Here is a 217,572-nt window from a genome sequence, read left to right on the forward strand (position 1 = left end):
TTTCCTGACTGCTTCTCCTAAATATTCTGAGAGAAGCAGGGGACCGGACTGACCACCGGTCAATCAAAATTAGCATTCTCACTCACATTCAGACGTGGAGAATTTAGAGTCCTCAATGCAGCTAACCTGCATGTTTTGGAAGGTGGGTGCGACAACTCCACACAATATCCTATCTGAGATTCAAACCCAGATCTCCCGACTATGCAGCAGACCAGCTAATAACCACGAGTGTAACATGCGACCATTTTGATAATTAATTCATGTATAACAGCCTCCAGAACAAAATGAACAAAAATGGTGTGATGGCTTTTTTTGAGAAAAACAACATTCTACAATATTGTCCTTCGTATAAACATACTGTGATAACATAGGTAAAACTTACAATTAAACAGTTTTTGCAACATATTTTTTTTTCAATTCAATTGGCAATTTGTTGCATTGGCATTTTGCATTGTTTGTAAGCCTTTAGCTAAAAAAATCTTTATTATGGCAAAGTTTGTGGCTGTTTTAAATACACAACATGATTCCCTTATAGTTTTGTGTTTCTTCAGTTTTTAAAATACTTTTAACACCAAATAGGTTAATTCACATCAACTTGGGCCAAGACCATGCCTGAACATGGATCCCTATACCACCAGAGCATTTTAGTGATGCTGGGAAGCTATTCAGGAAACCTTGAGTACACCCAAAAAAAGGGTCTCAATACACCGAGGGTTTGGATGAATCAAACAGGTGTCTGCAAGCACAAAAAAACGGCATTGCAAATTCAGCAAGTCAATCAATAAGTGTCATTAGCACTATTTTGGTGAAAATCACACCCAGGGGGGGCACGTATGACAGACTCCCAGGACCTCTGAAGCACCTCTGCACCTTTGTGACCCTCATCTGTAGCAAAGTTTATTGCCTCCCCTCCCTACACCCCCGAGTCTTTCCACCTCCCTCCCGTGAGTCCGTTCCATCAACAAAAGGCCCACGGTGACCCTTCTGTCCCTCTTTCTTTAAGCAAAGCCCTCTTTTTGCCCCCCTGTCACCCGCCTTGCCACCAGGATGCTTTCTCTTCCACAGGCTGTTAGGAAACAAACGGCTTCAATTAACAGATGGACTACTGGTTTGTTGTTTTGTATTCATTCAGGTAAAAACAACAACAACAACAACAAACACATTTATATGTAATAATTTTAAAGGCAGGAATACTATGGGGTTATTTTTCGAAATCTGGTCACAATAATAGTCACACCTGCCACCAGCATTCGTTTCACGAAAAATCTCATAAACTGGGAGAAATGCATGTAGACTTGACACAGATTTGATCGGCTAGATAGGATCTACAGGTATTTTTCATCATATGCAAGACCCAGTAAACACAATCTTATTTATTTCAGGTACATTCTGTGCTGCCTTCGTTAATAATCACAGGTTTCTCCATATACAGTCGGATTTTTTTCCAAATTGTTCCCAAAATTTGGAACGAATTTGTTTTTTTGTTTTTTTTTGGGGGGGGGGGCACGTGTCAGGTTCCCCCAACCTACATTATCTGTTCATTGAATGTTTGTCAGTGTATTTGCGTTTTAGGGTTAAATTGTTTTTATTTTTCCCAATGCATTTCAATGGTCATCAATTATTCGCAAATTTGGGTTATTTGCTGGTACAGTAAATAAACAAGTTTATTAAATTGATTGGATAGTTTGGTGATATATATTTTTTTCAACTCGCTGGTCAGTGATCTGCTCCAAAATCCTGATCGATCAAAGCCTATACTTGAGCTTTCGAGCTCAGTTATTATGTAATTCAGAAGTCAGCATTACTATTTGTCAATTAATCTGTGCAGGTCTATCTCCTGTTATGTGTGAACACATTATGCACTTCGAGACGAAGTCACCACAACACATAACACCACCCCTCCCCTTGCAGAGAGAATATACATATGTGGGGCGTGGGGGTCTCGCCTCGAAAGCCCAGGTGGTGGTTCTTATTTAGACAAAGATTTTCTCCTTTTTTTGTAATTTATTTATTTCGGATGTTTTTTTTTTTCAGTTGCAAAACAGATTACGGTCCAGGTTGCAACACAATGGACGCTCAATACACCACTTCCTACAGCCATCCGCGCGTCAATGGGGCGCGCGACGGTGGTCCTCTCCGGGGTTCTTACGCGAGCTACTCGTGCAGGTGTCGCAAAGCCATAAAACCCACCAACGGGAGGCGATGGGAGGCGGGGCAATGTGTGAGCGTGTGTAGAGTGGTGGTGATCGGGGAATACCTGCCATTAACCTGCAATACGCGGGTGACGATCTCCTTTTACTTGGTGCAAAGTGTTACACTTTTGACTTAAGACTCTGTTTGTCTACACAGTGTTTTATGTCCTGCTTATGTTTTATGTTATCTATGCTTTATTTGCTACGTGTGTGCGTGTGTGTTTGTATGTGGGTGCGTGAAACAGTGAAAATAAGAAGAAAGTAAGAAAACATGGGCGTCAGCGCCGAGAAGCGTTGTAATAAATTCTAATTTGAACAAATACGTGGAGAGGATCACGTCGGGGCTACGTGATCACACGCGCGCGCGAGAGGTGGAGGTGTGCCAACTCCACATGGAGCAAATATTCACGAGAGAGAGAGGGAATCTATTAAGTATTAATTAAGTATTAGGGTCAGAGCGAAAAGATCAGGAAGGGTAGTTTTTGGATGCATTTCAACTGTAATTTTAAAGAATAAAGACGTATTTTTTAAAAATATAAATTTCTCTTAAGTTTTTTTTTTCTTAAATAGTACGGTTTTTTTCAATAGATATTCTTACTTTTTGACCCAAAACTTGTAACATTAATATTAATGTTATTATTGAAGAAAAAAGCTTTACTCTCAATTTTTTTTAGTAAACAATCTCATTTATTCAAAGAACAAATTGAAAACATTTAATCTAAAAAAATGCATTTAAAAAAATAAAATATAGATATTTTGCACAAAAAGTTATGAGAGAACAATCATTTTTAATAGAAAAAAATCTGCATCGGATGAGACTTTACCTTCTTTTATTTGTAAAGTCAATTAACAGGGCGTGTGATTTAATCAGCAGGGGACTTTTGACCCGGCATAATTACTGTTCCGTCTGTGCCATGAACATTATTTTAATTAATACCACACTTTATTCTTGACTTATTTTTACTTTATCCTCATAACATTCTCCCTTCGCCAAAAAATGACTTTAATTTCATAAAATGGAAGAGAGTTTTTTTTTTTCAATATACAGCATTTCATATTGTGGAATATTGCTGCGTGGTTTTGTGAAAAGTAAGTTTCGAATGAGTCATTTTGAAATAGACTACCAAGTGGAACCTCAATTTACGAGTGAAATGCGTATTTTAAAACATCCGTGCCAAACCAACCTGTGCTGGTGACGTCACAGCCGGCTCCCACCGTTACCCCACCCGCGTGGAGTCCCATCACGAACTGTGGGTGTCCCGCTGGGCGTGAATGCGATGCCCCCCCCCCCTTCTCCCTCTCCCTCTCTCTCTCTCTCTCTCTCTCTCACTCTCTCTCTCTCTCTCTCTCTCTCTCTCTCTCTCTCTCTCTCTCTCTCTCTCTCTCTCTCTGTCTCTCTATTCTTTCCTCTTGTATCCCGAGGCTGCCACGCCGGACGGAGAGCACCGCACTCGCGCCGCCGCTTTCCACGGGACTCCCCCCGCCCCGAGTCCGCCCTCCCTCACTCGGACCGCGACCATGACGGAGGAAAGTCGGGGCAAGAGGAGGAAACAAGCCAACCCGAGGAGAAGTCGAGGTAAGCGGCTGGACTGGGGGAAAGTTGATGGGTGGAGATGGATGTGGGGATGGAGGAGAGCCCTCACGCGTGGAAATGGCAACTTAGTCAACAGAACGTCTTCAAACTTTCTCTCATGGGTCTCCGCACCTTTAATGTTTAAAACGTTTGAAATTTTCACCGTGCCAATTATGCTCAGCATTGGCACAGACCAGTTGACTGAGCTAATAGCTAATATAAATGTTTGGCTAATAAATGACGTCAGGTGTCACCATGGGCTCAGTTATATCTGTTTTACAAAATGCTCCCCAGGCAAATATGTACTTCAAATCAATTACAAAGGACTATTTGGTTCAAATTGTTCACTTTTGAAGTAATTTTATTACTTTTAGTTGTTTTGACGGGTTTGTACATAATCATGCACACACAGTAGTAGGACGCTGACATAGGCTTCAACACTCAACACTTGCATGTAACCTTTGCTTAAAAAAAAAAAAAAAGCATCTAAACATCTTTAGCATGATATAAAGCATAACTAAAACTGGGGCCGAAAAACTTCACACACACATGCACAAGATTTATATTATAGGAGTCATGTGGAATCGGTTTTCACATCATACTTTTGATGGTTAAATCCATTATGGAGGTCACGCGCAATGAAAAAAAAGAATATGAATAGCGTTGCAAATTGCATTTAAAAATAAGTGCTAAATAAGGGGGGTCCCATCTTATAATGTGGCTGCTGTTAATATGTTTCCATATTTGCGCCGTCAACCAGCTGATAGACTTAGTTCCGGTGTTTGTGATCATAAATGAACATAGTGTACGGCCCTGGATGACTTTATTCAACAACAGAAATGGCCCCCCAGGCTTTGTAACTTCTGCTCTATTTTTCCACTGCTTCTTCTATGACTTCTCTTAATGCCCCAAGAGAAACTAAAATCATTACGCGTTTCAATGTGAATTTATGTTAAAGGATTTGAGTAGACACGCTTTAGTTCTGACTAAATGTGAATTAAAGGAATTAAGTGCCTGCTTGTTTGTCCCAGATGCAACACGTAACTGCCGGCTATTTACTTCTACGCTGTAGTTTATTTAAGCGTCCCCTCATTTCATTGAGTGCCGCCTGAGTGTGAGTATTGACACACACACACTCACACACACACTTAGACAGCCATCTTTGACCCTCACATAACAGTTTGTCGACCGATTGCACTAAATTTCGCAGATCAACATCATCACGGACACGTTGAAGCTGTCATCGGACCTAAAAAAACTGGATACACTTCGCACGAAACTGACATGAAACAACTCTGGGATGTTACACTTAATAGACGTCTTCAAAGTATCATCAGGTCCCGTTTTTTATGTATTCCCCGCGGTCAGTAATTGCATTTGCTGTCAATTGTAGGCAACGTTGCCGTGACGCCAGCGCGCAAATGCGTGTAGCGTTTGGAATGCGCTTGGCTGCAAAGCAAGCGTTAAGGATCCTTGATAAAACCAAACGAATCTGGCAGCTCGCGACTCTCGGGACGACGATGTGCGGGAGCCTTTCCAAACCAGAAGAGAAGAGAAAAATTGATCTGAAGCGAGGTTTTTACTTTTTCCGAGGCGCCTATCGATTGTGTGTCTGTGTCCGCCCTCCAGTAAAACTGTCAGTGCTGAGCAATATCAAGCAACCTGAGGAAATAAGCACTCTTTTTGCGTGTTGGCGCCGACAGCGCGGTCTGAAATGATGACTTTTCAACTATTTTGTATCCAAACCATCACAAATTTTGTACATGAGTCACGATAATATCCATTTGTTATAGAGATAACACCGCCAGATGTCAATTTAACCATCAAACATGACATTGACATGGCTTTTGGGAATCTGTCTTTGACATTCAACATCTTAATAAATGTTAATATCCAAGACAAACTCTTGGTTTGCAACGGTGGAAACGTAACTTAGCAGTAGTTTGTGCAGTAGTTATACAGTAGTTTATCACTAACCTATGCTAGCGCACTAATTAAGTCATATGTATCGTAAATATCTCTCTGAAAAACGCTTGCAGGCTGTAAATTTGAAACAATGAAGTCAAAAATGGTAAGTGACAACTTGTAGCACGTATTCTTTTTAATAGTTAAGAATCTTAAAATATTGTGTCAGGGCAGTCATCAAATGGGGACCTGCTGTAGTTGATCTCCATGTTGCCTTTGGTTTATGACGGGTTTCCCGTTATACTACGGCAGCATAACCTGGATTTTTACATAAGTCAGAAAGGACGTCTATGCTACTACATTTATCCTAATTAAATATCCTCAGTGTCGGGCGGAATCTTGCGTGCACGCACGGCATCATTTGAAATGAATAGTGACAATAAGAATTGCAGAAAAAGAGATTAGGAATTTAAAAAAATAATAATAATGTTTTAGTAAGAACTAAAAGTTTGATTTATGTATGCTAAACCCCCTTAAGCATACAGGGAATTCCCACTTTATGGCTGTCTCGAAATATTGACATCATGAACGGCGCGTAGTTAGCTCATTTGCGCCGCAGCATAAGAATAGTATGGCAGAAAAAGGCACGATTATTTACCGCAAAATTGCTGTTTTTCAGTTAATTGTTTTTTTACTTTTGACCTCCGCATGTTTTTCACACAAATATTTACAATAATTATGCCTTGACTAATGTGTTAGCATAGGTTAGCGGCAGACTGCGGCGCGTTCCGGCAGGTGATGTAGCCACTGTATTCTGTCGTAAACCACAGACCCCATATCTTTCAGTTGAACAAGTTAATAAATTACCAAAAGAAAAATAAGGAAATTAAAACAGTATCTTTAGGACCCTTTTAATCGGAAGACGGCTGACAAGAAGGAATAGCATCATCTCTGTAGTCACAAAGGCAACTTCATATGACCGACTTCTGTGTTAGTGGACTCTCGGTATTAGCGCTTCATGCTAATGTCATAGTTTAGAGACTCATAGGATGCTCATCTGATTTTTTTTTTGTTGTTTATAATGTCACTACGTCATGGCCTCTAATTAATTGCGCTTTCCTTCTGTTTAATCACAACACTGACATTTTTTATGCAAATGTGAAATTGCAATTTCGAATAATATTCCACAGTTCAGTTTGTCAATAAAATGAGAGCCAAGATTTATATTCACATGCACGCTTGCTAAATGGTTTTAAGCACACATTTAAAATGGTAAATGTGAACATTCGCTCGCTGGTCAAAAACGAAGTTGGCCTGACAATGTAAAGTCATGCTTAAAAAATGATCTAGCCAATGCAAGATTGAACTATAAATACTTAAAATTGTAGAACATGGAGGACGGGAACATGACGTGCAATTTTGAAGTCATTTAAAGTGAAAAACAAGCCACCATGACAAATGACAAAATTCATGCATATCCTTAACCTAACAGAGTAGTTGCTTAAAGCATATTTTAAAGATTTTAGAAACCAACACAACAAAGTCAACAAAATAAAAAAAAGAGTCCAGTTGCCATAATTCAACATTTGCGGATTACCATGGTCTGGATGACTGAGAAAGAAATAAAAAATGGTTGGGTGCATGCACATTGATTGATAATTATTGATATTAAAGATAACTTGGGCAATTGTGCTGTTTGGCTGGCAATATGTAGGAAGTGGGTGTCTGGAAGTTTGGTACTGATCCAAATTCTAATTGTTCGGCCTTGACGGACGGTCTCTACTCGGTGTTCTCTGCTCTAGTTGACGGTTGCTGTCATAAGACTTTATTTTCTCTTTAAATAAAACAACGCTGTTCTAATATGATAATGTTTCCTCAAAATAAATCAGACCTTGCTGTCATAAGATTTTTTTCCATACATCTGACAAATAAGACATTTGAACTGAACTGAAAAAAATATTTCAGTTCAAAAGTATCACCACTTTCAAAAGATTGGGACTTAGCTTTGAAAAAAAGTTCAACGCTAGTCAGTCAAATTCAGCAATATTTTCCCAAGATTGCAGTGTCCTCCTGAAAAATGACATTGTCATTCTCATGTGATTAACTTTTTGTAAATACTATTCTCATATGACTCTGTAACATACAGTACCACTGTTTTATATATATGTATATATATATATATATATATATATATATATATATATATATATATATATATATATATATATATATAAATCTGGCTCTCACAAAATTTGTTTTTTTTCTTAAAAATATGACTCTGAAACTTAAAAATGCAACTATCATGAGATTACAATTTAGGTCTATTAGTTATTCTTGATATTATGTTATTTTCCTAAAAAAACAGTTTTTCATAAAATATATATATATATATATATGTATATATATAGACTATTCTCATGATGCCAAAAGTTTGACTATTTCTCTTCATGAAATATGACTTACCATTAATTCTCATGAGATAAAATTTTTTTCAAGGTTCCTCTTAACATTTGGATTTTTCGAAAAATACAAAATTCTCACGAGGTTAATTTTTTTGTCAAAAAGATATCAGTATTCTGTTATGATTACAACTTTTGCCTTGGGAAAAAAAAAACACAATATGACTATTCTCATGAGACTTTGTTTTAATGACAAAATGCATTTGCGGGGTTGGGAAGTTTTTGTGCTGAGGCTTGTTCAGCCTTTCCGCATGGTTTTCACTCTACTCTCCTGTTGCTGCTTACTGTTGCTTCAAAATTTTCAATGTGAGTTAAAAGGCAGCACACCTCACGTACGGCCTGCCTGCTCCGCGTTTACTCACTCTCGGACGCCAAATAGTGCGCGCATCTCATCGAAGCCTTTGAAGCAGATGAAGGCTTGCGTTACACATTTAGCTCCTTTATGTTGCCCGTCGAAAGAGCCTCGCCGTGTTGTCGAGCTGATTTGTCTTTCTTTTTATTTTTTTTTGAAGGAGGGCTTTCTCTCTCCTCTCCTCGCCTCGCTCCCTCTTTTTCTTCTTTTTTCAAGTGCCAATTTATTTAAACTCCTTTCCCCTTTTCTTCTTTCTCCTTCATTGATTTCCAAACCCCAGTCTTTGTGTGCAGCTGGGGCCCAGCTGTGTGTCTTGCGACGGTGTACATGTGTGTGTGTTTGTGTGGCTTTTTCTGGCACATTGCTGCCACAGTGAGCATAGCGCACTGTACACACAAAGGACCCTAGCCGCAAAAAAAGGAAAAAAAAACAGGGAAAAGTTTGGAACAAGAGAGAAGGACATGCATGTACTGTAACAGCGCAGTGGGCCGGGTCGTTTGCATCAGAGTTTTGGGATGAGCGAGACGGCAGTGAAGAGCACTGGCACCACGGTTTATTAGCGGGAGACGTTTTTTGGAGAGGCGTCAGAAGCGGCGGGGTGGGGGGTTACCGAGGGGGGAACGAAGGATGAGGATGATGACAGAGGTGGGGAGCTGATGTGGTTGACAGAGTTGGAGACGGCCAAAGTATTTACTGGGCGTGAGAAGATGGCACAAAAGAGCTCATTTCCCACCAAGCAGTACACTCCCAACAGGTTTTTGCGTTTTCATTGGCAAAGTGCTTTTTGGTCACAGGCTTCACTCAGCTTCACAATTGCTTGGTTTTCACCTCGGGATGGACGAGGAGTACCCATTGCAGGTATCGGTATCGGGCCAATACCAGCAATGTTTAATGTATCGGGTACTCGTGTAGGCTGCCGATATCAGCCACCGATATTTAAGGCAAAACAAATATGATATTGAGTCAGTCCTCCATGGCTGTAGTTGCCGCTATACTTTGGCCGTTTGACAACTTGGCGAATCATCATCTGCGTCAGACAGAAAGGTACTGTAATTTTTGGAATACAAAACGCACCCGATCCCGAAAACGCTAAATTTAGCCCTAAAAAACTAATTTTTGCATACATTAGCCGCGGGTCTCCTTGTCATTAAATGGTGTATTATTTATATTATTAACACCGGTAGAAGATTTTTTTTTTCTCCACAAACAATGCCAAACGCAACTATCAATTAGACGACGTACCGGAACCTTTCTCAAACTGAAGAATTAGCTTAAGCCAAGCTAGCACTGCAGAAATGCCTGTATGTATTGCATTTCTACCTAAATAAAGCAATTTAAGATGCTTATTTTGGCTCTCACTTGATTCTTCACACAGCCGCACTTTGTACTTGCTTCCGTGTTTTTAGCCCCCATGAGTCTCAGTCGCTTACCTTCTCTTTCTCTCTCTCAGCCAGCCATCTCTTCCTTCAACATGTGCAATGCAACAGCACAGGGCTAATGAATATTCATTATGAGGGCGGACTCTGACACTTTTATTGGTCCACTGCATCTCGTGACGTTTCATTGGTAAAAATCCATAAACTCAATCACAATAAAAGTTGCAGGATTCAAAGTTTGTGAAAAAAGTACTCTCTTCAGTATTTGTTCAGATTTCTTTGTCATTGTGTTAAATGAAGTTTTAAATATCAAAAGTACTCAAGGTATCGGTACTTGGTATCATGAGTACTCAAAGAGTTAATACTCGAACTGCTATCGGTCTGACAAAAAATGCCATTAAACACCCTAATTTTCATCCAAGGACAGCTTTCTGGGTTAACTAGTATACATGTTGTCTTGTACAGGGGGTTCTTGAGTTGTGACAATCCCAACCCTATGAGGTTTCAACATTATGAATGGCGCAAAGCAGAACTAGCATAACACGACAGCCCATATGCGTGCGATTACCAACACAAGTTATTAATGTGAGCGAGTTTGTAGCCGATTGCCATTAGTTAGAATGTATTGTAAAACCTCTACAAATGGTCAAGGTTAGACATAGTCATCGATGCACTTTCAATGACTTTACTGCACTAACTGTAACAAAATAAACATGTAAACTGCCACCCAGGTAGTCAACATGCTGATGGTTAGCCAATTAACAGCTAGCCGCTAAACTACGCTCACAACAGCCAACTCTACACTCTTATTCACTGACTCCCACGTCACTCACCAGGTCAGGCACCATCTTTTAAAGCCGCATACACTCAAAGGCACAGATACAACAATGTAAAAGGTGAGGATGGTGTCTCCATTGGGAATAAAATAATACCTCACATGCCATTTGTTATTTTATCATGTGATGGTATTTGTTGTTTTTCCAATGCAAAATCAATTATCCGATTACTCCATTAGTCAATGGGATAATTAGTAGACTACTAATTTCTAAAAATATTTGATAGCTGTATCCCTACTCGTGATTGTAGCAGCCAGCGAACAGGAATAGCCTTGGGAAGTAGTCCAAAGACAAAGCAATATTCTCTGGTTCAAACACTATTTTTACACTACAGTTTTTTTCTGCCCATGTGGTCACATGAGGATCATTTGATGACATGGACAGAAGACCACTACAAGCGAGTCCTTGATTTATGATGTCTCTGACAGAAACCGTTTTGATCATATGAACGGTGCTCAATGAACTAGTTTACACAGTAGCGTTACAACACCTGGTCATGCGGCACACAAAGGCACCAACGTATTTGTTGTTTCCATTTGATTGTTTCCTGTTCGTGGTCTTAATGTATTTTTCATACTAACATTTACTGTTCGTGAGAATATGAATGGATTCACACCAGTGTTGTTTTCGTCAATGATGACAATGCCGAAAATATTTCGAAAACGAGACGATGACGAGCTAAACGTGGCTATTTGATGACGAAAACATGACGTGACGTACATGAATTTTCGGGCAATGAGCATTGACTCCACTGTTACCGCTTTATCTGTTTGCATAATCCTTAGTAGTCGATCAAGAAGTATTTGCTCTTGGGTGGAATTTTCACTGAAAGTGAGTGGATCTGGAATGTATGCCCCGTTATAAATCGAGTTCACTGTACCTGCTTTTTTTAGACATGGGCTCAACACATAGCCAAAACTAGCTTTGAATCAAGTTGTCATGGTAACGAACGTAATTCGTCCGAAGCAGTATGAAGGTGGGGTGCGCTGTGTCTCATTTGCATGAAACAGAACCGCCTCCTCAAAACTGGCAGAACAAAAAGCGTCATTTAAACTACGGGTCATGATAAAAAGAGGACTTGTCTGTTATTTGTTTCACTTTTTATGCAAATTTTTGCCAATGTCATGACACAGTATTGTATCATGTCATGTTTGTCTTTTTTGTACATAATTGGTGAGTTAGCCGTTGCTAACAGGTTTTCAGCTAACAAAGCCATCTGCATCCTGTCTGCGCAAACCTGGATTTACGATTTGCTTGTTGGCGGCTAAACAAAGCGCATGTTATTCTTTTTGCAAACAGCCACATGCCAAGTAAAAAAAAAAAAAAAAAGAAAAGATAAAACACTGGAAGTCCGCCATTATGCGTCACGTTCTTCTTCTTTGTCAAATACATTGGCAGGTTCCACTGTGTCACGCTGCACTACCGTCACGCTAGTAACGCAGCTGAAGCCGCCGCTAGCATGTCCCGTATAACAAGTCAAGCCAGATCTGGTTTGAGCGTTTAAAATCATATTGCTGCGAGCCCAACTGAACGCTAATCTTCATGCTTCCTCATTTGTCGTTTCGCGCCGTCTCAAGTGTCGCGCCATTCTGCCCTGCCATAGCGTTTGATCCCAGCGCTGCGCCGCACCGACGGGGAATCCCTTGATTGAGTCCCTCTGCTATTTTTCACATGTTTATTCAATTATGTCTCATCAGTCCCATGTCTTCCTGTGCATTCCTGCCGCATGGCTGCCACACTGTCCGTCCGGTCCAAGGAGAAGTTATTTGGAAAGATTTACGGTGCCAGTGCAGGATTAGTGCATGTGAAAGCAGTTTTCCCCATAATTGCCCTCTCATGACATTTTTGGAAGTTATAGTCGTACATTACATCCAAATATCAGTGTGGAATTTTGAATCCAAGATAACGGTCACTGAAATTCATCTCGATGTCTAAACAAAAAGCACGCAATGGTGAACACGAGGCTAAGATGGGTCACGAGTAGTGCGTAGGCGAAACCGTAACCATGTTGCGCATTTCTCTTTTCACATCAAAGCCGTCTTGAGAGGACAAACACATCAGTTTTAATTTTCATCATTGGCCTTTTCTAGAATTATTAGCACTTTCTTTGTCATTGCGCTGGCATGCTCCCCTTAAGTTCTATTTTGAGAGCCCCCCTCCTGTCCTCACCCCCTCTGTTTTCGTGCAGACATCCTGGAGATTGCGTGTTTGATATGCTGCACATGTTCTACAGAAGAAAGAGCTCCAAAGCCTCCACTTAGGTCGATTGTGCACACAATTTATAGATATGTGCCGTTTTATCACGCCTCAAATTAAATTTTGAAAACGTCGCTTCAGCCGGCATGTATTACCCAGATGGGCGGGAGTGAGGGTGGGGTGGTGGGGGCAACTCAGTTAGCTCTGGATGAGTAGGACACGGGAGAATAACTAATGGTAATATGTAACTATCACATAATGCTGTAGGTGCATGTGTTCATTTAGGAAATTGCACAGAAGGTAAACACTACGTTGAATTAGGACTGCTAGGACTGATACTAATACTCAATGCAAGTCTGAAAAATTTCAATTTTTACTACAAAGTATCACAATTTGGACTCGTAAAGAAATCCTAAAAAAATCCCAAAAATTGTTGCAATGCATTTTTTTAAAGAACCATTCTAAAATTAAATGCAACATGCTCTCGTAATTTTTTTTTTCTCCCAATCGACTTTTGTTTGTTTTGTCACCGCCTCTGTCCAAAATAAAAAATACAATAAATGACGACAAGTGACCTTTGTTCTGGATGTCTAAGATGCAACGAGTGTAAGAGAATGTGAGTTTTCTTTTTAATGTATCAAATCAAAATGTAGGAGGATATGTTCATTCGTTTGGAAACTCAGCAAAAACGTAAACAATACGTACAGTGTACATATCACCCACTCTCACTAAATAATGGCAAATAGTGCATGCCACTCTGAAAGTGTTCTAGTATGCCAACAAATTGTCATAATTCTAAAGCAGTGACGGGCGTTTATATTCACTCATTAAGAACTAAAACAACATTAACCCACAAAATGTTTCACTTTATAGTTTTGTAGGTTAGTAGCAGAATGCACACAATGTCTGCTGTAGTTTAAAAAAATAAATATAAGCATCATACAGCGCAACTAAAAATTGACATACATGGCATGCCCATCGGAAATGATACTATTTGTATTGTTTTTATTTTGTCATAATTTAAAAGCATTTCATAAACACTTATACAGTACAAGCATTTTCAGTCAATCTCAAATGTGTCAGTTTTGTAGTGGTTACAGCTCTTAGGTGGATACAACCTGACTAAATTTACAAACAGGTTCAACGGCAACATGCTCTGATTTCTATAAATACTGTAATATGTACAGTAGTGATAACCATGAAGTAAAATGTTGAAGTATTTTTACATTTTCCCAGCCGACAATAACGTTATCTTAGGCAGTCTGCTCTCTCAAGCGTTTCGATTTTGTGCAACAAGAAATGCACTCGAATAACACACATTTTTTTGGGTTTAGCTCATTGGGGTTTTCTTATGATTTTTAATGAATACTATAAAAATAACATACCCCAGAACCACATCTGCTTTGAAATTATGATAAAATATGACATTTACCGACATGTTTGATGACCCTCAAATGATCATTCATATAATGTCTCACAAAGAGGAAGGGGCTTTTTGCATCAATTACCTCCATGTATAAATCACAGCGCGCAGACTTGTTCACGGTGTCATTGTAAAAATATAAATAGTAGGGCAAGATGCATTGGTTGGCAACGACAGCGAGGACCCGTTCCGCCAATTTTACATTGTCATCCATTTTCTTTTTCATTTTTCTTTCTTTTCTTTTGTATATTAGATACCTACGTAGTTTTATGAATGTAGTGATAAAATCTAAGTGACAAATAAAAAGGTAGAGTAAAGTAAGGTCAAATAAATACTTGCCAATATGCCGGTATATTTTTCCATCTTCTGCTTTTGTACCAATAAAAAGACTGAAAAATAATATACACAGTACAAGTTTAGGAGTCACTTCGAAATATCCTCATTTTTGAATGACATTTTTGCTCCAGGGTGTACTCATATTTGTTGCCAGCGGTCAAGACATTAATGACTGTGTGTCGAGTTACTTTAAGGGGACAGTAAAGTTACACGGCACAATATGCACATTGACTACATTGTTGCCAAGTGTAATCTCTTCAGTGTTGTCAAAAGATACTGTATAATAAAATATAGTACACTACTTTTAAAAATGACTCTTGCAACCGGACTGCAGCATCAGTGGGACCTGCGATGACCCACTAACTGTCCAGTCCATAAAGCATCAAGTGTGCCTGCATAACACACTGGCGCATATTTCCAGTAACTTGGATTGACTCCCTAATGGGCGAAAAGTAAAAGCCTCCCTCTTTCTCTCCATCTCGCTCCCTGTACCTGTAATCACCTGGTACCACCTCTGCCTGACCTGCCATCCCACACACAAACTCACACTCACTCACACCACAAACACGCATACACCTGAAAGGGAGTGAACGCATTCCTGCCCGGATAGAAACATAAAGAATTTTCTTCCACCTGTAATAGATGACTATGGCAATCTATCTGAGTGTATTTCTTTTTGTTGGCAAACATATGAAAAGGTCTCATTATTTTCTTTATCAGCAGTGCAGGGATTTGCTATTCTAAAAGCTTTATGCATAACACCAGTATAATATGCATGTGAGGTGCAGCAATTATTTTTGTACACTTGGGGTTCCCATTGGCGACAGAGTGGACGACATGTTAGCAGGATGACCTCACAGTTCCGAGGTGCAGAGTTCAATTTCGGCTCGGGTCTTTCAATGTAGAGTTTGCATGTTCTCCCTGTTCCCGTGTGGGTTTCCTCCCACATTTCAAAAAACATGCATGGTCGGTTGATTGGACAATGGATTTCCACAAGGTGTGATTGTGAGCGCGGATGGTTGTTCTTCTGGCAACTAGTCCAGGGAGTACCTCGCCCAAAAATGGCTGGGATAGGCTCCAGCTCACCGGCGACCCTTGTAAAGATAAGCGGCTCCGATATTGGTTGGATGGATGGGTTCCCATCCTCACATTCTACAGTACTGTATCTGTGACTGTGACTGAATGCGTGCGACCTTACAAGGTGGGGCCTGGCCTGTTGAATGCATCAACTGGACAACTGGAATGTTGGAGTCAGCAAATGAGGGTGCAGACTTGGCCCGGCTGTTAACTGGCCAAAGCATTAGACATTTTGTGGATTGACTCGCCGTCAATTGTGGCAAATGGCTCGTCGTCTGTGATTATTTTGATACCTTTGCTATGTGTATCCTAGAACGCCTGTGAAGGGATAACAATTTGTTCTAACTAGTGGTGTTAGGCTATATTAAATTAGCTAACAATGTTTACTCTAGTAAAACGCGCAGATGTGTAACTTAAGCCAGTTGTATTGGCTTCTTCTATTAAGCGTGAAATGATCCAAAACTTCTGACATTTTTTTTTTTTTGTCTTTCATGCACTCTTTCCTCCTTGCTCATGATTATTGCTCTACGGTGGGGAAAAATAATCACTGCTAAATCGATGTAGCGAAAAATCCGCAATCTAAAATTTGATACGTATGGCATAAAAATCAGCGATTGATTGAAGCTGCAAAAGGTTAAGTGCATTATGACTGTATATTACAATTCATGTCAAGTCAAAGTGGAATTTGAAGTGAAGCAGTGTTCACCCTAGACTGGTCGCCAGACAATCATATGGGACATAGACAAACATATATGTCAGCCCCCCACAACCTCTCCCCCTGTCAATTACACTGGGGTTCACAATTTTTGGTGAGTTATGTCTGACAGCTGTTTTAACAATTTTCTGGGTGCGGAATCCAAAACTGAACTTCATTTTTTTCTGTCACATCAACTTTTTGAGTTATAGCATCACCTTTTTTTTTGTTTTAATATGAAATAATTGTGCATGTTTGCATGGAATAGTTACAAGATTAGAAAACAAAAAATAGAATTTACAATGGGGATGCCCGAGATAAGCCACCAGTAAGCGTCTTAATTCCTACTGTGTTAGCTTTCTGTGTATATTGATAGTACTGACCTATCGGGAACTGTACACACTTCTCACCACTCTCAATTGTGACTGAAAAACAAGTTGTCACAGAGGTGTAGATGAGTCCAATTCTAACAAGATGACAAGTCTTACTGCAGCTAATCAGTGCGATTTTGCTTATCCAGTAAGGTGTGGACAAAAAAACTTGACGTGCGATAGAAAAAAAAAATACGACAATTGTGGAATCGGAGTGACAATTTCAGTGTGAGCCCGCAAAAAAATGTAACTCAGCAGAATTTCTTTTCTAAATTGTTCCCCAGTGTTAAGTAGCGCTGAGTGATTATATGATTGAGAATATTAATTAAAAAAATAAAATTTAAAAGAAAGCTCGTCCGGGGTGCATCTTCAAAACATAGCCACAAATGCAACTTCTCCTGGTTGTTAGTATACAACCACCATAAAGTTCCCAAAATGTGCAACACAGTTTTTAAGTGCTAAGGAGGTTCATGATCATTTAGAAAAGAATGAACCGCACTGGGAAACGAAAAGCGTTGTTACAAATGGCTCACTGCTCCTTCCGGTGGCTTACAGGAAGTTGTGGCCATAATTGTTTTGCCATGAGAGCACTCACGAATAAAGTGGATACCATTTGCCCTGATTAGGGTTGCTATTAAATGAAGCCCATCCAGCTGACTTTTGGCAGAAGACGAGAGTAGTACCTGGGACTCGCTGCCAGTCTATCGCATGGCACATAAAGTCAGACACAACCCAACATGCATGTTTTTAAAGTGCTTTTTTTTTCCAACAGACTCACATGTTGGAAGGTTTGCTTTGGTAATTGTATAGCTGTAGCTTAGCTGGGGGAGGCATTTAATTTAAAAATGAAGCACCGATGCATGGAAATGAAAGGGCGAGGAGGCCCAATAACATTTCTGAGGTTTGTACAAAATCCATTTTTTCCATTTTGTGGCCGACTTTGGTACCTCGGCGGGGAAAGCGCATAGTTGTGATTATATTTGGCGTGTGTGTCCAACGTTGCTGGAGGGATGGCGAGTCGGGTGGCGGGGTAGGGGAGGGGGGTTAGGGGAGTCATTAGACCACCGGGCAGCATATCAGACGGAGGAAACGTCATCTTTAAATGATACACAGTAATGAGTAGTTGAGGTGCGAATGTGTCCACGTTTCATACAGAGACATGGACACTTTGGTGCCACTTTCATTTCTTTGTTTCCCCCCGTCCCGTGCACTTTTCTTCTTTTACGACATTTCTGCTTTTCATCTTTGCTCTTTTTTCCTCTCCTCGCCTTCTTTTGTCATCCATTTCAATTTGTCTAGATCCTTGCCATCTGTACCGACTCTGCTGGCTCCTATTGCTGTCATTATATATCCATTTTAATCAGATTTTTTTTCTCCTCATTATCAACACATTCACCCATGCGTTCATCCAACCAACCAGCCAGCTCAGGTCTCCTCGGTCCCTGTCCCGTCGCCATCACCCCGGCCCCCCTTTCCTCCCTCCATCGTCGCGCTGACATCGCACGCTGCCCCCACCCCCCATTCCCTTTCCCTACCGCCGCCCCCCCCTCCCCGAAAACCACTTCAAACAGCCAGCGCCATCAAAGTCTACAGGCAGCCAGCCAGCCAGCCAGCAAGGCAGCAAGTCGGCCAGCCTTCTGCTTCGACTTAAAATTACTGTCGTCCCAGTCGCGAGGCTGCTTTCCTCTTCTGATACACATCAAAGATACTCTTAAACTTTCCAAGTTTAAAACCCTTTTCCTCTTGTTGAGTCGTTCTTCGACGGAGTTTTTGTCCATTCTCGCGCTCCCTCCATCATTTTGTTCTTACAGGCCAGTAATGACAAGCACGCGCCGTCTTGTGAAGTTTTGCTGCCTGTGCATTTTTCTCTGTGACTTTAATTGGGTTCTATTTAAAGACAATAGAGCGGCCTGTGCAAGCACAACACACACACACACACACACACACACACACACAATTTCACTTGTGTTCACTCAAAAGTGGTCATCGTGACTAAATGTTTAACTCAATATGCAATATGATTTTCAAATCAGAGCTGCATGACCATAAAAACTTAAGGGTGTGTGTGCTCATACTTGCTATTCCTTCATACACAGACCATGAAAACATTTCCTGAAAGTAAGAGTAGAGGATATGGACTGTAAGACATTTAGAAAGATTTAGTTTATTCAGTAAATGACACCAAGAATAAAGCCATACAGTTACAAGAAAAAAATAACTACAACAGGGAAAGTATTTTAAAGTATAAAATTTTACAAGAATAAATCATTAACATCACTAGAAAAAAAGTAGCACCACTAATAGGACAAGATAAAAGTAGTAATAATTTTGTAAAAGAAAAGCCTTCATATTCAGAGCGGGCAAAAAGTTGTAATCGTTCAAGAATAAAGCCATTGAGGGATAATAGTCGTTCCGTGAATAGTTAAAATAGTCAGAGAATAAAGTACATTATGAGGAGTAGCACATAAAAAATATATGGGTGGGGGGATTTTACACAAATTCAGCCTCATTAGGAGTCTAAATAGTATGATTTTCAAAGAATAAAGTTAGAAAATTATGAAAGTCACAATTAAGAGAAAGTTGAAATATGCAATTTAAGTCGAAATATGAAAATGCCAGGTAGTTGAAATTTAGTTTATTTATTTCGTGAAGTTGGAATATTTCAATAAAAAAAAAAAGTTGTGTTGTTATTAAGTAAAACCCATGATGTTACAAAAATGGGCATTTTATGACAAATCCATAGAATTACAATAAAAATGAATAATTGGGGGATGGTAATTAAGTTAAATCTATTATTATTATTAGTAGTAGTAGTAATATTATTATTATTATTATTATTATTATTATTATTATTATTAAGTAGAAATGACGATAAAACATTTTATTATTCCACAAGAAATTTATTTTACTAAATTTGTTACAATATTACGAGAAAGAAGTTGTGCTTTTAAGAGATTAAGCCATAAAATTTGTTTTAAAAAAGAGAGAGAATAAAGCCAACAGTATCTTTATCTTGTTTTTTTTTCAACTTGAATTGAAATCTCAATATTATAAGAATGTGTGATTAAAAAGTGGTAATTTTATGCAAAAGCAACATATTCTGAGGAAAAGGTCCTGATGAGAATAAAGTCATAAATTCACAAACCTATTTTGGGGGGGAGGGAGGGACAATGAAAAAATGGAAAAAAGTATTTAGTCTGTCTTAAAATAAACAGTGATTTTACAAACACTTGAATCTCAGTGAAATCAATTATTTCCTGGTATTATTCCAACTTTATTTTCATAACATTACCGATGTTTGGTTTCGTAATGCCCCAATCCTGTCAATGTGGCGCTAACACCTTTTGTAGTGAGGCCACTGAGGTCACATGGGAAGTTGGAGCTGGCTGGATGCAGTGTCCAACATGAGCCAGAGGATGGCACCCAATCTGTATTTGAAGCCAGCCAGAAGAGTTGCCCTCTCCCTCCAACCTTTATTGTTCCAAAAGCAAAGTCACGAGGACTGCACTGAATGTCCCCTTGTTCATTTGAAGGATTATCTGTTGTTGTTTGTGTCCTTCCACACACGTGTGATAAATACCCACCGATGTTGCAGTTAATGAGCTCTCAATTGTCCCTTTTAAAACTGCCGCTTTGCTCCGCAAATCTCGATGAACACAGCTTATGTACAAATGTTTAAAAGAGACAAAGGCCAGTGGGATGCATTCTTAACTCTTGAGCTAACCAAATCCCACAGTGACTAGCTGTTAATTTAAGCTCAAAGAGACTTTTTTTTATTCAGCGTGCACCCCCTATTAAAACAACTTCAGAACCTTTTGCGCTTGTCAGAGAATGTTTTAATATTCAAAGGGAACCACTATTGTGTTTTTTTTTCTTCGCCTTCGCTGGCGAACAAAATAAAGAGCCACATCAGAAAGCTCGAGCAGTCCCTGAACATTTTCATGTGAAAAGGGGAAAAAAAAAAACGAGAGGGAAAACAAATTTGGATGCGGGGTATTTATAGAGTGCTGTGTGAGAGCCTTTGCAATGACAGGAGCCTAATGAAGTGGCGCTTTGCTTTTGATTCATAGTGTGGTGAGCGCGTAGGTCCCTCTGTGACTTGCTGGAGCATTCCTGCGCTGGTCCTTCGCTACACGGAAAACCAGCACGGGCCGCAGGGGAGGGCGGCGGGCCAAGTCCAAACACTACACGCCTTTGGCTAAGCCAACCTTTGTCGCCGCCGACATCGGTCCTGCTTTTAGATCGGCGTGCAGACAGCGGTGGCCAGGTTCTATTCATACGCCACACAACGTTGTGGGCCGTTGCGTTCGTCGGTCATGGTCTTCTATGATCTTGAGATTGTTTGTATTCCAGTTTAACAAATGCATCAGTTTGAAAAAGCCAACTTTTCGTGCCAACCTCGGCTGCTCTTACACAGCGGTGGTCAGGTTCTATTCATACGGCACATAACATTGTGGGGGCGGTACAGTTGTCTGTTGCGGTTCATTTTTTTTGCATTGCTTATATTTCGGCTCAAAGAATTCAACACTTTGGTTTATTCAGCCCAAGCAAAGCTTTACTGCCAATCTCTGTTGCGTTTGACAGCAGTGGCCAGTTTGTATTCACATGGCATACAACGCTGTGGTTTCCATTCATCAGTCATGGTCCTCCATGGTGTTTTTTTTTTATTTATTTATTTTTTTATCAAGATTGTGGCCCAGTGTGCAAATCTCAATGCTTGAGTTAAGTCTGGCCAAGCAAATGTTTCCTCTGACCTCTGTTGTGAGCAGACAGTAGTGGCCAGATTCATAAGACACACAACATTGTGGTGCTCTAGTTGTGGTACTCCACAATGTTGTTTATAGTCCAGTTGACAAAATTCAACGCATTAGTTTGGACTAACCAAGTCAAAGTTTCCCGTATAGCGCAGTTGCATGCAGGCAGGTTTTGTTTATACGGCACACAAGTCAGAAAAGTCCATTTGTCAATTGTGGTTTTCTAGAATGTTGTTTATAATGTTTGTATTGTGGTTCTCATAATTCAACACATCAGTCTGACCAGGCTATTCTTTCTCAGCGACCTCAGTTGCACAGCAGTGACCATTTTCAATTTCCAAGGCACACAATGATGTGGATCGGTCTATTCATCGATCATGGTCCTCCATAATGATATTTGTAGTCAGGTTTACAAATTTCAATATTTGAGTTTAGTATAACCAAGCCAACTGTTCCCGCTGACCACGGTTTCATGCAGAACAGGTTTTCTACTTACAGCACACAACACTACGGGATGGTCCATTTGTCAGTTGGGGTTCTCCATAATGTTGTCTGTACTCCAGTTGACAAAATTCAACGCATTAGTTTTAGTCTGACCAGGAAAATATTAAACCCAAACTCATTTTGCATGTAGGCAGCCATGTTCAGGTTGTAGTCATAAGGCACACAACATTGTGGAGCAATCCAATCATCTATCATAGTCCAGATCAAATTCAACACTTTAGTTTAGTTTTAGTCGAAATAAGCCAACCTTTCCCAACAACTTTGGATGGTTGGTTTTGGGGTGGTCCATCCATCAGACATGGCCCCCCATCATGTTCTTTGCATTATTCGTCAGTGAACAATCTTTTTGGGTGACATCAGTCTTTCCTGTAGGGCAGCGTGCTAACAACAGTGATCGTGGTCGGAGTACACAACACTGAAGGCGGTCCATTTGTCAATTGTGGCCGTACATAATGCTGTTTCTATTGTTTCTATTCTGGTTCACAGAATTTAAAACATAAGCTGAGTCTTTCGAGGCAATTTTTTTCCCTTTTGCTTTAAGGGGGCTGTGTAGACGGTGGTGGCTTTGGTCCGCTGATGCCTATGTCACACAGAGTAGAGAATCGTTCACTGAATTTTGTACAATGCTTGTTGGATACTGATAAATGCAGTTTGATACACACTTCTGGAATATGCTCAATATAAAATATATGTGAAGACACTGAACATGTTAATGATTTCTCAGAATATTTATCAATGATTTAACAAGGTCAGAAACAGATGAATATAAATATGCAATGCTCTAGTCCATTAAAATTCTGAAAGTGTTTACATTTTCAAATCACTTCTACAACATTCTTGGGAAATCACAACATCCCATCAATAGTGAGCTATTTTTAGAACAAGAATGTGGGCTACACTTAGGATACCACGTTGGGGACACTTGCACCGGAGAGAGGTCTATACATAAGTCGTGGTCCTCCAAAGCATCGTTCATGTTACATGTACACTCAGGCTGGACGATTATGGAAAAAATAATAATCATGATTATTTTGATTAAACTGATTAGTCATCGATTTCAAAACTTAGTATTTATTCTACTCCTAAAACTCAAGTACGTACTCAAAACTACCGTCATAGCCTCATGCCCATTCATCCCTGGACATTGAACACTATATTATTTTTGTCAGGTACAAAATGATCTTGTAAATGTCATGCGAAATTGAAGCCGCTTGAATTTTCATTCTTCATTTTCATCCTTAAGCATTATAATTATCTTTTCATCATATTTATTTCATCTAATGTTATTTTCTTAAGTCTTGGGACTTACTGGACTAACCTTGGATCTCGGGGATTGTATTTCATGCCATGTCATGTGGAAATGCGTCTTTGTACTACAAAGGAAAAGAAAGGTCCGTGGATCTTTGTATCTTTGAATTTTGTGGAAAGAAAAATTCCTTGAATCCTTAAAGACTCAACTTTATACATAACAAGAATAAAAACAAGAATATAAAAAAAGTCATAGCTATTGAAGAAAAACAATAAAAACAATTACCGTCTGTTCCTGCTGTTCACGCGTTGGCCTCTTAGGGGCAGTGTGGGGCCGTCCATAGATGGAGGACACGTAAAATAAAATTGAACTCCATTAATATAGCTCGTATTTTTGTGTATTTGTTTCTACAGCATATGTGTGTTAATATCACTCCGGGAGCCAATGCTAATTTCCCTTGATCAGCGGGATTACATTGATTTAAGCATTAGCGGCAAGTGACATTTTATAAAGGAAGCAACATTAATACGGCCAATTAATTTTGTTGTGTGTTTAGTTTTACGGTAAACTCCAACTGGGATGTCATTAAACAGTTTAAAGCACGCTCAAGACGGCAAAATCACTTAAGCAAAAGGCTTGCCATGCAAGCAACATGGTGCCTTCAAGGTACACAATGTCAGGAATTTGCAAATGCATCGCATCATTTTGCACAGTAATCACATTTTGCTTTAAGCAGCTGGTGGCTGGAATATATCCCATGAGGCTGTCATGGGGCTTTTACATGGCACAATGAGGCCATCTCAAGTGTCTACCCCTTTCCACACGCTGGCTATTACGTCGTCACAATTTTTTTGCGCGATCACCTTCTGTCATGTGTGCTGTGCAGACTATGTAAAGGGAAAATATTTTTTCAGGGTGTAGGCCTAGCTCGCTAGCTAACTGCATGTCGCAATTGCACCGGATTAACAATGACAACAAACACATTTAAGTTCTTATATTGTGGCGGAAGGGTGACTCACTCCAAGGAGCATCATGAACCAACAACAGTTTGGATAGAATCACCCTCGTTAGTATTCTTTTTATTTGTAACTGCCAACTGACCATCATGACATAAGAATGATTATTAAGTAAACATGGAAGAACATAGTTACAGGTGAGAATTGCCCACTCTTTGCGATACTTTTGACGTGTTTTACAACTTTGCCGATGTCACAAATGTGACACCGCCCCTGACATTAGCCAAGTTGATGATGTCTTCCTTCTGACCACGCCCATTTGCCCACATTTGGGCATCCTATGATATAAAACTTCAAATTCATGCCATTTGTAACTTGTATAAAAGCCCAGACATGTTCTTTGAAACTTTGACTCTCATCATGGGCACAGGGCCACACAAACACATAGACAGTCCCTATGTAAATTAGGAGAGGGGCCCAGGGGCAGAACAGACGGACGCCCATTTTGGGGACGGAGGTTGCCCAGGTTGTGGCCGGAGGACAGACTGGCAAAATAGGGTAAAGTGTCCATATCTGGTGAACATCCACACAGACTCTTAGGCCTGCAGAGACAGCCTTCCACTAACTGTGAAACACACACACGCATACGCACACGCACACCCCCCCCCACACACACACATAGATATTCCTAATGTAAAACACGCACAAAGACGGACGCTGGCTTATGTTAAGCTGCTTAGACAATTCTTTTGTAATGAAAAACAAAAGACTGTTTTTACACCAGCAAAACTACGTTGTACTGCGCTACTGCAACGTAGAAGTGGGTGGGACTTATCTCAAAGGAGAGGAGGTGGGGTCAGAACACAGAAGTGCTATTTCAGCACTTCGGAAAAATGGTGGGAACCGGAAATGTTTTCTCAAAACTTTGGAGGGTCTCATTTCTGGGCTTTTTCCTTTGTAGAATGGGGTGGGCGGCGGTGAGCTCGTAGGATGTAAAAATATGGGTAAAAGTGTGGGACTCGAAACATGACGTCTTCTGGAATGTGTCTGGATTTGTTCCAGAAATGGGCGGGTGAAAGTGACATCATAGTAGGCCCAGATATGGTAAAGGACGAGGTCAACCGGAAGTGATGTCATTGGATGCCCAACTATGGAAACATAGCGAAGAGGGGCGGGTATATGCCGTCCTTGACTTGGGGCGCGGCCATAAGTGACGTTAACAAAGTCGTAAAACTGTCAAAAAAATTGGCTATCGTCTCTCTGTTGGGGCTGAATTTGTTCAAAATAAAGTTGAAGGAAGAAAAACTATTGATTTGAAACAACCCTGCTCCAAGCGTGTTAGCCTTGCTTATGTCGCGGGTGGACCGAGGTGTGAGTCAACAAGGTGGGCTGTTATTTCAAGTGTCAAAGCGGTGGTCTGCAGGACAGGTAGGCGATGAGTTGCGAAAGTCACACAGGCGGCAGCGCACAGGAAGTCTCGAAAGGAAGAAGAGTGGCGACCACAAAGGTTGTTTGCGCACCTCTTCACTCACACCTTGACACTTGTGCTGAAAAAAAACGGAGTTTCTTTTTTTGTCTCCCACAATGACATTGATGAACAGCTAATCGTCACGTGCCCGTCGTTTAGAGGCCTAGACTGCACTTGAATCAAGGTGCCGTGGACAAAAGTGTCATGCACATATGTGTGATGTGTGAATATGTGAAGGAGTAGATTAGCCGGGGTTGAGCGATAATATTGTCTTCTACTGAAAACAGGTCACAGAAAAACTGAACCTGTTCACATTTAGGGTTTTCTAATCGAGGATAACCGTTGTTTAGAGACAATCGGGGCTTTGCTTGCTTTTATTGAAATGTGGGGAGGGAGTGCACAAATAAGGCTTGATTATTGGTGTGTGTGCACTGTAGACATGGAAGTATTTTTTATTTTATTTTGTTTGTTTTTTTTTTAACTCTGGGGCAAGGGTGGCGGTTGTATCATGACTGAAATGATATAAATTGTGTAATGGTCCCAGTCAGCCCAATGGAGCGCTCATAAAAGGCGCACAACATATACAGATTTTTCGAACTGGGTCCACACATAAGGCGCATTATAAGGCGCCACTTTCCATTTTGGAGAAAAATTGGGAATTTTAGGCGCATCCTATTGTCGTGAAAATACGGTAATTATTTGACATCAACGTCAAAGGCTACTCAGTGGCCATTGCCGCCGATGGCATGAAGGGGTACTACTTCTCACGCATACGAAGTATGTCCGGAGTAGTTGCCGTCTCCGTCGACTTTTGCTGTGTGTTCTTTTGTCATTTTCCGGTCCGACGTGCCGACTTCTAGGCCGAAGCGACAGTTAGCCATGACGGCCGACATCGGATTGGTGTGAAGAGGCTTTGATGAGAAAATGAATCCCTCAAAAGCAAACTGAAACTAAAATCATAGAGTTTAGCTCTTTCTTAGCCAGATACTCTATGACGCAATACATCGAGAATAGACAGGTCACCATTTATTAGCGATGTGGGACAGACTCATGACTCCAATTACATTTCACAATCCACGAATGTAATTGGTCCCAAATCACTCACCACAAAGTTTTGCGTAAATGGGGTTGACGTATTTTACGTTATCCGTCAAATTAAGAACACTGTGTTATTGTTTTTTTTAATGTGCAGCCTTGAAAGTACACTTGTCCCACGGCCCACGGCAAAAGCAGAGATCAACGCGGTGCTGGTGGTTCACTATCGCCTAATGAGCGGCACATCTGAAATACAGAGTGGCTTCTGCATGTTTTTTGTTTTTTTTATTTCTCACTTTGTGGGAATGTGTCTGTTTTTGGCTCACTTGCTATCATCACGTCTGTTTTTTTCACCCACCTCTAATAGCCGACTGACGTGTCACTCTCTTATCTTTTTATCCGCCTTTCTTTCTTGCTCACTCTCCCTGGCCATGCTAATCTGCATTTTCTCACCCCTTCTTATCAATTTGGTGGTGTAAAAGACAATGTAGTAACTGAAAGTCGCTCATCAGCAAGCATCTCACACTGCTCGTCTGTTCTCTTTTTCGGAGGGCCATCGCTACCTAGCCAGTAGGCCCTGGTTGGCCTGACTTGGACCCTCATGTCAACGTGTTTGTGGCTATTATGACATATCATTAGACAAGAATGTCCCTGCTTCCTCTTCTCTCACCACAGAAATGCTATAAAAAAAACAAAAGACAGAGAGCTTGAAAACATGACATTCCCACAGGTTAACGTGTCATTTTGGGCCGGGTTCCTCTTCAATCCGCTGTCAGCATTCATACGATAATGTATAAAACATGGCAGCGCCGAATTCAAATTCAGTGTCGCATTCCAACGTGGGGTAACCGCCAGAAAGGAGCAGCGAGTACATTGCCACACAAATGATACCCTTTATGATCATAGTTTGTGTGTTTTTTATAGTGCAATGACAAAGTCGTGTGAATAAAATCCAGAGGACTATTTATCCTGCCATTCTGTCACTCTTAGTGCTGGTTGTTAAAAATCCAAAGCAAAGCGTCACTGCTAAGACGGAGATCAGGTGGGAGGTGTTTGTTCTTGGTTGTGGTCCTCGCCTGAGTCATCGCACCAATGTCAGTCGGCATGTATGACTCAACGGGCGGCCACAGTGAGTATTTCTCAATGTCGTGTTCCGAAATATAAGTCAAAAGATTCAAATCATTCATTTTCCACGTGTTCACATGAATACAGAGTCATTTAAGGTGTGTGAGGTGTTCTCCCGAGAAGCCGTCCAAGGCGAGGACGCACTCGTCTTGCTATGCGTTGGTTTTGTTGAGCGTGTGGGCGTCCATGACCCTCATGTGGTGAATTATTGAGTCCAAAACAGCCCGAGTTGACTTTCTTCTGACAGCTACGAGACCGTCATGGCTTGCGTTGCATTAAAGCTACATTAACTACAAGCAGGCATTAGTTTGAATTATAGCATGTCATCGGGAAAAGCTACGCTCCAACTTCCACGCATCATGTTGTTAGTCTTGGTTATTGCTCGAGGAGATGATTCGGGTTTTTTTCCAAGTGTCTTATCGTCGCTATTCAAAAAGCTATGTTTATAAAAACGTTGTGTTGTTTTTTTTAATCTGAAATATGTTTTTTTTTGTTTTTTCTTTTTGTATAAAAATTCAGGTCAGTTTAAAGAATGAACACGGGTAGCTAAATGGTCTTCAGAATTTTTTCAGTGAAAAAAAATCAACATTTATACACATTTATTTATATTTAGAGATGCATGGTTTTTATTGTGTTTGTTTTTTTGTTTTTTTTTTAGTACAGATATTTTTTGAATGCAGGTTACTTAAAAGAACTGGCTTTGGTTTGCAAAATTAAATAATTAAAAAAAATGTAAGTAATGTTATGTGGAAATACATGATTTCTTTCTTGACGATATGGAAAAATGTTGGTCAGCGGCGCTATAAAAGTTATTTAGCATAGTACTGTAAATGCATTCTTTTATTTTTAAAAATTATTTTCCTCTGACATACAAAAAAATTTAAATAAAAATCCGGTCAGTAGAATTTTTTTTAATGTAAGGAAATAAACTCAATATTTGGAGATACATGGTTTTTCTTTTAACTACAAAGTTATGTAAAAGTGTAGCTGAGTTTCAATTAGCGCGAAGTACACCTGTCTCTTGGCTATTAATTTTAAAGAAGAAAATGGAATATTTTTGGAGATTGTTTGGTACTTTTTTTTTTTTAAATATGTAGATCTGTTTGAAAAATAAACTTCAGGTGGCTGTTGAGAATGTTTTAAAGGACCACACAACCCTCAAAATTTGCTTTTCATTTGACATAAACTTTGTGAAAAATTCTGGTCAGGTTAAAGGATTAGCTCAGGATATGCCTTTTAAGCAAATATTTAAATTAATTAAAAAAAAACAACTCCACATTTGCTGATGAAAGCTTTTTTTGACAACAATAGTGTCATTTTGTAGAAACCTTTTAACAACTTTGTTAAAATACGCTGAGTACACTAATTGGCTGTTGAAGATTTTTATTGTTTTTTTTAATTGTTAGAAAAACAATTGAAAAAATGTGGTGATTCGTGCTTTTTGTAAAATACAGACAGCTAAAATTCAGGTCAAGAATTTTACTGAGTATGCTGAAAGGCTTTTGAAGATCCTTTATGTTGCATGGCAAAGATTTGGTTTGGGGTACGGTAAAAGAAGATAACTTAAAATGTTTTTTACTTGAAAAGTCAGTCTAAAAAAATTCAGTTTTCATATCACAAGGGCTGCATGTGGAGAGAAAAAAACACTCAGCTTTAATTCAGTCGGCTGCTATTTTTTTATACATACGTATATTGCATTTCTTTATTTAAATAGTGTCTCATTGTACATATCGTGTCATGAAACAGGACATGAATTCCTAACATATGTTTACGTCACACTTATTTGTTACAATTTTCTGAAATTGTCGTAACGAATGCTCAAAACACCGCAAGACAAGTTTTGTAATTTAACAACAATTAAAGTAGCTAAATAAACCGTCACATTAATTCATAATTTGACTGCCTTTATTTTTGTGTTAGCCTAACCTGTAAGACAAAAACATTTGTATATAATAAATCTGATGTCATCTATACTAATACCGATTAATTTATTCCTTGTCTCTTAACAGACCGGAATAGGGCTTAGAAAATAGAAATTAGCGATAATTCACAATCGCAATATCGTTAAATCATTCAGCCATGGTATACTCAATGGTTCAAAGCATGTTTTGAAAGATAGGGACTTGGTAGATAAGATACGTACTTATAATTGGATGGCAACGCTTTCTAAAAACACAGATAAATTCAAAGAATTAGCTTTGTGTATGCTAAATGCCTCTGAAGAACTCAGTTTTAAAGAAGAATACTCAAATATAACTGAGTTCCTGTAGAGATTCAGTCAAGTTTAAAGAATGAGCTTAGCCATAAAGTATTTTCTAAAGCGCTTGTTGAGAGGCCGGCTGCTTACAGTAAGAAGTATACAACATGTTTAAAGGTGTCCGCGACAAATTTGTTGACTCTCAACACCAAAAAAAGAACAAACAAGGTAATTTCTGGCTCATTACTGCACACCACATGATTGCAATGCAAGATCACATGTGCGGATTGTAAAATAAACGGCAGCGTGCGGCGTATTGCCGGCGTGTCGATGCCTTCCGGCTCATAAACAATTTCTGCGTGGCGAACCGGTTTGTTTGACTCTGTTCAGTCGGTTCAAATCAAAATAATTTCCCTTGACCTCGAATTAAGTCGCTTCGCTGCGGTTTTGAATTTAAAAGAAAAAAGACATTCCTCCATGGTGAATGCAAATTTTCACACTTTATTTCTTTTACTGGCAGGCTATGTCGAACAAAAAAAAAAAGCCCTAGACGGATCACATGCAATCCTGCTTCTTCTGTTCCCTAAGAGGAAAAGTCTGTTAAGTTGAGAAAGTCGTCCGTCTCTTTGAGGTGCTTTTGACATCATGTGATCAAGCTCATCAAGCATGAAACAGCAGCGTTCTTCAAGCGCGCTCTCGCTATGAGTCACGGTCTTCCCCTGCACACTTAGTTGCATGTTAAATAGCTCTCATCTTCTCTATTGCATGTTGTTTTGTGTTTACCATCTTTGCACAACCACTCTCACACTGCATGAATTGATCACCACGAAACCCCTTTGTACCTTCGCACACAAACTCAAACCTCCTGCGCTGTTCAAAGTAGAAACAAAGAAGCAGCTATTTGAAGGATGCTCGCGCCATCCAAATAAATAAATCAACAAGGCAGATAATGAAAGCCATGCCGGCGCGGTGCTGCTTCAAATGGGCCGGTGTCATTCACTGTCATAGCGGGGGGAAATTAGAGCCAATTTTACACTAATCCGGAACAGACTTGTTCTTTTCTGAGGGCCTTGTGGCTTGCCCTATCGTCCCAGAAAAAGTCCTACAGGGGCACAGAGTTGCACCTCAGCTACATTATTCAAACTAATTTCCTGCCATGTTCGAGCAAGTTAATTCCAACCCATATTAGCAAGAGGGCCTGGACGAACGGAAGGGTTGTGCTCCACCCGGCGTGTCACTGATGCACGTGACATGTCGAGGTAAGAGCGCAGGCCGTAAAAGAGTAGTTTTCAAGTGGTTAAGTGGTGTAAATGAGCACCACTTTTCCTGTAAGACATAACAACATGTGGCACTCAGATTGTCAGATGTAAATCTGGTATATGTAATATACAATATTATGTCGACTTGGTTAAACAGGATGAATGAGAAGTGCAGTTGTGCACAATAGTTTTGCAACTGGAATCTCTGTTTTAAATATGAGATATATGTGTGACTCACAGTACGGTGTGCAGCATATTTCTTACATGCAGCCGTGGTGCTGCTAAATGACTACTCTCTATTAAATATAAAGTGCATTCCAAGACATGTCAAGTTGTTAAATGTCATTTTTTTGCTTCATAATGAGCTGGTAAAAAAATTACATTTGCATCAATAGGGCAGCTACTCGGCATTAACTATAATTATATATTTAATACGCTTACCTTCCACCTGTATGCAGTTTACAATTCATGTTTTTTTCTGTGGAATCTATGTCCTAAAATAATTGGAGTCAAAGAACTAGGTTTATGTAATACATCTCACCTGAGCGTCAAGTTATTGCGATTCTTCACTGCAATTTTTCTTCTGCTGAATGACCATTAAATAGCTTCATTCAACTAACGACACTAACATAGCTAAGCTAGCTAGCAGGCGTAGCAAATTAGAATGACTCCAATTTTTCCTCGTCACTTGTTGCTCGGCAGATTTTGAAAAGAACTGATTCTGTTTCAAGGAGGAATGTTGATTTAAAATTAACAAGAAATGTGATTACAGTGGAGAAATCCCCCTCGCTTCCCTCCACCATTTCTGACAGTAGCTTAGCGTTGTCTCGGGATGTATTTCAGTGGGGTTAAGCTGCGATTACTCGTTTGTGATTGGATATTGCCAATCAAATCAGCAATATGGGCCACAGAAACGAGAGCCAACTGTTGAAATCCTGCGCATGTGTTTGTGATTGTCATTTATTGTCTTCACCATGGGAAAATGTACTGCGTTTCTTCCTGTCTGCAGAAGTCTGGGCATACGAGGATGCGATTCAAGTTTAAATGATAGTTTTTCTTTGCGGAGCTTATTGATCTTGCCTTCTTTGGGTGACATTTCATACCACTGCTTGCGAATGATTTACTTGGTTCATCAATTTAAATGCATTTTCGGTCACACTCATTGTGGAGTTGGGCTCATTACAACAAAAATGTGAATATTATTTTGAACGGCAGTGAACTTAATTGGTTTGTTATAACGATTCGCAAAACATGACTTTCTTTTCATGAAATACATTTTATGTGTTTAAAAATGCATTCAGTGAACACTTAAATTTTTCATTGTGTAAAGACAGAAAATCTCTAAATGATGCAGCGATGACCAGAAATCACAGTAAATACTTCAAAATATTTGTTACTTTGCACATTTTTACAGTTCGGGCTCCTTTGTGCGTTTACGCAAACCCTAAAAAAATGTATGCATGTGATTTGGCTTCATGGCGCACATTTGAAACCACAAAAAAGAGCAACACCCAACAACAGAAAAATACAAAACACAAAGTATGTCTTTTTTTAGTTATTGAAAAATGAGATATACTTTAACATTTACTCATCTTTTGTGTTTGTGTGCGCGTGTGTGTATGAGCTTTTGAGTGTTTTTCCCCTATTTGGTTTCGGTTCTCTCTCATGTTTGCCGCATCATGATGTTGAGATCGATAGTTCAAGGTGCTAAATGCCAACCCACACATTGTTTTTGTTGCTGTATTTTTTTGTTTCCTTTAAAAAATAAAAAGGAAGCAAGAAGATGTATTTTTTTTCAGTCAATAATGGATGGATTGATGACTTAAAAATAAAGATATTTCCCATGATTGTCCCATTAGTGTTTGATATGAAATGTCTTTGTGATTTTTTTCTCACAGTGGACGCAGAGCAAGTTGGTTCACTGGGGTCTGAGGGAGAAGATGAGGTGGGCCTCTGGAGCCTGGAGCCCCAGGACTACCAGGAGAGCCTGGACAAAACGAGTCGCACTCCCAGCGAGGGCACGGAAGAGCCCGGCAGCCCCGCCCTCTCTGCGCAGCCCCACAGCCTCAGTCCCGGGAGCGGCGGCGGCGACAGGAAATTCTGGGCCCAGGTGGAGCCGGAATCTGAGGCCACAGACGACGGCGGCGGCGTCGCCTCTGCTGCCGACAGGGAGGGGGAGCAGGGATCACTGAGGATGCGCTGTAAGTTGACAATAAATCACAAGATTTTATCTGGGCCACCATCCAGACAAGTGGGTGGATTTGTACTGTGTTTATGTAAATAGCGTCACAGACTCTCACAAACCAAACTCAGTGGTGGTAAACTACATGTGCTTTTTAAATTCTTAATTCTCAACCAAAAATAAGCTCACAAATCCCCCCAAAAATGAATTGATCATAAAACTTTACAGTTGCAATTTTTTTATTTTATTATTTCTTTTGCCATTTCTTAGACTCGGCAACAGATTCACTACTGACGTTGCTGTTCGGCAGAATGTGGCACATTTCTCTGCACTATTGGCATTTGCAGGCCACGCCCACTGGACTGTTTGAACCAGGAAGGAGCAAGTTCAACCAAAAACAGACAGACATATTTACTTATATTTCATGATTGAATAATACAAAAGAATGTTGGGGCCACTCTAACAATAGATTTAAAAAAAATAAAAAAGAAGTACAAGAAGTACAATGTTAACGCAACAAAATCGCTAAAATCTTTTGTTTTAAAATAAAATAAGGAAAAGATTTTTTTCAAGAAACCTCACAATATCAATTATTGTTTTTAATATTCTGAAAAGTTCTGCAAGAGAAAATTATATTAGGAGAATATGTTTTTTTTAACATTTATTTCATAATTTTAAATTGGCAATTTAAAGCTGAATTATTTTTCCAAGGTTGGAATGTTATGAGAATGTATTCTTAATTTTGAATCAGCATGGAAACTTAAAAAATATAAAAGTAAGACTATTTTCCTCATAAGATTGAAACACTATTTTTGTTATATTGCAACTTTTACAAAATTACACTAATATTAAAACGTTTTATTGACATAGTGCTATTGCATTTTGGCCAAAAGACTCTTTCATCGAAAAGTACGTTAGTACGCTGTATTCCTATTAAGTACAGTGCGGCATTCAAAGGCTCTTGAGAGCATGACAAAAGGCGGCGTCACACTATTTCTACGCATCAAAGAGGTGACGTTGCGGCCGGCGCTGCTGCAACGTGAGGCCTTTCCCTTTTTAATTCCGGCAAGATGAAAGCCTCACGCAGCCCGCCGACTTAACGGGCACTTAGCCCGGCCGCTCGTGTGATTTTGGCCTTGCCGCCGCGAAAAGGCACGACGGAGTTTTTACAGCGCCCGACCGCACGGGCTCGGTCCCCAGGCCACATAAAAAAACATCTCCAAATTTGCCAACATCTGCAAACATTTGAAAAATCCACCTCAAAGTGGGCTGTGAGCGTAACTGACTGGCTGGAGGTTGGCGATAGGAGGCGCCGTTGCTCCTCCGTGGATGTGTGTGGCTTTCTGCTCTCGAGATGCATGTCACAGAGGAACACTTTCTTTTTTCCACATCTGTCTGTTTTTACGTCAACAGTTTAGATTCATCGGCGCAGTGCTAACACTCGCTGCATGTTTAATGGATATATTCACAGTAACATACGTGGGATGGTGAGCAAGAGGTGAGCACATCTGGCCCATCATCACGAAGTTGTGGGTTCGAATCCCGGCTCCGGCCCTTTTGTGTGAAGTTTGCATGTTCTCCCTGTGCCTTTGTAGGCTTTCTATTGGCACTCTGGCATCCTCCCTCATTCCAAAACATGACGACTCCAAATTGTCCATAGGTTTGAATGTGAGTGTAAATGGGTTTGTCGAGACGTGCCTGCTCACCCATGACCCGAATAAGCACAAGCGTTATAAATGGATGGAAGATTTCTGATACAATGTGTAGACATAACAATTGTGTTTTTGATTTTATGCTTCCTGACCTTAGACGTTATTAAGACAGCCAGAGCAACCAGAGGACATCTTGCAATTCCATTAATAATAATCCACATCTTGGCTTCATATGGAGGCACTTTTTATGTTTTTTTTCACTCGTTCATTCCTGGATTTAGTAGGATTTGTATGTAAAATAATACACTGTAATTAGTAGCAAACATATTTAGGGGGCTACCTTCTTTTTCAGACATGAATGAATAACATGAGAATATTAAGTTTCTGACCACAGTATGGGATAAATATATAGTATTGTCAGTAAAGCCAGTTGTCCTCTATTACTTTTTTTTTTTTTTTTAACTGGGCCTTGAAGAGCTGTCAAAATTATTGCGTTAATGGGCGGTAATAAATTTTTGTTATTAAGTCAAAATATTTGACGCATTTAACACATCCGCAGAATGACCCGCACACGCATCCCATAATCCCAGACAGAAGTGCAGTGAGCCCTAGAGCGGACAGTATCTCAGATTTCAAGGTCGTCAAAGATGCCTTTTTTTTAATTCATGATAATAACCAATTAATGTCAGGGGTATAGAATTGCATTTTTTTCTCCCTTAAAAAAACTTTATTCTCATAAGATTTTGGCATTGTATTCTAGTCACTTTCTATTGTTTTACATAAACTCTGATTCACTAATTTCAAAACTGATGCTTCACTAAAAATGGGTTGCGTTTATTAAGTGTGTTGTTCTACATACACGTGTAGGTAGGAGTTCCGACTCCCACATTGACTTGGAGGACCTCGCCCATTACGAGTTTCTGGCCAAGCTGAGAAAGGCCTCGACTTCCGCCAGCCTTTTGGACCACTTCGGCCGCAATGGCACGACCGCCGTGCACTGTCTGCAGGGCACTGCCGCCAGTGGCACCGGGACTCACGAGGAGCTGCCGCCTGCCATGTGGTCCCCGGGAGTTCAGCACCACTCTCCTGAGGGAGCAGGTAGGCTCATGTGAAAAACACAGAGCGCTACATATTCAAATTCAAATACAAACTGTCACGTTTTTGTCCATATTTTCTTTCTCCAGACACAAGGAGGAGGCTGCAGGCGTGTCCTTTCTGCCACAGGACGTACCAACATGGAGCTTTGCTGAGGGACCACGTCAAATACTGTCAGGAGAGGGATCGGGGCCACATGGTGTGTCCGTTCTGTGCATACGCTGCCCCCCATAGGGCGCAATTGGAGCAACACCTGGCACTTCACCACCAAGTGCAGGACAAGGTGAGCGTCTCACAACTCTACAAGACTGGAAATAAATATGGAACCGTTTTCCTAACGCCAGTCTGCCAACCCTTGTAGAGCGCCATCACTTTGGATCAGGGTGTGGAGACCAGGAAGTTCAAATGTCTGCAATGTGGAAAGGCCTTCAAGTACAAACACCACCTCAAAGAGCACCTGCGCATCCACAGTGGTGAGACTAATAAGAGGGCGCAAACCCGAGAGCATGCGCTACTGCAATTTTTTTCAATACGTTTTCTCCGAAGAAATATATACATCTGTGCCATCATGCAACTTACAAATATAGCACTGCAAAGGTAATATTTAAAGTAGTATATTTAGTGTTGTTAATTGTCACGAAAGCAGAACATAAAAATAGTAACTTGGGTTATGAAGCTCACTTTTACCACAATGAGACCTACAATACAGTTCAAACCCTGGATGATACTAGACAGTATTAGAACCACCACACTGAAAAGGGAAAAATGATTATAAAATTACAAATGTCATAAGAATAACCCATTCAATCCATAAGGCATACACATATGGTTTCAAAAATGTAGTGCCTGCCTCCCAAAGACGTATTTATATCAAAATCCAGAAAAACGCTGGAATTTGAGGGGTTTCCTCTAGTGAAAATTTGAGGGATTAAATGAGATAAAGTTGTAATATTTTGACAAAAAAAGACAATTTATTAAAAAAAAAAAAAGAATGCTGTTATTATTATCATTATCCTCCATCAGACCATTTTCTCTACCATTTGTCCTAATTACAGGAGCTAAAAGTCAAATAAGAGGTTCAAGATGTGGCCAGAGATGATTAACTCTCAACTAATTTTGACAAAATGTTTGGGGTTTTTTTTGCGCTCATTCTGAGTCTTCGCCTGTGTTTTTCTGTAAAACACCACGTTTTCTTAATAAAAACATAATATTAATATGTAATAGTTATATATTTAGTCATATCTACGAATTTAGGTTCAACAACAGGTGGCTTTAATTTACAATGCATGGTAAGATCTGTAATGCGCAAGCTTTCAGCGGTCAAACTTAAAAGTAAAAAGTGAAAATGTCATCTTTGATCAAAATTTGCTGTTGACCAGAGTTCAAACCAAACAAAAATTGTGCCGCATTAAGATACATATGCATATCAACGCTTCCTATGTGACTATCTTCCAAAATATTGCGAGTTTCATTCTAATATTTTTTTCAGAGATTATCAGGCACCTTTATAGCACAATTGACGGGTAATCAAATAGTTTATCGGACAGCAGCGTGACACGACAGGGATCTTGTCATTGATAAAGTACTGCAATAGTCCATGGTGGGCAAAGAAAACCTAAAAGTTTTATTTTAATGACTATTTTCCTGTCTCTGTGTGTCACCTTCAGGAGAAAAACCGTACGAATGTGCCAATTGCAAGAAACGTTTCTCTCACTCGGGCTCCTACAGCTCCCACCTGAGCAGCAAAAAGTGCCTCGGTAGCGGTGGAACACTCGCAAGTTCAGGAGTAACGAGCGCTGTGTTTAACGGACATAACCCAAACTCCTACCAGAATTCCTTTTCAGCATCTCCATCTTCAGGGCGGGAGAGGAATAATAAGGGCTCTCCTTTGGCGTTGCAAGTCCAAGACGGTAGCAGGCCTGCGGGCCAGAGACCTGACGATCCTTCACAGCTTTCAGGGCAGGATTTCAGCTTCAGAACTTCAGAGCTGGCTTCCCTTTGCAACCCCTCGGCAGAGCTTTCACTGAGAGCCAGCATCTTGAAAGGGACCACCCTGCTGCCTTACCTCCAGTCCGGCTCCAAGTTTGAGCAAATGCTGCAGGAGATGCTCCACCGGGAGGTGAAAAAGTACGAGGGCATCGACAGGAACGGGGGAGGACCCGACAGGAAGATGTCACCGGAGCGGGGAGCCGCAAGAGAGGAGTCAGGAGAGCGGGAGAGAGGGGTTCTCGGTGTTACATGTCGCTGGTGCTCGCAGGTTTTCCCCAACGTGGTGGTTCTCCTGCAGCATGAGCGCTACCATTGTAAGATAAATCGCGAAGCCGCAGAAGTGCCTGAGGGTCTTCAAAACAAAGACCACCACTCGCCACCTTTATTCCTATCCAGGTCGGAGATGGGCAAAACAAACAACATAACCAATGGAGCCTCTGGAAATGAATCCCCAGTGCAGAAGTGGCCCTCGGTACCTCAGCAGCATCTGGTCGCACTGCATTCCCCTCACGAAAATTTGGAATCTTCCGGCCAGGACAAGAGCAGCCCTAGCCACGCGTCGGAGTTGATGTCCCCTCAAACCAGAAGAAGGCTTCTATCCTTGGGTTGTCCTGTTGGTGTGGACCTCAGTGGCCAGCCCCCGGATCTCTCCTCACCTCAGAACCACTCTCAGAACGAGCCGTTGGACCTTTCCGTTCGCAAGCCGATGGCAGACCAAAGAAACGTAAACGGCAGAAGGGAGAGGACAGATGACAGGAGCAAACAACTGAGTCGGCAGAGTCCCAACCAATTTTCTGACCAATCCTTGCATCCTCACCCGATCTACAGAGCACATGGCTCTCCTGTGTTTCCAGGCTCCTTATACAATGGATTCCCCTTCTTCAGCCAGTCTGGTTTGGGCTTTGCAGGGCACGATGGCATCGCACACCTTCCTTTTAGCCCGTCACCGATAAGCCCCGGATTTCTCTCGCCCTTGGCTTACATGGTGGAGACGGAGTCTGAGGCGACGTTCAAGAAGCTTCACCAGGAGAGACAAGTGCTCATGGTAAGCACGGTTTCTCTTGATGGTTGAGCCATCCATTTTCCGCATGGATCTTACTGTGAGAGTTTAGCTCCATAATTGGCCCAATTTGTTATTAGAGCTTCGGGCCGGACGTATTCTGTCAGGAATGGAAAAATTCTTTGTTGGGTGACAATCCACAATTTGGTGTTAGAGGATGTCAAAATGAGAAGTCAATCAGGTTTGATTTTTTGGGATATCTTTATGTGTATTGTGACATAATGAGAACCCTGCAACATAGAACCTTGACATCAACCAATAGGATTGTGTCTTGCAATGGCATCGATTAACTCCATTGTTCGTCGTTGTCAAGATGATTGTTGTTGTTGTCACTATGTTAACGTTTATACACAATACAATACAACTTTATTTATATAGCACATTTCACAACAGCTGGAGATGTAAGAAACGGTAGCGCCGACACCTTGTCCTGTCCCAGCTGGATTACATTATACTGAAAACCCGACTTATATTTCCTATAGTCAAAATAAAAATAAAAAAATGAGCACTTCCGTGTCTCTGGCCAGCTTCATAAGCCAAACTCCGAGTGGGACACTCCGTCCCTCAAATATATTCTAGGTCTGCCCCAAACCTCCTCCAGACAGTTGTATGAAGTATGGACCCTTGCACCCAACACTTACCGAAAGTTATTGAAGTCCTGAAAAGATGTTCCTGTGGTCTTGCAGGGGGAGGTGTTGAACCGCGGAGCTCTAGACTACCTCTCGATGATGGATGAAAGCTTGGAGGGGGACGGCGGACCAGGACGCAAGAGGCTGAAGAAGACAGACGAGGGTCTGTACGCTTGCGACATCTGTGACAAAACTTTCCAGAAAAGCAGCTCTCTGCTCAGACACAAATATGAGCACACAGGTGGGCAAAGAACCGCTAGATTTTTTTTTCTCTTCTGGAAATATAAAAACCAATGCATTTATTTGTCCGTTCCAGGCAAGCGTCCTTACGAATGCAAAGTGTGTAACAAGGCCTTCAAGCACAAACACCACTTGATCGAGCATAGCCGCCTCCACTCGGGGGAGAAACCCTACCAATGTGACAAGTGTGGCAAGCGCTTCTCGCACTCTGGCTCGTACTCGCAACATATGAACCATCGCTACGCCTACTGCAGCAAGGACCAGGACCCCGACCAAGACCACGATGAAATACCCCGAGAACCCGCCGCACTGTCCGCGGAGGACACACAGACGCCGCAGTCCTTCCTCAGCGACGCCAGCCTGGACGGAGCCACAGAGGCCCCGAAAGAGGATGAAGAAGAGCAAGAAGGAAGAGCTGAGGAAGAGCCGGCAAACCGACAAACGCGGGAGGACGAGAGTTGCACTGGAGCAAACCATTTTGATGGGTCGGAGGTCTGGGAGTCCCACACCCAGGACCAGAACGGAGACTTGGATAAATGTGAACTGAGCCTGGATATAACAGATCTACCCCAGATACAAACTTGAGAGAGTCTGAAAAGCCAAAGCATTATATAATGTTCCGATCTTTGATCGAGGTTTCATTAATATGCCAAAGAAACACACGGCTATAACATGGAAGCCGTTCAAGCCAAACGTGTCCAACAAAGTATTTTATCAAGCATTCTAAACTTTTATGTGTAGTCTTTTTTTTTTTGTATGCTAAAGCTAATTAAGACAGGTGAGATTCCCGTGCTAGCAGTGCTAGCCACAAAAGCTAACATTCTTTTGCCTTTGGAATCCATTTGTCCATTTCCTAGAGCGCTTGTCCATCCAAGTCACAGGTGAGCTGGAATCTGCCCCAACTGACTTTGGGTGAACCACTCAATCGCAGGGCACATCATGTCATGTGTCATCTTCCACACCACTTACCCTGTACAGGGTCGCGGGAAGGTGCTGGAGCCTATCCCAGCTGACTACGGGCGAAAGGTGCACTACACCCTGAACTGGTTGCCATCCAGTTGCGGGGAACACACAAACACCATCACTGAGTGTACTGCTACGCCAACAGTGATCTATTCTTACTTTTTTTTTTTTCAAATATATGCATTGGATTCCCGCTATAAGCGGGTGATAGGGGCCGGGCCGGTCTGTGAATGGTAAAAATTCACTTATGACACTGGTCAACAAATTTTTACTAAATGTTTTTATCAGATCTGTGAGTAAACTTTTCTTGATGCATTTTTTGTGCTGATTGCAAATCTGCCGTTGTTTTTTCTCTACCACATCAGGTTTTAATAGTATGTAATAAAGTAATATATTTAGAACTATTTATGAATTAATGGTTAGGTACAACAACATTTTGATTTTCTTTTCTGAAATGTTATAGCTCGAAATGACAACACATGGTAAAATCCATTTTGCGCAAAAACTGAAAATCTCTAAAAAAACCTGATGTGCTAGGGGAGAAATTTTTTTTAATCCACTTCAAAAATAAATTAATGGACACATAAAGCCATCTCTAAAAATTTGCTGTTTATCAGTGTAATTGCTAATACCCTGCAATAATAATAATTATATTGCTAATAATAATAATACTCACATTTCATATATATATATATATATATATATATATATATATCAATAAATTAACTGGAGCTTTTCCTAACTGACCTATGGCCAACTCATCGTCCGGCACATAAAGACAAACAAGCATCACTCACACTCAGATTCCTGTGTTGCATTTTTGAAGTAAAATCTGATCAGATAGCAATGGCATTTAATGCAAGAGTCCACAATTTTGATTGTGCCAAGTCATGTGTGGTCCCTTTTTTCACTTCCTTTTTTTTTTTTCGTCTCCAGCAACAAGGATCTGCTATGCAACTGCCTTTAAATGCCTTCACACACACACAGTGCACACTTAATGGTACAGTATATATGTAACAATCAGTAATTTTGTAATATTTTTTTCATGTGAATTTTTTTATTATTATATATTTGTCTGCATGTTTGTGCATATTTGTAATAAATTGTACATATACTTTACCTCCACATTCCTGTTCTCTATTCTGTAAAACGCCGGGATCCACCCTAGACCGGTTGCCAGTCGATGTAAACCAAAACAAACATCCTGGTTTTTCGAATGCATAAAATGTATATTCATAAAGAAAGGGAAAAAAACCCCAATTAAATCTCAATAAATTGCCTTTTATTAGAAGGGTAACAAACAGGTCCATGTGATTCCACCACACACTTCAAAATGGATCGAAGGAGTCAAAGTGAACATTAAAGAGCTGTTAGTGGACAAACACTGAAGTCTATGAAACAAATAGTATGTACATGTGTACTATACACCTCATCCCAGGCATAAAAATAGAAGGGAAGGAGAAGCTCACAACGTCCATACTCACGCACAGACACACGCACACTCAATTCATGTCCACAAAAAGGAACACGGGAGCCCTGTTGGCACATGGAGTGAACTCTATTGTCTGTATAGTCGCTTCTTGGTTGGCTGTGGTTACATTTATAGTGGAACCCCCAAGAATCAGAACTAAGGGTGGGTAAACTTTTTCTGCTCATAGGTCACATTTGATGTAATTTGTGGAAGAGGTTAAAAAAAAAAAGTTTAATTCTTACAAGTATTTTAAAATAGTGCATTCTATTTTTTGTGACCTGTAATGAATTAAATTGCAATTATACATTCAAAAGCGCTTTGTAAATATAAATTTGTTACTGTATTTTATGATTCACAACAAATCAATGAATGAAATAAGTTAATGAAGAGGACTAAAAATATTTTAAGTGGTCTATTTTAATAAAAAAAATACTTACTGTCTGTTTTATAATTAATTTCATTATAATGGATGGATGGATAACTTTATTTTGGAAGTTCTCCTCTTCAAGTAGTTTCACTATTTTACCATACAATGTGGCATGTGCACCACTGGTGATACGCAGGCTCCCTCTAGTGGTAAGAGAAAGAATCACTGAATTAAATCAGCTTCTAACAGCAAAATTAAAGTGCCTTTCACTTTTTTTCCCAGTACAGTTTTCAGTTGAATTCATTTTTTCCTCATCTTTTATGTGCAATACATTCACATTTAATCTTTAAAAACATTTTGTTTTTAAACATGTATTTAGGTACCTTTTTCAAATGTATGTACAATAAATTTGAAATGAATTCAAATTTTATTAATTGTTTTTGTAATATGTTTAAGTGCAGTGTTAATGTTTAAACTGTATATAATATTACTATGGATCCCCCCCCCCCAAAAAAAAGATTACTATGCTACTGTACTCTAATGTTCGTCATTCCGGTGACAGTTATGTATTTTTTGAGGTGGTGCTTAGTGGAAAGGTTTTGCAAAACACTGCGATACAGTGTCTGACTTGACTTACGAATATTAACATGGTCCTTAAAATGTTTGACAAGCCTGGAATGAATTAATCCACATGCAATGAGACAAAATGATTGAATTTAAATTAAATCAGACCAACGTTCCTCTTTGGAGGTTCCCCTGTCTCTATGGGAGAGCCACACGGATGCATGGAGGTGTCGGGCGCATGTGTTTCACAGTGGGACGGTTCTGTCCTGTCTTCTTTCGTGGCATGAAGAGAGCAACAGGAAGGTAGTCTGGGGTGTGTGGTTGAGGGGCCTGGGGACGATTTATCACTGGCTTGGCTTCAGTCAAGGAGAATATCAAGGGAGAAGTGACAGCTGTGCTCCACATCTGCAGTCGAAAGGCAAAATAGTATGGCAGCTAAAAACGGGCTTGTTTGACTATATAACGCTTCTAACTTTTATATGGAGGCCACATGTCTAGCCCGTGTCATCTTTGTGAACGTGGGGGGCGGTGGGGTGTGAGCGGGGGTGACTCCATCGGTCCGTCGTCCTCGTGGGAGGATCACGAGGAGGAAGCAACGGCCCTACTGCCGAAGACGTGATCATACTCGTTGAGGATGAGCTCCACCGCCTGGTTCTGGAACACCATGTTCACGGCCATGTTGCCGTTGTCGCACTCGGGCCGCAGCAGCGTGGGCCCGAAGACGATGCCGATGTTCTGCGTCGTCATACGGTTGGTGTCAGAGTGCTCCAAAACGCTGTGGGACACACACAAAAGAATGATGATTTATGTATATTTGTTACATCAGTTTGGTGAATAATTCAATATTGAATGTTTTGTAGATATCATATACAAATACAAAACAATTTTCAGTGACTTTTGTTATAATTTCTTTTCCCTCTTGATTTTTTGAAAAGTCAAATATGAACAAAATGTATTACTTTATGATCTCCCTCTAAGATCCGTTTTTTTTTTCTATTTATTGTTCTTTACATTACATTACATTAACATTCCAGTGCAAAACGCTTTAAGTCATCTAAAAATAGTAAAATATAATAGTAATAATAACTATTTGTATGAGATTTTACAAACTCCAGTCAGTCGTTCGAAAAACCACATTCTAAGTTCTACTGACGTGTTGTTTTTAAGTATAATAAATAGTCAATTAAGAAGAAAAAAGAAATTCACGTTTTCTTCATTTCCTACTAAACTCACAACAGAGAATGCAAATCACAAGCCAGGTGTCTAAATTGTCAAAAAAATAGTCAAATATGAACTAAATTCTTCTGACATGTTGTCTTTGCGTGCCATGGGACTAACTTTGACAACCCACAGCCACACATAACTGAGTCGCCTCCAATTTGCAAAATCTTAATAAAATAGAGTTTCACTTTAGGAACAATTTGAGCAAAACACTGCTGCATTTTTTTATTTCTGCTGACGTGTCTTTGAGTGCCAAGTTTTTGCTACCAACTTTTAAACAACCTAATTCCGCCCACACTAACTTGCGTAAAAATAGTCAAATGTTTACAAATGAGTTCTCCCCCTTTTCTGTGTGATTTCCGACTAAATTTGATGACCATGTTCATGTTAATGCCTTTTACAAGCCAGATGCTAAAATTGTCTAAAAATGGTCATATGTTAGACGGATTAAATTGCCTAAAAATTGTGGCGTATAAATAAAATTATGTAGCGCTTATTGTATTTATTTCCAACTATATTTGCTTCATTTGAAAGTCATGTTCATGCTATTGCCTGTTACAAAAGAGATTGCGGAAAAATAGTTATATAAGAAAAAACTACTGCTCTACTTTTTAAATGATTTTGTATTCATTTCTGCTGGCGTGTTGCTCAGCGTTTAATTTTTGTAATATTTCCGACTAATCTGAGTTTCATCTTCATGATAAAAGTGTCAATCTTTTTACTAGCAAGAAGATTATCTAAAAACAGTCAAGAACAAACTGTTCTACTTTTTTTATGATTTCCAACTAAATTCACCAAATTTGAGTGGCATATATTCAGATTGCATTTTATAAGCAAGATGCCAAAATCATAAAAACAAATTAATTTGTACGGCATATAGGCAATGCGTTGCCTTTGAGTGGCAAGTGCCTTTAACCCCCCCCCCCCCCCCCCCCCGACATCCGCACCACAATCATCAAAAAAATAGTGCTTCACTTTTTTAGCAGTATTCCCCACGCAATCCCCTGTGCCATTTTCATGTTGGGATTTTTCAAACCAGATGTTCTACAGCAATTGTCTAAAAATAGTTAAACGTGAACAAAGTTGTATTCGATTTTATGTATGACTGCCTACTAAATTGACAAGATTCGAATGTTGTTTGTGAGCCTTTCACAATCCAGATGTCAAAATTGTGTAAATACAGTCAAATATGACCATGACAGTGTTCTAATTTGGTATAATATCCTCCTAAATACTGGTGACGCGCAGCCTTTGAGTGGCGCGTTCATGTCAGTGCCATTTTACAACCCAGATGTCCACATATACGTGTCTAAATCCGTCTGCTTCCACCTATGTTTGTGTGCGTGTGTTCCGGGGTGCGCGTGTGCGTGTGTAAAGGGGACTCAGGAATGAGCTGAAGCCACCGCATGAAGCATTCTTCTAAAAATGCCGTTCCCACCGAGCCGCAGGAGCGGCCAGCAATTGCTCAAAACTTCCACATGAAACAGAGAGAGGAGGGATGAAGGGACACAGAGGAGGCGAAGAGGAGGAGGGGGAGCGAGGGAGCAGCGGCGGCGGCTGTACGCCTTCCAACAGACGAACCGCAAGGCTCCCATGGGACCTTCCCTCTCTATGGGGGGGGGGGGGGCGCAAGGATAGTTCGGAGGGAGGCTGATAAAAGGATGGAGCCCACCCAGCCATCACACACCGCGACAGATAGGAGTGCTGACAAACACACACACACTCAGTTCATTTACTGTTTAACCCCCCCCCCCCCAAAAAAAAAACTGTGATTCTCACGCAACCGTACTGGATGCTTGACACGGATGCGACATCAGGACAACTGCGCCCTCTTGTGGCCATATTGCAGAAGTTGTGACGTTCATGCAGCCATTCAGTTTTGCACCTCATCAAAGATTACTTTTGGCGGGAATCACAGACCACATCGAGACAATCAAGCATTCACACTTCCATTTCCAGCTTTGGACAGAGAAAACTGGGGCGCTCCTGCCTCTGACAAACAAATTCACTGCAATACTTTTTTTTAAATATTTTTTTAACAATTTAAAATATCTAGTTAGTTGTACTCACTTATAAGTAACTTACACATTTGTGTGCAGTTATTTATTCTACATTTTATCCTCATTTATTTTTTTGTTACTTTTTCAAATATTGTATTTATCATTACACATTTATAATAAGTAATTAATTTTAAAAAATGTTTTATCGTTTTCATTTACTTCTTGAGACATTTTTAGCTTTGAATATAATTTTGATTTATTTACACTTTCCCCTGATTTATTTATTTATTTACGTATTTATTACTCCAATCTAAAAGGCTTTACAGTGGCTCCCAGTAAGATGCAGAATAGTTTTTAAAATTAATTTTCCTGGTGCAAAAATAAATCGCTGAATGGGTTGGGTCCTGAACACATGAAAGAAATGCGAATGAAAATGCATTTAGTGGGGCCCAGAGTTCAAAGCTTAACATGGTGAAGTAGCATTTAGCTGTTATGCTGCATGCTTTTTCCCCTAACTAGGTCTTTTAAAGCATTTGTAAAATATTTCATTTCCTAAATCTCGTCCTTGGGCTGTACGTCCTTAATAATTAGTAATTTTAGTAAGCTACTGACTAAAGTTTGCTTTTAAATGTCTAAGATTCTGTTCTTTGTAAAGGCTTTCAAATGTTGTATTTTTAAATTGTGAATGCATTCCGGTCCGTCTTTTAAAATCGAACAAAAACATCCAAATGAAACAAGTTGTTTTCATTTCCGCTCATTGTTGTTATGCCCGTCCCTGGTTTTACACACAATCTTTGTTTGTTACCGTTTGAGGTGGCGGCAGATAAACTGCAGCGTGTCATGGTTGGGCTGAGGCATGCTGCGCACGACACTCTTCAGACGCTCCACTTTGTCCGCGTAGTCCGCCACCTCTGCAGCAACACAACACCACCATTGATCAATTGAGTCATTTCTGTTCTTGATCATTTTAAAAGGAAGTCAAGTCAAACATTTTCTTTACAATACAATATGTTCTATTTTTTTTTTTTTAATTTAGCGCAATTTTTTTTTAAATGTATTTTTAATAATCAAGGGGCCACTCAGGGTGGCCTGCCAGTTGCACATCCCTGACCTATATGATATGTGCCCCAATTGTCTAAGTGGCCAGTTTCGGTTAAATCCCACTTCTCTCACTAAAAGTCAACGGGGATAAATCGTAGTTCACACATGACTCTAATGAGGACAAACACAACACAAAATGGATGGATTGCACATATTGTTTGTTGTAAGGTGCTTTCCTCTAATCTTAGTTCCTCTTTGCGCTTCATTGTTACTCTTATGTGGTGACATCCAAAGGGTAACATTTTTTCGTATGGGATTGCCACGGGGAGCAGGACAGGACAGGAATTTTATTTTATTTTTTTTTAATTATAGTCTGGGACTGTGATGGGACAGGATTTTTTTCTGCAAGTGAAAATCCACACGCGTTTCAACTTCTAGTTTCATTACCAAAATAAATATCGGCTCAAACACTCAATGGTCCAGTTCCTGAAGTGGAAATGCACTAGTGGACTAAAAAGATGACCGAATGACGTGTAGCGGCCCCGCCCACTAAGTCCACTTACTGACGGTGTCCACCACATCGCTGAAAAAGCTGTAGGGCACCAGCGGCTCGGGAAGCTCACGGAAGAACAGTTTCAAAGCTCCTGTGATGACGTGGATGTCCTCCCACTCGCTCTCGTCCAAATTGAGCTTCTCTTCTGAGGCAACAGGAAAGAATTTGAGAAACAGGAGAGAATTTGAGACGGAGAGTTTGATCGAAAGCGGCGCCCACTGACTCGGCCCAACACTGAGGCCTGTAGCTGTTGCGACGGCGAGGAAAAAAGATAAATGAAAGTAAGAGAAGGTACATAGGGACAGTAAAAATATCACATTCTCTATTATTTATCAAGCACATTAGCTTGAGCACTTTTTATTTCCTCCAATAGATGGCAGACTTTGCCCACTGCTTTCGTGTTCTCGCCACAAATAAAGCAAAGGCCTGAGGGACAAACATACAGTGCTTAATAAATGTATTAGACCCTAACCAGCCAAGAAAAAACAATCAGCATCATCAAGTGCTTTAATGCAGACTCTTATTTTCAGCATGCTCTCCACATTTCACTATTTTTTTCCCAAAGTAAAACATAAATAAAAAAATAAAAAAATTACCGTATGTCTCTAATACATGTATTAAGCACCAAATTCAAGCAGAACAAGAAAAAACATTGCAACTAGTGTGTGTGAATGCACATAAGCAGGCCGGGGCAAGGAAAAAAAGAAAAAAACATCCTCATCCATTAGGGTCTACCTTGCACCAACTCTGCTGGGAACATGTAACGGCCATCAGTGGTCACTGCCCGCTCTGAAAGAACCACAAAGTTACTTTGCACGCTTCCCACCTTTAGTGCATGGATAAGATAAAAATAAACTACAACAACAAAAGCAATAATTACGGAGAATTACAGAACTAAGATATGCATGATTTGCGTGCGGAAGCCCCAGTTGCAATTAATATTGAACAGTTGCTTTAGTTCCAGTCTCTGTAGTCTTACCAGCAACGGAACCATATTTGCTCTTGTTAACTACTGTAAATGATAATAATAGACTAATATCACGCTACCCAACCTTTGAAGACACGTAATGAAAAGCAAAACTCTCACCTCAGAAGTGTGCAGTGTTTTATAGGTTATTTGTATATTATGTTTGTTGAATTGTCACATTTTGCAGAGCAGCCAGACCCTTTCTTATGGGCAGTGGATATAAAAAGTCTACACACCCCTATTCAAATGCTTGATTTTTGTGGCGTTAAAAAAGTGAAACCAAGATCATTTCATTTCTAACATTAGCATGTTATGCAACCTGTACAATGACATTTCTAAAAATAATTTAATGTGGTTGTGCAAAGTGTACACACCCATTTATTACAGAAGACATTTTTTTTTATTGATTGATTTAAACTCATGTTAAATGGGAGTCAGCAGACACCTGCCACCATTTTCAGTTTCTCCCATTAACCTAAAATAAAGCTCAGATGTTCTAGTTGGCTTTTCCTCACATCTGTTTGTGCTTTCTTGCAGAAGCATGGAGGTTTTGTGCTAACATTGACTGCTTTTTCAAACCATTCGCACTTCCCCCTCCATGTCATGTAAGGTACCAGCATCAACATTTTACTTAATTTCTTAGGGGAAAATATATGTCCACCGAGGCAATGAGTAACATGTGTAAAAAAATCAAGAAAAAGGATGTACAACAGTAAAAAGTCGTATCTGTTATCTAGCAATACATTAAAATTAAACAGCCTGATTCTGTCATAACATTAAAAAAAACACCAGGAATCATGAACCATGTCTACTTAGAAGTTTTACTTGCACAATGACCATTATTATGGGACCCAACTTGACTGGCGGCACGTCATTGCGCCATCAAAAGAGTTGAGGGCTCATTGCAAGCATAAATCCTCACCATGGTTGACCAGGTAGCGGAGTTTCTGAATCACCGCCAGGTTCCCGGAAACTCTGTAGATGCCGTCAGTGTCCAGTCCTGCCGCAACACACAAATCATTACAGTTTTTCTTTAGAATGGGAATGGGAAACACAAAAGGTAATCGTTTGGAGTTTTAATATTACAGACAAACGCATGATATGTAAAATTACCAGTCGACAAAAATTCTGCACTCTAAGTGAATGTCACTGAGGAATTAAATACAAGGAATTCGGACATTTAGAGGATTGCCGTTTTCTATTCATTTCTGCTCTGAGAAATAAAATCAGAAAAAATGGACTTGGACGAGACAATAAAAACTGACACGTGAGGGACAAAAATCTCAGTATGTATTTTCACCCACACTGGGCTAAGTCTCAGGACGTTGTAAAAATTGCCCTGCAGAAAGGCACGTCATCTATATTTCATCTCACAGCAGAAATAAAGCAGAAAAAGCCTCTTTATGCGACTCGTGGACTGAGGGACTGGTCGGCTGCGGCGTTTTACCTCTCTTCTCCACCGTCTCGGTGCAAAGCCTGACGAAACGAGGCACCGTGCTCTTCTCCCGCTCGCACAGCATCTCCAGACGACAGCCGAACACCTGATCTGATGGGCAGCGACAAACGCACGCACACACAGACACACACGCGCACACACAGCGTTCCTTTCATAAAAGTTAAATAAATTAAAAAAAAAAATAAAATCATATTGTATTTCAACAAAAGCTGAAAAACTGTTAGAGATTAAAATACAATTGTATTGTGCTTAAGTTAAATACAACTGAACTGTACTTTAAAATGCCCTGTAGTGGATTTTATATATTTTTTTATGAATTTGAAAAGACTGTACGCATAGCTCCAAGCTTGAATTTGAAGACTCTAAATCGTCCTTTGCTGTGAATGTCATTTTGAAGCATTATTTGTAAGTGATTGCCTGTCAACCATTCCAGGATCTACCCCGCTTGTAGCTTACCCCTTGACCCTAATTAGAACAAGCGGTATGAAAAAATTAATTGTCAATTTTATTTCTATTTCATTCAGTTATTCAGCTGACATACCATGTGTGCTTAAGCCACAGTTTTGAGAATCCCTTTTAAAGTACGGCATGTACTCCCATAACATCAACAGAGACCAAGTGAGCGCAAAGTATTGCAAGAGATATTATGTGCCTTTTTCTTTTTTTAGTCTGTCAGTCTTTAAATGTGCCCCCCCCCCACACACACACACATTTTTCAATATATAAAAATATCCTAAAATGTACAACTATGTGATGGTTCTTAAGCAAGAAACAAGTCGGATTTTTGTTCTGCCACGTGTTATTTTGGAAAGTTTCTACTTCCCATTTTGTTCATGTTTTTCTTAGCTTGAAAAGACTGTGACGTGCATTTGAGTTGTGATGTAGACTGCTACATCAAATTCCCGTGCCATTTTGTGGGGTTAAAAGAGTTTATAAAAAAATAAAACATTTTGGAGAGACATTCGTCTCATTGGGCGGTCATTTTTCTGTCTGGATTTACAATTTGCCACTAAGAAAATGAGATCATGTACCTTTAATGAGACCCTTCTCCTGCAGGGCCTGCAGAGGAGGCCTCTTCAGAATAAGCTTCTTCAGCCGGGTTTTCACCCTCTTCTTCTCAGTGTTCTCCAGGTTGGATGCCGAGCGAGGGACTGCGAGGGGAGGCAAAGGTGGGGAGGAAAAGGAGGAGGATGAGGAGGAGAAGAAGGAGGAAGCGGAGGAAGAGGTCAGTGCGGAGTGTCCCAGCAGATGCGAGGGAATGGTGGTGAGGATGAAAAGCGGGAGTGCCGGGCGACGCCGCAGGTGTGACGAGGCAGACGGCGGGATGAGCTGCCATGGCGGCCACGCTAAAATGTAAGCGGGCTGGATGGAGGAGAGAATGGAGGAGAGGATGGCGGGGTGTAAGAACCCTGCGTGGAGGTTGAGAGAAAGCAATGATGATGATGATGACGATGACGAATAATGAGTACAAGTGCACATTTTGGAGTGGCCATTTATTGTAGGCAGACTATAAATCACCTGTTTTATCAGCTTCTTGATTTGGGACACCTTTGAGGTGGATGGATTATCTCGGCAAAGGAAAGGTGCTCAGTAAAATATATTTATAGAGATTCTTTAAAAAGAATTGAGAGAAAATGGTCTTTTGCCTTCAAAGAAAAATATCTCATATCTGCCTAAAACCCAAAAGTGTTGGATTCGTGTTTTTGTTCAGTGGAAGTAAAACTATTTTCGGCAGATTCCAAACGCGCTTTAGTGTTGGAAGTCAAAAGTTTTGAAAAGTGAGCAGTTACAATTGTTATTATAATATCATGTCTGTTTATCAGCGCTGTACTGTAAATCACCCATGTCCAATTTTATCATTTTTAAAAATGTGCTGGTTAATGTGATGTCTGTAACTCAGAATCCCCATTAATGTACAAACAAAAAAAACGTTGTTTTTTTTAAATGGACATAAGTATATTCAGAGGACAGCCCCTATATATTACACTGCCCCCTGGTGACCAAAATGTGCACATGAGAAGGAGCAGCACAAATGAATTGAATGAAATAATGGTGCGCTAAATGTTGAATTCCTTACGTTCTATTTTATGATATGACTTTGTTTTCATACAAGTGTAAGTGCTATTTTAGTATTAAAAGAATTGTGTTGGTGTATTATGTCGAGATGGAATGAATTAATGGCATTTCCATGCATTTAAAAGGGGAAAGATAATTTGACATAGCAAGCACGATGTGCTACTTCACAGGGGGTTTGAATGCCAATATTTTTTTTCTTTTAAGGTGGCACTTCATCCTTTACGAAGAGTCTTTCTCACCAATGTAATGGAAATGGTTTAGGGAAATCTAGTAGAGTAAAGGTATACAATGTATTTAGGAAAGTAGGTACGTGAGTGAAAGTACCAGAAATATAAATCAGAAAGTAAAGATACATGAAGATTCTCCATCATTGCAAGAAAGCATTTTGTACTCAATTACACTTCAAGTCTGAGATCAAATGAAGGGAGGAGGTGGAGGCAAGGTAAAGGGGCGGCGGGTGAACGCCTAAAAAAAGGCAAGCGGCGGCACTCACGAGACGTTCTCCTGTCGTCCTCGTCGCCGCTTTGGTCCAGCATCTCAACGCTACCCGCCCTCCTCAGGGAATAGAGCAGGATGTTGTCGAGCGGGTTTTCACGGTCCTGGGAGAACCGGAATAGTATTACCAGCAAAACTCATTTGAACAGATTTACAACTACGACACAGCATATATTGTCTGCGGCTGGCTGGCTACTTTGAAAATAGTGCAAAAGCAGTCAAGTAGACTTCAGAGGACGTCTCTTGCTGTCCCTCACCAGCCTGTCAATGACGTTCTGGATGGTGTGGTACCATTCCTTGATTAGAGAGTCTGTCTCCGACTGCAGCAAAAATTCGTTGCCCGTCACTGTCCTTAGCTGGAACACACACACACACACAAACACGTTTACAATTACAATGTCGTACTGTGTGAGTGAAAAAGTAGTGTTTATAAACCCAAACCTTGAAGACGTTCTTCTTGCTGGATAGCTCATTGGCCCAGTGTAGCTTGGCCCCTCTTAGGTCAACGCTGCTTTCTGGGCGACTGTTTCCAGGTTTCTGATGCCATTTAAATCATAATAATAATAATAATAATGATGACCAATATTCCAATCTGACACCATTAATAATTTCTATTCTGTGGAAAATTTCCAGTTTTGTTGTTTGTTTACATGGAACCATTGACTCCTTAACATGTCTGCTCGCCTAAATCCTGTTTTTGTCTAACTAGAGATGATTGACAAGAGTTCAGTTGTGCCTTGAGAAAAGCATCTTAAATCATCGTTCGTCAATAAAATGAAAGGAAATGCCAGTAAAAAAAAAATAGAACTTTATAATATTGTGTATTACACAAAAAAGTATTGCACCATTTGTTTTCAAATCTGTGTTGCTTCTAAAAGCGCAATTAATGATGCTAATCATTAGCATGTAGGCTACATGACATTTTTTATTCGTGTTTGTTAGCAGTTAACTGAGCGGACTGAGCTTCATACTATACTACACTTCAACTGGAAGTGGTAATAAACAGTTTGAGGCTTCATTTTGGAGAATTCATCACTATGTAAGAAGATGTTGCTTGATTTGAACTGAGTTGAGTTCACTGCCACATAAGTTGCTCGTATCTCAGGTTTGCGCTCATAAGTCATAGCAAACACATTGAATATTAAAAAGTTAAAAATCGGGTCACTCATATCTCAAGGCACCAGTGAAATTCACTGCCAATTCTTTTGTAAGGTCATACCCAGCTGCAAGGTGTCTGTGATTTTGGATCTTTGAAGAAAACCAAACTGTTTCCAACCAACACCACCCACGATGGACTCCAGTTTTTTCTACAACAGAAGTTGATTTTTATTATTTGCTATTTATTTCATTTCATTTCTTTGTATTTTTCCTTGGATGACAATTAATATTGAAAGAAAAAGAGCTAGATGACATTTTATCGTTTGTAACATTCATATTAGATTTCTGCTTATACTGTTATGAATTTCCACTGAATGATAATTACTGTAACTAGTATAAAACCATAAGTGTCACCTGAGTTTCCGGCCTCCTTCTGCAATCTTGGTCTTGTTCAAGAGGCCAGCTTTTTCCAACTCCTGCAAGGGAACACATGTAAAATCGATTTTTTTTTTAATTGCTTGAATACAAATAACACCATCCCCACATACAAGATTCTTCGCCTGTGATTTGGCAGGCAAGCTGGCATTAGATCCGCCATTTGTAAGGACTCACACTGAAACACCATCATGTCAAATGTTTACACAGCTTCTCTCACCTACAACTCAGACGCTCGGGAAAAGAATCATTACATAGAAAATAAAAATGGATTGATAATATGGAAAAACTCTTGATGTGTATTTTGTCCTAAGCGCAGCTATACGCCTACTACTTTTTATTTACAATACATTGAAAACTTTATTTTTAGTGAGTTCACAATGACAGAGGTATCATTTGGAAGTGGGGACAAACTACTTCAAAAATTCACACCGACCGTTTGAAGTGCAGAAGAAAAGAAGACCTTGAAAAATATATTTCAACACCAGAAAGAATAAATGGGACATTTTATGTGAAAGTATAAAAGGGTGACTTGGTTTTCCCCTCACCGGAGTGTCGCCATCGCCATCTGGAGAGCTCTCGGGAGATGGCGGCTCCACGACGATGTTGGTCACGTTGCACGAGTAGTCTCGGCACGGCCGGACGAGCTGAAAAAAGGCAGGAAATGGTGTTTTGAATACAAAAATTTAGGTGTGCATGGGCCTCGCGAGATGGGGGCTACCTTGCCGTTTTCGGGCAGGATCATGGACTGCGAGTGTGAGAGGTGTTGCTTGGCGTCATGCGGAGGGGCAGAGTCGTGATACGCGGGGCCAGCGGTGCCGAGCGCCATCGTGCAAATGGTGTCGGAGGATGCCGCGCGCTGCATGCTCTTCACAAACACAGGCAAGGGTGCAAATCAAATAAAAAAGACTGGAGTTATTTTGGTGAATTGGGAACCTACTAAAAGTCCACAAGCGCCATTTATTTTTCCTTTGGTCCATTTTGAGTCTTCAAAGCAAGTTGACTGGTAAGGGAGGGTGAGGACACCCTAGACTGGTTACCACCCAATCGCCGGGCACAATTTGGCAAACAACCATTCACCAAAATTTGAGTTGAGCTCAGTTTTACAACTTTTGGGTTTATTTTTGACTACATTACACTTTTCAAATTAAGTTCTCTTTAAGTTGCTGTAACAAAAGTACAAAACAAAACCACAGGCTCCAACCACATACAATCATGCACAACAGGAAATTTTCATGCCAAGGCAGCCATAATTAAGTGTCTTTCCCCAATTTCTGTAACCTACTTCTCTCAACAATCGCACTGTACATCCCAGAAACTTCAAGCAAGGGAGATTAAGCAAGTAAGAGCTAAGAGGAGGCCTTTACAACCAAGACTTTAAACCAAATGCACCCACACCCTTCTGTGATGCAACATGTTTCACTAAGAGCTGCTTGGGTAACAGCGTTTTTTTGTTTTTTTTTCTTAAACACCATGAATTGCTATTTCACCACCTTAATATGCATAAATGCTGATCTCCCGGAAACTAAAGCGTGTAGCTGGCATTACTTGAATGCAATCCGCAGGAATATAGTGAACAAACGCGGCTGTTGCAAAGCTAATTATGAGGTCTCATTGATTTTCATGAGGTGAATTGTCTCCTTAAAAGCCCCCGTTTCAGTCCTCTCCTCATAGCCACGCCAAGGAAATACAGTGGCGCAGGTAAGGCCTAGGTGGGAAGAAATATTTAAAACAAAGGAAGAAAATAAAATTTATTCCCCATGGCTATAAAAAAATTACAAATAAAAAGCAAATCATAATGAGATGTGTTCAGCATTATACAAAAACAAAGCATAATTACATTAATTAAATGGAATGTAAACAACAATTTGCGCATCTTGATTCATTTATTGTGCAGCTCTTTCCGGTGTATGTGCTGAATCCACCAAAGGGATATTATGATACAGCCTACAGAATGGTTTGGAAAACCGATTCGAAACTGATTCTATAGCGACAGCCCAAGAACCAACCTGTGTTTTTCTAGTGCATCATGTTGTAATATAGTTGATTTTGTGATATATTTGGTTATATTTATGAATTAAGAGTTAGGTTCAACCGTTATAAATGTCAAACATTCAAAAATGCGCCATCTAACCGCAACGCTCGGCTGGTGCATGTCTGCTGCCAGCTCTCTCGCGGGTTTTTTTCTCAAGCAGAGTTGTAAAGGTGAGGCAAGGCAAACTCCGAAAAAAAAATTGCAGCTTGGAGGCTCATAACTCGGGTCAAAATTTTCTAACGTGGAAAAAAAAAAAGAATCACTGCTTTGGCAAAATTGAAATGGGTAACACGTCTTTGGAAATGTTCAGAGAAACTGACTCAGAGTTTTTCTTGCAACTGTCTCCATTCTTGTCATATGCAAAAAAAAAAAAAAAAAAAAAAATATTGAAAATGCTCATGGCTATTCCTTTGTCATTGAAGTCAATAGATGTTTTTTTGGATCAATAGTTGCAATGGGTTTGCGAACAAATATTGATTGTGCTTCGGTAAACTAGCTGCTCTTTGTCGCCATGTTGTGAGTAGAAGCAATGCACATCAGCAAGGAAATAAATTCGAGTCAACCGATTCACTCTCCCAGCAGACTACGGATGTGAAAGGATCCAAGCTCTTGTTTGTGCTCCAGGAAGTAGGAAGTAAAGAACCTGCTCATGCAGTGACAATTTCACAAGTCTGAAGAACCGCGTTTTCTTCCCGCTGTACTTAAAGAACATCACAAGCTGGTACAAAGCGTCATCTATTCTTTTGCGTGCAAGGTGAAATTCAAGGTGACAATCATAACGTTCCCTTTTTGCCAATGAAAGTGTGGAGAAAGATGAGACTTTCACCTGTTTCATCCTCCAGCTGCCGTCGGTATTCCTCTGGTGGCTCCCGAACAGAAAATCAGGTGAGAGCTAGGAAAAAGACAGACAGGAAGTTTCATTTTGAGCAACTGACAATTTTTTGGGCCAATTATTTGTTTAAACATTAACATGTTACAAAACAAGATTAAGTTCATTACATCTGAACAATCACCCCAGCAAAAAAATATGAAGAAAAATCTGCCGGATTTTGCAGATTTTTCTTCTCCCTTGTAAAGCTAAACAAATACTAGAGGACAAAATGTTATAAAACATTAAAATGTTTGGCTTTTAATTCATTCATTGTTGATGTATGCATTAAGGCGGCAGATATTTTATCCTTTATATATTTTAAATTAATCATCTGATTAATCAGTTATCAGAATTTTCTTGCGCCAAGTGTCGGAAGTGGCATCCGCCTAAAAAAAAAAGAATCATATAGGTCAGGCTGAAGTACATACAGAAATGGGGACACATGAAAAATTTGATTTTAATTGCTTGTATGCAAAACTATTAATTTGCATAACCACACCAAGTTTCTCTATCCATGATTTGGAGGTTAGGCTGGGTGAGGATCCAGAGTCACTTTCAAGTGACTACCAGAGTCTGAGACACCATCATCAGATATGGGAAATCCAGGTCCACAAAAGTAAAGAATTAAATAAATAACCCTGCCGGAGTTTGGTTTGGCCACAAGTGCTTCTCTACAACCGGCAGGGTGAGACACCTCCGCTATCATGTCAGATCCAAAAGTCAAGCACAGCTGCATTGAGTTGCGCTGGACACACAGATTAGCGTTAGCTAACAGAGTTAGCTTCTGATAGATTTATATTTTTGCCTAAATCAGGTCAAATGTTTCTCATTTCATGGCTTTTTTTTTTTTTTAAGTACGCTGTGTGTTTTATTATTTATTTATTTATTTTTAAGTATGTGTGTCGTTCATATCCGGCCAACTCAAAGATGTCCTGCGGTGAGACGCCGTAAAGACAGTTAGACCCACGGAAAGGGTGATGAGACCACAGCCAAACAGTGGAACTTATACAGCGTTTCAAGTTCCAATGAAATCTTGGTATAAAAAGACTTACTGCGAACGTGTTCATCACCTCCGAGCATTTGAGAGCCAAATTCTCATCTAGGTTGCCGCTCGTGTCGCCCATGCATCGTCTCGTGTCACGACGACACTCCTTTTCACGCAGCATTTCGAATGAGGACAAAGTGTCCCGCCTCTCCTTCCTTGCTGAGCTGCGCTTACTTCCCCATTGTGGGGGGAAGCTGATTTTATCAGCATGTACAGCAGCGCAAGCAGGAAGGTGCACACTCAACTCTTTCGCTGTGATGCCAGAGACATCGTCACGGCAACCGCAGCGCAACAGCTTGCTTGGTGCTAAGACTTGACCTGTGCGGAACTTGCCATTTAAACGAGTAGAGTAAGAGAAACATGGCATGAGGTGGCCTCCCTCAAGTTCGAACTGGACAGAGATAAGGCAAATCTTTCAGAATAATACTAGAATAAAATCAAGGTCGAGTTTTAAATTTGACTCAGCACTTGATTCACCTGATTCATCAGTGCTCTCTCATGACTCTCCTGCAGAATGGCACTCTCGAGTTCTCGGTGGTTCATTTATTACATACCTCCAGAGTCGTGATCACTGTTGGATTTAGTCACAGCCAATCGGTAGCTACCACACAAGGAACCTTTGCATTTATGGAACCAAACTGTCTCTTACTTCAGTGCTGCCACGACAACATCAGCTTACTGGTGGCGACCACTATTTCACCATTTTGATGATACGATGATGCAATACTACTCACAGTGACGAGGCCTTTTCAAATGCGTGAATGACAGAAATAGGAGACTGCATGTCATGGCGGAGAAAAGTTGAAATGGAAAACTGACTAAGTGGGGGAAATTAGCACAGCTTTACTCACAAAAATGTTAGCAATGTTCAAAGCATAGCAATGTGGCAGCCCTTTAAGAACAGATGGTTTATTTTTAAGCAAAATTTCCCAATCTGGTGTCTAACAAATCCTTTGGTTAAAACAATCAAAATCTAGAATGGTCGTGTTTTCAACCAATCTATATGAGTGATAGGGCCAACTGATTACAAACTGGTCATTTTAACCAAGATATTGGTTTATTGCCCCCCACACCCCCCACCAAAAAAAAGCCAATCACAGGCTACACATAGACGAACAGCTATCCACATCTCAAGACAGTTTAGAGCAGGCGTGTGCAAATGTTTTAATCCGGCCTGCCAAACTTGACAAAAATTAAATGAATAAACCTTGTTAATGTTTTATTTTCTAAATATTCTGGTGTGTCAAAGACATTTATTTTGTTGTAATGCTTTTGTTCACTTTCATTTAAAATTAAATGTATTTTTTTTCTCCGATGAGGTGAGGTTACCAAAACACACCATCCATCTGCTCCTGGTCCGGCCCCTCAGTCAAATTTTAGAAGCCATTGTGGCCCGCCAATCAAAAAATTTGCCCACCCCTGATTTAAAGTGTTCAATTAAACTACCATGCATGTTTTCAGAATGTGGGAGAAAAGAGGAGTAAGAAAATCCGCACAGCAAAGCCCGCACAAGAAGTCAGGGGTCGGGATTCAAACCCATAACCTCTGCACTGTGAGGCAGACACGTAAACCAATGACACAATACAATATATATTACATGTAATAACACAACAATACAAAGTGTGAAATTTCTCCTGCTATATAAATTAAAATGTATTAAATTAATTGCAAATGAATATACTTGTTCTCTCTGTATGTACGACTCACTGCATATGAATACAGCAAAACCGTTGGGCTAGTGACCTGTAACCAATTTCTTTAGTTGTTTGGCTCAGCAAAAATTGGATGTGTACGAATAGACCCACGGTACATTCAATACATTATATTAATTCAGTAAAGTGCTCATCTTAATGACGTTTAAAAAAAACGTGAGGAGGACTATAAATTCTTATCATTGAGTCATGTGACAACATACACAGTACACTGGCTGTGCTTCTGCTTGTTCGGCGCATACACTCCACAATGTAAAGCGACATATGTGGGTCAACTACCTTGACAGGGGAATCACGCCTTTGATTTTTTATTTTTTTTTCATACATTGTATTTTTGATGAGAATCATAATCGTTGATACAATAGTGACGCAAGGATGATGCAACCAGAAGATGCTAAACGCTCATTGAGAATCAGTCTTAGGATGATTTTGGCATGCAGATAAAACGCTGATCACGGCATTTACCATTTAAACCCATTTTGCACGACATAATGTATCTGCAAACAGTTTAAAAGCTATTGAAAGTGGTAAATTACATCTGGAGGGGTCATGAAGAGGTTCAAGTCATATGAGTGATTTGGATGGAGCAATATTTGGGGTTTTAAAATACCCTTGGGGTTTAATGGCTTCTGCTGGTCCACATCTGATCAAAGAGGTATTACCTCGTTATTCCCAACGCGGGGATTAACCCGCCGTAACTGCGTCACGGGGGCAGTTAAAGTCAGTCAACAATGATGGGGCAACTACGGAGATGTAATCCTACTTTTTAATTTAGCCGGGCTCTTAATCTGGCGCGTAGTGCTCGTCCGGAGCCTCTGTGCACTCTGAATGAGCCTGACAATGACTTTGGAGGCTCGCTAATGTTAATACTTTATCTCACTCTTGCTTTATTCTAGGCATGTACAGGCCCGGCTATTTGTCTAGGCACACAGTGTCGCATGAATTATGATAATGTCGTTAATAACTCATGATTATTCCGAGGGAGCCTAATTAAAACATCGTTGCAACATTCCGAACCAGCCAATGAGCACAATGTGGACCATGAGACCAGTAAAAGGACTTCAGAGAAATCCTTGCATGAGAAAACAGACACAGCAAAATACGAAAATAATATACAATGGATATAAAAAGTGTATACACCCCTGTTGAAATGCCACATTGTTGCTTTCCGGTCATTAATATAGCTTATAAATTAGACAACACAATTGAAACAAAAGAAATATCTTTGAGAGGAGAAGTAAAAGTAAACAACTAAGATAATGGGGTTGCACACACGCAGGGCCGCTTTTTGGGTGCGAGCTGAGAAGTCAGATGGTGCCACCCGTGGGGGATATGGGAGGGGAGTATTTGAAGAACAATGTGCAAAGATCCATCAATGCCAGGGGCGAACGGCCGTTTTCATGCAACAATAATTTGTCGACGAGGGGTAGGTGGGGCGTTGGCCTGGTTGTGACTATAGGTGCAAAGGGTTAAAAAAAATAAATAAAATAAATAAAAACACTCATGGTTCGGATTGGACTGTTTTGGGGATAAAAAAAAAAACAAAAAAAAAAAACAAACATACACTTTGTCGTTACTTTGTTTGTAAAACACCTTCGGCCATTAATAATTATTAAAAAAAAAAAAAAGCCGTGGCAACAAAACATTGTCTCATGCTATATCTAGAAAGTTATTCATCCTTTTTTTTTTTTTTTTTAAATAAATGAACCTACCGGGCAGGCTTTCATGACAACATGTCATTAATGTCTACGTTATTGAACAGTGGTAGACATGCCGCAAGCTTACCCTGTGCTTTGTACCATTGCCGGTTGCAGGAAGCGGCAACGTCAGATGGCTTGTTTCTCTTGGTAATGTTTTGTTTTGCGATGAAATGACCTGGAAGAGTAGAAGACAGCTCGTGAAAATGGGGAATGAATACACACTTCAATCAGTATTAAAGGGTTGACAAGTCCCTCAATCATTTGCATGAAAGCTGACAATAAAATCATTCATTTGCACCAAGGCTCCCCCTAAACGGCACGCAACAATTCAACATTTCTGTCAGCAGAGATTGAGACAGTGAACTCGTCCCCTGCCTGGTTGAGCCAACAAACAAAGACGGGTATGGAAACGACATATACGGGTGTTCCATATTTTTTCTTCTACATGTTGTTCTTTAGCTCAATATAATCTCTTTAGAGCTGATTTTGACCAACATATACGTGAGAAAACTCTTTCATCTTTAAACCCTGACCTTTTCCTAACCTAACCTCTCTATAGGGAGAAATTAATGAATAAAGCTGGACTTTTCATCAAACCTCTGTTGAGAACGAACAGCGAACCTGCTTGTTGGCGCCACTGCCTCCACGGGCTCGCCGAGGAGGCTTCCAGGACCTCTCCTTGGTGATACTGTTGACGTAGAAGCTTCTCAGGGAAGACGGGTCCACATACTGCTCCCACAAATCCATGACCTGCAGAGGCTGCTGGCCGGGGCTCGGACTCGGGGGCTCCATCTGCGAAGGATGCCTGTCTACCTGCGGTTGATGGTAGAGGGGTGAGTCCTGCCAGGACAGCTGGGACAGATAGGACTCTGTCGGGACCTGAACAAAGAAAATGAGTATATAAATAAATCATTTTTAATGTGCTGAGATCTCATATCAGTTATGTGATTTATAAAGGCAAATAAATGTGTAATACATATTAAAATGTAAATGCGGCACGGATTGATCCTGTGATTTTAATGCGAAACTGTGACTTTAAGAGCATGGCAAATAAATCCTACAAGCAGTGTAGTAATACGTCACACTGGTGTGGATTAAGATGAGGTTATTTGGAGGACATGAAATGAAGATCGTTTTATGAAATCAAGCCAAGGCACATACAGTAGTCGCTCTCTAAATGACGTCAACATAACTGCTTTACAGTCAAGAGGTTCTGGGTTTGAATCTCAGCTCGGATTTCCTGTGTGGAATTTGCATATTTCTACCAGAAGTTACATGGCTGACTGAATAATCTAAATCATACAAATAAAATGTGTTTTGCTTTTTCTTTAGAGTTCTGGTTTGTTTTTTTTCACTGACAGCAAAGAGGACGATCATAACAGTGAAAGTGTCATGATAAAACCATTCCTGTACATCTTGAACGAAACAGCCGTGTTTATTGGGAACCAACTGCGGTATAAAAATGCAGCAAAAAAATAAAAAAATAAATCCTTGCAAAGTGTGCAAGTTCTCTCCTCCACTCTAACAAACTGTATTTGTGAGTGAAATTTCAAGGGATAAAGAGCAACATGTCCTGCTTACTGGGATTAAGCGCACAATGAGTTCAGTAGGAAGGGAGATGGAGAGCGAGAGAGAAAATAAATGACTTGCATGGACTCTGATGTAATTCTGGGATGCCCTGACGTCATTACCGACATGATTGATTCTCTGGGGGGATTATTAAAGGCACAGACAGCGCATGAAATGCACCCTCAGCTGCCATAGCTAATGTACTGAATGTCATACTGGATGGTGAAGAACAAACAGACTTTGAATAAAAAAATACCGTAGTACTTGGTGTTAAAATAGCAATACTACTTATACGATTATGGACTAGCAGCTGCTTATCTTAGCTGCTTCTGATGATTAAAAGTTGAACACACAGTAGATTCAAGCACGACCTACTTCATGGTTGATGGGTGTTAGAGATGAGATGGATGTGGAATTTGTACATTCAAATGCCCTCGAAGTTGTCACACTTAGAAGCCAAGCGAATACGTCAGAAAAAAACGTCTATAAAGATGCCGCAAAATTCCGGATACTATTCACTTCAATTATGATGAGATATGTTTGACTTGAGTCATGATGTGATCAGACACCATTCATTCCAATCATCATGAGTTAGCATACAATTGACTGTAATTACGATGACAGCATGCGCTGCAACTACAATAAGACTTCATTTACATCAACTATGAGTGTGAGCGCGGATGGTTGTTCGTCTATGTGTGCCCCGCGATTGGCAGGCAACCAGTTCAAGGTGTACCCCGTCTACTGCCTGAAGATAGCTGGGATAGGCTCCAGCGCCCTCCGCGACAATTGAGAGGACAAGCGGTCCAGATAATGGATGGATGATAAGAAACAATACACTCCAATTATGTTACGATACCATTCAGTCCTCTTAAGATGCAATAAAATGGCATTCACTTCAATTACAATATAGTAGACAACAATTATAATACAATTTGAATCATGATATCAAATAATGAGAAAAAAATATTCACTCCAATTGCATTAGAATATGATTCTCTACAATGATGATTAAGATACAACGCAATGCTATTCCCTTTCATGATGACGCAATACAATACAATGAGATGTGATATACTCCTAATTATAAAATGATAAGATGCAATTTACTCCATTTACAATAAGATGTTATTCACTCCAATGATGATGAAAATCCCTCCATTTCCAAAACAATGAACACCATCAAGATGGGATATGATTTAATTGACTTCAATTGCCGTTCAACATGAAACCATTGGCTCCAAATACACCACACACCTGCAGGTGGTTGTTCTTGCCAGAGGATCCCACCATGTCCCACTGGCTGCAGGACTTCTTCGGGAGTCTGTAGTTGACGTGGGTGCTGAAGCTCCCACCCACCTCGTCATAAGGGTTCTCCACCACGTTATCCGTCAGGTTGCTCTGGCTCTGGCTGCGAGTGATCATGGGGACCACCCTGCCATTGCATGCCGCCATTTGTGAGGCGGGGCTATCCCCCGGGACCACAAGGTGGCCTGACTGGGAAGCAGAAGAGTCGAACGCGAAGGTGGAGAAACGGACGCCACTCATGTTGCCGTCGGTGTCAAGACATCTGAAGGCACTGTTGGAGCTGAGGTTCTCCATGGAGCGGTAGATGGCTTTACTCGCTGTATATGAACATGCAAGAACAACAATGGTTGTTATAAGAAACCTAAACACCGTTAGTGTGTTTCTCCCTCACTTTACCTTGGTGCTGATCGTGATAGGTAACCTCAGCGGGGCTCGGCGTGAGTGCCACTCGGGGCAAGATGCGGACATTGGAGTTGAGCGAAGCCGAGATGATGAGGCGTTGTGGCGAGGGCATGGGCGCGACAGGAACCTCGGTCACGTATGTGGCGGGCACGTAGAGTGGCTTTGTTTTACTTGCGGCCCCTATTCTGCGCACCTGTTACACCACAAACACAAACCCATATTTTAGCATCTGCTGTGAACACAGACAGTTCTACAGGTTGATGTTACTGACTCGACCCAAATATTGAAGTCGACATATTAGCCCTTTAATTACCAGCACGAACAATTGCTAGAGCATATTAAGGAAGCAAATAATTAGTTTTAAGAACCGCAGACATCTTTAACATAGATGGCAGTTCAACGATTCGGTAGGCCATGTTTTTAAAGGAATTATTTAATTTTAACACATGTAGCACGATAATAGTTAACATGCAAGCACAGACAATCTGGTCATTATGACTTTAAGGTTAAGTCAATATATTAGCCATTGAACTACCAACTTGAGCAATCTGTGTAGCACATTAAGGAAACAAATGGTAACACTTTATTTAATCATGACACCTGTCATGAATATAAATGAATCCTTAAGATAGATGTCATTAAGTCATCCAGTAAATTATGTCACTTTTGATGCAAAGTTGACATTATTTATGATGATCTTAATTGTCATGACAAAGACATTTGAAACAATGTCAAATTTGCATCAAAAGTGACAGAATTTTCAGAATGACACTTAATGACATCTGTAATAAGGATTCATTCCTGTTAATGACAGGTGTCATGATTATTATCAGTCTAATGAACCCACATCCAATTCAAGTGATAACAAAAATATCAGTTTTAAGGACCATACTGTAGATGTTATTACCATAAATGCCAGTTCAATAGTTTGTTAGGCCATGTTTTTAATTACATTATTTAAGTTATAACATATTTTGTCAATGTAGAGCTCAAATAAAGGTGTATTGTTGCATCATACACAGATGAGATGAAGATAGAGATAGAGTATGTATTTGGGTAAAAAATTTCCATGCATTGAGAAATTAGCAATGAAATAAGCAATCCAAATACATCGTGAATTCAATGTGCCCAAATAAAGTATCCTTTCTTCCTGTTTTGGTCATTATTCTGTTTTGTTTTGTTTTGGTCACCATCAAGTGCATGCCAGCCAAATTTTAAAAACTACTTATTTTTGTTATAACTAAAATATGAAAAAACTCACTTGTGTGTGCTGTTTGTTCAAGAGTTATACAAATCAAGAAATATTTACTCTCACTGTTTTCTCACCTGCCACCAGTCAGCGTTGGTCTTCTTCAGGAGTATGAACCGTTCACCTTCCCGAATGCATACCTGTCTTCCATCAGCACCACGGTAGTTGTAATCATATTGGGCCTCAAGAACCACTGTGCCGCTGGGCACGCCGCACAGCGTCACCCCTCTGGCGTTTACCGCGGGTGCCACAGCAGGCTGCTGGTGCCCCACTGAGCGCCGCCATGTCCCAGAGAGCATGGTTCTTCTTTGCTCGTTCAGCGAAGAGAGCACCGATGGTGGATGACAGCGATCCTGGTTGGACGAGAGCGGGCCAGGGGAGGAGACTGGAGCCTGGCTAGTTCCATGCTCTGGAAGAACCACAGGGGAAATTGGAAGATTACTAAAAATAATTGTCATGCTCTGACCTTGTGGAGTTATTAAAATTGCACTTTTCCGGTTAGTCACCAAACCTCACTTCCATGCTTTGCCTATAACACAATATATATTTCATTTCAAATTTAGTAGCAATCAGAAAAAAAATCTTTAACTCAATATAATTTTAGAAGGAGACCTGGAAATGGCCACAATAATGTTAAAAAGGTCTCTTCAAACCAAAATGTCAGACTAGCTATTATCGTACTAGCTCAGTGGGCTGAATTTTTAAATAATTGCATTTGTGCTCTTCATCAAAATTTGAAATTGGCCTAAGTAAGATTAATAAAGAAAATACATTTGTAGCAATTGTACGAAATCTCTTAGACATGGGAAATATTATGAGCTAATGTATTAAATTGCATGCTTCATGTGTCTCCAAATTTTACTTTCATCAGTCACAAAGATCGTGATGAAGCGTCGCTGGGCACACCCAAATTCGTGCAGCCTGGCTCAAGAACACTAAAGTATTCTTCCTAAAGTGATTGGAGTGCTGCGGCTAACGGCAAGTTATTTTTTTCTCATTGTAAGAGACTCGTGTATTATTTAGACACTTCCAGAACCGTTTTAAAATGGCCCATCACGATCTATGTATCTGAGACTGATGTGACGGTGCTGTGACACAGAGCAAAAGCATCCCATTTAAAGAAACTGGAAGTTGACTGTGTGTGAGTAGAATGTCGCTTTGATCATTTTCTTAATACATTTAAGACAGTAAAGAGAATTAAAGAGAATAATCCAAAATTGAACTCAGTGAGTTTCTACGGAGTTGTGATCAGTACCCCTACAACACAAATTTTGAGCAGGGTACATACGCATGCAAAAATTGGTAAGTTTTGGGACATGCTGAGGCCCCCAAAATGTTCATTCAAAATTAATTCTAACTAAAGCAAAGTAATGGTAGATGCCTGACACACAAAATGGAGAGGAAAAAACGAAGGTATCACCCATTTTTGTATTGATAAATTAATACCACAAAATTGCGAGGTTCTGGGTTTGAATCTCACTCAGGCCTTACTGAGTGCAGTCATCATGCATGATGACGGTTTCAACACATTCTGATTTATCTGACAGATTATGTGGTTTTAATTGCACATTTTAACACGTTTTGGGGAGTTCCGATTTGGGAGGGTCTTCCTGCATATGAATAAGTCATGTGTTTGGAGAATTTCAAGGGATGCATCTGCCCAAAATAGCATCCGTATGTCTTTCCACTTCCACTGGCTGAGACCTGCTTACATAAGACCAGTCAAATTTCCTACTTGAAATATCACAGCTCTGCATGCACACACGCACAACACAAGCCTAAAGGGACAAGGGTGACATCCACGGGCACCTAGTGACAAGGCTTGGTCCCACCCAATCACGACCGATTATGCTCCAAGAAAACGCGGGGCAAGAAAGAGACATCCCAGAGAATTACGAGGCAAATGCTAAGTTAAGACAAGACGGGGAAAATAATGATGAAAGAAAATGAGAATTTGAACCGGGGCTAAAGCTGTGTGTTGTGTGTGACAGCAGTGTAATGAGGTCATGGTTCACTGGCTCAACCTTGATAATCCCACTGTTATTAAAGCACAGGCAAGTCCAAGGCTACGCAGAATTACCATAAAATCCAACTGTATGGCACTGATTGTACGGGCTCTGTCTAAAAAGATGACATTAAACATAATAGTGCTTTGAGATACGAGTTAGTTAAATGGAATGAGGAAAATAGTTGCATCACATGACCACACATAAATGCGTCCAGCCCAGTGAAGCTTTTTGGGACAGTCTCAGCGGATCAGAAAATGATAAATATATAATCAAATAACCCCCCCCCCCCAAAAAACAATACATTCTCAGTTTTCACTTCTAGACATGGACATGCTTTTTTCACATGACAGGGAAAAAATGTAGCTGCACCATTTGAGTTCAATTCGTTTCTTAAAAGGTGACATCATAGCAATGCACTGTAGCTGCTATTTTGCGTTAGCATTAAGCTAACACACTAAAAATCTAGGCCTTGTTGTTGGTTTTAATTACACAAAGCGTCATTCTTTGTTTCATGTTTAGTTTTCAGGTAAACTTCAATCAATCGTTTTAAGACACTTTTTTTGAAGACTTCTTCACTATTGGCTTAAATTCTGCTTATTGTGAACGTGAAGTCATTTGATTTCCATCTTACCATACAGCATCCTTACCTCAAGTTCCCCAAATTACCTTTCGTTCATATTGTGTTAGGCGACAATTTTATTGTTTCACAGTAATCACTAAGTGAATATATTTTTACTTTGTAAGGCAATCTTTCCCATAAAGTGCTACTGCTTTTTTTCTTTTCTAAAATACCACTTCCTATTACATTGCGTTGGTGGTGTAATTCAGCTACGGCCACACTTCTGTTACAAAAAAAAAAAAAAATTGTAAAAAAAAAAAAGTACAGTAATAAGCAGTCATGCACGCGCTTCTCACTGCACGTATACAGGAATTGATTCTCTTGTTAGCCTGTACAGGTACATATGAGTCAAAAAAAGTGGCTATTATAGAATGAAATTCTTTCCCACACGCCAAAGTAGAGGATTATAAAGCAACGTGCAAACGCTTGTAAGTTGTTCCGATTGTGTGCAGTTTGGCACCAATACAACAGCAGCTCAAGTTGTTGCCCAATAAGAAGCCGGATAAGACTCAGCTTGTGTGAGCAATTACGTCATCGTCAATCTACTACTTTGATAGCGTGGTCGTTAAAATGCCACAAGCTTGTACACTTGTTTGTTAAAAGTACATAAGCCATTAGAAATAGTTTGATCACACTGTTTTGAATGTGAACCAGGTAATCCGTTCCTATAATTTCCTGTGAGAGGAAAATAGTGGCAAAATTTGAATAACGATGTTCGCTTGAAGCTCGGCAGAATTTCAATTGCATTAGAATTGATTCAATTTGGTCCAATTCAATGCTCATCTATCAAATCAAAACTGATTTTCTGTTTGAAATCGGTTTTCATTAAACCCAAAGTGCATTCAGGGTTTGAATAATGTTTTTTGATAGATCTTTAAATTAATAGAATTTTTTAAAGAATATCACAGAATGGATATTAAACAGCTGTACAAAGAGTATGAGATGTTAATTGCTGATTCGTATCACAATAGCAGACCCATCCATCCATCACCATCATGGTGTGAAGGCATCCAAAAAAAATGGAAAATGGGTGAATCAAACCCAAACTGACGCTTGTCGTCTGAGATGAACATAAAAAAGGGATATCAAGCAGCCATGTAAGTAAAGCTAACCTTCACTAATAATTGTGCAAGGCAGTTAAATTGAGAAATAAAAGCATCCATAGCAAAAGTAAACAAGCAGCTGGACAGCTAATTGACTTATTGATCAGCACGCAGGCCTACTCACGTGTCCTCATGTTGGTCAATCAGCACGAACATTATGTGTCCTACACGTGATAGGAGCAATGCCAATCAAGGTTTTAACACAGAGAAATGATAATACCACAAACTATACGATGACCCTGCAGCAAATCACCTCTTTCCAATGAAAAAATAAACAGTATAAATCCACTCATTATATGGTTGCAGGTACCTGACGTCTATACCAGCTGAGTGTTGACAAGAGAAAATCTGGACAGGTTGCCAGTCAAATGTACAATGCTGTTGAAAATTTAAGGAACGTTGGCCGACTCCACCCCTCCCGCATCTGATGACGAAAAGGTCATCCCCCAAATCCACTATGTTCGCGAGTATTCATTCACAAGCCCCTCAATAAGATACTAACTTAAGGAAGGAGGGTGTTGGAAATTATTCTTATAGTCATTATATTATATAAAAAAAAATCATTTGAGTTATAAATCACATCAATGGAATGGAAAACAATTTTGTGATTTCTCCCTTTTTATTAAAAGCCTGACATTTAAACAAAAGTGACTTTAAATACATGGTATACATTAATTTCCCAATGAGTTATGAAGAGTCTTTGCTTTCCTTGAAAGGCACCATATAAATCTTTCTATCATACTGTATTCTATCACAATTTCTCGATATTAAATTATTATTTACTTGTATTCCAGATGAGATTTGTGATAGCGTTTACTGGATTTCACTCGATTCATTTCTGACTCAGATTAGTCATAAAATCATCAAACCTATAGTTTGAGTTTCGTCCTTCAAAATGGCCGACCGTGACGTTCACTGGAAAAGAGTCCGCATTAAAGAACTTCACCATGCTCTACGGCATCTATCCCTATGAAATGTATAATGTGAACATTTCGAACTAGAAACCATTCCACGAGGAACTGAAAACTGCCATTTGGACAAGAAGCAAATTTAAAAAAAAAAAAATTAAAAATGTGTTGCTGCGTCATAGCCGTTGTCTTTCAATATGTTTGAAGTACAAAGGCTGCAGCTTGAATAATCAAGGTCTTCAAAGCCAGAAAATAAATGGAGGGGAGGGGGGTAGCAGGGTATGAGTGAATGAGGAACATCAAAAGGCATCCATGCGAGCACTCGATTTGACACACACTCGCGCGCGCACACATACTCGCACACAGGCAAGCAAGCTACATCTACATGTGAAAGCACAGGGTCGGAATATTGGATTGATGCAACAACTGCAAACAAAAACAAATCAAGTAAAACTAACTTTCAAGTTATATTGAATGACAACAAAAAAATTCTCAAAAAAGGCCTTTGTATAAGACCTGCGAGGAAATGTGAACACCAAATGTTACACAATTAAAATCAGAGTCAGAATGCCCTTTATTGTCATTATACTTCAGTGCACAACGAGATTAGAGAGCTTCCCCTTTGCAGTACAAATTAGAATTAGAATTAGAAATCCCTTTATTGTCATTGTCAAATATAGATAATAAAAATAAAATAATAATAAATAAAATAAAAACGTGAAGAAACAGTTTTTCAGTCTATTTATCTTTGTATTTATGCACCTGTAGCGCCTGCCAGAGAGCAACAGGTTGAAGAGTTTTGAGTTCAGGTGAGTATTGTCCTTAATGACCTTGTGAGCTCTGCTGAAGCACCGGGTGGTGTAAATGTCCGACAGGGAGGGGAGAACGCAGCTGTTTTGACTGTCCTCAGGAGCCTGACTCGGTCTGCCTCAGGTGGTGGTGGGCGGGGTCATAATTGCATGAGACAGGACCGCCTCCTCAAAACAGGCTAATTTCAGCCAGGCTCAAAACAGGTTTATTTCTTCATCCTTATAACTGATATAACTGATGTCTTTAGAGAATAGTCAACGGCATTAATCGTTTTTTTTTTTATGAGCCATGTTTCGGTGGTCCTGTCAAAACCGGTACTGGCCCGATAAATTCCTCATATAATATGTTAGGTTCTAGTGATTATTTCATATGGAGCGTTTTTATATTGTACAATTGCCTTCATTTGAAATCAAACAGGCACACTCGTCTCTTTAGCTTCTGGCGACTACATGATCAATAACTTGATTTAGTTCAAACGTGCCAAAAGTCATTGTTATTTATGTAAGCCGCGTGCGTTCTCGGCGTTGGTTCACTTTGCGCATGGATGCTACAGTCATAAGGCGTGATGTCTCTCTCTCCATACGAGACACGCGCCCCGAGCCAAAACAGCCTTTCATCCTGCCAAAGCTATGCATTATTGATGATCAGAGCAAGAGCACAGAGACGTGCTCAAACACACACTGCACTTTCCTCTGTGACGGCCCATAATATGTATGGGAATTTGCGTGGGTGCGTGTGTGTGCGTGTGTGTGGGGGTGTGTGTGTGAGTGTGTGTCTCAGACTTAACAGGTGGGATGGGTTCTTAAATAGTGGCCGGCCAGGGAGCCAATGAGAGGCTGGATGATGACACACCAGGTCGTCATTGGCTCACAACCGTCATGACAACAAGCGGCATCTCTGGCATGTGTTGCTCTTTGTGCCTCGCTGCACAAAACAACACTTCACATGTGCGATGCCATCATTTCCAGCCGTTTCAAGCATCAAACTGACGCAACGCCCGTGTTTACGACGATGCCCCGAGCCGGTGCAACGCCGACACACAGACAAACTTCTTCAGAGAGTTCACGCTTCCTGCAAACAGGAACAAGAACCAGACAGGACGGCGTTTGCCCGTCAGACCAAAGCAGTATCTGTATGCTCTGGAGGGGAAGCAGCAAGTACATTTAAGGCCCATGGAGGTGGAAAAGAATAATATCAACAATATCCTTTTGTTGTGTGTAAGATAGTACTGGTACTGGGACTAGATGTTGCTTTTATTAGATATATGAACATGACAATGAAGTGGGGCTAATGGTTAGGACACTTTGTCTCCCAGTCGAGCGGGCCGGGGTTGAATTTTGGCCCAGCCGTCATGCGTGAAATTTACATGTTCTCCCCGCGCCTGCTTGGATTTTCTTCTAGTACTCTAGCTTCCTTTACCCTGGCAAGGACATTTATGATGGTTCATTGAAGATTCTAAAATGTGAATGAGTGTGAATGAGAGTGTGAACCTAGTGACCCCCCCCCCAGGACCAAATGAGTAGACCCAGGCCCATTCTAAAAATAGTTCAAAATAGTTGGGACATTGGGATTCCCTTGGAATGTTGTCGAATTAATTAATTAATTAATCAAATGTATAATTTAAATAAATAAATAAATAAATATAATTAATTAAACAGAAATAAAGTGTTGCATGTTGATATTTATGTTTCCTACTTTATTAAATAATTGTTGATTACTTGCATGAAATCATAAACATTATCAGTGAATTTATGTGTATGGATCTTGCTTTTAGCGTTGTGCACCCTGAATTGATTGCCAGCCAATCGCATGGCGCATACAGTAGACAAACAACCGTTCAAACACATCAACAGAAATGTTAATTAATTAATTAATCAATTAACGGAAATTGGTGATTCGTGGAGGAAAGCAGAGTACCTGTAGAAAAAACATGAAAGCAAGGAGAGAGCATGCAAATGCTGCTTATATTCAAAACCCTTAATTGTGAAGCAAAAGTGCTTTCCACTTGGCTAAAAGCATGAGTACTGTAGTTCTACTTCTACTTCATGTTAGTCTTTTTATCACAGCCACTGAATATTGCCAGACACCAAACTGTAAAATTATTTGCCGGAATAAGTCATAAACAACATTCTGAACATTGATTTTTGGAGGTTGTTCTGGTACACTTTAATTCTATGATTTTTCATGTTTACATTTTCCATACAAAACGACAGCAAATGAAATGTCAAGAATGCTCATTTCAAGCCACGCAAAGAAAGGCTTTGGCAGAGCAAGGGGAGGCCTCGCTGAGCCTCAGGGGGAAGTGCCCTGCATTGATGTTTCTAATGAAGAGCGCCGAGCTCCATTGATCCGCCGGGGAAGAGACTGAACTGTCAAAAGCAATCAGACAAGTCAAAGACCCACTTCTTTTTTTTTTTAGCGCAGCACTAAGTCACCGAAGTGAGCACGATACTGTTGGGGAGGAGGAGGAAGAGCAGCTCAACCTCCCACAGCAGCACACGCAACTTTGATGCCTTTGTAGGCCTACTGTTTTACCCAACTTGTTCAATGAGGTAATGCCACCATCTAACAAGGAGGGGTTAGAAGGGCATAAAATCAACACTCTTATAAACCAAACTGATGTCAAAAAGTTTTTTAAAAAAAACATCAAACGATATGAACATCATATAACGTTAAAATATGGAATTGCCCAGATTATTTTCAAGTTTGCAACTTGTTACTATGCAAGATTCAATGAGATTGTGCAGCTCCTTCTGTTGTGTGTGTCTTGGCCACCAGGGGGCAGTATAATAGATCCATCCATCCAATATCTTAACGACTTATTCTCACAAGGCAGACGTTCACATATACAAAGGGATGGTCACGACTCTCCATTAAGTTGCCGTAATATTAGGCCTTTCTTAGCAGAGAATAAAAGAAATAGATGTTGGCCGTGAGTGCTGTTACATTGTCTGTCGTAGGGGTGTTGGATATCACTTTTTTTTCGGACCAATAGCAGAAAGATTAGTCGCCCTCAGTACTCACCAATATCAATACCACAAGTACTTTTGATGACACAAAAAATGTGCAAAAAGACCTTTCTATCAAAAGCATTTTTTACTTTAAGTATCAGCGGCTAGAATCAGCAGCCTCCTTGAGTATCCGATACCTTAAAATAAGGCCGATATCAGCCCTATACTGATACCAAATTCTATGTGTTTGTTTCCACATAAAATGATCTTTGTTTTATGCTTGGTTTGACAGTAAACTACAACAGAGTGGCATTAAACAGCTTGAAGACTGTTTTTTGAAGAATTATTTTCACTATCTGCAAAAGTGCTGCTGGTTGTGAGGAAAGTTGAGTTTATTGTTGCAAATGGAAGGCAAAGAAAAAAAGAAAAAAAACAGACAGCTTGCAGCTCAAAAAACTTTGAAGTGGGTTCACTCGTATCTCAAGGCACCACTGTACCTGTGACGGCGCAAAAGTAATGGCCCTTTGCACGGGGACGATAAGGATTAATCATCCATTAACGAATTGCAGTGAGGCAATTAAAATAATACATTTTGAAAAGAGCTGTAGTTCATAATTTGATAGACAGTTATAATGAGGCTAAAATGAAAAATTCAAGTCTGTAAGTTGCACATCATAATGTGATCCTGTATTCTGGCCACCCATCTGATGGCATGCAAACAAGGACACTCCTTCAGTAGACACAGCGCAATTCCCTCTATTGCACAAATATCCCGGAGCTGCACTATAATCTGACTGGTGACACAGCACCATGCAAAGCACTTCAGCCTCTAAACCTCTGTGACACTATGCCGCGGAGCCCAACGCTGTAATTACAGCATAAACTTGCGGGCTCCCCGCTAATACGGCGCATGGTACAACGGGGGCATTTTTAATCAGCAGGGTTGCGACTGCAGAATAATCTTTCCAGCCCGGTACTTCGTCAGTCACCAGGCTGGCAAAAAAGCCGGGGCATCAAATTTCCTGCTTTGCATAGACTTAAGAGTGGTTACGAAACAAACTCAAATTTGCAATGCATCACTCCACATTTTTTTATTGTTGTTGTGCCCGCCACTTTCGGTAACCTGTTGGAGTTAACTATTTTTCAAGGGAAGGGCAGCTGTCATATAGTGATATTAAAAGGACATTTTTTTCTCACAATTTAAAAGGAGCATGCTTTCACCAAAATACTCAAATGACAAAGAATTATCAACATTTTTACAACATGTTTCTTGGGTTGATTTTATTCGTTCATCTAATGCAGTGCCAGCCCCACTTTCTGCTCGGCGAATGGCGAACCATGCTTTCGTGAGATTGACAGCCAGTTCATCTGTCTTCTTTTTCGTCTCACAGGGCAGCGAGTGTTTGTGGCGGTCAGCTGCTTCCTTGTACTATTGATAGCAAAGTTCAGAGCGTGGAAAACGAGTGAGCGCCTAAGATAAAAGACAAACTGCCGAACACAAACACACCACCTTGCCAACATCGTCATAGGTGTTGTTCATGAGAACTTTACGCGAGGGTCAATAGAGATTCCATTACAATAAAACTGGTGGATGTCAGCATATAATAAAGGCACCAAAATACACTTGTCAATTCCTTTAGCAGTGTGTCACATGACATGGCCAGACACGAATAACCACCAACACCAAATATAAATTTGACCCGATATGGCATTATTATTAGTAGCTAATGCTAGTAACACTGCTAATTAATGCTAATCTGTGCTAACAGTGCAGCGGCTTCTGAATTTTGGCCTTGGCATGATAGTGTTTCGGCTGCTGGGTCAAAGTGGTTCTTTCGCAATGAAAGTCATTGGTGGATAAACTTGGAAATGGCTGGTTATAATGTTACTAATTAAAAGTTACCTAAGTTGGGGCTGAACTACAAAATGTTTACACGCAAGAGCATTTTCAGAAATATGCAGAAAACAGGAATTTTACTTAGTTGTACAATTTCACACTTGAGTGATGGTCACGCACTCCAGAGACAACTACTTGGATGCAAATATTTAAAAAGTACATTTTGCATAATATGTCCCATTTAAGGCAAAAATAGTTCAGATTATTGCCCGATTTAACGCTCTCGTGGGCCATATTATGGCCCGCATCTGCCATAAAAAGTTTTTTTTTTTTTGTGTGTGAAATGTGTTTCTACAGGATGTGGTCATTCAAGAATTTGAGAAAATTGCTTTGCTGACACTGATGTGGAAACAATACGTTTTGTACATTGACTATCAGCAACATTTTGCCACTTGTGCATGGCTGACCTGGTGGTGGATCAATAATGGCAGCAGTTGCCTAAAGCCTTTTTGGCAGTGGCTCATGATATTTTATCAATGTTTTAAGGGCTCAAATCAACTTTAAAAAAGTGCAATGGATCAGAACAGATTTAAAAAAGCATCCTAAAAATGCAAAACAATGAAATGTCACAGCTATAATGGAATCATTCTTGTAGCTGCAATTGCGAATACTATATGGGCGAATAATAATGATAATAATGAATATTGTGCAATAGTTTAGAAACAACATCTGTACAGATCTAAAAAAAAAAGAAAAAAAGAAATACTTGGACAGCATATGCCACACTTTTGTAAACTTGCCTTATAGTATAAAAGACAACAGCAAAAACTGTTTACTGGACTAATCATGCAAAGAAAGTTTCTTTTTTTTTAATCAGATAAAAGCACAACATTTCACAGCACAAATGTGTTTGCATGTATAAGAGAGTGTCAGCACTCACCTTGCAGCAGCGAGGTAATGTTTTTTATTGGAGAGTTGCTTCGGTTAGTTTGCTGCGCTCTTCTTGGAGCACATTAATCCTCGGTAGATGTCAAAAATCACTTCCCGAATATGAACAACTCCGTCTGGCACTATTTTATTTTTGCAGAGTAATAACACTCGCATGTGAGAGCACTTAACTTGCCCGGTTTAGTGAATGTTGTCGCCTCGCGAGCTCTTTAAGCGGATAAAAAAATATAGCTTGCTGCATGAGTTTTCTTGGTTGAGGATTGGACAAACCCATGCAATATGATTTTACAGTCATCCAATCACATTCCACGGACAGTCGACGCCGTGACGCGAACTTCAGAGGAAGGAAGCGAAACAAACACCGCCCTGCTGTGCTTAATGTTTACAGTAAACCAAGCCAACCTCGTGAATGTCGCGTTGAAACTACGCTTTGTGGGAAATGTAGTATTCTCTTGTACAAGCTACATTACAGACACAATTCTAAAAACTACAACCCGCCATTATTCGGTGACGCGCTATCGCCTTGCATCAGCGTGCGTGCGTGGTCCGCACTTTACCGGCAAAGTTGTCACATATTAGCCACTTTAGCATATTTAAAAAGTAGACATTTGCCCGAACTAGTCATTAGCTCATCGGCCAAATGAAGCTGTTTGTTAGCGAAGGCAATCCACACTGCCTAAAGGTGTTAGCTGCTTTAGAAGAAACCGGAGTGCAGTGTGACGTCCAGTTTGTCAACCATGAAGGTAAGAGGGAATGCGGTGAGACCAAAAAAGTGTCTGATTTATCAAAAATACTCGTTTGGCATTGCGTGTGGTTTGGGCTGAGTTTTCGTAAAAGTGGCGGTTTTTGGTCCACCTAAGCCCACGTGGACCAATAAAACGGTTTTTGGTCCACGTCTTGTGCCATTCATTGCCTGCTTCTGTCAATCAATTTCAGGTGCGTAAACCGTGTGACAGGTAGAAATTTGTGTATGACGTCACGATTCTCGTTTTATTCGACTACATTAAGCTTTGCACTGATGGGAATTTTTGGTATTATGCTACTCTTATTGCGACTAATACTTTGAGTAATTTTTTTCAAGTATTTGTACTTGAGTATAACGACTTTTTACTTTTACTAGCTACATTTGAACACTGATATCTGTCATCTCTACTCCTTACTTTGCGTGGTCCTTTTTTTCAACGTCCACGGAAGATGTTACAACTTAAAGAAAGAGTAAATAAAGAGAGTCAACTGTGAGATCTTGGTTACTCGAAAGCTGGAAAACAACAAGACAGCAGAGACATGGTAGAAGTTAGAACCAATGGTGAAACAAATTGGAGAAGTGAGATATTCCCCATAATGCACAAAGAGAGTTTTGTCAATATCAGTTACACGTATGATTTGTATGTTGTCTTGTGACAGCCTAACAAACACCAGCTTCTAAAGTTAAAAAAGATCTCCATGTATAACAAAACATATGAGTATGACTTTTTTTCAGTTGTGTGCGACAAGCACCTTTATTTCTTGCAAAGAATTGTCATGAATGGTATCATTTTCGCATTGTTTTCGATATGACAAAAAGGAAGTCAAATGGAATGCAATCACCGAGTCTGTTGTGCTTCAAATTGCCAAAATACACTGCCCATTTATATGTTGTAAACGCAATGATTTATTGACGTTGTAACCTTCCTACCCAAGGTATCTTCTTCCAAGCCACAACTATTTTTCAGATTTTCATGCATTAACATAACTTTACCTTCATATCTGAGCTTTTCCTTTTTTCAAAGAATATACATTTCAGTGAGAAGGCGCGCAGTCGGTGAACAAACACATTTGAATTGTGCCAGATAGTCAGACAGTCATGTGAAAACATGTTTGAACATCATCATGAAAAATGTCAGATGTGAAAAAACAAGTCAGGCAAATATCTGCATTATTATTCATCACCCCACCCCTGATTGGACTGCTCGTCCCAGATGTTTGCTGTTCCATCAGCAGCCAGTTCCCGGGGATCATTAAGCCGCCACCATCTGGCATGCTGTTATGCTATCTGGAAAAGTCAGCATGTGTGTTTTCTAAATACATAAAAGAGACATGTCAGGCATTGTTTTTCCCATTTTTGTTAGTGGCATGCTATTAACAATTTTCCCGAAGGATCAAGTATCATATAAACTTTTACACACCGTCTTCTTTGTCCTGCTGTAATTACCCTGTTCTGAGGGGACAGCCCAGCCCTGTCTTATGCAAATTAGCAATGTTAGACCCTGCACCAAAAACTGCAGAGCCAATGATGAGTCATCAAGCCATAGAAATACATTATATATGCTACACACAAATTGTATTTTACGCAATACTTAGCCATAGTTATAATTTCATATGTGCCAATGGATAAAATAGTGAACCCTGTGGTAAAAATGTTTCATTTAAAAAAACAAAACAAAATTACCTTTCCACATCCTATTGATTACTATTTTGCCTTTTCTGTTTAAAAAAAAAAAAAAAAAAAAGCAGTTTTCACTGACCCCATAGTAAGATCGAGCTATCAGGCATTAATCTCGAGATATGAATTTTTGTCCATATTCCCAGCCCTAATTATTTTACAAAAAAGTCTGTGCCAAAATGCTGCAGCTAAGCCCGGCAGAATTCACTTTTTCATTTTTTTTTCTAGAGAAACTTGTGCCCTTCCTGAGCCATCCATCTTCACCAGCCCTGCTTCTTCCGAATGGACAGCACCTTTTCAGCCCAAATGCCATTTGCCGGTCAGTTCTCCCTGCGAAGTCAGCGAATGCATTTATTCCAGAGAATCTACATTTTTCTCATATTTGTTGTTTTCTTAGATACATGTTTGAAGTGAGCGGACAAGAGTGCAGCGAGGCTTGCGATCAATGGCTCGAATGGGAGGCCACAGATCTCCAGGTCCTCAATGTTCAACACCAGACTTCACTTTTGCTGTTGCACAAAACACTAAACCCTCAGAAAGATGTGAATGATTTTCATTTGCTGGGGCTGCACATTCTCGCTTGCGAAATCCTCTTACTGTGCTTCAACATGCTGTTGCTGCAAGTGGGGATTTAAAATTGTGTAAATAATAATCATTCAATTGTGCTTTCAGACCCAACAAAGAGAGACATTTTCCTCTGTTATAACTATTGTCTTATTTTTGCAGCGTGTCCTGCTTCAGGTCCTTCACATGACGGTGCTTCAGGGGAAAGAATCGGAGGCCACCAAAGTCCTCGCAGGGCCTCTCAGCTACTTGGACCAAAGCTTGACCAAGGCAACCATGCCTTATTTAACTGGGGTACAACAAGCCAATCCTCCTTTACGCTCAAAGATTTGCCTCCACTGTCAAAAGCACCATTGATAAAAGAGGCCTCTTGCTGTCTATTGCCACTCCCATGTAAAGTTTACTGTCAGACTAAAACAAAGAGAATTACCACTGTGTAGGTTAGTGACGGGCATACCACATGGTGTTCCAAATTATTATGTTGTTATAATATATAATTGTTCTCCAACAGTTGATGACTTAAGAATTATCACCCAAAAATCACACGATACAATGCCTGCAGAGCAGACATGCCATCTTGTAAAGCTGAAGTTCACCGAGACTTTTACAGAAAAGGTGCTGTTGGTTTTGGGACCAAACGATTTCAACATCCGCCCCTTTTGCATAGCGCATGGCCTCATAGGGGTCTAAATGACTTTTGCAGAGACACCCTAGACTGTTCGCCAGTCAAACACCCAATCAGAATCTCTTTCGCACCTACGGACAATTTAGAGTCTTCCACGAGCCTAACATGCAAGCACGGGAGGAGCAAACGTCTTACTGGAGTGCTGGAGCCAACGTCTCAAAATTGTGAGACAGCCTGCTAACCACAAGTGCACCATGATTCCCCCAACATCATTATTTGTGTAAAAACACATTATTATAAAATTGCATTAGGGCAAAAATGGCCACCCCCCTAATAAAAGCTTGGCACTCTCCAAATAAACACAACAGGCCACTTGCTAACCTGAAGAAACACCGTACAGTATTGGCAATTTACTTTTCCATATTTACTGAGCTGTAAATGTTTGTAATAGGTGATTCTAAAATGATTGGTCCTAGTGTACTGTGCGCTTTCATTGCAGTCAGTCTTGTTTGCGTTTGTCTCAGGATGTTGTTTCAGTTGCTGATCTTGTTGTATGTGCCGCGCTGCATCCGATTTTGTCCACACCATCACTGGATTCAGGTGAGAATTATCACTGTTTAGACACGTTTATTCCTCAGTATTTCAATTCAGATTGTGCTTATGATCACCCTCAGAGCGATCTTAAAATTCTCGATTCAGATGAAGTTTTCACCTTTGATCGTTAAAAGTTTAAACATTGTCTTTTGTTAGTGACGTTTCCCCCTACTTACTTAGGTATACATGTTCCTTTTCTGAGTCTTTTTCTTGAGCCCTCGTTCTGCTTTTCCCAGGTGAAAACAAGTCTGTGAGGGTTTGGTTCGACCGTGTGGCCGCCTCACAAAGCTGCGTGTCGGCATCTCACAAAGTGCTGCAGGGAAAAGGCCTGCAGGCAATAAAGAGCTTTATGCAGAGGCAGCCTGTGCCGCAGAGCGGCCAGTGCAGAGGCAGCACGCATTCGTGCAACAGCGGCCCTGTTGAGGTATCTGCCAGATCACTGCAAATTAACCATCAGACATCGAGGAGTTGCAGTCGAGGTGTTGTCGTGTTATCTACAGTGTCCCGCAAAATCTGACAAATTGAAAAAGGACAGCGGGAAAATGTGTACGTTAGCCTCCTTGTTGTATAGTATCTTTCAGTTGTGTGCTCTATGTTTGTTTAGGATGAGGATGGTGAACGTGCGGTGTCACAGGAAGAGATGGAAGCTGCTGCTCTCACCTGGAACAAAGGCTTAAACAACTCCCCAGTAGGCACTTCCAGACGCCACCCGATGTATGTTATTCCACTTGTTCTACTATTCTATAAAGTTGCAATGATAATTTACGCTCTCTTGTTCCTTCAGTCTGCCACAGGAAGGCAAACGAAACATCCTGTTGACCAGCGCGTTGCCGTATGTCAACAACGTTCCCCATCTGGGCAACATCATTGGCTGCGTTCTCAGCGCCGACGTTTTCTCCAGGTGACCATGAGAAAAAGAGTATTGTGGTCCTCGATTAATGATTGCATTCACTAATGATGTTTTGGAGTTTATGGATGACATGCAGGCAATGAACTGGTTTGTGCCGCGGCGTATGAATATGTGCTCACCATCCATGATAAAAGAATGCAGACTCAGATACAGCAGTAATTACTGTTTCACTTTTGATTGTTTTATTTTCATGGCCTGTGACCGGTTTTCGTACTAATATTAGCTGTATTTATGACTTTACTTCTGCATTAGCGTTGATCAGTTATTGAGTACTGTGTGTTCCATCGCCAAAATTCGTGTTACGCTGCAGCTGTAGGAATAAAACTCTGCTGTGAATGGCGGACAACCTGCGCTCGTATATCGGCCAATTGCGGTAGTAGCCTGTGTATCGCTATGGTACTACCAAGTTATTCAGACTAACCTCTCTTTTGTCATGTTGTCCTCTATAAGATACGGCCGACTGCGTGGCTGGAACCCGCTGTTCGTGTGCGGCACAGACGAATATGGCACGGCCACTGAAAACAAAGCCCGCGAGGAAGGCTTGACGCCGCAGCAGATCTGCGACAAATACCACGCCATTCACGCCAGCATCTATGAGTGGTTCCAGATCGATTTTGACTTCTTCGGCAGGACCACCACCGAGAAGCAGACGGAGTAAGTAACAAGCAGTTTTCACATCAATAAGGATTGTCTTTCTAGAATTAAATATACAGGATGTTCAAAAAAGTTACATTTTGTAGTCTCACTCAAATTAGCTAAAATTCACATTTTGTTATTGAAATTACAAGTTGGTATGTTTTTCTTTTTTTTCCCCCCAAGGTGAGAAATGAGATTCATTAAAATACATATTGAGTGTTAGAATATGCACAATCAAAAAAAGGTGTCTCTTGTCATAGGTGGTTCTGCATACTGATGCCTTGTGAATTGTGTTCTAACTTTTATATCCTTTTAAATATATTGTTGATTTAAAAAACACATGATGAAGGCTATTTAATTCATGACATAGCTCCTAAAACAGGCATACAATATTTCAAATTACATGCATTTATGGTGACACCCTGTATTTATAATTGTAAATATTAGCTAAACAAAGAGGTCACATCACCGTGAAGTCCTGAACTGAATCGGATGCCGTGTTGATACTGCCTGTGTCAGGTATGAAAAGGCAAACGTGTTTTACACGGTTATTTACATTATGTAACATTATCCTCGACAGGATTGTGGCGTTTAACGTCTAGTCCTCACATTTATAAAATCTGCTTAATAACTAATCTAATAAATCTTAGAGCACAGTTGTAGACTGCAACTTCTACGAGTTAGCTCACTTTTTTTAGTTGTCTTCAGATGTTGCTGCAATTTCTATGGTGTAAGATAAACTTTATCTACACAGAAACATTGTGAATCAAAAAAAGAACAGAAACTCTTCTACCAAGAACAGACGTATTGATCTGCAACAGCACCACAGAAGGCACTATGTGAAGTAGAAAACAGCCCACAGACTTAAAGACCAAAGTGGATTCATGTAAAGAGCTTTCACATTCTGATCCAACCATAAGCCCAACCCCACCATCTCCCGCCTGAATAACATTTTAATGATCGCCACTGCAAACCCTTCCATACAGTATTTCTTTTCTTGAATGTTTTCTGTCTGTCACATCTATGAACCCACTTACTCAGATGGTTAAGTGTTCGGTTTGTCTTGGTATGAATTTGTTCTCAAGTGTCCACCCAACTTTTTGTCGCGTAGGATAGCCCAAAACATTTTCTGGAGACTCCACAAAAATGGCTTCTTGGTGGAAGACATGGTGGAGCAGCTTCGGTGCGAGAAATGCCAGCGTTTCCTGGCCGACCGCTTTGTAGAAGGCACCTGCCCTCACTGCAACTACCCAGATGCCCGTGGCGACCAGTGCGACAAGTGTGGGCGACTCATTAATGCAGTGGAACTCAAGGTGAGCTCTTGTGCTTCTGACTTTGAGACTGCATATGGAGTGTGATTTGACTCCTGCTGTATTCAGAATAAACTGTCGCTATAACTTCCCCACAGTTTTATTTGCCTTATCTACAAATGACCTGACCGGTCTATTAAAAAAAAATTAAATCTGGTCCATGAGCACAAACATTTGTCTTAACCCTCACCCTAATGAGGACAAGCATTATAGAAAGAGATTGATCGACGTATTGAATGAAGCTATGTCTGTCTGTCCCCTATAGGCACCTCACTGTAAAGTCTGCAGACAGACTCCAGTCATCCGCTCCTCCAAACATCTTTTCCTGGACCTGCCAAAGGTACAATTTGTGTTTTTTTTTTTTATATATACCCCCATTGTGTGTCCAGTTTCTCTGTTAAGGCAGCATGGACTCTGAAATGTTGTTTATTTTTTTGTCTGTATTCTCCAGTTAGAGGCTCAGTTGGAGCAGTGGCTGAACAAGTCCACGGGCAGCGGAGACTGGACGTCAAATGCCAAACAGATCACTCGCTCGTGGCTCCGGGATGGACTCAAACCTCGCTGCATCACCAGAGACCTGCGCTGGGGAACACCAGTACCTCACCCAGACTTTGAAGAAAAGGTCTGTTTTTTTCTCTCACCAGGGCTGAATTTACACTGCTGGTCCAAGTGCCCAATTCCAATTTAACAAATTAGGTGGGGTCTACGTGGTGCACGCAGGCACATCCTTGGTGGCCTTCGTATTAATGATTACATATCGTATAGTTGGCCTGGACCGACTTTTCCACCCATTAATTTAAATGAAGCAAACCTCCACTTTCCTCAACTGTCAGTTATCTGCAATTATTTTGTTAATTTGATGATGGACACACTTCTAATATAGCAAATTTCGACCAGATTTGTTATAAATGTACGCATACACACGTTGACGTCAATATCTCATTGCCAGGGTATTTTTCCAATCCGTGCCTTTGTGCTGCTTCTGCATGCAAACAGATTTATTTGTATCCACATTTGAAAGAGGCCTGACTGCAATCTGAAGATGTCCGTTTCCATGTGTGTGTGTTTTTTTTTTTCTTTTTTTTTTTTTTTCAGTTTTTCGCTACCATAATGCACATCTTGATTGTGGCAATTGGGAGCAAAGGGTCTGACTCACTTGAACCATGCAGTGTAAATCCAGCCCATGTGTGCTAACATGATGTTAATGTTTTCTTCAAACACAGATGTGATTGTGGCCATTCATGGCTCTCTTGTTGTTTCTTCAGGTATTCTACGTGTGGTTTGACGCCCCTATCGGTTATGTTTCTATCACTGCCAACTACACAGACAAATGGGAACAGTGGTGGAAAAACCCAGATCAGGTAATATAGTCTATTGAATTTGATTCCGTTACTCTGTGATAAGATTCTCATTGTGTTGCACTGGGAGACGGGACTTAAGATCTTACAGATGGAATGCCGTAAATATCCCGCTTTAAGTGTAAATTGACTTGCTTCTACATGTTAATTAAAAAGACATGAGATCCAACAGATTAAAAAAAAAACATCTACCATTTGCCATCATAGGCAACGTCTTCATTCACATCAACTCATCTCATCTGTTTTCATCTAAAACCCCAGGATTGAGCTGTGAGTGCGTGTGTGTGTCAGCGTGTGTTCAGGGTGGGGGCTCGGAAGAGCTGATAAGTCCTCTTTGAACAGGATGATCTCACCATGATCTAATATGATGTCATCCTCACGTTGCAGTGTTGTTTGTTTGCCGCCAGGTGGAGCTGTACAACTTCATGGCCAAGGACAACGTGCCGTTCCACAGTGTGGTGTTTCCATGCTCCCTCCTAGGAGCTCAGGACAACTACACACTGGTCAATCACTTGATTGCCACTGGTATACATTTATAATTCCTACTATTAATACTTGTATTACTTGTATCATAAATATTTAAGTGTGATGAATTATTCATCCTACAATCACACCGGGCATGTAATATTCTGACTTGTGTGCAGAATATCTGAATTATGAAGACACTAAGTTCTCCAAGAGCCGTGGCGTCGGGGTTTTCGGTGACATGGCCAAGGACACGGGAATCCCGTCCGATGTGTGGCGCTTTTACCTGCTTTACGTGCGTCCTGAGGGACAGGACTCTGCCTTCTCGTGGGCTGACATGGCTCTGAAGAACAACTCGGAGCTGCTCAACAACTTGGGCAACTTCATTAACAGGTTGGTCACTCAAGAGCTGAATGAAGACCTTATTAAAGACATTGTATCTCAAGGGACTCAATGTATAGACCAGATCCGGTAGCATGTTTCCCACACATTATGAAACCAGCTTAACCCTGAATGTGCAAGCTTTAGAAAACAGAGGCTAGAGGAAAACTCCCTGCAAGGAAAAAAAACCTCAAACAAAACGTAGGGTCAGTGCCAAGCGGCAGTCTGCTTCATCCGTTAGGGTTGGGATTGCGTGATCAAGACGTGACCAAGCACCGTTTGGGCAGTTTGCTGTGCTCAAGGGCCAAATTTTATTTAATATGGACAGAAGGGGTAAATCATTTGTAAGTGAAGTAGAAAAAATAAATAAATAAAAAGTGTACCAACTATTTAATGAGATGAGTGAATTAAAATAAAATAGATATGTTTTCAATAACCCCCCAAAATGGCAAAACTAATGCAACAAATTGTACAAGTACACCGCTCCAAAAAGCACATGTAATTCCTGCACAACCCGGAACAGTAAGTCAGCAGGGAGGATGCTTTAACTCCCAGTGCAGGGGTGTCAAACTCACTTTTGTTGCAGTTTTTCTCAGCGGGCCGTTATGAGTGTGAAGCCATATAAATGTTTGAGCATCTCATCATATCAATAATATAGGACATACTTATGTATGACTAGTTTCATAATCAAAAGTCTAGGATCATAGTTTGTTCAGCTATTGTTCAAGTTACTCTAAAAATGCGGTTGGTAACAAAAAGGCTTCTTGCAATATCTCTGTTCTTACTCATTTTAGCAAGAATCGTGAAAGTCGATACAAATGATTTGCTTTTGTGGGCCACAAAAAAATTAGGTGTCAGGCCATATTTTCCCCGGGCCTTTAGTTTGACATCTGTGCCCTAGTGGACAGGTGAGTAAACCCACGTCAGTCCGTTGATGTAGAAGTACAATGAGGAAATGAAATCATTGTCCATCATCACTTAATTAGAACAGTAGTGTCGTCGTTATCCATCATCTCAGAGCGAGATCATGTTGTAATTGACTAATTACGAATGATTTCTTTTGGGCAAAATGTATTGCTGTTTCATTCAGTTGACGTGAAATCAAAAGTAGGGTAATTTGCTTCGAACATCCAGTCCAATTAGGATTTCGGATTGTTGGAGACGTAACTATTTCAAGAGATTCTCCCCGCGTTTTGTAAATATGTTTGGGATGGTGTAATATCATGCCCAATTAGACCCCCTCTTAATGACTTAAGAAAAAATAAAATAAAAAAAGATTGGGGTTAAATCCCACATCAAAGATGTTTCACTATGATTTTTTTTCCCTTTTCAAAGCACCTTGATCTTCAAAAATTGTTCTCTGGCAACCGTTGATGCCTAATTGCTTTTAAAAGAGCTTAAACTGCATCCAGCCGGAGGTGCTCGGAGGTAGACAGTGGCCTGAAAACCAGACCTCAAATCACAACATAATTAGTGTCAGGATGTCCACCATGTGAGCAAGTATGCGGGTCAGGCCAAGTTCATTCCACTCCCTCATCAAACCCACAATTCATTGTAAATATGACAATCTTGTCAAAGTATTTTGGTCGGACGGAATTCGGTCAAATATGGATGGGCGTGTTGCGTCAGATGCGTCAGCCTCTGACCACAAGCATCCCGCTGATGCGCGCATTCAGCTCAGCTCGATTATTTGCAGTGAAGCGGCTCAAAGGGAGCGCTGTAATGTTCATTTACATCAGCAGAGCGCATTACACATAGCAACACAATCTATAATTTATCATCAATTAGCGTGGCGGCGAGCAGGCCTTTTTTTTTTTATGTAGCATTATCTCCCCGCTGATTCTTAGCTGCCTTTCTCACTCTCTTGATGACCCCTATATTTTTTTCCCTTGCTTTTCTGTCTTTTTCACCCTCCTTCAACCCCTCCGCTCTCTTTTCTCCCCCCCTCGATCCTCTAGAGCCGGCATGTTTGTTTCTAAGTTCTTTGATGGCTGTGTGCCCGCGATGGAGCTGCTGCAGGAAGATAAGAAGCTCCTGGCTTTAGTGGGCTGGGAGCTGCAGCAGTACATCCAGCTCATGGACAAAGTCAAGTAAGACAATTTGAATTATATGTACAGTACATTCAATGTGGCACAAGTGTCTGCTTTCCCATGAATGCATCGTTTTGTGATGTTTTAACTGGTGATGGAGAACCTATTTGCACTGGAACTCAAGTAGCACATGAATATTTCCACCAGAATCCGTGACGCTCTGAAGCACATCCTTAACATCTCTCGCCATGGCAACCAATACATCCAAGTAAATGAACCCTGGAAGAAGATCAAGGGAGGAGATGCAGAGCGGTGAGATTACGATGACCAGCTCGAGCCAAACCTTGTCTGTGATATCATGCGGGGTTGGATCAATTTGCATATACAGTGAATTCCAGAATCCCTACTTTGAATACAGATACACAAATTGGCCATCACTCACCTTTTTGGAGACATGTTCATTCACATTCTAATATCAGTCCGGAATTGTGAAATTCAATCTTGGAGCCCCAGTCATAAGAATCTATCATTCCCCTTCAGGCAGCGCGCTGGCACTGTCACTGGCGTGTCCATCAACGTCGCCTGCTTGCTGTCCGTCATGCTGCTGCCCTACATGCCGGCGGTTAGCCAAACCATCAGGGATCAACTCAACGCACCTCATTCTTGCGTCAGTGCCATGTTGCATGGCACGGGCGTCTTCACACGGGTCCTTGACGCTGGCCATCACATTGGCACCGTGAGTATGAATGCACAATACAGCTTTTTTTGTCACGTCTGTGTGTCAGGAGATTCCCCAAATGTACTCACTCCGAGCTGAGATGTGGCAAAACACCACCAAACAGAATGTTTAGTTTTTATGAAAAAGAAGCATTTTGAAAAGTAAACTGAACCACCTAGAAAAATACTTTCTCCATAGTGACCAACATTAAAATACTGTATGTAGTATGCCCAACTGTTGATTAAAAATGAGGCAGTTTCTGTTAAAAAGTACCAGGATCTTTAATATTATTTCACTCACCCATAACATTGTGCAGTTTTTACATTAAGATTAAATATAGGAAAATAAAAAACTGTGCTGAAATGATTACATTTCAGTGTATTGCTAATAAAATTGTATTAAAGGGGAAGTTAAATGAAACATATTCTTTACAATATATTCTATGATCCTTAACTAGTCTAAGCATGGCATTCTGGTCAATATTGCGTTTGTGGCATATGAATTAAGCAGTAAAATCCATCTATTTTTCTTTATCTCAGAGGGTGGCCATTTTGCCACTGACTGTCGATTTGAAAATGACATCACAGTGCCTAATGCCAGGATGGCCGAGTGGTCTAAGGCGCCGCGTTCAGGACCCAGTCTCCCCAGGAGGCCTGGGTTCGAATCTCGAATTTCCCCATTGTGGGACTAATAAAGGGAATATTATTATTATAATGGCTCAGGTAATGACTGTCATAGTCTACCAGTTTTCTGAGTTTGGTCATGTGATGTTTGCAAGCCAAGCTCTTAGGCACTGCATTGTCATTTTCAGTTGACAACTGCCAAAATTGCCTCCCCCTTAGATGAATAATGATCGGTGGATTTTGTTGCTTAATTCATATTCCACAAATGCAATAATAATCAATATTGTATTTAAACTAGTGGAGAGGAAATGATTTGACTTCCCCTTTAAAAGATGTAAATGCTTTAAAGTTAAATACTACAGAATTGTAAATACACATCCCCCTTAGGGAAATAAATGAAGGTTTAATAAAATAACTAAATAACTACTGAATAATTAGTTACAAGCTATAGTGAACAACGCTCACACCCCCTTCCTTGAAATTATCATCACATTCCAACACCAATGCCCGCCCACATTAGATGGCGTCGGCAAAGAAAAGTTTGAAATTTTGTGTTGGCCGTCTGTCTAGGATACCTGCCTCCAATTGGGGAAATTCCCAAGTAGGTGTTGGTCAAAGTACGAGTCCTGGAATTAGGTCAAAATGGCTGACTTCCTGTTCATGAACGAACATGAAATTTTACAACAATGAGATTCTTGGTTTTATGTTCCAAATGTTATCTCCAACGTGTACAGGCTGATTGGCTGCATATTCATCATAACTGCCATGCATTTTTAAATAACTCTCCCCCACTTTCAGGTGAGTCCATTGTTCCAGAAACTGGAGATGGAGCAGATTGAAGCGTTGAAGAAGCAATTTGGTGGACAGCAGGTACGTGATAACCAAGAAGCAGGTTGACTGTTCCATTTGGGTTGGAAAATAGCAGCAATGTGATGATGTCTAGCCATGCAAATGGTCCAGACAGACAGAATACTTGCTTGCAGCGTGTCTTTTCAAATGTGATACATAGAAAACAGACAATAGGTGCTTTGTATTTTCTGAATTAATCAAATAGACAAAAAAATAATGCTTGTCTAAACCTTCTCGTCAACCGCCTTCATCTAGCCTGAAGATGAACCGCCAAACAAGAAGGTAGTCCTGGTGTTTGTTTTTGAAGCGTCCACACTGGTGCTGTCACCGTTGACTATTGCATGCTGTCACTCATACTAGCAGCTCATTTGAACGTTCTCTTATCGCCGTGAGTCCAGTGTGTCTCCACGTCTGTTCATTCATTAACCGCTTGTGAAATCCCGTCGACACTTTGACTGAGAACCGCAATTGTCAGAGATGAAGTCAGTCGTCTCTCTGCAATACTAAATAGCCGTATGTTGTGATTACACCCTCAGACGCCAACTCAAAACGCTGCCGCCCCCCAGTCAGCCGCAACTCTGCCCACCCCTGCAATCGAAGTGAGCGCTGGAGCCGACCCAGAGAAAGCTCGGCAGCTGACGCAGGCTGTGGCAGAACAGGTAATGTCTTGATGCATCTTGACCTCTGCAAACAACATTTTTTTAGCTAATAGTTATATCTTAACCACTCCAATTTCGCACCCCAATTTCACCCATACACAAACATGTGTGCCCACACACACACACACCGTAATAATGATACAATGTTGACGACAATCCATGACATGTGGGGGGAAAAAAACACTTATTTAATTTCCAGAATACAGTTCCTTCTTCTTTTGTAATACGTAATGCCAGTCCTCAAGCCTCCTGGTAAATCTATTAACATCAAATCCTTCACACCATGGTCTACCAACTTTCCAAGTCAGGATCAAATTAAAAATGGACTGAAATGTACTAAAATAGGGTGTCGCAAAAAAAATGTACCGGTACTCATATAGTTCATTTTGACTTGGGTGTTTATTGGACATCTAATAAGTTAAATAAAAAAATATTATTTTAATAGAATAAAATAAAACAATCTGCTCCTCCCAATTCCTTGTTCCTCTTGTCAGAGTGAATACATTTTTGGAGTGGGGGACACCTTGTATTTGCCAAAACATCAACTCATTCTACATAATCATACATCCATTATCCGAGCCGCTTATCCTCACAAGCATCGCGGGCGTGCTGGAGCAGATCTCAGCTGTTCTCGGGCATTAGGCGGGGTGAATCCTGCACTGGTTGCCAGCCAATCACATCAACATAATTATGAATCAATGAAATTAAGAATGGACCAGCTGTTTTTATTTTTGTTTTTTTTTTTTAAAATAATGACTCATTAATATGTAACATCCATCCATTATCTGAATACCGCTTCTCCTCACAAGGGTCGCAGGGGGCGCTGGAGCCTATCTTCGGATAGTAGGCATGTTAACAATGAACCCCTCATCACAGCAAATCAAAAGGCTATTTTAGTTTAGTTTTTTTTTTTTTTGTAATTAATATTTGCAATGATTTCTTGTAAATGACTGCATTCCAACGCTTGAGTTTTGTTAACTAGAGATGATGTATCATTTATAATTTTTGTAGTCATTATTTGAAGTTTGTACCTTTTTGCAATTGACAAAAACAATTGGATTTTCTAAATTAGAACATGTATAACGGTTTAGTTTTACATGATTAAAATGCGTTAAAACTAAAATTTGAATATTTTTGAGGAAGAGTAGAAAATTACATCAGTATAATCGTGTAAGTCAAAAGACTTTTCGGTGTAGGTAGGTAAATATGTTGTGGGGTTTTTTGTAGTTGTTTTAATGAATACTGCACTTTTGTTACCGCATTGTCTTTGCCAGGGAGAAAAGGTGCGGACCCTCAAAGCACAGAAGGCCGACAAGGCGGTGATTACGGCAGAGGTGTCCATACTGTTGGAGCTGAAGAAACAGTTGGCCCTGGCAGAGGGCAAGAGCCCAGAGCCCACACCCGTCAAGGGCAAGAAGAAGTGAGACACACAGGGGAGAAATAAATCTCTAACGGTGGAGGTGGTTAGCGATAGAAGGGGGGGTAACAAGTTTGGAGACGCAAAGGGGAACAAGATGTACATGGCGAGATGAGAATGTTAGCCAAAGGCAAAGCCGTGACGGGATCTGAGAACGCGGTGTTGGCACCGACGGCTAATGAAATGCTAGCGTGGCCGGCGGGGAAATGAAAATACACAAAGGGAGCCAAATGAATTCTGCTACAGAATGGAGGGATTTGGGAAAAATCCCTACACCAAGAGAAACTGATTTGATACTCTCCCTGTGATACATTCAACCTACCACATCAGCCTCGCAAGGTGCGCATTTCAAAGTGTTTCTATACCGCGTTTAATAATTTAAAAAAAACCTTTGCAACCTTATTTTACATCATGAAAAGATTAAATTATGGTCCCTACTCACTGTGACGCCATGAACTGTCCTGTCAATCATGTGAACACTTTTAATAAAAACATAAAAAACATGCATTAAACCAAACAAAAATCATTTTCTCTTTTATTGCAAATTTGGGGTTACAGTAACATATTAAAACTGTTAACAAAGTACATAAATTCTATTACTGATTTAAAAAAAAAAAACATGCATTAACCATGTATAATTAAGAACTTAGGTGATTTTGATTCCTAATAAAGTAGAAATGAACAGTACAAACTTGTGCAGTAAATGTTATTTCCGTTATATAAAAATACCATCAGTTACGGCATTGAATAAAAAAGGTCACCTGTATAAAGTTTAGCTGGGTGCAACCTGCGGTATTTTAAATACAAATACAGACAGCAACAGCTTATAGAAAAAGCAAAAAATAATTGTCATACTCTCAAAGTGAGGGGGCATATTCAAAACGTTCCTGAGCTCCTTTTCTCTCCACAAATTGGGGCAAATAATCTCTGCTAGCCATATTGCAGCCCTTGAACGAGGAGTTACAATTTATTGCAAAATGGCGGGAAGGGACGACAATAAAATGCCCTCAATTGATTTCCTTACTTTTAAACGTACAAATGATCAAACGGTGGAGTAACTTATTGTTACAAACCTTTCAACCACTGGATGATATTCACTTAAGAGCTTGCTGTTCTTTTGCGTTTCACGTGCTTTGTCTTTCCAGTTTGCCGCAGCGATGTTGCAGCTTTTCTTTCACTCTGCCTTTACTTTCATCATCCTTTCCAAACATCTTAAAAATCTCTTTGGTTTTCATACCTTCCGGTCAAAGGAGCGCATACACAAACCGTGTCTTCACTTCTGTCTACGAGCTCATTTCCTGGTGTTGACAAGTCTCTCGATGAGGGCTCGCCGCGTGCGTTGCACCTCCTCGCCCAACCTTTCGATCTCCGCTTTCAAGCGCTCATTCTGCTCCGTCAGCTCCTGCACTTTCTTCTCGTTCTCTTGTTCCCTCTCCTTGCGACTCTTTTTGGCGGACAAGTACGAGGATGACGATGCGCGCTGATGCGACTGGGAGGAGGCACCCGGGGATGACGATGCGCCGTCGGGGCCCTCGCTCCTCCGCCGCTTGCCTAGGCGCGAGGGCGAGTAGATGGATGGGGACGAGACGGGTGATGACGGGGAAGAGCAGCGCTGGGAAGGCGACTGCGAGGCGGAAGATGAGGAGCAGGATGGCGAATCGGGGACGCAGGGCAACTCTTCCTCGCTGGCTGATGGCGACGCTGGATGGCCACTGTTAAACTGCTGATGGTGGTGGTGATGATGGTAATAATAACTGCTGCTTGAATCCACCATTCCTCCTTCACTAAGGAACTCAAAGAACTCGGGGGGCAGCAGGTCACCGTCGCCGCTCCTCGCCTCCGTCTTCCGCTCTTCCGTCGGACTCAAGCAGGACGAGGCGGAAGATGAAGTGTGATGCAGAGGTTGGGCGTTGTGGATCTGCTCCGTCGCTCTCTGGACGCCCTCTCCCCACGTCTGACCTCCGTCCGTCAGCCACGTTAGGGAGCAACTCTCCAGAACATCCAGGAACTCAGGCTCCTTCTGTAAGTACAAAACCATAAAATGTGACGTCACTGTCCACTTTTGCTGTCCAAACTACGGCCCCGGGGGCCATTTGCAGCGCAGTGCACTTTTTATTGGCTTGACACGATCTAATTCCACGTCATAAGGTTGAGAAAAAAAAACACCTCAAAAATGTTTGAAAATGTACACTAAAAATGTATACTATATATATTTTTTGAAAAAAATACATGAAAATGTCGTATTTAATTGTTGGGATGTTACAAATTATGACTACTTTTTAAAAATATCACACTTTCTTATGCAAGATTAAGACTAGTAGATTAACAATTTTTCAAGATTCACTTATATTTAATTAAGGATTAATTTTTTATTTCTGTAATTTAAGTTAGTGTGTCAAGATTACATTTTTTTCATTGGTAGATTCTCAATTTTTCAAGATTGACTTATATTTAATGGTAGGGTAACAATTTTCTTTTTTTGTTTCACCAATCTATATCACACAAATAACTTTGCTTTGTCACCTATAACACCAGGCTGATATTTGGACTGGGTTTTTTTTTCCCTTAAATGTTTAGTACGTTGAAATAGACCATATTTAAAATCATTAGCAATTATTTTTATACATATTTAAAAAAATGTACTTGCTAAAAAATTTTGTTTGTTCGTTGGGTGATTTTCACCTAAAGGTTGAATTAAGGCAACTGGACCCCGGTTTTGTTGAATTTGTTTTCCCAAAAAAATTTTAAAAAATGATAAAGACAATTATGATGATTTGATTAATATTTTAAACCCGCAAAACCCACCCCTGTATAATCGGTAGACAATGGAAGGATCTTTCATAAACACTAGGTGAAGTGACCAACCTCTCCCCACTATATTTTTAATACATTTACATTTATATATATTTTTTTTTTTTTTGGAAATGTGACCAGCCAGGTGCTCTTAAGCCACTGACCTCGCCATATGAGGGGGCACGCGCCAGCTTTGCCCCTCCCGCGTCCGAGCCCAGGATGTCCTGCAGGTCCTCATACCACGCCTCCAACTCTGCGCCACACAGCGGCCCCACACCTTGAGGGTACGGCGGGGGCAGGTGCAGCCACTCGGCAGTCATCTCGCCAGTCAACTCGCAATGCACTCCACACTCGGCCACACACTTCACTTGGGACCTGACGGCACGAGAAAAAACAAATGTTAAATGGCAAGTTTGCTAGAGTGGGAATTCAAGTATCTAACAGCATGACGGAAAAACTGGGAAAAGGTGCCACTCCTTTTCAAAAAATGAATATACAAATTACCACAGTGTGACCGTTTAATGTGCAAAATGTTAGCGTAATTTAATTCAATTCTGAACTTAAATACGCAGAATGCAAATTAAAATATGTACAAAAAACGTGCGAGCACAAAAAAGGTGCATTTGTGACAAGATAAAAAATGGAAAATGCTTGTCTTGAAAAGTCACTTATGATGGAAATTAAACTACAATTTCAATTTTAAAGATGCAAATTCCATGTAAAACATGACAAGCAAAGAGTATTTTATCTAGGAGGTAAGAGATTAAAACATTTGTTTTAAATTACACAAGCACAGATTGAAAAAAATAGCTATTTAAATTAATTAAAATTGCAATCTATGTAAAAGGGAAAAATTAGCACAAAATCAACAAACTAAAAATGAAAGCTATATTTAACATTTCTAAATGAATGTACAACATTATAAGCACACAGTCAAATTATACTAAACATTAAAGCTACATTCATGAATAGTTAGGATGCAAATATAAGTATACGCACATTAGTCAAGTTAAAATGTAAATGGGGGAAAAACGCACATCAGTCAAATATTTAAAAAATTAAAATCAAAGTGAAATGACGCTCAAAATGTACGTGTAACATAAAAGGAAAAGTTGTCAAATTGTAATGAAAATGTGAACATTAAATTTACCTCTAGAAGGACTCCCTTAATCAAGTCTGCAAATCTGTTTGAGATATTTTGCCCCTACAAATCTGGAAGAAAAAAAAACATTTCAAAACATGAAGTTGCCTGTAATTAATAACTGTCAAGAGAAAGGAAATAAAACAACTCTGTGATCAAAGACAGACGTTCTCCACGAAACTCTGAGCAAAGAGCGAGCGCCCCTCAACTGCGCCCCCTGTGCTCCAAAGCGCCTCTCAACACGCTTTGTTATCGATAAACAAGATGAGAACGGCGACGAGACTTTTATTTCAACCTCTCTCAGCCTTGACAGTCTTACCTCGAACTCGCATTTAACGCGCATTGCAGCCACAACCAACATAACACGAATAAAACCGAAATAGTTTTATTGTAGTGATTGTTTAAACAAATAAAGAAAAGAAAAAGAAGCTTCACTTTATATGACACTAAGGCACATTCATAAACACGTTGCAATGTTATATACGTGGCAATTAACAACCGTTGCATTCTTTGTGTTTAAAAAAATGTCATAAAGGTTATTTTTATTGTTGTCCAGTCGAGTCCTGTTGAATTGACCGCTATGAGCTAAGACAATTACGTCATGGAAAAGAAGAAAAAAAGGACTAGTGGCTCTCATGAGGGAAACTAAGGACAACGCAAGTTGGAAAAACAACGACGTTGAAATGAATTCATATTTAAATGTTTTGAGGTTTCAAAATAATTTTTGTGTGAAGTACTCGTTTAGTTCAGTGTTTATTTGCGTTAGAAAAAAACAAGGGAAATTAATGTACTTTTTTTATGTACATGTCCCTGTAATAAAAAGGACAATGTAATTCATTCAATTGTCTCTTCTACAACTTTGACGCACGCGTACATCAAAGTTAAAACTTTGCGAGAGTCGCGCGACACTGTATGAGGAAAAAAAAGACAGCCTTGTATAATGTGAGTGAAAACGTTTACAATGACTGTCATTCTAAAAATATATACACATTTATAAAAAAACAAACCCTTGACCAAAAAAACGTTTCCCCGTTGACTTTGACAAGTCGCCAAGACTTGGGAAAAATCTCTTTGAAAAAACAACTAAACGTCAAAAGTTGTCACTTACCCTTTTCCTTTTATTCGTTCGCCGTCTCGACTGTCGCTGGTTCGATTGTAGATATTTTAGTGAGAATGGGTGATAGCTCATGTTAACCATTGTTCAAGACTTGACAGCCGAATGTGCTAAAACGGAAACTCCCGGCGGTGTTTATAAGGAGCGAGGCCAACCAAACTATGCCAGGCGAAATGGGCCTACCGTTTGACGTCACCGTATGGCGCACAAACTGACCAATCACGAGAATGCAGTTAATCTGTTTTCCTTGACGACATCCAATGAGAGTGGCGGAGATTCCGGGATAGGGTGGGGTTTTGTTTATCACAGCAAGGTTGACTGCGTTCCTCCTTTTCAGTATAGTTTGTACGAGGCGCAGTTGTGATGCAGTCATAAGACGGCCAGGACGAATTTGGGGCGTATGGGAGTCACATGAAAGGAATGATGCAATGCTTGGCAACCAGTTTCTAGCTGGGGATAACACCGGCAGAATCCGAACATGTTTTATTAAATAGCGTTGCCTCGAACAAAAATGCATCTAAAAATATACATATATGCACGGCAAGCCAATGTCGAAGAATTGTCGTTTGATATTTGAATCCGTGGCGTTCCTCGCCCACTTGTTTTTTTTATATTTTTTACACGTCATAAATGGAGACACGATACCGATAAACGGACGCATGACGTGTGTCAAGGTGACAATTCGGCGTTTGTATTGTCTCACACGATGAACACGTTAACTATATGTTTGGTGCTTTAAAACGTCTCACGTCACGGCCGCGCGCGCGCGCTTTGTGACTGACTTCCGGGGTGGTATCAAAACAAGCGGGCGGGTGCGCGCATATGCGACTTTCTCTTGTCTCGTACGAAGTGTTTTCAAGTAATGACGACGAAACTTGTTGTAGTAATGAGGAAAAATGTCATATATTTAATATTCAACTGGTGTATTAGTAATTCTATTCAATTTTTACTTTTGGACTGATTTATAATACGTTTTTTTTTTAAACAAAAAAAGGACAGATACCAAAATAACTGACAAAGAAATAAGAACTTAATGGATGTAGAATAAGACTGGACAACCCAATCTACATACTTAAACCCAAGAGAGCATTGTTTTATGCTTGATAAAATCGAGTCACGAAAGAATCCATCTTTTAAATTCATATCAATTTGCTGCATTGTAGCACTGTACTGTATCTTATTATACTCACACACACTACACTCTTTAACAACCAACAAAGTGCAAACAATAAAGACATTTAATCAAAAAATTAATGATGAAAATAATTTAGTGGACCGCCACATACTTTTAATTCAACACCCACAGATTTACCTAATAACAGATTTTTTTAAATATATATTTGGGGGGAAAATTATTCATCCTTTGATTCTTCATCCTTCTTTTCATCATTCTTTCCCACTTTTCCCTCCTCACTTCCTTCTTTTCCTCAATTCTGTCTTTCTTCTTTCTTTCCTTCTTCCCTTAAAAGATTGATCCAAGTGCTTGGGGGGTGTACCCTTCTTTCCCTTCATCCTATATTATTTTCTTCTTCTCATCCTCCCTTTGCCCTTCATACTTGCTTAATTTCCTTCCACCCTTTGTACATTACTTCCTCCTTTAGTATTTCCTTCTTGTCATTCTTTCCTACCTTTCCTCATTCCTTGTTTACTTGTTTCCTTCTTTCTTTGCTCGCCTCCCTTGCTTCCAACCTTTCTTCCTTCCTTCCTGCCATCCTCCCTAGATTTGTTTCTATTAGCCTTTCCTTCCTTCATTCTTTCATTCAATTATCCTTCCGTCTTTACCTCTTTCCTGCCTTTAGTCTTTTGTTCATTCCTTCCTCCCCCCTCCTTTAAATTAACTTGAAATTTTTTGAGCGGCACCTACTCCCCCACCCCAAATTGTATTATTACATTATAGCATACTATTAATTCCTCAAGTTGTTTGTTTATTCTGTGGTAAACAAACCCAAAAGGATTTCAGTTGGAGACTTGCAATTGTCCCAGGGCTGTAAAAATTATGATGCAACAATCAGACAAATGTTTATTGTTGTGTAGCATTTGTGGGTTAAATGATTTGATAACTGCTTATTTGGTTTTAGAACACGAGTAAATGATGTGGCGGTTCACGGGCCGTAGGTTGATCACCTATGCTAGCAGGGCTATTAACAATCATAATTTGCCTGTTTAGTTATGTGATTATCAACGCGATTACACAAATGATCCCTTTGATCGCATGGTTATTTATAGCAACTGGATGAATAAACATCCACGGATAATAGTCGCGTTACATCATACACGCGTGCCAAAGAGTTTAAGTAACTTATCCGACATTTATGGTGACAAAGCGTCACGTAAACAAGACGTTCACACCCCATAACCCGGTGCGCGCCAGTCAAATCCAAAGCCGTGCGCGTTCACATAGCCGCGGCGGCGCGCGCGCGCGGCCCCCTCATAGCAACAGCGGCGAGCAGCGAATCGCGAGCTCAAACACTTGTCTCCAGGACCGGCTTACAGCACCGGCAACGCGTCACGGCTCGGGTGGCTGTTGCTGAGTAGTTCGGCACACTTGGACCGCCACAACCCCAACACCCCCCCACCACCCTCCACCCTAACCTCCACACCCAAGCTCCCTCCACCTCCACCCGGCTGTCTGTTGACTTTGTCAGGAAAAGCTCTTTTCATTAGCGAGACCTTGTTTACAACTGAGCTTGCATCATTTCCATTTGTTTAACAGTCACACGCGATGTTTACTTCATTCATTATTAAATCTCCGTGTGACATCCAAGTCAAAAGGACACTTGATTAAGTACCACTATGTGATCCGATAGAGAAAACACAACTAAAATATTGTATTAGGACAGTTTGGTCGTAATTCATTTCATTTTACAACAGCTTTGTGACTGAATTTTACCGCGAGCTGTTTGGAATATTATAAGTTAAACACAATTGAGCAAATGAATGAATTCATTTTAAAACCTTGTTTTGAGTTGTCACATTCCAAGAGTAAAACTGAGTTGGTCGCTCGCGCTGTATAATAAAAAAATAACAATCTCTTGGAACCTCCGAAGTTGAATGCGTCAAAGTGTCTTTAAACCTTATGTTTTACGTAATCTAGGGTTTCAAAATGCCACACAAGTGTAGAAATAATGTTGGTCCTGTACAATTAAGCAAATGAAAGACCATTGTGGAACTTCAAACGTTGAACACAATTGAGTGAATGAATAAGTTCAAAAGCAAACGAAAACTCAGTCCTTATGTTTTAAGTAATATTGCATCATAATAAACTGCCACAAGGTGTTGTTAAGCCAAACCAATGAAATTAAATATTTCCTGTGAAAACTCTGAAGTAACACAGTTGTGTAAATAAATCTGTTACAGGGTCAAACTCTTTATAAAACCGTATGTGCAAAGTTGTAACATTGAAGCATGCCTTCTAAGTGCAAACACTCGTCAAGTGATGTACAATAGAACCAATAACAATGTTAATTACATCATGTGGAACCTCAGAAGTTGAACGCTGTCATGTCAATGAATCCATTCCAGGATCAAACTGTTGTAAAATCTTATTTTAAGAATTGTTTTAATAACCCATTTACAGTTCAGGAATTAGTGTGAGTCAGCATTTAATAAAACATCAAATAAAGTGAGACACTCCTGTGCAACCTAAGAAGTTGAACACTATCAACTCTGAGGTAAAACTGTCATCAAACATATGTTTACATACCCCACAAAAAAAAAACAGTATTGTAACATTCTAGAAATGACACAAGTGTAAAAATAAGTTTGATACTGTAAAATAAAACAAAAGTAAAAGACATCCAATTGGATACCCAAAGTTAAGATGTGTTGAACTGAGAAGCCCGAGGATTTCCTGCATTGCAGCAAGTTCCATTTCCTGTTTCCAGCCGAGCACCACACTGCCTCGGTCAAGACTTACGCCACACCCAGTCACTCACCCCCCTAAACACACACTCGGGCATGCACACACACGGCAGCTGTCGGAAAGCATCCTGGCTCAGAGGCGAGACGGAGTGATACAGCTGCTAATGTGGTGATAGAATGAACCCCAAAGTCTAACATGGCCTCATAAAGTGAACGTCTGAAGTCTTTGTTTCATTTTGAGTGCTTTCTGTTGCATGTTGGAAAGCAAGAACATGAAAAATGGCTTTATCTGGTGTAGGAAAAAGACCAGATCAGGCCATTTTCAAATGTTTTTGTAAAATTAAGTATTGTAACCCATGATTTACAACTTAACTGTTTTTGGGGGGTTCAATTTTAGGGCCACTGCTTTTGTCTTTGCGCGTGTTGCCCTGAGGATCCATCTTGAGAACGCATGGGATTTCCATTGCTATGCTGATGAAAGTTTGATTGATTTGCCACTGAAGAACAATAACAATTTATTTTCAAAAAGTTTTTTTTAGCATAATTTTCCAATCATATATTTAATGCGGATTCTAATAAAAAAAAAATTAAATATTTTTTCCCATGTGGATTTATTTATTCTTTTGCAAATATATTTTCTTTTCTGTGGATTAAAAAAAAACATCTCTTTGAATGTGATTCCCACCAAATATTGTAATGTCGTTCTTCAAATTGTTTTTAATTTTGTTTCTCTGAACGTGGATATTTTACATTTCTTTACAATGTAGATTCCTTTATTTAAACTTAATATATATATATGTATATATATATATATATATATGTCATTTTAATTGTTTTTATGAATCAGGCATGTGCAAGGCTTTGGTATGCATTGGAGATTTTACGGTTGTCAAAATTCAAGCAAAACAGCTTGAATTTTGCTTGCTTTTCAACACGACAGCTACATGGTGATTCGGAAATCGTGTCAAGATTGCACCAACATTGGTTATAAAAAAGTAGTCTTGAGAACAATTTAGCATTGGAATTGTCCAATACTTAGGCAGACTCATAAACCAGATTTATTCATCATCATTCCCCCTCTCTGACTTTACAGTAACAATGTTGTGTTGTGTGATCTAATTGAGTGCAGATGGTCTGGCAGCCCGTTAGATGAGGACACAAACGATACTGCACGCTGTATGTACAGTGAGGACACGCCCTTGTTTCTCTACTGCAGCAGTGAAATACCCCGAAGGTCCGACTTCCTTTATTAAACATGCTTCAAACAAAAAAGTTGAGTTGGGCTGGTTTTCCTCCAGATATATGCATTAGGTCCTTTACTAAGTGCTATGCTGCCACCTATGGGTTGTCAAGGAGTATAACAGTTGTTGGAAGAACGCTAAATACAAAAATCAAGTTGAGTTCATCTGTTTTATTGATCAGATTTTATGACCACAATACAGTTGAATTATAGGCAATGACAAAGCAAATTGAAATTGTGTGTGGTGTCTATCCCCCGGTCATAATATAAATACAAGTGACCCACTGAGCACAAGCAAACAAATAAGGTAATGTAGGTATATTTAAACATTTTTCCTTCGGAGGCCACACCAAGTTTTATTTATTTTTTTATATACATCTCTAATGTATCTTTCCAATGCTGTGAACCACTTAATTGCACATGTATACAGTGCAAATCCAGTCTCATCTTGGATCTTGAATTCTATTAATAATTAAAATAAAAACAGTTCAATTAGCGTGAGGAAATTTGGTCTTGTTTTCAATCTTTCCCGACATTCCGCTTAAGAGAAGAAGGCAAAGGTGGAGGAAGAGAGCAGTTCTAAGTAGGAAGAAGAGACGGCGGGTAGGAGTGCGGGTCAAAAGAGTCAATGTGGAACTCTCATTTGTCCATGTTTATTTTTATCCAATTTTATTTGGACACCTTTTTCATCCTCTGGTCAAGTGTGGCAAAGTTCTCCTCGATGGCCACCAGGTTTTCCTTCATCGTCTGCTGGACCTGATGTGAGCAAACGAGAAAGAGGATGGATTTGAGGCGAGGAAGAGCAACTTTTTTTTAGATCTGACACAGAAGCTAAATGTAAAATTCTGACTTTACAAATGAGGCTAATGCCTGGCGTTAAATTGACACTGTCAGAGAGTATATTTTAATTACTGGGTGACTGGATATGGATTGGGCAGTCACCATCACAAAAGGTTCGGCTGTCCTCCAATGGGGTGGTGCGGGGCTGTGTGTGTCTGATGTTCCTTACCTGTGTCAGCAGGCTGTTGTTGTCCTTCAGAGAGTTGTTGATCATCTGCTGAGTGGTGTCCAGATGTGTGAGCAGTTGGCCAAATTGCATAGCTGTGACACATACAAAAACAAAAATGTTCATGGAAAATCTTCCTGAAAGGAAACGTATTACAGCACATTGACCTTTGAATGGTATGCATACAATGGTGCCTTGAGATAACAGTTTAATAATTCATCCCGTGACCTTACTCGAACCTCAAATCATATTTCCCCATGAATAATGTTACAGCCTCCGCTGAAAAACTACTTAATATAAACAGAGTAATGGCATAATTAAATATAAACTATGACGCCGTTTGGGCATCATGATTTCATGCTGGAATCCAATTTAGTGTGCTGCTCATTTACGGCCTTTGCCAGCACTGTAAAATGCAGTCATGCAGACACAAATGAATAAACTCCTACTACTACTCAGCATGACACTGTAATAATATTAGTCTTTTATTAAACCAATATGTGCATCTGAGTATGAATTAAACAACCAAGTAAATCTTTTGTCAGCTGCTATTTGTGAAAACGTGCCTGTGAGTGAACCGATCTGAGCTAATGTACACATATATCGACCCCATACAGTATCCTCCTCTTGTCCATGAAAAGATCAGCAAGCAACTAAACGGTCAAAACTACTCACATCCCCCATGGCTGCAATACCCCTGCTATCATGTCATATGCAAAAGGTAAGCAGAGCTGTATTGAGACTTGTCGGATGCGCAAATTAGCGACACCTTCTGATATGCGGCACAGACTTGCTATTTTGATGTTAAAATGGTGTTTGTGGGGAAAATTAGTGTTTGCCCATGTGCCACATACGAAATGTAGTGCAGGGCCCACCAACTCGGGTCTTTCAAGGGCTCCTATCCTGGATGTTATTAATTGCACTCTAACATACTTGATTCATATGCAAGCTTCACAGAAGCGTGACAACAATCCTGATCGTTCCAATCAGGTGTGTTGGAGGAGGGAAACCCCTAAAACAAGCAGGATAGGGGCCCTCAAGGACCGGAGAGAATGACCCTTGATGTCGTGTATAAAGTGCTGCCTCAGAGTGAAAAATATATCGTTTTTATGGGTGGTCCCCCCTCCTCCGATTTTTGGCCTCTGCTGCCCTAGGTACAAGCTGCTTTCGTTGTTGCAACGTAATCTGTACTCGCCAATGGCCCGGTAGTATATGGGCTCGGGAAAGCAGTCGCTCATTTGCATGACACATGGCCTGCCTCTCAAAACAGGCTGATTCCAGCAAGAAAAGCTGGTGTTAAAGATGTGCTCTCAAAGTCCTTACTTTGTCACGTATATGTTTATGATGTAATACTTTGTCACATGCATGCTTATGATGTGTCGTCCCTTTCATCCTTTGTAGCCTCATAATAAAATCTTCACTTCTTCCACACTGTCAGACGAGACAGGTTGTGTGTAGTTATTCCTCTGTCAATACAGAAATTCTGGTTTGCTGATCCTGAAAGTAGTTGGACGCGATACTACTGCTGCGTAGTACCACTCTGCCAACAGCTAGTGTTTAAAGTGTTCTGTAATTCTTTGATCCTTGGCTTATTTGGAAAAAAATGTTATGAAGAGACCTGGGAACTGTTGGAAACGGTGAAAAAAAAAATCTAAATATATCTTAGTGTACAGTAAATGTCATCTTGACTGATGAAGTGAGAGCTCAAGGCTCATCTTAAAGGGTACCGTTAGTTGGCTGATCAAAAAGTACATGTGCGTTAATCAAGAAAAATTGCATCCAAACTCGTTTTGGTTACACTGGCAGTATTAAAGCAGGGATGCCCAAGTTCAGTCATATAGTCCCCTATTCAGCCTGTTTTAGAAGTTTCCCTCATCCAACACAACAGAGTCTGTTGTGATCATGGATCATTATCAGGAGTCTCATAGCCTGCTAAAGTCATTTGAGAGGAGGGAAACATCTAAAACAGGCTGGAAAGGGCCTCTTGAGGACCGGATCTGGCCACCTCTGTATGAAAGCTTGCTTACAATAGCTCGCGGGAGCCAACGGCCTTTGACACAATGGAAGCAAACACACGCAGACATATGTTCTAAAGGTTGATATTGTATTGTCATTCACGCGTATGCTCCACATGTTTTCAAAATTTTTTGAAGAATTTGAAACTTGGCAAAGAGCCGTGGACGATTTATGGAGTAGATAAATCACCATAAAAGTCCACTTCATTTACCATCGTAAAATTGGATGTTACACATCTCCGGCAAAAGTATTATTGGTAATCCATCAAATGGATAAGGGATCTGGTGGTTGTATGGCTAACGAACAGCGATCGTGTTTTTGAGGTATAAGTAAAAAAAAAATAAATAAATCTGGCGTATCACTCAATTTGTGACATCCCTTTCTACCATGGCGCCTGGCATTAAACTTAACCAGGGGGATTGCTAGTGCCCTGTTTTGCCAAATACAAGGCCAGACACAAAGATGGGAACACAAGATATTTATCAAACTTCACAATATTGCTTCGTTTCACCATTAAAACCTCAAAAAGGTACCCTATAAAAATCCATGAAAAAATGGCTTCTTTTACAATGAAATAATCAAACCTACTCCGACTTTGATGCATTTTAAAAAGATGTGACAATCATCATTCGCCCATTTTCAAGTGTTGCACTCCGTTTACATACAATGACGACATTTCTACGCGTTAGGAACCATCCTGCCCCCGCAACCGAAATACACCCCCCTTTAGTGAGCTCCCATGAGTACTATGGTTCCCAGCAACACCACGCTAGCGCGTTAGCAATATTGCAAGCATTGTTGAGTCTCGTGAGTTCATCACCTTGCTCATGCAGCTCCTTGACCGTGACCAGCCTCTGGACCACCTCAGGCACGGAGGACGACATGGCCTCCCACTTCTGCACCGTGTCATACAGCTGCGACAGCTGCAAACACAGTGAATCTTAAACAACAAAACCTTGAAATACATGCCAGTAAACTTAAAGTGAAGCAAGTGTTAACCTTGTTTTGTGTGTCGGCGTCCTCGATGGCCGTTTTGTGTTTGGCGATCTCGTTCATCTTTCCGAGTACGCTCTAAAATGGAGGAATCCATTGTGCACATGTTAGATAATTGCATATGATGACAATTGTGATTTCTTATGTTTCGGTGAGTATGCTTTTATGTAGTCATCTCTCAACTATTCGTGGAGCTTTTTTAGAGCTTCATTTAGACAAAAGTCGCACTTTGTCAAAATCGTGTGGCACATATAGGCAATTATAAACCTTTATTGGTGGTGTCAATTATTATTACTTTATTTTTCATGTTAGTATATAAAAATCCTTACACATGAAATAAATCATATTGCTCAGGAATAGTCTATAAGAATGTCCAACCTTTATTTAGGATTGAGTGGAATTTTAAATGGGGTCAGATGTGCTGTTTGTCTTTTAATTTGTGTTCTAATTTCCCATAAATTTATATTACACCATATGGAAAGTGCTGTGTTGCAGCTCCAGCTGTTGTGAAATGCACTATATAAACAAAGTTGTATTGTATTGATCGCCATTTAACGTGAGTTAACTAGTTATTTCAGAATGTAACCACATCCCTGGTTATGAGGGTGTGTAGACTTTTGCAACCAATTAATTTTCGTTGATTGTTTGCTTCCCCTCTCGAATTATGACATAAATAATATTTAACTTGGTGTTTATATCACAACAACCTGGCATTTGAACACGGTATAAATTTGTTTCCAAAATGATCTGTTTTACCTTCTATTCTTGATTTTCGTCATGTCTGAATGATCTGACCACAATGTTTGCACACCTCCATCAAGTGTGAACTATACCTGCAGCCTGGCCTCCACTTGATCCAAAGTAGCAGAGTCCAGTGCACTGACCCTGGCCTGGAGGAGTTCCAAGGTATCCTGAACAAAAAAAAGGGCCCAGTTAATAAGGAATTGTGACAGGAAATGATGTCATCTCTGAAGTGTGATCTCGTTCTTTGGTTATAGATTGTGATGACGACACAATTAAGTGGACGACTCACTGTGAGACTGACTCCTTGCATGCCAGCGCTCAGCGGACCCTATAGTGGAAACGCCAAGGATAAAAGCTGGTTAAAGAGAGTCAAATAAATCAGGGTGGGAGGTTATGGTTCCATAGCAACGGGAGCATGAATACACTGTATGTGAGTGTGTGTGTGAGCGAGTGAGGGAAAAGGAAGCAGTCGAAACAAATTAGTGCCAGTACCTTTTTGTCTGATGTGGAGCCAACAGCCATCTCTAGGTCTGCCAGACGCTTCTCCAATTCTGCCATCTACAGACAGAATGAGGTAGCGCAATTACATACACGTCTTCATTACTACAGTAGTTTGTAGTGGTTCAGCGTTCATGGCCCTGCCGGCACTGTAATCGTTTTTGTGGGTAATTTGCTTTAATTTACAAATGAAAAATCATTACCGAATTAAACAGTCAAACAGGGTGGAATGCTATAGTAGCATTTTTTTTTTAAATCCAGTATAGCACATTCGTTCAGTAGTATTTAACTTTAACTGACGATATATTTTCATTTAATCTTTTTCTATTTTGTTCACACATCTTCATTGAATCATTATTTCAGTATTGTATCTTCCAATATTTTGGTGCAGTGTTAAAACTATCATGTACAGTGGCTTACAATGTCATAAAAGTGCATTCTTGAAATAAAACCTACCTGGGCTTACTACGCTACTGTACTTTAATGATGGTCATGATGGTAGTATTTGAATTATTTGGGATGGTAACTGGTCTAAAACGTTAGAGAACTGCTGCTGTAAACAAATGATTAAAACGTAGCACAAAGTCAATAGGTACATAAAAATAGTGAACATCAAACGAGACTTGCTGGATTTTTATTGTCTTGGGCTCTGACTGGTTGTTGGGAACATCACCTCCACCATCATCATCAATGTGCAATTTTACATTATCAACTGTTTATCGACCCATACAAAAAAAAAAAAAAAAAACCCGAAGAGGTCTTCTGTCGCCGTGAAGAGCAATTCAAATGTATTATTTTATTTTTTTTTACCTTGGCAGAGTCATTGAACTTCTCCTGTTCTGGTCTGCTGTGCAGCTCATAGAGGACTACCCCGTCCGGGCCCTTGGCCGACACCGGCACCTTACTGTCTCCTGCCGAGCAGCTGCGACCGCCTTTGGCCGCCTCTAGCTGTGTGAGCAGGCGCCTGAGGAAGGAGACGCAGCCAACCGATGCTAATGCAGTAGTAAAAATATCCACAGCAACTATATGTATGAAAACTAATTCGAGGCCATGAGCACAGCAAGCCCCAAAAAATAAAAAGACCAGCAGGGTGAACATGTGGAGCGGCTCACCTGGCCAACGCGCCATCCGGATCCGCCAGGTTGATGTGCGCCTGCGGGCCCAGCAGCGAATCGAGATGAGCGGAAACCAGATGCTGCTTGAGCTGGGCCGCCTGCTGGGCGAGGACCACCGGGGTCAGGCGCTCCTCTGCGTTGCTTTCCTTTGTGACGGCCTGGCAACACAATCAAGGTGCAACATTGGAGCCGTGTCACGCCAATAAGTGGCTGCAATTCAAGAACATTGGTCTGTGTGCGTGTGAAAGGCTACCTGGATGGCATCCACTTCCTGACAGAGCTCTTGGATCTCGTTTACCAGGCGCTGGTATTTCTGCTGGGGCGTTTCCTTGACGCCGCAGCCCTCTCCCAGCTGCACCACAACAAGGCAAGAACACAGATTATGGTTGCAAAGGGATTTCCATGAAAAGTTAAGATTCAGGTTAAGGCATCATATTAAAAAAAATAGACATTTTGGTTTGTGGTAAGCAGGCATACAATGCAGCTCTTCTCCCTTGACCAGAAATCATCTGTCCATGTTATCAGGATAACACTGAAAAGTATTTTCCTCGACTAGATTTAAGTTCCATGTTAAAAGCCAACCTCTAAATTGGTAAAATCCTGGTTTACTCCTGTTTGAGGCATTGCTCCTCTGCGATGGAATGCCTTCCGAACAAAATCATAGGCGTGTACCGAACAGACGATACTCACAATTTCAAATTCTCCAGACTCATAGCCCACTCTTCTGCTTTTACTGATTCTGTCTGAGAAGTCTGTGCAAATGAAAGCAAGGAGAGCATGGAAAATAGTCAAAACAAAGTCTAAAACAAAATATGGAGCAGTTGCTGGACTTTCTTGGTCCACTAATAAGGTAGAAGCTGACCGAGTCCTTTAGTGTTGACGTGCTTGTCCTTGAATTTGTCGTAAGCAGCGTTGGGGTTGACCACGATTCTCTCCACACTGTCGCTGCATAATTCCTCCTGTTATTGGGGGAACAAAAGTCAGTTGTATATGTATTTGGGGTCCTCAGTTTACCAGGGTCCAGACTAGAGTTGCAACGGTTAAAATTAATCAATGATCAAATTAATCAACACTTATTTTGGATAATTATTTGTATACCCTTTTTTTATTTTAAATTGTCCAAATCCTCACATTTTAAGCTTCAACAATAAATACTCTCCAAGTCTTGTAGCCCTCCATAATATCTGACTGTTCATCTTTGTTTTGAATCAAAATAACATTTGATTTTACTGTGTAAAAGTTTTTTTAATCAAAAATTAAAATAATCATTTGTGTTTTACTGCACACCTAAAAAAAACATTTTGAGGCAATGAAAACCATGCAATGAACTGGTTTGTGAAGCTCACTTGTCGACTAGATTGTTTTATATTTATGGAATGCAATGATAGCTTCTGCATTTGTGTGTCTGCGTGATGGACAGGACGCTGCATTCTTGCATACGTTTAGATTTGGGTTACATTTCCAAAGTAGGAATGAACATTGTAACCTTTGTAAACCAAGGACCCCCTGTATTTATGATAGCATAAAAAATGAAAACTGACAGTTAAACTTGATCACCACCACCCAACAAAATCCCTTTAGACAGATTTCTTTTGAAATTAAAATGATTGTCATGGATGAATCATAAATGAATAACAAAATTAAAACGATGCAGATTAGTTTGAGGCAGGATTTCCTTGGTGATTTCAGTAGAATTAAAATGCTGTGTCGCACTAAAACTCATCTTCGATATGTTGAACTCATTATGAAGTCATGGAACACAAAGTACACTACGAAATGTGAATGGAAGAAAGAACCAATAATTTAGACTGGTTAATAATTATGTTGATGAACTGAAGACTGGATTACGACACCACCGACTGACGAGACAATATCAAACGAGGCGACACTCAGAAGGTTAACGGATGTAGGGAGGGTGGAAGCGGGATGGTGACAAGGAGGGTTAGTCAGGCTCTTACCAGCTCCTTGGGTTTCCAAAGAGAGTTAGAAAGAGCATAAAACGGTTGCGGGGTGGGAGAGAGAGACAACACGCATTAATGTGGTTATCACACACTCAGACAAACACACACACACACTCAGACCAGGATCAGCTGACTGGGATCAGGGAAAGACGATCAGAAAGAAAGCAGTGATTGCTTCAGTGAGCACCCTGAAATCATCGAAGATGTCTCCAGTTCTTTCTCTCTTGTCCCAGTTGTGACAGTGTGAGGTGAGGGGAAGTGGACGGGGGTCCTCTTACAATCTACGCACTACAAATGCATGGTCATGGGTAACTGCAGCATACCCCACACAGGAAATCTTAAAGTTTTTCTAAGGCATTCTCATATACAAAAGTGGAGCACATTTATACAGTATGTGCATGGCGACTCTCAATGTCTAATTCCAACTTAACTGGGAATTCATTTGTGTCTATGTACATGTCAAGTGGCATATATTCCATATGGCTGTGTTAAAATATATACTGTATCAAAGTTTTGCTTGTGTTGAACTTGTTTCGGCAGATTCAATCGTTTATACATCACGAGTGTGTTTTGCTAAAGTCAAGCTCACAATGGCGGGTATATCCCATCTACGCGTTTACACATCCCTCGCCCAGGCACATATCATATTTAATGGATTTTCGTCACACTAAAATTGGCTCTAGGTATCATTGTGAGCGCAAGAGGTTGTTTGTCTTTGTGTGCACTACGATTGGCTGGCAACCAGTCCAGGGTTTACCCTGGCCACTGCTCATTGTCAGCTGGGATAGGGTCTAGTACACTCGGGACCCTCGTGAGGAAAATTGGCTCAGATAATCAATGGATGGATAATTTAAGAAGCATACACTATTTTTGTTCAAAGCTCAAATGTTATAAAAGCATACAATGTCTAAAATATGACCCGTGATGGGCCTTACATGTTGTTGTTCACCAAATGGAGTTTTAGAAAGTGTCCTTATCAGTCCGTAAGCTTTGTGGAATTACAGACCTCTCTATGCTAAGCCTTTCTACAGTGCATCCATCAAAAAAAGTATAAAGGGTGTCCTCGGTTTAAAACAGTCCAGACATGTATGGAACTGATTTGCAGCGGGAAAAAGCTCATGTCGTACTTTTTGGATAGTAATAATGACTTAACTCCATGAATGTATTTTAGGGCTAAGACTACTTTGCATTCCAAGATGCATACAAATCCGGTCTGAATTCTGTTGTAAACCAAGGAGGACCCTCTTTAGTATCACCACATATGGCAACTGAAACATTGTAAGACAGAATTTTAGACACAACCTCCTCAGAATTTGAAAAACATTGCCACATTTCTCTCAGCACCCCAACATAAGCGGTGTGTGAGAAAAGTTCCAGGAATATAGTCACAAAACGTGTTTCAAACCCAAACTGATTCCCCCCCCCCTCTTAAATGTGGGGCAGATCGGCACGATCCTGCGGCGTTTGCTTTAATCAGTGCTTTAGCAGAGGTGAAAGTTGTGGCGGGGCAACTCGTGCCTGCTGACAATACACTCACCATTTGTCAGTTCTGAAAGAATGCTTCTAGGAGTGTGTGAAGATGACATCGACTCTGAAGAGATTACTTTGAAAACTTGCCATTTTGTGACAACAGGTCTGCAACTTTTCTGACGCACCTTGTATATAGTTTGATAAAGCGTGAGGTGTCACATGCAATCAGGCTAATAAGATATGGTGCTATTAAGATGTGGAGCATTTGGAGGCCTTTAAACAGCCAAGTTAGGCAGAGCGAGGAGTGAGGTTAGCCATGAAGCAGCTGCTAGACAGCATGACAACTTAGAGAGGGGTGGGAAATAAAGTTTTGAGTACAAACGCTCCTTTCTTTGAACAGACAAAAAGGCAAGTCATCCTATCTTTCTGAAAAAATTTCAAAATAGAAAGATACATTAACAAAACAATTCAGCCCCTGTAATTAACAGTTTGAATCTCCTAATTCCCTTCAAGTCAACACAGGTAAAGTGGAAGTGTGATTATAAAAATCATGCAAGTAAAAGCACAGCATTGAAGCCCACTAGGAGTATAAAACACGGTCAATCTTACTTGCAAAATCTAGGGTCCGAGGAGAGGTGGGTTAGAGTCAAAACAACAAGGGCATTGGAAGGGGAAGACCGACATAGAAGGGAAAATGCCAATTAGGTGTAAACTCTTCAAATTGAGAGTCCAAACATTTGAAATCTGTCAAAATGCCCTTTTTAGAGTTTATAACCCCAAAACCATGCCAGTCGGAAACAACACAAAACGATGTAAATTCAACAAACCTTTCTAATTTCTAACCATCACAGATTCAAATAGGTGTAATGACTTCCTCAAATAGTGGCCGCCGCTCTAATAGGAGCCATGCTGCAATTAATTGCTGAGTGTTTTGTCTATGTGAGTCAATAAACGCTGCACCCAAACAACTTATTTGCCCACCATGTGTTCTAATCAATGTCACTATTGAGGAAGACATGGCATCGGTAAAGCTGAAATGGTAAAATGATGCCGTAAGTATGAGCTGTAAAGTATTATAACCCTGAATGACTGGTAGCCAGTCAGTAGCAGTAAACAGAGACAACCATTCACACTCACATTCAAACCTATGAACAATTCATAGGTATATATTCTGCTCAGAATTGTGGATTTGAGTGAGGCCACTATGTGAGGAAACACAATATTACAATATTTATGGTCATGGTAGAGGCTGTCCAATAAATATTAGTTCCAATAACTCCTTCCATAATGAAAAGTCCATTACATTGATTCTATCCCAATTTAAAATGCAAACACCTTTTTGGGGGGTGGGAGGAGGAGGGGGTAATGTATTTATCAGTTAGCGTTATAATAATAGATAAAAATAAAGGGCTTTCTGATTGTCGAATTTATGACGTAATGAGGTTGAAAACAGACTCACAATTGACTATTATAATTGTTATTTTAAAGCAAGCAACTTACGGACTCGAACTGAGCCTGGTCATCTTCTGGTAGGTCACCTGTCTCGTACACATCCGGCTCGTTAAAAGCCTATTGAAACAACAAAATGACAACAATTAAAACCAAAACACACGACAAGCCTGGCCAACGCCCCGGCTCATTTCAACACGATACAACTTTGTCTACTCCTTCCTCTATAATGCCTTTTAGATCACGACAATTGCAACATTTAAGATGTAAAATACTACATTCCTGCTATTTACATCTCTTTATAAGGCTAGTAAAACAGCGGAGTCAATGTTAGCAAAAGGGAGTCGTTTTAGCCGAAGCTAGGCTAATCTGCTAAGAAACAGACACTTACAATTCCCGGTAAATTGGCGTATTTGGGGTCAGCCATTGTGCGTGAAAGCAACTCGAGATACCAACACTACACCAAAGACGGCACAATGTGTGTTATTTGTCGATTAGCTGCCTCGTAATGTGACAAAAATGCAACCGTGGCAAGAGCCGAGCGAATAACGGGCGCTTCCTAGGCTAATGTTGTCGCAGGCGTCATCTGTCAGTTTTGTACGTTCGATTCCAACGACTTCGTCGCGCATTGGCGGTGTTGTTAAGGCGCCACTGTCCGCAAACGACAAAGTCGGCTCATCTTGGTAGGTAAATCAAACGCAAAGCATAGCGTCGTCTTTGCGCATGCGCAGTGTGTAGCCATGACCTGCACGAACGGATTTAGTTTTAAAAATCCCAAAACTTTTGGGCTAGTCTTTATCAAAAGTGCAATTCAACGTTTTTTGTGTTTTGCCCTATCATTAAAATAACCAACGTTACTTTCTTTCTCACATATAAGAGTTGTAACAAAAGTAGCCACGAGGTGGTGCCAAAGATCAAAACACTCAAACCAACCAGTCGAACTGGTTGCCAGATTTGTCGCTCCGCCCCCTTCTGTTTGGTTCATTATAACTGTACTTCATTATAACGCCACGAGTGGTGCGCCTGCACTTGTACGTAATAATATGTACTATAAGAGCTTTATTAAGCATTCTGCGCAAACATGTTAGATACTCCTTCAAATTTAACTATCATGTTTGATATTATTTTGGAGTTTTATATATTTTAAATTGTGGCCATAAATTATTTATCCAGCTAAAAGTAGATTAACTGAATATTTAAAGAAATAATGCACAGTTGATTAGAATTCAAACCCTAAAATAATCAGTTTTTAATTCAAGAACATTCCATTCTTATAGTCAAGGTCAATCAAAATCATTACTTTCACAATACAGCAAGCAAACAACTTGGCTGAGAAATAATGACACCATCCGCAGTCATGGTTTTATGAAAGAAAAAAACCCCCAACAAAACACATATACCAAACTCGCACACACTCTCATAACCCAAGGAGGAACAAACCTACGGAAAAGAGAAGAGTCTTTATGTGATTGAGCTTTTTACATATGATTTGATGGAATGAGCAATTCACCCAAAATTCAAAATGCCTTTGACCGTCTGTAACATTTGATCACTCTGATTGTCTGTTTGCAAGCAAATCAGTTCATAAGATACAATACAATTCAATACAACTTTATTTATATAGCGCATTTCACAACAGCTGGAGCTGTAACAAATCACTTTCCATATGGTGTAATATAAATTAGCAGACAATTAGAACACAAACTAAAACACATAAACACATATACAATAGATACCAGACGAAGAGCAGAACAGCGACTGTCTCATGCTGAGTTGAGTTGAAAGCTGAAGAATAAAAATGTGTCTTCAAACAAGTTTTAAAAGTTGTCAGAGAGAGGGCTTGCCTAACATTCAATGGGAGTTCATTCCAGAGAGAAGGCCGGGCAACAGAAAAGACGCGACCCCCTAAGACTGTACTCAGCACCTCCAGCAGCATTTGGTCCGCAGACCTGAGGCTGCGGGCAGGTGCGTGGGAGTGGATACAAATAGACAATGAGAATACACAAAAGCAAAGCGACTGCTTTTTACTTAATTTTTTGTTCCTGCTTAATTATGATTCTGATTGGTCATTGTTGTGGGTATGTGTGGATTACGCCCCCCCCCACAAACACACACACATATTAATAACGCATACAACATGAATAACCACAAAGCAAAACTAAACGTTATTGTCTTTGCAAAAGTAGATTTTTTTAACGCTTTTTTTTAATGCATTCTGTCCGAATGAGGGTATTTTAGGACTTGACCTGGCAACCCACTTTGGGCCGAATAAATGCATTTCTTTATGATTTTCAATGGGGAACTTTTAGATCAAATAACCTGTTACAATGGCAGTATTGGTGGTTATAGAAGGGGGGGCAAATGGTGTCTAGTGATGCTGATGAGAGGATGTCGGATGCCCCGCCTACTCATAGAGAAAGTGGCAGAGAGAGAGAGAGAGAGCAAGCGAGTGAGAACGAGAGATGAGGAAAGAGATGCGAGCATGCTGCTTTTGCAGACGCTGTCGACCAGACCAGTTCAGAGTGTTCTACCCCAGCGCAACTCTCGGCCATCTGTTCACCACCAAATTGAGCCTTGGGGTTGTTCTCGTTCTTTTTTTCTTAAAACCCCTCTTCTTTTTCTCTTCCATGCTTTTGAATGTCAATTAAACCCTCTTGCAAATGCACTGCCTTGCGTGTGCATAAGCCAGCATCCACTTGGGAACAGGTTGCAGGAAGATTCTTTTATTGGGTTTTTCCAATTTTGGGGGCGACTGTACTTTTTTCTTTTCTTTTTTTCTTTTTTTAAACAACAATGGCTGACAATAATGCAGAATGCAATATTAAGGTGCTGTGTCGGTTTCGTCCACTCAACCGGTCAGAAATCCTGCGTGGAGATAAGTTCATCCCAGTGTTCCAAGGCGAAGAGGCTGTCCTTCTTGGGGTAAGTTACTAACATGAATATGATTTTTTTTTTTTTTCATAAAATAGGCCTCATTGAAATGTCGATTAATGCTAATGAATACTGCAGGCATCTTAAAAGCTTCTGAAGGAGGAGTGGATCAATATTCCAATCTATAAACTATTAATAAATGGCAATGTCATTTTTTCGAACATTTTTTGCTCCGACCTTAAATGTCATGCTTCTAAAATGCACTTTAAAAGCTTCTTGTGTCAGAATTGATCTGGGTAAGGGCACACTGCTACAAAGCTTGATTGTAAATTATGAGCTGCTGCCAGTCTAAGGGGAGTCCTGATTATACATGTGGGTCCTTTCTGTTGGAGCAGTGCTCCCCCCCTCACCCCCCCTTTTTTTACGGTTGTCGATTATGCATGCTGATTTGGAGCAGCAGATGGAAAAGCCACAAGAAGCTGCGCATATGTTCAATTACATGTTGATGTGCACAGTATACCTGAGGTTGATGGGAATGAGGATTGCCCATGTGACAATGCTGCAGCAGGTGGAGGATTTAAGGGGAGTTTAAATGCAAATGTGGTCATTGTTTGAATGGGAGATCTAAATCCACACCCATCTGGTGCGAGGATAGTGTGGAAGTGATAGTGGAGACTGCAGAAAATTGCTGTTGGCGTCCTCACGTACACCGTCAGCCATAATTCTAGGAATTAACATGCATCCACCTGTTTTCTACCCAACTCATTAGGATAGCAGGTGAGCTAGTGTGTAAATGAGGTGAATTTTGGGGAGAGTAGCGGGGTACACCTCCGGTTGTCAATCACTGGGCACATCCGTCTATTTTCTATACCACCTGTCCTCATTAAGGTCACGTTTGGAAAATCACAGTTGAGTTTTTGGCGAGAAAAGCAGGGTCAACCATGGACCAGTCACTGGTCAATCACAGGGTACATCCATCCATCCATTTTCCATAGCGCTTGTCCTCGGGGTCGCGGGTGAGCTACAGCTGTCCCAATTAACTTTTGGCAAGAGAAGCGGGATACAGCCTGCAGCTCATCTGTCACTCACTCACATCACACATTCATGCATCAATTTTTGTACCACTTGTCCCCAATTGGATGGACTGGAAACTATCCCAGCAGACTTGTCGCTTGCAAATGGCAGGAAACATACGGAAAAAAATCACGCTCACGATCACAAATGGGTAATTTAAAGTCTTTAGTGAACCAAACGTGTATGTTTTGAGAAAATAACTTGGTGGCACACGTACCATCCACTAACTCGTTCTGCAGTTCCATCAACTGTGAAATAATGATGCTAATTTTTTCCATTATTTTTCTTAGCACTGATTGACTTTTGCTTTTTCTTTGGATTATTACACTCTTTATGACACAAAAGAATATACGACTAGCATTTACCATCGACACGTCCATGTCCTTGAGAATTTTATTGTTTTTCACGTTTTACTACTATCGTGGTTACACTTACTTTTATATGCTCATTTTTACCCTTGAGTACCAGTAAAAATGTTAATCTGCTGGGGGAATAACCTTCGCATTCCGCATTATGTTTAAGAGACATGTAAAAAAGTGATACAGCCATTCATTTGCAGTCTGGATGAGGAGGTGTCTAAAAAAAAAAGTGACACGACTTGTTGATAAATTGGCAATGCTGATGGATGGATATAACGTACCTTTTATTAAGACCCCAGCAACTGTTTTAAATTGTTAAAAAAAAGCACAAGAGATCTGGTTAAATCTTAATTCTAACAGTCATTAATTTATTTTTGTTTTACCATTATTTAATAAACAGCACTTAAAGTAGTGCCTGTCAAGTTAATAATGGATTTATGATGGCGACAGTTTGACCCTGCAACACATGATTTCCATTTCCTTTTGTTATTATAAAAACTGTTTTATAATCTCAGGCTCAGCTGTATTATTTATTAGAATTCAGAGCCAAATGACTTGTGAATGGCAAAGCAGCCTGCTACAGATTTTTACTTTCCTCTCCATTCTAACAAAAGTAATCACAAAAGCATTTCTAATGTTGATCTTTTTGCACTAGTAATTAGTAATACGGGGGCAAGTTGAGTGTGAGATGTGCTTAGTTGTGCAAAAAAATCAGCAGTAAATATTCCCGTTCTGTAGCCTCACAGAGAAAATTTTCATGCAGCTGCCATCAGATTAGCTCAAATTTAAAAAATGTCAGGCAGGGACATGCTTATGCTATGAATTAATTCAGATTACAAGACACATTTTTGGTCCACTTGGCGGTTAAAGAGGTTGAAAGGACAGTGATATGAGCTGTTGATGGCAGACTCGGAGGAGATGTGAAGAGTCTTGTTATTGTGCTCAGTATGGATAGAAGAACATTTCAGGGGAGGGAGTGTGGGGACGGAGCTTTGGAGAACATGAGGAAGAGGTGATGCTTGACTGATATGGGACGTAACATTGCAGTTATTCAGTGACATACTCACAGCATCATATTTTATTTGTGTGTGTGTGTGTGTGTGTGTTATATACAGTGCAGCTAAATAAGGCAACCCCACTATGGATGAAAATTCAGCCCCGAAGCTAGTTTCAGTTAGAAATGTGAACTTTGTGACACTTGTCTATCATGACTCATGAGTAGACACAGAAACACACTCAAGAATATCAACTCAAGTATCAAAAACCGATGCCTTAAAAGTCATCCATTTTGGTTTGAACCAGCCATTTTCAGGTTATCCTGGACATTTCCAGGGGCCCTTCACAACTAAATTTATCCAAGAGATTTGATCCGATTGCTACCAAATCTTAATTACATATACTAAACAGGTGACCAACACTAAATGAAGAGGAATTTGAGTCTTGGTCATTGGGTGTGGATAGGAATTGTAAAATTTGGATGGTAATACACAAACCTCTTGAATGTTTGGAAATGTAGCCCCTGAACCAAGATTCACTTCGCAACAAGTATTTTTTTGTAGGTTTGTCTATCGTGAGCAGACCCAAAATACTCAAGAAGCTATGACACAAAGGCCCACAGGGCCCTAAAAGCATATTTTCATTACACATATGACTATTTGGTGACAGAACCTAGGCCGGAATTAAGACCATGCAGCTAAACGCGGGTCTATATTGTGTCACGGGCAAATTTGGGTTCTAAATTGGACAGTGATTTTAAATTGGACCTGTAAATTGGGGTTGTTGTTAAATCCCCCTATTTTCTGTTTGTCTCGGGCAGCTGTTGAAAGGTTCTTCAATTCTCAGCTTGATCTTTTCTTTAGTAAAGGGACTAACCGTGACATGACCTATTCATATGTCTCACACGTGGCCTCAAAACCCTTTACAGCGAGTCGCACTCAAATACAATCATCAGACCTCACTTCCAGCATGGCCTGGTCTTTCATATTTCCTCCAGAAAAATCTGCTAGACAACAGCAGTGACACTATCCCATGTACTATACACACAGCAAGATCAGTGATGAAAAGACACTGAAATGCCATCTGAGATGTTTGGTTCCCTTCTAACCTTTTGGTATAGTTGTAATATTCAATATGAATTGACCTTCACCAGCCATGACATTTATTACGGCACATACATTACTCTGCCCATGGTGGCACAAGTTTGCTGTGATGAGAGGTGTTCATAATATAGACACTAAATGAACTATATTTTATAACAAAAATAAAAAAAAAACTGACGATAAGATTTGAAAGAAAAGATGACATTTAATACTAGCAAAATTATTGGAACATGACTCAAGGTAGACTAGCTGTATGTCTGTCAGTCTGTCTGTCAATCTAGCAAAAAAAGGTAGCTGCTATATGTTTAGAAGTTTACTTATTGCCACTCCCAGTTGCAAATTTACTGTCAAACTAAACATAAATCAAAGAGATATACATGTCGATGGCCAAAATGCAAGTCCTCCTATCTGCATGGAGGATTTGCATTTTTGCTTTCAATATGTGTTTAAGACAACTACATAACTACAGATAAGTCAGTTTAGCTTAATGCTAACAAACAATAAAAAAATAACCCTGAAAGCTATTGGATATTCCAACACAAAAGGTGGAGCAAAATATGTAGACCAATGGAAGGAGGTGATCTCTGCTGGCCTAACATATCAGGAAATCTTGATCATATTCATGACTAGTTTATTTCAAATTTTTTTTTCATAGTTTGTGCCTTATTTTTTAAGTGCTTTTTTAATGGTCCTGCACGTAATTACAACGATGAAACTGGCCATTTGTTAGGGCGTACCTGTGTGACAGAAAAGGAGTGAATGTCCTTCTATTATTAGTGTTGGTCCCCGTGCATGGCAGCCGTTCTAAAAGCCGTACTCGGCCAACATTGCCCTCAGGCTCAGCTTTTTGTTTTTTCTGCGCTCCGCTGTGTAGCGACACAGCTGTCAGCACTATTTCACTGTCTGCAATGAAGCGCGATCACACGTGGGACCTTCTTCTAATATGCTGGTAAAAAGGGTAGTGGGTAGGGGGCGAGGGGAGATGGGTGCTCTGCTTCAAACTGAATAAATATTACTAGTCGCCTCTAGATACTAAGTAACCCCCCCTTTCCCCTTTCTGGTGTTGATTTATCACTATCGCATGTTCGCTGCCATGTGAGAGACTACACACTCTGAAAATGGATCGCATGCATCACACCTGCAGCAATACATGACGGCAAGATTTAGGACTGCGATGAGTGTTTTTCCCCGGCAGACTTTTAACTGTCGCTATATCTCAGCATCCTCTGGAGTCTTTTTGGTGCGAAATGAAGTGATTTGATGGTTCGTTTGTCTGCCAATTGTCGTGGACCCTCGTGATTTAATTCTTGAGATGTGCTGGAGTTGAGTGGAACTGAAGTGGCATCATTTTTTTCTCCGCAGTTCATAAGATGAAGAAAGTCTTGGCCAACGCTTAACCTTCTGCTGTGGTATGACTCTGGTGGTGCTCTTAAAATATAGGTCACTGGCTGTGTGGAAGTCATTGGCGACTGCTGCGGACCATTACGTTCTCAATTTAATGGCTTATTTTTAATGCCCCTGAGGACCTCCTGTGCCTCTTAAAAATGATTGTCCCATAAAATCACATTCTCAGGTACATTGAAAAAAACACGTGTGATGAATTGACTCAATTTTATTTAATCAGGTGATTGCATTTTTTTTTAAAGTAGACTGTACAACTACTCACCAATATATCTGAATTTTTATTCATATATACATTTTCTAATCTGGATCCAGATTTTATTACGGGAAACCACTTGATGAAATAAAATCGAGTAAATTTAGCAACATTTTTTAATGTACTGTATGTTTTGTTCTAAAAATTGTGTTTTCAAGAAAAAAAGTAAAAAAAGAACAAAACCTTTTTAATCGCATTATTTCCATCCGCACAAATGTGTTAGCAATATCTGCTCTTTCATATTTTATTACGTTAGTTGGAGGCTATCTCACCTCACTTGGCGGGAGAAGCAGGGTCCACTCTTGACAAGTCACCAGTCAATTACAGAGAACATTTCCATTTTTTTTCCTCCTTATCTCATTAGGGTGCCAGCAGAGCTAGAGCCCATCAGGGCACATCCAGCTATCCATTTTCGATATCACTTATTCTCATTTGGACCGCAGGTGAGCTTCAGCCTATCTCATTTGGCTTTTGATGAGAGAAGTAGGTTCCACCGTGGACTAGTAGCCCATTGATTACTAAATATGCTGTATAGATCCATCCATTTTATAGATCATTGACGGTCAATCCCAGGGCACATCCATCCATCCATCCATCCATATAATGTACCGTACACATCCAGTAAGACTCAAAAATAAGAAATAAAAACTACAAACATGCTCTAAAAATAAATTAAAATGAACTGAATTGAAAAAAACAAAAGCCAAAACGAAATAAAAAAGAACTATAATGAAAAATCCCAAATTATTCGATCAATAACATACAGTTTCATTCAGTTGACACCAACAAAAGGTTTTCTATTTGTGTTTGGCTGCATGCGCCACATTCAACGGCTTTGTAATGAAGTGAGGGACATTACAATCCATGCGTCTATTGTGTCGGGAGCTTACTTTTTTCTTCATACTCTACGCCCCCTCTTTTGCAAGTGGCAGCCGCTCGTCTCATTGCAACCACCGAGCGCCGCCTCAGATTGGGAGGGTAACAGAAGGTGGACTCAACATTGGCCCCACAGTAAAGGGTTGTAAACTATGTTGTTATTCCTCATCCTTGGGTTATTTTGGTGAAATATTACCGCACCTGGGAACCGTCTTAAGATATTATGAAAAAAGGCCTCCTTTAGCAAAATCGCACGGTCAACGACTGGAATGGGATGCACAATACATGAAACGTGTTTTCTCCGCTTTTTCCACACCTCACGACCCCCATGCCGATTTCCACACGATAAATCCTCTCTCTCCACAGAATAGTGCCGGTCTGAGCAGCAACCTAATTAAACAATTGAGGGTTGACCATTAACATTATTGCCTTGTCAATTTCCCAGAGAGTTTTCAATGCGAGAATGTGAAGTGATTGCGAGGTGCTTCTGAATTGTTTGCCCTGAATTTGCATCCTCTCAAGCGTGGTAACTGGACCACTATAAATGTGCACACAAGAGAGCTATTGATCCACTATTTTCTGCACACTATTTACAACTGTATGAATTACCTCTCCTTGGCTGCCGGTCCCCTGCATGCTTACAAGTCTTAAAAGTTTGTATGTTCACTAATGGCGTTAATTGACCGAGCTCAACATGGCATTGGATTTGCACTAGCTGGTGAAGGTCAGTTTGTTCTGGTATGGTTCAGAGCTTTAAAATAAAAGTTGTGATTCTGTTTCACAACTGAAGATGGGTTGCATACCATTTTTGCATATAGCTGAGTAATGTTGCCTTGAGGAATTGCGTCACAGCACAGATACAGTGTAGCTGACTGTTGTGTTTTTTTTTTTTTTTTTCAGCAAACCCATTTTGGCTTTGATATTACTGTGGGTCCTCATCTTACAATAGTGTTCCTGTTCTGTCTCTATGCAACAACATAACCTCAATTTGTAAGTGAGGACATGCAAGTTTAGAACTAATCATATGTCTTAAAGGCGAAGTTTGAAATTCCACCCCCAAGGGCACAACAAATTATTGAAATCTTTGATTACCTCACCAAATTCAGCCATTGCTTGCACATGCAATAAAATTAATAGTGAACAAACAAAAAAATAAAGGAGGTAAAAAAAAACACGATTTTATGGACCAAAAGGCACACAACAAACAACTGTACATTATGAAACATAAAAGTAATAAATGGAAATGATTTGAATGTTTAACCATCAAACAATAAGGTTTCACAGATAAAAATGTCAATATGAAAAAAAAGGGAGCTGCTAATCAGTATGGGTTTCTCTCTAACCCAAATGTGTATGTATAGTGGTACTAAGGTGGTCATAGATAAAACAGAAACAAACCAAAAAACAAAAACTAAAATGAGTGTTTTCACGATAACGAACTGAAAATACATCTTAGATATATAGGAAAGTAACTGAAATATTATTACAGTATAACAAACATTTTCTTTGTTTTCATCTTTTTCAGTCAATTTGAAACAAAATACTTTCTGTGTTGATTTTATTTCTATTATTGTTTGTATTACTGTACTGCCTATAGAAGAAAGAAGGTCAAACAATCATTTGGAAATTGTAGTTTATTTTACTTTATTACATAATGCTTACATAACATACAAACTGATCTAAACAGTAAATTAATTAGAACTAACTGAATTTGAAAAAACAAAAGTCAAAAACAATTACATTGTACAATGTGAAATTCAAAACACGCTTTAGTCTATCACTGTATTAGCGTAGATTAGTGATAAAGTCATAATTACTGTGAAGTAAATATTTATGATTATATGAAAACGTTACTAGATCATAAAAAAAAAAAATCAAAAGAAAGACGTACTGAGGCATGTTTAGCTCCAACCTCCACGTACAACAATATGGATTGCTTATTACAACGCAAATATATTTACTACCCCCACGCCAGTTGATTTCCTACCCCTCACATCCGGCCAATGCTCTTGCCTTGCGGTCTCTGCAAACCAAGAGCAGAATGGCAAATGGAATGTCCGAAGGTCTCCCCGTGAGCACACTAAAGTGCTCTAATGCTCTTGCTACGCAGCACACACCCGATCCAATTAGGAAACTGTAATGGGATTGCGGTGTCGGGTCAAGACGTGAGCTCATGTCTCCTGTTGGATGCCGCCGCCGCTGCTTGGCAAGCCGCTTCCTCCAACTCGCTGCCCGTATCTCTCGCTGTCTACAACACTTTACCGCTATGTATTTTGATCATATTTCATACCATTATGACGCCAATTCTCATCTACTGGGTTTCAACGTTTCCAAAAAGGACGCACCTGTCCATCAGGGATGTGATTATTATGAGTACAAATGACTGGTGTCGGGGAAAGGAGCACTCGGTAAAGAGCGGACATCTGCCCTAGACTGTTGACCAATCAATCACAGCGCATCCTTTCATGCATTTTCTACAGCTTTATTGTCCATTAAGGTCACAGGTGAGCTGGAGCTTTTCCCAGCTGACTTTTGGCGAGAGAAGCAGGTCTGGTTAAATGACACATCCATCCATCTGTTTTCTCTACTACTTGTCCTGGTTGGGAGGGGGGTGAGGTGGCGCCTATATCGAGGTGGAGTCCTCTCTAGACTGGTTGCCAGTCAGTTGCTTTGCGTTAATGATTCAAGCTGTTTAATGTCACTCCCGGTTGAAGTATGCCAGGGGTGTCAAACTCATTTTTGTGGACGTGCCGCATCGTAGCTATGGTTTCCCTCAGTGGGCCGTTATAATTGTGAACCCATATAAATGTATGCTCACATTACGTTATCACATGCACACAATAAATTGATGGAAAGCCAGTTTTGAAATAAGAAGTTGTTAAGTAATTGTTTGTTCAACAATTTTTTTTGATTTTGGTAATAAATAAATGGCACTAACTCATATCCCAATGTTGTTAGAAGTGTAGAAAATGTTCGAGAAACAGGAAGTTGACGCACATGATTTGCCCTTCGCGGGCCACATAAAATGAAGTTGCGGGCCAGAGCTGGCCCCCGGGCCATGAGTTTGACATCTGTTAAGTATGCATTCAAACTTAGCATGAAATAAAGAGAATTACAACCCATAGTTTAGACTTTCAGTCAGATATCGTAACGTTAAACCTAAATAGCATCAAATCTACGGTGCTATGAAGGCGTTAAAGCCAGCATCCCACTGAGCGGCGAAGGTTCACGAGTGCTTGGGAACACAGTGAATGTTGATTTTTAGTAAGGATCCGTTCAAGGTCGCAAAGACGTGTGCCAACAGTTTTAATGGTCGCAAAAAGGAAATTTTGATCATGCTCTGAATTTTTTGTTTGCAACCTTTACGTAAACCCTGACGATAAATCAATATGTTTGCAAAGCTTCACCACTCAGCGGTATACGGTCTTAAGGGATAAATTGAACAGTAGAAAGACAATGCAACAGTACGCACAGTCATATATCCTTTATCTTCTTCCACGAACGACAAATATTAGTGCCATAATGATAATCTGAACAAAAACTGTTTGATTATTTTTGTTCTATTTAATAATGTCCAGAGCTGGGCACTTGACCCTATATTGCTGGTCAGTCCCTAGCGTTCCGGCTGCGATCTGGATAGCCTTCCGGCCTCAACCCTCTGGCCTTATTGATTAAAATCCATGGCCCCCGAGCCCCGTTCCGCCCCCGTAAGCACGCACTGTTGGTGTTCTATGGATTGTAGTATTGCCGCCCCCTCTTGTAATGGTATGCCGCAGTAGCAGGCGGGAGGCGCTCTGTTACGTGTTGTCAGAATACAGGCACGCTTGAATGCACGCTGCTGTCTCACATCTCTTCGTACACAAACAATTGGTAGTGGCACTTTTGACGCGTTCTGAGGCAATTTTTGAGATGAACTTTTGGCTGCCTTCCAAACACATCACACGTACGACGAAAGATTCGTAGGGCAGACTAAATTCCACCTCCGTCCATGGTTTTGAATGAGCACTTTTTAAAAACGTGTCACCCCTTCAATCCCGCCCCGATAATGGGTGTTCGGCCGTTCCACCCCCGGGACAGAATGTCCAGCTCTGATAATGTCATTATGGTATGTTTTTAGAAAGTAAAATATTGAGTGTATATAGTGTACTGTATATAGAGTGCTCTTTTTCTCATAAAAAAAAAACTAACTCAGATGGAACAGATTAACGGCATTTCCCTCCATATCATGATTTAAATGTTTTGAGTAACAACGGTGGTCATGGAATGAATGAAACGTGTATATTCAGGCACCACTGTAATAAAAAAAAAATTGTATAATATTAAGCTAATAAAATACGGTCTGCAGCACTGTATTATTGTAAAGAAAAAACTAAAGAAAACCTTGGGTCAAAAATAACACATTGTGGGTCAAGAAGAGACCAACATGATTCTTCGCGGTTATTTATTTAACCCAAAACGTCACAAACAAACTTATTGAGCCACTTTTTGTAATTTATGAACCAACTGTTTTCTGAGTGTATATTTCACAATTGCGGTATACATGGACAATTTCAATTGTTGTGTCAATGCAAAATAAAAGACTTAATATCCCTTCCCACTCACCCCAGCCTAAATAGATTGCCAGCATCCCCCTTTCTTTTAATAAATATTTTCATATTATCCCTTCACGTTCCAATAACAGCCACGTTTTTGTGCACATCTTTGATCTTTGTTAATATTCTGCCTGCACACGTGCCAGGCTTAGATGAGATGATGCCACGTTGGTAAACATGTACACAGGCCGTATCTCTCCCTGCATGGCGGGGCCTGGAGAGGACATGACTCGCAGAGTTTGGGCTTGAGGGCGCATTAATGCAGCCTCCTCTCATCATTCGTGCTTTGCGGTACCCTAGAGGCGCCGAAGCACATGATTTAACATGTTTGTGTCTACTACATTAGCTTGGCAATAGGCAGAAGTGGACAGCATCAAGTGAGCCTCGTTGCCGTCTTAATTACTCACAGATCAATGTATTGAACTCACACTTGAGAGCGCTGCTTTTTAACTTAATTCCAGCGTGTGTTTTATTTTATTTTTAATCCAAAACCATTAACCCTGCTTTTAGTTAACATTTGTCTTATCTTGTCTGTCTCCTTTTATCGCATATTTATTTTAATCCCTGGTCCCAGCCGACACCCCTCCAGGATGTGGGCTGCGTGATGCTGATATGTTACGGCATCCAGTAGGCATGCAGAATATTTAAGTAGAAGTGTGTGTGCGCCACTTTTTTTTTTAAGTACCTTTTCACATCCTCTGTTAATTCATTGACTTTATGCTAATATGTGACGCCATTCTTGTTTTTGGCCTTTTATGGTCCACATAATGTCACTTCAAGGATCGATGAACATCAGTCTTCTAATCCGCTTGTGCTCATCAAGGTCGCGTGTCAACTGGATCGCATCCCATCTGCTTTTTGGCAAGAGAAGCAGGGGCCACACTAAAATGATCACCGGTCAATTGCAGGTTTTCATTATTGTTCCATTCATCCATTTTTAAAATGCTTGTCCTAATTTGGGTGGCATGTGATTGGAGGGTATGACAGTTGACAACTGGTGAGAGAATTGGGGTATACCTGGACTGATCATCAGTTGATCACAGGGATTATTATCATCATCAGCCACCACCCAAACTCACACCTGTTCGACCTGATGCCCTCTGGCAGGCGCTACAGGTGCATCAAATCAAGGACCAATAGACTGTTTCTTTCCAAGAGCCATCTCCATTCTAAACTCTCACACACACACACGACCACCCCTACCTTGCAGAACAGCAACGTGATGTGTTTTTATAAATCCTATTCAGTATTATTTTCCATTGCACTAACTATTCTCTTATTTATTTAATTTATATATTTATCTGAATTATTGTTGTATTGCACTGGAGAGGGGAGCTCTCTAATCTCGTTGCACACTTGAGTACAATGACAATAAAGGGATTTCTGATTCTGATTCCGATTCTGACCATCCATTCATCAATCCATCCATTTTTTTGTACTGCTTATCCTCATTAGGTATGTGGGTGTGCTTCAGCCTAGTCTAGCTGATTTGGCGACAGAAGTGGAGTACACCTAAGACTGTTCAGCCGTCAATCACAGGGATTATTGTTGTTATTAATCCATCATTTTTTTTTTTAACAGTACTTTTCACAATTTGGGTTGTGTGTGATCTGAAGCCTATCGCATCTGACTTTTGGCGAGTGAAGTGGGGCATCACTGACTACCAATCACATGATGAATCTTTTGTAGTATTTGTTAGAATTTGGGTCACTGGTAGGCTGGAGTCTGTCACAGTTGACTTTTGGCAATAGAAATGGGGCACACCTTGGACTGATTAGCATTCAATCACAGGATTATCCAGAATTATCCATCCTTAGGGTAGTGGGTGTGCTGAACTCTATCACATCTGACTTTTGGTGTGAGAAGTGGGATCAGCACTGGAGTGTTAGCCAATCAATCAAAGAGCACGTCCATTGATTTTAATAGTGATTGACCTCAATAGGTTGGCAGGGGAAGTGGGCCCTTTCCAAGATTACTTTTGGTGAGAGAAGCGGGGGTCCACCCAGTCTTGGTATCCAGTCAATTGCAAAGACTATTATCATCTTTCCAGCTGTACATCAATCCATTTGCTTTCTATACCACGTATCTTTATTAGGGTTGTGGGTGAGATATTATTTGATTCAAGATGAATTTTGGTGACAGAAGCGGGGGTCCACCCTGGACTGGTCACCAAGCAATCATTCGCCATATTTTATTTTTTTATAGCTCTCTCTGTCTGCTGGTGAAGAGGACGTCTTTGTGAGAATAATCCGCCAGAAGAAATCCTTTTCTTGCATCTCAGTGCATGATGAGTTTGTTGAGGAGGAATTTCCCGCAGACACACTCCAACAACTTGTTTAAAAAAGAAGTAAAAAGTCCCCAAGGAGTGGAAGCATGCCTTCCACTTCACCTGTAAGGGCTTCATTTTTCGGAACCAATTTTCATTTTATGCTAATTCCCATTGCACGCGTGTTGTTTTTCTTCTCCCCAGAGGCGCTTTTATAATCCAAATTAACTCACGTCACGGCTCAACGACCACGGCAAAGGAATAGACATGATCCCAATGCTAAATCTGACAATTGTAGCCCACAGTGCTGTTTCTTGGAGTACTCTACCAGCCATTTCCCCCTGACTAGCCACCTAAATGGCTTCTAGAAACGAGTGCGTACGTTTATTATTTTACGATAGCCTTTATTGGTCTTTGTATTATTCATTACTAGTCATATGCGGTCATCAGCGGGGCTCCTTTCTGATGGCAGGATGCCTGCGTCTTCCTCTGGTGGTGGAGGACGGCTCACTAGACTATCGCAGCATCTCAAGCTCACACTGTTTAAATCTCACCTCGAGCAGTTTGCACTTTTTGCAATATAGATTGGCCGCATTAGTCACTGCTGCTGCACTGATTGAATTAACGGCGGAGGACACATGTTGATTTTCTTCTAGGAGACACAATCTATATTTTTTATAATACTGCATTAGTTACAGGCGGCATGGGGGTCGGCTGGTTTGCACATTTGCCTCACAGTACTGAGGTGCAGGGTTTGATTCCGGCTTGCATGTTCTCCCACATTCCAAAGACGTGCATGGTCAGTTGTTAAGTTTCCCTAGGTGTGATTGCGAGTGAGTGGTTGCTGGTCTTTGTGTGCCCTGTGATTGGCTGGCAACCAATTCAGGGTGTACCCGGCTTACTGCCTGAAGACAGCGGGGATAGGCTCCAGGATCCCCTTGTGAACGGCTTGGATAATGGATGGATTCATGGACATTAGTAACAATTTTAAAACAACATACTATACTATACTATACTATACTATACTATACTATACTATACTATACTATACTATATTATACTATACTATACTATGGTTATCTTTACAGCCTAATTTCTGTCTTGCTGAAATTTGCCCGTGGAGGCAGGAATTGATTCACCAAAAACAATTTTTGCAACCTTTCTTTAGCCAAAGCACATTTTACCTTCTGCGATTGGCTGGCAACCAGTTCAAGGTGTCCCAGGCCTACTGCCCGATGTCAGCTGAGATTGGCTCCAGCACCCCCTGCGACCCTTGTGAGGAGAAGCGGTTAAGATGATGGATGGACAATTTACGTACTAAAAGTTTCCCGCTGCACCACCGTACAAAATGGCATAAAAATTATAAACTGACATGCAGTGATTTCTGGTTGATATTGAAATCGCATGAGTCGCTGATGCCACAATTGCCCGTACGTATTTGTACTTTCTCGTAGAACAACCTTTGGCATGGATATAATTTAGATTAGATTAATTGAAAGGAGACGACAACCCCAAAATGTTCTTCTAAGAATGTGTTCTATGCAGTCCCACACGTCTAAACACGGCATTCCTGTTAATATTGTGTTTTTGGAATATGAGTTAAGCAGTAAAATCCGGGGCTGTCCATTTTGTCACTTGCTATCGATTGCAAATGACATCACGGCTCAGCTAAAAAAACAGATGAGCCGTGATTGGTCGTTACCTGAGTCCTGCGCAACTGTGATGTCATTTTCAGTTGACAGAAGTGAGCTGACATGGCTGTAATCAGGTGGATTTTGCTGCTTAACTAATATTCTACAAGCGCAATATTAATCAGAATGTCATTTTAAGACAAGTGAAGGTGCATAAAACATTATTGCAACAAAATATTTTTTCAGTTGACTTCCCCTTTAAATTTGGTAATTTCCTGTGGCACACATGATCGTCTCATGGCACACTAATATAAGATAATATAAGATTTTGCATGTGATGTTTTTTTTTTTATCTGTATACTGTTACATCATTCAAAAATGTACCTGCTAACCTTGTTTTTTAGTGGCTGACTTTGCACATTAATTTTACACACTCAGCGGCAATCTTTACAAACAACAACCCGAGGGTTATAATTTAGAGCGTCTTTTTCTCAAATTGCAACAAAATCATTTATCATAGACTGTGTGTGTCTTGTGTGTTTACGTGTTTGCACATGCCAGAGGGCTCTATCAAATGTGACACTGCGGGCAACCCTCCACAGCCGTCAGCGTCTTAGTCATCCATGCGTCTCTTCACCACTGTATGGATGGATGGATAGCTAGATAGATAGATCCTTTATTTTCTATACTGCAGTAAGTCGTACATTAGGGGAAAGGCATTTTTTTGGGGATGAGGCCTTAATTTGTATATTTAGAATGGGATCCGAGGGATCCCAATGACAGTTATATTGTTTTTTTTTTTTCATATAATTGCTGAGGCTTTTAACTTACTTAATTGCAAAAAGGTATCAGGCGTCAATAACAGTTAGGGCGATTATTAGAGAAGAAGTCTTTATTTGCATTTACATAAATATTGGTAATTAACTCGATTGTTTTTCTTCATTAACTTCCTGGTACCATTTATTTTCTCAAACACTGCAAATATCAGGTAGGCATTATCGTTCAGATGGTTATTAAGGATGAGGCCTTTTATTTGTCATTAGAAATGTACATTGGTAATCTCCAAAGTTTTATTTGGGGTGCGGCCTTGATTTGGTTTTAAACTAGTGACATATGATTAGTCTCAATTGTAACTAAGTTAATTTTATATGTTCATGTAGTGGCCCAGGGCATTTATGTACTTGACGGCAGAAAGTAGGGGATGTTTTTGGGGACTTTTAGGTATTTGCGTAAATGGGATACTAGGAAGGACTGATAACAAACGTTCCACTTTGAGATTTTCTGACAAAGATTCAATCTCAGATTTCTAGACTGCGATGGAGACATTCCAATATTCAAAGATAGGCAGATGGGCAAATGAATTTAGCTTCTAAATCTTTTAAATCGTCTTTTTTATTTTCTTCATGTCAACTGAATGCCTACTAATTATTTTCTCCATCGTCCTCCCCTATCCATATGTTGGTTAATATTAAGCTCATTATCTTGTGTGAAAAGTTAATAAGAACAAATTCTTGCATTCTTTTCCTCCCAACATCTAATTTCCCGCCTTGATGAATTATGCAGCATTTTTTGCTCCGATCGACTCGTTTCTCCCCTTGTATCTTGTCAATGGGGAAAAAAAACAACTAAAGTCAGAAAACAAGTCAAATTAAAACTGTTAGCTGAATTTTTAATGGCAAATCCTCGAAATGAACATCAAACTGTGACGCCACGCTCCATCACATTAGTTGGCATGGGCAAAAAAGCTTGGGCATTTGTCTTGTAGAGGTTGAATGACTAAAGATTTGTTGGACTTGACTATAATGTGATGAAAGGTGTATCAGTTGTCATAGTTTTTTTTTTCAGCACAGGAGAGTGGTCCTTTTTGCAACACAATCTGGTAACTTTAGCGCAGACATACAGCATTTAAACAGACAGCCAACGAACCAAATAAAAACATCCATTCCCTCCATCCATTATCGTAATGGCTCACATATGATTAAAAATACAGCTCACTATAATACTGATGGATTGTGATTGCTAATGCTGATGATCTTTGACCGTGTTGTTTTTCCACTTAATTTTTCATTCTTTCATCAGATGACTAATTATGAACACAAGAATGGATCAACACCAGTATATTTTCACAAGCACCACGCATCACTACTACTTTACTTTGCACTCTGCCCTGTAGGCTCTTTGCCAGTCAACTGTGCTTCGTTGGACCACTCAGAGGAGTGAATTAGGGAAAAAAACGGAATGTTCTACTAATACACTTTGACTCGCAGCCGTAATGAGGAGAGCTGCTAATGACGTTGCCTGCTGTGGCTTCAAGGATGTTGACATGATGATCGTGTGTGTGTGTGAGAGAGAATCAATCTATCTATCTATCTATCTATCTATCAACACATACATAAAGATGACTCTGTTTTGATCGTGTTCAACGATCAAAGAAAGCTATTAGAACAATCTCTGAATTTAAATATTTTATATTTATTCCAAGATATTATTCGTAAATATCTGTTGCAAGCTTCACAAAAATTGCAGTTGAAAAATGGGATGAACGGAAATTAATTCTGGAAATGTTTGGTGATTATTCAGTTAAAAAGTAAAAAAAAAAAAAAAAAAAAAAAAAAACATGAATCGCTTGACAGCATTAATATATAAAGATGACTAACAGACTAACAGAAACAAAGCAGCAGTGGGTCCAAACGAGGAGATGGGCCACCGGGCGTAAAAAGTGGCCTCCTCGTCTGCCTCAGCATGTGTGGGTGGCTTAATCTTTTTATCTCACAAAGCTCAGCCTTTCAAATATTGAGCAATATGTCTTGAGGAAAGTGGAAAGAGGGAACGCTTTGTGTTGAAACATTCCTCCCGCAGTGAACTAAAAGTACATTTCAGGACAATGGGTCCAACTTCACTTGGTTCTTACATTTTATTTTTCAATCCTTTAGATTTCTATACCATCTCCTCTTTAGAAATAAGACTTTACTGGAGCCTGTAACCTCAATAATATTTGGTGTGAGAATCCACCCTGAAGCAGTTGCCAAAAAGTAAAGCGCACTTTCAGACATCCTGAGTGAGGAGTCTGGTCCCAATAGTTTAGTCCATTGATTGGATTATTGTAGCTCCAAGCCAATATTTATACTTGGCATATCCACAGGGTATTGTCGCCCCGCATGTGTGTGTGTGTGTGTGTGCGTCTCTGTATGACATTTCAGTCTTATTTAATTTGTCACCTGTTTAAAATGCGTATTGGCCTTTGTTGGTGACCTTTTGTGGCTGAACAGATGGAAAATAGCTTGTAAGCAAATTCTGATTACTGGTAGTTTATTTTTGATTACCAAAGATACTTCCATACTTTAATATGTATTTTCAACAGTGATTCTAACTGGCCAATATTTAGTGGCGTAACCATTAATTGATGGATCATCAACCAATCATTTATCAAAGTAATCAATTACTTTCGGTAATCGATGATTCATTTAAATGCCTTTTTTAAGTTAAAATTGTATAACCCCTTAGGATTGCCGCTTCTCAACAATAAATATTCTCGATGTAAGCAGCTCCATGTACGCGTCGTAAAAACGCTAAATGATGCGAAATGACAAAACAATAAAAGAAGCTAAGAACTAAATGACAATAATAATAAATAAAACAGTTTGAAATTAAAGGGGTAAAATAAATTATTTGGGAGCCAAATTGAAAAGGTGTATCTTGAGGCTTCTCTTAAAAATATCAACAGTCTCAGCGGACCTGATGTCTTCCATAGCCGAGGACCAGAATGGCTGTATGAAGCCTCACCTGGTGTTCTGGTCTTCACCCTAGCATTAAAAAGCTGTTACAAGATGACGTCAGGGTCCGCAAGGGTCTATATGATAAAAGCGTGTTGGATAATAAAGATGGCCCAAGCCCGTTAAGACATTTAATTTTCTGCATTGTTTGCACTGACAATTTGTATTGTTTTTTTTTTTGTTTTTTTTTTAATCAAAGGATGGAAATTTAAACATGATTTTTAAAAATCCAATTCATCAATTATTTATCGAGAATTAAAATAATCGTTAGTTGCAGTCCTAGACATATTTATTCATAATGCCTTACAATAACGTTAAAAAACCATAACCTTTATACTTTCAACATGTTTTATGGTGTCTCATATCTTGCCATGTTTCATTTCTATTAGCTCATGTCAAAATGTCTCAAGTTTGATCTCTGTGTATTGTTTTCCACGCCTCATGATTCACGTTTTATTTCCTCTCAACTTTCATTCCTCATATTTTCTTCTTTCTCTCTTTCTTCATGTGTAATGTCTCCCATCCCTGAACTCATGCTTCATCTCTCATCTCATATGTCATTTCTCATGTCTTATGATGTTGTCTGAAGTTTCCTTTTTCATGTCCAGCTTCATTTCATTTCTCATTTTTCATTTTGTCTCGTGTGTCTTCTTGTTTGTCTCATGTTCTGTAAGGTTCAAGTCTCATGTCTCTTCTGTGATTTTTGTCTCATGTCATCTTTCCTGTCTCAAGCTTTACATTTAATATTTACATTCTCATGTCTCTTGTTTTGCGTCTCACGCATAATCTCTCCTGTCTCATTTCATTTCTCATGTTTCAACTTTTATTTCTCATGTCTCACATCTTGCCTCATTTATAACGCACCCTGCCACCTGTTCCATATCTCATGTTTTATATTTCATGACTTATTTCTCATGTTTCAAGTCTCTTGTTTCATCAGCGACATCACCGAGTGCTGTGAAAATGATTGCCATCCTTTTATGGCCAATTTACAGAATACACGAATAAAAACATGATTTTTTTACTGCTTTCAAATGTGCTTAACTGAGATTGTAACAAGTCCCATACGATGTTTTAGTAGCTGTCATGACTTCAATTGCAGCAAAAAGCAATTCAAATAAGACTTGCTCAAGTGCGGTGTTCCACCTTCCTCTCTTGAAACACAATTCTGCAGCTTGATTCTTCACTCGCTCGCTTTTGCTTTTTGGCAACAGCATGCTCTTTAATTGTATTGATTATTCCTCTCATGTGGGACTTTCTCCCCCAAGAAAATGACTTCAGCAAGATTATGCAAAAAGAACAAAACGAGCAAGCTGTGGTTTCAGAATCCTCCAGTTGAGGGGAAGGTTGATCCTCATTACAACTGTAAATCCAGAGGCATATTTAGTCATCTAATTCATTTCGGACAACTTGTTTTACGGATATTTCTTGTGTCCAACACCACTTTCTGAAACGATTGTTTCATGTTTGAAGCTTCATGTTTTATGGCTTACGTTTCACATTTGATTTCGTATTAATCTATTTCTCCCCACATTAAGCATCTCCATTGCTAAATTATATGATATTATTTTCTTGTTTTCCTTCAGCCCTCCGTCTCTCTTCCTGCCTCCAGTCTTACACGTTTTTGTGGCAGACAACAGCAGATTGTTAGTCCATGTGGGCGTTTGACATTGTACTTAGTGTTTATCGGAACCTCTCTGTATAAATGCCACGTGTCTATTTTTTTTAATATGATAACCAATAGCGGTTGTTGACACTTATAACATAATTTGAGTACATTTACAAGTCAGATGTGACAGTAATCTTTTAAAGGACTTTATCTAAGCTTGTTAGGCTGATTGAAGACTTTGAGTGTGTGAATGTTATTCTGTGTAGAAAATGACTGTGAAGCGGTTCCTACCCTCGCCCACAGCTCGTGACTGAAAGAACCAAGATCCCGGATACAAGTGGGCAAAATTAGCTTCCGCCCCAAGGTGTTTGGGCTCTACCTTGAGGGTGAGGAGCTTGATCATCTGAGAGGGTTCAGATGAGGTGGCTCGGGCATGTGATTAGGATGCCTCCTCGACACCTCCCTGGCAAAGTGTTCTGGGCATGTCCCAATGGGAGGAGACTCAGGACATGCTGGAGAGACGATGAGGCGATCTGATAGACTGGCACATAAAAATGGGCTTAACTTCATTTGTGTTTGTGAACTTGTTAGACGCAAAAGGTGGTCTATTTTGCAGCATAGGTCGTCTAACACGATTTTGGTGGATGTAACTGTGTCTGCACACCAATTATATCTTCCAAAAGGGGAATGCTGCAGTTTATGTGCCAATGTCATGCACAAACTCCAGCGAGTCTAATTTCTGTTTCCGCATGTCAAGCACTGCAAACGCCATCCCACCCAGATTTTGATGCAAATGAGCTACCCTGTGAGGACTGGCCTGGTAAACACTACAGTCCAACCCACATTGGCACACAAAGGCGCAAACAAAAAACGCAAAATACCAAAAGAAAGAAAATTGCTCAGTTAAACTCCACTTTGCGCTCTACTTGCAACCTGGCCCTGTTTCCAGGCATCCCCCCAGAATAGCTGGATGGAGAGCCTGGGTCAGGGAAGTCTGGGCTTCTCTGCTAAAGCTGCTGCCTTCGCGACCTGACCCCGGGTGGATGAATTAATTGTGATGAATACTGTAAATGTTTGCCATACATCCCTACCCAAAAATCAGCTCAGATAGGCTGCAGCTCACCCATGGACCTAATGTGGATGGACGGACGTGAGCTATGATCGATCGCTGATCTGTCCAATGAGTTCCTGCTTCTCTCACCACCTTAAATAAATTAAAGATTCTAAATTGTCTCTGTGAGTATGAATGTTTGTTTGCCTACATGTGCCCTTCGATTGGCTTCTCATGGCTGAATCTGAAGCAGATGGATAAAGACCATTTTTCACTGTATGCAATGGAAACTGAGCATGATGATCTTTGTAAAGGGAGCGTTTTTGATACAGTGGCTCTCATTAGGTTGTGCAAGTGGAGCTAATGTTGTTGCAAGGGAAAGCCGTCTCCTCCCTCTGTCACAAGCATCAAATCCCTTTATGCAACGCGGCAGCTGTAAAGTGGGAGGTCATTGTGTTATGCTGCTCCCGCTCTGTCTAACTCATTCAGCTGAGTGGAACAAATTACCTTTTTCCCCCCCCCCCTCTCCACTAATGCTTGGTGTCAGCATTTCTTCAGGAAATTTTATAGATTAGTCTCAATCCAATGCAATGCAAAGAGATTCTGCCTTTAAAAAGACAAATACGCTCAGTTTTGATGTATTAATTTAACAATGTTTCCTATTTTGGTTGTGAGGCCGTAAAGTAGGTAGGAGTGTTGTGATATGTATGGAGGGGAACCTAGAAGGCAGGAAGTGTCATGCCACTGGAGCAGCCAAGTGCCTCTTCAGGGAACGAACGGCATTCCAGATTGAAAGGACGGCAAACAGAACCTCATAGATTCAGGGAACCTGGGGAAAGAGAAGATTGCTAACATTAAGTAAGAAGCAGCATTGAGAAGCGTCCCTTGCTGAACGTTTGCCAGAGTTAATATAAAATCACTCCGTGGCAAGAGAAACATTGTCTTGGCAGACAGGAATATATTTGAGAATGTGATAATGTGGTCAGGGAGATTGAAATGTCAATTTTAATATTTGGGGGAGAGGGGGCGGGGGACTTATTCGGCTATGGACGCGGGAGAGCGATTTAGAAAATAGCACCCCAAACTGTAACCGCAATGCATAGTTTATATTTAGTATATAATTACCTTTTTTTTTATTTGTCATGCCTCATGCCAGCAGTCCCATGCTTCATTGTTTCACGTAATCACGTGTCTCCTGCCTCGTTTTGTATCTCCTTTCTCTGTTATCATTTTCCCTTTCTCATGTTTTGGGTCATGCCATCACGTCTCCTCATCTCATGTTTTCATACCATCATGAATTACCGTGTCTCGTTTCTGTTCCATGTTTCATGTCACATATGTTATCATGTCTCACCTCATTCATGTGTCATATTTCATCTGTCATGTTCCAAGTCTGATGTCATCATGTGTTATCATGGTTTGTGTCTCATTTGTGGTGTCTGGGTTGTGGGAACATGTCTCAAATCATCATGTGCAATGTCTTATGTTTCATTAAAGGGCAGCCTTTGTGTTGGATCTCACTGTATGTGGCTGCTATCTCTTTCTCCTTGTTCATAGTGCTCCTTCTTTTTGGAATTAGAGATTTGCCAAAAGCTAAACTAAAAGTGAAAGTTAATCCTGATATGTTTGCTACACTCGATGCTCCAAAATTTTGTGAGATGTACTTAGCGAAACATGCTTTAATATGTTGTGGAAAATCTCATTCAAGTTAAGTTATTAGATATAATGGTGGTGTAAATTTTTTATTTGCTGACTAGACTTAAATTACCAGTAATTGTCACTTTAGTGTGAATCAATGCCAGGCTGGCAGCTGTCTATATTGTAAACAAGATAAATGTCTCTTGTGACAGATTTGATAAAAAAAAAAAAAAAAAAATGATTGAAAAGGCTAAATATTACTATTATTATAAATCACAAAAAAGACCCGGTTGCCACATGCTGCTTTGTGAACTGTGTCGCAGGAAAAAAAAAAGCATCAAAGATCCTCTCCATTGTAGTAATACTGCGGGGGATTATTTAGCATGCTCTTTATCTCAAAGGATGTAATCGTGGCTCACAGCGTCCCCACGGATTCTATGGCCTTCATAGAAAGCAGCAACGCTACATATGGTAGATTATGTAACATTGAAAACGATGGAACAACTTTGATTTACGGGAAATTCTAAACGAATCTGCACGGAATGAGTGGCAGCAGAATTTTATTATTTAAAGGCCGATATTCATTGTGAGGATTACGTTGAGGATTTAAGTGCTTTACATTAACAATGGGGGAACATTCCCTCGTGAACAACACTGGGAGTCATTTCTTCAACATACAAATAAATATATTTTTTTAATTTATTTCAACAGGGTACTCATAACTATCTGAATACATTTTTAAAATAACCATTCTAAGCCTGAATATGTAGCAAACTAAACAAACAAACAAATGTATTACTGTAGCTTTAATACTGCTTAGTTTTTATGCAGGGAAATTCAATTTGGCCTTTTCTATTTAAGAATCTTTAGTAACTAAATTGTGGGGAAACAGCTATATGTGGTGAAAGAAAATAGATGAATATAGATGTTTATTTTCAGTTTTTAATATGAGTGCTTCACTGGCTTTTGACTGACAAAGAGACCCATTTTGGTTGCTTCCTGCAGCTTATCTGCGTAGTTCGCTTGGCTGCATGCGTTTCACCTCTTCATGACACTGTTTGTCCGACTCGCTTGACTTGGCTCGGCAAGTCCTTGAATTCTGCCTTTAATGACTTCACCTCCATGCCTTCTTGCTTTGTGTGAAGTTGCAATTCACAGCAGCAAAGGAAAAAAGACACAACAAGCATAGCGTGATGATGCATGTGTTTGTAAACGCCACGGGATACATCCTCCGTAAAGCAAGTCCACTGTGCGCAGAAGCAATATTTGCTGACTGGCTTTACAGCAAGATATTTGATTTGATTGATCGATGACAGTTGATGATGGGGCAACCTTTTCTTTTTGAACTAAAACAAAAAATGTTGTCTCTGTCTTTTACAGGGGAGGTGCTATGTATTTGACCAGGTGTTCCCCACAAATGCCACCCAGGAGCAGGTCTACAACACTTGTGCCAAGCACATTGTCAAAGGTGAATCCCTGAAATGTCGCTTTCTTCTACTCTGTGACGGCTCATCCCCAACAAGTTGGATTTGGGAATAATTGGGAGTGGTTTTAAGAGAGATGCAGACGACTCACATGGATTACTAAACAGTGGCCACGTCAGTATGTCAGTCATCCTCCCGTCATAAATTGAGGCCTGTTCAAGTCAGTCACCATCGGCGATGGCCAATCGCCATTAAGAATGTACTTCACACGCACATAAAAAAAATTGTGAAATCAAAATTATGGGCCAATGTCATTATGATCTGAGGGAGCAAAAGGTATACAACACTATTTGTTTTGGAGTAAGCGCGCCCCCGACACCGATTGGCTGTCGCAGACGACGATGGGCGGACTGGGCCAGCCTGAAATAATAACTAAAAAAGCATGACTGACTTAATCTAAATTACTTTTTGCCATGTGCTGCATAAATGTGGCTGAGAGGTGATGGTTTGTTTGCAATTAGTCACTCAGTTGGCTTGTTATTCAGTGTGTTGGTCAGACAATCAACTATTTAGTTGGTTGTTTGACGGCTTAGTTGGTAGGTGAGTTGGTTAGTAATTTTGTTGTTATAGTTAGTCACTCAGTTTGTTTGGTAATCAGTCAGTCAGTTTGTTAGCATGATACTAAGTCAATCAGTTTATTAGTCACTCAATAATTTAGTTTGGTTGTTAGTCAGCAAGTCTAGTCCAGTCAGTCTGTTCGTCAATCTGTAAATATGTGTTAGCCAGTCAGTCTATTAGTTATCTAGTCAGTCAGTTTGTTACATAGTCAACAGTGAGTATGTTACTCAGTTATTTTGTTGTTCAGTCTGTTAGTGTGTCAGTCACATCTCTGTCCTTTTTTTAAAACTCGTTTAAAGATGCATTTTTATTCCTGCGATTTTGTTGCAACTTGAGACTTGTTCACTTTTTTTTCCGGTATCTACTATGTTAGTATCGTTAATTTGTATTTTAATTTACTGCATTCAGTGTCATTAAATTATTGCTATTTTGTGTTTTTACTCTGTGTATAACGCTTTGTCACAGCTGCAACTGTTGTGAAATGCGCTGTACAAATAAAGTTGCATTGTATTAATCAATTTGTAAATTAGCTTGTAAGTACAAATCACATTAATTAGCAAACCAGTCAGTCAGTTTGCTAGTCAGTTTCTAATGAGTCTGTCAGTTAGTCAGTCAGTCAGTCGACCAGCCAGTTGGTTAGTCAGTTATATGCTAAATCAGTTAGGCAGTTAGTTCACCTGTCGGTTAATTAGTCATTTCCATTATTTTTTTTAGTCATTTAGTTAATCAGTCAGTGAGTTAGTCCTTCAGCCAGTTAGTTTGTCAGTCATTTTGTTTCTTAGTTAGTTAGTTACTAAGTGAGTCAATTAGTCAGTTGGTTGCTTAGTTCGTATGTTAGCTACTAGTTACTTATATTTATTTTCAACCCTCTTTACATCAGGGGTGTGCAAACATTTTGATTGGCGGGCCACAATGGGTTCTAAAATTTGACAGATGGGCCAGACCAGCAGCAGACGGATGGAGTGTTTTGGTAGCCTTACCTCATCGGAGAAAAGAAATACATTTAATTTTAAATGAAAGTGAACAAAAGCATTACGACAATATATATGTCTTTGAAAAACCACAATATTTACAAAATAAAACATTAACAAGGTTTATTCATTTAATTTTTTTCAAGTTGGGCAGGCGGGATTAAAATGTTTAACGGGCCTCATGTGGTCCCCGGGCCGTAGTTTGCCCACATTTGGTTTACATCATCTAGCACAGGTGTCAAAATCCAGTCTTCGAGCGCTACTATCCTCCATGTTTTAGCTATTTCTCTTCTCCAACACACTAGATTCAGAAGATTAGGCTCCTACAGAGCTTGCCGATGTGCTCACATATATACTTTGACAGTGCAGAACTACATTACAGAACGAGGTTGCGTTTGGTGTAACGTCCAACATGTTAGGTCCTCCCTCCATTGACTACATGGAGTTGAAAGACAGCCACAGATAAAACACATGTGTTTTCCCGATTACATGCTTGTGTACAGAACTGCAGTGGACGAATATTGTATTGTAATGTGTTTACATTTTCCAATGAAACAAGGGAGGTTGACATCATGGTTGCTCTGCCTGAGCAGAGTCCTGCGCTCTGCTGAGTTCCAGAATCCATTCACTGGCTATGAGAATTAACAGCGTCTTCCAAACGGATGTGAGAAAAACAATTCCAAGTGACATGCGCATTTCAAAAAGCACACAGCATTGTTCACAGTCAGCTATTATCCATGACAGTCTTTCATCTGTCACCTACCCCCAACAACCTGCATCTCTCTTTTATTTTCCACCTTCAGGCTCACATTTTTTGTGCCACGTTCGCATCAAGTGGGGCGCTCCATTTAAGCAGATGGAGCGTGGAAGGGATTGATTTGTCAAGTTACATTAATTCAATGGCGTTTCAGGGAAAATAGAATGAAAAGGCAAACACGAATTGAGCATAAAAGTGAGAACATGTGAGATGAAGGATTTAGCACACTGTAGCGCCTGAGAAGTGGCAGGCAAGTGAGATCTTTGCATTTTTTTTTTTAACTTTTTTACTTGTTTATATAAATACCATTTTAGTCAGTCATTTGATTTCTAAGTTTGGCTGCTATTTTTTTAGCCAGTTGATTGTTATATAAGTCAGTTAGTCAGTCACTTATTCCGTCAGTTATTCAGTCAGTAGTTTTCCAGCTTTGGGTTTATTTTACAGTTTGAAATAATATAGGAATTAAGTCATTATGTTCAGTGTGAAAATGAACAATAAATACGAAGATTAGAGAACACTATCTTTTTTTGGTCCATTTTTAGTCAGCTATAATGTGTTTTACTTAAAGATTTTCCAAAGACTTTGGATTGGCTCTAGATCATATATATATATATATATATATATATATATATATATATATATATATATATATATATGCGTATGTGTGTGCATGTGTGTGTTAAAATCTATAATCTATCTAACAGATTTTTGACTCAATTGATGATGAAAAAGAATAGTTGATTAAAGAAAAAAAAATGTCTCCTGAGAAAAGATCTGATAAGTCTTTGGTGGTCTAACTATGCAGTTCAAGGTGATGAGCATCTTCTTCTTCCTCTATTTTAGCTCTCGTTAGGTTGTTATGATTTATTAGGAGTGTTGTGAGGCATGGCTCTGTGCCTTGCTAATTGCGATATTGTGTAAGTTTCAGACAGGCAGATGGGTGGCTGTATACGTGCTGGAAGTCATGCAGGGAGACCTTGTTTAACTCCACGTTTAATTACCATGACTTGCTTGTTTATCAGGGCATTGCCAAAGATACCAACCTGTGGGTTTAGATGCTGTTTATTCCTTGATCATATATAGGGTCAGATGCTGTCTTAATATCAAACCAGGTGTAATCTGGAAACAATCCCATTTAAATTTAAAAGCTCATCAGATCATGTTGTAACGTATGGAGCTATTATAGGACCTCATTCGATTTTGTGTTCTTGGAACAAAGATACACAAACTGGTAGCAAAAACTCTCACTGAGTTAAACCTTGGAGGCTTGTTGATCTGAGGTCCCTCGCATGACATCATTTATGATGGCGCTCCTGTGTCTAGATAGACTCATTCAATGCTCCAAAAACATGCAGGTCCTTCATTTGGAAAACAGATTCTGAAAGCACAAGAACAGGCAAAAGATGCACGCTTCATTAATCGTTGGACGCTCTCTGAACTGAAGTCTTGCATGATGTCATCCAAGTTGTTCCAACTTGTGGGGCTTTGTTTTTTTCCCCTCACTGCAGTTCTCCACTTGAGCAGTTTCCCCATTTTCATGCGTCTCTGATCTCCCTCTCTCAGATGTACTGGGCGGATACAACGGGACCATCTTCGCCTACGGCCAGACCGCCTCGGGAAAGACTCACACTATGGAGGTACAGTAGCATCTCATCAATAATTCAAAAGTGAGATCCCTCAGGGCGGCAAAGAGGAGGAGACTTTTTTTTAATGACTAAAGCTGACTGTAAATCCGCTTTTCCTCACGTTCTTCTCAGCAGGGAACCACTTTTCCAAGTCCCTATGGAAAGCAACTCCAAAGACCCCCACCCTTTTCCACCTCCTCTTCACTCACATCTCATCTTTTACAGGGAAACCTTCACGACCCCCAGGGGATGGGCATCATCCCTCGGATCGCGGAAGACATTTTTGAACACATATTTGCCATGGACGAAAACCTGGAATTCCACATCAAGGTCGGTTTTGTCACACAAACAGTACAATATGTGCTCGGACCTGTGATGTAATAATCCGGCTGCGGGGTTGTCAGCCAAGCGTCAATAAATCACCATGTTTAGAGTGCAGTAATCCCCCAGTATTTGTTACGCTGGAGGATAAGGCCATGGCAGAACAGATGAATCCGACACAAGTGTGCATGTATCACTTGCAAATGTTTATTTATTAATTTATTTTTTTAATGTACTTGCAGGTATCATACTTTGAGATCTACATGGATAAGATTCGGGACCTGCTAGATGGTGCGTGGTGATTTTTAAAGATCTGACCATTGAAAGGAATTACATGTGCCATATTAACCATGTTAACGACGCAGCCGCCCATTTTCTCTACTTTCAATGTTATTGTCATTAGAAATTGATTTTAAATTGTGGGTTCGCTTCTTCTCCTCTCATCTCAATCATCAAAACATGAACATGGCAGTGCGATGAGTTTAGGGTGTAACCCGCCAAATAATATATTGATAATTTGAATAATATAAATAGACTGTCTGAGTGAATGTGTCGATTGTTTGTCTATATGTACCCTGCGACCAATCATCACCAATCCCAAAGCCTCGCTTCTTTTGCTAAAGGTCGTCTCAAATGGGCTCCAGCTCGCCCACGATCTTCATCAGGGCAAGTCCTGATGAATGGAACTTCAAGGTGTCACTGCGCTTCATGTTCATTTGATGGAGGCCCAGACAGAATGATTGGTGACAGAAACCAATCGGTATGCTGAGGAGGATCATTTAAAAAGAAGTGGCAGCCTAATGATGGATTTACAATCATCTCACAAACACAGGCTGATGCAAGCGTCATTGTGCAGCGAAATGTGATTACAAGTGAGGGATGTGAGCCAGGAATGTGTGGAAATGAGCACAGCGACTCCACTTAACCTCTTGTGATTTGTCCCCCCACGAAAACGTTAATAGGGAGAGCCACACTGCCACTTACAAGAGCACACTCTGAATCAGGCACACAATCTGAGACATTTTGTTCAGTTAACACAATTGGCACTTTAATCAGCGCTTGTATAGGTGTCTCTAATATTTTGTCCGTCTTGTGTATATGGCCTTCAGTACATGCTAGAGGAATGCAACGCATTGACCTTGCATTCTCTCGCTCCACTTCTCTGCAGTGACCAAAACCAATCTGTCAGTGCATGAAGACAAATACAGAGTCCCTTATGTGAAGGTGAGTCATCCTCTACTCACTCAAATGTGGATTTGATTTCACTCTCTTTATCGTGCATGTGTACAACACTTTCTTGCAAGAGTCATATTCCCATGGATTTGCCTTCAAAAAGTCTTGTAGAGGTTTGTACCCCTTACTGCCGCCACGTTATCGTCAGTGAGTGAAAAACATACTCTATTGGGTATTGATCAGGTTACTTACCTGGCCATTGAATAGGATTCCCATGTCTTGTTTTCAAAAAAATCTTAACTGTTAGCCTTAATTTGTGTCTTAGGTAATTGGAAAAACTCTTTTGGGTTTGGGTTGAGGAATATTCCATTTATTTGTCTTCAAAATGTCAGTTGTTCCTCTTTTGCCTTTGCTCTTATCTTTCATAAGTGTACAACATTCTCTATTTGGTTGATATGAAACTTATATTCACTTTTACTGTCTTCAAAAATTCTTCAGTTGTTGAACGTCTTGTTGCCTTCTTATTTTCAATGTTTGAAAACATTAACTTGATTAAAATCAGACATATGTACAATATTCCACTGTTGTGCCTTCAAAAAGTCCCCACTTTTGTTTATGGCTATTTCTGCCTTCAATTGTGACTTCAGTCAGTGGGAAGCATAGAACATTCCCGTGTTTTGCATTAGAAAAGTCATCAATTGTTGCCTTCACTTGTGTCTTAAAAACATGACTCTGCCATTGAAGAATATTCTATTAGCCTTCAAAATGTCTTCAGTTTTTGCTTGCTTGTTGCTCCTACTGCCTCTGCCTGCGTCTTTGGTTAGTAAAAATCCTCTTAATTTGGTTGAGATAATTGACTTAAATTACACATCTTTGACTTCAAAAAGTCTTGACTTGTTACACAACTCAGAGTTTCGGGTCTGGCTGGCATACCTTTTTTACTCCAATATGTGAAAACATGATCACTTTGTTCAAAGGCTATGGGCTTCGCCAAGGAAGACTATTACTTGCCTTCATGTTTGATTAAAATCAGACAAATGACTACCATGAAGGATATTCAATTTTTTTACCTTCAAAACATCCACACTTACTGCTTGTAGGCTGCCCTTGTTGCATACACCTGTGTCTTCAGTCAGTGAAAAACATGCACTATTTGGCCACTGATTTGGTCACTGAAAACGTATTCGCCTTCAAAAAGTCTTCATGCTTCACTTAATATTAATATCATGCTCTTTAGCTTGAGATCAAATCACTGACTTGGCTGTTTCTCTGAAAATATTAATTCCCATTTAAAGTCTTTACATCTTATATCTTGCTGCTTTCACTTGTGTCCTCTGTTCTTCTACTGAGCGAAAAACATTCAGGAATATTCTTCTTTGCCTTCCAAAAGGCTACCCTTTCTGTTTTTTCTTTTGCTGCCTTTGCTTATTTATATTATATTTAATAGGGGGAAATTTAGCAATTTGCTACTTTTTGTTGTTCAGAAGATTTCACTTGCTTCTAATTTGTAGCTATTGCAGCTTTTACTTGTGTTTTAACGGTAACGCGTATTTGATTAAATTTGGACCAGACTGACATGGCCACTGAAGAATATTCCAATTCCTTGCATTCAAAATGTTTTCTTCAAATGCATCAAATGGTTTATTTCGATGTGTGCATTTTCTTATGAACGTTTCTCTCTTCCCCTAAGGGTTGCACTGAACGCTTTGTCACCAGTCCAGATGAGGTCATGGACGTGATAGACGAGGGCAAGGTCAACCGCCATGTCGCCGTCACAAGTGAGTTGTACTTATCCCTTACATGCCGTAAATGATGAATTAAAGCCGTGAAAGGACATGACGGCCAATTCATGTTGTTCCTCAGACATGAATGAGCACAGTTCGCGCAGTCACAGCATCTTCCTCATCAACATCAAGCAGGAGAATGTGGAAACGGAGCAGAAGCTCAGCGGAAAGCTCTACCTGGTCGACCTGGCCGGGAGTGAAAAGGTGTGGCCACCTCTTAACCATCTGTAGAAGGGGCAAATGTGAAATGCGGAAAACTATTTGATCCTCAGAGGAATTTGTCAGTTTGCTCACTCACAAAGAAATTAAGAGTCTCAATTTCTTTAATGATATAAACTGTTTGATTCCCAAGCAAATCAGATATACTTGGTAGATAAAGAATCCCTTGTTAGCAAGAGCGATAGTGAGGTGTTTCTTGGAGTTGGTCATCCGTTTTACACAGAGCTCAGAAAGGATTTTGGCCCAAAAAAAAAAAAAACAAGCTTCAGTTCCCACCAAGGATTTTTCATCTGGTTGAGGTCTGGAGATTGTTGAGATCACACCACGACCTAATTATGCATCTTCTTATGTATTGCGTCTCTGCCACGCTTCGGACTTGTAGCTGCGGATCTTCATGTTATTATATGGGTTATTATCTTTAACTCATTTACTGCACTTGACGGCTAAAGACGTCAGAGATCCATTTTTTTTTTTTTTACTCAGCTGGTAGTGAATGAGATAAGCACGGAGAGACCCTTTTTACCCCACAAACAACGCCAAACACTGATATATACTAAAGTTACAGAGCGCTGTCACACAAGGTAAATTCACAGATGCTCGGACCGGGGTCGCACTGTTCAGATTGCTTTATTGATTGCACTTCATCCCTTTGCGCAAATTAAATGCAACCTAAGATGCCTATTTTAGCTCTCAATTGCTTCTTCACACAGCCGCGCGTATTGCTTGTGTGTTTTTGTCCTCTCTCTCACTCTCTCTCGCTCTCTCTCTCTCTCTCACTCTCTCTCTCTTTCTCACTCTCTCTCTCTCTCTCTCTCTCTCTCTCTCTCTCTCTCTCTCACTCTCATTAAGTTGGACTCTCTGTTAAAGGGCCAGCACACAAAACAGCGTTGCAAGATTCCATTCTGCTCCGAGTGCAAATATTTTAAATCTATATACGTCTGACTTGACCCAGTTAGGGAAGATAAAATGGATGGACAAAAACCCACTTCCACCCCCTTTGCCCTTTTTTAAAAAACAAATTCTCATCCTCCATCGTCAAAATGGGCGGGACATCCCGTCAATGAAATGCCCTGCTCTGGTAGGTTGATATCCAAGGTTTTACTATTTTATCCGTGGCTGTTCGTTGTCCTCTTTGGAGAAAAACAACCCCAAAACACAGTGATTCCAACTCCAAGCATGACAGTAGAGATGGAGTGATTAAGGTCATACTCACATTTATTTTTAAATTCTCCTCGCACAGAGGCTTGAGTTGATACCAGACACTAGTCACAATTGCCTTCTGATCCAGGTCCCGCTGTGTACTTTGGGGCTGCTCCTTTACTCTGGCTCATGGTCGCCTTCATTCTACAAGGCCAGACTATCTAGCTTCAGACAAAGTCCAGTCGATGCATTTGGTGTGCTTTCCACTTCAGAATAATGTCATCAATAGGTTTCTCCTTCTCACCAAGTCTTTTGCTGATGTTTTGTCAGCCATTACAGCCTTGTGCAGGTTCCTGACATGTTTTGACATGTTCTAATCTTGCCTGTGGCGGTATAGAGATTGGAATGCAAAAATGGATTCCTCAAACAGATGTGCTTTCTCCGCATGACCATTTAAGATCAGGACTATTTGTGAATGGGTGTGTTGTGTGCAGCTGTTAGCCACATGGGCACACACTAATCGGTGGGAGCCAGAATTTTGGTGGAGTTGTAAGGGATCAAATATGTATTTCACTGACACATTTTATGACATTCATACTGCATGTCTACTACCATAATCAATAAACAACCACAAAGATTCAAAAGTGAGCAAACTTGCAAATTCAGCAAGGACTCAATGAATAATTCCCCAATGTAAATTGCTTGCTATTATTTGAAATGACTGACTGGCTTACTATTTGCTGTATTTTCTATATAAGTGCAAATGAGAAAACATGTTTTCACAGTGCAAATCATTTGCAAGATGTTGCCTCTGTGGCAGCTGAGGTCATTTTGCATGTGCTGGCATCGAGACGGATAAACAACATCTCTAAACTTCAACCTTTAGAAATCCAACACTTTGCAGCGGCGCTGTGAAAAGGAAAACAAACCACATTTCCTCTTCGCTCACACATATACGCCCAGGACTGGCTGGATCTTGTTTTTTGTGTGTGTGTGTGGGGGGGGGGGTGCTAATACCTCCCTGTGATGCAATATCATGTTCAATCATTTAGCAATCCGATCACTTTCTCTCTTGAAGACAAAACAACTCTTTTTTGGAGGGGAAATGAATTTTTTAAAGCCCTAAAAATAAATGCTCTTTTCTGCTCAGAATGTAGTCATGAATGAAGGAATGCTAAGTAAGCCCCGATATACTGTAGGAAATAAGCGCTGACGCCACCCCTTTAGGTGGCCTCTGGGAAGGAATGAGAAAGCGCCTCTTTTCATCAGATGTAAATATTAATTAATTGGATTGCATTTACACGAAGCTCTGCTGGTCAAAAACAGGCAAAAGAAAAATAAGCTTCTCATTAAGTGTGTACCATGTGGCACATTGAGATGTTTAGTTCCCAAGGAAAGATAAATGAAGAAAATATCCCACAGAAACACTGAAAGGCTGCTTGGCATTTTGTAATTAAAACATTTACCGGATAATTAACTGTGTTGTTGAGGCACCAGATTTTTTAGTTACTAATGGAAAATAAGCAAAGACCTTACAATTACCTTTTGTCTTAAATATATATGAAACCATGCAACCCATGACATTAAAGGTTATACCTAGACAACCAAATGACTTCCTTATTACTTATAATAATCTTTGAATTGATTTTCTGTGTATATTTGATTATCAAATATCTCTCCTTGTGTCAGGTCAGCAAGACAGGTGCCGAGGGAGCCGTCCTGGATGAGGCCAAGAATATCAACAAGTCTTTGTCGGCGCTGGGCAACGTTATCTCGGCTTTGGCTGAAGGAACGGTACGGCAGGAGAACTCTCTTTTTTTTTTTTAAACCTTCTAATGATTGAAAATGCAAAGGCATGCATTATAGGCATATATGGTACACTTTTGCGGTGATAAGTGCACATTTTGCTTTTCTTTGGCATTTTTGCAGCAGTGATTATTGTCAAGTAACAACACACACAAAAAATAATTGCTAAAATTGATATTCTCAAATTGTAGCATGAGTACGACTAGTGGTACACAAAAAATAATCAATGAATTAAATGTTCAAATTATGCAAAATTTTACAGTGGTTTGATATTTGTTTTTACTTAATTCGGTAGATTTGTATCACTACAGGTCAGTTGTCGTTAGCTGTTAAGAACAACACATTTGCATCTGCACTCCATATTTATTGCAACCTCTGGTTAGTATGCATTCAGCTTCAAATTAAAAAAAAAAGGAAAACCGAGCCTTTAACTCATGAGCTTTTATGCACTCGGAAAAAAAATCCCACATTATGAAATAATTATTTTATATCAAAGGATTTATAAGTCAATTGCACAACCCCCTTATGCCAACAAAACTGACTTGTAAAGTCATGGAGTTCAAATCAAACTCAAGTCGAGTCTTTTATCACTTGTTGCCAAGCAAGTCGCAATTCAAGATTAACGACCTAAATCGACTTGTGTCCAAGTCATGTGACTTGAGTCCCCCATCACTGCAGCACACCACCAAACATAAATATCATAAAAAATACAAGTACTGAATAAATGATGATCTCGTCTCAATCACTGTGCCATCTAGTGGAAGAGCATTTCATTGCTCTGCCTGTCGCTATAGGTCACTGACATAGATAAATGAAACAAGACACAGCACTTGTCGTAAATAAATAATCGATGGTGAATAGTGAAATTAGATGATTTCCCACAGCACACTGAATGATCTCTCACAGCAGAGTGGTTGGAAATCACTCACCTAAAGGATTGTGTTAAAGGTAGTTTAATTGCTTTTGAATGGGGAAAATGTGATGAAAATGTTTTTTTTTTGTTGTTGTTGCTTTTGGTATTTCAGGCAAATTTAACAAGCAGCGGTAACAATTCTAATTAAAAGAAAATTCACACGCTCTTTCAAAAATAAAATGCATCATTCAAAAATAAAACAAACAAAAAACAAAAAAAAACAAAAGGATGGTTGGCACAAAATATGTCTATTCATTCTCTCCCGTCTTTGCAGAAGTCGCACGTGCCGTACCGTGACAGCAAAATGACACGCATCTTGCAGGATTCGCTGGGGGGCAACTGTCGCACCACAATGTTCATCTGCTGTTCCCCCTCCAGCTACAACGACGTTGAGACCAGGTCCACGCTCATGTTTGGCCAAAGGTAACAAACAACAACCAGCATCCCCGCCGCTTCACGCTCCGCCACCCATTTGACATGATGCTCGTGTTTGATTGCCTCCAAAGCTTTTCGCATTGTTGATCATCAGAACATAGCCCGGGTTGTTTAAAGAGGCTCACTCATTATGACTTGACAGTTGTTCATGAAGAACATTATCCATGGAAAAAAAAAATCACGAATCTCTCTACCCAATTTGTGCTTCTAATTCAATATACAAAAGGTCACCGCGCCTGAGAAAAAATAACCAATCAGGGACACAAAAGCATCTTGTTCATAATAAAGATCATGCATGTGCCCTGCCAGCAGACCAATTTAACTTTAAACCAGCTAAAAGAATGTCTACATTTTGGTGCAGACGTTGTAACATGATTTTGACTGATTTGATCGAGTTGCAGACAGGTTCTGAGCGCCACAGAAGTCCGTGGTGGATGTCATTGTATTTGATTTCACGGCCAAACAATTTGGGGTGGCTTCCAAGTGGACAATTCACAACAGCCAACTTTATATCATCCACAAGGGCTCTTGCAGTTCCTGATAAAAGTTCTTAGCGCGTGTCAATTTTCTGCATGGACTCCAGCGAGGCAGGTTTTGCTTCCACGATGCAGAACGTGTGCCTCCCTTGCGCTGAATTTAGAAGGAATGAGAGTAGCCAACGCCATTGACTGGGAAACAGGTTGACTGTGCTAACTCTCTTGACGGTGCAAATGCCCATTTTTAACCCCGCGTGTCTACAAAAATATCAAAAGAAGGAAAAGTTCACCAATACTCAGTTGTCTCAAGCCTTCTGTCTCTGATCGGTCGTTTTACTTGGATGCAGTGTTTTCTTGTATATCAGATTGAAGACACGTTGTTTTTATTTTATTTATTTATTTATTTTTTTAAATATTTTTTTCAAATAAGTCCCTACTACTGTCCAAAAAAAAATCAAGACAGTCGAGATAAGACGCAAGTAAAGTCAGGTCTTGCTCATTCACAGCCTATACAGTATTTACTATATATACAATCAGTATCTATACCAACTGTGTATCTGTACTGACACATTTATATAATTTGTAATGGTCTCCAGCCTATTATGTAATTGTCTTCTTGTCATGATCTGTTTCGGTTGCTTTTGGTTTAGTATTTGTATTAAATTAAGTTTGGGTTTAGTATTTTGTGTCATGTTTATCCTTCTGTTCCTTTGGCGTGTCTCTTGTTAAAGCTGATTGTGGCCACCTGTGCTTGTCGTCCACTCCCTTACTGCTCCTTCGAACCCTTCGCGTCTCGTCCAGGTGTTTCTTGTGGTCTTGTCAATTTGTTTGTATTTAGTTCCCTGGATCCTTTCAGTCCAATCAATGTCTACTGTCATGTGTTTGTCCACAGCGTGTTTCAGTTTTCAGAGTCTACGTCATAATAATACACAGTCAGGTCTCAGTTATTTTTTTTTTTTTTGTTGTTGTTTTTTTTAACTTTATCCATGTTGTATTGCACTTTGGCATTTTACATCTTACTTCATTCTCGTCTCCCTGCTTCCCTGCGTTTGGGAGTTCCGCCACCACGTCAAACCTCCTTGCAAAACCCAACAGATGATCGAAAGGAAGCAGGGAACTAAATACAAACAAATTGATGAGACAGCAAGGAACACCTGGATAAGGGAGCTGATTTGCAAACACTTGGGAAGTAGGGGGGACAAGCACAGGTGGATACAATAAGCTAAACAAGACAAAGAAACTCAAAGAAAACCTGAAACTAAATAATAAACCAAAAGCAATCAAAACAGATCATCAGACTAGTCGATTAAATGCAATCCCGACATTAAAGGGATCATTTATTTGAAAAATCCCACGAATGGCACACTAGTTTGAAAATACAACTTCTAAATGTAAATAGTTATATAGTTAGTTTAAATCTGAGTCAAGCCGAGTCTTATGAATATCAAGTCAAAGTCATTTGGAGTCTTTGGGAAGTTTCAGCCAAGCAACTCCCAAGTCTCAAGTGTACTTCACATGCAGACACTCGCCACCCAGATATGCTCTGTCATCTACTTCTGCATCTCCGTCATTAATTTAAAGGGTCCGTGCACCATTTATTATGTGGTGAGAGACTGTTTTGAAGAGTGAATCCTCCTCATTTCCACTTCCCCGGAGCAGACATTTTTTCACAATTAATCCACTTCCCAGCTGTCTTAATAAAAGTTCTCTGACATTCTTCATTTAAAATTAACAAAGAAAAAAGATTACTATTCGTAACGTCGAAATCAAGCCAATCCAAAGCGTGGAATTTGTTACCATCACCACTGGGGGCGGAGTTAGGGTTTTATGACAAGATTACTAAATTACAGCCTCTCAGGGGACACAGTCTAAAGTTAAATGCCAGCCCTCGTAAACACAAAGTAAAATAATTGGTATTTTTACTCATGGAAGCAGCACTTCGTCATCAAGTCACCAAATTATATTTGCCAATTGCGTGCCCATCTGTGAATGGAAAACACGGAAAACTACATCGGAAGTTTTGTCAAACATTTTTAGAATATGCCTTTTATTGGAACCTAATGTGAAAATAGATGCTAGAAAATGGCGAGCTGTCAAGTCATGAACAGAAACTTGATGTGAGGGCGGTTACATCGAATCGAGCTTTATTGCTGCATCACAATTTGGAATCCAGCTTGTTCACACAGGCAGTGGAGAAGATTTACTTGGTTTAATTTCACACTTTACGGGTGGCCAGACACTCCGGAGACCCAACTATTTGTATACAAACATTAAAAACACGTTTTTCCATAATCATTCCCCATTATCTGCAAGCCCAGTCCAATTTTCCCCCTTATTTACTAGTTGTTTATTAATGAGTGAATGTTGAAGTGGCTCTTTTAAACATTCTCACGACCAACTTTTTTTTTTTTGTTCTCATCTCGGCATGCACCGTCAAACACTGCGGGCAGAAAGCCAATTTGCATGCTGATTAATGTCAAGATAGCTCATTTTAATTGAACGGCTCAAGATGGAATTGCCTTGCTCTTCTGTTCCCCTCTGATCTTCTGCTCTTGCCCCACTCCATCCTCTTTTCCCCTGATTTATTTATTTATTTATTTATTTTTTACACCATCCATCCATCCAATTAGAGCGAAAACCATCCGAAACACGGTGACAGTGAACCTTGAGCTCACCGCCGAGCAGTGGAAGAGGAAGTATGAGAAGGAGAAGGAGAAGAACAGATCACTGAAAGACACTGTGCACCGACTCGAGGCTGAATTGAGCTGCTGGAGGAATGGTAATACGAGACTTGTATCGCATAAAAGCATCAAATATTTCCTCTAATGCCAAAAAATAGAAAATGTGTACCCATGCAATAACGTACAATGATGTACTTCTTTTCGCCTATTGTTTCGACATTGTCTTGTCCGTGAGACTGGTCACTATATGGAAAAACATACTTAAGTTTTAAAACTATTGGGAGAAAAGTAACCCAAATTGTGTGAATCATCTAACTCAGGGTTGGGTCCAATATGAACTGAGTCAATGTTGGGTTATTTATACCCTGTGCATTGCCTCTTGGATCAAGATTTGAACCAAAGATTTCTAAGAATGTCACATTACATTTTCTTCAACTTCAGTAGCAACCAGACTGTCAAAAAATGGCTCTTGAGCCCGCCCAATCTTCAATTCAGCCTTTAATCCAAACTGCTGGATCAAAACAATTAACCCAATCTTGGGCAAAAGTAACCCAATCTGCTCAAAATCTACTGCTACCCAGCGAGTGGGTCAGGAGAATAACGCCGCATTTATGTTTGTGTACTATATTATTAGATGTTATATTATTGGAAGAAAATGTGCAATTATCACCCTCACTTCCTGGTTCTCCACCAATCACCACCTGTTTTCTCTCAGGGACCTATGAAAATGAGGAACATTAACTCCATTGAACTTTCAAGTAACCCATATCTACCGCTTGTAATACCATTCCCTTGCTTGTTATTCTTACTCTTTGACCAACTTTGACGTCAAGTAGGAGGTTGTCAAAGTATACGCATTCTGGAATTTGTCCAAAATGTCTGCTTCAAGCCAACATGGCTGACTCCCTTTTCAGTTTTGTGCATGGATCCTTAATTGAGACTCTGCTAGCTTAAAGCTAACATACAATGGGAAAATCCATAAACACTTGAGTTAGCAATTAGCATCTACGTGGCGGTGTTATTCCCCTGTAAGCAACAAATATTCCAGCACAAAATACCGCAACCCACGTGGACAGATAATATAACAAAACTATTCTTTATCCTTTGCGAAAAACAACTAATGTCATTGGCATACTGAGAGGCCAAAAGAAGAGCTACATCAAGGTGCGCACTCCCGAATGAGTAGCACAATGTTTGTTGAAGGACAACTGTTTAATTTCATTTAATTATGTCATTACAGTGTGTTTTTTTTTCATGAAGGACAGTGTTATGGATGATATTTTCTTAAAAAAAACACATTGCAAAAATGTGTGTAGTTTTTTGTTGTTGTTCAATGGGCCAAGATAATTTGATATACAAGCGTTTTGTATCCCAAAGCACCAATGTAATTGTTAAAATTGAAATGGTACACCTGATAAAGCACTTCATGAATCTGGATGCTTTCTTTTACAACTGCCAGTCTCGTAAATTTGTTAACCACTTCATATAAAGACAGTGCTAAACAAAATTTATGAGAGTAGTTGTCATAAAAAGACAAAAAAAAAACAAAACAAGACAACACTATTCATCCAACATCATCAAGCGCTTTACTGCGGACTTTTTCAATTACTGCGAGCTTGCTACATTTTACCACCTCGAACAGAAGTGAACTCTACGTAGCTTTAAATGTTGCATTCTTACAGCTATTTAATGATATGTGTTCAGGCTTCGCACAGTTGTCGAGTTTAATCGCTGTAGAAAAGCCGTACGTTGCATTTCCCCCACGGTATATTAACACACACACACACACACACACACCCCCACACACACACACGCACGCACGCACACCCACCACCACCCACGCGCACCCCCCCCCCCACACGCACCCACCCCCACACACCCCCACATACAGTCAAACTCCTTATGCACTGTTATTTATTTCCACCCTCGCGCGTATACTTTTGACTTAAAATCAATGGCAGTGTGGAAGTCTTCAGTGGTAGTTAGGTTGGCTCGACATCTTGGTTGTTCAATCAATTCTTTCCTTTCTTTTTACGCTTGAGCTTCTGTACACGTCGCGTCTTAAATCGTGGGAATGTTAAATCACCGCCAATGAAAGGTAATCAGTGACAAATTAACTGTAGACAGTCAATGGTATTCCCCACTGGCATGTGAGTCGATGTCATGAATATTTGTAGGTTACACATCCAAGTTTTTAGAAAGTAGCAAGGATGAGCCGAATTCAATTTTTTATTTTTTTTATTGTGCTCGTCTATAGTCTGTCACAGGTGACTTTGGTCAAGAAAAATTGGTTCGACTCTGGACTGGTTTCCAGTCAAGTGGCATGTCAATCCATTAATTTTTTTTGTGGTGCATGTCAGTCACAGGAACAGTAAGAGTACTGTTACTTTAGAACAGGGATGTCCAAACTTTTTGCAAAGCGGGCCGGATTTGAAGTTGCAAAATGTGGGGGGGGCCGACCTCGGCTGACATTCACTGCATAAACAACAATATATTCAAACACATTTTAGCAAGCGATTCTGTGTTTCACATTTTGCTTTTTTATTTGCATTTAAACCATCAAACATGTATTTTGGTTCATTTGAAATATGAACATCACATGCAATTGAATATTTGCTTAACTTTTTATTCTTAAACAGAAGTAATTATACTCTTGAGTGCAAATAATATTTGAACATGAATTATATTATGAACATGAATTATATTATCATCATGGGAGTTCAATGTCCACAGAATTTTTGAAAAACAGAAATGATTACCACAAGTGCAGGACTAATTTGATATATATGACATATCAAATATAAATGTTGATTGAAAATTTTATTCTGGAATGAAAACCGACAACTTGTCTGAATTTGTGACTGAACAAAACAAAATTAAGTCAGTTATTTTAATGACAAATGACTTGCCTGCATTAATGTGACGGGTGATACTGAGATCTGGACTGCAGCACAAAGGCCAGGTCTGGCTCAAAGGCAGAAGTATTAATGCGCAAGATGTCTCGCAGATGAGAGTCTGTGAGCCGTGTCCTCAGACGACTCTTATTTAAGTTCATTACAGAGAATGTCTTTTCACACAAATACGTCGACCCAAACAAGCTCAACATTTTCTTAGCAAACTCTCGAATCTCTCGAAACCTGCCTTTATCCAGCTCTCTGTAAAGGTTGGCAAGAGAAAGTTGCTGGTGCCGACTACGGCTCTCGGCGTCACACTGCAACTCACTGTAAATGGGCTGGAACATTGTCTGTGTCCACGGAGAAAGGTGATGAAAAAAGAGCGATGTCCTTCTCAATAGCTGCAAAATCCCGAAAGCGTTGTGTGAACTCTTCAGCCAAAGATTTCATATCTGATGCGTACCTCTTCGTTTGTGCACTGATATTGCTCTCTGGGAATCTGATTATGATTTCTTGCAGCGCTGAGAAATGTGCAGGATTGGGCTGGGTCTGCGACAGGTGTCTTTCAAACAGTTTGAGCTTGATTCCAAAGGCTTTGATGTGTGAAAATAGTTGGTTTATGACTCCGTCTGGTCCCTGGAGACTGGTGTTCAGGACATTAAGGTGCTTTGTAATGTCAACTAGAAAACCCAAATCAGCTAGCCACATGGGGTCACCTAGTTCTTGCATAGGTTGTCCCTTTTCAGCCAAAAACTCACAGATTTGCTGCTTAAGAGAGTAGAAGCGCGACAGTGCAGAACCCCGACTAAGCCATCGCACGTCAGTGAAATAGACAACGTCTCCATATTCTGCATGAACATCGCTGAGAAACTGTTGAAACTGGCGGTGGCATAGCGCTCTGGAGCGAATATAGTTAATAGCCTTTATCACCGGTTTCATAACATGTTCGTATTGGAGATGTTTGGCACACAGAACTTGCTGATGAATGATGCAATGGAGTTTTACAGCGCTACCCCCTTCTTCACTTACTCTGTTACATATTAGTGTCGCGAATCCACTTCGTTCGCCAGCCATGGATGGTGCGCCGTCCGTAATAATCCCAGAAATTTTATTCCACGGGAGTTTTAAGTCATCCACAGCAGCGCAAACAGAAGAGAATAGGTCTGTTCCTCTCGTTTGGGCTTTCAGGCTCTGCAGGTCAAGTAGTTCTTCAGTAACATTCATTTCATTGTCCACTCCTCTCAAAAAAATAAGCAACTGGGCAGTGTCCGAGGCGTCTGTGCTTTCGTCGCAAGCCAGAAAAAAAAAATCAAACTCCTTTCCTTGGACCCCCAATTGTCTTTTGATGTCTGACGACACTTCCTCAATCCTGCGTGCTACGGTGTTACGTGCCAGGCAAACTTTGGCATACTCTTGCTGCTTCTCGGGACATATTTTCTTCGCCATAGTCATCATGCAGTCTTTGATAAATTCACCCTCGGTGAAAGGTTTGCAATGCTTCGCGATCAGTGTTGCTACCTCGTAGCTAGCTTTCGTGGCATTCTCATTTGACTCTCGGGCTCTTGCAAAATACTGCTGCTGTGAGAATAAACCCGCTTCAAGTTGCGCCAATTTCTTGCTGCGTTCCTCCCCGGTCAAATTGTCATACATGTCAGCGTGTTTCGTTTGGTAATGTTGTTTGACATTGAACTCTTTAAAAACAGCCACGGTCTCTTTGCAAATGAGACAGACACAGTTGTTACGTATTTCTGTGAAGAAATAGTCCAATTTCCACACATCTTTGAAGCGTCGACCCTCGCAGTCAACTTTCCTTATTTTGTTTATTGTCGCCATTTTATAAATTGGGGGTAAAGGTCACCCGGGCTGATGCCTTGTAGTGATACTGCCTCTAGTGGGTAAATTAAGAACAGCAGTTAGGAAGAGCGCGCACTCAGTACTGTATATGTGCGGGCCAGAATGTATTAATTTTATTACAGAGGCTGCGGGCCGGATTAAGTTTGACCCCGGGCCGCATTTGGCCCCCGGGCCGGACTTTGGACATGTCTGCTTTAGAACATTACTCAAATTCAAGTAATAAATGAGTCCTTCGAATAATTACTTGAGTAAGTTAGTATTCAGTGAAAAAATACTCAATAACTAACTTATGAGTAAGTTCTGATTCTTTTTATTTTCTAAATAACACAAATAGCGAGGTAATCAATGAGTCAACGAGTAACAGGTGCATGGCTGGTGGGCGCGTCTCTCCAGCCAAAACGACACCACAGGACACGAGCTGGAAGGAAACGCCCCCACGCCAGTTGAGCAAACGTAAACCAAAACATGACATGAAGGAAACGGACCATGACACTAGGCAGAGATGATTAGCTTTCTAATCATACAAAATTGGATTATATTGAACTTCGATATGTGGATCAAGACTCCACAATTGGAGTTCTGCTAACTTAAATCTTTATCCTGAGCGCTATTCATACATTGCAGATTTTTTTTTCTCCATTTGAATGTGCAATTAGGATTTACATGCTGTGATTGAGCTTCTGGTTTGATTCCACGACGCATTACGTATGGCAAACGCAGACCGAGACAGCCTGTTTGTCCCTTTATTGTAGTCTGAAATGCAGACATTTTTAGGCAGATATAAATGACAACGCATAAAGATTTTTTGGGGAGTCCATTCATGCATTTAAATCACTAGCCACCTATGGCGCTTGTCCTTGTCCTTAGAGTTGCGGGTGAGCTAGAGTCTTACCCAGCTGACTTTTGGCGAGCTAAGCGGGGTCCACCCTGGACTGATTGCTAGTCAAGTGCACACATTTTTTTGTGGCCTTTATGCAAAACAATTCCATTTTTATGAGCATATCCTCAGTGTGATATTGTCAAGGAACAAAAAAAATGTTGCACAGAACACCAGCTTTCCCTGGCAGAGGTAATAAATCACAGAACCTGCAGTATTTTTCTGTATTCCTCCATGTCCCTTCCAGAATAGGAACTCTTTTAATTTCCATAATGGATCATTTTGACAGCGTGTTTGGCTCCTCCCCACATAAACATCATCCGTGTCTACTTTTGACCTCTATGCTCAAGCGCGTTGCTCAAAGAAGTCATCCGTCGCCCTGTCACCTCTTTATTGATGATTCCACCTTCCACACAAGGTGTTGTCATCGCTATTGATCGCTCTGAGCGTATCTCACGCGGCGACCCCCGCATCGATCGTCCGGATGGACATCAGTCAACGCGTGTGCCTCGAAAAGAGGCCACAGCAAAGCAGTGCTTAAAAGGTGGCCCCAGTAGCAACAATGACAGCGAGAAGGGAAGCATGTACAATTGTGAAGCGTACAAAAGCAAGCCATTCGAGCCTCTTCATGACAATGGGGAATCTGATGAGCCGTTTCTCAGGAAGACAACACCAATGTGACATTAGGCATCAGTGAGGTCTTGTTTTCCTCTCTCTCTCTGCCACTCTCTTTGTCTCTTTAGAAATATATTTCTTACTTTTTTTTTCTCCCACCTATTCGATAACCACCCAATTATAATGTGAAAACATGTAACCTTTTTTCATTTTTTCCAGTATTGAAACTGAAGGCTGTATTTCAATGTTTTATTTTAAAAGAATTGTTTTATTTACAGTAGATTTAACAATTTCCAAACCCTCCAAGTATTTAAAAAAATCAGATGAAATATGAAAACATCAAAAATTAATTAAATAAACTTTACTTAATTTTAAATAATTGATTGGTAGTTATAATTTAACTAAATATCACTATATATTGATGAGGTTACTGTTGTGTGCTCCCACTGTCTGCATAGCTGCTGCAACACCAGAACTTTCCCTCAGACTAAAAAGATTTCTTCATCCTTTCAGGTGAGGTTGGAGCCGGTTCAGAGGACGAGGACGAGGTGGTGCCACTGGCCGACTCAGAGGAACCAGAGCTGGATATATGCAGCCCATGTTCCCTGAACTCCTCAATCGTGGTGCATATTTCAGAGGAGGAGCGTCACAAGTATGAGGAGGAGATCCGGAAGCTCTACAAGCAGCTGGATGACAAGGTTAAAAATTCATTGCAGGGATTACAATTATGTACTGCAGCAGTTATTACTCTCATGGTGTGCACATACGAAGAGTGCACATGCATTACTCATGTAAATCGCTTCACACGCATGTCCACAAATTTACCGGAGAAATTGAATGGAGTCAGGGGAATAAATAATTTACATAGCATCCCTTTGCATATTGTTGGAATTTATCTTTATATCAATGTTAGAATTTAACTTTAACCCAATGTAAACTCAAATTAGTAATCTGACTCCAATTTGCGACCTTACCCAACTCTCACTCATCCAACAATATGCGCGCTCGTTCTGCAATAGAAAGGTATCAGGAAGCCGGCATTTTCACGCACAAGTGGGTTTATTCCCAATACACAGATTTCTACATGGCACCTGGATCTCGGGTCCCTCTCAATACAACTCTACACCTCTCTTGCCACCAGCGAATGTGTTCTACCTCCGAGTTGCCCAGTAATGATTCATACTATACAACATGCAAATGGCACAGAGACAAAGGCATCCTGGCATGATTCTATTGGCTATGTGTATTGCAGTTAACTTTAGCTCGCTCTCATTGGTCTTTCTCCTCCCGCCGAATCCCGTGGCTCCTCCTGCGTGCGATCCCCCGATGGCCGCTCCTTCCCGGAGTCATCTCGTCTCGCTCAGCACCTTCTGCTTCTAAAACATTCCATTCTTGCACAACCCCCGCAACCAGTTTCGCTTCACCAGTCACACTCTCAGCATTTTACAATATCACATTTTCATACATTGGATGCACCAACATCTAATGAACTATGTTAAGCTCAAACTCTTATATTCATTTAATAGTCAAATGTATGAAATCCTTTAAGTGTGACCGAAGTTTAGACCATGCTAATGACCAGACCCTCAGGAGAGGAATGCAGGAAGATTGGATCACAGCTGCACCACAGGAGGTGTGAACGAGACCCCTCTGAAACAATGGACTTCCATGCCAGGTTCACAAAAGTGGCTCCGAGCAGTCTAACCTTTGTTCAGTTTTAAATTGACTGCCATTTACATTATCCTTTAATATGTAATAATAAACATATTTCACTTTTTTTTTTTAACATCCTATTTTACTTTTTTTTTTTCATTTAAAAAATATGACACAAAAACAACAGCCAGTTCAGTTTATATATATATATATATATATATATATATATATATATATATTCATTATTTTAACATTTTACATCACTTTCATTAGTGAAGAAAAAAATTAAAAAGTGAAAAAGAAAAACATAATTTAACATTAATTACACTAAAAATAGCACATGTGCACCATTGTGAGAGCTGCATTAACTCTCAGTATTATGTAGGTCATCACTGCTTATTCTCACCACATCAAAAACCTATTTGTACATTAATGCCTCCCTCTGACGCCATAATTATCTTGTACTTCGCCCTGTCTAGTTCATTAGATAAAGCAGGTGTCCCTAATAATGTGTCCAGGAAATGTTTTGTCTCAATGGGTGTTCATTTTCCATGGTCCTGTTGCTCCATTTCAAATATCTCACATCTCCCATCAACAGTAGAACAGCAGTTTGCATTGACTGCACATAACAGTGTAAGATCATATTTATGCTTTCTGTCTCTCCCACTGAAGGATGCTGAGATTGACTACCAAAGTCAGATGGTGGAGAAGCTCAAGGAAGAGATGCTAAAGCAAGAGGAGGTAAAAAAATGAGAAAAAATACTTTTATTAAATGTGTGGATAAATGTTGCCTTGAAGACTTTTTGTAGACATAAAACAGTTTCACATGTTTTAAAAAGATGTCTGAGGCGTGCTTTCATTGAAAAATTCAAAGGATCAAGAATTACTGACTACTGACTTGCACCTGTTATGAAACGCAAACGATCCCGCCAAAATTGAGCACCAATAAAGACAATAATATGCATTTTCACTTGTGGAGGCAGCAGTTGATGACGATGTTGTTGCTTGAAAGTGACATCGGCAGAAGAACGGCGATTATTCCGTAAATTTGATTAGATATACAGTGGATCCCGATTATTCACTGTTTAATATCCTTGAATTCACTTATTTGCGGAATTGAATTTATATCAGCATTTCTTTGGATACTTTTTTGGGGTTTATTCCTTTATTTTTTTTTTCAACAAAACATTTCAATGTCCATCAATTATCAGCAGATTTTTGCTATTCTCAGGCCGGCCCAGTCCCTGTCCCCGCAAAGAGCTCCGTGTTAGAGAACAGCCAGTTGCTCAAATGGGCTTCAAACACAGGACAGTTGGACATGTATATTCAAAAGTTTAGAGAAGGTGAAATTAAGTTCACCTGCAGAAGTTACAGTGCATTTTAAATTCATCTTGCAATTTCACCTGAAATATTCCCAAGTCTGTGAGTAGATGTCACCTTTAAATACACTTTCAAATGGGAGACACGTGACACTTTTTAATTACCTTTGAATAAATTTCAAACGAACATCAAGTGCTCGGTATCCAAAGTCTTTAAAATGGCAGTGCGTCACTTTTCGAAGCTTTGACGAGCGCCACCTCGAATCCTCCCAGCTTGGGCTGACTAACCGCCTACATTAACTTCAATTTACATGCATATGGCCGCGTAAACAAGCAGTAAACTACTTCCCCGGAAGAGAAGCTCACACGCATATGCATTCAATTCGAAGGACTCTCTAAAGGGCTGCAAGCAAGCAACACCAAAAGTCTGTTTGGAGAATGTTAAATGGCTGTCGAATCGTGTGTGCATACAAGCCTGGCTATAGTTTGTCAGACACGTGATAATTGTGCATCATCACTGCTAGCAGGTATGCCTCGTGGATAATAAAGGGCTCCGACTATACATTTCGATAGAGCAGAGCCTAACAGCACGCTATAAAAATCTGCACAATCAAAACCACCAGATAATAAGTTTGTTGTTCTCTGTTGTTGAGTAATCAGCAGAAGAACATGGGTTGGTTTCACCCGAAACAAAGTTATATGATCAAAAAGGAGACAAACAAGCTATTGGGGGGAAAAAAAGCACATATGACGCTTTGCTGATAATATGTTTCGATTTTATGACACTAAACAAGCGCTTAATTGCAAAATGATTTATTTACAGATATACAACGATGGAATTCATTGTGGGTAACACTGTCTCACGCGTAACTCAAGTCCAAATGGCTTTTCTTTCTTTGTCTTTGTAATAGATGTAACAAGCCAAGATTTTGCGTCTAATCTTTATGTTCTACTCCAAAGCTGATCTTGAATCCAAAGAAATGAAACAATTCCATCTAAACAGATCTAAATATAATCTGTATGTCGGTGGCAGTAAATGTCTGGATTCCATGTGTGTCACCCAGTTCCTGGCATCATCCAGGGGTGACGGCGAAAGGGTGCAGTCAGAGCTTGGCCGGCTACAGTCGGAGAATGAGCGCTCCAAGGCAGAAGTGAAGGAGGTGCTACAGGCCCTGGAAGAGCTGGCGCTCAACTACGACCAGAAGAGCCTGGAGGTGGAGGAGAAGAGCGTGCAGAACAAGCTGCTGGCCGAGGAGCTCGCCAAGAAAATGGTGGGTGGATACTTTGCACTCACAGCACATTGAGTGGGAGGAAATTAATTGAAAGTTACAACTACACCAACTGAGGCAGCCAATACAAGAGCTGGCATGAGGAACAATGACTGTGTGGAATTGATCGGGAGATATTAATGACTTTAGGTAATATTTATATATATATATATATATATATACATGAAAGAATAAACATAAGTTTACCATTTGCAATCAATAAATTTGGGGTTCTTTAATGAGACTAAATCCACATCCCTAATCTGTTCATTATCTAGGATGTACTTTTGCAGGGGTGTGGAAACACCACATCACACAAAGCTGTTTCTAAAAATGTGTCCACTCTTAAATTGGCTGTCATTCTGTTGTGCAGCGAGACGCAGATGAAAACGTTCTCCCTCTGAAACTCATTCATCTTGTTGGAAAAGTTTGTGTGCAAAAGTACAGTGCGATCTGCTCTTAATTTGACTTTTCCGTCGTTTATCTCTTCCCAGCCCGCCGAACGCAATTATGAACAATATCCAGCCTTCATGAGACGAGCCTTTTGTGTCTTTTTTTCCGCGTAATGAGCAGTGATTGTCGTCCTCATCCCATCAATGCTTAAATAGCACATCAATAAAGGGAAAAGCTCACAACGAGATGGCTCGGTTTGAACGCCACTGCTGCGTTTTGAAGATGCTGATGGATGGGAAAGCGTCAAAGCCGGGTCAGTCTTGACTGAGCGTGGGCCATTATTCACACCAACCGTTTGAATACCTATTCGAGCACCTTTTATACATTCTGCAAAGGATGTCCTCGCTTCACAATTGAGTGTTAAAGAGTCGAAAGTGACATTCATACTGTACATCAATGGCAACCTTCTCACCTCCGGTCTTAATTGACCATTTTTTATTTTCTTACCCATTAGGCTCCCAGATAACTTGTTTTCCTCAAAGGTATTGAAGTAATTAGAAGCTTAGTTAAGCACACTTTAATTGAGGCCATATATTCGGCACAACAAGACATGCTTTCTTAATCACATATTTTGGTCAGCAACTAGAAATTCAGAGCAGCACAGTGTACAAGCGCTTAGCATCATAGCATCATTGTATGTGTCAAATGTTGCCCAGTTGGCATCCATTGCAGCCTGGTCATCCTGGAAGGGGGATTCCCCCATCTGTGGTCCCTTCTCAAGGTTTCTCACTTTTCCCCTAATGAGGTTTTGTGAGTTTTTCCTTGCCCTCCTGGGGGTTAAGATCGGGGATGTCGATTGTGGCTATGTAAAGCCCTTTGAGACTGTCTGTGATTAAGGGCTATACAAATAAAATTGACTTGACTGACTTGACTTGACTTAGCGGGGTTTGCGTGTTCTCCCCATGCAACATGCATCTTAGCTTCATTGACTCGAAATGGGTGTGAATGGCTGGTAGTAGTGGTGACTGGCGGCCAGTCAAGAGAGGATCGGCTTTTCTCGTCAAAATTTAAAACGGATGGGCCACCGGTTACCAACCACTCCCTTGAGGAAAATAGCTATAAAAAAAAATGGATAGATGGGTTTTTAACACCGTGATTGACTGTTGACATGCCCAGGGTGCACCCCACTTCTCTCGCCAAAAGTCAAATGGCATACACTCCATTTCACAGGACAAGTGCTATAGAATACAGAATACAGTAAATTAATAGATGGATGTACCATAGACTTTCAAATTGAAAGATTTATTTATTAATTTATTGTCATTTATTTAAAGTATATATATATATATGTATATAGATATATAATATTAATATTTTGTGTTTATTCATGTATTTTGTTTTGTGGCAATCTGGAGTTTTTTTTTTAGTTTTCCACTTGAGAAGATCCATCTTCAGTGCTTTTACACTTTATTTAAGTATAGAAAATTGCAATTACATTCATATATAACAAATATATTAATATTATAAATTTAAATATAAAATATATTTTTTTCTTTTTCCCACTCAATTTGGCTCTTCTACACCACATGCTAGTAGAGAAAGTATATCACATGCATTCTGTTTTTAAATATTAAGCAAAAAATATGATTGACAAAAATACCAATTATTTACATATTTGAATTAAAAAATAACAATAATTGTTAGTTTTTTTTCCAATTGTATTTTTCCTTTGCAATACCCCCCTCAGGCTTCTCTACACAACCTGCAACATTTTCAAGATCACATTTTGTTGTATGCAATATTAATGTGCCAGTCATCGGTATCTCCACCTGTCACTTTCACCTCAGCTGACTCCATCTTGTTCTCACGGGACGTCTTCTGGTGCAGGAGGCCTCGTCATCACTCAGTGTCACTGCCGCTCTGGTGTGCCTCCAATCCGCACTGACGGCCCAATCGCGCACCCCATTCATCATCCTCCTAATCTTGCATCATCTTCCATTAATCTATGTTTTCATACCCGAATCTCAGTTTCAGATAATTATCAATCTGCTAAATTTGACTTCATGTAATGATAAAGGGGGGCAACCTGTATAAAGAATCACGATGGACATGAACTGGGCGATGCTGCGTTTTAAGGGGTTGGTTAACATTGCTGCAAATGGATGATGATAATGCTTTGGGGTGTAAAAAAATGACAGTAGAACCTTTTAAACCCATTAATCCTGCCGTAATTGATGCCCAGCTCCAGATTAAATGACACACCATCAATAAAATGAGTTGGAATGGCGACCGTGAGGCGATAAACACCATTTCCAAGCCAGCTCCTTCATCACGTGTCATTGTTTGTTGGGTCAAACCATTTGTTTATTTCCATGTAATTTGGTCTCGAGAGTATTGGCGGAGCAGCCTAGATATTCCATCAAGTACATGCAATTGGAGCAAGGCTGTTGGGCTGCGTAAAGTCCTTGCATATTTTTAAATTCCTCTGCATAAATCTCTACTATATTTATGGACAGGACACACCCTGCCGCAAAATGATTGGCTGATGCAAGGAGGCTCACTCAACATCTGTCTGTCTGAAACTACCCCCATGTGGTCAAGGCGGCACATTTAATTGATGACGTTTGATATATATTGTTTAAATCTTTCTAATTCGATTAAAATATGTCCTGACTGGATGTTTTTATGAAGTAAAATGTCATTAAAATACAATCACAACCCTTCTTGTTGTCTATCTGCGGAAAGCTGGAACGGTTTAATAGCATTTCCATTTATTTCAATGGGAAAAGATGATTTGTGCTAAGAGACCTGCCTGGAGCAGCAGCAGCCAATCATATTGCGGCGGGGCGTGTGATTCATAGTAATGCTTCATTGAGATGTCTAATTCCATTTCTCAGCCTATAAGTACAAGAATAATATCAGCCTTTCTATCGAGAGTATAACAATTACTTTATGTTTTTCAAAAAGCATCTCTTTTTGAAAATGTGTGTACTTATTGCCGAATGCTGTGTTGTAATGTGTTGAGTTGAGCTCACTTACATTGCGCAGTGCTCATACTATGTCAAGGAGACGATGTAATGAGTTTTATGAGACATATAAGACAAAAGCCAGTGTTTGCCTAATGGTATGTACGCCTCTGTGTATATTGCAAGAGGGCCAAACTCACATCACTCGCTATCTTGCATGCTCGCAGTATTGATTTTCTATTTAGTGGTCGGAAACTTCAGCAGTTCGCATTACTAGGAAGTGATTGCTCTTCATTTTAATCTCTTGTCAGGTTTCCCTGCAGCAGGAAGGGACGAAAGAATCAGAAATCAGAATTCCTTTTATTGTCATTGTACAGTGTGCAACGAGATGAGAGAGCTTCCCTCTCCAGTGCAATACAACAATAATTTAATCAAATATATAAATTAGATAAATAAGAGAATAAATAATGTGATGGAAATTAATACGAAATTGGATAAATAAATTGTGCAGAGTAGATGCACGGAATGCTGCGCATGAGATGTTAGGCCTAACATTGTGACTGTGATGATAAACAGAATTATTCACTGATCACATAACAATAATAACAAAAAAAAAAACAATCAACTCTTAACGCTAGTAGTAGCGGTAATGATAATGATATGAATAATTATATCTACATTGTCGTAACCTTAGAAATGCTACATAATTTTGATAAATATATAATAATATTAATGGTATTAATGATAATGTATTAAAAAGTAGAAGGCAAATACATATTTTTAAAATACATTAATAATAGCTAAATATTTGATGTATGTATTTATAATTATTAATATTTATTGTATTACTAATAATATAGTATTAATAATAAAATGACAATGTATACATTTATAATCATACATGTAATTTAATAAATACATAATTTTGTATATTATTATTATTATTAAAGAATAAAGTGAACCAGTTTGTCGCAATCATTTATATCATGAAACTACGATTATTTGTTTACAGCATTACTATTTATAATAATATTATGATATTAAAACATACATTTGTTGAATGTATTACTTTTTTATTTTATTTCTTATTTATTAAAAAACTATTATGGATAATAGTAATAATAATTAATATTATTGTAAATCATTATTATTTTTGTAATTATTATTTTGTAAAATGTGTACATTTGTTTTTATTTTTGTTTCTATTTCACAGTTACTGTACTATGTATCCATTTAACACCGCAGACTCGCTTGGTGGCATTGGAGGCGGAGCTTTCGCACATCCAGGAGGTGAGCCGCCACCAGAGAAAGCGCATCGCTGACGTCCTTAACGGACTGATGAGGGACCTGAGCGAGTTCGGCGCCATCGTGGGCACCCGCGACATCAGACTGGTGAGATCGGATGCTCGTGTGCGTTGGAGCATGAAAGAAAAACACACGACACATGCATTTAAAATTCTCAAAAATGTTTCATATTTATGGGCGCGCTTTTCAAATATTCATCAGCTTCATGCACATTAAGCACTAGTATCAAAGTAGCACACATTTAATTATTTAACATACTGTACTTCCTTTTTCTAGCACATGAACTCCATTCCACTATTACTCTGTATACTACACAGCTTCAAAGTCACAATATGTGCACGGATGGAAATCAGAATGATGTATGAATGGAAGTAACACTATTACTGTCATTGTATATAATGTTCTCTACTATACAGTATATACTTATGTGTTAGAAAAATTTGTAACGGCATGACCAAAATTGGCCTTAACATTGAACCAGCCCCATGTGTTGGAGTGCTTCAATGTGCACTCTTTGGGTGACAGCGAGGTTTGACATTTACCATGATTTATACACAACATATTAAGTGCTTTGACTATAACAAAGTGAATTTATTTTCTTGCCTCACCTTTACAGTGGTCAAATGTGGAAAGATGACTAAAATCGCAAGAGTCTGCTCTGCAAGAAGGCACTTCATGATGTTGGATGCTCTTAACTATAATACACAATAAGCAAGTGTGTGTGCGTGTGTGTTGGTGTGTGTGTTGGCATACAGGATGACAAAGGAAAGAAAAACAATCTCCCATACCCGCTTAGCATTGAGATAATTCGTCTCAGAGACAAATCCAACATCACAAAGTGCATTAATATGAACTCTCGACCGGTTAGCACGTGCGCCTCACAGTGCTGAGCTCGTGGGTTCGAATCCAGGCCCGGCCGTCCTGTGTGGCGTTAGTATGTTTTCCCCATGCCTGCGTGAGTTTTCCCCGGGTACGTCGGTTTCCTCCCACATTCAAAAGACATGTATGGTAGGTTAATTGAACACAAAATTGTTACTAAGAGTGATTGTTTTGTGGATTATAAAATTAATCAAATGTGAATGAGCTCAGCATACTTAGATTATAACTCCCTTTTCTCTTCATTTATGGGACATAAACACACACAATTCCCATCTTTTGGACTCTCTAAATGGCATCAAAATTGCAAAGTGTGAACCGGTTGGAATGAAAATAAGCACCAGCAAATCCGAGACCATGGTCCTCAGTCGAAAAAGGGTGTCGTGCCCTCGTCAAGTCGGTGATGAGAGCCTGCCCAAAGTGGGTGGAGGAGTTCAAGTATTTGGGGTTCTTGTTCACGAGTGAGGGGAGGATGGAGCATGAGATCGACAGGATCGGTGCGGCGTCTGGAGCGATGCAGACTCTGTATCGGTCCATCGTGATGAAGAAGGAGCTGAGCCAGAGGGAGAAGCTCTCGATTAACCGGTTTTCAACCTATGTTCTTTCCTTCACCTTTGGTCAGGAGCTGTGGGTTGTGACTGAAAGAATAAGAAAAGAAAGAAACCTAATAACTTTTGTTACGCAAGATTTCAAATTAATTTGAATTTGAATAAGCTTGTTGAGAATGACGACTTGTGTGTTATTCCGTGGACTGAGGCCAAGGTGCTTGTCTTTTTCGTTCAGGCAACAATGATTAAACTCAATAAAAAAGCTGAGCGCAGGCCATACATTTTTCCTCAATTTACTCGCTGTCATGTGAAAATTGATTTTTATTCCTCCTCTGTGGTGCATTTCAGACCGTTCGTTAAACTCCCGTCTTTTTTCTCACTCAATCACCTCCGCTTGTGTGCGCAGTCCACGGAGATCACGGGTGTCATCGAGGAGGAGTTCACGCTCGCCCGCCTCTACATCAGCAAGATCAAGTCGGAGGTGAAATCCATGGTGAAGCGCTGCCGCCACCTGGGCAGCCTTCAGGCCGAGTGCCAGCGCAAGATGGAGGAGACGGGCAGGGAGCTCTCCTCCTGCCACCTTCATGTCGCACAGGTGGGAATTTACATGTAATATGCCTGTCAAAGGTGCTGTTATCCATGTTAAAAAAATAAGTAAAGAATTTGTATTTCATTCGATTTTCCTAAAGAAATTGGTGAGAAAAGCATAGTCGGTGCAACCGGTCGTGGCGGCGGTAAAAGTCCAATAAGGGACTTACATGAGAGGGCGAGTCGACTCGGTGTATAGTCCACAAGGTATTGTTTCCCCGGCAGGTGTTGTGCTGTCTGTCTGAAGAGGCTGGCACCTGCCGGGAGAGTACATGTTAACGGCAGGAGCTAGTTTCTTTGCGAAATAGCGATACAAGGAGTACATTTCCCAAGCAAAATGTTCAAAGGTAGCTAACAGGAGAACGTGTTGTGATGGAATGTAAGCAGAATATATCAGATAAACAGGAAAAGTGCATTTTTCCTCGATAAGCGAGAATCAGAGCATAAATAGATTACATGTCCATGGCCTTTGAATGGGGAACAATCTCTTTGATCTCTTTTTTTTTTAGATATAAATTACCAAACTATAATGGAATTAAATAATACATTTTTCACAACCCCGTGGTACCAGTATACATCTACACAACGTGACGTTTCTTTATTTTCCTTGTACATATATCGTACATAGTGTAGCGTGCACCATCAATTTGAAATGACATTTTCAGCAAAAAATGAGTAATATACTCAAGACATTGTGGTAGCTAGCATACTAACCTAACATGGACAAATATGCCCACTGACATTTTAAACAAACAGTATCAATGTAACTAATCTTTTGGCATTAGTACTCGAGAATATTTGAAAGGTTAGGGAATTCAGGAATATTGTAATGGCAAAATAGACTACACGGACTATTAGCTTAATAGTGCGATATGCAGAAATATATGTTGACTTTCTGTGTCAATGACTCCAATCTGTCAACAAACAGATTTGTCTTATTGCTTTGTCCTGAGAACCAACAAAAGGGTACTAGATGGGATTTTCCGTGACTAAAAACGTTCATTTAAAAAAAAAAAAAACAACTGCAAATAAGTGTACCGTGCTATTAAACTCATCATCAATATTACCCTTCAAACTAGATTGTTTGTAGATGAATTTTGAAAAAAAAAGGGACCAGAAGTGAGAGGACGCTGGTGCATGCGTCACTGCTTCAAAAGCTGTAAAAATCCCATCTTTTAGCCTTTTTTTTTTTTTTTAACACACACTTGTAGTCAATTTCTTCCATTTTTAGCATTCAGAACCAGAATGAGGAGTATCAGCCGTTTATTACTTAATGACATTTCTAATTACCAGAGCTGTTCATTTAGATTTGGGGCATATATTTAAACCTTTTATTGCCGTTTAACAAGCAGTTACGCTCGTGCTCGGATTGTGTATAAAGGTGTAAATGCTGTCGAGGTTGGGGGAGGGGGCACGCAAATGTTGGGCTCGCCCTGGGCATCGGCAACCCACGCCACGGCCGGGAAAGTGAACAAACATGCACATGCATCACTTTCCATATTTAATTGCGTGTGCATCTCTCTGCAAAATGGAGGAACATAACAGCCTTGTGTGTCCGTGTGTCAAGTAGAAGTCATTGCTCCATCAGGATGAGTGTAAGCAAGCACCGCCCGCCTGATGCCGAGCCAAAATAATTCTGCAAAGTGGCTAATGCACGGGAAACGTTCCCGATGATTGACAGCGGAGGCGTAGGAAATACTTGAGTTGTGGCAGGCGCGAGTGTTTTTATAAGTGGAAAGGCTTTGTGTTAGTCACAGTCAGACACAGGAGTCTATTTGCAAGTTCCAATCTACACTAATAGTGGCCGCCACTCTTAAAGTTGCCTCGCTTCCGTTTATTGCCAGGTACATTATCCCCTTGAACTTTTGGACACTTCTCCCCAGATTTGTGCCTCCTTCAAGTAGATGTTTTGCACTTTCTGCAGTTGAGTTAATAGGCTGGTCATGATGGTACTGCACAGTCCGCGCCCCGCTGAGCTCATTATTGGACTACGAGGTGACTGCATTTCATGTCATGTAAAGTACACATTTATTCCTCATTCCTGTTGAAAATGAGAAACCATTGAGTGCTCACTGAAATGGAAAGTGTCATCATTAAAGCACTTTATAGTGCTGGATGGTCTCTTTTTGACGGGGGGTCCGAAAAATTGTGGTAAGCACTGTATAGTCCGTGGATGAGATAAATTCTTGAATCCAACTTTCCTGCAACAATTTTGTTTTTTGCATTTTATCTTTAAAATGTGTTAATAAACAATAATAATATATATTTTTTTTACAATTTTCAATTAATATTCTTATTTAACAGGTTAACTGAGTTTGTATTATTTTTAACTGAACACAAATTAATGAAACATCGGTGAATTACTAATAATTCAATTAACTATAAACGTAATTTTACTTACATATGTGGTGCTTTGGTGACGATCTGAGGCCAATCCTGCTCTCTGTAAGCGCAAACATATTGTAAACTAGAATCACAAGTGGCTCGAATGAGAGTTTTAAGTGCTCCTAGTGCCGATCATTTTGTCAGAAGATTTTGTTACTTTATTAAAGATAATCAAATACAGAAGGTGCAGCCCTATTTGTTCATTGTACATCATTTGTAACTTTGAAATGTAGGTCCGTCATAAACCAGGAACTCTCCCACTAAAGTAAGGATTTGAACAACATTTTTTTTTTGTATTCAACAGTTTATGATATATACGGTTGGGTTGGTTCCTTCCACTTCCAAATAATAATTTCCCTCTGCGCCATCCTTGGTTGCGCTCGCCCACCTTACGACTCGCTCACCACATCACATGCTGATACCTTCATGGCCTTGCACGCCGTCGGAACTTATATAACTCTGAACACTACTTGATGTGATACAACAGCAGGGTCACGACTTAGTGCAGTACTACACTATCATTAAAAAAAAAAAAAGGAGGGGCGAGATGCTTGACAAAAATGTACTGAAGCAACACTGCCGTTGTGTTACATGGTATGGCACGAGACTTCTATCAGCGCGACTCTGCGAGACGTTGAGAGTTAGGACGACTGCAAGGAGGAAGGGAACGTGAAGTATGCCTGCCCTGGTAGCGATTGTTATTAATCGTTCATAAGGAGGTTGTTGACGACCGCCACTCGTCCTCGTTTCATTGTCTGCTCCTCCTGGTCTTTTCTCTAATTTATGGATTCCTTGAGGCTTATGTTTGTCAGTGAGTGTTAACAGTTACGTTTACAGATGGGCGTGCATAACTCGTAATTTATTTGGGCACAAACTGCAACCTGTCTCATTTCTAGTAAGATATTTCCACACGCTTGAGGCACCACTCTTCGTTTGCTGCACCTGCTGCTCACCTGTTGCTTTCTGCGTGGTGTCCGTGTTGTCGATGCCGAACACAAGAGTAGCGATTAGTCGCCTTCAAGATCTAACAATCACTGCGGCGTTTTTTTTTCACTATATTCAGTAAAACCACATTCAGTATTCAACACTGAGTCAAGTGTTAATCAATCCTCCTGTCCTTAGAATAGAAACACTTTCCATTTTTTATTTTGCTATTTTTTCGGAGTGTGTCTCAAACTAGTCATTTCTGTGTCTTCCCAGCACGAGGCCAAGATCCGCTTGCTGACGGAGTACGCTCAAGACGTGGAGCGCAAGAGGAGGCAGCTGGAGGAAAGCTACGACTCCCTGGCGGAGGAGCTGGCCCAGGTTCAAGCTCGAGGTACAGCAATGTGTTGTGTTACGGTTGACAAAGATGAATGTTGGACCTACGATGTTATTTAATTGACTCAGCTAGTGAAGACGCCGACAGACACGAAATGGAGAGACATAACAATCCTCTCGAGTAGGGTTTTTTTTTTTTTTTTATAGATATTGCTGGAATTAATTTTGTTAATTGAGCAGTAGGTATTCGGACCAAGCAGCCAGATCAATTCCCATGTTGCAGTAAGTTCCATTTATTGCTCTGTCTTGAAGCTGGATTGGAAACTCTGATGATACTGTTCAAGTTTTGTTTAACTTTGTGAGGTGTATTTTTCACAGACAAAATGTTGGTTGAACTCCAAATTAGGTACCGTATTTTGCGGACTATAAGCCGCTACTTTTTGAACCGTGCGGCTAATACAACAGTGCGGCTTTTCTGTGGATTTTTCTTTTACCGGTTGGGCCGCTCTATAGTTATAGAAAATACACTAATTAAATCTCGATTTTTTTTTTTCTTCTTTTGAGTCTGTTCTGTTTTAATTAGCAAAGTTGTTGCTGTGTTAAAAGGCACTGTTTATGTACCTTCATGTGCATTCACAGCACAAAATCGTACAGTACATGTACACATTAGATATGTGATCAAATCCAATACAGAAAATCTGCCTTTATAAAGATAATAAGGCTCAGTTTTGATTGAGTGATTTCCATATTGGCTCTTTAGTAATAAGAAATATGCACCCATGTATTTTCTTTCGCTTTTGTCATCATTTGGTGTACAGGTGAGGTGAAGACTAACCTAGCTGACTTTGAGTGTTGATAGGTCCACTCCGGATTTGTCGCCAGTGAATCATAGCGCGCAAATAGACAAACAACCATTCACGCTCATATTCACATCAACAAAATGTAGTCTTCAATCACACTGCTTATTTATAAGGAATACATAAAAAGGACACTTCCACTGACACAAAACTATACAAAATTATTAGACTTCTTAGAGCCACATTTTTTTTCAGTACAAATCTTATGTGCACTCAATTGGCGTGCCTCATGCAGAAAATTCTGTATATCCCAGTGAGTATAAAAATAACTTTTAAAGTGCAACACTGAAACTCATTAGTAACACATCTAATTAAACGCAAGGGCTATCAACATTTACCCTACCCGTGCTGTGTTTGCACATTTTTCTGTATTGCTATCTCAGAGTGTCGGCTACGAAACATCATAGCAGCAGTCAAACACGTATTTATACTTTATGAAAAAGGCGGGTCTTATCGATATCTGTCGAGTAGAAAAGCAGATTGAAGCTGTGATTAATCAGCGCTGCGAGCAAATCCAGTCCAGCCAGATCTCCGCGGAGAATAGTATACCGCATACAGCACATTCTGTGACATCCTTAGTTATTTGGATACATGCTGTTGTCAAGCAGGTCGAATAAAATGCGGAAGGCAACAAAAGTCTAGAAAATGAATCGAATGTTGACAGGGGGAGAAAATGGACAGGTTGACGCGCCCGAGGCAATGCGAGCGCTTGTTCCTAAGGGTCCCTTTCACAGAAACTCCACTGGTGGATTAGTTCAAGAGGAGCAGCTCAATCAATATGATATCTACCTCTCTACTATCTCTAGCCAAGGAAAAAAAAAATCCTCAAAGGTCAAATAAAACTCAAAATTGTGTTGTTTTGTTTCTTAATTGGCTTTTTTTAATTGAATTGAATTGAATTGAATTTATTTTATATATATTTATTGATTTTAATTTAATTTAGTTTATACTACACAATAAATTTCTTATAGTACATTTTTTGTAAAAAGACTATATTTCGTCCCAGTAAATAGAGTTAAATTTGCGAGTAAAATATTCGGTGTAGAAATGTCAGAGTGAATTTTAATGCTGTTTTTACACTTAATATTTTACTCTCAAATTTTACTCTGTTTATGAGAACCAAGTTTAGTCTTTTTTGAGTAAAATTTTCTCTACGAAATTCCCTTTGTACAGAAAATCCTTGAAGTTTTAGTGTGCATTGTTTGTGTTTATCTGAACCAGCCAGCCAGCAACCCAATAGTGGACGCATTTCAGATTCTTTTGAAACCTATCCTCCATTATCTGCTGTAAAAACATGTTTGCAGTATTGCACTTTAAAAAGTTACATAACTGATAGAAAATGAGAAAAAAAAATAATAAAAACATATTTCAAAAAAATAATTGTAACTCATCAGATATAACCTCATGATCATTTCATTTCAAAATCGAGGTTATTCCCAAGAGCTCACATACTTTTTCTTGAAGTGTCTATTATGTAAAAGACGTCTCCCCATACTAGGAGGTGTGTCTGTGGGTGTAAATGGTTGTCAGTCCGTTTGATTTGACTCTTTTACCCACTAGACAGAGAGCTTTGTGTTGTGCTTGTGAGTGTATATGTGTGACACAGGAAAATCCCAGAATCCCTCGCAGGAACGTGAAGATAACGCTGCATGGTGGGAAGGGGCGGGAATACACACTCAAAGCCGGCAGCCATGTCAACAACCACAAAATCCAATCATATTTATGTGTGCGGTTGCGTGTGCTTGTTTGTGTGCATCTTACAGGAACCGTGTCACAGTTGGCGAGTGAGGAGAACGGCTCTGTCCAGGGATGCCGTGACATGCAGGTAACCATGACAACAACAAGAGAAAATAACCTCATGTGGCGGCCATTTTTCACATCGCTATCTGCTAACTCCAGACTGTCAGTATTTATTTGTGTGTGTGTGCGGGTGAATTTGCGTGCTCTTTGGTGTGTGCTTTGCTTTACTCTTTGTTTGTATTCCATATGCATTCCTTGTGTTGCTTCTGTACTCATCTAAACTGATTCACTATTTCTCCAGTATTGTGTAACAGACACCACCCGTGTTGATTTTTTTTTTTTTACATCTAAACTGATATTTAAAATGTTAACGATCTCACACATGATGAAGAAAAAAATCATTAGATGAGTCTGTAACGCTCGAAATTACCGATAAAGTGTGCTGCGCACGCGACAATATAATCAGCGACAACCCAAAGCGGATGTCCATGATAGCACCCAGAATGACATCCGAGAGGCTGTTTTGGTGCCTCAGGGTAACAAAGAGCAGCAGTAGAAAAACTGGAAACTGCTTCAGGTCACTTTCTAATTGGTTCTAGTTCAGTTTCTCCCAATCGCTCAACCCTTGGTTGACTAGACACCATAAGATTTGCCATCGTTACCATTAAACAACTTTAACTTTTCGCTGCGAATTTTGAGAAGGCGAGACAGCAGAGAGGGAAAATTCTATTCTCTTCTGTGTATTTTGCTTTACCGAGACATTCTTGACAATTGCTCGTTTGTCATTTGACTTTAATTCGCCTAACCTGCTACTAATCCCGCCCTAGACAACTTTAAAACCGTTTTTTTTCTTTCCTTTGTGTCCAATTTCTTGTACAAAGAACTGAACCAAACTGCACAATCTTTAATATACTATGCTATATTTAAGTAATACTTAAGGCCCTGTCAAAGGATCCTTTTTAACATTTTTTTCCACTGTTGTTTGTGAAAGGCACAGTCTAATCATGGTGTGAAATTGGCACACTTTGTATCAATTATTTTGGTACACTTTCCAACTTTTGACCGTGCGTTGAATCCGAAGAATATGCGTATATCACAGAACTAAACTTACTTGCATAATGGATATGGTATTTTAGTAATAATAATAATCATCCACTTATTGAAATATTTTGGGTGCTTACAACTTTGTGAAGGCGAGTTTAGTGAAGTCACTTTTATTTCTCTGGGTACTGTGCTGTTAATTTGGTACCCTTGAAAAGTCTTTACATACTTGTGTAGTCTAACAAACAAAACCCAAATGACATAGTTGGGAAGGAGACTTCATTTTCTGGCTCCCTCAGAAGGCTCTGGAGCAGCAGATGGAGTTGCACAGTGCGGCACACAACGAGCAGCTCGGCAACCTGCGCGACAAGATCAATGAGCAGCAGAGGATCATCAACGACTTAACTCAGTCAGTGCCTCATTCTTCTCGTGCTATACAGGGACGTAGGGGGAGTGCTAATAGAAGGAGAAGTCATATTTAATGATGAGCTCATTTAAGTAATTAATGTTGGTAAAAAGTGTCACAGCAGGAGTTCATTTCTGGCTCTCAAGGTTCACAATTAGTCATCGACATTTGCTCATGGCCATGAAATAACCCACATGTACACTTTTGTAAATCAAACTACATTTTTTTTTTAAATGTAATAATTTGTTGTCATAATTTTCCCCAAAAAATAACTAATGTATTAGTTGAAACAATTGTTTAAAAATGATTAAGAATGATTTATTAATCGAAAGATTAGTCAATTGATTAATTGTGAGTAAAATAATCATTTAGGACAGTCCTAATGTACTTTTTGTGTAACTGTTGATTGTTTTATTAATTTGCATCTCTTTTATTTTTCCAACTAAATGAAGAAAATGTCCTTTCAAAGCACGAAATTAACCAAACGTAACAGGAAAAAAAAATTCCCAACAATAATTCAAGCCCCAAAATCAGATACAGTGTGTCCCTTAGATCCCTGCATACCGACTACAAATTGAGAAGTAGGATGACAAGTGTTCAATTTATGGGATTGCATTGGTGATCTAAAATGTCCTTTTGTGTGCGCATCCATTCAGCTGGAACCAGAAACAGGAGCTGGAGCTGGAGCAACTGCTCGCCGACTATGAACGTCTGCGCGGTCGAGAGCATCAAAAGAGCAGACAGCTGGAGGAGCTAACGTGAGTTGCCGCTTCCTTTTTTTGGCCGGCGTTCAAACTCTCGCCCCCTGGGAAAAGTCACTGGGCCACTCGCCTCTTTTGTTTTATATCCTCCATCTTGATCCCATTCACTTTTCCATTTTTTTTTCATTTTCTCGCCAGCAGTGATGGGCAACCTATAATAACCTGAAAAGAGCTTGGGTACCCCGCTCTTGCTTTAGAGTCTCTTCTTAATTGTCTGTCCAGAACGTTCGGCACACCTGCACATTCGAATGAGAATCAAGAATCCCAAATCAAAAGGACCTCTTGAAATTGCTGTTTGAATATTGTTCCCACCAAAGAATCTGCTTTTTGGGGGCCACAGCATGCCCGACAACTGACTAACTTGGCAAGTGAAAAGTGGGTTCAAGGGCCCGTTAATGGCTACGAGCTGCTTTAATTATGTCAGCGGCTGTAGTTTCAACTATTATAAAATGACCCCTCATGTCAAGCTAGATAAAAAAATGAAACAACACCACTTGACAAAAAGTGTAGCCTTGGTAGGTAGCTGAATGATGGTGTTTAGAATATTTTTTCATTTCATTAATTAAATTCAATTAATAACAGTTATCAATGGCTTTGTACCATTGTCAATAGCAGATCTTAGCTCACTTTGAGGAATTCTTACTGTTCATATGTTTTGAGTACATTCTTTCATCAAAATACAACAAAGCCATCCTACTTCTTTTGAAATTCAAATGTGCTGGTTTTTGTTTTTATTTTTGTCTTTTATTTTTTTAGGTGGCAGGGGTTTTTGTTCTATCTTATGCAAATGAGTAACTGCTGAAAATGCCCACTCTCCTGCAAGGCCCACACAGAGTCATACTTTCATTCTATCGATCTATCTAACTAATCAATCATCTGTCATTTATCCATCCTGCCGTCCATGCATTCATATATCTTTCTGTCAGTCCGTCCATCTGTATGTCTATCATTCTACAATCTCATCCATCCATCTGTCCATCCATCCATTGATCCCATCTCGTGGAAACAGTTGTTCATTATTATACAGTGCTTGTATGGACAGTATGTTTGATACTGTTATTGGACATGTCTCGTGCGTCCCTAATATAATGGCTGGTGATCCAGACACTACTGATGCAATCTGCCGTTTATTTTAATATTGCATCTCTGTGAAGTCTGGGATTTTTCCTCATCTGTTTCTCAGCTGCCAAATAGGCTCTGCGCTGACCTTTGCAGCACATTGCATCACATGGCAGATTTGTTCACTTCTGAAAAAGAAAAAAAAAAAAAAAAAAAAAAAAACTCCTGACAAGAACAGCTCACACTCTAAGTCGAATGGAAGTTTAATTTAAATTCTCGTTCTTTGTGGCAACTTTTAGATTTCTCCACGAGAGACATGAGCAATCCAAGCAAGACCTCAAGGGTCTGGAAGAAACGGTGGTAAGTCACTACTCGGATCACTTCTGGTGTCACGGCCTGACCACATACTGCTAATTATGCTTCGCTCCTGCTTCTGTTTTAGGCCCGCGAGCTGCACACACTCCACAACCTGCGCAAGTTCTTTGTCCAAGACCTCACCACTCGCGTTAGAAAGGTAAGTCACACAATTGAGATGAATAGAGAGGATTTTAGGCTCATATTTTACTGAGAAGCTTTCCTTTGTCACAGTAACTTCAATTCACTCTTCCATGGCCAACACCCCCCCCCACCAAAAAAACAACAAAAAAAACAACAACAACAAAACACACTTGTAGGTTATCATTTACATGCCAGTTGCTTTCCTTTGTCAGTTTCTTTTCCTATTCGATGGAAGAAAGGATAATAGAAGGGCGATAGGAAGGATCGAGCGTAGGCGTAAAGGATGGATGCAAGGAAGTAATGGAGTTAAAAAAGATGGTATAAAAGCAAGGAATGCTTGATGGAAGTGAGAAAGAAAGCATAAATGAATAGGGAAGGAAAACATGATTGATGGATTTGAGGTTGGAAGATGATGTAGGGATGGGCGCATGTGATGTAGGAAGGCCGGCCGAAGGAAGGCTGGATAAAGGAAGGTAGAACGGAAGGAAACAAGGATGTATGAAGGAAATGGGGCTGGAAAGTTGATGAAGGAATGAGGAAGGAAGGTATCAAGGATGGAAGGAACATGGGAAGGATGCGAAGAAGGAAGGGTGATGTAATAAGAGATGGAAGGAAGGACCAAGGAAAGATTGGCGAATGAAGACTCTAGAAGGCAAGGGGCAAGGAGGGTATAGGAATGAAAGAAGGCTGACACAAATGTTGGAAGAATGGAAGGATAAAAAGAAGGAAGGATGAGTGAGTAAAAGGATGCAGGGAAGGACCAAAGAAAGAATCTGGGACGGCTGGAGGGTTGAAGGAGGGATATAAAAGGAAGTAATAAAGGGGGGGAGGAAGGAACAAAGGAAGAAGAGAAGGAAGGAAGGCAGAAAGAAAGGGAAGAGGAGGGCAGAAAAAGAGGAAGGGAGGAAAGATGTAAAGAAGGGAGAAAGGAAGAAATTAAATAAGACTCAAAGGAATGTGGGAATAATTGAAGAATGGATAAAAGAAAGGATGACTGAAACGTTTCGATTCAAACGTTTCCTAACTGTGATTGCAAAAAAATGTCCAACTGCATTCAAATGAACCAGTTTGAAAGTGTGTGTCCACCTCCTTTTGGCCCAGCCTGTCCTGAATATCAAGCTACATGTTGCTTTTTTCACTGCCAGAGTGCAGAGATGGAGCGTGACAGCAGCGGCGGGTACATTACCCAGAAGCAAAAGATTTCCTTTCTAGAGAAAAACCTTGACCAGCTGACAAATGTTCACAAACAGGTAATTCCAACCGGCACATATCAAGCAACACATAACAGCAAAAGAGACAGAGTAACAAAGTCATTAGCTGTCCTCTGCCCAAAATGAGAACAGAGCGTACTGTTTGGATTGTACTCGAGCCCGAAACGACTTATTTGGAAGACAAAAAAAAAAGAAAAACGCAAAGCAAATAGATTAAAAGTTAGCGTCGTGTGCAGCGTGCGTTGTTGTCATTCCCCTTTGGGTGAAAGCATCTCTCAGGATCATCAATCAGTCGTGCGCAGCAAATTCTCACGAGCGCCTCCTTGGCAAAATAAATAAATAAGTTTATTAAAAAAAAGAAGAGCAGCAGCAAGCATTGAAGCAGGAAGGTGCCTTCGGGGAACCGAAGCAGCACAGCGGAAAATTGTTGTTTGGATTTTAGTGACCGCAAATGAATTTGTCTCATGCAGGCGCACACAAACGAGGCTGGAGACGATTTGTTCTCTTTGGGAATTAACAGAAATAATCAATTCCATATGCACTGCTCCCCTCAGTAAATTTTCATGAAGGACATAATGTCACTGATAGGACACTTACTATGTTAATAGTTTAACATAACAACATTGAAACAACAGACTACCTTAATGTTGACGTGACCAGCCTTTTTGAATCTGTTTTCTCTTTTCTAATATGTGTCAAAAAACCGGCAAGGAAAAAGCTAGTTCTCGTGCTCGGGTTATGGCTTGGTGAAATTTCAAATTGTACCGCTTCCAGTATGGCTGGCGTAAACAAATGTAGTGGACTTGAGGCCAGGGTTGCTCTTAATGACTGCTGCAGTGATCTAATCGTACTGTGGCTTGCCCGCTGCTGATGCTGGAGGAATCGAGAACAAACCCAGTGGTGATAAATCAACAAACGCCACGACTATGAGCAGAGGTCCCGCGCACTGCAGTTACGAACCACTTCCACACCTACCAAACTCACATCGATACTATGAAAATAAAATATATGTATGCAAATTCCAACACTGTTGAACTAAAACAATAAATAAATCTCTTTGATGTAAAAATAGTGAAAAACATCAGTAGAATTTGTTATTTTTGGAGTCTTCATAGGAGGCTTGCCAAAGGACTTCTGGAGGCTTTCTGTGGAATTATATTGAGTCAGGAGGGGCGACAGCTTCACTTCAGTAGGAAAGAAAAAAGAAAAATTAGCCACCATGTGGTGGTTTTTCATTATTCGCAGCGTGGGGATTACTGTAATCCACGCTGACTTTGTTGTTTGTGTTGCAGTTAGTACGCGACAATGCGGACCTCCGCTGTGAGCTGCCAAAGCTGGAGAAGCGTCTTCGGTCCACCGCCGAGCGAGTCAAGGCACTGGAGGGCGCCCTGGAGGAGGCCAAAGAGGGAGCCATGAAGGACCGACAGCGCTACCGGCAGGAAGTGGAGCGCATCAAGGACGTCATGATGAGGGCCAGGAATCCCTTCCGACGGCCTCACGCCGCACATATAGGTATAGCGCCACCTTCAGGATGTCAACTTGCTTCGTCCGGTCAGATGCACAGATTTAATTTAACGCTGGATTGACGTTGTAGGTCCTGGTGCCCAATTCTGATTTAATGATGATGTCACATTTTTTTTCCATTTCCATGTATATTTAATGTGACACATCTGGCTGTATTTACACTGATGGATACCGTTTATTTAGAGAAGTGCAAATCTGCACAGCTACGCCAGAGCCAAACGGCTTTGAGAAAGTGCTTACTACATCACAGACGCACCAGGTAAAAAGAGGACAAATAGCGTCGAAGAAAATAATCCTTACGGTCTGTGGGCACCGGGACTTGTACAACACAGCCAGTTTCGTAGGCTACTTCGTGTTGCTGCTAATTAAGTGCATGAACTTGTTTAGAGCGGTCGATACAAGATCGCAATAGTTTGAGCAAAAGCAGCAGCCACCTGAATGACGCGCCATATTCATGCATTTGTTTTTCATTAATGTCAGAGAAGGAAGATGTTGTAAACATTACATTTAATATTAATATATTTAAGCTTTATGAGCATTTGGGGAGGAATTTGGGGGGTTTCAATTATTTTTTTTTGCAATTAATTTTCTTATAGCGGGGTTTGACTGTGATTGTTGTTTAAATATTCCTCCATCTTCTGGTCAAATCGGTGATCGAGTATTGATTTTTTTCAAATCTCATGATTGTTGATTGACCCCAAACAACCTGATTGCGTGAAGCCTAATTATTTGGTTGCTGAAAGATTTGTAGTCCTGCCTAAGTGTAGCTACAGTAAGCACACATTATTATTATTTTTTAATAGATGCTGAGAGCTTCATCTCATTGCTATGTAGAATGATAGAACGCAAGAGAGGACATGTAATTATCAACTTTTCACATGTGACACATGCTGTCTGTGTGTTTCATCACCCTCACAGATGATAATTGCTCTCGAATTGCACCGTGAGAAAGCTCCCACACGTTCCTGTTGTGATGAGTGTGTGATCTGTCTCTTCGTGTTATGACTTTCAATAAGATTTGCAAAGGAAGAGGCCCCAAACTCCAAATTGCTTTTTCTTTCACGACTGCTCAAGGATGGACTTGAGTGTTGTTGTTTATTTTAAGATGTTATCCATCACGTATTTTATTTCCTACAAACCACCAGCCGTCTGACAACTTGGCCACCCGTCAAGCAGTGCTTTTCGATTTCAAAATTTTAACCATAGAGCTTCCACGCTTTATCTGTATTTATTTGAGCTAAGGAATTTATTTGTTGAAGTGGGTGACACAAGCAGCCTTATTTAAGCATTTGTGCTCATGAATATTGCTGGTGATTTTGCTTTTGAAAAATGCCTCATCTTTAACAGCCAAGGCTGTGCGTCCTGGCCACCCCTCGCCCACGCACGCCATCTTCACCCGAGGCCTCAGCGAACACCCGGTTTCAGCCAGTGACGAAACTCCCCGCAGCAACCCGCCAGCTCCACAAGCTGCCGCCCCGGCACCGGAACGCGATCGCACAGCCTCCGAGACCAACCAGAATCAACCCGCCAGACGTTTGGACCAAAACTACACTCAGAATATGTGAGTCCCTCATTGTGTTTTGTGTGCCACACAGCACTAAAGCAACTTCTAATAGCCTTTACCCAGCCTCTCACAGCCCGAGCAAAAACAAATATGTTACGTGTTTTTATGGCATAACAATTCACACCGTTTAAACTGTTAGCTCTTCTGCATTCATTCATTTCCTAATAAGGAAAACTTTCAATGTTGCACAAATATATAATCTGTAACAGTGCATCCGGAAAGTGATTACAGCGCTTCACTTCTTCTTATTTTTTGTTACACTCTTATCCAAACATGGGCTAAAATTCACCACATTTGTAATTCATTGGATCTACTTTGTATACATGAATGTGATTAAATGTGTTCCTGATTACAGAAAAGCAAAGCAGTTTGAAGTTTTTTCCTGACTGCGCAAAATGTGAAGCGTGATTTTTTATTTTTTTTACCTACTATTACATCCCCGCTGACGGTGTTTTGCTGACGTACAAATCAAAATGAAACACTTTCCGTTTGCTTATCTTGAGCTTCTCCTTCCGCTTTTTGTAGGCCTCCGCCGAGCCAAGCCGACACCACCGAGATGCTTGATTCCGAAAACGGTGAGCTGCTACCTCCGAGCCTGTCAGGAAATTGGGATGTGTTATTATATCTGTGAGCGGAGGGAACTTCTTCTCAGCAACCTCCTTTTTTTTCTTTTTGGCCTTCGTTGCAGTGACTAATGTGATTGAGTCTCTATTTTCGCATCATACATTCTTGTCACCCAGACACACTCCATGGATGGCGTCCATGATATGAGTTTGGTAAAGCCCTCTGGAGGAGACAGATAAGCGTGTCTGTGGCGGTCCATGTCAGCCTCTGAGAAAATGATGGCGGTTGCTCAGTAACTGTCAAAACTGGAGCAAAGCTAGAACTCTGCAACTGGATTTTGCTTCTTTCATGCCACGAGGCTTTTAGAAATTACCCCTCAGTGTTCTGCAGTAGTGAAAACATGGTTGAATGCCCCAAAATGGAAAACATTTTTTATAACTTGAAATTATGCTGAGATGCCACTGCAACGTCAATTAATTCCTTCCCGACAGCATCCATACAACTTGAGGACTAATATAATTTCAAATGTGACATTTTTTGACACAGCTTCCTAAGTAGCTGTGGTGCAGTGTCCTGGTTCTTTCCACTCTCCCTTGGATGCATATATTTGGACTCGTGTGCCATGAATTTCAATAAGAGCAGTAAAAGCTGTGAATGTGGTGTACCTCCAAAGTGCTCTTTGGTACATTTCATGAAAAGAAGCGTCGTGGTGCGTTTTAGAGCTTCATTATCTGCCATAAATGTTCCCTACAAACGACATCAACTCGGAGAGTCTAACAATCTGGACACCCAATGCGGTTCCCACACAATAGCCATGTCATTACATTTGTGTAAAGAGCCAGGAAATTTGCGACAGCTCCAGACATGAATCACAATGAGCCAAAGTCTATTATTGTCCCCACAAGATTAGGTACAATCATATTACAGTCGCCTTTTTCAGCTACACGAGAGGCTTTAAATGCCAAAATCACCTCTAAGACTGTGTTGTCGATCCAAACTGAGCATTATCATCTTTGAAAAACGCAAACTGGGATATAATTTGACTAAGCCTGCGCACCTTCCCTTTTCGAGTCCATGAGAAGCCAAAACGATGATCATCCCCCCCCGCCTGAACAGTTCAGGGACACAGGATGAGGCTGAAATGCAGTTACTATCTTCTCTCCGAGCAGCCACTTAATTGAATTGACTGACTTGTTCTGCACAGACTGCAGACATGATTCCTTCGGAGTATTGTTCTTTTGTGTCTAGGTAATAATAAGTCAAATTACTTATTTTTTACTGTGATTTCAGACGGAAAATGTCGTTGTGATCATTTGAGCAAATGTGGAAAATAAGTGAGCTATAAAAGTTAGGACGATTATCTAAGAAAGCACTCTGACAGAAAAGCAATAAGTGCTTTGTTGTCTCACTGGCGTGTCAAAGAACATTCTGTAATATGAACAAATAAAACAAGCGTGACATGAGCTGAGCCCGAACCACCACCTTCATATAAAACTAAAGTCTAAAATCATTTTGCCTCGACCTGCCCGGCTGCACTTATATATTGTATGTTGTCCATCAATGATTTATTGATTTAGTGTCGGTCACCGGTCTGGTCACGTTTTCCGTTCAAGAATTTTAGCCGCATGTGGAGGAATCATACACAGTCACGAAAGCCTGGCACATCATACTGGTCACGTGCTACTATGGGATGTCACCACACTCCTCCTCACTCAACAGTCATCAGTCATCGCTTTTGTCAGTCACTATTGCACAAACGGCATGGTCCAAGCTTATTGCACAGGTTTGCATTTGACGAGCCTCAATTGCGTAACAAAGAAGCATAGATGGCCAAAAAAGCCTAGCATGTCAGAATGGTCACACAGTGCTGTGGGACGGCATTCCATTCGTCACTATAGTTGTTTTGGTTAGTGTCACACAAGGGCCACAAAAGCCTATCCCTCTTGTTTTGCCCGTCACACACTGTTGTGGGATGGCCTTTCACGCTTCAGCCAGTTTTCTAGCATGTCAGTCAACCTGCGCTGTTCTAGCAGGAATAAGCCCGAGTCAACACAGACATGTTGCAATCCCCAGTCTGTATAATCCACTTGTTCAAGTGGATTGAAGGAGTCCCAAAAAATCAAGTGGACTGGATCCTCCCAAAGGGGATGTTGGAGGATAACATTGTCAGGTAGTTGGTGTTAAATGCATGTGACACTGCTGCTCACTGTGCACGAGCCTGCGTCTTCCCTTCACACACCTCTCTGTGTTCACAGGAAACACCACAGACATCAATGACAACAGGTAAGACATAAAGATCACATTATGGGCCTCTTGGAGGTCATTCTAAATCTGAATCAGAATCAGATTCTGGAGTATTTGTTCAAATGTAGCTGATCTAACGGATGCCAGCTTGTGCCGCGTGAGTGGACGTTAGCGAAACCTCACTCGTCCGAGCCCACTTGACTTCAAAGTCGGTCGGTGACGTGGTGGTGGAACGGGTTCCACCATGTGGTAGTGTTTGGAGAGAATAGAATAGAATAGAATAGAAATCCCTTTATTGTCTTTACCACTGCTGTGGTGTTGTGACTCCAAGAAAGGTCATCGGAGATCTGTACTCCCAGGAACTTGAACGTGTGGACCCTCTCCACACACACGCCTTCGATGCAGAGGGGGGGCGGCAGCGTCTTGTTCCTCCTGAAGTCGACGACAATCTCCTTTGTTTTAGCAGAGTTAAGGTGCAGTCTGTTGTCCTTGCACCAAGTTGTCAGTCTCTTTACCTCCTCTCTGTAGGCTGTCTCGTCACCTTCCGAGATCAGACCGACCACTGTCGTGTCGTCAGCAAACTTGACGATGGTGTTGTTGCCGTGGGCCGGGCTGCAGTCGTAGGTGTAGAGGGCGTACAGGAGAGGGCTCAGCACGCATCCTTGGGGGGAACCGGTGCTCAGCATGAGGGTGGAGGACGTGTAGGGGCCGAGCAACACAGTCTGGGGTCTGTTGGTCAGAAAGTCCTTAATCCAGATGCGTGTGAGGGCAGGGAGGCCGAGAGTGTCCAGTTTGGCGACGAGGATGTCTGGGATGATCGTGTTGAATGCCGAGCTGTAGTCCACAAAGAGCATCATTGCCACTGTTGCACCAAGCTAGACTATAAGTTACAATAAGATAGACTAACCAAGGCGAGTCAAACTTGAATTAACGAGAACAAGATGATGTTAAACAAAAGATTCGCAGTTTCTCAATTTGAATTTCCATCTGTTCTTACGTCCTTGTGATCTCATGAAACGTCATCTTTCCCGGCAACCCCTTTTCCAATTGAAAATACGCATAAATCAAGAACGCTCAAAATACCGGTTCTCAGGATGCATTGATCAGTGACTTGTGAAGTTTTGGCTGGGAAAGTTTCCCAAGTTGCATTTTTGTCCTCCTATCCCAAAATGGCTTATTCAAAAGTAGAGGACAGGACTCAGGGTTGTAAGTTTTTTTTTTTTATATATATATAAATCTAAACACGTGACAACCATGAGGAACTACGGAATCACATCCTTAAGTTCTCTAAATACTAAGACGTTTTTAGGGAGTACGTGCTTTGAGACCGTTCTTACCAAGAGTTCGCACGAACAAACTCTGCGTTCTTGATAATGAGAAACGGCTATAAACTAGATTAACACTTCCATTAGCTAACCACTCCAAAACAATTAGCTCGATTAGCTAATTAACCAGCTCACACATACCGTACGTATGGATGGATGAATGGATAGATAAATCGAGTTTCCCGGCATGCACTATTTGTGTTTTACCATCACTGTTCTGTTTCCCTCACTGGGTCACTCTCAGTTCCACCATATAATGATGATGATGGTTGTGTTTGTCCAGCATGTGTATGAACGACAACAGCGTGTCCACCGGCGCCGTCTGTGACAATCAGGACCTGAGCAAACTGGGCACCTTGCACTCCGGAGGCCACCGCAAGCTAATAGAAAAGCTAGCAGGTAAGAAATCTTCAGCTGTCCTCAATAACGTCTTTCCCATTTTTTTGGCTTTGACCTGAGTCATCGTCAATCAACTTTGCCCTCCAGAATCCATTAGCACATCCATTCCCTTGAGTGCATGAAGTAACGCTGTTTGTGTCGTATGTTGTGTTCTTCATGCGGTTTCCTTTGCAGCATATGCTTACAAGCATACAAATAACTACAAATGTTTGCCGGCAGAGGAGGTTATGTTTTATGTCGGTGACATTGAGTGTGTTGCTTCACTCTTACACAAGGACAAGTTGTTTCATCTGTATTTGGATCTGAAATCCAAATACATTTTTACACATAACTCAAAAACCGATTTGGATTAAGCCTGATTTTTAGTGTCGGTGTAACCAAATGAAACATTGATGAACTTTATTATTATCATTCAAATCCTGAATTTGATTCAGTTCATCACTCTGGATCCAAGTTGTCGTTTTTTGTGGACATAATTTGAAACGTACGCTTTTTAAAGGATGCAGTGAGTGAGTTTACGTAGCCATCCAGATCCAAATCCAAAATTAGGTTCAATGTAAACGACACATGTTTTATCCGATTATGATCAGACCTTTTTGTTGTTGTTGCTGTTGAAACCAACGTGAGGATTTGGTGAAACATGAAACATTGTTAGCGTTTGATTAACGTCCAAATCAGGAATTTGGTTCAGTTTGGCAACAAAGTAATAATATTAATATTAATAATCCATATCTAAATTCTATATTGCATTAATGTTTTGGTCTAATCAAATGGGTCAGTTTGCACAAAAAAAAAAGGAAAATCTGATTTCTTTCTTACTTGGATATAGCTCAAAAACATGACTACAGATTTCATTGCCATTGTTTATTTATTTTATTTATTTGTGTTTGGCTACTATCCAGATAAAGATCCACCGTTTTATAATATGCGTATCAAAACCATATTTTTCTTCACGGGACTTATATACAGATTCAAATGTGTTTAGTTTTAGTATGACCAAACATTAAACATTTGGATTATCAGAAATTTGGTTAACCATTTTTAAAAACCTGTTCAGAACCACATTTTTTTATTTTAAATGGACATATTGACTTCATGACGTCATCTTAACCCAAGAACAAATTGATCATCCAGAACTGGATCCATTGATTAAGTGTGAACAAAATCATGATTTGATATTTATCACTTAAAACCTGAGTATGAATTTCAGCAACATCGCACGCGGAAAATTAACTGTTGACTGTAATCCAGGTTTAGAAGTGGATTCAGAATTTGAGTGAACACAACTTGATCTGGAACCAGATTTGTTTTTTTTTTTTTAAATGACCAGAACTAAAATATTGTTTGCAAATGCCAATGTGTGCTGCTTCACTATAATTCAATGACAAATTGACAAATTTGATGATCATCCAGATTTATTAGAACACTTTGAATTTCTTGACTTTGATTCTTTTTACGCTTTGAAGGCGCATACACCAATTAAATACGAAACGTGAGCTTGGAGCAGAGCTTGAGATGTTAGCCTAAATTGGTCTGCTGCATTTGACACTGTGCGGAGGCCACATGTGCCCCCCCCCCCACCCCCGGAGCGCTCCGTGCACGTCCCAAACACACCTCGCCATTTTCCTGGCAAATGCAAATGACGGTTGACACGTTCCCTCTGGCGAAGTGAGCTCACTTGGTAGCGTCTCCCCTTCTCTGCCATCTGCCTTTTGCTTCACTCCGATGTCACTCACTGATGCTCTTTTCCCTTTTCCCTTCCCTCTCTCTCTCTCTCTCTCTCTCTAAATCTGTATGCAGCTGACCAGCCATCTTTGTAGCTTCGTCCTCACCTGCTGTGACACACCTCCATCTTTCTCTTCCTATTTTGTAATGTCAAAGTACTGCGTATCACATGGCTGAAACTGGATGGAAATATGCAGTGCTAGTGGTGACCACTAGCGGGCGCTGTTTGTCATAATTGCCGATTACTGTTCTTATTTTTACATTTTATCATAACCATATTTCCTCAAATAGTGCCCCCTACTATAATAGAAGCAGTTCCCCAATCAGTTGAAGTAAGAGACTCCCTCAAATATTTATGGCTCCCCACAAAGGCATTAAAAAGTCAACTATCAAGCCTGTTTTTGAAACTCTGTTGCTAACCAAAACATCAGCAATTACTGATGCATATAAACAGTCTTGCAGTTGAATTAAAGTGTGGAGTTTTGCAGAGTGTTGAAAATTCCTTGAACTGAACTAACGATGATGTTTTAACTACTCTCACGTAGGGTTGCTCCACAATGTTGCGTTGCGGGTAGCTAAGCATCATGGTTTGGCTCAGGCTTCTTCGTTTGTTGCCCTTTTTTCATGTTTATTTTGTTTTAAACTCCAAATGTCACTCAACAATGGAGGCCTCACGCCACTACATGAGGCTGCTGTATTGATTTTTTTATTTTTTATGATACACATCTTTTTATTTTCAGCAGCGTTAATATGTACTCTACCTCCCCAAAGCCCATCCCCCACTCACCCCACCTAATCCCAGATGCTAAACCTGTGCTGGAAAATAAAAATACAGAGTCAAAAATATTTTTAAATATATACAAAAGGATAGAAATATATGAGAACATAGTAGTTTCCTTTTCACTGCTGGGCCTTGTCATTCTGGTGACTCAGACAGGAGTGAATTATGCATCTGTTAGGTCTATTTTTAGCCTTGGATGAATGCATGTTTTAGAGCGTACTCCCGGCAGTGTGCGTGCGTGTGCGTGTGTGTGTGTGTGCGTGCATTTGTGTTTATTGGTCCTTGTCAGCAGGATCAAAGAATATATACATATATATGATATCAAAGAGGATCAGGCTTATTCCCAAATGCGGATTTTGAAATGCTGCCAGGTTCAATAAACACACCTCCGCCAAAAGTGTCAATCACAATGTTCTCAAATGAACTTTTCTTTTCCCAAAAACGGCCAGTAAATTACGACTTTTTCTGTAAAAATTAAATGTTGATGCTTTGCATGACAATTCTAAATCACATATTTTTTTTGTATGTTTAGCAAATTTTCGGGAGTATAAATCACACTTTTTTCACAGTGTGACATGTATGTGTTAAAAATTCGAGCTTGGACACCCAAAATCCCCGTTACTTAATCATGCAAACTTTCTGCGCATTGTCTTTCTAGTTTAGCATGCGGCTTCCTTTACCCACTACACAGATTTGCAGCCTGAAAAGCTGCAACAACCGATCAGGATTGCACCTTTGGCCCCATGGCGACACAGAATTCTTGAACTCTTTCCTTCCGTACGGCCTGAAGTGTATTTCCGAACGCACCTAAAATTAAGGAACGGGGATTTGGGTGCGAGTTCGAGCTCTCTTGTTCTTGGTCTTGATTTTTGTAAAATACATTTTCCCAAATGTTTTTCCTCATCTTCATGATATATATTTTGATTTATAATCTGAGAATACGTTATCTGTTTACGGAGTGACCATACAAGCGCAGTGGCGAGGGTTGAAAAAACATTTTTTTTCTCATCCAGGCTTTGTAACATTATAACATCAAAGAAAGCACAGAGAGAGCTGGCAGGAATAGAAAGTAAAAAGTTACAAGAAGCACTTTAAAAAAAAACAAAACTACATCACCACTCTTAAAATGCCACTTTTTTCACCACAGCGCCATCTGCTGTTTGGGGTGATGTACTTCCTACCCCCCTTTGTCTTTACAATTTATCTTTATTTATTTAGCGCTTTCACAACAGCAGCTGAAGCTGTAACAAAATAATCGAAAACATCATTTCTTAAAATGAAATAAGTGAACAATTTAAGATAGCTTTAACTTCCTGAGACTTCAAATATACAGATTATCATCAATTGTGGGCAAACGCCAATTTTGTCATCTTTAAGTGCCGAAAAGAATCAAGATAAATTGATGTGGTTTTGATCAATTCTTGTCGAAATGAAGATCCAATTTTGACCACAAGGGGGCAGTTCATTAATGCGCTCAGCACTTCCTGGTTCATCTGCGCAACTCTCATTGAAAAATGTCGCAAATTGAGTCAGCCCACTCTGGTTCTCAGTGGATCAGTTATAATGTTGATTGGTTTAGTCAGGGTTTAAAGATGATGCCATGATGCAAAAGAACGGAAATAAATATGCGAGCCAATTATTTTTTTTAGAATGGTATTACTTCCACTTTAAGGAAAGAGTATTATTGTTGTTTATTTTGCTACTTTTTATTTATATGCCGCTGCTGAATGTGTGACATTTGTTGTCATTGGCTTCACTTTACTGTTTTGCAGAACGCTAAAAGATATCCTGACAAAAAATACATTTTTCATGATTATTATGCTCCTCAGTTGTAGTACCGATTAGTTGGGCTCATGATGACACTGGGGTTGGGCACACACACTCGTACCTACTTTCTGACCTCATCCAACTGTCTCTTGACTTTGGACCTCAAATGCAAGTTTAGCGCACCCTGGATGAGTCACGTTACGTGGGATTGATTAGTTGATTGATTCTTTTCGTCCGTCACACGCTCTCGTTTGCTGTCCCGATGAACAAGTCGGGATGCGAGGTGTGTGTTTGTGTGGAGACAAACGGAGGTGAGCTCTTGAATCCTGAGCAAGCCGGCTTTAGATTTTGAGTTTTTCAACAAGAATAGTGAGAGAGAAAATGAAGCACTTTATTATTATTATTATTATTACTATTATTATTATTTGTTTTTTATTCATTTCCACACTGTGTGAGCCTTTACACTGTGTTACAAATGCTGCATCTTTTTTTTTCTTTCTTTATTTTGTTTTGTCGAATGTATTGAATTTTACTCAATTTCATTTTCAAGTGATTTTAAATGTAAGTTTTATAACTCATTTTATTTCTATTTCTGCAATTTAATTTTTAATTTTATTTTTTAATGAATTTGATCCATTTTATTTCTTTATTTATTTTCAGCAACTGAGTTATTTAGTTAATTTTAACATATGTTTTTAGTTTAATTTACTTACAATACAACTATTTGTTAATCTACTTTTTTTTTTAAGTATTGGAATTTCATTTTATTTATTTGATTATTACTTTTTTTTTTTTTTTTAATTTTGCCAGCACGTTAACATAGTAGCAGTTAGCATAATTGCCTCACAATCCGGCGGTTGTGGGTTTCAATACAGGCTTCGGCCTTGCAGTTTCCTCCCACATTCCAAAGACATGCTTGTGAGGTTCATTGAAACTGTCCTTAGTTGTAAATTGTTTGTCTATACGTCTCCTGAGATTGGCTGGCCACTGGTTTAGGGTGTACCCTGCCTGTCAGCTGGGAGAGGTTCCAGCACAGCCATGGCTCTCGAGAGGAAAAGCAATATAGTGATGAAGCTGGATGGGTGGATAGTTATTTATTCAACTACTTTGCCCTTCATTTTATTTGTTTTATTTTTAATTGGTTTAGTTTGCCGTGCCCCAGTGTGAACTCAAGCAAACTTTGCTCAATCAATTGCAATGTGTTGACACAACCAATTGAAAGCATGTGTTGAATGGGAATAACCTCTCAATCACGAACAAGAAAAAAAAAATAGCAAAACAGCTACGTCCTAAACTTTCACTGTGATTGTAAAGCGTTTGGTGTGCAAAATGATATTGATTTGTTTTCAGACTTCTTGCTCTGTTTATCTCGATGAAAATACTGCGTCAAAGTCGCCAAGATGTTGTACCATCACGTTAAATATGCAGAATTAGAAGAATGACATGAATGTTGGAAAGTCCCCCAAAAAATGGTGACAAATTGTATGTTTGTATCATGTTGTATCGTTGCATTTCTTTCTGCCGTGTGATGTTGTGCATGCGGTGCTTTCCCTTTGTAGCAGAAGCTGACAAACACACTTGTCCCCCAATTCAATCTCCTTTCAATAAAAAAAAAAATAGACTGAGGGTGTCTACCGTGTGATTGTGTTCTGTTTGCAAGCCATGAGACACACGGTTGCAACAAAACAAATCAATAAGTAGAACAAGCTAATAAATTCAGGCTGCAAGGTGGCTGTAATTAGCTGCTGATGAGCTTTCACCCATCAGTCAGTTGTGTTAATTAGATAACGGTAAACTGTCCACATTTATACTCTATGGCACTCATTAAAATCCTCAATGGTTAAGATAATAAATAATTAAAAAGTATGTGTGTTCTTGCAATATAAAATCTAATCTATGAAAATGGTTCTTTATGGTTTTTTTTATTTAAAATGAAAAATAATACAATTAGCTATCCAAATAAATGCATTCGAACTTTATCATGCGCAAAATATTTTAATTTGATTGACAACGGCAGAAGAACCTCATCTTTCCGGTCCAATCTATTATGTAACAACGACTATGTTGTTGTTGGTGCCCCAAACTGGGACTCCTTCAGGCCTCTGCTCAATGACCTCACGCAACCAGCACCTATGGGGGAAGAACATGGCGACCGAGGGGTGTGTGTCCGTGCGCGGCGCTCAGGCCAGGAGCCAAAAGGGCAAAGTGCAAACTAGTAGCTGAGAAATGCACTTTTAATACATTGCTGTGTGATACACTCCGGCAAAGCTCTCTGCAGGAGGCGGCGGGTGAAAAGGTGTCTCGGACCCTGAGGACCTCCCGGGATTAGACCGCTGTGAGTATATCCACGTTATATAGAAATGATGATACATTGATGGAGGCAGCAAAACTGACATCAGTAGTGTAATAAATGATGAGTTTGCTGCTGCTATCATCACTTTAAAAGCATTTTCTGAAACGGGAGATTGCCATCGATTTTGTGTATAGCGCGATAAAATGCCATGAAGCTCATTCGAAAGATTTTTGGAGAGGCTATTTCCACTGAAGATGAGAAGTTTAGTTTAGCTGAGGACGGCTGATTGTGTATACTGACAGCTATTCAATTCTAATCCGATGTTTGCGCTGCATGATTTAATCTTCCTTTGCCTGCACAAGAAACTTCTGGCACAGTATTGTCGCTACTCCACATGTATTTTTTGGGAGCTGTGTCCAAAATACAAAACTAAAAAACGGTTTGTCCAACTACACTATCAGAGCATTTTATGTGAATTTATGATTTTATTATTGGGGTCAGCTGGGATAGGCTCCAGCATTCCCAGCGACCCCGTACAGGAAACGTGGTGTGGATGACATGATTCCTCTATTTTGATTTAGCTTGCTTTCCTCCAGTTGCGCAAACTTGACCTAACCAACTTCAATGAATTGAACGAACCCACAAAAGTTAAATGGCAGCAGCTCTAAAGGAAATTGAAACGATGAATAACAGTATTTTTATTACTGTGGCTATCGTTTACAACGTATCCTATTTTGGGATGTTTGAGGCAGTGTAAAACCTAATAATGAATAATGTTCAATGAATACCTTTGAGAGTTTCAAATCAAATAACTCTGAAAGCGCGCTGGGGTTGTCTCATGTACAATGTGCAGAGTTTGGCATTTGTTACCATGGCAACTGGGAAATAAATCAGCTAAACAACTATACTATGAGCTAAACGAATTAAGAAATGTACAGAAGCAAATAAATTCATTTTAATTAAGCAATTGTTCAATTCATTTTGGCTTACTTTACAAAATGTCCTCTTTAAGACGAAGAAAATAACTATTGTCATCAGCGAGACTCAGTTGCGAATACAACGTGAACTGCAATCTGAAGTTGAGTTCGGACGTTTCCGCTTTTGTTCGTGTTTACTATTATTTAGATGAGTAACTACTGATAACAACAGTCCTTATCGTTGCAAAAAGCACCGCAGGTGAACTCAGTTTAACGACCCTTGACCTTTTCATGTTAGGACACTGAGTGATGGTCCTGACAATAGTACATAATTCTACATGAAGTGTAAACTGTGGTTACTGAAAAGTTTCTGCTTCTACATGAGCAGAATCCACCGGTGAAGATCGTCATGGCAACCGCACAGCCAACCAACACGAATGGCGTGAGGCACAGGAGCGTCTCAGCCCATACGCAGGATGAGATATCCAATCCTGGTAAGATACCACATGATAAATGAAATATTCGAAGAGAAAGGAGATAATAATGTAGTCGTAGTTTGTAAACTATTTTTCCCAGTTTAGAAAATGGATGGATGGAATTTTGTTAGCATTTAGCAAGTAAGCTCATTGGCATTGAAATTATTTTGGCCTTTCAGTTTTAAATGATTTTGTTTTCGATTAATAAGTATTTTTCCACAACTATTTAATTGGAATAGAGAATATATAGAAAATAATCTCAATGCAATAACTTCATGATTATTTTGTTTTCTGGCTAATGATAAGCAAGCATGCTCTTCTACAGCTGTTGAAGGTGCAAAGATGGAGGATGTGGAACAGTGGAACAAACATGCGCAGGTAAACTCAGAACATCGGTCAACGTGTGATATTATACACAGCTTGTATTTTAAAATACGAACGTGTACCCTGCAGAGGGTGAAGGTGAAGATCCTGCAGCAAGTTCAGGATCAGCTGAGTGACATCCTCGACAAGGCGCTGAGCGAGCCTGTTCACGCGGCAGTCAAGGGGAACACGGCTAAAGTTGCTTCATCCAGGTAATCGTTGTGAATTGGTGAAAAAAATTAACGCAGAGCAGAAAATATGCACTGGTTCACTTGATATAATTATTGGTGACATTTTTGGTTCGTGGTGTGTTGTAAGAGTTTATTCTAAAATATATAACTGGGCTTAATAAATATCGTGAAACACATGTCTAGCTAAGCTGAGATATCTCTTAAGTGTTTGAAACACGTGAGTGTCTTTTTATTTCAGATCTCACAGGATGGACGACGGCAAAGTTTTTATGGACCGAGCGTCACTGCTAGAGTAAGCATGATTTTGCTGAATTAATTCAGAATCTTTCTAAATGATTGCGAAGATGAACGAAAAAACTACTCTTCATTTATTCCAGCAATAGTTTTTTTTTTCCAATTCAGTATCTTCGTGCCGCCCAACTGACAAAAATATAATAAGTATTCTGCTTACCACCCTCATCACCAGCGAGTTGTTTGAGATCAGCCACATCAGGACCATCTACCACATGTTTGTCGCAGTGCTGCTCATCTTCTGCGTGAGCACGCTGGCTGTGGACTACATCGACCAGGGCAGGTCAGTGCAAAGAACAAATATGGCCCAAAAGCGCCATATCAATCCATCTGAGTACCATCCGCATTTGAGATTCTGTTTGTGGATTCAATGTTTAGCTCTTGTTCGATGTACTCACTTTGATAGTATTGATTGTGATGTGGGAAAATTGCTGGGGAAAAAAAAGATGGGAGATGACCTTGATGGATTATGTTCTTACTCTTATTGGTGTCTTAAAGGGCTCTTTTCATATCGGAGTAGATAACGATAGGGGGTGGGGGGATTACTTAAGTTATGCTAAACACATTGCGCAGTCACCCATAAATTAGAAACCATCGACACATTGACTTTAACTTTTGAGATCTCCACAATAAATGCTCTCATGACATACAACAAAAGTTTGAACTGAAATTGATGTTGCCCCACTGAAAGCTTTAGACAAGAAAATATGGTTTGCTATTCCAAATGTGAATGTAAAAATTAAAAATTGATTATATAAGAAAGGGAATTGTTCATTGATTATAGTGTCATATTTGTTTTATTGTTTAATAAAACCCTTCCTTTATATTAATGGGATTAATATGCAAAAAATTGCCCCTCAAAATTAGAATGTTGGTCCTCAAATTAAGTATGCAAAACTGCTCCTTGTGCAGGTTGGTCCTGGAGTTTGATCTGCTCTTCTACGCCTTTGGCAAACTGGGAACGGTTGCCTGGGTGTGGGCACTCATGTTTATCTACTCCCTGCTTGTTCCCTACTACGTGCTTCTCTTTTGGGGATCTTTGTACCACCGCTGCGCCTCCAAGCTGGGGCTGTCTCTAGGCACAGCTTTGGTCCTGGCTGCCCTGCAGACCTCCGTTCTGGGACTGCTGCCGGTCTACGTGGTGGTGCGGCACCAGCTGCCACCGGCTTCTCGTTTCATCGTTGTACTCGAGCAGGTCGGTATGCAAATATTGTTTCGCTAAGAGTGATTAGATGACTTCAGAGATAACGGTTGTAGTAGGTCATTTTATCACACCGTTGTTTATGACCAAATGACATTGTTGGCAAGTCAGCCTGACTCAAGAGGTAATCCAAAATGGTTAGATAATGTTGGCAGTATGTGCAACACTTGTAATGATGCACTGGGACGTTTTAGTTGCACTTCTTTTGCACCGATACACAGGATGTTAAGAGTCATCAAGGTCAGGGAGATTGGCGATAAAATGCACTCTGTAAAGTGTGAACATTCTGTAAGATGACATATCTGTTACATTTGGATGTCCATTATGCTAGAGAAAATTGAGAAATTCAACAGTGTAACTTTTAAAAAATGTTTCCAGATTCGATTCCTGATGAAATGCTACTCGTTCATTAGGGAATCGGCCCCCGCCATTATGAAGAAGGCACCAAAACAAGGTAACGTTAAAAACAACGGCACGATACAATTACCGTACCCATGCCGTAGTTAATAATCCAGCGGAAGTCCCAAAGATGCAAACTCCACAATAATGGTGCAATTCAAAAGTTAAACGAAACGTGTAGTTCATCATGTGTGTTTGGCTTTTTGCTGCATATACGATGAGAAATGAATGAAATGAAAATAAATTCACCAATGCTATCATATGTTTTACACGGCATTTCTCATACTGTGACTCATTCAAACTGGTGAGCAGTTTTACTTTATTTTAGTTTTATGAGCCCACCCTGTGGTTGGCAAAGCAAAACTTTCAAGTCAAGTTGAGTTTTTGTGTACGTATGGCCCTTAAGCACAAGAGTCTCAAAGAGCTTTACAAGTTCACGGATGACAATTGGCAACATCCCCTGATATAAATAAGAACAATAAAAACTCATGTGCAACGCAAGCGCATCATACAATCATAAAACATGAATGATACTACCGTATGTTTTAACATAATCCACGTTAATATTTGATGCCGTTTCCATGAACAAACAATGTCTCATATATATGCCCAGGTGCAGAAGATAAAAAGTTGACAGAAGCATAGCAATTTGGTTCACAACAGACATTAAAGCAATTCAGTGGCTAATTTCACAGCAAATACTGACAATTTTGGTACTAGTGTCTTCAACAGTAAACGCAGCCAAAAAGGGCGAAAATTCCACATGATGGTAACCCCGAATCTTAAGAATTCACAAAAATCTGGAAACTTTTTTTTTTTTCAAACAGCATCAATAGCAGCCTTGAGAGTTTGATGCATTATATGCGTTTCAGGGGAGAAACTTCGATTCCCGACATGTTCCAGTTACCTCTACTTCCTTTTCTGTCCTACTCTCATCTACAAGGAATCGTATCCCAGGTAAGGCGGCTGTCTTCTCTCTTATATGTTCTAATGTATACAAACCTGAAGTCCGAATTCCCATGAAATGTATTTTTGGGAGGACTGGATATGGATGACTGAAGAGCCGGAGAAAACCGACACAAACATGGAGAGAACATACAAACTCCATATGGACACACAGATTGGAACCCACATCTCCTGCCTGTGAGGCAGGTGTTTCAACCACTAGTGAACAGGTCAACCTGTTTTATAAAAACGCCAATACAATATTCCTGCCTATTTTGGGATTTGGTACTCAACTATTTGCTCGTTTTATACTCGTTCTGTAATGCCAGAAGATGCCAAAAGATGGCAGCAAAGCATGTCTGATATAAAAGTAGTGCTTTGGCACCATCTTGGAAAGTGGAGGCTGGGGGGGGGGGGGGGGGGGCTGAGATTAATCACAGTTGTGCTGTTGGCAGCAGGGCCCTTTCCCCTTGTAGGGCATTCCTCGACTCCTTTGACTGATTTTAGTCAGAAACCTTCATGTAGTGGTTAACTAGTTCAAGCCGCTTCTTCCAAAGCTAACAAACCCCATACAAATTGTCTGACAACTGTCTGAATGTCTTGTTTAGTTTTTGTTTTATTCATAGGGAATAGTTGAGTTATTTCTCATTCAAGTAATTGATTGCCTCGCTTCATGATTACATATTCATGTCACAAGATGACAACTAACGAATAAATGAAGCTCAATTTACATAAAATTGCTTTTTTGGCACCACAATGCCACCAATTAGTACCAAATTGGCATAGTTGAGCTCCTGCATCTTCGCAATTTGTCATCTGTAAATTAATTTAGAATTTAGTCTTTATTTACCCACCTCCCCCTGCTTGTTTAATTTTTTTTTTTAAATCGTCCCATTATTTGCGTAACACCTTGCTTATTTATGTTTTGTCCCCAAAATTGTGCTCAGCTCATGAAGTGGATGTTGACACGTTTGGGACTTCAATCCTGTTCCTCAAGGGCCGGTCTACTGCCTATTTTCCATCTCTCCCTACAGCAACACACCTGATTCAATTGATCAAATAAATCTAGTTTCTGCAGACCAAGCTGAATATTATCATTTGAATTTAATCTGTTGCGGCAGGGAGAGGCGGAAAAGAGGACAGCAAACCTTGAGGAACAGGATTGTTACAGAAGAACAAATGGGTATGCATGGGTCGCTTCTCATGTCAATACTAACATGTATTTTCTTCCAGGAACACGCACGTCAGATGGAAGTATGTCGCCGTCACTGGGACCATGGTGAGCTGCGTTCATTACCCAGCATGCCGTTTCCCATCCCCTTAGAAGTCTGATTGCTTCCATATTTGGCGTCTTGCTATCCGCAGATATTGGGCTGCCTATTTTATGGCTACTTCATTTTGGTGCGCCTGTGTGTGCCCGTCTTCACGTCGGAGAGCGAACAGCCGTTTAGCAAGCGAGCCATGGTCCTCGCCGTGTTCCACTCCATACTACCAGGTTTCTACTTATTTTTGGCACTGTGGACACACACCAATGTTCACATTCCTTCAGAAGCCAAACAGTCACAACCTCTCCGTTATCTCTTATCAGTGAGAATCAGTGAATGTTTAACCGCGCTATTATGCGAGTAGATCAGGTCAACATCACTGAAAGGAGTGTTAGGGTTTCTCTTCATGAGAGTTGAGAGCATTACATCATTGGAAAGACTAAATAGGTTCTGGGTTCGAGTCGATCCCAGCTGTCGTCGGGCAGTAGGCGGGGCACACCCTGGACTGGTTGGCAACCAATCGCATGGCACACAAAGACAAACAAGAATCCATGCTCACACTCATACCTAGGGACAATAGAGTGTCCATTCAACCTACCATGCATGTTTTGTTTTTTTTAATGTGGGAGGAAATCGGAGTACCCGGAGAAAACCCACGTTAGCCATTGTGCGAACCAGTCGTTCACATTTTTTTTCAAGAAAATAAATACCGTATTTTCCGGACTATAAGTCGCTACTTTTTTCCTAGATTTTGAACCATGTGGCTAATACAACGATGCCGCTTTTCTGTGGATTTTTGTTTCACAGGTAGGGGTGCTCCATAGTTCAGAAAATACGCTAAATAAACTGTTTTAAAAATCTGTTTATGTCCCTTTATGTGCATTCACAGTACAAAATCGTAAAAAACAATTTTTATTCAAAATAAAAAACTGCAGCTTATAGCCTGGTGGCTTCTATCTTTTTTCCCCCCTGAAAACTAAATAAAACTGGACATTTTGCAAGATTACAATTTTTTTCAACAAACAGTCTACCTGTATGTAAATTCACAATCGTTTCCTCGATTTTTTTTTAAAGTAGAATTTTTTTTTTATCTCAAGAAAAATTTAATTAAAATAAAGTACATTTTCTTGGGGTAAATCTATGGGATTCAAGTAATGTTTTTAAGAAAAAAAAAACATAATTTGAGGGGAAACATCAAAATCTTACAATTATTAAACTCATAAAAAGTCATAATCTTGGAAGGTTCAAGATCTATTTCATGCTAACCGTTTTTCAGGTATCATGCTGCTGCTGTTGTGCTTCTTTGCCTTCCTGCACTGCTGGCTCAACCTCTTTGGGGAGCTGCTCCGATTTGCTGACAGAATGTTCTACAAGGTCAGTAACACAATCATTTAAAAAAAGAAAACACCAAATAAAATGAATGTTTGAAAAAAACAGCAGTGACCTCCTAATGTCCGCTTTCATCACGTTCTATTGATCCAATGGGAATAACTGGTTTGATTGAGCAAGCAGTCCAACACATCCCCCCACTTTGTGATCAATACCAATAGATCAATGAGTCCCTCGGCTCGATTTCAAATCACCAGCGCATAAACGTTTTTTGTTTTTTTTAGCAATGAGAAATAACACTCCTGATTTACGACGATGTTGATTGTGGAAGCAAAAAAAATGGAGTAATTGTATTTGCTGTCTAATTGTTGAACAAGGTGAAAGAAACATTCTTGGCAATCATTTGTTTTTGTCCTAAACAACGCTATTGATTTCGACCCTTTTTAGCTTTTCAGGGGGTGTGCTGGCACGCAACTAGAAATATATTGCTTCTATTGCTGGCCATGTGACATGTCAAACACTTCCTTTGTTTTTATTCTGAAGAGCATGAATGTGTTTGTTCATTTGTGGGGGTAGCAAAGCTCTTATTGGTTTTTAGTTTAATTACCAGGGACTGAAGAAGCTTGTTTTGTCAGTTGTGGTACATCTGTTGTCAGCGTGAATCTAAAACCCAAGAGAATAGAATTTCTAATTGTCTTGTTCCACAGGACTGGTGGAACTCGACGTCTTTTGCCAACTACTACCGCACGTGGAACGTGGTGGTGCACGACTGGCTCTATTACTACTGCTACACGGACTTCCTCTGGGTAAGAGGCATACTACCAGACTACTCGAGATCAACTCAAGGGATTAACGTTGCATTTTGAGGGGAAAAAGTGTGATTTTTCAAACATTTACAAAAAAATTACCAAAACCTTTTTTTTCTACACTAAAATTTTGTAACTAAGTTTTGTTTTGGGGGGAAAAGAATTGCAAAATTTTATTTTTGGGGGGAAAGTGCTAATTTTATGAGATTAAATTTTTTTTTTTTTACTTTATTTGATGAGATTAAAGTAGTATTTTTAGAGAGATTATTCTTGAAATATTTCAATTTTAAATTGTATTTTCTGAGAAACTGTTGACAATACATTTTATAAAATTGCAATATTTTTGGGGGATAAAAATTATTTTACAAAAGTCAGATTTTGGGACGGGCAAATCGTAATTTATAAATTTAAAAATCTACTTGATGAAAAAAAGCAATGCAATATTTAAACAGTAGTTTATTAAATACAAAACATTTCTTATAAATGGTATTTTTTTCTCAATTAAAAATGATAATCTGATGTCAATGAAACCATATTTTGAGGGAAAAAACATTATATAGTCTGTTTTTGCTTAACGTATTTTTGTAGATTTTCTTTCAGACACATAAAAATTGAAGTTGAATTATTTTTAAACTAAATTTCATTATTTTGTAAAATTGAAATTGAAATGAACCGCTGTGAACCGTAAAAACAAGGAGTTGTGTCTTCACCCTCTGGGAATGATGAGCAAAATCCATAAATATTGACGTCATGTCTCTAATTATCCGTTTGCAATCCCCGCAGCTGTCAAAAAGGAAGTTCCGCACAGCCGCCATGTTGTCCGTCTTCATCGTGTCGGCCGTGGTGCACGAGTACGCCTTGGCCATGGGCTTTGGATTTTTCTATCCCGTCATGTTTTGCCTCTTTGCCATCTTCGGAGGTAACCCACAAATTCATTTTAGGAATGACGGAGTACCGCATTGTTTTGTTTGTTTTAAGCACCGTATGAGAGGCTTTGAAGTTGGAGCGAATCATAAGAGGCACCTTTGAAGTCCCCTTACTGAGGATACTATTTCATTTTTTCTATACTACTTTTATTTATTTCACTTGTTACATTGCTTTAAATGGCATTTGTTTAAAAAAAAAAACACCCAGTATGTATATAAAACAGATATAAATATATATGAAAGATTGTTTTTATTTATTAGATAGAAATGGTTCAAATGTCAGTATTATTAGATTTGATTAATATATATTATCAATAACAACAAAAATGACAATGCCAAGAGTGATAATAACACAATAAAAGGAAAACATGAATAATCAAATCAAATTTTAAATAAATCTTCACTCAATAAAAATATGTATTATCATTATTGTTAGATTATTTGTATTGTTTATTAGTGATGAGACTTGGAATTATTGTTATTAGATATGACTAAATATCAATATTCAATAGAGATAACGTTGGAGTTGCAGACAAAATATAATTAGAAAATGCTCACTAATTATTTATTGTTAATAAAACTTTTACTATGACTTATTTAGAACGGCAACTGAATGGAGAAGGTAACAACTTTTCATTGCCACTACTGTGAAGCCACAGAGGACGACAACACAATTTTTTTTTTTAACCAATGTGCATTGCGGTATCTTAATATATAGTATTTCATGCTCAAATCATATTTAAAAGCTCTTCGCTTCAATAACAAAGTTTTTTTTTCTTGTGCAAAGAGCTATCATTCAGAAATCAGCTCACTCCAAAAATTTATATTATTGAGGTTTAAATGTTTGTCCTTCATGTCATTCCAAATGTGCCTAAAAAAATAATAAGCCAACTGTATTTGTAGTACAGGGCAGTATTAAGACACAGTTAAGCAATATCTGTCATCTAGTGGTGAATGATGACAACTTAAAACTACACAGTGCACCCTGCTATTTGCGACGGACAGAGACCGAGCCGCCCATGATAATGCAAATCCGTTTATAATATATGAAATGCATTTGAATTATTTATTTATTCCTTTTTTGTAAACCCAAAAATGTATTCCAAAAACTCGGAATCAGTCTTAATCATCACGTGTTGTTGTCGTCGTTTCAGTTGTCTTTAACTTCACCATGAACGACAAACGTCAGAGCCCCGTGTTCAATATCATCATGTGGGCGTGTCTCTTCCTGGGTCAGGGCGTCCAGGTGTGCCTCTACTGTCAGGAGTGGTATGCTCAAATACGGTGTCCTCGCACCGGGGTACGAAACACGCACACACCAAAACACGCATGCACCGTACAGTATTTGATTTTCATTTTTTTCTACATTTTCTGAGGATAAACTGGTCATTTTTAGAGACCAAAAGTCATCATTTTAGAAATATTGGATGTGATCAGATTTTCCTTTTCATTTATATTCATCTGTGTTGACAATACAAAACATTTTTTCCCCACAAAAACTGTTTACATTACCTATAGAAGTAATCCTTTCACAGCTCAGTGACCTGAACTCCTATCCACTGTTTGTAGAACATTATGGATCATTGTTAGTTGAATAATCAATGCAGCAATATTTTCAGAGCCTCTATTGGTAGATGATGCGTCTACGGCACACAATGACATGTCCAGTATTTAACCTTGGAAAGCCTCCAATGTTTGATGAAGCTGAGGATTTACTGAGCAGATGGCGTACTTAAACTCCTTTAAGTACGTCCGGCCCCCAATTCATGGTTGAGGCGTCCAGCGGCGCGCTGTCCCTACAATGAGATTAAAATATAACGTGCTAATAAAAATCAAAAGCAGGATTATATGTGTATACGGTTAATAGAAAGATTTTTTTTTTTTTTTTTTTGGGTGAGTACAGAATAGCTTTTGGGAGCTGGTGACGCCTCGATCCTGGTCGTGCGGCTACCAAAGATGAACGGGGGAAGATGGAAAGCCACGAGGGTCAAGAAGGACTGAATCATCGTGGAGGTTACGATTGCTCAAATCACTCGAAGGCGGGGCTGCGCAGCCTTATTTCCAACAGCGGCCATTTTAAAAGGCCAAACCAAAAACATGGTCAGTCATCTTGTTGACTGAATTATATATTCTGTATTTATTTCTGGCTTCAGTCTTTTTCAGAAATTGTTGTTTCTGATAGAAAAGAAAGCATAATTTTACAAAAATAAATTGTTTCTTTTCAAGGAAAAAAAAGTCAGCATCTTAAACCAGAGTTCAGTGTTATTTTTATAGTAAGGCGAGATTCAAGTTGTCATTTTGTGGGCCGAAAGTCGAATTTTTGGAGGAAAAAAGCTAATTTTTATGATAGTTTTAAATGGGAAAAACATGTCATGAGACAAAGGGTTCTCAGATATCGTATTTTAGGTTGAAAAAAAAGAAATTTTTTTTTTCAGGAAAAAGTTATAATATATATTACAAGAGTAAAGATTTTTTTTAAACACAAAAAAGTCAGAATCTTACATGAAATGCAAGTTGCAATTTATTTTTGGGGAAAAAATAGTATGAGTCATTTTTTCCAGAGGGATTTTACATAATTTAAGTATTCTTTTGGAGGGGAAAAAAATGCCCAATTAATTTGAGGGAAAAAAATCCCATTGTAACAAGTGATCTATCATTCATCTGGCTCAGTCCTCCGAAAAAATATGATGCAACAATGTAACAATGTTTAGCGTGATAATCAACTAGGTGCTGCAAGACTGCCTTTACTTCTGTGTCATGTTTACTCAAGCCAAATACTTTGTATACACTTGAACCTCTCACATGTAGTTGAGTACAAAAACATGCAAGGAAATGTACAGTTCTTTCTCATTCTTCATTGTGGGAATAAAACAGGACCGTCATTGTTTTTCCTACTCGATCTGGTGAGCCATTTCACCCGCAAATACCTGCAGTGTATGTGTGTACTTGTGTTTTTAATCCCACCGTGGTTGAGGTCGAGCAACACAGCAGTATTGACCTTCTTATCGTCTGTCACAAAGCTTGTCTGTGATGTCATCATAGAGGAAGAGCAGGATTAGCATTGGTGCACTGTTTGCATTAGTGATGTCATTCTATGTAGACTGATACACTGTTAATTCCTGTGCACTGCAACACACAGCCTCTCTTCCATGTACAGTAATAGTTTTACATATCGTAGGTGTGCTGCAGTATTTAAGAATAGTCTAAATTGTTGCTATTGTACAAAGGATAATAAAGCAAATTATAGAATAAAAGTGGTATGTAACGGTACGAAGTTGTATCTGAAAAAAGGATTTGTAAAAAAATGTAATATCTAAAAAAAAAATAGTAGCAATTTTTATATACTTGGAGAAAGTAACATTTTCACGACACATTACAGGATTAAAAAGTAGTCTTCTGAAGATTAAAAAAAAAAAATGGGTTTAGCGCACCATGTAATTTTCCCAAGAGAATTGTGTAAATATTACATTAGTGTTTAAAACATCTCAAAGTCTGATTTTTTTTTTACAGCAAATATCTTAATGTGAGAATAAATGAGAAATTTTATGGCGAAAATTTGTTTTGTTTTCCTTGTTGATTTATGTTTTATGAAAATTTGATGTAAATTTGAGATGAAACTTGTATCCCGGTATTTTTTTTCCAAAATTGCATTGTTTTTAAACAAGCCTTCATTTTATGAGAAAAAAACGTCACAAATTCATGTTTTCTTTTGTTTTTTTAAAAGACAATATTCCATTCCACAATTTTTTAAGAAAAAAATTGAAATATTTCACGATTGTCCTGGTCCTTTTTGTGGGTGTGTTGGGGGAATTCCAGTAACTTTGAAGTTTAAAATTTTCATTTTTCAGTGACAAAATTCTAGTATTGCAGAATTGAATAGAGCGAATGGGGCTTGTGTTTTGTATCTAATATTGTGGCCAAAAAGGTATAGGCATGCTTGTTTTTTTTTTAATTTATTTATTTTTATATAATGAAAAGCAGTACACGGACTGCTGAGTGACTGTTTGGCTCTTGAGCTGTTGGCTAAAGCCTGCTTGGTATCCAACAGTGAATTTTTGATTTGGATTTGGCTTTGGAAGACAAACCCCCACCCACAACCGCAATGCAGCATCTCGCAGCGCCCCGGCAAAAACGCAAAACCTCTTCTGCTGGGCTGCCGTGTTGTTTTTACAAGAAACGTTCTCAAAGGCACAGCATATGTGACATGCAGAGTGGTGTATTATTCACTGCAGTAAAAGCACCATAACAGACGCTTTAAAAAATGCATTCAGGGTGAAGTGAAATATGGTTTATTAATGTTGTTTTACCACATAAATGCTGCATAATAACCATTTTATACCTATATGCACGCGTTAGTAGATGTCTGTGTTTATGTGTTATGAGAATTTGCGCAGGCTGTGTCTATATGTTGTGAGAATTTGCACAGGCTACATCTATGTGTTATGAGAATTTGCACAGGCTACATCTATGTGTTATGAGAATTTGCACAGGTTGTATCTATGTGTTATGAGAACGGGAATAATTGGAAAGAATTCGTACAGGGCCTAAGCACCAGGAATGTCTGACTCATGTGAAAAGGTACAGTTGATAACGAAAAGGGAGTGAGGATTGGCAGAGGCCAAAGTTGTGCGAAGGGCCATGCGAACCATCAAAGCGCACTCGAACGGGAGGGGTTGGGATGAAATATTGGCTATAAGAATGTGACGAAGGCAAAACGAAAGTAGAGTCGGCTGAGGGTTTTACGCGCGGACGCCCAGCATCGTATTTTTTGCTCGCATTACTGAGGACGCCGGGGCTCTCCGTCCTTCCAGCACACGGTAATGAGATTTATGTCTTGCATGTAATCTATGAGCTGAAATACAATTGTTGCTTGCTTGCTTGCTTGTACACTTTATACTGTGGGTTAAATAAAATGTGCCGCTTGTTTAACGCAGTGAAGTGTTTGTTGTCCATGTAAGTCGCCGACGATCCGCGATCCTGAAGTTAATAATAAGTCATAGCAATTGATCTGAGTTGTGACTATTATATTATTTGATACTGTAATTGATTGTAAGCAGTGTCTACTCAAGGGCTCACGCTTGTCTGATTGGACATAACAGACAGCTTAACCCATTGTAGCCTGACGATTGGGCATCAGTCTCGCTACTAGTCACTCTTATTGATGCTGTAATTGATCATAAGCAGTATCAGAAATTGTTTCAAAACATTTTTGGCGTTGTCGGCAGGATCTCGGGAAAACTGCGACTTGGACATGGCTTGTTGTTTGAGTAAGAGTAAAACTTTGGATGAACCCGAGGGGGGTTTTGCTGACTGCGTCTCGGGAGTGCCGGGGTGGGACAGTCGTGAGTTTAGAGGACCCGAAGGGGGGTTTGCTGACTGCGTCTCGGGAGTGCCGGGGTGGGACAGTCGTGCTGACTGCGTCTCGGGAGTGCCGGGGTGGGACAGTCGTGAGTTTAGAGGACCCGAAGGGGGGTTTGCTGACTGCGTCTCGGGAGTGCCGGGGTGGGACAGTCGTGCTGACTGCGTCTCGGGAGTGCCGGGGTGGGACAGTCGTGCTGACTGCGTCTCGGGAGTGCCGGGGTGGGACAGTCGTGAGTTTAGAGGACCCGAAGGGGGGTTTGTTGACTGCGTCTCGGGAGTGCCGGGGTGGGACAGTCATGAGTTTAGAGAAATTGGGAAATTGTTGACGCGGAATGGGGGACGCCCTGGTCCGTGGGTTAACATGCCAGTGGGGGCCAGCCCGACGTCAGTTAAGGATTTACTGACTCAGGTGGTGGTCTGTAAAAGAGCGCCTTTGGGGGGTGTGCGGAAGATGATGTGGATTTGTGCAGAAGCATGGCGGGAGAAGAAAAAGGCGTTAGACGCTGCTCTCCTCGCTGGTGCGCGTAAAGATCAAGAAATTCTAATGCAGAACAATAAGATCGAAGAACTAGAGAAGGAAATATCTAGATTAAATTCTGTGTTGGAAAAAACAATTGTGCATATTTCCAAGAAAGCACGAGCTAACCAGCGGAAAACTGATCGCCGCGTTGAAACGCAACAAATACGGGCGTTTACGAGAGATCTTGCGGGCGAATGGGAGCCGGAGGGCTGGGAAGGAGATATATGGGGGGATGGTGACGTTGAAGTAACAGCCCCTGCCACCGGGCAGTCCCTCTATCCAAAATTATCACATTTGCAAATAAAACCGATAGCACGCAGGCGTGAAGAGCAAAATGTGGTATTGCCTATTGTGGATGTCGAGCGGGATGCTAATGGGGTTGTCGTAGTGGACGCTGAAGGAAACCCCATTGTGCGGAGACAGGAGTTTCCTCAACCCGCACCGCGAGTAACTGTAACTAAGGAAGATTATTCACAGGACGAAATCACACAAATTTCCACCAAATATAAACAGCGTGGTGGGGAGCCCACTGACTCATGGATCAGACGTCTGTACGAGGAAGGTGCAGATGCAATTGGGCTGGATCAGGGGGACAGACGCGCTATGTGGAGAGCGTTAATAGACGCGGGAGTCCCTCATTCGGAGATTGATGGACAATCAAACGAGTTTTTGATGGCCAGGTGCAGACAAAGAGGACTTAAAGTTAATTGTTTGCGCTTTGAAGAACGATCCGGTCGTTCTGAACTTGCAGAATTGGCAGGACTGCTTAAAGATATGATGAAACCAGCTGTGCCCTCTGCCCCTCCCGTGGAGGGGAACAGAGAGGAATGTTTGGAAAGCAGCAGTGAGGATGAAAGGTATGTTGCAGCCGTTCGAAGAGGAAAAAACAAAGGCAAGAGGTCTCAAGTCTTTGATCTCTTAGGATAGGATGAAGGTCAAGCCTTTGTTGCCAGCCAGTCAAAATTGTCAGAACGATGGAGTGTCGGTGATATTCGACCCCATGTAAAGCTAGAAATTTATTGGAATAATTCGGTTCAATGTGTTTTGGCACTGGTTGACACAGGGGCGGAGGCCTCGTTGATTCAAGGAAATCCCAACAAAATGAAGGGCACCCTAGTCCCGTTACAAGGAATAGGGGGGCAAATTATAAATGGAAAGGCAGTAACTTTGCCTTTGAAAATTGGACACATGCCAATTCGGAAATATGAAGTGGTGGTTACACCCATCGCAGAATGGATAATTGGAATGGACATACTGGCTGGAATGACCTTGCACCTGAAAGGGCAGTAAAATCGCCCAGTTGGTAATAAAACCGTGCAATATGACAACAGTTCAGGAAATTCCTAAACCAGTGATAAGATCTGGATGAGGCTCAGGGGGCTTTGGCTCAACCGATAGGGCCGGAGCTAAGGTTTGGGTAAAACAAAACTCAGGGCCCCCCCGGGCTGCTGAGATAATTGCACAAGGAGACGACGCTACAGTGAGCGTCTTATTTGAAGGAGAATAAAAATGTGTTATTTACGTGAAAACTAATCTGTGCCTTTCAATTGTAGGAACTAACTGTGTTCATTACAGCCGGTGTGGATGACGTGGTGGGAGTTGTTTGTGGGACGGGCCGGCAACGGATCAAGACGCCATGGCCGTTATCGAAGTCCGGTACGGTGGTGTCGGCTGCTTGGTCATCCTCTTCCTTGACCTTGGTGCCATCGTCCAACTCTCCTGGGAGCAAACGACCGGACGCCTTCTGTACCCCCGAATGCAGGGCCCGCTGTCATGGAATCTGACCGGCAGTGAGAGGGTCAAGGGGGTCAACGTGACCCAGGATGGAGTGACGTGTCCGGGGGGCGGGCTGTGTGCGGTGGCCAACCTCACCGCTGATGCAGTATTCTGGAGTCCTGGAAAAGAATCAACCCAATGGCTGTTTCGTAACGGAACTAGAATCTGGATCAAGTCCAGGGTGGAGCTGTGCGCAGTGAAACCAGGTACGATGGAAGGAGATGTCAAGAGCTTTTGGTTCAGAGTAGAGTGTGATCCGACCCGTCAAGGAAAGAACTGGACCAAATGACTCATCCCAGAGAAGGGGAGAGGCGTTAGTAAAGCGACCCCCCCCCCCCCCACACACACATTACAAACACCCAGCTGGTACCTATAATTGATACATGTACACCCTTGGCACAATCAGCAATAACTACGAAAATGTATTGTATTTCCTGTTTTTCCCACGTGTGTTCGAAAGAAGAGAGAGTGTTAACACGACACCTTATTGGGGGGAACCGGAACGTTATTGGGGGTATCTAACACCATTGATAATGAAGTGACACGCTATAAATTAGCTGGGACCGGACAGGGAACTCATGATGCCCTACTAAAAGTAGGAATGTGGCTTCCTAATTCAATAGTGGGACAAAACGAAAATGCTAAACTGTGGCAAAATGTATTTAAATGGGAATTAAATATGTGGAACGCCACTAGTGAAGTGTTAACCAATGTAACTAAACAGCTAAACTGGACCACATGTAGCATACAAAACCTACATGCGCAGACGCAAAAAGAGCGTTTCGTACGAGTAATGACTACAGGAAATTACCAGGAGTGGCGTAGTGTCTGGAATATATCATCTGAGTTGTGGTGAACCCAAACACAAACCAGACCTTTAATACCGATCTTTGCGAAAACACTGATAAAGGACTAGCTTGTAAATTGCATCATGAATTTGTTAATCCTTGCTTAACCAACGTAAACTTCACCTTGTGCGATTGGTCGAGGGAACCTAGTAGGGACATTTTGTGGCAGGTGGGGCCGCATACCTCAGTGGGGAAACGGGACGTATTGGTTGACAAATTACGGCTGTACAATGGGAAGTGCTACGCACACCATGGCAAATCTCTTTGGAGCGTTTCAAATGCGCATTGGAACGATCCACTGAGGTAAAGAAATTGATAAAGTCACATGCGTCCAATGTTTCCCAACTGATGGTATCGACATTGCATGCTGCTAAAATCATTCAGCAACAGTCTGCTCATCATTGGTGGGACATATTTTCAGGCTTGTCACAAACTGCTAGGGCAACGTTGCTTCCACCAATGATTTTGGTTTTAATAGCTATCGCTTTGACTACGCTATGCAATATTGGAATTTGTGTTTATGTTCGACGAATTCGATTAGAAGTAGAAAAAGAAATATATCATTGCATGGAACCATGAGAATAAAAATTGAAACTGTCAATTCTTGGTATAACCGTTATGTGTGTGAAC

General features: G+C 40.1%; 7 protein-coding genes across 17 annotated transcripts; 4 read left to right on the forward strand and 3 right to left on the reverse strand.

Moving 5' to 3' along the window:
* The first annotated feature begins 3,710 nt into the window (after positions 1–3,710).
* Positions 3,711–41,702, forward strand: LOC148327613 (zinc finger E-box-binding homeobox protein zag-1). 2 transcript variants are annotated; one of them, XM_088309561.1, is made up of 10 exons: positions 3,711–3,768; positions 33,236–33,542; positions 36,043–36,269; positions 36,356–36,549; positions 36,628–36,739; positions 37,934–38,401; positions 38,477–38,605; positions 38,711–39,300; positions 40,002–40,185; positions 40,261–41,702. In XM_088309561.1, the coding sequence occupies exons 1-10, from the start codon at positions 3,711–3,713 to the stop codon at positions 40,767–40,769; spliced, it is 2,778 nt and encodes a 925-aa protein (XP_088165687.1). In that variant the 3' UTR covers positions 40,770–41,702. The 2 variants fall into 2 exon arrangements, with proteins under 2 accessions (XP_088165687.1, XP_088165686.1); XM_088309560.1 differs by having other exon boundaries at positions 33,236–33,538; positions 36,039–36,269; positions 37,934–39,300.
* A 705-nt stretch (positions 41,703–42,407) lies between these two features.
* On the reverse strand, positions 42,408–78,270 carry arhgap9 (Rho GTPase activating protein 9). Of its 5 annotated transcripts, none has more exons than XM_088307985.1 (21): positions 77,960–78,270; positions 66,860–67,191; positions 65,528–65,726; positions 65,081–65,448; positions 62,876–63,133; positions 62,340–62,429; positions 57,753–57,818; positions 55,613–55,759; positions 55,440–55,538; positions 54,871–54,932; positions 54,578–54,665; positions 53,800–53,895; positions 53,616–53,714; positions 53,357–53,462; positions 51,819–52,196; positions 50,779–50,877; positions 50,254–50,331; positions 49,100–49,153; positions 48,375–48,509; positions 47,576–47,681; positions 42,408–44,324 (listed from the first exon to the last, which is right to left on the reverse strand). In XM_088307985.1, exons 2-21 carry the CDS (start codon positions 67,079–67,081, stop codon positions 44,129–44,131), a joined length of 2,946 nt encoding a protein of 981 aa, XP_088164111.1. In that variant the 5' UTR covers positions 67,082–67,191; positions 77,960–78,270; the 3' UTR covers positions 42,408–44,128. The 5 variants fall into 5 exon arrangements, with proteins under 5 accessions (XP_088164111.1, XP_088164112.1, XP_088164116.1 ...); XM_088307986.1 differs by having other exon boundaries at positions 51,819–51,938; positions 77,960–78,265; XM_088307990.1 differs by lacking the exon at positions 55,613–55,759 and having other exon boundaries at positions 51,819–51,938; positions 77,960–78,266.
* A 119-nt stretch (positions 78,271–78,389) lies between these two features.
* mars1 (methionyl-tRNA synthetase 1) lies at positions 78,390–94,060 on the forward strand. Of its 2 annotated transcripts, XM_088307991.1 has the most exons (22): positions 78,391–78,710; positions 80,618–80,708; positions 80,787–80,865; positions 81,116–81,247; positions 82,103–82,178; positions 82,409–82,596; positions 82,777–82,886; positions 82,957–83,073; positions 83,533–83,736; positions 84,830–85,031; positions 85,294–85,368; positions 85,480–85,650; positions 86,294–86,389; positions 86,794–86,911; positions 87,031–87,244; positions 89,191–89,322; positions 89,470–89,574; positions 89,803–89,998; positions 91,402–91,473; positions 91,708–91,734; positions 91,989–92,111; positions 93,386–94,059. In XM_088307991.1, the coding sequence occupies exons 1-22, from the start codon at positions 78,608–78,610 to the stop codon at positions 93,533–93,535; spliced, it is 2,781 nt and encodes a 926-aa protein (XP_088164117.1). In that variant the 5' UTR covers positions 78,391–78,607; the 3' UTR covers positions 93,536–94,059. The 2 variants fall into 2 exon arrangements, with proteins under 2 accessions (XP_088164118.1, XP_088164117.1); XM_088307992.1 differs by lacking the exon at positions 91,708–91,734 and having other exon boundaries at positions 78,390–78,710; positions 93,386–94,060.
* ddit3 (DNA-damage-inducible transcript 3) lies at positions 94,051–98,719 on the reverse strand. The gene is made up of 4 exons (XM_088307993.1): positions 98,571–98,719; positions 97,472–97,533; positions 96,486–96,696; positions 94,051–95,548 (listed from the first exon to the last, which is right to left on the reverse strand). Exons 3-4 carry the CDS (start codon positions 96,639–96,641, stop codon positions 94,820–94,822), a joined length of 885 nt encoding a protein of 294 aa, XP_088164119.1. The 5' UTR covers positions 96,642–96,696; positions 97,472–97,533; positions 98,571–98,719; the 3' UTR covers positions 94,051–94,819.
* Positions 98,720–103,833: 5,114 nt separating this feature from the next.
* dctn2 (dynactin 2 (p50)) lies at positions 103,834–115,612 on the reverse strand. Its single transcript, XM_088309555.1, has 14 exons — positions 115,321–115,612; positions 114,981–115,049; positions 110,912–111,008; positions 110,740–110,801; positions 110,303–110,401; positions 110,047–110,207; positions 109,745–109,898; positions 108,929–108,994; positions 108,726–108,764; positions 108,526–108,603; positions 107,699–107,770; positions 107,520–107,622; positions 104,687–104,778; positions 103,834–104,433 (listed from the first exon to the last, which is right to left on the reverse strand). Exons 1-14 carry the CDS (start codon positions 115,354–115,356, stop codon positions 104,347–104,349), a joined length of 1,215 nt encoding a protein of 404 aa, XP_088165681.1. The 5' UTR covers positions 115,357–115,612; the 3' UTR covers positions 103,834–104,346.
* A 1,789-nt stretch (positions 115,613–117,401) lies between these two features.
* kif5ab (kinesin family member 5A, b) lies at positions 117,402–200,712 on the forward strand. Of its 4 annotated transcripts, XM_088309644.1 has the most exons (30): positions 117,402–117,851; positions 141,806–141,893; positions 145,759–145,832; positions 146,046–146,150; positions 146,384–146,432; positions 147,310–147,365; positions 149,005–149,092; positions 149,178–149,302; positions 152,147–152,251; positions 153,451–153,599; positions 156,718–156,866; positions 163,522–163,706; positions 165,334–165,402; positions 167,045–167,251; positions 171,853–171,999; positions 173,743–173,931; positions 177,510–177,627; positions 180,190–180,251; positions 181,507–181,616; positions 182,270–182,371; positions 183,733–183,793; positions 183,876–183,947; positions 185,077–185,181; positions 186,435–186,654; positions 188,014–188,227; positions 188,756–188,805; positions 191,050–191,077; positions 192,647–192,762; positions 199,304–199,370; positions 200,634–200,712. In XM_088309644.1, the coding sequence occupies exons 1-29, from the start codon at positions 117,723–117,725 to the stop codon at positions 199,345–199,347; spliced, it is 3,216 nt and encodes a 1,071-aa protein (XP_088165770.1). In that variant the 5' UTR covers positions 117,402–117,722; the 3' UTR covers positions 199,348–199,370; positions 200,634–200,712. The 4 variants fall into 4 exon arrangements, with proteins under 4 accessions (XP_088165770.1, XP_088165768.1, XP_088165769.1 ...); XM_088309642.1 differs by lacking the exons at positions 199,304–199,370; positions 200,634–200,712 and adding an exon at positions 199,134–199,276; XM_088309643.1 differs by lacking the exons at positions 199,304–199,370; positions 200,634–200,712 and adding an exon at positions 199,134–199,276 and having other exon boundaries at positions 181,510–181,616.
* On the forward strand, positions 192,704–211,319 carry soat2 (sterol O-acyltransferase 2). 2 transcript variants are annotated; one of them, XM_088309651.1, is made up of 17 exons: positions 192,704–192,762; positions 199,304–199,370; positions 200,634–200,739; positions 201,032–201,099; positions 201,175–201,296; positions 201,514–201,567; positions 201,742–201,849; positions 202,479–202,761; positions 203,146–203,221; positions 204,039–204,123; positions 205,345–205,390; positions 205,477–205,606; positions 206,653–206,750; positions 207,413–207,511; positions 208,295–208,430; positions 209,592–209,737; positions 210,341–211,319. In XM_088309651.1, exons 3-17 carry the CDS (start codon positions 200,655–200,657, stop codon positions 210,395–210,397), a joined length of 1,593 nt encoding a protein of 530 aa, XP_088165777.1. In that variant the 5' UTR covers positions 192,704–192,762; positions 199,304–199,370; positions 200,634–200,654; the 3' UTR covers positions 210,398–211,319. The 2 variants fall into 2 exon arrangements, with proteins under 2 accessions (XP_088165777.1, XP_088165778.1); XM_088309652.1 differs by having other exon boundaries at positions 201,047–201,099.
* The last annotated feature ends 6,253 nt before the right edge of the window (positions 211,320–217,572 follow it).

Source organism: Idiotropiscis lumnitzeri, chromosome 11 (assembly GCF_059441095.1).
Source record: "Idiotropiscis lumnitzeri isolate Australia: NSW breed Sydney's pygmy pipehorse chromosome 11, RoL_Ilum_1.0, whole genome shotgun sequence".
In the NCBI taxonomy this organism is placed as follows: Eukaryota; Metazoa; Chordata; class Actinopteri; order Syngnathiformes; family Syngnathidae; genus Idiotropiscis; species Idiotropiscis lumnitzeri.

Excerpts from the sequence above, each read along its gene's own strand:
- arhgap9 (XM_088307985.1), bottom strand. The coding sequence starts at position 67,081 with ATGCTCTCTGGGACATGGCGGCGCTCAGTGGGGCACCAGCAGCCTGCT. Across the intron at positions 54,933-55,439 it reads ATGGCGATGGCGACACTCCG|GAGTTGGAAAAAGCTGGCCT; the intron begins GTGAGGGGAAAA and ends GTTCCCTTGCAG. Across the intron at positions 52,197-53,356 it reads GGACGACAGGAGAACGTCTC|GGTTCTTACACCCCGCCATC; the intron begins GTGAGTGCCGCC and ends ACCTCCACGCAG.
- dctn2 (XM_088309555.1), bottom strand. The coding sequence starts at position 115,356 with ATGGCTGACCCCAAATACGCCAATTTACCGGGAATT. Across the intron at positions 107,771-108,525 it reads AAGTGGAGGCCAGGCTGCAG|AGCGTACTCGGAAAGATGAA; the intron begins GTATAGTTCACA and ends CCTCCATTTTAG. Across the intron at positions 107,623-107,698 it reads ACGCCGACACACAAAACAAG|CTGTCGCAGCTGTATGACAC; the intron begins GTTAACACTTGC and ends CTGTGTTTGCAG.
- ddit3 (XM_088307993.1), bottom strand. The coding sequence starts at position 96,641 with ATGACTGCCGAGTGGCTGCACCTGCCCCCGCCGTACCCTCAAGGTGTG. Across the intron at positions 95,549-96,485 it reads GTGCCCCCTCATATGGCGAG|AAGGAGCCTGAGTTCCTGGA; the intron begins GTCAGTGGCTTA and ends TTGTACTTACAG.
- kif5ab (XM_088309642.1), top strand. The coding sequence starts at position 117,723 with ATGGCTGACAATAATGCAGAATGCAATATTAAGGTGCTGTGTCGGTTT. Across the intron at positions 163,707-165,333 it reads ACAAGCAGCTGGATGACAAG|GATGCTGAGATTGACTACCA; the intron begins GTTAAAAATTCA and ends CTCCCACTGAAG. Across the intron at positions 165,403-167,044 it reads AGATGCTAAAGCAAGAGGAG|TTCCTGGCATCATCCAGGGG; the intron begins GTAAAAAAATGA and ends TGTGTCACCCAG.
- LOC148327613 (XM_088309560.1), top strand. The coding sequence starts at position 3,711 with ATGACGGAGGAAAGTCGGGGCAAGAGGAGGAAACAAGCCAACCCGAGG. Across the intron at positions 33,539-36,038 it reads GGGATCACTGAGGATGCGCT|GTAGGAGTTCCGACTCCCAC; the intron begins GTAAGTTGACAA and ends ATACACGTGTAG. Across the intron at positions 40,186-40,260 it reads ACACAAATATGAGCACACAG|GCAAGCGTCCTTACGAATGC; the intron begins GTGGGCAAAGAA and ends TGTCCGTTCCAG.
- mars1 (XM_088307991.1), top strand. The coding sequence starts at position 78,608 with ATGAAGCTGTTTGTTAGCGAAGGCAATCCACACTGCCTAAAGGTGTTA. Across the intron at positions 83,737-84,829 it reads ACCACCGAGAAGCAGACGGA|GATAGCCCAAAACATTTTCT; the intron begins GTAAGTAACAAG and ends TTTGTCGCGTAG. Across the intron at positions 87,245-89,190 it reads TTGGGCAACTTCATTAACAG|AGCCGGCATGTTTGTTTCTA; the intron begins GTTGGTCACTCA and ends TCGATCCTCTAG.
- soat2 (XM_088309651.1), top strand. The coding sequence starts at position 200,655 with ATGGCAACCGCACAGCCAACCAACACGAATGGCGTGAGGCACAGGAGC. Across the intron at positions 201,297-201,513 it reads GCTAAAGTTGCTTCATCCAG|ATCTCACAGGATGGACGACG; the intron begins GTAATCGTTGTG and ends TTTTTATTTCAG. Across the intron at positions 202,762-203,145 it reads TCATCGTTGTACTCGAGCAG|ATTCGATTCCTGATGAAATG; the intron begins GTCGGTATGCAA and ends AAATGTTTCCAG.